The sequence below is a fragment of the Oncorhynchus gorbuscha genome, linkage group LG22 (genome assembly GCF_021184085.1).
Source record: "Oncorhynchus gorbuscha isolate QuinsamMale2020 ecotype Even-year linkage group LG22, OgorEven_v1.0, whole genome shotgun sequence".
Taxonomy (NCBI): Eukaryota; Metazoa; Chordata; class Actinopteri; order Salmoniformes; family Salmonidae; genus Oncorhynchus; species Oncorhynchus gorbuscha.
The window spans coordinates 19,498,190-19,786,547 of record NC_060194.1 but is presented as its reverse complement, the minus strand read 5'-3'; the positions used below and the strand labels follow the sequence as shown (position 1 = coordinate 19,786,547).

General features: G+C 42.2%; 3 protein-coding genes and 1 pseudogene across 12 annotated transcripts; 3 read left to right on the top strand and 1 right to left on the bottom strand.

Moving 5' to 3' along the window:
• The first annotated feature begins 120,424 nt into the window (after positions 1–120,424).
• Positions 120,425–133,459, top strand: LOC124009545 (centromere protein L-like). 2 transcript variants are annotated; one of them, XM_046321427.1, is made up of 5 exons: positions 120,425–120,497; positions 131,352–131,520; positions 131,724–131,975; positions 132,072–132,623; positions 132,865–133,459. In XM_046321427.1, the coding sequence occupies exons 1-5, from the start codon at positions 120,481–120,483 to the stop codon at positions 132,937–132,939; spliced, it is 1,065 nt and encodes a 354-aa protein (XP_046177383.1). In that variant the 5' UTR covers positions 120,425–120,480; the 3' UTR covers positions 132,940–133,459. The 2 variants fall into 2 exon arrangements, with proteins under 2 accessions (XP_046177383.1, XP_046177384.1); XM_046321428.1 differs by lacking the exon at positions 120,425–120,497 and adding an exon at positions 130,384–131,087.
• Positions 133,420–142,889, bottom strand: LOC124009544 (kelch-like protein 20). 4 transcript variants are annotated; one of them, XM_046321426.1, is made up of 12 exons: positions 142,751–142,876; positions 140,472–140,534; positions 138,903–139,068; positions 138,044–138,617; positions 137,365–137,523; positions 136,976–137,186; positions 136,598–136,781; positions 136,226–136,369; positions 135,896–136,029; positions 135,332–135,540; positions 135,051–135,157; positions 133,420–134,956 (listed from the first exon to the last, which is right to left on the bottom strand). In XM_046321426.1, exons 4-12 carry the CDS (start codon positions 138,584–138,586, stop codon positions 134,872–134,874), a joined length of 1,776 nt encoding a protein of 591 aa, XP_046177382.1. In that variant the 5' UTR covers positions 138,587–138,617; positions 138,903–139,068; positions 140,472–140,534; positions 142,751–142,876; the 3' UTR covers positions 133,420–134,871. The 4 variants fall into 4 exon arrangements, with proteins under 4 accessions (XP_046177382.1, XP_046177381.1, XP_046177380.1 ...); XM_046321425.1 differs by lacking the exon at positions 138,903–139,068 and having other exon boundaries at positions 142,740–142,889; XM_046321424.1 differs by lacking the exon at positions 138,903–139,068 and having other exon boundaries at positions 135,332–135,537; positions 142,751–142,878.
• Positions 142,890–156,273: 13,384 nt separating this feature from the next.
• On the top strand, positions 156,274–254,770 carry LOC124009370 (ras GTPase-activating protein nGAP-like). Of its 6 annotated transcripts, XM_046321139.1 has the most exons (19): positions 186,152–186,844; positions 200,402–200,529; positions 200,856–200,979; positions 220,375–220,481; positions 227,797–227,909; positions 237,618–237,771; positions 238,077–238,175; positions 238,646–239,200; positions 239,387–239,531; positions 239,737–239,881; positions 240,376–240,612; positions 240,830–241,031; positions 242,378–242,577; positions 243,171–244,185; positions 244,336–244,470; positions 244,730–244,932; positions 246,023–246,110; positions 246,714–246,744; positions 253,697–254,770. In XM_046321139.1, exons 1-19 carry the CDS (start codon positions 186,301–186,303, stop codon positions 253,771–253,773), a joined length of 4,302 nt encoding a protein of 1,433 aa, XP_046177095.1. In that variant the 5' UTR covers positions 186,152–186,300; the 3' UTR covers positions 253,774–254,770. The 6 variants fall into 6 exon arrangements, with proteins under 6 accessions (XP_046177097.1, XP_046177095.1, XP_046177094.1 ...); XM_046321141.1 differs by lacking the exons at positions 186,152–186,844; positions 246,714–246,744 and adding an exon at positions 156,274–157,052; XM_046321138.1 differs by lacking the exon at positions 246,714–246,744 and having other exon boundaries at positions 242,399–242,577.
• Positions 254,771–255,135: 365 nt separating this feature from the next.
• Positions 255,136–274,993, top strand: LOC124010085 (annotated as a pseudogene).
• Positions 274,994–288,358: the final 13,365 nt, after the last annotated feature.

The window sequence follows — 288,358 nt, the reverse complement described above, 5'->3', positions numbered from 1 at the left end:
CAACCATTCTTGATACACACGGGAAACTGTTGAGCATGAAAAACCCAACAGCTTTGCTGTTCTTGACACACTCAAACCGGTACACCTGGCACCTACTACCATATCCCGTTCAACAGCACTTAAATATTTTGTCTTACCCATTCACCCTCTGAATGGCACGCATACACAATCCATGTCTCAAGTGTCTCAAGGCTTAAAATCTTTATTTAATCTGTCTTCTCCCCTTCCTCTACACTGATTGAAGTGGATTTAACAGATAACATCAATAAGGGACCATAGCTTTGCCAGGATTCACCTGGTCAGTCTATTTCATGGAAAGAGCAGGTGTTACTAATGTTTTGTCCACTCAGTGTATAGTGTACATGTAGAAAGGAGCCCTGGTTAAAATGGTCTTTTGACTTCCAGTAGATGTTCTATGTTTATCTGACTAAAGCATTTCAGACTGTTTCCAATGTCTGCATTGAGATATGAGCCAGATATACATAATGCAGATGTGCCAGCCAGGTCTACGACACAAATAAACTGTAAGCATCCTGGAAAAAACTGCTTCACTTTTGGCAGATTTCATTTTTTTCAATTCCTGAAAAGTTTACTTATTGTATGAAACTTTTCCAGGATACCAATAAACATGAACTTTTATAGACCCACTGTCTTTGTCTTTGCAGGGCAATTATGACAGACTGCTCCATTAGACATACAACTGTGTATGAAAATTGTCAAGGCTAAGGAGAAGACCAGGATGCAGACAGTATCAAAGTCATAAAAGTATATTATTACAAAAACAGGGGGGCAGTCAAATGACAGGTCAAGGGCAGGCAGAGGTCAGGTCAAGGGCAGGCAGAGGTCAGCAATCCAGCGCAGAGTCCGAAAGGTACAGAACAGCAGTCAGGCTCAGGGCAGGCAGAGGTCAGTAATCCAGGGTGGTGTGACAATGTACAGAACGGCAGGCAACCTCAGGGTTAGGGCAGTTTTCTGGTTAGGGCAGAAAACTGGGAAAACTACAAAACAGGAACTAGAGAAAGACAGGAGCACGAGAAAAACGCTGGTAGGCTTGACAAAACAAAACGTACTGTCAACATACAAACAGAGTACACAGGTATAAATACACCGGGGAAGATGGGTGACACCTGGAGGGGGGTGGAGACAAGCACAAAGACAGGTGAAACAGATCAGGGTGTGACTGTAGCCCCCTCTAGGGGCACCACCTGGCGTCCTACCTGGGAAACAGGAGACAAAGGGCTGTGAGACATACACTAACATTCAAAAGTTTGGGGTCACTTAGAAATGTCCTTGTTTTTGAAAGAAAAGACATTTTTTTGTCCAATAAAATAACATCAAATTGATCAGAAATACAGTGTAGACATTGTTACTGTTGTAAATGACTATTGTAGCTGGAAACTGAAGCTTTTTAATGGAATATCTACATAGGCATACAGAGGCCCATTATCAGCAACCATCATTCCTGTGTTCCAATGGCATGTTGTTAGCTAATCCAAGTTTATAATTTTAAAAGGCTAATTGATCATTAGAAAACCCTTTTGAAACTGTTAGCACAGCTAAAAACTGTTGTTCTGATTAAAGAAGCAATAAAACTGGCCTTCTAGACTAGTTCTTTAGTTCTAGTATCTGGAGCATCGGCATTTGTGGGTTCAATTACAGGCTCAAAATGGCCAGAAACAAATAACTTTCTTCTGAAACTCGTCAGTCTTGTTATAAGAAATGAAAGCTATTCCATGTGAGAAATTGCCAAGAAACTGAAGATCTCGTACAACACTGTGTACTACTCCCTTCACAGAACAGTGCAAACTGGCTCCAACCAGAATAGAAAGAGGAGTGGGAGGCTCTGTTGCACAACTGAGCAAAAGGACAAGTACATTAGAGTGTCTAGTTTGAGAAACAGACGCCCCACAATTCCTCAACTGGCAGGTTCATTAAATAGGTACCGAGTCAGTGTGCAGGTGTATAGGTTAGAGGTAATTTGTACATGTAGGTAGGGGTGAAGTGACTATGCATAGATAATAAATAGCGAGTCGCAGCAGTGTACAAAACAAATGGATGGGGGGGATCAATGTAATAGTCCGGTGGCCATTTGATTAATTGTTCAGCAGTCTTATGGCTTTGGGGTAGAAGCTGTTAAAACTTCTTCAAGATTGGGGCAGCAGGTTAGCCTAGTGGTTAGAGTGTTGGACTAATAACCTGAAGGTTGCAAGTTCAAACCCCCAAGCTGACAAGGTACAAATCTGGCAGTTAACCCACTGTTTCTAGGCCAGCATTGAAAATAAGAACTAGATTAGCTTGAGGTTGCAAGTAACAAGAACATTTCCCAGGAAATAGACATATCTGATATTGGCAGAAAGCTTCAATTATTGTTAATCTAACTGCACTGTACAATTTACAGTAGCCATGAAAGTGAAAGAATACCATGCTATTGTTTGAGGAGAGTGCACAGTTTTGAACATGAAAAGTTATTAATAAACAAATTAGGCACATTTGGGCATTCTTAACCCTAACCCTCTACAACATTTTGAACAGAAATGCAATGGTTCATTGGATCATTCTAAAACTTTGCACATACACTGCTGCCACCTAGTGACCATAAATTGCACCTGGGCTGGAATAATACAATATGGCCTTTTTCTTGATTTCAAACATGATGTTACAAAAAAGAGATCAATTGTGTTATATTCTCCTACATTCCTTTCACATTTCCACAAAAGACAGTGTTCCTTTCAAATGGTACCAAGAATATGCATATCCTTGCTCCAGTGCCTGAGCTACAGGCAGTTAGATTTGGGTATGTCATTTTAGGACAATGAAAATAGGGGCCAACCCTTAAGAGGTCTTAAGGAGCCTTTAGGTTCTAGACTCGGCGCTCCAGTACCGCTTGCCGTGCGGCAGCAGAGGAAACAGTCTATGACTTGAGTGACTGGAGTCTCTGACAATTTAATGGTCTTTTCTCTGACACTGCCTATTAAATAGGTCCTGGATTGCAGGAAGCTTGGCCCCAGTGATGTACTGGGCTGTAGGCACTACCCTCTGTAGGTCAGATGCCAAGCAGTTGCCATACCAGTCGGTGATGCAACCAGTCAAAATGCTCTCGATGCTGCAGCTGTATAACTTTTTGAGGACCTGGGGAACCATCCAAATCTTTTAGTCTCCTGAGGGGAGAAGGTTTTGTCGTGTCTTCTTCACGACAGTCTTGGTGTGTTTGGACTATGATAGATCGTTGGTGAAATGGACACCTTTTCCTGTAGTCCACGATCAGATCTTTTGTCTTGCTCACATTGAGGGAGAGGTTGTTGTCATGGCACCACACTGACAGTTCTCTGACCTCCTCCCTATAGGCTGTCTCATTGTTGTCGGTGATCAGGCCTACCACTGTTGTGTCATCAGCAAACCTAACGATGGTGATGGAGTCGTGTTTGGCCAAGCAGTCGTGGGCGAACAGAGAGTACAGGAGGGGACTAAGTACACACCCCTGAGGGGCCCCAGTGCTGAGGATCAGCATGGAAGACGTGTTGTTGCCTACTCTTACCACCTGGGGGTGACCCGTCAGGAAGTCCAGGCACCAGTTGCAGAGGGAGGGGTTTAGTCCCAGGAGCCTTAGCTTGTTGATGAGCTTCATGGGCACTATGGGGTTGAACGCTGAGCTGTAGTCAATGAACAGTATTCTCACATAGGTGTTCCTTTTGTCCAAGAGGGAAACGGCAGTGTAGAGTGCGATTGCGCCATCTGTGGATCTGTTGGGGTGGTATGCGATTTGGAGTGGGTCTAGGGTATCCGGGAGGATGTGAGTTCTTCGGGGTGGTAATCATTTAGGCAGGTTTCCATTGCTTCCTTGTGCTCAGGGACTATGGTGGTGTGCTTGAAACATAGGTATTACAGACTCAGTCAGGGAGAGGTTGAAAATGTCAGTGAAGACACATACCAATTGGTCCAAGTATGCTTTGAGTACACATCCTGGTAATCCATCTGGCCCTGCGGCTTTGTGAATGCTGACTTGTTTAAAGCTCTGGCTCACATCGGCTACTGTGAGCATTATCACACAGTCATCCAGAACAGCTGGTGCTCTCATGCATGCTTCAGTGTTGCTGGCCTCAAAGCAGTGTCGATGGCTCGTCTGGTAGGCTCGCATCACTGGGCAGCTCGTGTCAGGACAGCCCCTACTTCAACAACAAAGCGTCGGCCTCCACCACGATCTGATGGGACTGGTCAGGATGAACCAATATGGGAGCAGTGGTAAAGCGGTGCTTGAGGTCCCGGAATGCCCAGTCAGCAGCTGGGGACCAAGTGAACAGAACCTTGGGAGAGGTCAGCACAGATGGGGGATGTCAGGGTGCTGTAACCCCAGATAAATCGGGGGTAAAAGTTGGCAAATCCCAGGAAACATTGCAGCTGCATTCTGGACGTAGGCTGGGACCAATCAACCACTGCTCTCACCTTCCCAGGATCCATCTGTACATTCCCTGCGGCGATGATGTAACCAAGGTAGGTAGCAGTACTTCACCGTGACGTCATTGAGGCCCCGGTAGTCAATGCACGGCGCAGGGTTTTGTCCTTCTTCTCCATAAATAAGAAACCTGCGCTGGCGGGGGAGGCAGAAGGACAGATACACCCTGCAGCTAAGGAGTCCTCAATGTTGGTCTCCATAGCCTTGGTCTCCGGACCCGACAGAGTACAGTCCTCCCCGGAGCGGTGTGGTGCCTGGGAGAAGGTCAATCCAGCACTCATAGGGTCGGTGCCGAGGAAGTGAAGTGGCCCAGGCCTTACTGAAAAGATGTCCTGGTACTCCACGGGAATGGCGGATAGGTCCGGAGCCACTTCCGAACACACAGGAAGACGTCCCGGGACAGGCTGCGCTGACTTCAGACAATGGCGTGGCAGAACAGGCTCCAGCTCATGATGGCACCAGCAGTCCAGTCTATGAGGGGATTGTGTCGCTGGAGCCAAGAGAATCCAAATACCATGGGAGGAGACTTAATTAGCATAGGTTTATCGGTCGGTAGTTCCAAGGCTGCTAGCTCATCCTTCACTTCCTCCGATAATCTGTGCAGGAACGTGTCAAACAGCGATTCCCGATTCCAGGCACTCTCAGCTTCCAACATGCGGAAATCCACCGCATAGTCTGCAACAATGCGGGAGTCTTGCCGAAGCTGGATTAACTTCCGGGCAGCCTCTCTCCCGGACAATGGAGAATCTAAAACCTTCTTTACCTCCGCCACGAACTCCTCCAGACTGAAGCATATGGCTGACTGTTGTTCCCACATTGCCATAGCCCAGGCGAGAGCCCTCTCAGACATCAGCGTGATGAGGTAAGCTATCTTCGAGCTGTCCAAGGGGAAGGGGGACGGCTGCAGCTCAATGATGAGAGAACACTGCGTGAGTAATGCCCTACAGGTTCCCCACTCTCCAGGGAAGTGTTCCGGGGAAGGTAAGCAGGGTTCTCGAGAAACCGCGAAGGCCCGGGGAGCCCGCGTTGCTAACAGCCGGGTTACTGAGGGGCTGGGAGGTTACCGTCATTGAAGGAATTGCTCCAGCAATGTGTTAAATGCACGGTCATGGTGTTCGGCCAAGGTCTGGAACCCTTCCATAAGATCACAAAGCAACTCCTCGTGCCTTCCAATGGTAGCTCGTTAGGAGGAGACGGCGTTGCGGAGCTGGTCCAAGTCTGCTGGGTTTGTCATTGCCAGTTCGTACTCTCAAGGCTCAGGAGAAGACCCTGATGCCGACAGTATTGAAGTAACAAAAGTTTATTACAAAAACAGGAGGCAGGCTAATGACAGGTCAACGGCAGGCATAGGTCAGTAATCCAGAGCAGAGTCCGAAAGGTAGAGAACAGCAGGCAGGGTCAGGGCAGGCAGAGGTCAATAATCTACAGTGGTGTGACAAGGTACAGAACTGCAGGTAAGCTCAGGGTTAGGGCAGGCAGAAAGGTCAAACGGGTATAACTAGAAAACAGGAAATAGAGAAACAGGAGCACAGGAAAAATGCTGGTAGGCTTGACAATGCTGTTCATCGACTACAGCTCGGCATTCAACACCATAGTACCCTCCAAGCTCGTCATCAAGCTCGAGACCCTGGGTCTCGACCCCGCCCTGTGCAACTGGGTACTGGACTTCCTGACGGGCCGCCCCCAGGTGACGGGCCGCCCCCAGGTGGTGAGGGTAGGCAACAACATCTCCTCCCCGCTGATCCTCAACACGGGGGCCCCACAAGGGTGCGTTCTGAGCCCTCTCCTGTACTCCCTGTTCACCCACGACTGCGTGGCCACGCACGCCTCCAACTCAATCATCAAGTTTGCGGACGACAAAACAGTGGTAGGCTTGATTACCAACAACAACGAGACGGCCTACAGGGAGGAGGTGAGGGCCCTCGGAGTGTGGTGTCAGGAAAATAACCTCACACTCAAGGTCAACAAAACTAAGGAGATGATTGTGGACTTCAGGAAACAGCAGAGGGAACACCCCCCTATCCACATCGATGGAACAGTAGTGGAGAGGGTAGCTAGTTTTAAGTTCCTCGGCATACACATCACAGACAAACTGAATTGGTCCACTCACACTGACAGCGTCGTGAAGAAGGCGCAGCAGCGCCTATTCAACCTCAGGAGGCTGAAGAAATTCGGCTTGTCACCAAAAGCACTCACAAACTTCTACAGATGCACAATCGAGAGCATCCTGGCGGGCTGTATCACCGCCTGGTACGGCAACTGCTCTGCCCTCAACCGTAAGGCTCTCCAGAGGGTAGTGAGGACTGCACAACGCATCACCGGGGGCAAACTACCTGCCCTCCAGGACACCTACACCACCCGTTGTTACAGGAAGGCCATAAAGATCATCAAGGACATCAACCACCCGAACCACTGCCTGTTCACCCCGCTATCATCCAGAAGGCGAGGTCAGTACAGGTGCATCAAAGCTGGGACCGAGAGACTGAAAAACAGCTTCTATCTCAAGGCCATCAGACTGTTATACAGCCACCACTAACATTGAGTGGCTGCTGCCAACACACTGTCATTGACACTGACCCAACTCCAGCCATTTTAATAATGGGAATTGATGGGAAATGATGTAAATATATCACTAGCCACTTTAAACAATGCTACCTTATATAATGTTACTTACCCTACATTATTCATCTCATATGCCTATGTATATACTGTACTCTACATCATCGACTGCATCCTTATGTAACACATGTATCACTAGCCACTTTAACTATGCCACTTTGTTTACTTTGTCTACACACTCATCTCATATGTATATACTGTACTCAATACCATCTACTGTATGCTGCTCTGTACCATCACTCATTCATATATCCTTATGTACATGTTCCTTATCCCCTTACACTGTGTATAAGACAGTTTTGGAATTGTTAGTTAGATTACTTGTTGGTTATCACTGCATTGTCGGAACTAGAAGCACAAGCATTTAGCTACACTCGCATTAACATCTGCTAACCATGTGTATGTGACAAATAAAATTTGATTTGATTTGATTTGACAAAGCAAAACAAACTGTCAACAAACAGAGAACACAGGTATAAATACACCTGGGATAATGGGGAAGATGGGCGACACCTGGAGGGGGGTGGAGACAAGCACAAAGACAGGTGAAACAGATCAGTGTGTGACAATAAATGTAAGATCTGTGTTAAGTAGTACAGTTTTTCTACTGACAAGGGCACTACCCACCTTATAGCAATGCCAATCTACATCATACATAACGCAAATAATGAGGTCTCAAATGACCTCTTTAGTCAATTGTGTTTCTGCTTCAATGGAGAGACTACATAAATGCATGATAGATGGTTGAAAACTGTAGCACCCCAGTAATTGCATTTCAGTGAGTGTATACAGTGTTTGTTAAATTGTGTTGCAAATACATTGGAAGATTAAACTACAAACTATTACATTGAAAAGGATTCCACGTAGCCTTTCAACTTTTGGCCAAGAAACGGCCACTACCCACTGACATAATTAAGGCAAAATTCTTTCATCTGGGGCATATCAGTGGTCTAAGCCAACAATGAATTCAAATCTCACTCCTCTAGTCCCTCCAGTGTCTCAACCACTATTCATCATTGCATTTCCTGTACGCTTCGAAGGAGTAACTGAAATAAGGCATATATTAGTCATTCACCACTTTCATGTGAAAATATAATCCTGAAGAGAAAAAAATATGTCTGTATCAACATGATAATGAAAATAATTAATAAATTAAATACCTAAAGGGGAGTTTAAATTAATCTCCAAGTAAAGAAAGGTTGGGACAGAGAGAGTGTCAGCCATACTGTTGAGATTTCTTCCCTCCAAATCTCTAGCCAGACTGCAAGTTGTACCCATAAAAAAAGCACATAGTAGGCTACAACATTCAGTAGGGCTCCAGTACGGTGCCCTACCTACTAGAGCAGTGTGCATTCTGATCTCCCTGCACAACCCAGTCTTGTGTATAACAGGTGAGTTTGTAGCATTAAACCCAGCCATCCTCCATAACCTAGTGTTATTCTTTTCAACAGTATTGTTAGCCCCGACAAATTGGTTTTGGAAGACTGTGGGGGGAGAATCTTTGCAAGTGCAAAAACCAAAGAAGAGTAAGAAACAGCCTGATTCTGTTCGCAATTTGCTAATGTTACCACAGCAGACAAAGGGCCGTAGCGGACAACTTTAATTTAGGTGTTATTTGTGGCTTTCAGATGAGACAGGCTTTCACAGACGTTCGAACAGACTTCTCAAAATAAAAGCTCAGAGATTTCGAACTACCTCCTGAGTAGATTAACTTTTCTGCTGTAACAGACAGATTCATCCAAGTGCTTTGACAGAGCTCCTTGAGTTGGCCAAGCTTTGTAGCTAACTTTGCTCCTCTCTTCTCCTCTTCAGATCAGACCTTCACTGCTTCTATTGTTTCCCAGAGCATTTATGAAGAATTCAGAGCACCTTGACAGTATTCCAATCTTTTCTGTCTCTCTAACCTCGCTATTCTTGTTCTTCTGTAAAGTTGAGTTGAGGAATTAGAGGTCCTTGATATTGATCGTTAATGGATCTCAGGTAGATGAAAATTCTGCTGCACCAGTCAATTGCATTGATCTCCAATATTGGCAATGTACATTGCCATTAGGTGGATCACCTGGATCTGTCAGAGCACATACAGTGTATTGCTGCACCTATTGCAGTCACAGGGTTTTGTCATCTGTGATCTGTAACTTGTTGCTAACACCGGACTCTACCAACTGTAGCTCAGTTGGTAGAGCATGGCGCTTGTAACGCCAGGGTAGTGGGTTCGATCCCTGGGACCACCCACACGTAGAATGTATGCACACATGACTGTAAGTCGCTTTGGATAAAAGAGTCTGCTAAATGGCATATATATATATATACCGGAGGCCTCAAAGTGTGGGAGTATGTCTTAAATGGGACCCTTTACCCAATGTAGAGCCCTGGTGTCACGTATTCTCCATCTCCAGCCTCTAGGTCATCAGGCTGCTGATTATCCCGCACACCTGTCACCATTGTCAAGCTTACCAGCGCCTCATGACACTCAAGTGGACTCCATCACCTCCTTGATTATCTTCCCTATATCTGTCACTCCACTTGGTACTTTCCTCAGGTGTTATTGACTCTGTTTCATGTCGGTGCGTTGTTTGTGTTTCGTGTTTATTGTTTTGTTTATTTATTAAAACACTCACTCCCTGTACTTGCTTCCAGACTCTCAGTGTAATCGTTACACCTGGTCAAATGTAATGCGGTATAAATATAATTTGGTCCCATTTGAGACACAGCCAGGTTTCTTCACACAATCCCACCAGTTTGGGATAGTTCCCTCTCTCAGCTGGATTCTTATTCATGATAATGTACACCATATATTTATGTGGCATGTGCCTCTTTGGATATATCCATTTCCTTGACAGCAGTGATATGCCATTTCTACAGCTGGTTAGTTATATGCGTAGGAGGCATGGATAGATCAAATGTCAATGTGGAGGTTCAGTCGAGTACACATGCCGTGGTGACTTCATTTGTCCTTTGATCCTACCTGTCCTGCCAACCCTACCTCACCCAAACTCAGTCAGTCAGCCCCACACTACTTTAATCCATTGCTTTACCTTGACATCAAAGATTTCTGCTTGTGATCAACACCATATCAAAGCACAGCATGAATTCTCTCTCCTGTCTGTGCCCAAACTTTGTCACACTATATGTCATACTCTTACATATCGCCAGGTACACTGTTCAGCCAAGGTCGCTATTAGGTGATGACACTAATACCTGTGATCTGCTCATTTAATCCCATTGCACATTTCACATTTTTTTTATAGGGTTTTAAAAGACTTCCTCCCAGAAAAACAAAGTAGATGGATTGTAGGATTCATTTGACCAGGCACAACGTTTGGAAAATCATGAATTATGCACACTACACTTGAACTCGGTAAACAAGTCAACGTTCAAACTAAACATTTGAATTAAACTTTGAAAAGATACCAAAATATTGGCTTACAAAACCACAAACTCAATAGGGGGCATTCAAAAGTGTGAAATCTGACAAGGCGAATCTGTCTGTGCAGGAACCCACAACTATCATGCATGATATTGACCCATTGCTCCACTCATGAGATCCCCCAAGGTATTGGATTTATTCTGACTACTTTGACATGCTCTCATGAATATTTTTTAAACGTGTCCACATGGGTACCTTCATGTCTCTCAGTAGTAGTATATTCCACTATATTTCCACCAAGATAAACAAAGGGTTCAAGTTCATGTTGCATATGTCTGGTAGAGCACCATGTATCAAGTACTTGATATTTCGTTGTTAATAGTGTAAGAGGAGCATCGGGATCCTTTTTCAATTGTGAGCAACTGTGTAAGAGCTTAAACATAACCAATGAGAGACTATGCCACTGTAGCTGTCTTTTCAATGATCTTTTCCTTTACATTGAATACTTGAGCAAATCAATTCAAATGTACAATCCACTGGACATATGATACAAAGCTGGATTATATGGATGACCTGCATGACTTGTCACACTGTTATAGTCAAAGTGCTGATTATGCGTGGCGTGGAACAGTAAATCAAATTATCCTGGGGAGGGATATTGGAAACATTGAGAACATTTTCAGATAAATAAAATCTCTGTTTTACAATGAGATAAATCATCTGCAGGAGCATGATCTTCCTTTGACATTTAAACCACAGCTTTAAACTTTAAGGGCTAAAGGTCATTGTCGCATAAAAGCAAAGCAAAAAGTCCTTTTCAGAGGCATTTGGTTTTAAAACAATGGTTCATTCCGTATCTTCACCAGTGTTGGGGAGTAGTGAACTACATGGAGTTCAACTAGTAATGTAACTACATTTTGCAGTATCTTGGTGGTAGTTTAACTCAATAAAATCTAGGTAGTGTTTTCAATATTTAATTACTGTTTTGCCATGTAGTGGTGTAGGTAACTCCTGGAACTACACAACTTTTTATGTTAAAACAAAATATAGGTGAAGTAGACAATCATTTCTGTTCATTTTCAGCATCAGACCTGCCTAATTCTCACTTTTGTGTTTAATAGGCTAAATGACCCATTCTGTTAACATCTGACTCCAGAGTGACCTGTTCTAGCAATATGTAGTCTATGACATTTCAGGTTTAGATCTGATAATTTATCACAAGTAGTTTGAATGTAGTGAACTATTTTTTAAAGTAACTTTAGTTACCAGTAAATTAACTATCTTTCTTAAGGGTAGCTTTAGTGTAGCTTAACTTCTTCCAGTGTGAAGTCATTGGTAGCTTGGTAAACAATTGTTTTGTACATAATATTTCTGCTATTGTTTCCCATGACTGAAAAGAGCTTCTGGACATCAGAACAGCTATTACTAACCTCGATTGTATGATGAGTTGGAGGTGAAAGAGATACTGATTATCACAAATCCCCAATACTCGAAGAGGGAGAAGACTGTCCTATCAATGGGAGATAAAGAACTGTACTGTACTATGCTTCTCTGAGTCGTGGCTGAACAAGGACATGGATAACATACATCTAGCTGGTTATTCTATGCATCAGCAGTACAGAACGGCAGAGTCCGGTAAGATCAGTTGGGGGTGGTGTGTGTCTCTTTGTCAAAACAGCTGGTGTGCAATCTCTAATATTAAGGAAGTCTTGAGATTCTGCTCGTCTGAGATAGAATACCTCATGATAAGCTGTAGACAATACTATTTATCAAGAGTTTTGATCTGTATTTTAATTAGCTGTCTATTTACCACAGCAAACCGATGCTGGAACTAAGACCGCATTCAACGAGCTGCATAGGGCGATCAGCAAACAAGAAAATGCTCATGCACAGAGGCGGACCTCCTAGTGGCTGGTGATTTTAAGGCAGGAAAACTGAAATCCATTTGACCTCATTTCCACCAGCATGTCACCTGTGCAACTAGATGGGAAATAACTTGGGATCACCTTTACTCCAAACACTGAGAGATGCATACAAAACTCTCCCCCGCCCTCCATTTGGTAAATCAGACCATGTCTCCATCCTCCCGATTCCTGCTTACAAACAAAAACTAGAACAGGAAGCACAAGTGATGTGCTTAATATGGAAGTGGTCCGATGAAGCGGATGCTAAGCTACAGGCTGGAATATGTTCCTTTATTCATCTGATGGCGTTGAGGAATTTACCACATCAGTCACCGGCTTCATTAATAAGTGCATCGACGACATTGTACCCACAGTGACCATACATACATACATATCTCAACCAGAAGCCATGGATTACAGGCAACATTAGTACTGAGCTATAGGCTAGAGGTGCCTCTTTCAAGCAGGACATTAATCCGGACGCTTATAGGAAACCCTGCTGTGTCCTCCAACGAACCATCAAACAGGTAAAGCTTCAATACAGGAATAAGATCGAATCCTATTACACCGGCCGAGAGCTACCCAGTAACGCGAGACTACCAAACGAGCTAAATGCCTTCTATGCTCGCTTCAAGGCAAGCAACACTAAACCATGTGTGATGATCACATTCTCTGTAGCCGATGTGAGTAAGACCTTTACACTTTTACTGCAGTGGGCTAAATCAGGGTCACACAGAGTGTTTCTTGGTAGTCTTAAACAAATCCAATCTGAAACAAAATTATACACCTCACACACAGGGTTATGGGCTTAAAAAAAGAAAACACCTCTACCATGTCAGATATAAAGTTGAAATGTATTACATTGAGTTTGCATCCCAATATTATGCTTTATATACATGCCAGAAGACTAAGATATAACAACTCTTTGACATGCTGTAGAAACTATGGATTTTCTGTGGCTTTTAAAAAATAATGTTTATTAATTATGAAATGATTAATGCTTTTGGTCAGTGACTGCAGGAAAGGGCTACACGGGTTAATATTCAGAAAGATTACCAGGACGCATACTCAGAGCATGCACTGACCAGCTGGCAAATGACTTCACTGATATGTTTAACCTATCTCTGACCCAATCTGTTTAACGCAAACCACCATAGTCCCTGTACCTATGATGCCAAAGTAACCTGCCTAAATGACTACCACCCCGTAGCACTCAAGTCTGTTGTGTTCTCTCTGCTACTGCATGGCAAGTGGTACCGGAACTCCAAATTTGGAACCAAAAAGCACCTGAATAGCTTCTACCCCCAAACCATAAGACTGCTGAATAGTTCATCAAATGGCTACCCGGACTATTTACATTGACCAACTTGATCATTTATGAATTTATCTTCATTGTTTTGTGCTGACTCCCTTGCACTGGTTCTGTCTCGGAGCTCTATGGACAATTCCTTTGACCTCAAGGCTTGGCTTTTGGTTCTGACACGCACTGTGAACTGTGGGACCATATATAGACAAGTGTGTGGCTTTTCAAATCATGTCCAATTAATTGAATTCCAATCAAGTTGAAGAAACATCTCAATGATGATCAATGGAAATAGGATGCACCTGAGCTCTGTTTCAGGTCTCATAGCAAAGGGTCTGAATACTTATGTAAATAAGGTATTTCTGTTTTAATTTGCAAAAAAAAAAAAAACCTGTTTTCACTTTGTTATTATAGGCCATTGTGTGTAGATTGATAAAGACAAAAGGTATTTAATACATGTTAGAATAAGGTTGTAACGTAACAACATGTAGAAAAGGGGAAGAGGTCTGAATACTTTGCGAATGCACTGTGCTCCACAATACTAACCTAATTGACCGACTGAAAAGAAGGAAGCCTGTCCATAATACAAATATTCCAAGACAGCCATCCTGTTTGCAACAATGCACACAAGTCGTCCTTGACAAATGTGGCAAAGCAATTCACTTTTTTGTCCTGAAAAGAATGTATTTAATCCCTTTTAGAATAAGGCTGCATCATAACAAAATGTGGAAAAAAATTCAGGAGGTCTAATAGTTTCCGAATGCACTGTAAGTCATGTAGCAGATATAGGATATGGTAGAAAGAGTGTGTGTCCTTCTCTGCAGGCTACAGGCTAGAGATAAAATGCATGACGATGTAATGAGACAGACACGTTTTACATCATACAGGTTTCTCCGATCAAATAGCCTAACTTACATGGCGCCCAATCCAATAAAAAATGTGCTGTCATGTTAAACAAACAACAGCCCAGAAATGTCACGTTAAAATTAGCAATATGGAATGGACAATCACAACTGGTGTACAGGAGTTTCACCCCATTGTCATGATTAGTGGTTTGAAGTTTGTATCCGTACATTTTTGACAAGCTGATCATAGCGAAAAAGAAAATACTTCTGCCTTTCTGGATGTGTAAACACATTGCGAATAGGCTCACGATAGCTTCTGATAAATTTGGTAGCTGATATTCAGAGCTTAAAGTTACACATTTATTAGTCACAGGAACCAGGAATAATAAAGTCAGTGCAACAGCCTGTTTTACAAATGGTGGGCCTACCACATGGATAGGCAGCCATAACATTGCATTCGGGGCCGACATGATAGGCCATACCCCAGTGAGCACGAGCCGAGGTCTTTTGGAAGTCTTTTTGGGTCCTGTTCAGACCCGATGTCTTCATACACTTACACACACATGCATATTGACGTCACACACACACTCACACAGACACACTTTCACACGCTGCTGCTACTCTGTTTATTATATGATTGCCTAGTCACTTTGACCCCTACCCACATGTACATACTGTATTACCTCAACTACCTCCTACCACTGCACATTGACTCAGTACTGGTACTCCTTGTATATCCTCATGATTGTTTTTGTGTTATTATTTCCTTGTTATTTAGCAAATATTTGTCTTAAATGTTTTTTACACTGCATTGTTGGGAATGGGCTCATGGTGAAAACATTTAACTGTCAAGTCTATACCTATTGTATTCGGGGCATGTGATCAATACAATTGTATTCCATTTTATTGGCTAAGTGGGCAAACTTAGGCATGAAATTCCAACATCAGACTGTGAGCCATCATATTCATATAGAAAATATCTAATAATGAATGAAAAGCATTGTAAGAGAAGTTGGAAAATGATTGCTGTCCATCAATAATGAGAAACCACCTGGTATTGACAACTTAGATGAAAACTACTGAGGATGCTAGAGGACTATATTGCCACTCCTGTTTAATCTGAACCTGAAGAAGTGTTGGTCTACAGACCTGAAGGGAAGCTACAGTAATTCCGCTACCCAAAAATGGTAAAGCTCCCTTTGGTCGGCTGTTAGAGCCAGCAATCAGCTTGCTGCCAGTTCTTAGCAAACTTAAGGAAAATATTGTGTTTGACCAGATACAATGCTATTTCTCTTTGAACAATTTAACAACTGACTTTCAGCCCGCTTATACAGTGCGTTGCGAAAGTATTCGGCCCCCTTGAACTTTGCGACCCTTTGCCACATTTCAGGCTTCAAACATAAAGATATAAAACTGTATTTTTTTGTGAAGAATCAACAACAAGTGGGACACAATTATGAAGTGGAATGACATTTATTGGATATTTAAAACTTTTTTAACAAATCAAAAACGGAAAAATTGGGCGTGCAAAATTATTCAGCCCCTTTACTTTCAGTGCAGCAAACTCTCTCCAGAAGTTCAGTGAGGATCTCTGAATGATCCAATGTTGACCTAAATGACTAATGATGATAAATACAATCCACCTGTGTGTAATCAAGTCTCCGTATAAATGCACCTGCACTGTGATAGTCTCAGAGGTCCGTTAAAAGCGCAGAGAGCATCATGAAGAACAAGGAACACACCAGGCAGGTCCGAGATACTGTTGTGAAGAAGTTTAAAGCCGGATTTGGATACAAAAAGATTTCCCAAGCTTTAAACATCCCAAGGAGCACTGTGCAAGCGATAATATTGAAATGGAAGGAGTATCAGACCACAGCAAATCTACCAAGACCTGGCCGTCCCTCTAAACTTTCAGCTCATACAAGGAGAAGACTGATCAGAGATGCAGCCAAGAGGCCCATGATCACTCTGGATGAACTGCAGAGATCTACAGCTGAGGTGGGAGACTGTCCATAGGACAACAATCAGTCGTATATTGCACAAATCTGGCCTTTATGGAAGAGTGGCAAGAAGAAAGCAATTTCTTAAAGATATCCATAAAAAATGTTGTTTAAAGTTTGCCACAAGCCACCTGGGAGACACACCAAACATGTGGAAGAAGGTGCTCTGGTCAGATGAAACCAAAATTGAACTTTTTGGCAACAATGCAAAACGTTATGTTTGGCGTAAAAGCAACACAGCTCATCACCCTGAACCCACTATCCCCACTGTCAAACATGGTGGTGGCAGCATCATGGTTTGGGCCTGCTTTTCTTCAGCAGGGACAGGGAAGATGGTTAAAATTTATTTGAAGATGGATGGAGCCAAATACAGGACCATTCTGGAAGAAAACCTGATGGAGTCTGCAAAAGACCTGACACTGGGACGGAGATTTGTCTTCCAACAAGACAATGATCCAAATCATAAAGCAAAATCTACAATGGAATGGTTCAAAAATAAACATATCCAGGTGTTAGAATGGCCAAGTCAAAGTCCAGACCTGAATCCAATCGAGAATCTGTGGAAAGAACTGAAAACTGCTGTTCACAAATGCTCTCCATCCAACCTCACTGAGCTCGAGCTGTTTTGCAAGGAGGAATGGGGAAAAAATTCAGTCTCTCGATGTGCAAAACTGATAGAGACATACCCCAAGCGACTTACAGCTGTAATCGCAGAAAAAGGTGGCGCTACAAAGTATTAACTTAAGGGGGCTGAATAATTTTGCACGCCCAATTTTTCAGTTTTTGATTTGTTAAAAAAGTTTAAAATATCCAATAAATGTCGTTCTACTTCATGATTGTGTCCCACTTGTTGTTGATTCTTCACAAAAAAATACAGTTTTATATCTTTATGTTTGAAGCCTGAAATGTGGCAAAAGGTTGCAAAGTTCAAGGGGGCCGAATACTTTCGCAAGGCACTGTAGGTAAGTAAATTGATAATAAAAAGACTGTGGGATCTATATTGTTAGATTTCAGTGCAGATTTTAATATTATTGACCATCATTTGTTACTGAAAAAATGTGTGTTAACACTTTATATCTGCCATATCATGGATAGAGAGCTATCTATCGAATAGAACACAGAGGGTGTTCTGTAATGGAAGCTTCTTTAACGTAAAACATGCAAAGTGTGGTATTCCACAAGGTAGCTGTCTTGGCCTTTTACTGTTCTATTTTTTTACTAATGATCTAATGCTTTAAAGCCTGTGTGTCTATGTATGCAGATGATTCAACACAATACCTGTCAGCAACCACAGCTAGTGAAATCACTGCAACACTAAACAAAGAGTTGCAGTCAGTTTTAGAATGGGTGGCAAGGAATAAACTGGTCCTGAACATATCTAAAACCAAAACCATTATATTTGGTACAAATCACTCCCTAAGCCCAGACGGCATCCCCAGCCGCGCCCTCAGCCGCGCCCTCAGAGCATGCGCAGACCAGCTGGCTGGTGTGTTTACGGACATATTCAATCAATCCCTATCCCAGTCTGTTGTTCCCACATGCTTCAAGAGGGCCACCATTGTTCCTGTTCCCAAGAAAGCTAAGGTAACTGAGCTAAACGACTACCGCCCCGTAGCACTCACTTCCGTCATCATGAAGTGCTTTGAGAGACTAGTCAAGGACCATATCACCTCCACCCTACCTGACACCCTAGACCCACTCCAATTTGCTTACCGCCCAAATAGGTCCACAGACGATGAAATCTCAACCACAATGAGAATGTGAGAATGTGAGAATGCTGTTCATCGACTACAGCTCGGCATTTAACACCATAGTGCCCTCCAAGCTCGTCATCAAGCTCGAGACCCTGGGTCTCGACCCCGCCCTGTGCAACTGGGTACTGGACTTCCTGACGGGCCACCACCAGGTGGTGAGGGTAGGCAACAACATCTCCACCCCGCTGATCCTCAACACTGGGGCCCCACAAGGGTGCGTTCTGAGCCCTCTCCTGTACTCCCTGTTCACCCACGACTGCGTGGCCACGCACGCCTCCAACTCAATCATCAAGTTTGCGGACGACACAACAGTGGTAGGCTTGATTACCAACAACGACGAGACGGCCTACAGGGAGGAGGTGAGGGCCCTCGTAGTGTGGTGTCAGGAAAATAACCTCACACTCAATGTCAACAAACCCTGGAGATGATTGTGGACTTCATGAAACAGCAGAGGGAACACCCCCCTATCCACATCGATGGAACAGTAGTGGAGAGGGTAGTAAGTTTTAAGTTCCTCGGCGTACACATCACAGACAAACTGAATTGGTCCACCCACACAGACAGCACCGTGAAGAAGGCGCAGCAGCGCCTCTTCAACCTCAGGAGGCTGAAGAAATTTGGCTTGTCACCAAAAGCACTCACAAACTTCTACAGGTGCACAATCGAGAGCATCCTGTCGGGCTGTATCACCGCCTGGTACGGCAACTGCTCCGCCCACAACCGTAAGGCTCTCCAGAGGGTAGTGAGGTCTGCACAACGCATCACTGGGGGCAAACTACCTGCCCTCCAGGACACCTACACCACCCGATGTCACAGGAAGGCCATAAAGATCATCAAGGACTTTATGTAAAATATATCACTAGCCACTTTCAACAATGCTACCTAATATAATGTTTACATACCCTACATTATTCATCTCATATGTATACGTATATACTGTACTCTATATCATCTACTGCATCCTTATGTAATACATGTATCACTAGCCACTTTAACTATGCCACTTTGTTTACATACTCATCTCATATGTATATACTGCACTCAATACCATCTACTGTATCTTGTCTATGCCGCTCTGTACCATCACTCATTCATATATCTTTATGTACATATTCTTTATCACCTTACACTTGTGTCTATAAGGTAGTAGTTTTGGAATTGTTAGCTAGATTACTTTTTGGTTATTACTGCATTGTCGGAACTAGAAGCACAAGCATTTCGCTACACTCGCACTAACATCTGCTAACCATGTGTATGTGACAAATAAAATTTGATTTGATTTGATTTTACCTCAGCTGGATCTGGTCCACACACATGTTCACAGTCATGAGAAGGCATGACAGTACCTCTTCCCCCTCAGGATGTTGGAACGGTTTGGCATGGGCCCTCAAATCCTCAAAATGTTATCCAACTGCACCACTGAGAGCATATTGAATGCCTGCATCACTGCTTGGTATGGCAAAAGCACTGCCCTCGATCGCATGGCACTACAGAGGGTGATGTGGACAGCCCAGTACATCAGTGGGGCCGAGCTCCCTGCCATCCAGGACATCTATATCAGGCGGCGTGAAAGGAAGGCCCGTAAAATCGTTAAAGACTCCAGTCACCTAAGCCATAGACTGTTCTCTCTGCTTTTGCACATCAAGCGCTACTGGTGCATCAAGTCTGACACCAACAGGCTCCTGAACAGCTTCTATCCCAAAGCCAAAGACTGCTATGTTTATTTATTTATTTTTATTTAACCTTTATTTAACTAGGCAAGTCCGTTAAGAACAAATTCTTATTTACAATGACGGCCTACCAAAAGGCAAAAGGCCTGCGGGGACAGGGGGCTGGGATTAAAAATAGAAAAATACAAAATATATAAATATAGGACAAAACACACATCACGAGAGACAACACAACATGGTAGCAGCACAAAACATGGTACAAACATTATTGGGCACAGACAATAGCACAAAGGGTAGGAGGGTACTGCTAAATAGCTAACAAAATGGCTACCCTTGTATTTTATTTTTGCACTGTCTCTATGCATGCTCACAGGACTTGACATACTCATGCACACTGACACTCCAACACACACACACACACACACACACACACACACACACACACACACACACACACACACACACACACACACACACACACACACACACACACACACACACACACACACACACACACACACACACACACACACACACACACACACAATTTGCTCACACACACACATAACATGAACACACATTTATACTGACTCTGCACACACACACAATCCTAATATACGCTGCTGCTACTCTGTTTATTATATATCCTGATGTCTAGTCACCCTACTCCTATACATATCTACCTCTATCACTCCAGTATCCCTGCACATTTTAAATATGGTACTGGAACTGACCCTGTACTATGCTTACTAACTTCTCGTGTTCTTCTTATTTCATATTTCTCATGTTTTTTTTCCTACCTTGTTATTTTTCGTACTACATTGATATTGACTACTGCATAGTTGAGTTTAGAGCTTGCAAGAAAGGCCTTTCCCTGTATTTGTGAAAATGACAATGAAACTTGGAAACTTGTAAACTGTCATGGTCAAAGCATATTGATTCTATTGTTATAAAGATGGGGAGATGTCTGTCTGTGATAAAGAGACGGTCTCCTTTTTTAACATCACATGTAACAAAACAAGTCCTGCAAGCTCTGGTTTTGTCGCATCTTGACTATTACCCAGTTGTATGGCCAGCTGCGGCAAAAATTACCTAGAACATCTGCAGTTGGCGCACGACAGAGCAGCACTTCTTGCCCTCAAATGTACACGGATGGCAATGTCAATAACATGCATGTCAGTCTCTCCTAGTTCAGAGTGGAGGAGAGATTGGCTGCATCACTGCTGGTCTTTGTAAGAAGTAGTGACGTGCTGAAAGTACAAAAATGTATGCTAAGCCAGTTAACACAGCTCAGAAACCCATACTTACCCCTCAAAACAAGCAATCAGGGGTCTCTTCACAGTCCCCAAGTCCAGAACAGAGGCTGGGAAATGCACAGTCTTGTATTTAGCAATAACTACTTAGAATTCTGTTCCACCTCAAGCAATAAAATCAGTAATAAAAAGCAACAACGTGGACTGTGATGAGACAAACAAACCCTACACGCACCCACACATTATTCTTTAGTTGTATTCTTTAGATGTAACAGCCTAAAAGTGTCTAAATGACAAAGCTATTAAATGTTTGAGGTTAGTATTATTAATACATTTTTATTTATTTTCTCTTATTTTTGTGTCAATTCTCTGGAAACTTGCTTCAATAGGAATGTCTTACTCAGAGACTTTAATCGTATTGTTCTTTTGTCGTAGTGTTCGTAGTTAAAATTTGTGTTGCTGTTCTTGTCCATTAGTGTTCTGTATTTTGTCATGCTCTATGTTTTGTGTGGACACCAGGAAGAGTAGCTGCTGCTTCTTAAACAGCTAATATGGATCTGAATAAAAATCAGAGAATCATTTCTACACAAATTGGAGTATAAATTGTTATTTACTGATTGCTATTTGTTCATTTGGAGCATACTGGGACAGTTGAAATCAATTCAATTACTTTAGATTCGAGGTCAATGTGAACAGACTCGAAAGGACTTTGAATGTCACAGGTTAACAAGTTCATGCCATGGCAGTCAGTGTCACCTATCTCATACTGAGCAAATAACAAAAGCAATCCAAACTTGAAACCTAAGTAAACAGAGAGAATATGAAATGTCAACGCGGGGGCTGAGGAAAACTGATTTTATTTAGAGGAAATGTACCTCAACAATAAGGCTCGGCTCTGTCAGGTGAGAAACTTTAATACAAATAAGCGATACTTTTTTAGCTTCTAATGCCAATGTCTTGAAAGTTCATTGTATAATTACCAAGTAGTCCAGCAGTCATCAGGGACTGAAACAGTGCAGTGAACCACTGAAAACCAGATAAGCCTCTCAAGTGTTTTGGGATAAACACTATGATTCTTTACCACAGAACAAGGGAATGAGAATTATAGATGGAGACAAGAGACTGATCAATACACTGGACAAAATTCAATAGTCCAAAGCTGTTCTAATAGGGCCTGAATTCATTCAGGCCAATTTTAGGATATTACCTATATTCCTACTAGGCTACTATGGATCGGAGAAGTAAAGCAGCTTTACATTGTTGCAACTCATAAAATATTAGCCTGAGTACCAGTCTCTTTAGCAAACATTCCACTCCTTGCTGCTGCTTGTCATTGCCAAAGAGACTGGCCTTTCTTTGGCAATGACATGGCGTAGCAATGAGTGGAACGTTCGCTAAAGAGACTGGTACTCAGGCTAATAAAATATATCCTTCCATCTGTAAGAGTATGGGGTGCCAATATCAGAGGTTTGTGAGGTGAGGCAAGCAGAAAATGAGACTTAATCTTCCTCGATAACCTTAATATATAAATACATATAACCATGGGTGTTGCATTCATCCAGCTTCACATATTATTCATATCATTTTCAATTATTGTTCCTGGATGTTTTGAAATCAATAAATCACGACAGGCAATAATGTAAATGACTTTGAAATGGCCAGCCAGGGAATTTGGTGGCTGTACTGATAACTGTGACACTGTTATGATAAATATACCTCCACAAATATACTATTTATGATGGCAGATAGTGCATGTTCTTCACATTGAGATTATTTGAATGAAAGCAGGTATGAATAAATGATCCAATAAATGGGTCACGCCCTCTTACTCAACAGGGAAACGTTTTCTTACTCTCTCACTCTGTACTGTCATATTCATTGTACAGTCTTTAGTATCTGTTGCCTGTTAACACTATTGATGTAGTCTGACTGATCTTGGTGAACATTGCCTCATTGATAGCGACCATTCTTCCTCTCCATAGCAAAGAGGCCAAAATACAACACCAAAATATTTCAATTGAATAAATGGTAGTGAAAAGGCAAAGGATGTCTGCATGGCTTTCTGCAGCATGCAGACATCCACCGACCGATGAGCTGTCAGAAGCAGTTGATGAAAGAATAGAATAAAGGCAGACTAAGCTCATTAAAACAAGAAGGTGTTGAATAGCCAGATTATATAAAACTCTAATTTCACAAGCAAGGCAGAACGATGCCTTGAGCATGGACTAGATATGCCAAAAATCTATTTATGCTCATACATGTATCATTATTTAACAGACCATATTTAATCAATTTTATCTATCCTGACTAAGGGAGGGGGACTCAAATAAATATATAGCTGGAGGAACAGATAATTGCATATACCATTCCCTCAAATTCTGCAAAGTCACACAAAGACTTGAAGCCTTTTAAGTTGTTTATACCCATATGGTTCTTCTTTATTCATAGAATAAGGTGGCTAATTTATTTTACCTTAATCATTCCATCGCAAGTCTTATTCTTAAGATTATCCAACGGCCTTCCTCTGAGGACAGAAGATTAGTAATGAATTGGGGGAGGGGAGAGCAGTGTCTCTCACCATCTCACAACCACATTTCAGTTTCCATTTCAATTCCTCTCTGAATGCAATGAAAATAATACGTTGGTTTTGTCCCAAATGGCCCCATAGGGCTCTGGTCAAAAGTAGTGCACTATATAGGGAATAGTGTAATTTGGGACACATCCAATGTATTGTTTTCATGCACTTGTGTTAGCTTCTCAAAATAACTATTAATATCCCAGCATTCTATTATCTACGGTGCCTTTAGAAAGTATTCAAACCGCTTGACATTTACAACATTTTGATTAAGTTGAGATTTTGTGTCACTGGCCTACACACAATACCCCATCATGTCTTTGTGGAATTATGTTGTAGACCTTTTTACAAATTAATAAAAAATGAAAAACTGAAATAACTTGAGTCAATAAGTATTCAACCCCTTTGTTATGTCAAGCCTAAATAAGTTAAAGGAGTAAAAATGTGCTTAACAAGTCACATAATAAGTTGCATGGACTCACTCTGTGTGCAATAATAGTGTTTAACATGATTTTGGAATGAATATATCATCTCTGTACCCCACACATACAATTATCTGTAAGGTCCCTCAGTCGAGCAGTAAATTTCAAACACAGATTCAACCACAAAGACCAGGGAGGTTTTCCAATACCTCGCAAAGAAGGGCCCTTATTGGTAGATGGGCAAATAAAAAAAGCAGACATTGAATATCCCTTAGAGCATAGTGAAGTTATTAATTACACTTTGGATGGTGTATCAATACACCCAGTCACTACAAAGATACATGCATCCTTCCTAACTCAGTTGCCAGCGAGCAAGGAAACTGCTTGTGGATTTAACCATGAGGCCAATAGTGACTTTAAAACAGTTACAATTTAATGGCTGTGATAGGAGAAAACTAAGGATGGATCAACAGTTAATCCATAATACTAAGCTAATTGACAGAGTGGAAAGAAGGAAGCCTGTCAAAAACATGCATCCTGTTTGCAACAAGGCACTAAAATAATACTGCAAAAAATGTGGCAAAGCAATTCACTTTTTGTTGTGCATTATGTTTGGGGCAATCCAAATCAAATATAACTGTCACACCCTGATCTGTTTCACCTGTATTTGTGCTTGTCTCCACCCCCCACCAGGTGTCTCCCATCTCCCCTCATTCTCCCCTGTGTATTTATACCTGTGTTCTCTGTTTCCAGTTAGTTTTGTTCGTAAAAATCTACCAGCGGTTTTCACCTTGCTCCTGTCTTTTCTATAATTTATGTTTTCTTGTTTTTGACCATTCCTCCTGCCCTGAGCCTGCCTGCTGTCCTGTACATTGCCCCACCACACTGGATTATTGACCTCTACCTGTCGTTTTGCCTGCCCCCTGTTCTAGTAAAAAACTTTGTTACTTCGATGCCTGCATCTGGGTCTTCCCTAAAACATTATAATAACATATTACTGAGTACCACTCTCCATATTTCTGAGAATAGTGGTGGCTGCATCATGTTATGGGTATGCTTGTAGTCGTTAAGGACTGGGGAACGAAAACAAATCAATGGAATGGAGCTAAGCACAGGCAAAATCCTAGAGGAAAACATGGTTAAGTCTGCTTTCCACCAAACACAGGGAGATTAATTCAACTTTTAGCAGGACAATAACCAATAACACAAGGCCATATGTATACTGTTCCTGATTGGCCGATTTACAGTTGATTTAAATCGGCTTGAAAATTATGGTAATCCAGCAACGATCAACAACCAATTTGACAGAGCTTGAAGAATTTTAAAAATAATAATGGCAAATATTGTTTAATCAGGTGTACAAAGCTTTTAGAGACTTACTCAATACTTACGTAATTCAGATATTTCAGAATTTAATTGTCAATGTGCAACAATTTCTAAAAACATGTTTTCACTTTGTCATTATGGGGTATTTTGTGTTTGATGGATGAAAAACAAAATGGAATAAAATGTTGAATTCAGGCTGTAACACAACAAATTGTTGAATCAGTCAAGAGGTATGAATACTTTCTGAAGCCACTGTATCTGCAGCCATTTCAAGTCTATAAGTATATACAGTGCTGCTTTTATTATCAGCATTGAAAAGCTTTCATTGATTTCAAGACAGGAGCTAATGACTGGCTGTCACTGTCATACAATGAGTACAACAAAGAGGTTGAGTAAGTCCAAATGCAAACCTTGGTATTGAAGTGTCCTTTTTTGGACCAAATAATCTTATTTCGGAACCGATGGTTTAGATTTTAATCAACATAATTCCATCACACATTTAGTTTGTCAAATAACAGTTTTCAAACATAATTGCATAGTTCATAACTGAGGAAGAATTTTGCCAATTTAGAGATTTGCTGAAATTGAGATTGTAGAGAACAGGAGCAAAAGTGCTTGGTATGCCTCAGACAGCAGCCTGCCAATCGAAAATGTACTGTAGTTTTAGATGGTTGTCTTATTTGTGTGTAAACAAACCAGATTCCATCAGTGCAGCATCATCGGTAGAAGATGTTACTTTAGATAAATACACTAAGAAAGTTAGTGATTACACCGAGAGATGAAAGATTATGCTGTTCTGAATAATTCATAAAATATTCTCATCCAGGATTCCTTCATCGTATTTATGCTTCTGTTTACACTTCATACATGAGAAATGGGAATATTTGTTTTTTCGTATTCACGGCATCCCAGTCTTTCCAGAAACCTCACAACATTATGCATTTGAATGTGAAATTACAATTTCCCAACTCACCAATTTGCAGAGCCTAAAAATCTACCAAAAGTGTCAAGTTAAGTCAAACGATGTTGCAGCGTGCCCCTTTCTATTACATCTCTCGTAAGGCTCACTGTTATGAGCCTATTTTATTGTATAACAACAACAAAAAAGATTTTGACAGGGAACCAGATGTTTTTAAAGTTCATATTCTGTTAACTCGTATGCAAATAATGTTGTTGACTCGTCCTATACTCGTATGTGGCCAAACATAAACTGGAGATTTAAAAAAATAATGTATATAACCCCACATCAAACTTGTATCTCATACAGATCATTTTTTTAAAATGCTTGCTATTTCTTCATAGAACATGATGTGATATTGGCTGACATAGCCAATCAGCGGTCTATTTGCATTAATATTTTTAATGACCGGTATACACCCACACCATTCTGTTATTGGAGTACACCAACACCATTCAAACACAGAAATGCTGTTTAACATTCTTAGTTTTCCTTCAATATAATAGTAATAATATCACTCATATTGTAAATAATTATAGGCCATATTTCATAGAAATCTGTAAACACTGGACTGTTACTTTAAATTGTCTGCAGATCAACTCAGCAACCTCCTGTAGTAGAGCACAACAGAGCACGGAACCTGGGTCAAAATAACCGGCTACACTGAAAACCTCTGCAGAGGGAGTTGGCCGTGGTGAAATGGAAAAGAAAAGAGTCTGCTTTTGTGGGTTATCCTTCCTGCTGGGTAGGCTACACAGCATGTATCCTCACATGTGAAGGATCGATGGAGCAACATGAGAATCCTTTAAATAACATCTTAAGGTGATGCTGCATACCGTGCAACCAACAAAACCTCCAACCTCATAGGAGACTGCAGCTGTGGTGGTTGAATTCAGCTCTCTAGAGCTCAAAGGATGGCCCACACTGTCCTGCCGACTGACATCACCATGCACGGAGAGGAGAGAACCTGCCATTGTTCTTCCTCTTTGATCAAACCCAAAGGTTTGGTCAAGACCAGAGGTATCCAGACAGAGCTAACCCTATCCAGACAATTCTATTTATAGTGCACTACTTTTACCATAGCCATATGGGCCCTGGTCAAAAGTAGTGTATTTGATTGGGAATAGGGTGCCATTTGGGATGCAGGACCAGGCTGCATTACTACTGGGTATGATCTTGACCTCAACCCACAAACTATCCAACTGCTAGCCCTAAAGGGTGGGCCATTTTAAACCTGAACAAAATTACTATATTAGTTTAACTATTTGCAGTATTTTTAACATTAATGAATACTATCAACTCTTGAGACATGCACTTTAGATAAGAGCCTGTAGCTGACCACAAAGCCAAATATTTCAGTGATACTGTCAGGATTTGGCCAGGATTGTTCCAGTATTGGCCACTAGATGCCCCCATTGTGCTTTTTTGACCCTTTTGTTTTCCCCTGTTTCCAGATTATTATTTGCACCTGTGTCTCGATTCCCTTGAATATATTTAAACCCTTAGTTTTCCTCAGTTCTTTGCTCTGTGTTTGAATGTTAGCACCCAGCCCCAGCGATGCTGTGAACATTTGTTGCTCCAGTTGGACTCTCTTGTGGTACTCTGTTTTTGTTCTCGTTTATTTATTTTTAATTATCTTTTGAGGCTTTTCCCCTGCTGTACCTACCACCTTGTGGATTTACCTTTTCACTTGGAGGATTACCTTTTTCTCTTGGAATTACTTTTGACGTTGTGGATTTATATTTTTGCCTGAAGTACTTTCCTTTTTACTTTATTAAAACACTGTCTCAAGTACTGCTGTGTCTGCTTCATCTTCTGGGTTCTGTCAACTTTTAGTGGCTTTTAGTGGCTGTTTTAGTGACTGTTTCTCACACCAGAGACCTGAGGTCGTAACCGGGTCCTGACAGAAACACAGAGCCAAAATGAGCCCCGAGGCAGCCAGTTCCCAGGACCTTTTTTCCACGCTGTTCCAATGTCCAATGCCACGAAGCCGCTCTGGTTCAGCAAGAGGCCTTAATGGCTAGACATTCTCAACTTCTGTCGGAGATGCTGACTTCCATAAAGCAGATATCTGATCGACTTCCCCGGCAACCACTCCCACCCCAGGACCTCAGATTCAAGTGCCCGTGGCAGTTAACCCCCTGGCTGAACCTCGTCTTCCGCCTCCCCAACGGTTCTCAGGTGATCCGAGTGCTTGTAAGGGGTTTTTCACCCAATGTTCTCTCTCTCCTTCGAGCTGCAACCCTCGTCATTTCCCGCGACCGGTCCAAGATCGCATATATCATCGCCCTTCTGTTGGAAAAAGCCATGGCCTGGGCTACTGCTGTGTGGGATACCCAAAGTCCCTGCTGTGCCAGCTACTCTACCTTTGCTGAGGAATTCAAGCGAGTGTTTTCAAGGTCCAACCAGCGGCCCTGACTCAGCCAAACAGCTCCTGTCTCTCCGCCAAGGTCAACCATGCTACCACCCCATAGAACTTACGATTGCCGCATCGACCTGTTTCCGGGCACCTGTCCCCCCAGGGGTCGGATCTTTTCCCTATCTCCGCCCGAATGAGCTGCTATGGATACCTACATCAAGGACGCTCTGGCAGCAGGCCTCATTCATCCGTCCACCTTGACCGCGGGAGCAGGGTTTTTCTTTGTGGCCAAAAAAGACGGTGGATTATATCCTTGCATCGACTACCGGGGACTCAATGCCATAACCGTCCGTAACCGCTACCCGCTACACCTTATGGCCACAGCATTTGAGCTGCTCCAGGAAGCAGTTGTCTTCACTAAGCTTGACCTGCAGAACGCATACCATCTTGTGCGGGTCAGACACAGTGACGAGTGGAAGACCGCTTTCAACATGCCTACTGGTCACTACAAATACTTGGTGATGCCCTTCACACCAGGCTGTGTTCCAAGCGCTCATAAACGATGTGCTTAGGGATATGCTTAACATCTTCGTGTTCGTTTACATCCTCATCTTTTCGAGCTCCCTTCAAGAACACACAGCATGTCAGACAAGTACTCAAACGCCTCCTAGACAGCCATTTTGTACGTTAAGCCGGAAAAATGTGAAATCCATTCCTCCCGAGTACAATTCCTGGGATTTGTAGTGGAACCCGGTCGAGTCCAAATGGATTCCAGAAAGGTAGGGGCGGTAGAGAATTGGCCCACCCCCAAGTCTGTTAAGGAAGTTCAGTGTTTCCTGGGCTTCACAAACTTTTACCGCAAGTTCATCAAGAACTTCAGCTTGGTGGCATCCCCTCTCTCAGCTTTAACCAAGGGTGGCAACACAAGGTTTCTGTGGGGAAAAGAAGCTGAGACGGCCTCCCAAGGACTCAAGCAGCGCATCCTCTCTGCTCCCATCCTGACACTACCGACTGCGGATGAACCTTTTGTGGTGGAGGTAGACGCATCAGAGGTTGGTGTTGGAGCTGTCCTGTCTCAGAGAGGTGAAGACAAGAAGCTCCAGCCTTGTACCTTCTTCTCACACCGGCTTTCCCCGGCCGAGAGGAACTACGATGTGGGGGTTTGTGAACTCCTAGCGGTTAAGATGGCATTGAAGGAATGGAGACACTGGCTCGAGGGGGCTTCTCAACCGTTTCAAGTGCTTACGGACCACAAAAATCTGGAGTTCATCCAGCGAAAGTTCTGGTGGTCCACCATAACAGAAGACGTTGCCACTTTCGTCAAGGCCTGTTCCGTGTGCTGCCAAATCTTCTCACCTCCACCCACAAGGACTCCTTCACCCTTTACCTGTTCCCCACCGACCCTGGTCCCATATCTCGTTGGACGTTATTACTGGCCTTCCTGCGTTCCATGGTAATACTACTATCCTAGTCATCATCGACAGGTTTTCTAAGGCGTCCAGGTCCGTCCCCTTGACTAAGTTACCTTCTGCCAAGGAAACGGCTGAGTTGGCAATTAACCATGTTTTCCGAGTCTTCGGCATTCCTCAAGATATGGTTTCCGACAGAGGTTCCCAGTTCGCTTCAAAGTTTTGGAAGGCCTTCTACCAACTCATAGGGACCACTGCCAGTCTATCTTCAGGGTACCACCCGGAATCCAGCGGCTGAACCGAGAGGACGAATCAAGAGCTGGAAACCGCCCTCAGATGTATGGCCTCCAACAACCCGTCCACATGGTCGCCTTCATTGTTTGGGCCGAGTATGCGCAGAACAACTTGCGCTCCTCCTCCACTGTTATGTCCCTGCACGAGAGTCAGTTTGGCTATGCCCCTCCATTGTTCCAGTACCAGGAGGCAGAAGTCGAAGTGCCTTCAGCCTTGAAGTTCATCAGACACTGTCGGCTTATGTGGAGAAAGACCCGTCTTAATCTTCTGCGAGCCTCACAGCGGTACCAACGTCAAGCCAACAGACGTCGCTGTCCCGGGCCTACCCTGCGCCCCAGCCAGAGAGTCTGGCTCTCAACAAAAAACTTAGCGCTACGGGTGGAGTCTCGCAAGCTGTCCCAGAAATACATCAGCCCCTTTAAGGTTGCCAGGAGAGTGAACCCCGTTACATATCGCCTGCACTTACCCAGATCCCTTAAGATTAATCCCACGTTTCACATTTCCTTATTGAAACCTGTTGTTTTTTCTCCCCTTGTCCCGGCAGGCAGACCACCCCCTCCGGCTTATACCGTCCATCGGATACTAGATTACCGCCGGGTGCAGCGGTTCTGGCAGTATCTGGTGGACTGGGAAGGCTACGGTCCCGAGGAGCGCTCCTGGGTTCCTGCCAAAGACATACTGGACCCTGACCTCATTCGACAGTTCAGGGCCCTCCACCCCGAGAAAGCTGGTAGGAACATCAGGAGCCGTCCCTGGGGGAGGATTCTGTCAAGATTCGGCCAGGATTGTTCCGGTATTGGCCACTAGATGCCCCCATTGTGCTTTTTTGACCCTTTTGTTTTCCCTTGTTTCCAGATTATTATTTGCACCTGTGTCTCGATTCCCTTGAATATATTTAAACCCTTAGTTTTCCTCAGTTCTTTGCTCTGTGTTTGAATGTTAGCACCCAGCCCCAGCGATGCTGTGAACATTTGTTGCTCCAGTTGGACTCTCTTGTGGTACTCTGTTTTTGTTCTCGTTTATTTATTTTTGATTATCTTTTGAGGCTTTTTCCCTGCTGTACCTACCACCTTGTGGATTTACCTTTTCACTTGGAGGATTACCTTTTTCTCTTGGAATTACTTTTGACGTTGAGGATTTATATTTTTGCCTTTTTACTTTATTAAAACACCGTCTCAAGTACTGCTGTGTCTGCCTCATCTTCTGGGTTCTGCCAACTATTAGTGGCTCAGTTTGCGAAGTGACTGTTTCTCACACCGGAGACCCGAGTTCGTAAATGGGTCCTGACAGATACATGGTTTGAATAGTAATTAAACACCCATATTCTGATAAAACAGTTTAAAAGGAGTATGTCAATGTCTTGGGTTATTGCTAAAGTACCACTGGAGATTGCCATAGCTACCTCCCCTATTCCACTGTAACAATTGTTACTCATGTTTGAGAACAAAAGTTTGAGGTGATTCAAGGCTGAAAAACAGTACTCTCTTTTGTAAGCAATAATTAATGGTTTCACTAGTGGAGTAGTGATTTACATTTAAATATAATTAATGCACTTTTCTATTCATTTCTATTTTTTTTTTCATTCTTGCCTGTCACTGTTTTCTCAAGTGTTTTCTTCTTTCAAATTGCGGGAGCTGGCAGCTAATGCAAAACAGCTGTGTGTGTGTCTGACTAATATCAAAACTACAAACACTGATGAAGCGGATGTGTGTCTCCCTCATACACAGTGCAATATGAAGCCTTTCTACTAACTCAACTGCCTAATTTAATTTACTATCTGAAAGCAGAAACCAGCTGTTGTGAAGTTGCCATCCAATCAATCTCAGCATGTATCTGTGCAAAGGCTTTCTAAGTAAATATGTGCCTGTATGGTTAGGTAATTCATTGACAGCACCTTTATGGAAACTTTCCTACCCTTAAAATGGAGAAAAGTTGTCTTGAAATTGATGTGAAAATGTTAAATGAGAAAAAACTTCTGGAAGTCGTTGAAGGTGAAAGAATGCCCTCTAGTGTTCAGGCAAGCCATTATCTAAATCTATGCATTAAAATTCAGTTCACTTCGTCAGTCAGTAAAGCCTTTGGTATATATTTGCTCAAGAATATAGGAGCTTCTATCTACAAACACTCAGCATTACAGCAGGATTTTTCTTCAGCCAGATGGAGATTGAGGTACAAATTGAGGAGGGCACAGCATAACTGAGCTGCAATCAAACAAACCACCATAGAAATGGTAATGGATGTAATAATTAGGATCACTGATTTTCGACCAAGAGGAGAGATATAAATTAAGACGATACGATGTTGGTTGCAAACGCAATGGGTATTGGGATATGAGTTGAATTATCCCTCCATTGTAATACCTGTCTTATTCCTCTCTTGTTTCCTCTGCCAAGTTTTGTACACAACTATGAAGCTATGAGATACAGATGCAGAGTGTGTAGGTTACAGTACTGTATATTCTACTTCACATTTGCAATGCTTAGGAAATTGAATCATCTTCCTTTTATATCAGCCAAATGCTTTCCATTCTCACACATTTCTCCCTCTACCAGCTCAGTTCAAACTGATACTAAACCCATCTCCATAGAAACAAAATATGTCCCAATTACTTCCTCAAATGGTTCTGAGCCCCGGGATGGTTTACAGAGAGGATTTCTGTAATCAGGCCAAACTGAGAATATTTTAATATTTACCCTATTCTACATGTCGGCTAGACTAGAGTAACTGAGAGCTTCTCCCTTTCAAGGTCGCTGTACTATTAGTGGAAGGAGAATCATCTCGGTCATTAATTAGTGGAGGTTAAAATAATACCACACTCAGTTTGCTTTGAACAGCAAAAGCTTGTATTTTACACTCCCTTGTAATGGTTTTTGGTCTTAATGGCAAATAGAATGAGGCATGCATTGATTACAAACATTGATTGAATGAATGAGGTAGCTTCAGAATGCTTATGAAATATGATGTTTCCCCTTACAGGAAGTCAAAGAGAGGAACAGGCAGAGAGCATAATCACCAAAGTCTAAAATGAGCTACAATCTTTCTATTGCTCTGTGTTTTTTATTCCTATGCTCTAAGTTCATGTAATTTTTACTCAATAAATGTGTCTGGTTTTGCAGTACAGTATGTTGGTTTGGCCACTCTCCACTCTCACATTATAGGTATTTCAGTTCATAAACACAGGATGTACAGGAATAGACTAGCTCTGTGTTCCATAACTTTAGCATTAGCATGTTCCTGTTAGCTGATACATCATGACAAAATACACCATATTACCAATGATTGTTCTGTGATATTACTGTCCTTGTAACGTGACTGGACCCTGTAGGCTAAACTACCATGAAGAAAAAACATAACTGATCCAAATTGTGGCCTGATCAGGCAGGCTAGATGCAGTTATTTTTTAAATTAACATGCATTCAAAACGGCAGGCTTTGAGCAGTTATTCAAATGACATAAGCTATTCACTGCAGTTTACAGCCTAGACTAGAGTTTTGTACTCAGCTGAAAGCAATAATAATGTTCTTCATTACATTGTGTATCCTAGGTAAGATACATTTCTTGTCCCTAAAAAACTGAAACAATAGAGTATGAGTCAAGATACCCCTAAAACCTAGCAGTCAAACAAGTAAATGGTTCCGGTCACAAAGTGCTATACAGGTAGAATGTTATTGAGGAAAAAAAGATAGCGGAAGTGGAAGCTGAGTTTGAATCAAGCAGCGAGTCGAGAAAAGTTGGTGAAGACGAATGTTCTTAATGGACAACAATCGTAGAGAAAACTGGAACAAAAAGTAAATTGTCTATAATTGGAGTGGAGGATACATGTATGAATGATAATGAATCGCTTCTTGTTGCGATGAGTTTGTTGAGTAAGAATGCATAGGTGTGAAACCCGTTTGAGGTGTTGAAAATGGTGTACAGTACAGTGGTACAGTGGCTTGCGAAAGTATTCATCCCCCTTGGCATTTTTCCTATTTTGTTGCCTAACAGCCTGGAATTAAAATTGATTTTTTTTGTGGGGTTTGTATCATTTGATTTACACAACAATATTTTTTATTGTGAAACAAACAGACAAAAAAACAGAACTTGAGCGTGCATAACTACTCACCCCCACTGGGATTATTGCCCATTCTTCAAGGTAAACTGCTCCATCTCCTTCAAGTTGGATGGGTTCCGCTGGTGTACAGCAATCTTTAAGTCATACCACAGATTCTCAATTGGATTGAGGTCTGGGCTTTGACTAGGCCATTCCAATACATTTAAATGTTTCCCCTTAACCCCCTTGAGTGTTGCTTTAGCAGTATGTTTAGGGTCATTGTCCTGCTGGAACGTGAACCTCCATCCCAGTCTCAAATCTCTGGAAGACTGAAACATGTTTCCCTCAAGAATTCCCCTGTATTTAGTGCCATCCATCATTCCTTCAATTCTGACAAGTTTCCCAGTCCTTGCCGATTAAAAACATCCCCACAGCATGATGCTGCCACCACCATGCTTCACTGTGGATGGTGTTCACGGGGTGATGAGAGGTGTTGGGTTTGCGCCAGACATAGTGTTTTCCTTGATGGCCAAAAAGCTCAGTTTTAGTCGCATCTGACCAGAGTTCCGTCTTCCATATGTTTGGGGAGTCTCACACATGCCTTTTGGCGAACACCAAATGTGCTTGCTTTTTTCTTTAAGCAATGGCTTTTTTCTGGCCACGCTTCCGTAAAGCCCACTCTGTGGAGTGTATGGCTTAAAGTGGTCCTATGGAAAGATACTCCCATCTCTGCTGTGGAACTTTGCAGCTCCTTCAGTGTTATCTTTGGTCTCTTTGTTGCCTCTCTGATTATAATGCCCTCCTTGCCTAGTCAGTGAGTTTTGGTGGGCAGCCCTCTCTTGGCAGTTTTGTTGTGGTGCCATATTCTTTTAATTTTGTAATAATGGATTAAATGGTGCTCCAAGGGATGTTCAAAGTTTTGGATATTTTTTATAACACAACCCTGATCTGTATTTCTCCACAACCTTGTCCCTGACCTGTTTGGAGAGCTCGTTGGTCTTCATAGTGTCGCTTGCTTGGTGGTGCCCCTTGCTTAGTGGTGTTATAGACTCTCGGGCCTTTCAGAACAGGTGTGTATATATACTGAGATCATGTGACTGATCATGAGACACTTAGATTGCACACAGGTGGACTTTATTTAACTAATTATGTGACTTCTGAAGGTAATTGGTTGCACCAGATCTTATTTAGGGGCTTCATAGCAAAGGGGATGAATACACATGCACGTACCACTTTTCCGTTTTTTTATTTTTAGAATTTTGTGTATGTCCATTACATGAAATCCAAACAAAAATTACATTTATATTACAGGTTGTAATGCAATGAAATAGGAAAAACCCCAAGGGGGGGTGAATACTTTTGCAAGGCACTGTATGCGCTTAGAAAAGTGGAGTCAGTCAGAGTGACCAGGAGTGGACTTATTTTGATTAATTTAATTTCTGAAGAACAGGGGAAGATTGCAGTGAGCCTCAAAAGAATCCAAACCACGGAAGTTTTGTGTTTTGAACTTCGGAATAGAGCACCCGTCAAAGGAGTCATCTCAGGGTTGATGACGGATGTTCAGGTTGAATACCTGAATAACATTACTGGTGTGGTTGGTGCCTGGCGTCTGACCCGCTGGGTGAATGGAGAAAAAGAAGAAAGTCTTTCTGTTCTGTTGTTTTTTGATATAGAGCAAATACCTACGCATGTGAAGCTTGGTTATGTAAAATACAGCTTTTGTCCCCAAACCATTGCAGTGTAAGAATTGTAAAGGATTTGGCCATGTTTCAAGTATGTGCAGAGAATATTGAAGAATGATGTTGCAATTGTGGTGGGGATCATGATCCCGAGTTCTTGGAGTGCCCTATAAGGATGAAGGAGATTGAGGTGGCAAAAGTTGGAGTGGTCAATTGAATCTCTTATGAGGAGGCAATTAAAATAATTGAGAAAACAAGTGATGCTACTGAAGATATGGTAGTGGACACACCACAGCCTGAAGTAAATGTTTGTTGCCAGTCAAAATATACCCTGTGTGTTAAAAAGGTGTATTTTGCCTCCCGAGTGGCTCAGTGGTCTAAGGCACTGCATCGAAGTGCTTGAGACGTCACTACAGATCCGAGTTCGTTCCCGGGCTATGTCGCAGCTGGCCATGACCAGGAGACCCATTAGGTGGCGCACAATTGGCCCAGCGTCGTCCGGGTTAGGGGTAGGTTTGTCCGGCTGGGATGTCGTTGTCCATCGCTCTCTAGCGACTCCTGTGTCATTGTGGGCCGGACGTATGCACACTGACACGGTCTCCAGTTGTACGGTGTTTCCTCTGACTGTTGCAGGAATTAAATTCCTCTGTTTTAATACCCAATTAAAATCAAACACTCTGTCAATTCATAAGAATTTGTATGACTCTTATTTGTATAAAATGGACAGAGCCCAGTCTTAAAGTCAACCAGCAGCATTTATTCACGAGAGTACTGCCCATTACACATTTTCCACAGGTTATAAACCGAAAATTACGTCATTAGTTTTAGTACTAGCCCGTGTCATCTCCGCTCCAGTACAATGGCTGTATGGTTCTCACATCGTCTTTCCCTATTAAGATAATATATCAAATCAAATGTATTTATATAGCCCTTCGTACATCAGCTGATACCTGCCCTCCCCTCAACAGCCTCAAATAGGCTATTTCATGTGGGTTGGGGTGGGGCAGCACACACGCATCTCACATTACATTTTAATATATTGCTTCTAAAATAAAAAAAATCACAAATAATATTTTAGATTATTAATTTCAAACAAGGGCATTAGCGTGAGAAGAACTTACCAGTCCAAAACAATGTCCTCTCCATTCAAAAAAATATTCCTCCACTTGGGAATCGCGAAATGAATCGTCCTACAACCATCTCTGTCTCACTTTTCTGATCAATTTCTTCTAAAATTGTGTGTACATCTGTATATCTAGACTTAGATTTAGCTTTCCCTGACTTAGTTGCCATACTGATTGATATATAAACAGCTGAATCTGCGCTTTTACGAAAACAATGCTGTGCCTAATATGTGGAGCTCCTTACGCTATAAAACTTCAATAGCAAATTACTCTCTTTACGCCAGAGTTTACTACATGGGTTGGTCTTCCAACACATAACCATTGCATATTAACATTTACCTCAGCTCATTGGCTCTGTACCCAGCTAGATTTCAAGACGATCAGTGGTCATTGAGTTAAAATACAGTCAATCAACAAAACAGTGGTCATATCATTGGTGCATAGTGATGTCATTACTTGTTGTCTTCAAATCGGTTTCTTTCAGTCAATACGTCCCGCGAAATGACCCATCAGGTTTGTTTGTGTTACAAACCAGTTGATTGCAATGAAACCAAACATGACTGGAAAAGTCACGTTCTGTGTTCGTATTTACTTGGAATGTGTTGTCGAAAATGGAATGAGACAGAATTCACGACACAAGCGGTTCACAAAATGTTTTGTGTTAGGCTATAAAAACGTATTTTATCAAACAAAAGATCATTCATTGTGTAACAATGAGCATTGGGATTGCAAACAGACGAAGAACGTCAAAGGTAAACTATTTATTTTGTGATTTGTGATTTTGTTACTTTTAGATTAACTAATCTTCAAAGTAATGACTCGGGATATCAGGTTTGATATGAAAGCTTCTATTAGTAATAATACTTGTTCATGTTACATTTAACAACTTTAGATTCTACAGAGCAATGCAGGTAAGATGCTAGCGGAAAATTCCTGTCGCAAAGATGCTAAATCCCATTCCTGTCGCAAGGCATTCTGGAACTTGTAGTCAAAAGCGTAATTCAATACTAACCAATACAATTACATATGTAAATAACTGTAAAGAAATGTCTTTACATACAGCTCAATGAATGAACTTAACTTCTTGCGTCGAGCCATCCCGGATCCGGGATCGTGAATACAGCCTCAAGCTCATTACCATAACACAACAACAAGCTTAGCCTTTTGTTAACAACACTGTCATCTTAGATTTTCAAAAATATGCTTCTCAACCATAGCAAAACAAGCATTTGTGTAACAGTATTGATAGCTATTGATAGCTAGCGTTAGCATTTAGCGTTAGCATTCAGCAGGCAACATTTTCACAAAAACCAGAAAACCATTCAAATAAAATAATTTACCTTTGAAGAACTTCGGATGTTTTCAATGAGGAGACTCAGTTACATAGCAAATGTTCAGTTTTTCCTGAAAGATTATTTGTGCAGGGGAAATCGGTCCGTTTTCTGCGTCATGTTTGGCTACCAAAACAAAACGAAAATTCATTCATCAAAACGCCAAACTTTTTTCCACATTAACTCCATAATATCGACTATGGTAAACATAGTTTAGAATCAATCCTCAAGGTGTTTTTCACATATCTCTTCATGATATATCGTTCTTGGAATTCTCCTCTCTGTCTCAATCACATGGATGAATGCGAGCAGCTTGGAGATTACGCAGCAATTTCAACAAAGGACACCGGGCGGACACCTGAATATGATGTCAGTTCGGTTGTCATCTGACATTCTCATCAATGATAAGATGACATAAACTCTACAGTGGAAAGTCTACACATCAGAGTTATCGGATTCACATGGAATTGTTGTTCAATTTAAATGTTTGAATATGAAATTATTTGTGATGGGATGAAATGTGATTTTAGCTTCTAAAATGTGAGATTTGGGTTTTCATAAGGTTAGGGCTCTGCTCAATCAGTGGCCCGCCCCAGTGGAGGGACATGGGTTATAAAACTTCTCAAACACGCCCTCCTCTCCCTTCCTCTATAAAGCCTTGACAACAATATAACCTCCTGTTCCGAGATGTGAGGACGACCGTCAGATGTCAGAATGGTTCAGATAATAACTACAGAATGAAGCCAACATCAGCGTGAGACACTACCCTGGATTCCCCTGGACTGCACCCCATCTCCTATCCCGCTTTTACATGAATACATTGGTTATCTATCCTTGTCTCCTCATCTGAGTCTGCATTTGGGTTCACCTGCTCCACCCTATGTAACACAAACAATAGCACAATTGAATAAGAGCCCGTAAAACGGCAGCCATCTCCTCCAGCACATGTCTGGCTTTATGGAGCTTGTCTGTCTTAATTGTTCTGTTGCGCAATTATGCACCTGGCCTTTCCACCAGGTGTGTAAATCTTGCAGGAAAAGCCTGACTACAAAAGCTTGTTGGACACTTAATTCAACATAGCCTGCTAATAGCCTATTGGAGGAGAGATTAATTATTGCTCTTGCTTGCTGAATGTAAAACAGGATACAGCATGAACGGGCGGGGAGTTGGAAAGTAGAAGCACATTATTTTCCTATAGTAGGTCTATTTTAACAGCAAGCTACATCCTGACAAAATAGGCATACGCCATATGAGTGGCCTGCTTTCTCAGCTGTGGAAAGTAGACCAAAACTGATCCAAATAGTTGTATAATCAGGCCTAGGCTGTTGGCCTATGCCGTTATTTCGGCATGATACAAAACAGGAGGTGTGGGCAGTTATTCAAATTAAATTACATCATTGCAGCTTATTGCACTTGATAACAATAATACACTGCTCAAAAAATAAAGGGAACACCTAAACAACACAATTTAACTCCAAGTCAATCACACTTCTGTGAAATCAAACTGTCCACTTAGGAAGCAATACTGATTGACAATAAATTTCACATGCTGTTGTGCAAATGGTATAGAAAACAGGTGGAAATTATAGGCAATTAGCAAGACACCCCCAATAAAGGAGTGGTTCTGCAGCTGGTGACCACAGACCACTTCTCAGTTCCTATGCGTGGTCCTTCTGTAGCTCAGTTGGTAGAGCATGGTGCTTGTAGCGCCAGGGTAGTGGGTTCATTCCCCGGGACCACCCATACGTAGAATGTATGCACACATGACTGTAAGTCGCTTTGGATAAAAGCGTCTGCTAAATGGCATATATTATTATTATATACTATGCTTCCTGGCTGATGTTTTGGTCACTTTTGAATACTGGTGGTGCTTTCACTCTAGTGGTAGCATGAGACAGAGTCTACAACCCACACAAGAGGCTCAGGTAGTGCAGCTCATCCAGGATGGCACATCAATGCGAGCTGTGGCAAGAAGGTTTGCTGTATCTGTCAGCGTAGTGTCCAGAGCATGGAGGCGCTACCAGGAGACAGGCCAGTACATCAGGAGACGTGGAGGAGGCCGTAGGAGGGCAACAACCCAGCAGCAGGACCGCTACCTATTTTTGCACTGTTTGCTGTCCCAAGATGAAGTCAAGGGCCTAACAACATCCGTGCCAATATATCCTCCAAACATCGGCTTCTCTGGCATTATTACTTAAGTATAGCAACCCCAGGTGTACAATAGTAAATAATGGTTACTTATCAGAAAGTATTGAACTGCCAAGAGGAGTAAAGCAAGGCTGTCCACTGTCTCCATATCCATGTATTATGGCCACTGAAATGTGAGCTATTAAAATTGCAGTGCATTCGGAAAGTATTCAGACCCTTTGACTTTTTCTACATTTGGTAATGTTACAGCCTTATTCTAAAATTGATTAAACCGTTTTTTCCCTCATCAATCTACATGCAATACCCTATAATGACAAAGCAAAAACAGGTTTTTAGACATCTTTGGAAATGTAAAAAAATCTAGAAATATAACCACATTTACATAAGTATTCTGAACCTTTACTCAGTACTTTGTTTAACCTCCCTGCTCACGGAACCCGCTAGCGGGCTGAAATTCCACAACATATGGTGATCGCTACATAAATAGTCATATTAAACATTGTATCGAAAGATTTAAGAAAGGATTTACTGCGAAAGAATACGATGCGATTATTTGAGCATAGAGCCCCATAAAAATAAAAATAAATTAACCAGCACAGGCGTAACATATTCACAAACTGCATTAAAATAAATTGTTTACCTTTGATGATCTTCATCTGTTTGCAATTCCAATGCTCTTTGTTACACAATGAATTATCTTTTGTTTGATAAAATCCGTTTTTATAGCCTAACACGAAAAATTTTGTGAACCACTTGTGTCATGAATTCCGTCTCATTCCATTTTCGACGACACGTTCTAGGTAAATAACCCACACAGAACGTGACTTTTCCAGTCATGTTTGGTTTCACTGCAATCAACTGGTTTGTTTGTAACACAATCAAACCTGATTGGGACGTATTGACTGAAAGAAACCGATTTGAAGATAACAAGTCATGAAATCATTGTGCACCAATGATTTGTCTGCTGTTTCGTTGATTGACTGTCTTTTAACCCAATGACCACTGATAGTCTTGAAATCTAGCTGGGTAGATAGCCAATGAGCTGAGGTAAATGTTAATATGCAATGGTTATGTGTTGGAAGACCAACCCATGTAGTAAACTCTGGCGTAAAGTGTGTCATTCCCTATTGAAGTGTCATACCGGAAGGAGAGCGCAGATTCAGCTGTTTATATATCAATCATTATGGCAGCTAAGTCAGGGAAAGCTAAATCTAAGTCTAGATATACAGATGTACACACAATTTTAGAAGAAATTGATTGGGAAGGTGAGACAGAGATTGTTGTAGGGCGATTCATTTAGCGATTGTGGAGGAATATTTTTTGAACGGGAGAGGACATCGTTTTGGACTGGTAAGTTCTTATCATGCTAATGCCCTTGTTTGAAATTAATAGTATAAAATATTATTTGTGATTTTTATTTTATTTTCGAAGCAATATATAAACATTTAATGTCATGACATGTGAGATGCGTGTGTCTGCCGCCCCACCCCAACCCACATGAAATAGCCTATTTGAGGCTGTTGAGGGGAGGGCAGGCCCACAACAATGGCCAAAGTGAAATGGAGACAGTAGATACAGCTGGTCTGTTGTAATATAAAAGAGACTGTAGATCTAGCAGGTCATAATATAAAAGAGACAGTAGATCTAGCAGGTCATAATAATGTATTCAACCTTATGTTCCCTGTACTCTCTCTATATATATCTGTTTATTATACCTGTTGATACAGGGCTCATATGTGAAACTATTCTAACTGAACATTTTCTTTCACTGTGACACTGACTCTGAATGGGAGTCTTATCCGGTGTCCTGTGTGAATTTAAGTATGCTCTCTCTAATTCTCTCTCTCTAATTCTCTCTCTCGGAGGACCTGAGCCCTAGGACCATGCGTCAGGACTACCTGGCATGATGACTCCTTGCTGTCCCCAGTCCACCTGGCCTTGCCGCTGTTCCAGTTTCAACTGTTCTGCCTGCGGCTATGGAACCCTAAACTGTTCCTTTTTACTCTCGAGGTGCTGTCCTTTTGCACCCTCTACAACCCCTTTGATCTCCATCCGGCACAGCCAGAAGAGGACTAGCCACCCCTCATAGCTTGACTCCTCTCTAGGTTTCTTCCTAGGTTTTTGCCTTTCTAGGGAGGTTTTCCTAGCCACCGTGCTTATACACCTGCATTGCTTGCTGTTTGGGGTTTTGGGCTGGGGCTATATAAATTGATTTGATTTGATAGAGGACTGAGGGTCTTCCAAATATTGAAAGTGTGTAAATAGTTACCCATGTTATTTTGTAAATGTATATATTTTTTTTTTCTTTTTTTTTTCTTTTTTTTCTTTTCTCCGTTTTTTGGGGGGAGGTGTTAGAATACCATTTTGGTATTTTGTATATAGTTATTTGTTTCAAAATGTATACCTTCACCAATTTGGCAACTTGGGTACATTTGGGCTACTTGTGTGGGACACCTGGGTGACTTCATGACAAATGTCATGTAAGCACACTCATTTTGGAAGTTATCATTCTGAAACTTTGCACAAGTACTGTTGCCCTCTTATATTTTTCACTGATATTGTCTCCATCATCCTATCTGAATGTTTGTTTTATCTTCTTCATTTTAAAGATGATACAAAAATAAAAAATAAAAAACGTATGTTTTTTTCATTATTTTATCTATAACAGATCTATTGTGTTATATTCTCCTACATTCAATACACATTTACACAAACGTCGGAGTGTTTTCTTTCAAATGGTACCAAGAATATGCCACACCTGTCAGGTGGATGGGAATATCTTGGCAAATGAGAAATGTTCACCAACATGGATGTAAACAAATTTGTGCACAACATTTGAGAGAAATAAGTATTTTGTGCATATGGAACATTTGATCTTTTATTTCAGCTCATGAAACATGGGTCCAACACTTTACATGTTACGTTTATATTTCTGTTCAGTGTATATAGCCACACCCTCGAGCCCTTGCAGAGTTTCTGTAATTTTCCTTTGAAAAATCTCGGGGGCACTGGTTATCTTGAACGGGAGACATTTGAAGCGGTATCTCCAAAAAGGAGTAATGAAAGTAGTCAGCTTGCTGCACTCCTCATGTAGAGGGAGTTGATAGAACCCACTAGCTGCATCTAGCGTGGTGAACACTTTGGCTCCTGATAGGTGCGACATGATTTCCTCCATCGTGTGAAGAATGTAATTTTCCCTTTTCACTACTTTATTGAGTGGTTTTAGATCGACACAGTTTCAGATGTTGCCATTTGGCTTTAGCACTGGCACCATAGCAGAACACCATTCTGTCGGCTCTGTTACTTTTACCGTTATGTCCTCATTTTCCATGTGATTGAGATTTATTTTCACTTTAGCCATTAGCGGCAGTGGTACTCGCCTTGCTGCATGTACTGCTGTGCATCCTCTTTTAGGACAATTTTCCCTGGTGCATTTTTGAGCTTTTAGCTAAGCATATTGTTGACACCCCCTCCTGATATCACATACACTGTACTGTTGTCCCTTGAAGCTAGTATTAGCCTGAAACTGACCGAGACACTTTAACTCGCCTCCTGGGCTGCTTAGACGCGCATTGAAGGGCGCAATTCTCTCCTCGTGAGAGTTGTTTAGAACTATCTTCACTAATAATGTTTGTGTCTGCGCCCGTTTCTATTTTGAAGCTTATAGGAGTGTCCCCTATGTTGAGCAGCACAGTCCAGTTTTTCCCGCTAGCCTCTTTGCTAACTGAACTCAGAAATGTATTTATCTATCCCTTCTGTGATCTCCCTCACAGATTGTGATTTGCTTTTACACAAACATTCACAATGTCCTTTCTTATTACACTTGTTGCAAGTGCTTTAGAGCGCTGGGCATCTTTCCTGGTTAGCATGCCTGCTTTTACAACATATTTCACAGTTCCTTGCAATGTGGCTTGTTTTAGAGCTGCCATGTCCTTGACTCACGCCCTTTTCCTCCCCATAGCCCTCTCTTCCTAGCAGAGCTTCTGATAGCTACATGCTGTATTAGCCCCTGCTGCTGTTCCCTCGTCTGCAAGCTAATCTGCCTAGCAACATCCTCAGAATGCCGCACTTGTTGAATAGCCTGTGCTAAGGTCAATGTCAGCATCAATTGTAACTTTTGATAGAGTTCTTTGTCTGTGATGCCGACTACTAAACAGTCTCGGATATCGTCATCCTTTTTAGCACCGAAATCACAGTTTTCAGCTAGCTCATAAAGAGCTCTGATGTACATTTCTGACGTTTCTCTCTCCCTTTAGCTGTGTTGGTAAAAACATGCTCACTCTTGAATTTGATTCCGTTGTGGAATGAAGTAGTCGTCATAACTCTCCAACACTGTATCAAAGTTTGTTTTATCCTCATCCTGAGTGAATTGAAATTAACTGAGTATTTTCTCTGCCTCACTGCCCATCGTGTAGATTAACGAATTTACCTGGATGACTTCATCTTTGTCCAGTTTTGTAGCTGTCCTGAAATGTCAGAATCTCTGTCTCACAACTGCCCTCATGCTCTAGCGCACAAGTATACAATATGATAAACAATTTCATCTCCCCCTTTAATAAAACATTCTCCAAATGTTTATCAATGATATGTTTAAACACACAGCCCCTCTCTTCCAGCTGTTCCCGTGTGCAACAGGCTAAAGTGTACGCAAGCGTCGCAACAATAGGCCATTCCTCTTCTCGTGAAATCCCAGGAAAAGCTACAGACTACAAAGCTATAGGACATTTATTTAGATTGTTTTTATACTAGGCCTAAAAGCCTATTCGGGGGAAAGAAGCAGTCTTGCTCTTGCTAATTGCTGAATGTAAAATAGGCCTACAGTGTAAAAAAATGCATGTCGTGGACAGTTGAGGAGAGAAAGTGCATTAGCGTGATCACTTTTTGCTGGTCATGATAACATTGGACAGATTCATTGCAAATAGTTGCACAGTACATACAGAGATGAGCACAGTGAAAAATTAGAACCAAAGCTTTTGACAACCATTTGAAAAATGGAAATCACTTGCAAACCACTTGAGCAACGAGGCAATGACATGCTGTAAAATATGCTCAGACTAAACGTTGTTTGTTGTTAAATTGCTACATTTAAATATGAGTTACTATATCATTTTTCAATAGGTCTACATGTACATTGAAGTATTATTTGCAGTTGTCACTATGACAATGAACACACCCTGAAAGTACTGAATGGTCTGAACCGGTATCTGTGCTTTAAAGACTTCAAGAATGGTCTTGTGTTACCACCTTATAATAGGCAGCGTGCAGTAGGATGCATTGATCAGTTAATTGACAGGTGTAGGACTGTATAACTATAAATGTTCCTTTAGTGTAGATGCTCACCAATGTTTTATAGTTATGTAGTCTAAAGTTTATCATTGTAGTTATTGTTAAAGGCTTGGTCGATGACCCGGGCCTTAACTCTGACACAACACAACTAAACGTATGATTACAAAATAACTAGCCTACTAGTAAATCTAGCCATCATTAGCAAATTTAAATGAAATAAATATAAAATTATACTTATACATTCTATAATTTGACTTTCAAATCATTTACTCTGGCAAGTTTTCCACCAGAGCTCCAGTAGGGAAGTAGAGCAAAGTCAAATCCATCACTTCCTTTGTTTGGCTGTGCCTATAGCAATGTTGGAAGATGAGGTGGATAGAAGTCGAGGAGGTCAAGCTGCTTACCAATTATTATTTATATGGCATGTGTCACGCTGGTATAAGGGATCTGGAGACAGGCGCAGGAATGTGTAACAGGGGTTTTTATTGACCCAAATTACAGTGTGCCATGTAAAGGCACGGGGACGAAGACCAAACCAACACGTATGCAAAACATAGGGTTGAGACACAAACAAAAGAGCGAGGAGTACCTCGAATAAATACACAAGCACATAATGATACCACACTGGACGAGACCCGTAATCATCTACGCAAAGCATGTGGCATGCAAACCAGCACAGCACAGCACAGCACAGCACAGCACAGCACAGCACAGCACAGCACAGCACAGCACAGCACAGCACAGCACAGCACAGCACAGCACAGCACAGCACAGGTACTCACACAACCAGCGGACATTGGAACAATAATCGACCACCCAATGTTGAGCCAAAGGGCACATTTATACAAATACTAATCAATGGGAATAGGGACCAGGTGTGCGTAATGACACAGTTCCGGAAGGATCTGTGACAGCATGTGGGAAAGCAAAGAAATGTGGGAAACTTAAAGACATGTAAACCAACACATGGTGAATGTTGTCACCCCTGAAAGTGTCTTTTACTGGGTTCTTCTCAGTTTGAGTGGACTAGCCCTCTGAACTGATCCATTTTTCTTCACAGTACAGTATTGCTATGGGTGCATTCTTAAATTGCCTCTAGTGTGTCAGAGTGCACCCTAGGTAATTGGTAAATTCAGAGCATTTGGCTGAGGAGTTGGGTTGATGTGAGTGTTCTGACCTCACAACAGCAGTCAAGCACCCAAGCTAACTGGCTAGCTTGCTAGCTACTTCCAGACACAAGTGAGAGAACACCTCACTCTGACCATTTTACTCACCCTAGCAGAGCTGGTTGTGCTGTTTTCGTGTTATCTAGAGCGTTAGTGACTGTAACTGTGCTGCTGCTAGTAATTTAATAACTGTTTTGTCAACATTTACTGACACCAGTCATGTTAGAAGCTATTGCGCATTCGTAAATTCATCAGTTATTCTGCGCTCTGGCAAACTCAGACAAGACTGCTCTGAAATCGGAGTATATAGCCAGAGTGAATTTACAAACGCACCCTATGGAAGGAAGATGACAGGAATATTCATTATCCGTGTTGGCTTGTAATCCAGGGGCTCTCCGTCTCTCATTATCAGCACAATAATGAATTCATTGGAATTATGATGCTGCGTGACCTTCACATTCACTTCCTGTTCATAATGGGGATTGCCAGGGCCTACGTAGAAATGATTTCACAGTCCATCAAACTGCATGCAGGAGTGTATCACAAAGTCGGCTAGGAGGTGAGGGGGTTGCAAGGGAAAAAATGAATATAAAATGGAAATGTAATTTCCTTTTTGCCCAGAAGGGAATTTAGTATTCTTGACGATGTTGGGAGATCAAGAACTCCCATTAGGTTTTTTGTATAGCCACGTGACTCAGGAGAAGTACTCTTCTCCCATTCTGGCACCAAATATACTGAACACAAATATAAATTCATAATGCAACAATTAATTTCAAATATATTACTGAGTTAGTTCATAGAAGGAAATCAGTCAATTGAAATAAATTCATTAGGCCCTAATCTATGGATTTCACATGACAGGGCAAGGGTGCAGCCATGGGTGGACATAGCCCCACCCACTTGGGAGCAAGGTCCACCCACTGGGGAGCCAGGCCCAGCCAATCAAAATTAGTTTTTTTCCCCACACCTCAGATGATCCTGCATGTGAAGAAGCCGGATGTGGAGGTCCTGGGCTGACGTGGTTACATGTGGTCTGTGGTTGTGAGGCCGGTTGGATATACAGTATATCACAAAAGTGAGTACACCCCTCACATTTTTGTAAATATTTGAGTATATTTTTTCATGTGACAACACTGAAGAATTTACACTTTACTACAATGTAAAGTAGTGAGTGTACAGCTTGTATAATTTGCTGTCCCCTCAAAATAACTCAACACACACACATTAATGTCTAAACCGCTGGCAACAAAAGTGAGTACACCCCTAAGTGAAAATGTCAAAATTGGGCCCAATTAGCCATTTTCTCTCCCCGGTGTCATGTGACTCGTTAGTGTTACAAGGTCTCAGGTGTGAATGGGGAGCAGGTGTGTTAAACACTCCTTCATGCTGACTGGTCACTGGAAGTTCAACATGGCACCTCATGGAACTCTCTGAGGATCTGAAAAAAATAATTGTTGCTCTACATAAAGATGACCTGGACTATAAGAAGATTGCCAAGACCCTGAAACTGAGCTGCAGCATGGTGGCCAAGACCATACAGCGGTTTAACTGGACAGGTTCCATTCAGAACAGGCCTCGCCATGGTCGACCAAATAAGTTGAGTACACGTGCTCAGTGTCATATCTAGAGGTTGTCTTTGGGAAATAGACGATGAGTGCTGCCAGCATTGCTGCAGAGGTTGAAGGGGTGGGGGGGTCAGCCTGTCAGTGCTCAGACCATATGCCGTACACTGCATCAAATTGGTCTGCCTGGCTGTCGTCCCAGAAGGAAGCCTCTTCTAAAGATGATGCACAAGAAAGCCCGCAAACAGTTTGCTGAAGACAATCAGACTAAGGACATGGATCACTGGAACCATGTCCTGTGGTCTGATGAGACCAAGATAAACTTATTTGGTTCAGATGGTGTCAAGTGTGTGTGGCGGCAACCAGGTGAGGAGTACAAAAACAAGTGTGTCTTGCCTACAGTCAAGCATGGTGGTGGGAGTGTCATTGTCTGGGGCTGCATGAGTGCTGCCGGCACTGGGGAGCTACAGTTCATTGAGGGAACCATGAATGCCAACATGTACTGTGACATACTGAAGCAGCGCATGATCCCCTCCCTTCGGAGACTGGGCCGCAGGGCAGTATTCCAACATGATAACGACCCCAAACACACCTCCAAGACGACTACTGCCTTGCTAAAGAAGCTGAGGGTAAAGGTGATGGACTGGCCAAGCATGTCTCAAGACCTAACCCCTATTGAGCATCTGTGTGGCATCCTCAAATGGAAGGTGGAGGAGTGCAAGGTCTCTAACATCCACCAGCTCCGTGATGGTGGAAGAGAACTCCAGTGGCAACCTGTGAAGCTCTGGTAAACTCCATGCCCAAGAGGGTTAAGGCAGTGCTGGAAAATGATGGTGGCCACACAAAATATTGACACTTTGGGCCCAATTTGGTCTTTTTCACTTAGGGGTGCACTCACTTTTGTTGCCAGCGGTTTAGACATTAATGGCTGTGTGTTGAGTTATTTTGAGCAACAGCAAATGTACACTGTTATACAAGCTGTACAATCACTACTTTACATTGTAGCAAAGTATCATTTCTTCAGTGTTGTCACATGAAAAGATATACTAAAATATTTACAAAAATGTGAGGGGTGTACACGCTTTTGTGATATAATGTATTGCCAAATTCCCTAAAATGACTTTAGAGGCTGCTTATGGTAGAGAAATGAACATTCAATTATCTGGCAACAGCTCTTTTGGACATTCCTCCAGTCAGCATACCAACTGCACACTCCCTTAAAACTTTAAACATTTTTGGCGTTGTGTGACAAAACTGCACATTTTAGAGTGGCCTTTTATTGACCCCAGCACAAGGAACACATGTGAAATGATTGTGCTGTTTAATCAGCTTCTTGATATGCCACACCTGTCAGGTGGATGGAATATCTTGGCAAAGGAGAAATGCTCACTAACATGGATGTAAACAAATGTCGGACCAAAATTTGAGAGAAATAAGATTATTGTGCATTCGGATTATTTCTGTGATCTTTTATTTCAGCTCATGAAAAATTAGATTTTTACATGTTGCATTTATATTTTTGTTCAGTATAAATAGGCCATAAATGCTTCAGTGAATAAATAGACCCTAAATGCTTGAGCAGCTGGTTTCCATTTAAACAAGGAACTGTGGTGTACATTAGAATGAAGGTCGGGGATACTGTATATGTATGTATATTCGCTGTGGCATATTTGTGTTTACAATCCTGCAGTACTTTAAACGCATTATGTCGAATATAGTATTACTTCTAAAGGGAAGGTCAGGAATACATGATGTGGCATATTTGTGTGTACTGTACTTATTACGCCTAGAATAATTTAAACACGTGTTAAAAAAAAAGATTCTCTAGCGACAGTATGCCCTAAAGAGCCTCTGTAATATGCTTGCATCCCAAATGGCACCCTATTCCCTTTGAGGTGCACTACCTTTTACCATAGCACTATGTGCCCTGCTTCAAAGTAGTGCATTAAACAGGAATGTGGTGCCATTTAGGATATAGCCTATGTGTATTACATTGACTGGTTGAGGGAGTTCCTGTCTCGAGCATTGTGATGTACATCAAACGATAGAACCCAACAGTAATTAGAACAAACAAGTAACAGCACATCAAAACCAAGATGCTGAGTGGAGCATTTTAAAAAGTATCCTACAGCTTGCAGGGAGTGAAACAGTATGAGATAACAAGATAAACATTGGAACTGACTGGCCTGGTCTAGCTGTGTAGCTCAGCCACCAGACCACATATGTCGCTGGAGGCAACGATTCAATTCCTCAATCCGCCACTAGCACTTCTATGCTATTTTCCTCAACTCCATCTACAATTATATTTGTATCTGATAATAAAATGTAAGAAAATACCTAATATATTTGTTTTATAACTTAAACAAGCTATGGGCCATATATGGATATAAGGATACATACATACATACATACATACATACATACATACATACATACATACATACATACATACATACATACATACATACATACATACATACATACATACATACATACATACATACATACATACATACATACATACATACATACATATCTATAGTATATGGTTTTGGGTACAAGTGCACAGGATATGGGATATGAAGAGGGCTCTGCTGGCTCAAGTAGAGGGATAAGGAGTAGATGTAAACTGGCAGGCTAAAGGAGCTCCTAGTTGGAGCAGATCACCAGGAGGTGATCGATTGGGTGCTGGCCTCAGCAGGGGGATGATCTACTGAGCAATGTGAGGCTGATGAGGCAAAGATGGTGCCTGTGTCTCGAGTGGGGTGGAGATCATCCGACCAACATTTCTAGATGGAGTGCCTTGGATGAGGAAGGAACAACCAAACAGCAAAGATCATATAATAATGTATTAATTATTAATAAAAAAGGGTTTATTACGGATTTATAATTATGCAATTAACTGTTATTTAATAATTCGTAATAATTCAAAGTTGGCGCCGACAGAGAGGGCTGCTACGCTTCTTGCTCTTAGGAAACTTTGCAGTATTTTTTAATTTTTTATTATTATTTCTTACATTGTTAGCCCAGTATTTTAGGGGGGTTATTACATACAGCCGGGAAGAACTATTGGTAAGAGTGGCAGTAACTCACCAACACTACCAGCATTACGACCAGGAATACGACTTTCCCAAAGCAGATCCTTTACTCGCACACCTCAGGCCAATTGGGTTCCAGAAGCCGACCCAAAACAACGCCGGTGGAGGAGAGGTACTCAGAGTGGTCTTCTAGTCTGATTTAGGAGACGCCCACACCACCCACCGCTTCCAAGTATATTACTCGCTAATGTTCAGTCTCTGGATAATAAAGTTGAGGGTTTCTTTCCAAAGAGACATCAGGGATTGTAACATACTCTGCTTCACGGAGACATGGCTCTCTCGGGATATACTGTCTGAATCGTTCCAACCAGTTAGATTCTCAGTTCATCGCGCAGACAGGAATAAATAACTCTCAGGGCAGAAGAACGGCGGGGGTGTATGTTACATGATTAACCACTCATGGTTAATTGTGATAACATACAGGAACTCAAGTTCTTTCGTTCACCCGATCTAGAATACCTCACAATCAAATACCGACCGTATTATCTCCCAAGATAATTTTATTCAGTTACAGTCACGGCCGTGTATATCCCCCTCAGGCTGATACCACAACAGACCTCAAAGAACTCCACTGGACATTATGCAAACTTTATTATAGCTGGGGATTTTAACAAGGCAAATTTGAGAAAAAGGCTGCCGAAGTTCTATCAACATATCGACTGTAGTACTTGTGCTGCCAAACCACTCAACCACGGTACACCAACTGATGACACTCCCCCGCCCTCCTTTTGGCAAAACTAATCACGACTCCATTTTGCTCCCGCCTTCCTTTAGGCAGAAACTCAATCAGAAATTACCCCGTGCTAAGGACTATTCAACGCTGGTCTGACCAATTGGAATCCACGTTTCAAGATTGTTTTGATCAAGCGGACTGGGATAAGTTCCAGGTAGCTTCCGAGAGTACTTGGGCCCCACAAAGGTGCATACTCGGTTCCCTCCTATTCACCCATGACTGCGTGGCCAAACACGCCTCTAACTCAATCATCAAGTTTGCAGATGACACAACAGTAGTAGGCTTGATTACCAACAATGACGAGACAGACTACATTTACATTACATTTAAGTCATTTAGCAGACGCTCTTATCCAGAGCGACTTACAAATTGGTGCATTCACAGGGAGGAGGTGAGGGCTCAACGTCAACAAAACAAAGGAGATGATTGTGGACTTCAGGAAACAGCAAAGGGAGCACCCCCATCCACATGGATGGGACTGCAGTGGAGAAGGTGGAGAGCTTCAAGTTCCTCGGCGTACACATCACTGACGAACTGAAATGGTCCACTCACACAGACAGTTGTGACGACCCTCCCACTCTGTCTGCCGTATTCTGTCTTTGTTCTTGTTTCCTTATTAGGATGCCGGTGGGCGGAGTTGAGGGGGTCGTCAGCTACATGGGAAACACCTGGGCCAGGTGTCTCCCAGGATAAATAGACCTCTTCCACATTCATGGAAGATACTCTCTCCATGCAGACACCTGTTGTAGATTCTGTTGTGGTTCTTGGTGGCCTTTTGTTTGTTTGCTTTGGCACCTTTCATCACCCTGCATTATCACATTCATGCATGCAAAACACTCATTTACACTACTGATTACTGATTACACACACCATTGTATATTATACTTAGTTACTTATTTAATAAATATAGATTTTGCTACTCCTTATCTCCACGTTGTCTCCCTTTGTTACGGGCTTTGAGCCGGTTCGTGACAAGTGGGGGCTCGTCCGGGATCTTTGAACTATTGGTTTGGGAGACCGTGGAGGTACGTGTTTGGTTTGAATATGGTGTTTGAGTGTGATCGGCCCAGTATTGGTTGCCTTTGTTGTTTGGTTTGTGTGCTGCGTTGGAGAGAGTATAATGGTTAGTTTCCAGGCCTTGCCTAGCCTGGAAACTCTTGTTCTACTTTCTGTTGGGAAGTCAGTCTGAGGAGGTGAGTAAATCGGCTGTGTACCTCGGTAGGAGATTTGTGTAGGGTAGTGGAACTTGCTACCCAGAGCTATAGCCTTTTTCCCCTGATAGGCTTAGCGACGTGTTTCAATTTTGGACATGTTGGGCATGGTTAAATGTTTGTTATTTTTGTGTGGTGTCTGTGGACTGAGCAGTTGTCTCGGGGGCACGTCTGTGGCTTGGTGGAATTTGCCAGCATGCTGGGGAGTTCTATTTCCTTGCCAGCGGGCTACAGTGCGTAAATACCCACCGCAAATCTGCACGAATACTAGGGTTGAGTTATTGTAGGTTTTTGGGGAAGCTCCGTATCTCATCTCTCTTCTGTGGTGCTCAGGGTGATTGTCATTTCTCTGGTTGTGGTCTGATGTGCTCAGCAGATGGGTTGAGCAAGATTACTTACTTATGACTATGGTGTCTCATGTATACAAGTTCATTCGCTTTCCATCAGAGGACCTGTTAGAATTATGTACTTAAGAACAGCTGTTGAAGATCGCTGAACACTACAAGCTTAAATGATTGAAATTAGTGAAATTCTGTTTCGTTGGAAGTGACTATGAATCGTTGGAAGTGACTATGAATCGTTGGAAGTGACTATGAATCGTTGGAAGTGACTATGAATCGTTGGAAGTGACTATGAATCGTTGGAAGTGACTATGAATCGTTGGGAGTTGTAAAAATTAAGAAGGACCCTGATGTTCTTTTCGTTGGAGTTTGTAGCTGTTGGTCTTTTGTGCCATGTTCCTGAATGTTTACGTGACTGACCATTGTTTCGGGTTGTCATGTTCTATCTTTCCTGTCTGTTCCCTCCTGGTCTTGTGTTCTTCTTTCCTCTTAAATATTGCTTCCTATGCGCAAAGGTTGCTGAGGTCTGGGGAGGAGGAGGTTGGATGGGGCAGGTGGAGGTGTGAACACATAACCCCTCACCAATTTGGGACGCAGAGGCCTGTGTCAATTTGGGACGCAGAGGCCTGTGTCAATTTGGGACGCAGAGGCCTGTGTCAATTTGGGACGCAGAGGCCTGTGTCAATTTGGGACGCAGAGGCCTGTGTCAATTTGGGACGCGGGAGGCTGGTATGTTGTTCCGGGGTCCTTGTTGGTCCCCGGTTTTATGGGGGGGAATGTGACGACCCTCCCACTCTGTCTGCCGTATTCTGTCTTTGTTCTTGTTTCCTTATTAGGATGCCGGTGGGCGGAGTTGAGAGGGTCGTCAGCTACATGGGAAACACCTGGGCCAGGTGTCTCCCAGGATAAATAGACCTCTTCCACATTCATGGAAGAGACTCTCTCCATGCAGACACCTGTTGTAGATTCTGTTGTGGTTCTTGGTGGCCTTTTGTTTGTTTGCTTTGGCACCTTTCATCACCCTGCATTATCACATTCATGCATGCAAAACACTCACTTACACTACTGATTACTGATTACACACACCATTGTATATTATACTTAGTTACTTATTTAATAAATATAGATTTTGCTACTCCTTATCTCCACGTTGTCTCCCTTTGTTACGGGCTTTGAGCCGGTTCGTGACACAGTGTGGTGTAGAAGGCGCAACAGTGGCTCTTCAACCTCAGGAGGCTGAAGAAATTTGGCTTGTCACCTAAAACCCTCGAAACGTTTGCATCCTGTCGGGCTGTATCACTGCTTGGTATGGCAACTGCTCTGACCGCAAATGCAAGGCTCTCTAGAGGGTGGTGCAGTCTGCCCAACTCATCACCGGGGGCAAACTACCTGCCCTCCAGGAGACCTACAGCACCCGATGTCACAGGAAGGCCATGAAGATCATCAAGGACAACAACCAGCTGAGCCACTACCTGTTCACCCTGCTGTCATCCAGAAGAAGAGGTCAGTACAGGTGCATCAAAGCTGGGACCGAGAGACTGGAAAACAGCTTCTAACTCAAGGCCATCAAACTGTTAAATAGCCATCACTAACACATAGGCTGCTGCCTATATAAATAGACTTGCAATCACTGATCACTTTAATAAATGGAACACTTGTCACTACATATCTTGCATTACCCATCTCATGTATATACTGTATCCTATACTATTTTACTGTATCTTATTCAATGCCACTCTGACATTGCTCGTCCATATATTTATATATTCTTAATTCCCTTCCTTTACTTAGATTTGTGTGTATTGGGATTATGTTGTGTAATTGTTAGATATTTCTTGTTAGATATTACTGCACTGTCAAAGCTAGAAGCACAAGCATTTCGATACACCCACAATAACATCTGCTCAACACGTGTATGTGACCAATTACATTTCAAGTGTTATAAAGGGCACCTTAATGTAAAATGCCACCCAGATGTTGATCATGCTAAGATAATAATCAAGACTCGTAATAGACTGAGGTTACTACAGATGCTGAGGAGACTGGTTATAGGGGCTCTGAATTGAAAACAAATACAACAAAGGGCACCATCACTCATGTGTTGTTGCAATCGTCGCTGGGTACTTAGAGGAGAGTTATAAAATCATTCATTCAATCTTTCAAAAGAACACAAGGAAACCTCCGGACAGGACTGGAGATTGTGTGGTATTCTCTTTCATGTTCATTTTACGTAATATACTTTCGGGTAAAATGAGTGAACCTAAAAGTGGTACGCTGGTTAAGTGGGTATTTTCGTGCACATTGCACAAAGGTGACAATTCCAATTTACACTCCTACTGTTGACAGGTATGCCTGGAGAAGGCTTGAGGCAGTGTTACCAAACCCCATGTGGATCTGAGCAGATGACAGAATATTAAGTGTTACAGAAAGTCACACAGAGTGTTCATACCCATTCCCAGTTCCCCTTGTATTGAAATAGTTCTGAAGCAGAAACATCTCAAATGTAAATAGTTTGGAATAAGCAAAGATCATATATGTATATTCTTTCTATTGAGATTTTAATAAGGAAAACAATCACGTTGTAACAATTTAACTCCCGTACAGCACAGCAAATTCTTTATTTACTTATAAAGATTGAAAAAGAATACAATTCATGGGGCCTCATGGTTCTGTGTAAACCATATGTAGGAACATTTCCATGCAAAGTGTGAGATTTATCAATATGAACGTTTGCTTGAGAGTGTGCGTGAATTTACTCACAGCCATGACCATGCTACGCTGTGGTGGAATAGGGAACTGCTAGTCAAGTGTAGAATAGGGAAAATATATGTTGAAAATGTGTGAAATTGTGAGAGTAATAATTTTTTGATGAAATTGTATTTCCAACGTGAATTTATGTAACACAGTGTATATTCTGTATATCCATTTAAAGTACTGTAATTACTTTATATGTAATCGTATATGATTTTTGCAAGGATTTAAGAACTACTTTAAGAAGGCCAACACATGCCATTCAGGTGCACATCCAAGCGCTATCCATCCTCAGCCCTCAGCCCTCAGCCCTCAATGATCCAATGTTTTGGATGCAATCATCAGCAAAATGAACAGTAACACATACAATTTCCATACACGATCGCACAACATGATATGATATGTTATGAATTTTCAAAACGTATTTGCAAAATGTATGATATGTTACAAATTCTATATAGGTGGATAACATTAGCTAGGCTAGGGGTTAAGTTTAAGGTTGTTTGGGTTAAAGGGTTAAGATTAGGGTTAGGGGAAGGGTTCACTAAAATGCTAAGTAGTTGCAAAGTAGCTAAAAAGTTTAAAGTAATTTAAAAGTGCCTAATTATCTGAAATGCTAGTTGCCAATGAAGAGATTGGAACTCGCAAAATTTGGGTTGCTAGACATTCGCCTTACACTTTACCCATCCACCTCGATCAACCACCTTCCTCCCCTAGCATTTATAACTGCTAAGAAATGCATTGCCATTAATTGGAAGGTTGGTTATCCTCCCACAATGTCACAATGGCTGGCAGAAATGTCAAGTTATGTATTACTAGATTTGATTTATTACAAGATTAAGGGTATACTGCGCAACTTTCAAAAGGTCTGGGGCCTTGTATGGAATAGTCTGCTGTATGACAAAAGGGGCCTGTATCGAGCATTCGCAAATAGTCGAGCAGTCGCAAATAGATGTTTTATTTCTATGACACACCTGTGTGATTTGCGCCTGTCTCAGTGGACTAATCCATTGAGGAGGCCGCGGGGGTACCACGGTCCAAGAATAAGGGGATTGTGGGCAGGCACTTTTCTCTCCAGAATGTGCTCGCTCCTGTCATTTCATGGGTATTGATTGTTTCATAACTTTGTGTGCATTGTTTGCTGTGTCTATCAATTCCCCATTACAAATATCACCAGTAGTAGCCTACATTTATCCTTAATTCCCATAATTTCAAATCTGCAATAATTGTTTGGTTATGGTCATTTCTGTTACTGCATTCAATATATTATTATGACAATAATTTACCTTTCGTTCTCGAAGTGGACATGTGCTTTTCAGAACTCACAACCTCTACTACACTTGTGAGAAACAAGTTTTGGTTTATATCATTACAGTTATGAGTTGTCAATTTATTCATTATCTTTTGTTTGAAACGCTCCTGTCAATGTTGATTACGCATAATAGAAGTAGGTTTAGTCTACCTGGCATCCGCCCAAATGTAGACCTATAAATGTGCCCATTTTGGGATGTTTGATAGTATTTCTGATTATCTTAACTCACCGGCACTAATGAGTTGTGAAGCTTCTCAGAGTAATTTTTCTTCACCTAAAACAGCAAGTAAGCAAAGTCTATTTTTAGCACTTGCTAATAAACTTGCTCACCGAATCAGTGTATTCGTCAATGTTGTTGTTTGATGCAATCTTGAAGCGTGGAATCAGATTGGTCGGACCAGCATTGAACAGACCTGAGCGCAGGAGCTTCCTGTTTTAGTCTTTGTCTATAGGCTGGGAGCAACAAAATGGAGTCGTGGTCAGCTTTTCCAAAAGGAAGGCGGGGGAGGGCCTTATATGCGCCGCAGAAGTTAGAATAACAATGATCCAGGGTTTTACCGGGGGTTGACGTCACCGGCTTTCTAGTCACTACCGATCCATTTTTCTGTTTTGTTTTGTCTGATTACACACACACCTGTTTTACATTCCCTCATTACATTCCGTATTTAACCATCTGACATACATTTCTGTTCTGTCCATGATTGTTCATGTCATTGGTGGTTGTGTTTGTGTTAGAGTTGTGTTGAATGTTCCTATTTGGAATTTTGCTTTATTCTTTGAGTAAACTCAGTTGGATTACTCTATACCTGTGTCCTGCGCCTGACTCCGCTTTCACTCTGCACCGAATCACTGACAGAATCACGGACCATTCAAATGGAGTCAGCAGGTACAGCCAGCCCTTCTCTCCCAGTAGAGGAGCGCGTTCAGCAGCACACGACCATGTTAAACCGGCTAGGGACAGCCATGGATCGTGTGTTGCAAACTATGGACAGATGGGAGAGAGGAAGCTTTCCTGTCAATGCTACTACACCTCCACCCGCGCCTCAACCAACACCGATGTCCACCCCTCCGTAGTCAAGTCCCAGTGGGATTCAGCTCTTGCTCCCAAGAGCATATAACGGATCAGTTGCAGGGTACCAGGGGTTCCTACTCCAGCTGGTAGAGCTCTCTAGACGCAGGCCTCCTAATTGTCCCTAGAATTTCTAAGCAAACAGCTGGAGGCAGGGCTTTCTCCTATAGAGCTCCATTTTTATGGAACGGTCTGCCTACTCATGTCAGAGACGCAAACTCGGTCTCAACCTGTAAGTCTTTACTGAAGACTCATCTCTTCAGTGGGTCATATGATTGAGTGTAGTCTGGCCCAGGAGTGGGAAGGTGAACGGAAAGGCTCTGGAGCAATGAACCGCCCTTGCTGTCTCTGCTTGGCCGGTTCCCCTCTTTCCACTGGGATTCTCTGCCTCTAACCCTATTACAGGGGCTGAGTCACTGGCTTACTGGGGCTCTTTCATGCCATCCCTGGGAGTGGTGCGTCACCTGAGTGGGTTGAGTCACTGATGTGATCTTCCTGTCTGGGTTGGCGCCCCCCCCCCTTGGGTTATGCCGTGGCGGAGATCTTTGTGGGCTATACTCAGCCTTGTCTCAGGATGGTAAGTTGGTGGTTGAAGATATCCCTCTAGTGGTGTGGGGGCTGTGCTTTGGCAAAGTGGGTGGGGTTATATCCTTCCTGTTTGGCCCTGTCCGGGGGTGTCCTCAGATGGGGCCACAGTGTCTCCCCTCCTGTCTCAGGCTCCAGTATTTATGCTGCAGTAGTTTATGTGTCAGGGGGCTAGGGTCAGTTTGTTATATCTGGAGTACTTCTCCTTTCCTATTCGGTGTCCTGTGTGAATTTAAGTGTGCTCTCTCTAATTCTCTCTTTCTCACTTTCTTTCTCTCTCTCAGAGGACCTGAGCCCTAGGACCATGCCTCAGGACTACCTGACATGATGACTCCTTGCTGTCCCCAGTCCACCTGGCCATGCTACTGCTCCAGTTTCAACTGTTCTGCCTTATTATTATTGGACCTTGCTCGTAATTTATGAACATTTGAACATCTTGGCCATGTTCTGTTATAATCTCCACCCGGCACAGCCAGAAGAGGACTGGCCACCCCACATAGCCTGGTTCCTCTCTAGGTTTCTTCCTAGGTTTTGGCCTTTCTAGGGAGTTTTTCCTAGCCACCGTGCTTCTACGCCTGCATTGCTTGCTGTTTGGGGTTTTAGGCTGGGTTTCTGTACAGCACTTTGAGATATCAGCTGATGTACGAAGGGCTATATAAATACATTTGATTTAATTTACCTGGCAGCTGTTCAGCCGGCTCCTTCTGGACACGAGAGAGTGGGTGCTCTCATCTCCTGCCTGACTGGAAAAGCCCTTGAGGTGGCCAATGCCATCTGGGGAAGGGAAGGTTCGACTCTGGATGACTACGAGGACTTCTCCAGTTTTTGATCATCCACCTGAAGGGAGAGCGGCTGGAGAGTGATTGTTTCATCTAAAACAGGGGATGAGGAGCGCTCAAGAGTTCGCACTGGACTTCCGAACTCTGGCAGCTGGTGCGGGATGGAGTGAGCGGGCCCTGATCGACCACTACAGGTGTAGTTTACGTGAGGACGTTCGTAGGGAGCTAGCCTGCAGGGACACTACTCTCAACCTGGACCAGCTGGTGGACTTGTCTATCCGGCTGTATATCCTGTTTGGCCTCCCGTGGACATCTGGATCGGGGTCCGCCCGTTCCATTACCTAGCACATTGGATCCCACATCTATGGAGTTAGGAGGGGCTGCTATGAGGGGGACCAGAGGGGGGACCATTCCCTGTACCAGCTATGGCCGCAGAGGGCACACTGCTGGTCGGTGCTGGGGTGGTTCTCCAGGAAGTCGAGGTAGCAGGCGGAGCACTGGTGGGTCATCCCAGGTTAGTAGGCACACAACTCACCCAGGGCCCTCTGTTGCACACATGTGGTTACCTATATACTTTCCTGCGTTCACCCCACATTCCCACTAGTAGATTCAGGCGCAGCTGAGAACTTTATTGACCGCTCTTTAGCACATAGATTAGGGATTCCTATTGTTCCTGTTGATGTTCCCTTCCCTGTACATGCCTTAATGTCACCGAATCTCTGGGACAGGGATACATTAAACCTTCCATCTCAACTATCTCCTCGAGTTTATTTTTGTGAAGAAAAAGGATGGAGGTTTGCGCCCGTGTATTGATTATCACGGTTTGAATAAGATCAAGGCAAAATACAGTTACCCGCTACTGCTCATTGCGCACTTCTTCACAAAATTGGACCTCAGGAGCGCTTACAACCTGGTGCGTATCCGGGCGGGAGATGAGTGGAAGACAGAATTTAGCACCATTTCTGGGCATTATGAGTACCTCGTCATGCCGTATGGGTTAATGAATGCTCCATCAGTCTTCCAATCCTTTGTAGATGAGATTTTCAGGGACCTGCACGGGCAGGGTGTAGTGGTGTATATAGATGACATTCTAATATACTCAGCTACACGCACCGAGCATGTGTCCCTGGTACGAAGGTGCTTGGTAGACTGTTGTAACATGACCTGTACGTCAAGGCTGAGAAATGTCTGTTCTTCCAACAGTCCATCTCCTTCCTAGGGTACCACTTTTCAGCGTCAGGGGTAGAGATGGAGAATGACCGCATTTCAGCCGTGCGTAATTGGCGGAGGTGCAGCGTTTTTACCTGAGATTTATCTGGGGTTTTGGTCAGGTAGCGGCTCCCATTATCTCACTGCTGAAGGGGGGACCGGTGCGACTGCAGTGGACATTAGGGGCGGACAGGGCTTTTGGTCACCTGAAGGCTCTGTTTACCTCGGCTCCCGTGTTGGCTCATCCTGATCCCTCCTTAGCGTTCATAGTTGAGGTGGACGCGTCCAAGGCAGGGATAGGGGCTGTGCTGTCTCAGCGCTCGGGTACGCCACTAAATCTCCGCCCCTGTGCATTCTTTTCGAAGAAGCTCAGCCCGGCGGAGCGAAACTATGATGTGGGGGACCGGGAGTTGTTAGCTGTTGTCATGGCTCTGAAGGCGTGGAGACATTGGCTTGAGGGGGCTAGACACCCTTTTCTCATTTGGACTGACCACCGCAATCTGGAGTACATCGGTGGATTTCGTGATGGATCTTCCCCCGTCGCAGGGTAACACCACAATTCTGGTCGTTGTGGATCGGTTTTCTGAGTCCTGCCGCCTTCTTCCTTTGCCCGGTCTCCCTACGGCTCTACAGACTGCGGAGGCCCTTTTCACCCACGTGTTCTGGCACTACGGGGTGCCTGAGGATATAGTTTCTGATTGGGGTCCCCAATTCACGTCTAGAATATGGAGGGCGTTTATGGAACGCCTGGGGGTCTCGGTCAGCCTTACCTCAGGTTTTCACCCCGAGAGTAACGGGCAGGTGGAAAGAGTCAACCAGGATGTGGGTAGGTTTCTGCGGTCCTATTGCCAGGACCGGCCGAGGGAGTGGGCGGTTTATATCCCTTGGGCGGAGATGGCCCAAAACTCCCTCCGCCACTACTCTACCAACCTATCACCATTTCAATGTTTTGGCACCATTGCATCAGAGCCAGATCGAGGCTCCTGTGGTGGATGAATGGTTTTGGCACTCAGAGGATACATGGAGCGCTGCCCATGTGCGGCTACAACGAGCCATCAGGAGGCAAAAGGCGAGTGCCGATCCCCCATTGTATGCACCGGAGGATCGGGTCTGGCTCTCGAACCGAAACCTGCCCTGCCGGAAGCTGGGTCTGCGGTTTGTGGGGCCATTTAAAGTCCTGAGGAGACTGAACGAAGTTTTTTATAGGTTACAACTTCGCATTAACCCCTCGTTCCATGTGTCTCTCCTCAGGTCGGTGGTGGCTGGTCCACTCCAGCAGTCTGTGATGCGGGAGGTTCCTCCGCCCCCTCTGGACATCGAGGGGGTCCCGGCCATCATTGACTCAAGGCATCGGGTGAGGGGCCTTCAGTACCTGTTGAAGTGGGAGGGGTATGGCCCGGAGGAGAGATGCTGGGTACCGGTGGATGACATCCTAGATCCCTCATTACTACAGGAGTTTCACAGTCTCCACCCGGATCGCCCTGCGTCCCGTCCTCCTGGTCGTCCCCGAGTCCGGTGTCGGCGCAGGTACTCTCGGGATATTAGGTTTCCAGTTTACATAGAGTCAAATAAAGTTTTCTCAGGGCCGTCGATGTGTCTGCTTGGGGGGGAATATATCCGGCTGTGATTATAATCGAAAATATTTATCTTGGTAGATAACGCGGTTGACATTTGATTGTGAGGAATTCTAAGTCAGGTGAACAGAAGGACTTGAGTTCCTGTATGTTGTTATGATTACACCACGTCTCGTTAATCATAAGGCATACCCCCCCACCCCCCACCCCACCCCCGCCCCTCTTCTTACCAGAACGATGCTTGTTTCTGTCGGCGCGATGCGTGAAGAAACCAGCTGGCTGTACCGACTCCGATAGCGTGTCTCGAGTGAGCCATGTTTCCGTAACGCAAAGAATGTTACAGTCTGTTATGACCCTCTGGAATGCTACTCTTGCTCGGATTTTATCAACCTTAATGTCAAGAGACTGGACATTGGCGAGTAGTATGCTAGGGAGTGGTGCGCGATGTGCCCGTCTCCGGAGCCTGACCAGGAGACCGCTTTGTCTGCCCCTTTTACTGCGATGTTGTTTTGGTTCGCCGGCTGGGATCCGATCCATTGTCCTGGGTGGTGGGCAAAACACAGGATCCTCTCCGGAGCCTGACCAGGAGACCGCTTTGTCTGCCCCTTTTACTGCGATGTTGTTTTGGTTCGCCGGCTGGGATCCGATCCATTGTCCTGGGTGGTGGGCAAAACACAGGATCCTCTTCAGGAAAGTCCTATTCCTGGTCGTAATTATGGTGAGTTGACGTTGCTCTTATATCCAGTAATTCCTTCAGACTGTATGTAATTAAACCTAAGATTACCTGGGGTACCAATGTAAGAAATAACACGTAAAAAAAACAAAATACTGCATAGTTTCCTAGGAATGCGAAGCGAGGCGGCCATCTCTGTCGGCGCTGGAAGTACATGTAATTTGTGTTCTTCATTATTTAATCAAACCTTGTGCTTAAAGCATCAGACAAGTTCAGTACATACAGTTGATTTTATTTAAACACATAGGGTGTGTCTATATATGGAAAAATATGCATTTTAAAATACAACTTTTTTTAGATTGGTCGAAACAAAAGACTACTCTTGGAGTAAGATTTGTGTTGGGTCGGAGACAGCCCTGGTAGGAAAGCAACAAAAAATCTGAGGGAGGACCCCCTGCCAGGTTATGTCCCAGGTTATGTCCCTAGCAGGGAGGAACACCTGCCAGGTTAAGTTCCACCCCTGCAAAACGTAACATATCAGAATAACACGAAATGCTCTGAGACCAGGTTGGGCACTAACATCGCCATAAAATAACCATCCTAAAACAATTTCAACTATGTGAACAGAAAAGGTTTCCACTCTTAATGTGCAGGTGGTGTGATGCGCAAAAAAACGCTGCTGAATGTGGTGGCAAGGCGGCTCGTGGAACGCACAACTTGTTCATTCTGCAGAACTGCAATGTTGGCCTATATGCCAATGGGACGAAGCTGTTTAGGATGGATGACTTATTGGTGAGTGTTGCCTACTCATTTGACGTATATTTGCCATGGCTAAAGCAAGTTGAATTGTCCTAATGGTCCTCTCTTTGCAGCTATATTTTAATTTTTACTGGTCAAGCCATAACTGAGCGAGCCAAATAAAACCTTTTGGTTGTACTCAATCTCTGACACTAGCACCTCTATTTGAATCTCGGGAAACTATTTTTTTTCTTCGCCTTTATTTGTTGCGTCATTGAATTTCATGGTATGGAGTTGTATATTCCCCACTGGATTTAAAGGGATCATTTTGAACATATATGCTTAATTAGGGGCGTTTCTAAATGCTAATAGCCAAGGTCGTGAACAAGCGCTGAGAACAATTGTTTGATAACTCACTCTTTTTCTGTGTGTACGAATATTAAAAATTACATTCGTAAGTAGTATTTTAGAATAGTTTCTATGCAATATTGATAAATGAGGCCCCTGGACCTCAGTGGGGCACATTAGATTATCCTTTGCCATATCTAAAGTTGTTAACCATCTTCCTGCCTCCACCATCTGACCTCAGAGCCCCCCAAAACCCCCCTTAATGCCAGCAGCCCATAAAGCTGTGATCCTGTCACTGTGGTTTCACAAGTCATTTGTAACTGATGTGTGGCAGACAAGAGTCGTCTTACTTCCCTTGCAGTTCAGATCAGATCGATGATTTTACCATTCCCGCTACAATGGTGGGGATATGAAAAGGTCATTCAAAATTGTTTGTGCCGTCATGACATTGTCTGTCTGTCTCCCTGCAGTCCTGTGTTTGCGAGCTGGAACTTGTTTGAACACAGCTTCAAGCGTCAGCGTTCAAAGTGTGAGACTCACAAAACATACACACATGCTGTAAAACAACAATGAACATCTCACAAAGAGAGTTGGGTATTGCTCTAATGTCATGTTTGTGTATGATAGTGAAGGCATCAGCAGGATCAATAGATGTACTGCATAATCATACGGCACACATATCTGGTGAGAAACATGGATTTCTTTTCATATTAGCATCAAAGCAGATAACCGTACTACTGATTTATCTTTTCTTCTTGCCTGCAAAATATTTGAACTCTTAGGCATATTTTGTAAGAAAGGAGAACATGCTGTCGTGCCAGGAGAAAAGTCTTGTAATCAATGCTTCTCAGTGATCTGCTTTTGTAAGATACAATAAAGGACAATAGACTGTCAACCACATTCACCATCTGCCACACTTAGCATAGCATAATGTTCGTTACATACAGTGATACATGGGGAAGCAAATCTTAAATGTAATGTTCTTGTCATTACTATACGCTACCGCTCAAAAAACTGTTACAATACTGTTATGCTAAGCTTCATGACTTCTCACTTCATTTGTAAGAACCCTGTCATGACAGACATGAATCCACAGACCAGAATGAGCAGCCTGATGATGCTTTTCTCTCGACATCTCTCGTCATACAACAGAAAGTGTTAGGCTCTGATTATCAAGTGAAAATACCAATGCATGCTTGTTAATGAGGTGAAAGAGATCCTCAGAAAATAACATTACTGTATTACACAGATGGGTTTCAAAGGAAATGTTTATATGGCACAGAGAGCACTTTGAGGAATAAAATCAGGCTGCACCACACCTGAAAAATGCCCTCACACTGGAAGGTGAAGGTTGATTGGCCCAACATGCTTTGTAGACTTGCTAAAACACAGAACATAACTGCAATCCATTCACACTGTATTCATTCAAACATTCAGAGAAATGTATGTTTCTTAGAGCAAGGGTGTCAAACATATGGGCCAGATCCAGGGGGGTTCAAAAACGATCTCAATTGACAATGAAATCATGAAAACCAAATGGAATCTGTGTAGCATTGAAAATTCCAAAGTGATGGATAGAGGAATATGTTTTTCAAATTTTGACAGCGAGGAAATAAATACAATTTTAAGTTCAACCCCCTGGTCCTCAGTGAAGACCGAATGCAGCCCGTGGGGCAAAATTAGTTTGACACCCATGCTTTAGAGCTATTACTAACATAGAGGAAATAACAAGATGGTATCTATCTTAATGGGCACCTGACTTGCAAATCTAATCAGCACATTTATACAAACAAAATATGCAATGAGTATTCATGAAAACCTTGGCTGGTGAATTACCTCACCGAACCATCAGCAGAAATGATTAGCTTTAAAAAAAAAAGACCCTGAAAAAAAAATCTTCACTATGTCGTCGCCATTAATGTGCTTGCAACAACGGGTGTTTTTTCTCACCGCCAAGCTACAGAGAAATGACTCAGTAAAAACTGTGAAGACAAATAGGGTATTTTACATTGCTTATGAGTATGAACTCATAAACCATTGAGACCATTAACATAAAGCTTTTTGCTGTATAAATAAAACATCTATATAAAATAAACAAATATTTTAATTCAACATAGTCTTGCATTTATTTTTGTATTTCCCTCCTGACAGTCTTATATGAAATATGGAAATATTGGTAATCATGTAGGTGTTTAAATTGGTGCTTTGAGTATTGAACCTGTAGAATCAGCAAATATGTGGCCACATCCATGAATAAATCCCCTGCTACTGCCCATGTGTAAGCTATGCATAGAGCAGCCACCATAAAACAACCTAATTAAGTCCAAAAGTTATTTCTAACTTCGGTAGCCTAGTGGTTAGAGCGTTGGGCCAGTAATCAAATCCCCGAGCTGACAAGGAAAAACAAATCTGTCGTTCTGCCCCTGAGCAAGGCAGTGTTCCCCGGGCATCGAAAACGTGGATGTCGATTAAGGCAGCCCACACGTCTCTGATTCAGAGGGGTTGAGTTAAATGCAGAATACACATTTCAGTTAAAGGCATTCAGACTAGATATCCACCTTTCCCCTTCCCCATTGCATGTCAGAAAAGATTCTCAACAATGTCTGTCCAGCAGGGGTTGTTTATGTCAATGTGTTGCATCCAAAATGGGCCCTGGTCTAAAGTAGTGCACTATAAAAGAGAATAGTGTACCATTGAACTTTAGATCACTCTTCATGTTTGTCTGTCCGATTGCCTTCAAGGGGATGTTCTGTTATTTTCTAAACATCAATTTGGGGAGGAACAATATCAGTGGATGGACAAACATTCCAAACAAGCAAACGATAATTAATGAATTGCATAATCTGTATTCTGTTCCTTCTACTTCCAGCTGTGCCTTCCACCCTTTCCCAATGTACACCGTTTTAGGCTAGTAGCGAGGTCTATCCCTCAACTTCAAATTGATTTTACCTTATTAGGAGGGATGCGCTGTGCAAAGCTGATTGCTTGCTTCTCTTCTTGCCAGGGATTCAAAACAGCCACTTTTGCATTTCAAATGCTTTTGAGCGATGAAGACATTATACAATTTGTACACACTATTCCCAATATTACCTTTAGGAAATAATAATTCACTTCACACTTTTATCTTTAATCGAAATGGATTAAAGCAAACCTTGGTGCTGAAATGTTCATCACATGAGATTTGCTCTTAGCAAACAGAGAGAAAGATCCAGAGCTGGGCTTATAAATGGTATCCACTCCTTACCGAGGCAGAGGTGACTGTCCAGATCGCTACCCCTTGACTGGGACACGGAGCTGTTGTGAATATATATATATATATACACACACACACACACACACAGCTCTCTGTACTAGCCAGCATTCCAGCAAGGTAATCAGAAGGTCATTCCATCTATATCCTACTACTGTATGCAATACAGTTAGTGTGAGTGGCAATGTGCTCTGTCTGTATTAACAGAAGAAACCCTTAATTTAAATTCCGAGGCTCATGTGTAGTGTAACCAGCACCGTTATTAATGATGTCAGTTTTAGTCCTGCTGCAGCAGTGTACAATAAAGGATATCCTCAGATCACCTATTACAGCTACACTGTAATCTATTCTACAGAGGTTTCATACTACAGATAGTACTTAACATAACACGGATGGATCTCCAAAGCTTAATTATGCATCTCTAATGAAGGGCATTTTTACCTCCATTTATTAAATTGGACTTACAATTTTCTGGTCACAACATGGCGCTGGCAGATATTTTAAGAGGCCTTAAGTGTGTGCTTCTTTCTTGGTTTGTTGTTGGGTAGCCGGAGAGAATTCAATACTACAGGAGTCCAGAGAGGACATACAGTATGAATAAAAAAAAGGATTTCCTCATGTCGAGATCACAACTTATTTATCACATGATAACAAAAGTTGTTTTGTCGAGACCACGAGATAAACTCAATGAATAGGAGTGGACATTTTGATGATGGATTGACAGTATGGCTGAATCTGCAGAGCACATGGTGGATCAGCACATATGTTTTTATTGATTTCTACACTCAGGGATGGTACATTTCATGCTAACATCATGCTTTAATTTGTGCTTGGAGCTCATTATCAGTTTCTAAGTTTTAAAAATTCCCCACATCCCCCCCATCATTCTACACACAGTACCCCATAATGACAACACATTTTTGGATTTTTTCTTAGCAAATGTATAAAGAAACTGAAATATCACATTTATTATTTATTTATTCAGACCCTTCAGTCAGTACTTTGTTGAAGCACCTTTGGCAGCGATTACAGCCTTGAGTCTTCTTGGGTAATATGCAACAAGCTGGGCACACCTGTATTTGGAGAGTTTCTCCCATTCTTCTTTGCAGATCCTTTCAAGCTCTGTCAGATTGGAAGGGGAGCGTCGCCGCAGAGCTATTTTCAAATCAATTCAAGTTGTATTTGTCACATACACATGGTTGGCAGGTGCTAATGTGAGTGTAGCGAAATGCTTGGGCTTCTAGTTCCGGATTATCTCACAAGTAATCTAACAATTCCCCAACAACTACCTAATACACACAAATCTAAAGGGGTGAATGAGAATATGTACATGTAAGTACATGGATGAGCGATGGCCGAGTAGCATAGGCAAGGTGCAATAGATGGTATAAAATACAGTATATACATGTGATATGAGTAATGTAAGATATGTAAACATTATTAAAGTGGCATTATTTAGAGTGCATTGTGTAAGTGACTTGTGATCCAGTTATTAAAGTGGCCAGTAATTGGGTCTCAATGTAGGTGGTTGCTGTTATGTCAATGTTAGTGGTTGCTGTTTAGCAGTCTGATGGCATTGAGATAGAAGCTGTGTTTCAGTCTCTCGGTCCCAGCTTTGAGGCACCTGTACTGGCCTCACCTTCTGGATGGTACCGGTGTGAATAGGCAGTGGCTCGTGTGGTTGATGTCCTTGATGATCTTTTTGGCCTTCCTGTGACATCGGGTGCAGTAGGTGTCATGGGGGGCAGGTAGTTTGCCCCTGGCAGACCGCACCACCCTCTGTAAAGCCTTGCAGTTTAGGACAGTGCAGTTGCCATACCAGGCTGTGATACAGCCCGACAGGATGCTCTCGATTGTGCATCTGTGAAAGTTTGTCAGAGTTTTGGGTGACAAGCCTTCAACCTCAGGAGGTTGAAGAGCCGCTGTTGCACCTTCTACACCACACTGTCTGTGTGAGTGGACCATTTCAGTTTGTCAGTGATGTGTACGCCAAGGAACTTGAAGCTTTCCACCTTCTCCACTGCAGTCCCTTCAATGTGCATAGGGTGGTGCTCCCTCTGCTGTTTCCTGAAGTTCACAATTATCTCCTTTGTTTTGTTGAAGTTGAGTGAGAGGTTGTTTTCCTGACACCACACTCCGAGTGCCCCCACCTCCTCCCTGTAGGCTGTCTCGTCATCGGTGGTAATCAAGCGCACTACTGTTGTGTTGTCTGCAAACTTGATGATTGAGTTGGAGGTGTGCATGGCTATGCAGTCGTGGGTGAACAGGGAGTACAGGAGGGGGCTGAGCACGCACCCTTGTGGGGCCCCAGTGTTGAGGGTCAGCAAAGTGGAGATGTTGTTTCCTAACTTCCCCCTGGGGCGGCCCCTCAGAAAGTCCAGGACCCAATTGCACAGGGTGGGGTTGAGACCCAGGGCCTCCAGCCTGATGACGAGCTTGGAGAGTACTATGGTGTTGAATGCTAAGCTGTAGTCAACTAACAGCATTCTTACATAGGCATTCCTCTTGTCCAGATGGGATAGGGCAGTATGATGGCGATTGCATTGTCTGTGGACCTGTTGGGGCGGTATGGAAACTGAAGTGGTTCTAGGGTGGCCGGTAAGGTGGAGGTGATACGATCCTTGACTAGTCTCTCAAAGCACTTCATGATGACAGAAGTGAGTGTTATGGGGCGGTAGTCATTTAGTTCAGTTATCTTTGCCTCCTTGCGGGCAATGGTAGCCATCTTGAAGAATATGGGGACAACAGACTGGGATAGGGAGCGATTGCATATGTCCGTAAACACACCAGCCAGCTGGTCTGCGCATGCTCTGTGGATGTGGGTAGGGATGCCCTCTAGGCCAGCAGTCCTTGTTAGCATGCCGCGACGGTGGAACTGTATTTACCTCAAAACGGGCAAAGAAGTTGTTTAGTTTGTCTGGAAGCATGACGTCGGTGTCCGTGATGTGACTGGTTTACTATTTTTAGTCCATGATTTCCTGTAGACCCTTCCACGTATGTCTCGTGTCTGAGCCTTTGAATTGTGACTCCACCTTGTCCCTCTACTGGCATTTCCTTGTTTGATTACCTTGCGGAGTGAATAACTACACTGTTTATATTCAGTCATATTCCCAGATTAAATACGATGGATCACTCTTTCAGTTTTGCATGAATGCCATACATCCACAGTTATTGGTTAGGGTAGGTTTTAATAGTCACAGCGGGTACAACATCTCCAATGCACTTCTTTATAAATGCACTCACAGAGTCAGTGTATAGGTCGATGTTGTTCTCTGAGGCTGACTGGAACATATTCCAGTCCGCGTGATCAAAACAATCTTGAAGCATGGCTTCCGATTAGTCGGACCAGCGTTGAATGGTTCTCGTCACTGGTATATCCTGTTTGAGTTTCTGCCTGTAAGACGGTAGAAGCAAGATGGCATTGTGGTCAGATTTTGCAAAGGGAGGGCGGTGGAGGGCTTTGAATGCATCGTGGAAGTTAGAGTAGCAGTGAACAAGGATTTTGCCCATACATGTAGTGCAATCAATATGCTGGTAGAATTTAGGTAACCTTGTTCTCAAATTTGCTTTGTTAAAATCACCAGCTACAATAAATGCAGCCTCAGGATATTTGGTTTCCAGTTTGCATATAGTCCAGTGAAGATCCTTGATGGCCGTCTTGGTGTCTGCTTGAGGGGGAATGTACACAGCTGTGACTATAACTGATGAGAATTCTCTTGGTAGGTAAAATTTCAGGTCTCTCCAGAGATGTTTGATCAAGCTCTGGCTGGGCTACTCAAGAACATTCAGAGACTTGTCTCGAAGCACCTCCTGCAATGTCTTGGCTGTGTGCTTAGGGTCATTGTCCTGTTCGAAAATGAACCTTCAAATAAAATAACATTTAACTTGTCACATATGCCGAATATAACAGGTATACAACAACCAAATTGTATTTTACCTTTATTTAACTAGGCAAGTCAGTTAAGAACAAATTCTTATTTTCAATGACAGCCTAGGAACAGTGCGTTAATTGCCTTGTTCAGCGGCAAAACGGCAGATTTTTACCTTGTCAGCTCTGGGATTCAATCTTGCAACCTTTTGGTTACTAGTCCAATGCTCTAACCACTAGGCTACCTACTGCCCCAAACAACCTATGGGTACAACCTTACCGTGAAATGCTTACTTACAAGCTCTTAACCAACAATGCAGTTCAAGAAATAGAATTCAACCTGGAGCAGGTTTTCATTAAAATGTCTCTGTACTTTTCTCCGTTCATCTTTCCCTTGATCCTGACTAGTCTCCCAGCTGAAAAACATCCTGAAAAACAACATGATGCTGCCACCACCATGCTACACTGTAGGGATGGTGCCAGGTCTCCTTCAGATGTGACGCTTCAGGCCAAAGAGTTCAATCTTGGTTTCATCAGACCAGAGAATCTTGTTTCTCATGGTCTGAGAGTCCTTTAGGTGCCTTTTGTCCAACTCCAAGGGGGAGTCTTGTGCCTTTTATCTGAGGAGGGGCTTGATTTATGGAGTGCTGCAGAGATGGTTGTCCTTCCGGAGGGTTCTCCCAAATCCACAGAGGAACACTAGAGCTCTGACAGAGTGACCATCGGGTTCTTGGTTCTTGGTGACCAAGGCCCTTCTCCCCCGATTGCTCAGTTTAGCTAGGAAGAGTCTTGGTGGTTCCAAACTTCTTCAATTTAAGAATGATAGAGGCCACTGTCTTCTTGGACCTTCAATGCTGCAGACATTTTTTGGTATTCTTCCCCACATCTGTCTCGGAACTCTATGGATAATTCCTTCGACCTCATGGCTTGGTTTTTGCTCTGACATGCACTGTCAAGTGTTTGACCTCATATAGACAGGAGCTTGAGAGGTGCCTCTTTGTCCCAAAAACACACGTTTTCTGGAGGAGTGGGAGGAGTGCTGATGACGTCGCCCATCCAGTCTAAGAAGACATCCGCACACAATGCATCCCTGACCACATAGTGACCACATAGTGACCTGTCTTTCAATATGATCGTCGTATTTAGATAGCGGAAGTCGCATGTAAGTGACAAGTGTAGACAAGACCTCAGCCTCTGAAACTGTAATTGAATCTGATCAGCCGGTCAGGAGTGTTCACCCACCGTAAATGTAAATATTATCCACAAAACATGAAGTATCCCTTATAATTATACACATATCAGTTATGCAAGCTAACAACCAGCATAGATAACAAGCTAGTTAGCTAACAAGACTACCTAGCTGACTAGCTAACTCACAAGACTAGCCAAGTTAGCTGTGTTGTTCCTTACATGCAATTATCTGTGGTCTTGGGGTGGCACGTTCATGTTCAGGGCTTAAATCTCATGATCAACACAGCCACAGGGCGATCAACGCAGCCACAGGGCTCCTTGATGAAGTGGTTATCGTGCCTCTGAACAAAATTCATGTTTATTTTGATTCTCGTGATCTCCACTAGGCAACTTTTGTTATGTAGTGATCATGAGTTAAAGAAGTTTTGATCTCGACAAAACAAGGGAACCTTTTTTTCTATTCATATGTCCTCTCTGGACTTCCTTACAATACAGTTTCTAAACTTATGCAAAAACAATTTGCCAAGATCTTTGGAATGAGGAGCCTGCACTTTCAGTAGCAGGACTACTTTTTAAAAAACACTACAACTTACCACTTTAGTTTTTGCTTTATTAAGTACAAAAGGGAGCAAGGAAGTCCCTTGCAGTAATAAAAGCCTAAAGTAAGTAACAAAGTGACTGCAGTGCTAAGGGGCTGTTTACTACTTGTACAAAGTCCTGTCAGTCCACAGTGTTAATACCCCAGACACACACTCCCTTTCATTGTATGATTCAGACATTTCGTAACAAACAGCAGTTGGGGAGACAATTAACTAAGCCCATCACTGGAGGGAGCGGGTGCACAGGGCTCAGTTAATGAACTTTTATCCCACCCCCATCCCCCCCCCCACACACACACACACACACAGTTCCTCAGAAAATAGTACGTGACAAATTTTCCCAAACACTCCTCTTTGTTCCATCTAACATTCTCTGTGAACCTCTATAGAGCCAACAGATGTGATGGATGGATACTTCTTACATTGAAAAACCAGTGCACAGTGCACAAGAAGTGAGTCAACAATAGTAGAGGCATTTTGCATTTACAAAGCTCTTCCCTGCACCAAGATCCCAAATTGTCATGAATTGCACTTGTGATTTTAATTTTAAAAATGTATTGTGTATGTAGTGTAATATACAGTTGAAGTCGGAAGTTTACATACACTTAGGTTGGAGTCATTAAAACTCATTTTTCAACCACTCTACAAATGTATTGTGAACAAACTATAGTTTTGGCAAGTGGGTTAGGACATCTACATTTGTGCATGACACAAGTAATTTGTCCAACAATTGTTTACAGACAGACTATTCCCCCAGTCTAATAAACAACTCTTTACTCTATTCTTTCAAATGGCATGCAGTGACAGACTGCTGTGTCTAATTTCACATTGCAAATATTAGAGTGAGGATTATACACACTTGGCTATGCCTAAATAGGATTCAGTTCACTGTAACAACTCCCCACTTGGCCATGCCTTTTCATGCTTTTCTCTAAATGTTGTCACTTCAAGTCACTAAATTATCATTCCAAATGGTTCCCTGACACTGATGAATCAATAAGCCAACCGTTAGAATGATAATTTATTGATTCTAAACATCAGCTCTCTCAACAGGAAAATGTATTCTAAAAGTAATGTGATGATTTCTATTCGACATACAGTTGAAGTTTACATACACTTAGGTTGGAGTCATTAAAACTTGTTTTTCAACCACTCCACACATTTCTTGCTAACAAACTATAGCTTTGGCAAGTCGGTTAGGACATCTACTTTGTGCATGACAAGTCATTTTTCCAACAATTGTTTAAAGATTATTTCACTTATAATTCACTGTATCACAAATCCAGTGGGTCAGAAGTTTACATACAATAAGTTGACTGCGCCTTTAAACAGAAAATTCTAAGAAATTATTTCATGGCTTTGGAACCTTCTGATAGGCTAATTGACATAATTTGAGTCAATTGGAGGTGTACCTGTATATGTATTTCAAGGCCTACCTTCAAACTCAGTGCCTCTTTGCTTGACATCATGGGAAAATCAAAAGAAATCAGCCAAGACCTCAGAAAACAAATTGTAGACCTCCACAATTCTGGTTCATCATTGGGAGCAAATTCCAAATGTCTGAAGGTAACACATTCATCTGTACAAACAATAATACACAAGTATAAACACCATGGGACCACGCAGCCGTCATACCACTCAGGAAGGAGAAGCATTCTGTCTCCTATAGATGAACGTACGTTCGTGTGAAAAGTGCAAATCAATCCCAGAACAATAGCACAAGGGCCTTGTGAAGATGCTGGAGGAAACAGGTACAAAATAATCTATATCCATAGTAAAACAAGTCCTATATCGACATAACCTGAAAGGCCGCTCAGCAAGGAAGAAGCCACTGCTCCAAAATTGCCATAAAAAAGCCAGACTACAGTTTAAAACTGCACATGGGGACAAAGATGGTACTTTTTGGAGAAATGTCCTCTGGTCTGATGAAACAAAAATAGAACTGTTTGGCCATAATGACCATCATTATGTTTGGAGGAAAAAGGGGGAAGCTTGCAAGCCGAAGAAAACCATCCCAACCGTGAAGCACGGGGTTGGCAGCATCATGTTGTGGGGGTGCTTTGCTGCAGGAAGGACTGGAGCACTTCACAAAATAGATGGCTGCATGAGGTAGGAAGATTATGTGGATATTTTGAAGCAACACCTCAAGACATCAGTCAGGAAGTTAAAGCTTGGTCGAAAATGGGTCTTCCAAATGGACAAGGTATTGGAGTGGCCATCACTAAGCCCTGACCTCAATCCTATGGAAAATGTGTAGGCAGAACTGAAAAAGCGTGTGCGAGCAAGGAGAACTACAAACCTGACTCCGTTACACCAGCTCTGTCAGGAGAAATGGGCCAAAATTCACCCAACTTATTGTGGGAAGCTTGTGTAAGGCTACCTGAAACGTTTAACCCAAGTTAAACAATTTTAAGGTAGTGCTACCAAATACTATTTGAGTGCATGTAAACTTCTGACCCACTGGGAATCTGATGAAAGAAATAAAAGCTGAAATAAATCATTCTACTCTTATTCTGATTTCACATTCTTAAAATAAAGTGGTGATCCTAACTGACTTAATGAAGACAGGGACTTTTTATTAGGATTAAATGTCAGGAATTGTGAAAAACTGGATTAAAAGTATTTGGCTAAGGTGTATGTAACTTCCGACTTCAACTGTACATGTATTTCACAGTGACCATGTGGATATCAGTAAAAACTCTAAACAGAAATTAAAATGTCCAAATATCTTTTCCCAATAGTTTAGCCAGGGCTTCAGATTCAGTGGGTATGCTGCTTAGCCTCTGAACAGTCAAAGGGAAAGAGCTGCTTATTTGATATTCAACAATAATGGCCTGCATCTCTTTGCGTCCTTCTGATGGTTTTATACCATAGACTTTGGAAAAAAGGGGGATTATGGTTATCCACAAATAGATGAAGGACTCCTCGTTAACATTGTACTTCAGAAAGCTTTCTCCTTCCTTCTCCTCTTCCAAGGAGAGCTGCTGTGGTCTAAGCACAGCACAGCAAACTGACTGGTATCAAAACCCTGCTTTTGGTCAATTCTCCACACTTCCGCACTTCAAAGTGCCCGGTAAGCCTACCATACATCGTGTTGATATGTAGGCTACGTGTGCCTTTTCAACAACAGAAATATGTATGTAGTTCTAGCCTTGAGCTGTTCTTGTCTATTAATGTTCTGTATTATGTCATGTTTTATGTGGACCCCAGGAAGAGTAGCTGCTGCTTTTGCAACAGCTAATGGGGATCCTAATAAAATACCACATATCAAATCTATTGCGATAGCACAAATTACGAATAACTAAGTGTGTGCAGAGGCCCGTTGGTCAGCCACTTGACCACTTTGAGAGGGCCAAATCTGACAATACAAGAACAGCCACAGACAGAAAACTCGACCTGGGGTTGCTAAAACGTCTGTCCTCAAATCAATGTGTATTTGTCACGTGCGCCCAACACAATAGGTGCAGACCTTACAGTGAAATGCTTACTTACAAGCCCTAACCAACCGTGTAATTTTTAAGTAAAAAATATGTATCAGGTAAACAATAGATAAAGAAAAAAACAAAAGTCAAATGACAGTGAAAATAACAGTAGCGAGGCTATATACACGTGTACAGGTGGGACTGGTACAGAGTCAATGTGTGGGGGCACCGGTTAATCAGGCTAATTTAGGTAATATATACATGTAGGTATAGTTAAAGTGACTATGCATAGATGATAAACAGAGAGTAGCAGCAGCGTAAAAGAGGGGTTTGGTGGGGGGTGGCGGGTGGTGGGACACAATGCAAATAGTCCGGGTAGCCGATGTGCAGGGGCACAGGTTAGTCGGGCTAATGGACATAATATGTACATGAATGTATAGTTAGTGACTATGCATCGATGATAAACAGAGTAGCAGCAGCGTAAATGAGGGGTTGGCAGGGGGAGGGGGCAAATAGTCCGGGGGCCATTTGATTTCCTGTTCAGGAGCCTTATGGTTTGGGGGTAAAAGCTGTGGAGAAGCCTTTTGGTCCTAAACCTGGCGCTCCGGTACCGCTTGCCATGCAGTAACAGAGAGAACAGTTAATGACTGGGGTGGCTGGGATCATTGACAATTTTTAGGGCCTTCCTCTGACAGGGCTTGGTGTGGAGGTCCTGGATGGTAGACAGCTTAGCCCCAGTGATGTACTGCGCCGTACGCACTACCCTCTGTAGTGCCTTGCAGTCAGAGGACAAGTAGGCCTTGCGGTCAGGGGACGAGTAGTTTCCGTACCAGGAAGTTTGTTATGGAATTGGAGCTCTTGTATGACGCACTTGAACTCAAATCAAAGTTTTTTGTCACGGGATTCTTCCTGGGAAGTAGAGGTGGACCAAAATGCAGTGTGGTTACAGTTCATGTTTTTTAATATGTAAACTAAACATGAACATAATACAAAACAATAAATGTGGCAAAACCGAAAACAGCCCTATCTGGTGCAACAAACACAAAGACAGGAAACAACCACCCAAAAAACCCAACACAAAACAGGCTACCTAAATATGGTTCCCAATCAGAGACAATGACTACCACCTGCCTCTGATTGAGAACCATATCAGGCCAAACATAGAAATAGACAAACTAGACATATAACATAGAATGCCCACTCAGATCACACCCTGACCAAACAAAACATAGAAACATACAAAGCAATATAACATCTCACCATCTCAACATCACCGAATACAGCATCTCAAGACATCAGTCAGGAAGTTAAAGCTTGGTCGCAAATGGGTCTTCCAAATGGACAATGACCACAAGCATACTTCCAAAGTTGTGGCAAAATGGTTTAAGGACAACAAAGTCAAGGCATTGGAGTGGCCATCACAAATCCCTGACCTCAATCCTATAGAACATTTGTGGGCATAACTGAGAAAGCGTGTGTGAGCAAGCAGGCTTACCAACCTGACACAGTTACAGTATACCAGCTCTGTCGGGAGGAATGGTCCGAAATTCACCCAACTTATTATGGGAAGCTTGTTGAAGGCTACCCGAAACATTTGACCCAAGTTAAACCATTTAAAGGCATTGCTACCAAATCCTAATTGTGTGTTTGTAAACTTCCGACATACTGGGAATGTGATTACATAATAAAATCATTCTCTCTACTATTATTCTGACATGTCACATTCTTACATAAGTGGTGATCCTACCTGACCTAAGACAGATCATTTTTACTCGGATTAAATGTCAGGAATTGTGAAAAACTGAGTACAAATGTAGTTGACTAAGTTGTATGTAAACTTCCGACTTCAACTGTATATACTTTGAAATAGCCTAAAATTACCCTAAAATATCATATTTGAGTATTTCATCAGGGGTATTTTGTTAAGAAAATATTTTATATCAACAAAATTGGTGTAAATATTGCTTATCAGTTGAAACAAAACAAAAAGTTGTAGATGTTAATAATACAGCTATTGAATCTAATATTACATGTTTTACTGTGACTTGTTGGAGGCTCCTAAGTGGACCATAAGGTTAAAAACCAAACCAAATTAAGAAAACTAAACAACAACAAAAAATTATAAAATAAGAAATGAAGTAACTCCGCCAGAGTGTCTTTTTTGGGTCACTTTTGCCGGTCCCAAGTCCAAATAAAGGAGGAGGGTTGGAATTGTGACATAATTATTATTTATTTTTTTAATCGACAGAAGTTCATTTGTAGTTCTTAACATATTTAGGGTGTTTTTTACTAACTTTTTGCCTCTCCCACAAAGTTATTCCTCACTCCTACAGTGTCCATCACAATTACATGCACATGGCCAATTATGTAAATTAGGTGATGACTTTGAGGACAGCCAATAGCTACTTTCCTTACTGAGGAGTTGGCAACACTGATCACCATGGCTACAGAGCTTCCATGACCCTGGCCACAGCCAAGTTTAATAGGCTACTAGCCTACGTAAGATTTAATAACTTTTTAAACGATGACCACAGAGAGACTGTCAACGAATACAGCAAAGAGCTGCTGTTTTTATGAGTGAGTTCATCTTTAAATTTATATTCAGCACTGTCACTGTTTATATTCAACACTATTACAAAAAGTGCTTCTCTGTACTTCCGCTCGGGCTGCAGCTGCAATTATTGAGTAGCCATGTATCGATAGCCCTGCGTTTTATTATTATTAGAAGCTCATAGTGTCGATTTTAATATTAAGGAATATTTACTTTCTGATCATAGGAACAACATGAATTTGTGCATGAGGCAAATGCGGTGTGACTCGAGTTTCACCATCAAATCAAATCAAATCAGGTGGAAGACGGTGTCCTCTGGTCAGTCTCAGGAAGGAGAGAGCAGGGACCACGAGAGGCGGTTAGGAAAAATAGTTTTGAACATAAAAAAAATCCAACTCTGAATTCCATGTCGGAAACTCGGTCGTCTTTCTAGAGCTCCAGCTTTTTGACCTGAAGATCACTGACGTCGTGATCTTCAGATACAGGTACCATCAGTCCAGACCATCAGTCCAGTCACTGACGTCATTGACCATTAGATACAGGTACCATCAGTCCAGTAAAATAAAAAAGCGAATTATTTAAATTCATGCTCCACAGTGCCTCACAAGTGCTAAACCAACTGATCTATTTTGTTATCAAAGCTTGAGTTCTGAAATATAATATGGTCTGATTAACAATATTGGCAGGCCAATCATATAGCCAATATGCTGTGATAATGTATTAGGCCTACTGCCCAAACCTCATTCCTACACAACTGTTTGTGTGAGGTTAATGTAAATAAAATAAAAACATTTGAGCAGTAGATCTCAGCTTGCTTTTTGACTGTGAAAGTGATCTTGACTAGGAAAAGGTTGATAACCACTGTCTTAGGCAATCCATCTTCATTATCACAGTAGCACCCACCTTCAAGTGCCTCTCAGGCCTTATTGGAAAAAGTATATGGCATTGGACTTGGTAGTAGTTGTATGTACACTACCATTCAAAAGTTTGGGTTCACTTAGAAATGTCTGTGTTTCTGAAAAAAAGAGCACATTTTTTGTCCATTAAAATAACATAAAATTGATCAGAAATACAGTATAGGCATTGTTAATTTAATGTTGTAAATTACTATTGTAGCTGGAAACGGCAGATTTTTATGGAATATCTACATAGGCATACAGATGCCCATCATCAGCAACCATCACTCCTTTGTTCCAATGGCACATTGTGTTAGTTAATCCAAGTTTATCATTTTAAAATGATAATTTATCATTAGAAAAACATTTTTAAATTATGTTAGCACAGCTGAAAACTGTTGTGTTGATTAAAGAAGCAATTAAACTGGCCTTCTTTAGACTAGTTGAATATCTGGAGCATCAGTATTTGTGTGTTCGATTACAGGATCAAAATGGGCAGAAACAAAGACTTTCTTCTGAAACCCGCCAGTCTGTTCTTGTCCTGAGAAATGAAGGCTATTCCATGCGAGAAATTGCCAAGAAACTGAAGATCTTGTGCAACGCTGTGTACTACTCCCTTCACAGAACAGCACAAACTGGCTCTTACCAGAATAGAAAGAGGAGTGGGAGGCCCAGGTACACAACTGAGCAAGACGACAAGTACATTAGAGTGTCTAGTTTGAGAAACAGACACCTCACAAGTCCTCAACTGGCAGCTTCATTAAATAGTTCCCGCAAAACATCGTCTCAACGTCAACAGGGAAGAGGCGACTCCGGAAGCCTGGCCTTCTAGGCAGAGTTTCCATGAAAATGCCGTATCTCAGACTGGCCAATAAAAATAAAATATTAAGATGGGCAAAAGAACACAGACACTGGACAGAGGAAGGTTGGAAAAAAGTGTTTTGGACAGATTAATCTAAGTTTGAGGTTGTCAAACATGGTAGAGGCAATGTGATGGTCTGGGGGTGCTTTGGTGGTGGTAAAGTGGGAGATTTGTACAGGGTAAAAGGGATCTTGAAGATGGAAGGCTATCACTCCATTTTGCAATGCCATACCCTGTGGACGTCACATAATTAGAGACAAGCTCAGGACAATGACCCGAAGCACAGCTCCAAACTAGGAAATAACTATTTAGGGAAGAAGCAGTCAGCTGGTATTCTGTCTATAATGGAGTGGCCAACACAGTCACCGGATCTCAACCCTATTGAGCTGTAAGAGCAGCTTGACCGTATGGTACGTAAGAAGTGCCCATCAAGCCAATCCAACTTGTGGGAGGTGCTTCAAGATGCATGGGGTGAAATCTCTTCAGATTACCTCAACAAATTGACAACTAGAATGCCAAAGGACTGCAAGGCTGCAATTGCTGCAAATGGAGGATTCTTTGACGAAAGCAAAGTTTGAATTATTATTTCGATTGAAAATCATTATTTATAACCTTGTCAACATCTTGACTATATTTCCAATTCATTTTGCAACTAATTTCATGTATGTTTTCATGGAAAACAAGGACATTTCTAAGCGACCCCAAACATTTGAACGGTAGTATATCTTTTAAGCTAAGGATCCCATCTCCTGCTTCCAGACAATTCACCACCTACATTACAAGGCATGTACAGAATCTAGTATAATGATTAGCCTCGGATACATTGTCTACTGGTATCTTTTTTAAATTTGAGAACATATAGCTGAACAATATGTAAACAGCATATGAGTTAAGCTATTCTCTGCTTCAGATGCACCATGTCAATGTGTGCATTGCAAATGCCCATAAGGCTAATGCCATCATACTGTAGGTCAGGGGTTTCCCAACTCCGGTCCTCGAGTACCCCCAACAGAACAGTTTTATTGTAGCCCTGGACAAACACACCTGATTCAAAGGGTCAACTAATCATCAGGCCCTCAATGAGTTGAATCAGGTATGTTTGTCCGGAGCTACAACAAAAATGTGTGCCGTTGGAAGTACTGATAATGGTTTTGCATGCTGCAAAATGGATTCACATGGCTGATATCCTGAAAGAATTGTGACAATCAAATAAAACAATATAATTGGAGCGCTTATGACTGAACAAAAAGGTCATGTTCATTTGAAAATACAACACAGAAACACAGACAAATGAGAGACAGACTCCCTTCCCCTCTTTATTGCAGGACTGTGATATGTGATTAATCAACATTAACACTAGTTCATCTTGAATAATAGTTAAGATAACAATTAAAACACATTTTTTTTAATTACCTAAATGAATCAACACTTTTATATCATTTCAAAGTGTACAAGTAAGCGAACTCATATGTAAAGGTTAGACATTTTAGTAACAAGAAGGCTATTATTACTAAAACGTAATTTCAGGTGAACAAAAAAAGTCAATACCAGTGGCCAACCTCACTCCATTGATCCCTGATCTACTGGGTGAGCAGACGTCTGTTCCAGCCCAGTAATAGCACACTTGATTATTAACTAATTAAGTTTGATACATTGAATCAGGTATGTTAGTACTGGGCTGGAACAGAAGCCTGCACACCCAGCAGGGTTGGCCTGCTCCAGGTGTAATAGTTGTATACATTGTGTGACTTTTAAACTGTATTTTTGTTCACAAAATTGGCTAACATAGGTACACATTGTCACGAATATTACCGAAGGTGACTCCCCTTCTTGTTTGGGTGGCGCTCGGCGGTCGTCGTCGCCGGTCTACTAGCTATCGCCGATCCGTTGTTCTGTGTTCGTTTAGTTTTGTCTAATTGGTAGCACCTGTTTCTAGTTTGGTTGTTAGGATAGGGTTATATATAGTCTGTTTAGCCCGCTTCTGTTTCGTGCGGGCTTGTTCGTCTGTTATGTTGGTTGAGTGTATTTTTGTTTGCATTTGGGTTTCATGCTGTCCGTTTATATTTCTGTTCATTTGTGTTTTCACTTTTGTACATGTTATGTTTCCGGGACATTAAAGCGTGTTGTTTTTCCCACATCTTTTGCTGTCTGCGCCTGACTCCACACCTCTTCACTCATTATTGTAACACACATATAATCCATGGTATACAAGGATTATTCTCTTGTGACATTCATTGGGACCTCTTCATCTTCAGACAGGTTTTGACGTCTCTCTTTATCTGAGGACAGAGAACATCACAAAGAAACAGGCTACATTATACTCAAGTTACAGTAGACAACCCTGAATATTATGTTGCTATATCTCTCTGTCCACAGTTTCTTGCTAGGGACTGGAACTGGAGAATAGTTTCATAATATCCTCCCACAAAGGTACCTGCCATATCTGAGAAGCCTAATCTCCCTTCTCTGACAGCTGAAAGTGCTAGCTAATCCTTTCACAATCTTCCATGGCTGTTAGCTAGCTACCTACCTAGATAAATCAAATCATTTGTCACATGTGAAATGTTACAGTGAAATGCTTACTTACAAGCCCTTAATCAACAATGCAGTTTTAAGAAAATACACCCCCCCCCCCCCAAAAAAAAGGTAAGAGATAAGAATAACAAAGAATTAAGAGCAGCAGTAAATAACAGTAGCGGGGTTATATACAGGGGGGTACCGGTACAGAGTCAATGTGCGTGGGCACCGGTGTCAAGGTAATTGAGGTAATATGTACATGTCGATAGAGTTATTAATGTGACTATGCATAGATACTAACAGAGAGTAGCAGCAGCGTAGAAGTGTGGGGGCAATGCAAATAGTCTGGGTAGCCATTTGATTAGCTGTTCAGGAGTCTTATGGCTTGGGGATTAAAGCTGTTTAGAAGCCTGTTGGACCTAGGCGCTCCAGTCCTGTTTTCCGTGAGGTAGCAGAGAGAACAGTCGATGACTGGGGTGGCTGGAGTCGTTGACAATTTTTAGGTCCTTCCTCTGACACCGCCTGGTATAGAGGTCCTGGATGGCAGGAAGCTTGGCCCCAGTGATGTACTGGGCCGTACGCACTACCTTCTGTAGTGCCTATCGAATTGGAGGCTGAGCAGTTGCCATACCAGGCAGTGATGCAACCATGCTCTCGATGTTGCAGCAGTTGAGGCTTTTGAGGATCTGAGGACACATACCAAATCTTTCAGTCTCCTAAGGGGGAATAGGTTTTGTCGTGCCCTCGTGCCCTCTTCCCGACTGTCTTGGTGTACTTGGACAATGTTAGTTTGTTGGTGATGTGGACGCCAAGGAACTTGAAGCTCTCAACCTGCTCCACTATAGCCCCATCGTTGAGAATGGGGGTGTGCTCAGTCCTCCTTTTCCTATAGTCCACGATCATCTCATTTGTCTTGATCTCATTGAGGGAGAGGTTGTTGTCCTTGCACCACACAATCAGGTCTTTGATCTCCTCCCTGTAGACTGTCTCATTGTTGTAGTTGCAACGAAAAAATACAACAAGATAACTTCATATTAGCTAGTAAGCTAACAAGATGGTGATATTTAATTCACATAGCTAGCTACAGTATATAAAGATAGCTAACTATCGAACATTACGTACCAGCTCATTTGAGATAGCCTGCACACTAAGCTTCTGTATCAAGCTAGTTAGTTAATAATACATCTCTTTCAAAATATATTTACTTACTTGAATAGGTTCTCCCACTGACTCCGTTTTCTGGGTCCTTAATAGTGGGCCATCTTCCCAAAGTGTCTGACGGTAGCAAAACTTAGCCGATTGGAGGATTGGAGGATTTCCAACAGACTGAGTTTGGTCTTCCAACATGGTGTTTGGTACAGTTGTTAGGTGATTTGTGATGCAACTGCAAGCCTTCTATACAAAACTCCCATCCAGCCAAACAAGCTGACATTTCAGGCGGTCTTTTCAAACACTAAAAGTGCATTATGATACTGCAATGTAACTAGCTAAATACATAGCCTCTCCCTAATGTGTATAACTAACATTGCACCTGACGATAAGGTTTGATAGGATGTAACATTAGCCAGCTTGCAACATTAGCCATGGTTCAATTCGAACTGGCTAGCTAAGAAGATCTCAACTTATTTTAATTTGCTAAGTAAAGTGTAAACATACTGTCTTTACAAGCAAATCAATATGATTGCATATTTAAAGCAGAAAATGTTGTATTTTTAACACAAACACAATTTTTTGATAATAAAGGTATCTACACTCAAGCTGGCCATGTTTGTGCAATGTTCATATACAGCCTACACTTGTTGGGATATTAGTTCTAGGATTTGTCCCCCGGGAAAGATCTAACAGCGGACATAAGCAGAGACCAGACAAAACTAGACAGTTGTAGAATATTGTGTTGACAGCTGAGCTGACTGAAGCCCTGCCATTCAAATTGCATTTGTTGATCGTCCGAGTCGGTTTTCGAACGTTGCAGCTCCGCCAGCTCACAGTAAAAACTTGACCTTTTTCAAACACAATTTTCTTGTTGTCTGCTTGTTTTAGACAATTAAAAACGACATTTAAGAAATGTACAACATTTGTAAAGATGACATTGAAACATTGCCTGCTTCCAATTAGAAACAATTAATATTGTAGGGCGTCCCTCGTGACTCTTTCATGATGATGCTAGCAGCCACTTGAGTGAGTGCTACCTAGCTAATAATCTAGCAAAGACCAACAACACAAACTAATGGACTTTACAGCTACAGGTAGTGAGTGGCGTCACAAACGGACTATACTAAACAAGTTTAAATGGCTTACCTGTGATAAAATGTTTTCCACACATGTAGCCTACTTGGACACCAGGTTGCCACATTTTCCACTCTCCCACGCCTAATAGCCTGAAGCCACAAAGCTCTTTTCACAGGCTCTATTTCCCAACCTGGGTCAGGAGGTCAGAATTTTTCACCTGGTTACATGTACATTGAACACCACAGCAGCTTTTACGGCATTTTTTGTTATTTCTGTTTAACTAAAAATCAATCAAACGAAGTGGTCACTTTTTTTTAATGGGGTGCAATGGGAAAGAATGTTTGTTTTCCCAATTCATGGGCGTGGTCAAAGGGAATTCATTCGTATGATGTGAATATCAACTTGGAGTATATAATTTCCACCAGTGGTGTAGGGGTATATGCAGAAATATACCGTATACCCACTTTTTTTTTGGTGGGCATTACGTATACTCCTTAATCCCCACAATGCATATCAAAGTAGTGGTTTGGAGGTATACACCGCCGTATCAATTAATAAGGCTGATGGGACAGATCCGAATGTTTAGCTTAAAATGTTGACAAACTATTGTTTCGCATTTTAAGCGCACCAATGTGCACTCTGTGGTAGGCCTTCCAAAATACAATTTGAAAATACTGTTCTAAAATGTGCACCGCACATGCAAGTAGTTTCATTGACAGAGATGGAAATATCCGTCCAAATTTTAGAAAGAGGGGAGATCTATCGATGCAACAACTATCATGGGTTCCTAATATGACTGGGGTAATGCCTTTGGCTGCTAGACAATTAAAGAACGTTTTTATAAAATAATTGCCTCCACGTTTCTATGGTGGGATTTTGGCTATTGTCTACTTTGAAGCAAGGTAAGACATGCCTTATAATATGAAATAAAATGTCCAGGTTTCAAACAATTAAGGGAACAGGAAAAATATAGCGATGCTAATGATAGGCCTAACAGTCTTCTGGTAGATGGAAAAAAACTTTTCAATTAAACTAGATACAAAGTAGCCTATACCTACCTACCTGGCATAATGATATCATGACTATGTGCATCAATTCAGTGGCAATTTGTTTTGAAAACTCCATCTCATGCGCACTACAGAAACACCACTATCCAAACAACAGTGCTTGCTGCCTGCTCAGTTGAATTAAAGGTTAACTACACTCAAAAATCTACATTTTGGTCAATTATTTCAATTATTATAGCAGCTGTGAACAGATTTGTTTTCCTAACAATAATATGTTTCAATATCGCAAACTGAATTTGCTAACAACCTGTTGTCATATTCGCGTGGCTGTTGCCATCAACCAGAAACAGGGTATGCTGTCTTCTCAACGTTCTTTTTAATTCATTACTCAAAATGATGACACCGAAGCAGACATGAATTTTCACTGTGAAAGAGGCTTATCTATGTTGGTTGGTGATACGGATTTGGATGCGTACTTGCACTTTGAAAAGCGATGATGTCGAGGTGAGTGAAATAAGTCAACAGCAAATATATGTTTGGTGTTGTCGATGTTTGATGCTGTGAAACCTGAGGAATAGCGCTTGTTAATCTTAACAAGTCATGTCATGATAGCTTGGTTGGTACAGGCGAGCACATCAGCAGTGTAGCTCAAATGATTGACCTCTGTCTTATGGAAATAGTTGCTGTGTTTAGCTGTATATAGTCACCTAACTATATAGTTGGTTGTTTTGTCTTGTTTCTGCTGATGTAATTCATATGGGAACAGCCCATTTGCTTGCTATAGCTAGCTAACTAGTTAGTCTGTCAGGCAAGAAAAGTTGAGTGTAGCAGTAAATTCACTAGCCAGCCATACAGACAACCAGCTAACTAGCCACCGAAATGAAGGCTAGTGTCTTCGTTTTTATCTGTTGGGTTTAGGTTATGGTTTGTAATGTGTGTTAGGTGTAGCTAATCATAGGCTATACATTGCCTCGGTTTTCCTATTATTTGATCGTTTAGCTGTCGCATTAGTTTAGTAGATGCCCGCGCAGTGGAGCTCATAAGATGAGTTGGATATTTGTTTACATAGCCAACTAACCTGTTGCTTGTTTTTCCGTTTTCTACCGATGCAATTAATTTGGAAACTGTCCCAGCTTTGTAACTAATCAGCTAACATTGGCAAACTCTGTAGTTAGTCTGTCAGACAAGAAAGCAAAAGTTGATGACCGAGAGAGAAGAGAGAGAGTGACAGTGGAATCGGAGGCGTGTAACTGTATCACACAATTTATTATGGAAACTCCATATTAGGATGAGTGTGTGTATGGTTGAGAAAAATAATCAGGAAGGAAGAGAGAGACCGTGTGAGAGGGAGAGAGAGAGGTTATGTTCCTGACCACTATTGTATCCTATTCATTGCTCCTCTCCCTCTGTTACTCTGTTTCTCTAGGTCAGTGAAAGCAGAAGGATGTGATATGGAGAGTCATGGCTCAACAGCCGAAGGCAGGGAGGAAGGAAGAGGAGTTAGACATGATTAGAGGGATAGAGATGTGGAGCAAGGAGGGAGGAGTAGAGCGAGAGGAGAGTGAAGAGGAGGGAGAGTAGAGCGAGAGGAGAGTGAAGAGTCAGGGCTCAACAGCTGAAGGCAGGGAGGAAGGAAGAGGAGTTAGACATGATTAGAGGGATAGAGATGTAGAGCGAGAGGAGAGTGAAGAGGAGGGAGAGTAGAGCGAGAGGAGAGTGAAGAGTCAAGGCTCAACAGCTGAAGGCAGGGAGGAAGGAAGAGGAGTTAGACATGATTAGAGGGATAGAGATGAAGAGCGAGAGGAGAGTGAAGAGGAGGGAGAGTAGAGCGAGAGGCGAACATGGAGAGGAGGAAGAAAAGAGAGAGGAGGAGGAGGGAGAAGGATAGGAAGAGAAGGGAGAGGGATGGAAGAGGAGGGAGAGGGAGAGGATGAATCAGAGGGAGAGGAGGAGGAAGAGGAGGGAGAGGGTGAATCAGAGGGAGAGGAGAGTGAAGAGGAGGGAGAGGGAGAGGATGAATCAGAGGGAGAGGAGGGGGAAGAGGGAGAGGAGAGTGAAGAGGAGGGAGAGTAGAGCGAGAGAGGAACATGGAGAGGAGGAAGAAAAGAGAGAGGAGGAGAGGAGGGAGAAGGATAGGAAGAGAAGGGAGAGGGAGAGGATGAATCAGAGGGAGAGGAGGAGGAAGAGGGAGAGGATGAATCAGAGGGAGAGGAGGAGGAAGAGGGAGAGGAGGAGGAAGAGGGAGAGGATGAATCAGAGGGAGAGGAGAGTGAAGAGGAGGGAGAGTAGAGCGAGAGAGGAACATGGAGAGGAGGAAGAAAAGAGAGAGGAGGAGAAGGAGGGAGAAGGATAGGAAGAGAAGGGAGAGGGATGGAAGAGGAGGGAGAGGGAGAGGATGAATCAGAGGGAGAGGATGAACCAGAGGGAGAGGAGGAGGAAGAGGGAGAGCACGCTTGAGTGTGTCTGCCCCAAGTCCTGCCATTCACCCTTGTACCACACAGCCTGTATCACACAGTGGCAGGGGATTTGGAGTTGTTTTTAAAAGTGTCAGGAACTTAAATCTGTTCCAGACATTGTAGTGGATTATAAGAAAATAAGAAAATGGGCAGGGTTGAAAATCTTGACCAACTGAGGAGCTATTACAATGTTAGACAGCCAGGCAGAAAATGGTGGAAGTATGCATTTTGAGAGATGCTCAACATTTCCATCATAAATGCGTACATTGTGTGTGGGACCCTCCAAAGGCCTCTTCCCAGAAACCGTAGGCGCTGGTCCCTGAAGGCATTCAAAATGCAGCTTGTGCATTCCCTTTGTGATATGGCAGGAAGTGGGGAGCCAAGAGTATGGAACCAAGGTATGTGGACCGAGTTGTAACTCATTTGGAAGCAGGTGAAGTTTGAAGGGCTCAAGAGAGGGTGTGTGGTGTGCATCTTCTGCAACATTGTTGTAGAAGTAAGAATCATTGTCAATCAAATAGCCTACTTTGTGTGGATTTTGAAATACTTTCTGAATATCGTCCTCTGGTCACATTTGGAATAATTGTATTTATTTAAATGTAAATCATATTTATACGTATAATATATTATACTTGCTACATTTTAAGTGAGTAATTTTGTCAAATTGACTAGAATTTAAAATCTCTGAAAGTTTTTTTGTTGTGTTGGGTGTTCATGAATGTGGTGTCACATTAAAGAGGTGGTGCTCTTTCAAAGTAAGTTAATTTATAATTGTAATTTGTTATTTGTTTATGAGCTATGTCTGTTTGTTTGAAATGTGTGAGAAAATGAGCTTTATCTTGAAAATTCTCAGTAATCTACAACATCATTCTAGAATTATATTGGGGTCTAAAGGGTTTAGCATTGTTATGGACATAGAACATCCAGTTTGTTGTTTTTCTATTAAAAAGTGTGACTTTGAGAGTGAAACCCTGAAAGAAATTTGACAGCCTCATTTATCTATTTCAATAGTAGGCCTACAATTAGCCTAATTGCTCAGTACAGCTTGGGTTGACCTGACTGTGAAAGACCAATATGGGATTCACTTGCCGGGTCAGCTGTTTGGAAAATGTTTGGCAAAATTAGAGTATGCCCACTTTTCGAGATACCATTTGTCGTGGCAATTTCCTGTATTACTAAATGAGAGTTTACAAACCACACACAAGTTATATTTTAAAGTCCATCTTTAATTATATGAGCTTCACCACAGCTTTTTGACTCTCAGATCAATTCAGGGTCTATAAATGAATTCTCTGAGAGTGCTTACAAAATAATACTTAGTATCTTTTATAGCCAAGATACAACTCGCATGACGAACCACAAATCTTAGGAATTTCACAAAGAGCCTTTTACTTGAGAGAGGAGTATCCCATAGCCAGTTAGCATAAGCTATAAATTATCGTTCAGTTTGGTCTCTTAGACAAGGTTCTACTTCTTGTTCTTGGTACTTAATAGTACCAAAACATTACCTCATCCAATGGCATATATCAATTGTCAATTCTAGATAAACCCATCTCAAATACACCCCCTCCTGGACAATGTCACGGAGGGGAGTGAGCCACTAGGTCATATACTAGGTCAAGATGCATGCAACATCAGAGGGGTAATACAATGGTTCCAGACACTGCCATACTCCTCCCCCCAATGAGAAAATAGAGGGAGTGACTGGAGTACAGACATGGTGGAGCCCTTCACATGGTTTAGGAATAGTTACAGACACATTCAAATATGAAGACAATGTTCAAACTTGACTTCTCCCTTTCTGATATTCTGCATATTACCAGACATGTAAAAGACAAGCCTGACCTCTCCCCTCTCTGGGCACCAAGTGACTTTTCCCTAGAGAAGAAAGGAAAATGCAACTGCCAACAGTATAGTCTAAAAGAAGACATTCTAATGACAAGTATAAAGTAAATAAAACATTTTATTTATCTATGTTACCTAACTAATTCTGATTCAGCTATGACACATTACACCACTGTAACATGTCTTTACATGACGTGCTAAAATGTACATGTCGTGATAAAAAATAGTTGCACACTACTTTAACAGTAAGGTGTCTCATGAACCACATTCCAGACAAATGTACTTATTGCTATCTTGGCATAACTGTGATTTGACAGAGAAATATCAGCTAGCTACACTAAGCAAAAATCTAAACACACATGTAACACATGTAAAGCATTGGCCCCATGTTTCATGAGCTGAAATAAAATATCCCAGAAATGTTCCATACTCACAAAAAGCTTATTTCTCTCAAATTTGGTGTATACATTTGTTTCATCCCTTTCAGTGAGCATTTCTCCTTTGCCAAGGTAATCCATCCACCTGACAGGTGTGGCATATCAAGAAGCTGATTAAACAGCATGATCATTACACAGGTGCAACTTGTGCTGGGGACAATAAAAGGCCACTAAAATATGAAGTTTTATCACACAACACAATGGCACAGATGTATCAAGTTTTGAGGGAGCGTGCAGTTGGCATGCTGACTGCATGAATGTCCACCAGAGCTGTTGCCAGATAATTGAATGTTAATTTCTCTACCATAAGCCACCTCCAATGTAATTTTAGAGATTTTGGCAGTATATCCAACCGGCCTCACAACTACAGACCATGCATATGGCATTGTGTGGGCGAGCTGTTATCTGATGTCAACGTTGTGAACAGAGTGCCCCATGGTGGCAGTGAGGTTATGGTATGGGCAGGCATTACGGACAATGAACACAATTTAATTCTATCAATGGCAATTTGAATGCACAGAAATACGGTGACGAGATCCTGATGTCCATTGTCGTGCCATTCATCCACCGTCATCACCTCATAGCCTGCAAACTAACCAGCCATGATACCCATTGAGCATGTTTGGGATTCTCTGGATCGACGTGTACGACAGAATGTTCTAGTTCCTACCAGGAGAAACACACCCCCCAAAAAAACACATTAAACCACACACCAAAGTCCACTCTCATTTGGGCTTCAGTAATGGCCGCTGCATTTCTTAATAAGCACCGGAAGAAACACATGCGGAATAGGTGAGCGCAGTTCACATTTAAGAAAGATATTTATGAATGTGTTTAGGCTAAAACTCCCCTCCCCCATGACTGGGATATGTCTCAGGTGGCACCCTATTCCCAACATAACACACTACTTTTGACCAGAACCCTAAGGAACTATATAGGGGATAGGGTGCCATTTGGGATGCAGCCTGGGTAACCACAGTACAGTATCCACTTTGACCATAATGACCACCTGTGTAGCAATACCTCTGAATATTATTTGTTCAAGCAGCATATACATTTTCTGCCTCATTCAACATAGAGCTTAATAGCTTATTACTCACTTGCACCATTTCATTTGCTCTTAACCATATTGTTTTGTTTTTACTTGAAACGTTCAGAAATGAGTTCAATTTTATATTTTGACAACAATATGAGATTCTATATTTCCAAAATGCTTTTCATAACCTACCAACAAAATAAAATGATCATTTATAAAAATACATTACATTTTACTTAGACCATGAAACTACGCCTCAGTTTTCAATGAAAGTGAACGAATGACTACGTTAGCTTCAACCCGCCTCCACTAAATTGACATTTCAGTAAATAGCATTCAACAGTCACTCACTGAATGACTTCCAATGTTCAATGTGTCAGAAATCTAACAATGTGCCATAAATCTAACATTCTGCTTGACAATGTGTTGCTGCTTACTGCTATGTAAGCACTGATTGGTTTAAACCCTGAACCAGCTACTCTGAAACGCAGAGGAGGAAGAGCGAGAGCTTTTTGAGTATTGTGAATATCAGTTCAATGTCTTGAGTGTGGGTGATGAAGGCTTTCTTCTCCAGGTACAAGCAGCCAATTCTTTGGATGATTATCCGGTAAGGGCTTTTCTGGAAGTAATTTACAGCTCCCCAGCCACCCATCAGCAGTGAGCGTGTCCGTGAGTGTGCTTCATGTCTTGTTTAGGAGCAAGTCTCTGTCATCACAACAAGCACCCTCCTCTATCTCCATTCCGAGGCTGCCACTTCTGCACAGCATCACATCAACACAGAGCACTGAGACACCCCAAGACCTTCACTGTAAATGAGGAGCAGTGAGAGAATACAAAGAAGCACTAGAACCCTGAGATTATATTCCAACACATCTGAGGTCACAGCTAATATCCAACAAATACATGATTAAGTATAATGTTGATCTTTTACAGTGTATGAAAATACATTTGAATTGGAGTTCAATTGTTATTGCGGATTCTACGTTGAACTAGTTTGACGATGATCTGCCCTCAATTTGAACTCCATATTCATTTTTTCATATACATGGTCACAAAATGCATACATAGATGCACTCCTTGGTTACAGAGGAGCCATACACAAGAGCCATATACAAGTCAACGGTTCAAACGGTTATCTATTAACAGGCAGCTCTACCTTGGTGACATTACACACACAAAAATGCATAGTTCATTAAAGCTCCTCTAAATCCTTTTCACTCTACAGGGACCATTCAGAGACTATCAGGTCAATACTGCCCTCTACAGACAAAACATCATTTGAATGGCTCTTGATTTGTCAAGCTCCACAGGTAAAGTAGTCCATGTTCACACCACACAGGGAGTAGAAAAAAATAAATGATAGATGACGAAATGCTGTTTAAGCTAAAGCTGCATGTGTTAGTTTATCAGTGAAGCTCAGACATTTTATTGAGAGTGGAAATTAGATGGGCACTTTATCTTTGATAGAGGTCAAGCCTCACAAGGAAAATGGCAGCAGGATAAGATAGGGGGATTAAGACAGTCTTGTAATTACAGACCACAGAAAAATTATGCAAAACATCATCAATCAATGCTTGAGGTCATACTAATACCTGGGCAGAGTGCATGATGGGACATGGCATGGAAATTGGTTCAGTACTTCCAACGGTGGCTATCTCCTCAACCAGGTGCAGTCTTTGGAAACATATTCAAATGGTATGTTTAATTGACTCTCATAGTACACCTGTATTATAATCGTCGGGTCGTTCCATGAAATGATCGCCTTTTGCATCCATTTGATATATTAAGTAGAAATTGTGCACTAACATAGCATTTTAAAAGCCTGTTATATTAAGTAAAGTGTCCTTTAATATATACCACATGGAGAATTTAAAAAAAAATCAGATTTGTATATGATTAGAGGCTTGCTAAAGTGCTGAAATTCAGCCTTTTGACATGTCCTTGTCACTTCTAGGAGAATTTTAACCCACTTGTTCCCAAAATGTTTCAAAATTTCCTAGTTATTTTGTTGCTTTGACAAAGCCATTTCTGAAGACTATTATTTATTTAATGTGATTAGTGATTCATTTAACTATGTCCCTCATTTTAAGGTCAACCCTGTTATGTGAACTGAACTCCCATTTTAATATGTGAAACAATTATTTTTTTAAATATTTATTTTCGAAAGGAACATTGAACATCTAATATTCAAATTAGAGAGTAAAAGGAGAGCTGGTTTTACTCTTCTTTTTTAAATCATTTTCTCAGGTTTTGTGGTAGAAAACTGAGCTGATAGATAGATGGGCTAGAAATGTTTTAACAATTTCCTTTTTTTGCAAAGCTTGCATTCAATTGCCACTCCCTGTTGCACACAACACGCTTCCATTCCTCTGTCACAAGGATTTTAAGATGAAATCATCAACCCTGTTACTTTATTTGGCACTATTTATTTTTATTTAACCTTTTGAGATGGGAATTATTATTTTATTTTTTATGAAGCTGAATTCTTTAAGAAAGGATGTGAAAATTAAGTGAAATCAGTTGTTGTTTTTTTTACCAAGTTACACTTCTCAAAAGGCACCGAATTTGTGGAACGACCCTAGTACACTTGTGTATTTCTTCTTTTTCTTCTGTTTTTATATAAGAGAATAAGAACAATTTGACCCAAAATGAGAGGGGGGGGGCGATTGTGAAGTACAGGCTCAAGGTTATCCCAGGTAAGGTGTGACTGGCTGCTCTAACAGAGCTCTAATATGAGCTGCCAACCTGTTCCGACACTGTGTGCATCCCAAGTGGCACCTTATTCCTGATGTAGTTCACTATAGAGGGGAAAGGATGCCATTTGGGATGCACTCTTTCATATTAATGGCATGAATAGAATTTCAAAACATCCCCAGGACAATAGTCACTGTTTTGATAACTTTAAAAAAAAAACTTGTCAGAAGCATTGTATAAATCTCGATGAATAAAATGACCTGAAATATCACGGTGGATATATCTGAAAAATGTGCAGTTATTAAAAAATAAAATAGAAGTGGAAGCTTAGCAGATGGGATCTATTTGAACTCTGTTATAACTGATGTGTCCATCGCTTTTATATCTCAGGATGGTGGCGACATCCATCATAACACCACAGAGACAGAATGTGTTGCATATGGCAGCGAGAATATGGGCTGTGACCCAAATGGCAACCTATTCCCTTTGTAGTGCACTACTTTTGAGCAGAGCCATATGAGCCCTGTTCACAAGTAGCGCACTACATAGGGTGTAAGGTGCGATATTGGATGCAGCGTACTAATAATTCCAGTTAATCACTGTCAGCAGATGCCGGTATTAATAACTATTCACTCATGGTCGCCGGCATACCATGTCATAAATGATTGTGTGTAGAATTTATGAATCTGAGAAACAAATTAAGCTGGAGGAAGGCATGTGCCATTGGTTTGATAGTAGAGGACGAGGGGTGTAGTGTTTAGGATTCTCAACATATCCCTTTCCTGTCCTCTCAACCAAGTCATTGCATGCACAGAAAGCAGAGAACAAGGGTGCTAAAAAATGCATTCTATGTATTATTTATGCAACTTTCACAACAGTGCGAGCTGCAGAGACTGAAAATGCACCTTGTCGGCTTTCGGTCCCCACGTTGAAATCGATGGAAAGCCTTGCTCACCTGCCACCAGCCACATGAGCGATTGAATTCAAATAGACATTGAGGCTTAAAATACTTCTGCAAGGAAACCGGGGGGGGGGGGGCACTTTCAACGCACTGTTGCCCCCTTGCAGTTCAGTTCTGCTCCCACCACCAATGAATAGTCATCTGTATTCTCAAACAGCAGGTCTACATATCATTGCAGAGCAGGGCCCCATTTCCATATGTGTCTTGTCCTGGGGATGTTTCACTCAGGCTTCTTCATGTCTGAGCAACCATGCAATCACTAATTTATTGACATGAAATAACTGTCATTACATCTGATGCACACACACTTTGTTTGATCTACCATGGTCAGAAAGAGAGAGTGCCTGAGTGACGCACGCAGCTATAAGGGAGGTGGTGTCTAGCTCACCAGCCATTTCACAGAGTGTTTACACTATTAAAGAGTGAGGCCCAAGGTTCCTAAGCTCGTTCTCTCAGATCCGATTTCCCCCCAAGGTATTACAAGAGGAATTTTACCACCTCTTTAAGATCAAAGAGGGGCTCAAACATGTCATGACGCAGAGCCCTATGGAATTTTAATTGATACATTTGAATGTTGACAAGATTCATAGGAAAGTAGGAAGTCTCCATCAAAAACTAAATTGGAATAATGTGCAAGAACCAAGGACATGTCGTTCTGATTGTGACTTCAGTACGGTTGATTTTTCTATATATTTTTGATGTATTTCCAATTACCCCTTTGAAAATCCATGCTATTAGGATCCATCCTAGTAATGTAAAAACTACCAGCACACTGGTAATCTTGATGGTTCAAACAATATAATACATCTTATTTCAACATAATGTAAAAGTTAAGTGCTTCTTGTTATAATGCAACCTAAAGTCACACAGAGCATATCTTGGTTGCAAAATGATGGATATTTGTATTTCCCTGAGAGAAATTCTCCTAAGGATGTTCCACCATAAAGTGAAACCTACCATGACCAGACCCTTACTGTTTGAGCCAAGAAAATGTCTCTCCTTCACACTCCCTGCCTGCAGAGCTGTTTAGAACCATATATAAACCAGACTCACAATTCCCCCAGTCTAATAAACAACATTTTTCTCTATTCTTTCAAATGGCATGCAGTGGGAGACTGCTGTATCTAATTTCACATTGCAAATATTAGAGTGAGGATTATACACACTTGGCTATGCCAAAATATGATTCAGTTCACTGTATCAACAACTCCCCACTTGGCCATGCCTTTTCATTCTTTTCTCTAAATGTTGTCACTTCAAGTCAGTAAATTATCATTCCAAATGGTTCCCTGACACAGATGAATCAATAAGCCAACCGTTAGAATGATAATTTATTGATTCTAAACGTCAGCTCTCTCAACAGGAAAATGTATTCTAAAAGTAATGTGATGATTTCTGTTCGACATACAGTGGAAGTCGGAAGTTTACATACACTTAGATTGGAGTCATTAAAATTCACTTTTCAACCACTCCACACATTTCCTGTTAACAAACTATAGCTTTGGCAAGTCGGTTAGGACTTTATCTACTTTGTGCATGACTCAAGTCATTTTTCCAACAATTGTTTACAGACAGATTATTTCACTTATAATTCACTGTATCCCAATTCCAGTGGGTCAGAAGTTAACATACACTAAGTTGATTGTGCCTTTAAACAGCTTGGGAAATTATGTCATGGCTTTAGCATCTTCTGATAGGCTAATTGACATAATTTGAGTCAATTGGAGGTGTACCTATGGATGTATTTCAAGGCCTACCTTCAAACTCAGTGCCTCTTTGTTTGACATCATGGAAAAATCAAAATAAATCAGCCAAGACCTCAGAAAACAAATTGTAGATCTCCACAAGTCTGGTTCATCCTTGTGAGCAATTTCCAAATTATTAAAGGTACCACGTTCATCTGTACAAACAATAGTACGCAAGTGTAAACACCATGGGACCACTTAGCTGTCATACCGTCCAGGAAGGAGACGCGTTCTGTCTCCTAGAGATGAATGTACTTTGGTGTGAAAAGTGCAAATCAATCCCAGAACAACAGCAAAGGACCTTGTGAAGATGCTGGAGGAAACACGTACAGAAGTATCTATAGCCACAATAAAACGAGTCCTATATCCACATAACCTGAAAGACGCTCAGCAAGGAAGAAGCCACTGCTCCAAAAAAAGCCATAAAAAAGCCAGACTATGGTTTTCAACTGCACATGCGGACAAAGATTGTACTTTTTGGAGAAATGTCCTCTGATCTGATGAAACAAAAATACAACTGATTGGCCATCATTATGTTTGGAGGAACAAGGGAGAGGCTTGCAAGCGGAAGAACAAAATCGCAACCATGGCAGCATCATGTTGTGGGGATGCTTTGCTGCAGGAGGGACAGGTGCACTTCACAAAATAGATGGCATCATGAGGTAGGAAAAAGATGTGGATATTTTGAAGCAACACCTCAAGACATCAGTCAGGAAGATAAAGCTTGGTCGCAAATGGGTCTTCCAAATGTACAATGACCCCAAGCGTACTTCCAAAGTTGTGGCAACATGGCTTAAGGACAACAAAGTCAAGGTATTGGAGTGGCCATCGCAAAGCCCTGACCTCAATCCCATAGAAAATTTGTGGGCAGAACTGAAAAGAGGGTGCGAGCAAGGAGGCCTACAAACCTGACTCAGTTACACCAGCTCTGTCAGGAGGAATGGGACAAAATTCACCCAACTTATTGTAGGAAGCTTGTTGAAGGCTACCCGCAACATTTGACCCAAGTTAAACTATTTAAAGGCAGTACTACCAAATACTAATTGAGTATGTAAACTTCTGACCCACTGGGAATCTGATGAAAGAAATAAAAACTGAAATAAATCATTCTCTCTACTATTATTCTAACATTTCACATTCTTAAAATAAAGTGGTGATTCTAAATTACCTAAAACAGGGAATTTTTACTGGGATTAAATGTCAGGAATTGTGAAAAACTGAGTTCAAATTTAATTGGCTAAGGTGTATGTTAACTTCCGACTTCAGCTGTATAAAGTTTAATAAATCGTGTCTCAGCTTATATTTGCATTGTATGACATGTGTTGGGGAATAATCCGAATTAGTTGGTAACATAGGTAAGATGTTTTATATTCATTATATGTTTGTAAGTTACTTCTCATCAGAATGTTTATTTTTGTATAATACTGTGGCCGGGTTGCAGTCATCTGTTCTCTGTCAGGACTAAGTTACTTGGGCCGCAGAGAGGGGAGAGGTCAAGCGTGTATCTCTTGGCTCCACAATGTCTGTGTGCCAGTCAATGTGTCTCTGTGATCTTGTCAAGGAGGGGGTATTTGATATATGCCTGTTGATAGGTTTTGTTTTATGGTTCTGAGAGCGAGAAAAGAACATCGTTTAGGAGACAAAGCTGAACGATAATTTATGGCCAATGCTGTCTGGCTATTGTGTGTCTTTGCTATAAAGGATCTCAGTTGCAATGTGTAAGGACTCTGAGAGAATTCATTTATAGACACTGAATTGATCTGAGAGTCACAGGGTTGTGATGGAGCTCATATAATTAAAGATGGACTTTATGATAACTCTGACTTGTGTGTGGTTTGCTCTCATGATTTGGTAAATACAGGAAATTTCCATGACACAGGGCAGAAAACTGGGACCCATTTGAAACTGTCCAAACAGGGTGCTCTGAAGTCTAGTTAGTGATGTGTTCCAGCCTGCCTTTCTGCCTGCCCACCCTCAGTTTATTATTACAATGCAGTATAGATCCTTGCCTTGAGACCTGCTGGCATTACTCAGATGCCTAACAACACTTGGCACAGGTGACTCAGGCTGTCCTGCTTTATATTCACTCAGTGTGATACCTAAATAGCAGAGCAATCCCATAATGCTTTGCATTTGACAGATTTTTATACATCTAATATAGCCTGTGCACTAAGTGTTATTGCTTGTAATATGGTGTGAAACTGTCTCTGGGTTTTATAGGAACAATAGCTGTAATGATAATTGAGAAACCTTGCACCAGAACAGTGTGATTGGTATATTTGCGCTCCATTGTACTCAGTCCATGGTTGTACGTGAGAACTTATAGGATACCATACAATTGTCAGCTCACTTTCAGCAAAGGAAGGAGAAAATGTTAACTGAGACTTACAGTATAAACATCAACACCTAAAAATGGCAGGGACATACTGTATCCTGGACAAAGATTTTAAAGATGAGAGAAATTGGTATTTTAGACCATCATACCATCTGCATGATATCAATAGACATCTAGGGTATAGTGAATGGAGTGATTTTATTTCTCGCCCTATCATTAAAAAAAAACACGTATTGATGTGTATGTGCCATTACTGTTGCCAACACTCCTCAATCTTCAGAGGAGAGACAGAAAGCAGATATCCTTCTGAGAGTTAAATATTAACGATAGTATCAATAAGGTTTGATAAAGCCAATGGCTAATTGATTGAAACGTCATCTCTCGCACAAGATGCAGAGGTAACTATTTAACTTGGTCAAAAACAAATATTCCCCACAATAAAATATCTATATATACACTGTATGCATTATATTCTACACTCAAAATGTTGGATAGCAATAAACATTTGAATATATATACAAAGCAGGCCATATTTCCTGTATTGATCACCTTACTATTCCAACGTCCTGGGGAATGTTTGCTACCAGTAAAAGAGCCCTTAATGTCTCCCTGAAAACCGCATATTACTAAATGATTGACATGCACAAATCAGATTGGATAACTGTACCCAATTATTCCAGCAGCATCCAAGTAAACTGTGCTAGAATTTAAGCAACCCCTAAGCATATTCAGATTTGTTTTTTGAAAAAATTACAATTTGAGGTACTCTGAGGTACTCTGTTCTGTTGTTATACTGCTTATAACAGCTACAAGCTTGCAATTATAAAATGTCTCTTTCAAGTTACATCATGGTGATTTAGATGCTTCTATTTGTTTCCACTGTATCTAACCATGTCTAAGGCATGCCTAATCAATGATCCAGTCCTACACCACACATCCAACTACCCACTGCTCTGGAAGTCAGTTCTTTGTTGGTAAATACTGTATGTCCAAAAGCTGAAGAACATAGCACATCCAGCTACTTTCCGCAGGTGCTGGAGTTGTAGGCAAACTCATGGAAAACAGAAAGGAAAACACTGCTGCTCATGCTCCCAGGTGATATTTATTTACAACGTTTCGAACCCTTAGGTCTTCATCAGGCATCCATATCCCAGGTGGGGGTGGAATGTCCTATATATATAGGGGCAGTACTCGGTGACAATACTGTATGTCAACATAGAATATTCCATTTGTTTATATTTGTCCACAGAATACATTAGCGCCCTGGTGCCGTCTAGTTCTTGCGACTATACCTTAGAGTCCCGAGCATACTGTGACACAAGCTGCTAGAATATTGACAGAAACTGACATCCGCTGACATGACAATCTCTCATTTCATCTTCAAAACATTGTGACGGATGGCAGGAGAGAGAGCGCGCTCAATTTGTCTGAAGGAATGGATACTGAAAATGTTAGAGATAAAATTGCTAACTATTACTGATACTGATCGGTGCTTAGCAAGATAATAAATTACAGGGAGAAAAATATATGCTGCTATATGCATACATTCATTCTAGACTAATTACATCCTAATTAATGTGAATACACAAACTGTCAAAATAAATGTACAATTGGATGTAGCAGAAAATGACACATTGCAAATCTTCCTATTTTCTTTTTGGTCAAGTGCTTTCCATAACAAATGTCCATTAGGGACAAAGGACGTGCCAGAGAGCTCATTATCCCAGGGCTTGTCTCAGAGATGCCGGTAGAAACCCCCCGACCGCATCAACCTGGATTACACTCTTGAGACTGCTTGTCCTAAGAGATTACAAAATGTTTGGAATTATACAGAGTCTCATTAAATTGAGGACGATGGTAGCTGAGCTGCTGGAATTCATTATAATTATGCCTCAGTCATGGTTATGCAGTGTTACTTTCAACTTGCAAGCTCACACCATTTTGCAGAGGGTAAACATCATTGTCCTCTCTTTGCCCTTTTATGTTTGATGCATAATTGTTCATGGACCACAGGTAATTTGGCACGCCAGTGAGAGTGAATAAATTCACAATTCACAGCTTCAACGTTTAGTAAAAATATGCAGCAAGACAATGTGTCTACAGTCAGTAGCCTTGCAATGCTATTCATTTTGCACCATGTGCCTTCCCTCTGCAATGCACATACATGAAAAGGCATAGTCGGCCCTCACATCACGATGTGGAACTAGTGTGGGTTGGCTCTGAGGGTTGCATCAGCTCTCTTTCTTTTCACTGCCCTCTCAACACTGACTGTGGAGAGACATGCGAGTCATTCCCCTTTCCTCAGCCATCCTCTTAGCCAAAAACCTACTTAAAAAATAACATCTTTGAACTTCCCTCTATGGTCGCCAAGGCATGGGGAAAGCCTCTCTCCACCACTTCCATCTTCACCCCTCAGACGACAGACAAAATGGCATCCAGGACAAGCTGTTGGCTGTATTTTGTGCACTAATGAGAACATCTGTGTGGTACCCGCCAGCCTTAGCAACTGTCTCCTAGCAAAGGTGGCATGCGGCTTGGACAGGCTGTTGTTGTAAAAGTGGCAGTTTACACTGACACGGAGGTTACATCAGCGTGGCACTAAAATAACTCTGCAGTCAGAAGGGGAATTAATACATTCTCACTGCCATTTTTTTTTTTCAATCTCCAGAATTTAACTGGTCTCTGAAGTTCCCTTTCTGTGTATTTTTTTGTGTGGAATTTAATCTTGTAGAAAAACAACATCGGAGGTGATTGACCTCACTACTTGATTCAGTAGTGAGGTGGTAAAGATTTTGTCAAATGTGATCTGTAGGTTGAATGTTCAATGTATGTGAGGCTTACTGTACTAGAGGTTATTGTAGTAGCCTAGATAAATGTTTTTAACCTTAATTGCTTCAGTTAATGTCATTGTCTGAGATAAGGTTGTCTGAGGGGAAACATTTTACAAGATCAAATGGAACAATGCTCCCCCCTATTGGACATTCCATGTTTTCACAAAGTCTGAGTAACAGATTTGATGCATAATGTATACAGGATTTTATTGTGTGGCATGAGAATTATAAGCAAGAAACATGAATTTGTCAAACCATAACAATTTAATGGTGACAGTGTCTTCTGTCTACATTGTATATATATTATTTAACTTTCAGGACAGGAGTTTGACTAGCAGAGGAGCTGCCCCTGAGAACAACTGCAAGCAAGCAAAAAAGCAGAATTTCAGAAATGGAGCCAACTAGAAAAGTCTTCAACCAGAAACTGGAGCCAAGTGGAAACATCAATATATGAGTAAGTCTCAGCTTCAGGACAACAGTGTAAACTGGGTTTAAGTTGTGGAGACATGGAAACGACAGTTCCAGCTCCGACACCACAGACCGACACATAATTTATACGGGTGCGATTAATGGTCATCCACGGCTCGCACAAACCTAAAGTGCCAGCATGTCTAACGACAATATTCTCCAGGAGAATCGAATAGAAGCGCGTCTGACACCCGTTCAGACTGCTCCCAATTCTAATTCACATATATAAGTCACGGTACTTAGTCGTCCCACATCTCCCCAATGTAAACCCACCTTTAATATGAGTCAGAGTCTCAGCTTTAGGACAAAGGTGTAACAGCAATGTATATTTCTCCTGGTTCCCTTCGCCATCTGCTGGCCAGTTGACAGAGATGTGATAGGGTTTTAGCTCATTTTCAGAGACAAAATCTGGGGCATGACTCATCAGGTCATGGCCCCTGAATGATTTGGGGAAGGCAATCACGTCCCTGATGCTGGGGGTTCCGACTATAATGGACACTAGGCGGTCCAAACCTAGAGAAGAAGTGAACGGGGGATTTAGTTAGGGGAATGAAATGATGACTCACAAATGATGCATCACACTTGGCTGCAGGAAGACAAAGGGCCTGGTCTACTAAGTCTACTACTTACCATCTGTAGGACAGATGGTGAAATATCAAAGCATGAGAGAAACAGCTGGGTTTGTCAGTTATGATGGTTCTTATGGCTGATTAACCCCATGCAATCCCACCATGAGGGGGAGCCCCAGAGTCCAGTGCCTCTAGCAGGTGAGACAGGAGAGACAGATCGTCCTGGAAGAGAACAAACCAGTCAGGGCCCGGTTTCCCAAAAACATCTTAAAGGGATACTACTCCTGGATACCATTTTTGTCTCTGCATCCAGTATGAATGAAGATAAAGGAAGTTTTGTGAGCCATTGCTAATTAGTCTATGGTATCTAGTAGCATTCTTAAAAAAAAAAAAAATTAAATTACAAAAATCTAGTAGCATTCTTCCAGTTATTGTGCTAAGGCTAGTAAGCAATTGCGCTAATGCTAGTGACCAACTTTTTCAGAAAATAAAAGATCAACACCAAACTGATCCTTTGGTCATATGTAAGGCGATCAAAACAAAATGCAGACGCAATCTACACCGGTCACATCTGCACCTGTAACGCTAGCTTAGTGTGCAACAACTGGTGGTGGTGACTATAACCAGAGATACTGGGATACAATGACTTCTCTGGTATAACTCTAGTATAACTTCTCATTGGTATAACGTTTATTGCTGGTTATGTAGGTAGATACAGTTTACAACAACAAACTGTACTGTCGTCACCACCCTGAATCGAATCCAACCTGGAGCTACAGTCAGAAAAGCATAGAATTAGCTTGACTCAAGTTACTACCCTGATGACACAGACGGCTTCATCAACAATGGTTAAGTGAAAAGTTGTATTAAAAAAAGCCCCAGTTCGGTAAACTACTAGGTTTATTACACAGCCAAGCAGATACAACTAGTAGAGTCATATTGGTTGTGAAGTGCATTATCAAAAAGCTTTGTTCTTTCTTTATAACAAAATGCTATTTACCATTTGGCTGTCTATTGTATCACCCTGCCACAAGCCCTTCCAGTCAACACCACTTCATAAGATAAGTACATTGTTTATGAGGATTGCCTGGTCAAAGGTCAAAACAGTTTTGAGTTTTGTCCCAATTTACCTTCATAACCTAGCCTGGTGGAACCAGCCTGATAGCTGCGTTTACCATTCCATTTCACATCACATAATGAAATCTGAAGTGAAATAGAAAGGAGAATGCAGCGATCAGGTGGAACTACTGTGGGTTGGCTCTGAGGGTATGGGGAAGGTCTCTCTCCACCACGACTATCTTCACCCCTCAGACAACAGACAAATGGCATCCAGGACAAGCTGTAGTGTTGGCTGTATTTTGTGCACTAATGAGAACCTCTGTGTGGTACCTGCCAGTCTTAGCAACTGTCAAATAGCAAAGGTGGCGGGCGGCTTGGACAGGCTGTTGTTGTAAAAGTGGCAGTTTACACTGACACGGAGATTACATCAGCGTGGCACTAAAATAACTCTGCAGTCAGAAGGGGAATTAATACATTCTCACTGCCATTTTGTTTTATTTCAAACTCCAGAACTTAACTGGTCTCTGAAGTTCCCTTTCTGTGAAATATTTATTTGTGTGGAATTTAATCTTTTTTCTGACATGCACTGTCAACTGTGGGACCTTTTATAGACAGGTGTGTGCCTTTACAAATTACGTCCAATCAATTGAATTTACCACAGGTGGACTCCAATCATGTTGTAAAAACATCAAGGATGATCAATGAAAACAGGATGCACCTGCGCTCAATTTCAAGACTCGTATCAAAAGGTCTGAATACTTATGTAAATAAGCCATTTCTGATTTTGAGGGGGAAAAAATAATTTAATCAATTTTAGAATAAGGCTGTAACGTAACAAAATGTGGAAAAAGTCACTGGGTCTGAATACTTTCCAAATGCACAATGTATGTTTGTTTGTCAGATATCACCTCTCCTAACTGCCATTGATAATAGAATAGTGACTATGTATGTGTTCACAGATGGATCTCCACCACTTGGGAACTTGCAAGATGATGTGATGGAGTTCTGACCGACAGACATAATGCTGACGTCTCTGATTGGAGAGAGACCTGACACTCAACACATCCACACTGTGTACTAATAATACAGTACAGCACAAAATGTCCAGTATTTGCAACAAACGTTTCATTCCTTGTGTCACTGATGAACTCTGCCTCAACTCTGCCTATTTCTTCAGATGTAGAAGACTGGAGATGCTTTTGCCAGATGCCTGCCTCTGTTGTTTGATGGGGAGACCATAAATGGATTGGTTTTATCTGACCTGTTCAAACTCCAACATAGTACCTGTTTGTGTGTCAGATATGACCTATCCTAACTGCCATTGGTAATAGAACAGTGACTTTGTGTATGTGTTCACTGAAACATGTGGATGGAGCCAGCACATGGAGACTTGCAAGATGATGTGATTAAGTCCAGACTGACAGATGGGCTTGATGTTTCTAAATTGAGAGAGACCTTGAAAGTTAGCAAAACACTTAGTTTAGAATATCTACATAAATTCAACAATTGCATTTATCATATTACTCTGTAGGCTACTGAGCTAATCAAAGCTTATTCTGGCATCTCACCGTATATCTGCCTGTAGTTATTGAACTCAACCTGCAGGAAGTTTGCTTATAAAATGGCACCGGTAGAAATGGCAGCAGTTTTACGGGCGCCCAACCAATTGTGCTATTATGTGGGGGGGTTTTGCATTATTTGTAACTTATTTTGTACATAATGTTTCTGCATCCGTATCATACGGCAAAAAACTGCTTCTGGATAACTGGACAGCGGATCACTCACCTCGGATGAGACAAAGACTTTTACTTCAACAAGCAGGACGCACAGGACATTCTCCGAACACCCGACAAGGACAACATCGAAGTTATTTGCAAGAGGAAGAGACGCAGGTACAGAGGACACAGAGCGCCATGCCTCATTAGGATGTGCAGAAGGCAAATGGGAAAGCTGCCGTTACCGTCAATATTACTCGCCAACGTGCAAACATTTGACAATAAATTTGACGAGGTACGATCACAAATATCGTACCAACGGGACATCAAAAACGAATATCTTATATTTCACGGAATCGTGGCTGAATGATGACAAGGATATTCAGCTAGCGGGATATACGTTGTACTGGCAAGATAGAACAGCAGGGTGAGGTAAGACGAGGGGGGGGGCGGTCTGTGCATATTTGTAAACAACAGCTGGTGCACGAAATGTAAGGAAGTCTCTAGATTTTGCTCGCCTGAAGTAGAGCATCTTGTGATAAAATGCAGACCACACTACTTGCCTAGAGAGTTCTCAGCTATACTTTTCGTGGTTGTTTATTTACCACCACAGATGGATGCTGGCACTAAGACCGCACTAAGCTGACAGCACTCAGTCAGCTGTATAAGGAAATAAGCAAACAGGACCCCCCCCCCCCCCCCCCCCCAGTGGCCGAAGACTTTAATTCAGGGAAACTTAAATCAGTTCTACCTCATTTCTATCCACATGTTAAATGTGCAACCAGAGGGAAAAAAATTCTAGATCACCTTTACTCCACCCACAGAGACGTGTTCAAAGCTCTCCCTTGCCCTCCATTTGGTAAATCCGACCACAATTATATCCTCCTGGTTCCTGCTTACAAGCAAAAATTAAAGCAGGAAGCACCAGTGATTCGGTCTATAAAAAAAGTGGTCAGGTGAAGCAGATGCTAAACTACAGGACTGTTTTGCTATCGCAGACTGGAACATGCTCCGGGATTCTTCCGGTGGCATTGAGGAATACATCACATCAGTCACTGGCTTTATCAATAAGTGCATCGAGGACATCCTCCCCACAATGACTGTATGTACATACCCCAACCAGAAGCCATGGATTACAGGCAACAGTCGCACTGGGCTAAAGGGCAGAGCTGCCAATTTCAAGGCGCGGGACTCTAACCCGGAAGCTTATAAGAAATCATGCTATGCCCTCCGACGAAATAACAAACAGGCAAAGCGTCAATACCGGGCTAAAATTGAATCGTACTACACCGGCACTGACGCTCGTCTTATGTGGCAGGGCTTGCTAACTATTACTGACTACAAAGGGAAGCAAGGGGAAATCCTTGACCCTCTCCAATTTGCATACCGCCCAAACAGAACCACAGATGATGCAATCTCTATTGCACTCTACACTGCCCTTTCCCACCTGGACAAAAGGAACACCTACGTGAGAATGCTATCCACTGACTACAGCTCAGCGTTCAACACCATAGTACCCTCAAATCTCATCACTAAGCTATGGACCCTGGGACTAAACACCTCCCTCTGCAACTGGATCCTGGACTTCCTGACGGGCCGCCCCCAGGTGGTGAGGGTAGGTAGCAACACATCTGCCACGCTGATCCTCAACACTGGAGCCCCTCAGGGGTGTGTGCTCAGTCCCCTCCTGTACTCCCTGTTCACCCACGATGGCCAGGCACAACTCCAACACCATCATTAAGTTTGCAGACGACACAACAGTGGTAGGCCTGATCATCGACAACGACGAGACAGCCTATAGGGAGGAGGTCAGAGACCTGGCCAGGTGGTGCCAGAATAACAACCTATCCCTAAACGTAACCAAGACTAAGGAGATGATTGTGGACTACAGGAAAAGGAGGACCGACCATGCCCCCATTCTCATCGATGGGGCTGTAGTGGAGCAGATTGAGAGCTTCAAGTTCCTTGGTGTCCACATCAACAACAAACTAGAATGGTCCAGACACACCAAGACACTCATGAAGAGGGCACGACAAAGTCTTATACCCCCTCGGGAAACTAAAAAGATTTGGCACGGCTCTTCAGATCCTCAAAAGGTTCTACAGCTGCAACATCCTGACTGGTTACAGCACTGTCTGGTATGGCAATTGCTCGGCCTCCGACCGCAAGGCACTACAGAAGTTAGTGCGTACAGCCCAGTTCATCACTGGGGCTAAGCTGCCTGCCATCCGGGACCTCTACACCAGGTGGTGTCATAGGAAGGCCGTAAAAATTGTCAAAGACCCCAGCCACCCCAGTCATAGACTGTTCTCTCTACTACCGCATGGCAAGCTGTACCAGAGTGCCAAGTCTAGGACAAAAATGCTTCTCAACAGTTTATACCCCCAAGCCATTAGACTCCTGAACAGGTTATCAAATGGCTACCCAGACTATTTGCATGGTGTGCCCCCCAACCCCTCTTTAACGCTGCTGCTACTCTCTGTTTATCATATATGCATAGTCACTTTAACTCTACATTAGTGTACATACTAGTGTACATACAATTGGGCCGACCAACCAGTGCCCCCGCATATTGGCTAACCGGGGCAATCTGCATTATGTCCCGCCACCCACCACCCGCCAACCCCTCTTTTACGCTACTGCTACTCTCTGTTTATCATATATGCATAGTCACTTTAACCATATCTACATGTATATACTACCTCAATCAGACAGACTAACCGATGCCTGTATATAGCCCCGCTACTGTTATTTTTCACTGTTTTTTTTACTGTTGTTTTTATTTCTTTACTTACCTATTGTTCACCTAATACCTTTTCTGCACTGTTGGTTAGAGCCTGTAAGTAAGCATTTCACTCTACACCTGTTGTATCCGGCACATGTGACAAATTAACTTTGATTTGATTTGATTGCTGTGATTGAGGTGGGGGGAAACAGCTGACAGATGTGTTTGTCTTGGTGGTTGCAAGGACACACCCAAGAAACACACACATCAAACCACATCCCCAAGCCAACTCATGTTTGGCTTCTGTCACCATTTCTTGAGGAGCAAGCCAAAATACGATGCCAAATCAGCAGGTGCAATTCCCCTTTAAAAAGCCAAGCATTACACAATATCTGCTAAATCATTTCAAGCAATGTTGTCCCTGTATGTTTATGTGGTGCATGTGTTTGTCTACCATTCATTTTGTGTAGCCAGTTAGCAATAATGATAAATGTCTTCTGGGTAGACAGAAAGACTTTTCCCAAAAAGTTCTCAAATGAATGTTAATTGCAAAGTAGGTTCCTTTCTTGCAAAATGCGCAATGAAAGTGGTGTGACACTCAAATCAAAATGCGTTTTTCTTTTCAGCCCTCAAAAATGGACTTCTGATGTGATTTAAGCATTGACATGGGCTCAGAACATCCAATGTCATTGTTTCTGTATAAATAATTGTGTGTGTTATAGGGTAAGCATTAGAACAAGCCCTAAGGTTAAATATCTCTCTTGGAGCTGATCCATTGTCAGTATTCTAATGTTAAGGTACGATTTGAATGGAGAAAGCTGATCAGAGAGCTCCTACAGAGGAAGTAACTTAAGGCCAAGACACACCATTACAAAAGTTGGCCATGCGCAGCAGATAACCTTCTGGGTGTCGACGAACGGTGGCGATTCAACATGCAGAATTCAGAAAATGAACAGAAAATAACACCCGCACTGTTGCTTTTAACCATTCGTTGGCACAGTCTGTTTAGTCCTCAGGTCTGGCTTATTCTTTTCATCACTGGAAGGCTAATGACAGTATAATCTAGGCTATAGCTACAGTAGTGAATACTGTCTTATTACCAGAAATAATAAATATTACCTTCCGACCTTGCAGCAATTTAGGAGATCCGTGCAGCTCAGAAACGTTCAGATAAAGAGGGAGCAACAATGAGCGCTGTGATTACCAATCCTAAGCAGTTGTTTATTTTGAGAGGCTATAATTGCAGTACTAATGGTGACTGTGCTTGCATATCATCCTCAGCCTGATAGAAATGACTGTGTTTGGGAAATCAGCATTCTGGTGCTCTTACTTATCCAGTCCAAGTTCATTACCTTGAGGATTGTCTCCAGGACATGCTGCTGCTCTGAGGCCTTGTGAATAAGAATGGATCCTCCCCCGATCTCACACCTGTTCAGTACCAGGTCATTTTGCTAGCCACGTACCTGCCATAATGACACACAAGGAATAGATGAATGATACAGACATACGGTCTCAGTGTAGGCCGTTAAAGGATGCTATCTGATTTAAAGTTGATTTATATTGACTTATGGGATACTCTTACAATACAAATGAAATATACTTGGCTATGAAATTTGCTTGAATATATAGTTTGGTTTGCTAAACTTCTTGTTTGGACTACATCTGGTTTGAAAATAGCAGTGACAGCAATGTTAGACACAGTACTCAGTGGGGGTCGTTCTATCTCAAAAAGCACAAGAAAGAGGATTTGGATATGAAGCTCAAAAATGCTAAAATAGGTAGCATTGACTTGAATTGGATTTGTGCCACAAATGCCAAAAAGTGATCATTTGATAAGGTAGACATAACCAAATTATGGCTTGCTGTCATACCTTGTCCATAAACTGCTTACAGGTTAAGGAAACCAAGATGTAATTTGGGGGGGGGGGGGGGGGGGGTCTTTAAAAATAAATCACCTGGATCAGCACCACCTAGTGGTGAGATCCTGGAAATATCAGGATGTAGAGGATGTAGGATGGGACATAAACCTAACAACTTCAATTACTTATTTATTTTAACAGTGTGTGTGTGGGGGGGGTCACCAAATTCACTGAGAATACATTACATAGGATAAAGAAACAATACTGCAGCTCCATTATACTTGTTAGACATAGAGAACTGATACTGTACTCAATGTTAGGGTGGGATTTGCGTGGTGTGTGGCGAGTCCATTGTTGGCTTTTGACAATTTCTCTGGATTCCTTACTGATTGTTAGAAAAAAGTATGGTACAAATTGTATGTTAGGTACTATATTTATTGAATATTATCTGAATCCTATACATTAAAATTGCCAATTTGGATGCAATCAATTAGCTTCTCTCAGAGATCAAATGTATATTTCAACAACATAATGTTACAGGAATGCTAATCTTATCTGTTTTCTAACGACAGAAATGATTTCAGAACCATCTAAGATGGTGGGTGTCATGGCTTGCTGAAATGACATGGAACGACCCCAGCACATTTCAAAGAGTTTTCTATTTGTACAAAACAGCAAGCAAGGGCACAGAAACAAGCTTCATAAGGTCAGTCAACACTGTTGAGAGGGTTTCGTCTCTCTATAAATATGTCCCAAGGAGCCACTGTGAGGCTGGGAGTAGAGGAGATGGGTATCCTCAGGGAGAGGTTTGGTGAAGGGATGGTGGGCTGAATCAAGCTGCCCGGGGTCGTCTTCTTTTGGCAGGAAAAGTGGGAAGTCTACCACCCACAGGAAGTGAAACGCTGAGGGGTTTCCAACAGCCATGCCTGAGCCTTCTAGGGGTTCAGCACATTGAAGCCTCAACTTGCCCAACAAAGGGCACTGTGGGAGGAAATAATGCAAATCAGGAGACTCAAAGCTGCAGTCATCGTGAAAAATATATATATTTATTTTCAGAAGGCACTGGCTTTCAACTGCTTGTTCACATAATAATCTTTGACGCCTGACAATTGACCATTGCGAGGGTGGATTGTTCTCTTCCTTCTATTCTGACATTTGATTGCAATTGCTTCCACATCTTTTAGACAAAAGAACACTATTGATCCACAGCTATTTGAAAGACTGTTTCTTTTTAACAAAACAGCCATCATTTTTGGTGCACCAGGCCCAATTATGTGTCTGAGAAAGATAAAACAGTAACTCAAACCTTGAAGTGTGTTGTGAGTATGAATTTTCCTGTGCAGCTCATGTCAAAGAAGCCACTTTGACCACCACATCACTCATTTCGACTAAAATGGTTATCTTTAATGGGGTGAAGTATGCAGAAGAACAAGTCTATGTCCCAAATTGCACCATATTCCCTTGCTAGTGCACTACTTTTGACCAGGGCCCTGGTCAAAAGCTAGTGCCATTTGGGATGCAACCAGGCTGACCATATCAGAGTGTAACTCACCACACATTAATGCATACCAGCAGAGATGAGCAGCAGGTCCCCAGGTCTGGCCTGGGCCATCTGAGGCAGACTTCAATGCACCATCTGCCTTCACCATTCCTAGGAGGAATGGACAAAACACACCACAACCAAAAACACCAGGCTTATTTGATATTCCTCTGAAGCAGCTAGCCCCTGGGCATGGCACTGACAGCCTTGAATGCCCAGAAGTCATCAGGTTTTCATATCCCTCTAACCATAAATTGCTAAACCCAATAAATAATTTGTATAAATGGAGTCACAAATTAGCTGTGCATTTACCAATCATTTCACTTCGTTATAAAGAGGGTCCTATAAGATGTACAGGATTGCACCACTCTTGTCATGTTTTGTCTTATTGTCTTGTCATTTTGCTTTTCCCTCTGTTCGTTTTCCCCCTGCTGGTCTTTTTAGGTTCGTTCCCCTTTTTCTCTCTCCCTTCCTCTCTCTCTTCTCTCTATCGTTCCGTTCCTGCTCCCAGCTGTTCCTATTCCCCTAATCAATCATTTAGTCTTCCCACACCTGTTCCCTATCTTTTTCCCTGATTAGAGTCCCTATTTCTCCCCTTGTTTTCCGTTTCTGCCCTGTCGGATCCTTGTCTATTGTTCACCGTGCTGTGTCTGTGTATCGCCCTGTCGTGTCGTGTTTCCCTCAGATGCTGCGTGGTGAGCAGGTGTCTGAGTCTGCTACGTTCAAGTGCCTTCCCGAGGCAACCTGCAGTTCATGATCGAGTCTCCAGTCTGTTCTCGTCATTACGAGTGGAATTATGCTTTATGATTGTAGATTTACTTTACTGGATTAAAGACTCTGTTTTCGCCAAGTCGCTTTTGGGTCCTCATTCACCTGCATAACAACTCTAGAATTGGTGAGGTCTACTCTTGTCCCAGGGCAAGTATGCAATGTCTTTCGTTCAACATTTTCTTCACAATTTGCTTGGTTTATTGATCATATTCCAGATTTATATTTCATGAAGACTGTCTGTTTTCGTTTGCTGAGTGTATGGTAAAAGCAGCAGGGTTTTTTAAAACATGAGGTAACCATACCTGGTTGAACTGTGTCCTGGCAGTTTTTTTTCGGGGTGCCTGATCCTTGCCCCTCAAATGTTTCTGTTGTGAAATAAAGAATGTTCTAATGAACTGTGTACAAAACATTAAGAACTCCTTCCTAATATTGAGTTGCACCCCCCCCCCCACACACACACACTTTTGCCCTCAGAACAGCCTCAGTTCGTTGGGGAACTCAAATAGACTACAATACTGTAGGAAAGGAACTGGAGAGGTAACTCCAGGACATGCACATAGCAGAGGTACTCCCTTATCCTCATCACTAGCTGGGACCTCAGTCTCAAGTTATACTGTATTTGTGACGAATGAAGGTCCAGATACCGATATTATCACTCCCTGATGTGTTTCACCTGTCTTTGCACTTGTCTCTACCCCCTCCAGGTGTCGCCCATCTCCCCCAGTATCCCCAGTGTATTTATACCTGTGTTCTCTGTTTGTCTGTTGCCAGTTCGTTTTGTTTCGTGAAACCTACCAGCGTTTGTCCCCTTGCTCCTGTCTGTTCTTGTTCCTATTTTGTTGTCTTTCCCGGTTTTGATCTCTCTGCCTGCCCTGACCCTGAGACTGCCTGCCATTCTGGACCTGTTGCACCCTTTCTGGATGACTGACCTATGCCTGCCCTTGACCTGTCGTTTGCCTGCCCCTGTACTGGAAATACACTTATGTTACTTCGACACTGTCTGCATCGGTGTCTTACCTGAAACCTGATAGATATTGCATCCGAAGGGATTCAGATTTCTTTGAACACAGAGTAAAGCTCATCATTACTGAAATAGTATTGTTAACAATATGTGTTTATGTGTCTGAAGTTATTATGCATACATAATGTAAGCATAATCATATAATCTACTCACTTTCACAAAATCTTCACAGGGCAGCTTATGGCAGACATTTAGAATCTCCACACTCTCAGCAAGAACCTCAACCTCTCCTGTGGGCATCTTCTACAATTTACAAAATGATGACACAATCAGAAGGGAGTCATTCACATGAACACTGATGGAGAATATTACTGCCACTTATATTGTCACCACAGTCTCACCTTGTTCTCTTGGCCATCTGGTCAAAGTCTGGCCGTGCATTTCACCCTGATCACTGATTCTGGAGGTAAGTCACACAAGGCTTTTATCAGATTAATTTTGGCCTAAACCGAGATAAAAATACATAGCCAATATATAGTCAAGTTAAAATATATTAAATTGGAATTTGATTACCGAAAATATAAGATAGTTACAGTAGTCTTTTTGGAATAATTAATGAAATGGTAAAACAGTCCTACCTCGTCTGAAGGGATAAGAATTTGTGCCAAGCCGCTGAAATCTCAGGATAAAAAATACATCCTGTCTGATTGGTGCAAAACAATATGTTAACACGTCAGCACAATGCATTTCTTTCCATTTGAAGGCTACTTTAAATATTCATATAAAACAGTATGTTCGTGCTTAAAACAGAGTGAAACATGTCAAACCTCAGGTACTGAACCCAGCCACAGAGTGACTTCTCCTACATGGGCAGGTCATAGCTCCCCACAAGTGTGACTCTGAAGTAACAGGCTGCTAGAACATGGAGAGACAAAGTTAGTGTTATGCTTGTTCTATATTAAGCATAGACATCATTATTCATTAAGTAGTCCTTCAAACCTGGTCCTGGACACCCACGTGTTTTGTTCCAGTCCTGCAGTAACAAACCTGATTCAGCGTGAGCATTATGAGTAGTTGACCACTTTACATATTAATGCTGGGCTGGGGCAAAACCCTGCACACCTCTGTGGGTGTTCATGACCTGGATTTCAGAACAGCAGTGGTCACCAACCCCAGTCCTGGAGAACGATGTGTTGTTACATAGTTATTTAGTATGTGAATCAGGTGTCAGTGTTGGACTAAAAACAAAGGCCTGCACACAACATCTGGGTCTCCAAGACCATAATTGATTACCTGACATTAAGGCAAGTAACATAGCCTAGCTGTTGTGCACATTGAGTGATTGTTGACATTTAGAGAACACTTCAAATGCCTAATGATGAGTTTGATTAGATGTCGTTGCCTTGCAATTGTTGCCCTTTGCCAGTGTTGGTAAAAGTACCCTACTGTCATATTATTAAAGATACTGTAACGGCTGTCGTAGTTGGAAGAAGGTGAGGACCAAGGCGCAGCGTGGTACGTGTTCATACTTTTACTAATGGAACTGAACACTGATTAACAAAACACAGAGAACAACCAAAACAGTTCTGTCTGGTGCAGACACAAAAACAGACTGCAAACACCCACAACCAAAATGGGGAAAACAGGCTACCTAAGTATGATTCTCAATCAGAGACAACGAACGACACCTGCCTCTGATTGAGAACCATACTAGGCCAAACACATAGAAATATAACATAGAAAAAAGAACATAGACTACCCACCCCAACTCACGCCCCGACCAACCTAACACAAAGATATTAAAAAGGAACTAAGGTCAGGACGTGACAGATAATTTAATAGAAAATGACTCAAGTAAAAGTCACCCAGTAAAATTCTACTTAAGTAAAAGTCTAACAGTTTTGGTTTAAAATATACTTAAGTATCAAAAGTAAAAGTATAAATCATTTCAAATTCCATATATTAAGCAAATCAGATGGCACCATTTTCTTGTTTTTTTTTACAAAGAGCGACGGGCACACTCCAACACTCAGACATCATTTGCAAACATTACTTAAGTAATACTACTTATATTCACTATGGTGAAGGGCAGTGGTGTAAAGTACTTAAGTAAAAATACTTTAAAGTACTAATTAAGTAGTTTTTGGGGGTATCTGTACTTTACTATTTATATTTCTGACTACTTTTATTTTTGGCATCCTCTCTGTTCTGCTTTTATTGGCCATTTCAGATACTTACTAGGGATGGGTCATTCGCGAACGAGAACCTAAGAGCCGGCTCTTGTAGTTGAACATTGGGAGCCGGCTGGCATATCAGAAGAGCCAAATCTATTTATAAAAAAAATAAAAAATTAAGATATCAATAATCAAAATATTTAAATGAATAGAAATAACTAATTCAAAGAACAAAAAAAAAAAAAAAACAATATAGCTTAAATGCTCAAGACACACACATTCGTTCTGACCGTCTGCTCAGACTATCAGCCTCATCTGTTGTTCCTGTCAATCAGACACGCAGTGTCAACCAATGAACCAAAGAAGCGTGAGGGAGGGCTGAGCCAACTCACTCACAGTCACACACACTTAGCAGTCGAGGAGAGAGAGGAAGGACAGCTGTGAAAATAACAGTAAAAAATAACAGTACAGTAAACAGTTATTACTACATCATTAATTAATCAGGTATTATATATGTATATGAGCAGTAGATTAAATATGTAGTATCAGTAGACAACACATGAACCTGAACCAATACGTTACAGTTCTTTCTTTTCAGCTATGTGACAGCCTCAAAAATGATACTCCCGTGTAAGGGTCTGCAGCGAATCACAGTCAGCCGCCAGAGAGAAGTAAATGTAACCACAGGACATGTGACAGAGTTGATGGGCACCCTATGTTCACCAATGGACAGAAAGTTCCACAGAATGGAATATAATCACGTGCTGTTAGAAACCGCTGCACTTGACCCCAGGTTTAAGAAGTTAGCCTTCAGTGATGCCAGAGCGATTAATGACGCTCTTCAAAGAATAACCTCAGCAGCAGGGAGGGACAGCCCCAGCAATCAGCTGGCTCAGGCACCAGGGTAACAGGAAGAAGAGGGATCAGATGGAGCAGGAGCACCAGCAGTAGTGCCACAAAAGTCGTCTGTTTGGATGCTGTTTGATGAGAGAGCAACTGGGGATGCAGCACAAAGGAATCCCTCAGCAGATGTCATAATGCAGGTCTGATCCTATTTGGAGGAGGCCCTCCTCCATAGATCTGCAGATCCTCTGAGCTGGTGGAAGAACAAGGCCTCTGTCTACCCATGGCTTACTAAAGTCATGACAGGGAGACTCTGCATAGTGGCCACATCCTTTCCCTCTGAGAGGGTCTTCTCGAGAGAAGAGAAGAAACCGCATCAGCCCCTCGAAAGTGAGGCAGCTTGCATTTCTGAAGGCAAATCTCTCATAAAAGAAAAATATGGTCAGCATTGCTGTGTGCTGCTGGTTATAACATGGCAATAAAGAAGAGAGAGAAAAGAAGGACCAGTTTAATATTTTAAGTGTGATGCTGCAGTTTTGCACATTGTTACTTATTTTTCTTTGATATCGTGCAATATTCTATTATTATGTTGTTCAGATTGTATTTGTTTTGAATTGTTACATTTATATGCACTTTGTTTATATACATTAAAAAATTTATACTTTAAATGCACATGTGTAATAGCATCCTTTTTTTACATGTATTTCAATTTGTGGGATACTGCAGTTTTGCAAATTGTTATTTATTTTTCTTTGATATGGTGCAATATTCTTATGCTGTTCAGATTGTATTCGTTTTGAATGGTTAGAATTATATGCACTTTGCTTATATACATTAAAAAGTTATACTTTAAATGTTTCATAACAAACCAATGCATTTTGAAATACATTGTGGTTAAGGTAGAGTATGATTTGATTTAATAATTTAATTAGAATTATTTTAACATCAATCGTAGTCAAACTATCGCAAACTGTTTAACTTGAAAAAATACATAACATCTTTTTTGAAAGAGCCGTATGGGAGCCAAAAGAGCCGTATCTTTTTGGTGAGCTGAGCCGAACGAGCCCGCTCACTGAAAAGAGCCGGAATGCCCATCACTAATACTTACAAGCTAAACAGAAAGCTAGCTGTCATCTAAACTTGTAAAGAACTGTCTTGTAAATTGGCCGCTTGTTGTACATGGATGCTAGATAGCTACATAGATAAACATGATTTACTGGCAACCTCGATGTGGAAAATTAAACGTCAGTTGCATCATGTCGATTATTCTCAAAACGGCAGCGTTTTCTAGCTAAAAAGCGCCCCTTCATGCATTGTGATTGTGGTACCAGTGTACTCTAAATTCCGCCCATGATTCCTCCGTGTTCAGTCTGAAAAGACAGCGCCGTTGACAAAACTCAATAAATGTGGATGTGCTTGGTTCCGACAGTTACTTTTTAGTGTGTCCATTCTTTAGATTTACAGATCAGTCATTTGTGTAACACATGGCGGAGGATAGTGTTCTATTACTGGCCAAAGTAGTCAAACGACGATAAAGATATTTTACAATATTTGTTTTTTTTAATACTACAAAATATCATGAGAGCATTTGAAGATTCAGCTGTATGAAAATATAACTCGATTTTTAGATGTGGATTCATGAATTATTCGGCATAATTGCCGAGTGAACATAAATCTGGAATTCGGCTAAAATGTTGAATGATGCTGCACTTGACTACATTTCCTTATCAAGATTCCAGTTGCATCATGGGAAAGCGCGATGTTCAAATTCACTTCCTGACTTTGCTGGTGTTATTTTTTTCAGTAATGGAGGAACGAAACAGGTACAAATATAGTCCACTTTCTTACCTATGATTAATTAATGTCGATAGACTGCTAAGTTATCGAGGTTAGCATATAAAAAAATTGTTAACTAAGCTGTTGGTCAGCGAGGAAAACGAGATCGTATCAAAACAGCGTATGCTTTGCCAAAACAAAGCTTGCCAGCTAGCGTCAGCAACCCCTTTTGACAGAGAACAAGGCCATGCTCGTTATGCATAGGGACACAAGCCCTGAGATGCCTAATTGCTATTATAAACTGGTTACCAGTGTAATTAGAGCAGTAAAAAATACATGTTTTGTCATACCCGTGTTATACGCTCTGATAAACCACGGCTGTCAGTCAATCAGCATTCAGGGCTCGAACCACCCTGTTCATAAACGGGCGTAGAAGCTTTTATACGCTCAAATCCAAATGTTATTCGTCACATGCTTCACAAACAACAGGTGTAGAGACTAATGGCGAAATTGAGAAAATAATAGAAATGTGAAACATGTAATAATAACCGTAACAGAGTAATGATAACTTGGCTATATACATTGGGTACCGGGACTGTACTGCACATTGTTTTAACTGTCTTTATCACAGTTGCAGCCGACAGTATTTTTCAGTGACATGTTTTTGGCAACCTTATTCTATTACACACGGGTGTTCAGAACATGCACATGCTAGATGGCTAATTAGCACAGGCGGTAAAATACCATGGAGATATGGCCGTGAGGGAACTGTAACACTATAAAAGTGTGTATCAATTTAATTTAAAAAAATATATTTTGTATTATTTATCGCTGATATGAAAGACCAAGCGATGCATGTTTATGTTCAGACCGAGCAATGGGCTCTTAACAAAATTCCCCCATACGGAAGACACCTTTGTCCAATGACTCTTATGTGTCATTTTTATGGAACTTAAGTCAAATCAAATCAAATTTTATTTGTCACATACACATGGTTAGCAGATGTTAATGCGAGTGTAGCGAAATGCTTATGCTTCTAGTTCCGACAATGCAGTGATAACCAACAAGTAATCTAACTAACAATTCCAAAACTACTGTCTTATACACAGTGTAAGGGGATAAGGAACATGTACATAAGGATATATGAATGAGTGATGGTACAGAGCAGCATACAGTAGATGGTATCGAGTACAGTATATACATATGAGATGAGTGTGTAGACAAAGTAAACAAAGTGGCATAGTTAAAGTGGCTAGTGATACATGTGTTACATAAGGATGCAGTCGATGTTGTAGAGTACAGTATATACATATGCATATGAGATGAATAATGTAGGGTAAGTAACATTATATAAGGTAGCATTGTTTAAAGTGGCTAGTGATATATTTGCATCATTTCCCATCAATTCCCATTATTAAAATGGCTGGAGTTGGGTCAGTGTCAATGACAGTGTGTTGGCAGCAGCCACTCAATGTTAGTGGTGGCTATTTAACAGTCTGATGGCCTTGAGATAGAAGCTGTTTTTCAGTCATGATTAAGAGCTAAGGTACGAAGTAGATATGTACATATAACAGATAAACAGTAGCAGCAATGTATGTAATGAGTCAAAGTTAATGCAAAAAGGGTCCATGCACATAGTCCAGGTAGCTATTTGGTAAACTATTTAGCAGTCTTATGGCTTGGGGGTAGAAGCAGTTCAAGGTCCTGTTGATTACAGACTTGATGCATTGGTGCCATGCAGGGTGCAGTTGCAGAAAGAACAGTCTATGATTTGGGTGGCTGGAGTTTTTGACAATTTAAAGTCTTCCTCTTACACCGCCTGGTATAGAGGTCCTGGGTGTCGGAGCTCGGCTCCAGTGATGTATTGGGCCGTACGCACTACACTGTAGTGCCTTGTGGTCAGATGCCAAGCAGTTGCCATACCAAGCGGTGATGCAGCCCATCAGGCCTCTAAGGTGCAGTGTTGAGTAACCGGGTGGTTAGCCGGCTAGTGATGGCTATTTAACAGTCTGAACGCCTTGTGATAGAAGCTGTTTTTCAGTCTCTCGTTCCCAGCTTTGATGCACCTGTACTGACCTCGCCTTCTGGATAGTAGCGGGGTGAACAGGCTGTGGCTCGGGTGGTTGATGATCTTTTTGGCCTTCCTGTGACATCGGGTGCTGTTGGTGTCTTGGAGGGCAGGCAGTGTGCCCCTGGTGATGCTTTGGGCAGACCGCAACACCCTCTGGAGAGCCCTGCTGTTGTGTGCTGTGCAGTTGCCGTACCAGGAGGTGATACTGCCCGATAAGATTCTCTCAATTGCAGATCTGTAAAAGTTTGTGAGGGTCTTAGGGACAAAGACAAATTTCTTCAGCCTCCTTCATCACACTGTCTGTGTGGTTGGACCATTTCAGATTGTCTGTGACGTGTATAGGGTTGCACAATTTGGGGCTTATTCAGAGGTGGAAATTTTCCGTGGGAATTAACGGTAATATTTTGGAATTAATGGATATATATGTAAGTTATAATTAATACTATTTAAATGTGTTTCTTTTTTATATTGGATATATTTATGTGAAGAAAAACATAAACCTTTTACCTTGTCATAAGCAGACAATTGCAAATCCTTCCAATAGAAAAAAAACTATTTAGGTATGAATGTAACTTTAGTTGAGTTGACTATTCACATGGGATGAATTTACTGAAAAACAAAAGAAAGGGAATATTGAATGATCCATCGCATCTCCCAAAAAACATTTTCAACATACATCTGTAAAATGATAGTCTAGAAACGAAAGCATTGGTTGTCTTCCTGTCAGGCTTCCATGTCTTCTTCCTGGACCCCCTCAATGTCCACCTCTTGAACATCAGACTTTGAGGCCTCGTCTTCACTGTCACTTTACAATCTTGTTGAGGATGGCAAGTGGTCAGGCTCAAAAAGCCTCAAATTTGCCTGGATGGCCACCAATTTTTCAACCCTTGGTCAGCCTGTTGCGTGCTTTGGTGTGTGTGTTCCCAAACAAGGACCAGTTGCGCTCTGAGGCGGCTGATGTTGGTGGTATTTGGAGGATGATGGAGGCAACAGGGGAAAGAGCCTCAGATCCACAAAGTCCCTTCCACCATATCTAGTGGAAAGCCCTTGCTTGGAAGTGTACTTTACCAGACTGCCAAGAACCTTGCCCTCATCCAGGCCAAGGTGGTGAGACAAGGTAGTGATGACACCATAAGCCTTGTTGATCTCTGCATCAGACAGGGTGCTCTTGCCAGCATACTTGGGGTCAAACATGTACGCTGCGGCGTGTATTGGCTTCAGGCAGAAGTCTTCATTCTTTTTGATGCATTTCAGAACTGCAGTTTCCTCCGCTTGGAGCAACAGTGAAGTGGGCAGAGCAGTATGGATTTCTTATCTTACATCTACAAGCAGAGTCTGAACATCAGACAGGATGGCATTGTCTCTCGAAATCCATGCAATGGCTACTGCTATAGGTTTCCGGAGTGTCAGGCTGCTTACCATTCACTCCAAAAATACATCATCCAGGAGGATGCTCTTGATGGGGCTGTTCATATCGGCAGACTGTGATATGGCCTTTTCTTTCCCTCCAGGAGACTGTCAAACATGATGACAACACCACCCCTACGGGTGTTGCTGGGCAGCTTCAATGTGGTGCTCTTATTCTTCTCACTTTGCTTGGTGAGGTAGATTGCTGCTATAACTTGATGAACCTTCACATACCTTACCATTTTCTTGGCTCTCTTGTAGAGTGTATCCATTGTTTTCAGTGCCATGATGTCCTTGAAGAAAATATTCAATGCATGAGCAGCACAGCCAATGGGTGTGATGTGAGGGTAGGACTCCTCCACTTTAGACCAAGCAGCCTTCATGTTTGCAGCATTGTCTGTCACCAGTGCAAATACCTTCTGTGGTCCAAGATCATTGATTACTGCCTTCAGCTTATCTGTAATATAGAGACTGGCGTGTCTGTTGTCCCTTGTCTGTGCTGTTGTAGAATACTGGTTGAGGGGTGGAGATGATTTAGTTAATTATTCCTTGCCCACAAACATTCGACCACCCATTAGAGATGATTGCAATACAGTCTGCTTTCTCTATGATTTGCTTGACCTTCACTTGAACTCTGTTGAACTCTGCATCCAGCAAATCAGTAGAGGGGTGTGTGCTGGGCAAAGAAAATTTCAGAAATCTCTTCTAATACACATTGCATGTGAGCATCAGAGGTGAACCAGTTGCATACACAGCTCGAGGAAGACATTCATCAGCATGTTCCTCCATTGAGCCAAAAAAACTTCTGATTCCAGAAGGACCATGAGCTGTTGCTATCGATTCATCATTTTCACCTCAAATGGAAATAGAGGGACTTTTGTCAGAGTTTGCTTGTTGTGAGCGCTGAGGGAACTTTTTGCACTTGGCTCGTGTCACTGGGCAGCTCGTGGCTGGGTCTCTCTTTGTAATCCGTGATAGTTTGCAAACTCTGCCACATCTGACGAGCGTCAAAGCCGGTGTAGTAGGATTTGCTCTTAGTCTTGCATTGATGCTTTGCCTTTCTGATGGTTTGTCGGAGGGCTTAACATTTTGTTCTATTTGTTCATCAGCTAACGTCACTTCCTGTGAATTTTGAATCATTTAATTATGTAATGAAAACAAGCAGATAAAGGCTTCAAAGTTAATAAAGGTCATGTTAACTGAATGACATCTCTTGGAACAAAATGTATTATCTCTCCTAAGTCTGTGTTAACCTCAGACCTTATTTTAGCCGTTTATCCCAAAATGCATTTTCTTCCCCCCCATAGGAATGGAGGTAACCAGAGGTAACTAATTTGTTTTTTAGGACTACAATCTGGCAAGCTCTAATTTGATCTAATGAATGGTACAATCCAATTAAAATAGTTACAATGTTTTATTTGAACATGTGAATTTTTTTTTTGGTGGCTTATATATTTTTCATTGACATTTCTAAACTGCCCATGAAGTTATCTCCTCTTAACCTTAACCTCATCGTACAGGTATTGTCAGCACAAATATTTGTATAAAACAACACCTAAGTTAGAGCTAAGGGTAGAGTAGCCGAGAACATTTGGTTTTAGGGGCTTGAGTTTTTTTTTTTACGTACCTCGCCCGTGTGCCCGCTACATGGGTCCACTTACCCCTACACAGTGGAAACCTCTCCCACTGATATAGTGCCTACATTGGCTCAGCATGGGTCTGTCTAGTACTGTTTTGTAAGTCGCTCTGGATAAGAGCGTCTGCTAAATGACTTAAATGTAAATGTTGTACACACTGTGTAGTCACATTTCTCTAGTTTCAGAGAGTACTGATTTTCTCGCACGATAAAGGATGTTGGATTGCACAAGCAATATATAAGATGCCGGCGCTGTATCTATTTCGGCCAGTTCCGAGATAAAGAAAAACACCTAAACGTCCAATGTAGCAATTCCCTGCTAGCCGAAGACTATAGAGAAGAAGTTGCTACTTTGAGTAAACAAATCAATAATTTGCACCAGCTATTGGGGAAGCTACGTCCTCCTACCTTCTCGTTCTCCACACCATTGGCAGCAAACAATACCAAGCTGAGGGGGGTCAGCAGCTTCGCTGCTTTGGATCTTGACTAGAGGTCGACCGATTATGATTTTTCAACGCTGATGCCGATTATTGGAGGACCAAAAAAGCAGATACCGATTTTTATTTGTTATTTTTTACATTTATTTGTAATAATGACAATTACAACAATACTGAATGAACACTAAACTTAATATATTACATCAATAAAAATCTATTTAGCCTCAAATAAATAATGAAACATGTTCAATTTGGTTTAAATCATGCAAAAATAAAGTGTTGGAGAAGAAAGTAAAAGTGCAATATGTGCCGTGTAAAAAAGCTAACATTTAAGTTCCTTGCTCAGAACATGAGAACATATGAAAGTTGGCAACACTTGAGCTGCTGGCAAAACGCACGAATGTGCTGTTTGAATGAATGCTTACGAACCTGCTGCTGCCTACCATCGCTCAGTCAGACTGCTCTATCAAATCATAGACTTAATTATAACATAATAACACACAGGAATACGAGCCTTTGGTCATTAATATGGTTGAATACGGAAACTATCATTTAGAAAACAACCTTTATTCTTTCAGTGAAATACGGAACCGTTCGGTATTTTATCTAACGGGTGGCATCCCGAAGTCTAAATATTCTTGTTACATTGCACAACCTTCAATGTTATGTCATAATTACGTAAAATTCTGGCAAATTAGTTCACAATGAGCCAGGCTGCCCAAACTGTTGCATATACCTTGACTCTGCGTGCAATGAACGCAAGAGACATTACACAATTTCACCTGGTTAATATTGCCTGCTAACCTGGATTTCTTTTAGCTAAATATGAAGGTTTAAAAAATATACTTCTGTGTATTGATTTTAAGAAAGGCATTGGTGTTCATGGTTAGGTACAGTCGTCCAACGATTGTGCTTTTTTCGCAAATGCGCTTTTATTAAATCATCCCCCAGCGTTGCATCGATTATATGCAACGCAGGACACGCTAGGTAAACTAGTAATATCATCAACCATGTGTAGTTATAACTAGTGATTATGATTGATTGTTTTTTATAAGACAAGTTTAATGCTAGCTAGCAACTTACCTTGGCTTCTACTGCATTCGCGTAACAGGCAGGCTCCTCATGGAGTGCATTGAGAGGCAGGTGGTTAGAGCGTTGGACTAGTTAACTGTAAGGTTACAAGATAGAATCCCCCGAGCTGACAAGGTAGAACTCTGTCATTCTGCCCCTGAACAAGGCAGTTAACCCACCGTTCCTAGGCCGTCATTAAAAATAAGAATGTGTTCTTAACTGACTTGCCTAGTTAAATAAAGTTCTAAACAAATATGTATATATATAAAAAAAAAGAAATATGCAAAATCGGCGCCCAAATATACCGATTTCCGATTGTTATGAAAACTTGATATCGGCCCTAATTAATCGGTCATTCCGATTAATCGGTCAACCTCTAATCTTGACGTTCCAGCACCTTCAGGTCCGCGGTCATCTGATCCGGATGATGATTCTTCTGCCCCCGCTGTGTTTGCGCCTGGAGCTCTAATCCCTGTGATCTGTTGTGGCCGAGTTGGAAAAACCAAGAATAAAAATGGAGCTGTACAAAAGGCTTCAGAAGAAAATAATAATGGTGAACGACTAGCTACCGTTTTAATCGGGAACTTAATGGTAAAGCAAGTGTCAATCCAAGATACATGCACACTTGGCTTTCCAGGTGCTAAAGTCACTGATATAATAAGGAATTTTTACCAGTAGTCAAGAAGCAGATTCCCGACCTGACAACAGTTGTGTTGCACATTGGGCTAAGGCTAAGACTAGAGAAACTTATTCTAGCTCTGACTGGCAGACTTTTAGGCAGCTGAGAAGCCTGTGCATCAGACTTGTTCGAAGAACAAAATTGGATTACTATGTGACTAGTTTAAATGACTGTTATGGGAATCCAGCCAAATTCTGGAAAGTACTTAAAACATTAAAGAAGAATATGCACTCCACACTCCCAAATCAGATAGGGTTGGATACTGGACTCATTACTGATAAGAACGCCATTGCTAATGCCTTCAACAATCACTTCATTTTAGCAGGCAATCTTTTTGAGAAAATGTCGACCACAAATGAAGGAAGAAAAGATGCTTATGAAGGGATTATGCATGAAGTATGCTGATGGTCAGGGTTTCTCACTAAGCATCTTCACAAGAGGAGAAAGTTATTGATGCCTTGCTAGCCATAGACACTAAGAAAGCAACAGGGACTGACAAACTTGACCCAGGGTTGCTGGCTAGAGCTGCACCACTTTTCTCTGGTGCTCTTACTCATATTTGTATCCTCACGTTAACCTCTGGGGTCATACCTAAGATTTGAAAAACTGCCTATGTGCTGCCTCTGCACAAAGGTGGGGATACTGGTGACCTTGATAATTATCGATCAATCTCTAAGCTGTCTTGTCTTGTAAAAATGTTAGTCATTGGTAAATGTACAGCTGTGCTCTTTCTTGTCTGACAACTGCATACTGAACAAATTTCAGTCTGGTTTTAGACCAGGGCACAGTCCTATCACAGCCTCCACCCTGGTTGTAAATTATATTGTAAGAGCGTTGGATAAGAAGTTGAACTGTTGCTTTGTTTGTTGATCTGTCGAAGGCGTTCGATACAGTTGATCATTCTCTTCTGCTGAAGAGACTGACCTCATTGGGGTTGGCCTCAGATATATTTGTGGTTTCAAAATGATCTCATTGATAGATCTCAGGCTATTATTGCAGATGGGGTAAACATCTGATTTTGTCACTGTTCACAAAGGAGTCGCACAAGGTTTGATTTTAGGTCCTTTTATTAATCACTATATACATAAATGATATCCAACTCAGTGAAAAAATGCAACTTTCATTTCTATGCTGATGACACAGTACTATATGCCACAGCCCATCACTCACTCAAGCATTTCCATTCCTGCAGTTTGACTTTGAATTGCTTCAAGATGCACTTGTAGATCTTAGGCTGGTGCTTAATTCAAGTAAAACTAAGTATATGGTATTTTCACGATCCAAAAGTTTACAATTGGAAAATCTGAACCTTGCTACCCATGATGCCTTTCTTTTCGAACGTGTTCCCACCTGTAAAATACCTTGGAATTTGGTTCATGAATATCTCTCTTTTAAAACTCACACACCCCTCTGTGGATGAGAGAGGGTCTGGTTATCTATTGCCAAGCTGATCTGATCCATTTGGATCCTCATAGAACAGTCATGACATTGTGAACAGGCACAACTCCGATGGTTTTTTCCTCAAAGTTGCCGGAATATCATGTGTCCTTCTCATCAGTACACTCGTAACAACCTAAGCATTACGAAACTTCTATCAAATAAGCCATACATTTTGTTGACCAAATTCGACACTCAATGACTTGCTTGGTGAGTGAAAAAAATAAAAACGCTACCTGCTGAAGAAGACAGATTTTGGGCCCAAAATCTATCTCACTTCACCTCTTCCTCTGTGCTGACCAGCATGTTTATACATGACCCTAAGCATGATGGGACATTCACTGCTTAATTAACTCAGGAACCACACCTGTGGAAGCACCTGCTTTTAAATACACTTTAGCCCTCATTTACTCAAGTGAATCCATTATTTTGGTTATCTGTATGTTTTATTTAGTTATATTCTTACTACAGTGTTTCCCTCCAGGGAAATATGTTAGATTTCACTAGAAGTTATATAGTCAGAATAAGAACCAGGTGCCTTTCTTTTCCTTTATCACCTAAAGCAGGGTTTCCCAAACTTGGTCCTGGGGCCCCCCTGGGTGCACGTTTTTGGTTTTTGCACAGCTGATTCAAATAATTAAAGCTTGATGATGAATCGGCTGTTTAGTGCTTGGGCAAAAACCTAAACGTGCACCCAGGGTGGTCCCCAAGACCGTTTTGGAAACCCTGACCTAAACCTTAAACAAGTTCATATCAAAACAATGAATGGCATTTACCCATGTAGGCCTAACGATTTCATAAGATGGAAATATAACTTTGACTTTAACCATTGTGTTTTTTGTAACTCATATCGAAATGGCAGATCATCTTATTTGTGCCTGTCAACTTACTAAAACCTTTTGGGATGCATTTCGGTACTGGATCACATATAATGGTCTATTCATACTCACCCTAACATTTAATAATATATTTTTTTTTTATGGAGGACAGGAAAGCCGAATGTATGATAAAATATTTTTTTTGTAACTGCCCCGTTTGTCTTTTTAGCAGGCCAATCATATGGTAAGCCTATTTTTGTTAGGATCTAGCCCGGTGTTAAGATGGGCCTACTATGGGAAAAAATGGGATTCTCCTTCCTACTCCCCGCTCGTTCATGCTGTAGCTTATTTTACATTCATCAAGCGTACATCTCTCCTCAAATAGGCTATTAGTAGGCTAAAGAAAATAAGCCGCAATAATTGTCCAACAAGCGTTTTTAGTCTGTCTTTTCATGGGACTAGACAAAATTTAAAAGGAGTATTCGTGGCAGCGAAGAGGCCCGATGCGTAATTGCGCAACATAACAATGAAGACAGCAAGCTCGAGATGTAGCCTATAGCCAGTTAAGCATAGGCATATTAGCCCATCATTCATAAGCTCAATGTTAGGCCTAATACTGCAGTGAGTTTATCCAGTCAATATACACAGCGAAAGAAAAAGTTTATCAGATAATTAAATCATATATAGGATCTATTTGATGTATGCCTGTGCGCTCCTAAACTTCACTGAGTGTGCGCCCTAATAGACGCAGCAGTTAAATAAGATATCCTCATGGTCTGTTGAGTCTGGGTCTTCCGTGTGTATCAACGTATTCTGTGTTTATTTTGTTTATGCTTCACAATGCTAACCGGAATGTAGGTAGCAGCCATCTGGAAATGAGGTAATCGGCTCGGTCATCCCTTATAAATTTGTATGCCCAAATATGGTAGTAAATCGCACCAAAGATTTGAAGGCACCAATCAATAGCCACGATACCCTGCTTTTGCAGATAGGGGTTACTTTCTCATACCAGACTGAATTGATTTTAAAAAAAATCTAATAAGGTCCCCAAGGGGACTTTACAATTAAGAGGTTAAACAAGGTAAAGTTTTATATAAACAATTAGTTAAATCCAAATAAATCCTTGAGCTTTATAATAATCTCTAATTTGATTCCTAAATAGACCATCCTGTGTTTTATTATTTTATTTAAATATGCATTTTCTCAGTCTGTTTATTGAAATAAATGTTTGTCACAAACTACTACTTTTCATAATTTTCACCTATTCTTATTAACTTTGAATGCATGGTGTAAAATAATACAATGTTTCACTAACTATCCTAATGTGATAATCTGTTCTTTACAGCACTGAGGAGACCCCACGCAACAATGCCTTGGCACAACGAAGGAGCAAGAGTTACAGGCAATCAATGCGAAGCTGTGTTGAAGCAACTCATCTGGCATACACATCAGGCCTTCTGACAGCTCTAAGAATACCAAGAAGTAGAAAGGCTCCAAAGTCATGTGATATCACAGTAAGTAGCTAAGGCCAATCAATGTGGTTGTATTCACAATTCTTCTCATACGTCATTGTTGACGAGTCAACTAATCTGTATGCTTGATTTGTAGCCCTGCTTGACATATTCAAGAAGGGCTTCAAGAAAGGCTACAAAAACATCAATGTCATTTGAGTGTATAATATTTGGATCTATCTGATGTATGTCTCTTTGCTGTCTAGAAACAGGTTGACCCAGACCAAGTAGCACTTCTGGTGAAGAAGGAATGGCAGCTGTCGTATGTCACACCTTTGTACCAGTTCAGACACACTCAGTTGAAATCCTACTCAAAGCAACTATCGGCTTTCATGGTATCAGAGAAGCAACAGGGCCTGGCGATTGAAGTTGGTCAGGAGTTGGGCTTCAAGGTCAATTTTTCTGTGGTCCTTGGGTTGGCAGAGACGGATAAAGATGCTGAGACAGTTTTCATACAGGTAAGGGTTTTTCCTCAAAATGTAGTTTGGAGTTCATACTTTATTCTTCTGTGGAATCCCTTGACTGATGTTTATTTCCATCTGTTCTCATCACAGATTCTCTCCAGACAAGTGTTTTCTGCAAAAGATGATGCTCCGAAGGTTGTGTGGAGTGGCTGGCTGACCTGCGTCAACGGTGACTTGGATTATCTCCGATCACTACCCCTGGAATTTGTCAGTTTGCCTTTGTTCTGCACCAGAGGACCAGAATCGCTCACAGTGTTGGTCAAATCCTGGTTTGAAAAGACATTTGACTGTTGCTTCGGCCCTCTTGGTATCAACTCTACCAACCTCCAGTGGCTCGCATCCCTATGGACTGGGTGCCACCCCACCATCAACATCCAGTACCTGAAACTGGTCTGGACTCTCCCAACACTACCCCCTATGGATGTTACGTACATCGTCCACCCACAAGATGCCTGGGAGCTTTGGGACAGCATGCGGCAGGTTGACACGACAGAGGACAGCATCAGCATTGATGAGGTCACTGGGTTCATCAAAGGGCTGCAGTCACACTTCTTCAGGCACTTCAGGATAGACTTGTCCGCTGGGTCATTGATGCAGATCTCCACGGCTTTGGGTTCTTCTCACCATAGTGGAAAAATCAAGGTAGATATGCACATATATGGAAAGGCCAACATATCTATATATCTAGTCTAAACTCAAGTGACTGGCTATTTGTAACATGTAACTTGCATTTCAAATGGGCTCAGCCACACACTTAAAAGGTGAACAATTTAATAGTATGTAATTAATACAGTATGTTTTTAACTTGTGAATTGATTTCCAAATAACTCTTTTGTAGCTGACATGTGGTATCCGTTATCTAACTATTCATTTTCCATCACAGATTGCGAGCCCTAATTACATCCCCACCATCCTGCAACTGCTGACAGAATGTGCTCTTCTGAAGATGCCAATCTAAGCAAGACTGACATCACAAATCAATGTTTGTGTTTTGTAAAATACCTGTATACCCCCAAAATTACTGTCCATATGAAATTAAACAATTTTACTATTTTTTTTAAATATTCATGTATTGTATGAAAAGGCAAATGCATACATCTCAAAATAGCTATGCTTTTGCTGATTGTGTACCTTGCCATTGTTCTGTGGTTTCAGTCACTCTAGATATTATTCACTACAAGCGCAATAGTGTAGAAGTAAATGTGTTACAGCTTAAACTTGCAAATGTTGGTTTTGTCAGTGTGGTGTGATAGTTGATTAATCAGGTTTGATACATGGTAAACCGTCAAGTAACTTGGGCAGTTCTGAAGATATCATTGTTACAGTCCAGATACAGTAAATCTGTAAGAGCCTGGTGATTTCCTAAACGGTAGAGATGTAACAACCAAAAAGAATAGTACCTGTAAATACATTTCCATTTTCAAAAACAATTGTTTGATGAGCTTAAAGTTTGAAATAAAGTGTTTTTATTAACAGCATGGGGTATTTTGTCAGTACAGACAATTCCACGTCATCTAATAAGGGAGAAATAAAGCACCCATACATTTGCCCTCAACGGTTCCATACTTTTGTGAAAGGCTGCGTTTACAACGGCAGTCCAATTCTGATATTTTTTTCCAGTTATTGGTATTTTTACCAATCAGAGCTTTTCACAGTTGACTTGATTGGTTAATAGACCAATTTGTGGAAAACAATTGGGCTGCCTGTGTAGATGCAGCCACTGGTTAGCTCTTAAACATATCTGATGTGATTGGTCAAAAGACCAATTAGAGAGAAAAAAAATCAGAATTGGGCTCTGAACACAGCCAAAGGGATACATTAATCTTCAAAATATTTGGTCAGGTTAATAATTACTTGCATAATCTGACACATTTGGGTGATACCATATCTACAGGGGTTGAGTTTCATGATTGTAAAATGCATGATTGTATATTTTGCTCAATAGCAGTAACATTAAATTCATCAGGGTTTACATAATTAAAAAATGCCTAAGCATATTACTGAATGTCCATCTGTTTTGCATGGTCACCAATGAAGGGGTGCATAATACATCAACCAGTTCATTATTCCTTACTGTGTGTTAGATGAACCGCAATTCAACTAATTCCTCGATTAAAGTGCAAGACTGTCTCAAATGTGTCCTATAAGGTTAAAAAAAAGTTGCTCCAAAAAATGTATATCCATTGTCAGCCTTAAATGGGCAACAATCTTGTATGAAACAGTTGTAATATTGTGTAAGTGCCACCGTACCAACAATTGACCCCAGTTGTGAACGTAGAACTCCAGGTTATGCTCAGTGTGTCAAACTAATAAAAACCGCAACAAGAAATTATCACGGTGCATTTCATTTATAGATTTAAACAACTGCCTAACAAGTTCATCCACTTTTCACAACGAGGATCAAGGGAAGCAGTGAGACCACATCCTGCACCTTCAGTTCTCTTTGAAGATTCTTCTTCATGCCCCATTTAATATTTCAAAGGAAACTAAACGTTGGTATAGTATAACCGGTACCACAGCAAAAATCTGAATTGTATCTTAAAGTGCGGCTGCAGTATTCATTTCAGTAACCGAAAAAGAGGAAATGAAGGGTTTTCCCCCCCATGATGTCAAACAATAGTTCATGTGATTGATCTATTCAGAGTTAGTTCCTCTTGGCCTTGGCCAGTCAAGTCATAATACAGGAAGTACAGAAGAGAGATGAACCGTAGGCTCCAAGATAAGCCTTCCAGACTTGACACAGGAACAGTAAAGCTTGTAGTCACAAGATATTTCCTTGGCTTGCCAATAACATGGCTGTGTTACAGTTAATATAGACTTCGTTTCTTGCATGATAAACAATGTTTCTTTCGGAGGCACATGCGACGGTGAGGCCTTTGACCTGGAGGTGCTACCATATGTGTGATTCACAGTGAGTCATTTTGATAACACCAACCCCTCCTCCAAGTCGCCTATAGTTCATTCCACCATAGAGCCTGGAGGAAGAGAAGGAAATGAATATCTTCACGTTCAACACAAGCCCTCTAGGGATAATATGTCTCAAGTAACGTGTTGCATGCGGTTACCTACCTCCATGTGTTAGCGTCAGGATCATAGACCTCTATTGTTTTGAGATACGTTGTCCCGTCAAAGCCACCCACAGCCATTAACTGGCCATTTACCACTGCTAGTCCAACCTGCAAGACAAACAATGCTCCAAACATCAACAGGTGTAAAGCAACAAATTTATTTTCTAGCTAGTTAAACCCAACTAAATTACCTGATTCGATTGAAAAGTCCAACATTTTGCCTCTATCCTAAAATAAAGCACCCAGACCAAACAGAAATCAATGTGAAAGATCCAGACTGACCCCACTACGTCTTGAAGTCATGGCTACAACAGCTGACCACTGGTTGGTCCTGGGGTTGTAGCGCTCAGCACTGCTCAGCTCGGTGGTGTCGTCCCGGCCTCCTACGGAGTAGATCATGTCCTGGTACACTGCACAGCCCAGGTGTTTTCTCCTGGTGCCCATGGGAGAGACGGTGTGCCAGCGGTTCTCCTGGGGGTTGTACCTTTCTACTGTGGTAAGATTAGAGCAGAGGCAGAGCAGACATGGAGTAAGAAATGGGGTTAGAGCAGGGTCATATTCATTAGTGTACACTATAAAGCGTAGTTAACAAGTGTTTCTTATTGGACAAGTTCAGATAGTCTCCCTGTTTCAGTCCGTTTTCATCCATTTTCATCCATTTGGTGCCTAATGAATACAACCCAGATCTCTAGGGAACTATAGGGACATTATGTGATTCTAGGATCTCTTTTCTTAGGATCTCTGAAGCTTATACAGTGGATTATCTGTATAAATAGTGTACACCCTGTTAATGACGTGCTGACTAATGAAAGACATTGCACTGTTTTCTAAGTGCTTCATCTGTACCTGTATTGAGAGGGGACGTGCCATCTGAACCTCCCACTGCATAGAGGAAGCCCCCCAGTACAGCCACGGCTACACCCAGGCGCCTGGTGCTCATCGAGGCCACGCGCGTCCATTTGTTCTCCTTGGGGTCATATCTGTAACAGATCATGCATAGTCACATTACTCAGTGGAGTCAGCTTTCTGTGATATTTCAGGAGGCATGTTAATGGTTTGTTATAATACTTAGTATTGCAAGATAAATTGTCTTTGCCTCAGCATGATAGAAAACAGTGTGATTTGTAGAAGACAAATACAGCAAATGAAACCGTGAATATGTATTGTAAGTGTGACCTTTCAACAATGTTGAGGCAGGATACTCCATCTTGGCCCCCTACTGCATACAGATACCCTCCCAGGACAGCCACACCCACACTGGTCCTGCATGTGCTTGTGGGAGCTACATCACTACTCCACTGATTTGTCTTGGGGTCATACCTGTAGTGGAGAGTGAGTTCAGTACAGTACACTAAGATAAGGAAGTTCAACAATGGAAGGAAGATCTAGGGTGTGTCCCAATATTCCCTATATAGTGCACTACTTTGACCAGAGCCCTGTGGACCCTGGTCATATGTAGTGCCATTTGGGACAAGGCCCTATGAATAAACATTAACGAGGTGGTGACTCGGTGGACATCGTTTTCAAAACGGGGAAGGAAACGCTAACCTCTCCACACTGTTGAGATATGAGGACCCGTCATGGCCGCCAACAGCATAGAGAAGATCGTCAAGGACGCTGACACCCACTCCACAGCGCCTCTTACTCATGGAAGCCACCATGCGCCACTCATTGGTCTGTGGGTCGTATCGTTCGACACTGGAGATGGCATCCCCACTGCACCACCCGCCAACTGGGAATATGAAGAACAAATAAACAAAAAAACTTGGTACAACTTTGTCTCTTCTAACCCTATCCTTTAGAATATTCAATGGCAACATGTTGGGAAAAGTACACGACTGTCATTTTGAAATACCTTTGAAAGCAGAAGTGATCAGACATGGGTACTAAGAGAATGCAGCGAGGTTCAAGAGTTAAGATACTAACCTGCAAACAGCACTTCTCCACACCGGATGGGCTTCCGAGGGCGTGTTCTTGGCCCTTGCATTAGAGGGCGTTCTTGGGGCAAGAGCAGGTAATTCTTTGCCTCATCAACCAGGTCTCTGCACTCCTCATCACTTTTTATGAGAGGGTCTGATCCTACCGTTCCCACCAGGAATTTTGGGCTCAGAAGAGGAAGACGAACATGCTGGAGGACCTATAACCAGAAAACGTATCCAAACTCAATGACTTACCAAGTGGAATAAGTTACAGACAAACACTTTTGATTTTAAACAGACTGTCCTTATTTCTTTTGTGAATCAAAACTACAGGTATATATCAAGTTTAATGCAACACCACATACAATTATTTATTCATATAGCAGGTATTATCACCTGCGGCAGCTGTGGCCGGCGCTCCTGAATGCTGTACTTGACCCAGGCCATGACTGCGTTGAAAACCTGCTCCTCACTTCGCACATTCAGTTCGTCACTGGAGATTATATCTATAAGCTGGTTGGCTGGAAGCAGCATGAACTCCTCACTCTCCATCACCTGAGGGCAAAGCAGGCAAAATGACCTAAGTCACTCATCAGCTGGAATAATATAATAATATAACCTGTTCAAAGTCTACAAAAAGACAGGGGCTGTGCTCAAGAGAATGATGCATGGTAAGGCAGTCAAGTTAAACCGGCAGCAGCATCTAATTCCCAAATTATGAAAGTTCCGTGGCAGTTATTTCCTGAGGATACAACTAACGTTGGGGTTTAACTTAATGGAAATTCTAAAACTGTATGTAAAGAAAACAAAAAGACAATGTAGAAAAGGTATTAACTTTATTGCTGGGATTCACATTTAAGGCTGTGGGGCAAAAATTACTCAAGGACACCTCTTTCTGGAGTTCACTAACTGGTAACCGGTGTGGATTTTCAAATGACTAGCTAGACCAAGTAACCAAAAAATGTCTCTGATAAGCAGAGAGCTAAGATGAGCAACATCATTTTTTCTAAATGACAAAGAAACACTTCAGAGAGTGAGTGCACAGAGACGCACATGTATGTAAGAGAGACCTTACCTCTTGAAAGTTGTGCTGTGTAAACTTGTCAGCTATCCGCAGCAGCTCGCGGCAAGAGTGGGTGTCAGCAAAGGCACGGATACCCAGGCAATTTGAGGGGTCCAACTGGCGCTTGAGGAACTCGCAGCAAGCCTCCTGAATCTCAGCCAGCTGTAACAGACAAGCGGCGGGCAGCAATGTCTGCACATTGCCTTCCTCAACGGTAACCTGCGAAGTGTAGGCAAAGTCAATGAGCAGCTCCATGGCCCGCTCATCAATGTCCCGGATCACAACCTCTGTCTGACGGCTCTCGGCCAGCTCGCCTGTGAACATGGCCCTGAAGTAAGGGCTGCAGGCCGAAAGGATCACTCTGTGAGCATAGATCTTTTTGGCGCCGACCACCAACACGACATCACACAGTTCTCTGTGCTTGCGTAGCAGATTGATGACCTCTAATGTCTGGCGAGGGTGCTTGTCAGACACATAGGGCATGCGTGCCGGCTGCGGCACACCCTCTGGGAGCTTGTTGGGATCACCTAGTGTGCAGCGTGCGGTGATGTCCATTCCGGTGTTGTCTGGGCGTGCGCTGGTACCCCTGCAGAACAGACACAAAAGGCCAGACAGAATAGGGATAAACATCCACAATTCACACTAACATTGATTTATCACAAAAAACAGCCACCACAAAAATCCAATCAAAGTTAATAATTGGTCATGTCAACATTGGTATTGGTGGGGGCCAGTGTCAAAGTTGATGTAATAATTCCTTAAGCTAAAAAGACATCAGTTATGTCTGTCTGAACTACGGAAAGTTGAGGTCTAGATGTGAAAGAACCAAGTACCAAAATAGACATCTCCTTTCAACTAGGCTATGACTTACTGGTGGTCTAGGGTGCAATCCAATGTCTCTTCAGCTGGCCCTAGCCCTCAAGATTTCTTCCCTGGCCATGGCAGAACACTGGCATTCCTGTCTTGCAGGAAATCAGTCATACTGCTCGTTCTGTGCGTGGTGGTATTGTCATGCTGGAGGGTCATGTCAGGAAAACCTGCAGGAAGGATACCACATGAGGGAGGAGGATGTCTTCCCAGTAATGCACAGTGTTGAGATTGCCTGCAATGACAACAAGCTCAGTCCGATGATGCTGTGACACACCGTCCCAGACCATGACGAGCCCTCCATCTCCAAATCGATCTCGCTCCAGAGTACAGGCCTCAGTGTAACGCTCATTCCTTCGATGACAAACGTGAATCCGACCATCACCCCTGGTGAGACAAAACTGTGACTTGTCAGTGAAGAGCACTTCTTGCCAGTCCTGCCTGATCCAGTGACAGTGGGTGTGTCCATAGGCGACATTGTTGCCGGTGATGTCTGGTGAGGAACTGTCTTACAACAGGCCTACAAGCCCTCAGTCTAGCCTCTCAGCCTATTGTGGACAGTATGAGCACTGATGGAGAGATTGTGCGTTCCTGGCGTAACTCGGGCAGTTGTTGTTGCCATCCTGTACCTGTCCCACAGGTGTGATGTTCGGATGTACCGATCCTCTGCAGGTGGTGTTACACATGGTCTGCCACTGCGAGGACGATCCGCTGGCCGCCCTGTCTCTCTGTAGCGCTGTCTTAGGCGTCTCACAGTTCAGACATTGCAATTTATTGCACTGGCCACATCTGCAGTCCTCATGCCTCCTTGCAGCATGCCTAAGGCACATTCACACAGATGAGCAGGGACCCTAGGCATCTTTCTTTTGGTGTTTTTCAGAGTCAATAGAAAGGCCTCTTTAGTGTCCTACGCTTTCATAACTGTGACCTTAATTGCCTACTGACTGTAAGCTGTTAGTGTCGTAAAGACCGTTCCACAGGTGTATGTTCATTAATTGTTTGTGGTTCATTGAACAAGCATGGGAAACAGTTTACAATGACGATTTGTGAATTTATTTGAATTTTTACGAATTATCTTTGAAAGACAGGGTCCTGAAAAAGGGAGTTTTGTAGAATCATTCTGAACTCAACACCCCTTAAATTTCGATCATATTACATTACAACACATTTATACATGTTGATTTGACGATTTCCAACAAATCTATCCTATATAAAAAATATTTTAAAAATATGTTTTATTTTACTAGGCAAGTCAGTTAAGAACAAATTCTTATTTTCAATGATGGCCTAGGAACAGTGGGTTAACTGCCTGTTCAGGGGCAGAACGACAGATTTGTACCTTGTCAGCTCGGGGATTTGAACTTGCAACCTTCCGGCTACTAGTCCAACACTCTAACCACTAGGCTACTCTCAAATTTCTGTCACTTGCAATGAAGAATGATGAACTAAACAAGGACACACTTGTCATTGGATGTCAAAGGACATAATTCTTTCTTTGACAGATAAAATAATTTACATTTAAATTCTAAAAAAATCAAGCCACAACAAAAAATATCTGGAGCTCATCACATACCTGCGCATTGGCTTTCCATCCATGCACAGAAAACAAATTTTGGTCCCACAACTTTTTGCCAACCTTTGTGAATAGAAAAACAAGGGAAGAATAAGTTACAATTCATTGATAGGGAGGGATGCTAGCCCGCATAAAAGTCATTACCACTGCAACACACATAAAAATGGCTTGGTCCGGGACTCCTGGCAGATAGCCTGCTAGCTGGTAGTCTGATACTGTACTACCACTAGTTAATGTTGATGTAGCCAGCAGATTCAACCAGCTTGCTTACAGCTGCACTAGGGTCAGACAGCCTTCCTGTTTAGATTAAGATACTGCAGAGCTGTCTCCAGTATTTATGCTGCAATAGTTTGTGTTGGGGGGCTAGGGTCAGTCTGTTATATCTGGAGTATTTCTCCTGTGTCCTGTGTGAATTTAAGTATGCTCCCTCTATTTCTCTCTTTCAGAAGACCTGAGCCCTAGGACCATGCCTCAGGACTATCTGGCCTGATGACTCCTTGCTGTCCCAGTCCACGTGGACGTGCTGCTGCTCCAGTTTCAACTTTTCTGCCTGCAGCTATGGAACCCTGATCTGTTCACCGGGCGTACTACCTTGTCCCAGACCTGCTGTTTTCAACTCTAGAGACAGCAGGAGCTGTAGAGATACTCTGAATAGCCAACTGATATTTACTCCTGAGGTGCCGACCTGTTGCACCCTCTACAACCCCTGTGATTATTATTATTTGACCCTGCTGGTCATCTATGAACATTTGAACATCTTGGCCATGTTCTGTTATAATCTCCACCCGGCACAGCCAGAAGAGGATTGACCACCCCTCACAGCCTGGTTCCTCTCTAGGTTTCTTCCTAGGTTCTGGCCTTTCAAGGGAGTTTTTCCCAGCCACCGTGCTTCTACACCTGCATTGCTTGCTGTTTGGGGTTTTAGGCTGAGTTTCCGTACAGCACTTTGTGACATCAGCTGATCTAAGAAGGGCTTTATAAATAAATTTGATTGATATAACTCGGAAAACCTACCTCAATTGAGGGATGAAAAATGCATTGTACTCCAAATTGTCAACTGTTACATAGAGAATACTGAACAACTGCAAAAAAACTAGCAGTAGTGCAATCTTCTCGGTGTAACTGGGATAATGGGACAATTCGGAGTACAATGCATTTCTCATCCCTCGATTTACATTTTCTGAACCATATCTTGCGCTGGCTCTGCTGTGTCTTAATCTACACATGAAGGCTATCCGACCCTAGTGCAGCTGTATCCAAGCGGGTCAGATCTGCTGCCTACTTTTGATGCAGATGAGATTTAACTTTATCTAGCTAACTAGACAAGCGAGACAAAACCTCAAACTAAGCTAGGAAATGACTGACACTTACTAGCTAACTAATTCATATATGTATTTAGCAGTCTGCAATACAAATGGCGTTTTTGTAGGGTTTTTGGATAAACGCCGAAAACAAGGTCTGTGATAAATGCAGGTTTAGGAGGATCTTGTACATTTTGTTCTATGAGATTATCTTCATCAGCTAACGTCACTCACTTAACGAATTCTTAAGCATTTATGTAATTTAAAAAAACACATAAAAACACGCTGAAAATAAGGTATATTCTTTCCCCATAGGGATGGCTGAACGAACCAGAGGTAAATAATGTCCAGGTTTTAGGACAACAAACTGTCTAAGTTCAAATCAAAGATTTTATAACTAAACCAAGAGACCAAAGCTTGTCGTGTCCAATGGGAACAAACAAGGAAGTAGGCAGAGCCAAGCAAAGTGGTGGGCAGAGCCAAGCAAGGAGGTGGGCAGAGCCAAGCAAAAGGGTGGGCAGAGCAAAACAAGGAGGTGGGCAGAGCCAAGCAAAGGGGTGGGCAGAGCCAAGCAAAGGGGTGGGCAGAGCCAAGCAAAGGGGTGGGCAGAGCCAAGCAAAGGGGTGGGCAGAGCCAAGCAACGAGATTCAGATTCTAGTTTTGGAAACAAACGGTATTGAGATCAAATGTTTAATTGATGAGACGTCCATTTTCTCTCACTGCCATATTTGGTAAAGAGTGGAAACGACAACCAGATGCTTGACATTTAAACATCCAGTGAAATTTCTGTGTCTATATCATAGCGTATTTAACATTTAGCAAGCTAGCTGGCTTGCCAACTTGGAAATATTCTAACGTGAGTTAGCCTTTTCCTAATCGCTAAGTTAGCTAGCAAACCACAAATATTTTCGGGAGAGAAATGCTATTGTTACTGCATCAAGAACATAGGTCTAAAACCACTACTTACCTTATACTTACATTCGAACGTCTAGCAAAGTGTCAGATAGCCAATATTTGAAATACTTTGCATGATCACAAGCTACGCTTTTGACATTCCATAATATTCCAATCAACAGGAAATGTGCACTGAAGTGCAAGGTCCCCCTCAGAACGATTATAGGCTAGGGTTCCGATGTGCGCACTGCACAATAATGGATACATGTTTGTGGGAATCTTCTTTACCGTAAACGCACTGTTTTAGCATATACACTTTCCACATCATTGAAAATACAAAAAAAGTTTTTTAGCGGTCTATGTTAGCAGGAAATTAGAACAAAAAGTTACCATTGTATCCATGGAAACAATAAATATAATGTATCCATAGACGTCGAAGGAGTACAAAAACATTTGGAAAATATATTTCTGGCAATTAAGAGGCACAAGAGGATTTGTTTTGGGAAAAGGATGAGATGGGTAGATATGCACTTTTCACTACATGTACAGTTGAAGTCGGAAGTTTACATACACTTAGGTTGGAATCATTAAAAGCTGTTTTTTAACGACTCCACAAATTTCTTGTTAACAAACTATAGTTTTGGGAAGTCGGTTAGGACATCTACTTTGTGCATGATACAAGTAATTCTTCCAACATTTGTTTACAGACACATTATTTAATTTATAATCCACTGTATAACAATTCCAGTGGGTCAGTCGTGAACATACACTAAATTGACTGTGCCTTTAAACAGCTTGGAACATTTCTGAAAATGATGTCACGGCATTAGAAGCTTCTGAAAGGCTAATTGACATCATTTGAGTCAATTGAAGTGTTCCTGTGGAAGTATTTCAAGGCCTACCTTCAAACTCAGTTCCAAACTCAGTGCCTCTTTGCTTGACATCATCGGAAAATCAAAATAAATCAAACAAGACCTCAGAGAAATGTTGTTGACCTCCACAAGTCTGGTTCATTTATTGGGTGCAATTTCCAGACGCCTGAAGGTACCATGTTCATCTGTATATACAATAGTACGCAAGTATAAATGAGTATAAATGAGACCACGAGGCTGTCATATTGCTCAGGAAGGAGACGCATTGTGTCTCCTGGAGATTAATTTACTTTGTTGCGAAAAGTACAAATAAATCCCAGAACAACAGCAAAGGACCTTGTGAAGATGCTGGAGGAAATAGGTACAAAAGTATCTATATCCACAGTAAAACTAGTCTTATGTCGACAACCTGAAATGCCACTCAGCAAGGAAAAAGCCAGACTACGGTTTGCAACTGTCCTCTGGTCTGATGAAACAAAAATAGAACTGTTTGGCCATAATGACCATCGCTATGTTTGGAGGAAAAAGGGGGATGCTTGCAAGCCGAAGAACACCATCCCAACCATGAAGCACAGGGGTGGCAGCATCATGTTGTAGGGGTGCTTTGCTGCAGGAGGGACTGATGCACTTCACAAAATGATGGCTACATGAGAAGGAAGAATATGTGTATATATTGAAGACACATCTCAAGACATCAGTCAGGAAGTTAAAGCTTGGTCACAAATGGGTCCTCCAAGTGGACAATGACCCAAAGCATAATTCCAAAGTTGTGGAATCACAAAGCCCTGACCTCAATCCCATAGAAAATGTGTGGGCAGAACTGAAAAAATGTGTGCGATCAAGGAGGCCTACAAACCTGACTGTTGCACCAGCTCTGTCAGGAGGATTGGGCCAAAATTCACACAACTTATTGTGGGAAGCTTGTGGAAGGCTACCCGCAAGGTTTGACTCAAGTTAAACCATTTAAAGGCAATGCTACCAAATACTAATTGAGTGTATGTAAACTTCTGACCCCCTGGGAATGTGATGAAAGCAATTAAATCTGTTATGTCAATAAGTCATTATATCTACTATTATTCTGACGTTTCACATTCTTAAAATAAAGTGGTGATCCTAACTGACCAAAGTCAGGGAATTTTCACTAGGATTAAATGTTATGAATTGTGAAAAACGGAGTTTAAATGTATTTGGCTAAGGTGTATGTAAACTTCCGACTTCAACTGTATGCTGGTGTCATGACGTTAGCCTGGGGGTAGGTTTATGACAGTCATAAATACCTCTTTCCCCCTTTTTCCTCTCTCTACCCTACTGATGTTACATTTGTAAAACCCATGGTTAACAGAGATTCTGGGAACATCAGAAGGTGGGAGGAAATTAACTATATTCTGGTAATCCGACCAATTGAACATATGCGGTGGTACTTAATGAATATGATGTCATTTCGGATGTCATCTGAGACATTCAATGATAAGATGACAAACTCTACAGTGGAAAGTCTACACATCAGAGTTATCGGATTCACATGGAATTGTTGTTCAACTTAAATGTTTGAATGTTAAATTATTCGTGATGGGATGAAATGTGATTCTAAAATGTGAGATTTGAGGGTTCACAAGGTAGGGCTCTGCTCAATCAGTGGCCCGCCCCTGTGAAGGTACATGGGCTATAAATCTTTTTAAACACACCCTCCTTTCTCTTCCTATATAAAGCCTTGATGACATAATTGGAGCCCCCTGATATGAATCTAAAATAGAATGACGCTTTAATTTTGATTCAGCCTGTATAAAATTGAAAAACAGATTACATAATATACCAAGTTATTGTACACATTTTTGGAGTGTTAAAGACAAGCATTATTGGGTGTGTTTGTGCTGAGGCTTCCCCGCCTCCGTGTTGTTCTCTAAAGTAGTCAGTGGGTAACGTAAGCGAATACATTTCTGTATGAGGGCCAATAAAGCTAATTATAGAAATCTGAGAAATAGAGCAGGGCTATTTCTGCCTGGCGCGTTTCAGATGCGGATAGGCTCGATCATTATTCATTTCTCGAGCGAGGACAAAGAGAGATAGGAGATAGGAGATATAAGCTTGACCAGCGATATATATATCTGTCTCTCTTGCCCTTCCTCGCAGGTAGACCACGGCACTTTTCATTGTTGCCGCGTGTTCCGGTTAAAACATTGTCAAAAAAACGGCAAAAAGGATTTGAACATAATACGTTATAAGTAAAACCTTTCCCTTGCCAAGGGAATCCTATGTGCTGCATTTTCAGGCACAAAGGAGGGTTTAGCTTGCATGCTAAAGCTAACCAGGGAAAATAGCCATTTTGTTTTCTTGTGTTACGTTGAAATTCCTCCGCCTTACGGAACGGAAGTCCCGCCCCGGGCAGTTCCGCTTGATTTCAGCGTGTGAAATCATTGATCAGTGTGCCCAGGATATTCGTTCATGAAGAATTATTCAGGTCACACTCAAGTCATTACTTATGATATCCAGATGGATATCAATGTCTGATCCAATTGAACTAATAAGTGTATTTTAAATCTGGCAATTTACATTCTGAAATAGATATTTTAAATAATATCCAAATAGATGAGTTTTCTAAATAAGACATTGTAAACTTTTTCCAAACTAACCTAGATGAAAAAAACTTCTCAGGTTAATTCAAGTTTAATTCCCAAATAGCCTATACGGGTCTGATTTATCATTAAATTGATCAATCAGTACAATTTGGTTTTTACAAAACCATTCAGTAATCCAGTACTGACAGAAGCCCCACCCCAGCGGGAATCCCACGTGGTTTCGGCCTTAGGGAGAAGTGCACCAGTGTTGAATGTTCCCAACATTTGATTTACTGTTTACACTTAAGATATCCAATCAATGGAGATTGTATGGATTATCGTCTCATTCAATTTAATAAGTTACATTTTTGAACATAATTTAATGTTCTTCCAATCAAATTAGACACTTTTAAACTTCTCATATTAACCTAGATGAAGAAACTTCTCAGGTTAATTAAAGTTTAATACCCAGATAGCCTACCCAGGTAGGATTAATCATTGGCATTGATTAATTAATTCAATTTGCTTTTGCAAATGAATTCACGTCCAACTTCCACATTACTGGTACAGTACTGATGGTTCGTCAACATCTATAATTAGATTAAACTTGTCTTTGCAGCTTCCAATGAATTCCAAACCCAAACTTTTGAAAAAAAAATAGGAAAATTTTTCCTCTAAAGTTTTCTAATAATGTGCAAGCTATCAAAGGAGGTGGTCACCACTCCTCCGCTAATTAGAACTCGGGTGATGGAGATGGAAATCTTGATTTCTAAGCAAGCGGAAGAAATCTCCTCACTGAATCTCTCGCTCCGTACTCAAGACCTCTATCTGCAAACCATGACAGATAAATTTGAGACCAAAAGGAGCAAGTGCGACACTCACATGTCCAAAAGCAGTACTCTAAGTGCTCAAGTGGACTCTGCAATGCAGCAGAATACCACCCTTAGGTACCATCTGGAGAAAGTCCAGAATGGTCACGATCTACAGCCAACCCTCTCCGCCCTCTTGACGTGGAATACCTTGATAAACTTGTCAAGAATTTACCCACCTTTGACCCTGTTCCAGGTCAGACAAACGATACTGAGACGTTCCTAGCTGACATAGAGGACGTGTTGGATGGCTACCCGAACGCGCTACGGTTTCTGACAGGGTTTACCTGTTGAAGCGAACGTCGAATAGACAAGTGACGAGTTTCATTCGCCTACAACAGCAACACGTGCTAAATGACGCTAAACTTGCAACAGCTTTGAAATTAGAATCGACCTGTTCACTACGTTCCTGCACGCAACCCACACAAAGTGTCAGAGCACAAGGGTAACAAAGAGCACAAGGGTAACAAAGGGTTGAAGGATGATCAAAACGTAGACCAATGTTCTCCAGAAGTTACACTACGTGAAGTACTAAAGCGAGACGGGGGAATTACCGGACACCAGGTCCGCAGGAATTAACACCCATAGCAAGGATGTTAACATTCAAATCTCTCCCGCTCTCACTCGAGAGGGCCTGCTTGATCAAGAAACAAGCCCACGGGCTTTGTCTATAGACTCTGATACAAAGGTTGCGAAGAAAAAGTTCAAACGCTTCGTTAAAGCCAAGCCCACTAAAAATCTGAAAAGTCAATCTGCTTCCACCTTGAACAGAATTGACACATTACGTCATTGTGAACGACCACTCCACTTTGTGCGGAATATGTCCACTAAACACGAATCGAAACGCCCATACCTGCAAACAGTCCTGGAGGACTGCTTAACTTGTCATGCACTAATTGATTCGGGTGCGACAATATCACCCATCTCTCAAACATTGTTTGATGATCTAAAAAGGGCTTTGAAGCCAACTAAACGTTGGTTAAAAGTGGAACGATGCAACACTACACTTCGAGGGGTCACTCAGACTACCTCGCCTCTCACATTGAGAGTCATGCTGAAACTACACTTCCAGGACGTATTGCTCGTTCACCCTGTGTAATGTTACCAGCCTAGAATCTGTACCCCTGCTACTTGGAGCAGACTTGATGGATCGGTTACTCCCACTGATGGATTGGAAAACCAACCAGGTATGGTCACAGGCCACCGTGCCTTCTCCACTGACCACACTGTCTTCCCCTAACGCTAGCTGCAACGCAGTCATTCACAAGGGTTATCTGTCCAAAGCACCCCCTGGGAAAAGGACGTTTAGGAACACTTGGTGCAAAATCCGATCCAAGGAGACATTACGATATCTCGACACATTCCGTCAGCCAATCTGATTGAAAATTATCTTCATGATTTCGAGCCAGCTGTCTCTGTGAATGAGCAACTTCCCTCCTCCTTGCAGTCGTGCAATACGGTAGTTGAGATGAACTTCTCTTGCCCTTCGGACACATCCGCAAACACTGCAGCAGTCCCAGCAAGAAAAAAATTGATGAGCAGAGTATACTCTGCTTCCAATGATACACCTTCTGCTTTGTGGGAACCCTTACAATGACACTATTTGCGTCAGTCCGGCAACTGACCCGATGAGTCCCACCGGTGAAACACTTTGCGATATCACAGACCGATAACCTAGTCTCAGTTTGCAGGTACTGAAGAGGTTGCCACACGAGGACGTGGTGGTGACTGACAGACCTCGAAAGCCACTGAGGGTGTTGAAGCACAAACACCAAGAGATTTGGTTGAAAGGTTACAGCCACTCTCATAATAACACAGCCACTGACAACTCGTACATAGGGTCCGAACCTTTTGTTTGCGCCTTGGATACCAACACCACGTGCTGGTGGGGGTTCCTGAGACACAAAGGGGGGGAATAGTAGCCCAGACCCATGTTGAGCCTTATCGGGGCCGGTGGGGGGGGTCGAGACTATGGACAACACCGTACGAGGCCGCCAGAGCATAAATCAAATCTAGTTGTTAACTCCCCTTTGAGAACAGCGAGGAGCAGACAGGCCCCTAGACGGGGATTATCTTAGAACACATCTAAGATAGTACTGAGGTGCACCACACTGGTCGTAAAGGAAGTCCAGTGGACTTGTCCACCTCCAAAACAAATGGCAACAATAATCATTCCTTGCCATGTGTTGTAGTCACTACAAGACAACTAGTAAAATGCTCTAATGATGTATTCCTGTAGGATAACATTTCAGAATAAATCGGTAGGACAACTGGACCCCTTGAGTACCAGTACCAATACCACAGTCAGTCCAGCAACACTCAGTAAGAGGATTAGTAACCTCACGAGTTAAATTGCTATTGATAATAGCAACATAGGAGTCACTCAAAGTGCAGCACGGGGAAGGGAATCTCCATTGCACTCTTCCAATGGTTAACACACATGCCACTAATAAATAGAACCCTCCGTTCAGGAGAAAAGTTATTAGAAGTCATGGACCACGATCACACCACGTACGACTGGTCTAATACTTAGAGTACTTCCGTCGTGAGGTTAGCTCCTCTGTGGATAATATAACTATGAAGTATACTTCTTCATACCTACAGCCACTACAATAGTGGAAGACAGTGACTGGTAGTAAAACCACTACAGACTCCCTCGACACCAATTCTGACTGACCTCCAGGCAGTGACTTGAAAATTACCGGTTTACGTCAGACTCATTCTGAACAAGTTGTAATCTGCCAGGATACTTGGTTTCCTTCCCTTGACATGTGCGCTTGCGTAAGCATAAACTGCACATGCACAACGGAACATCCAATTAGTATTTATGCTAGGATCACTTAAGGGTCCGAGCAAAATACCAGCCTTAGTAAAGTTGAACATTTATTTTGAGGCCTTTAACTCTACAGCTATAGTACTAATTGTTTTCTTCTCAGAAGTCCATAGGTCATCCCAGTAGACTGCCCAAAACTAGTGCCTTACAGCTGGAGACTTATCATATAGTTATCAACTTAGGATAGTTCCCTAAGCAACACCCCACAAATTAGGAAAGCCCTAGATATGACATTAGACAATGTCATGATAGGGTCATTTTTCCAAGACCATGGATGTAGATAGAATAACAACCATCAGTTAGTGCCACAACACCGCTCATTTGGGAGGAAATGTAATGATATATTTCATGAGTGTGTGTGCGTTGTTAACATCTGCCTAAGTTACTGCCCAGATCTTCCTGCGATCCCAATCCGGACATCCGCTGCCCAGCCATGGAGCGGACTTCATTCGCAGAAACCCTACCCGGGTCGACCACCAGATGGGGACCACAACGATGGTCCACAACCAGGACAATCCACGGTCATTTTTACGTTGGTAATACTACACAATTATATCATGGAAAATTTGATTTTAAAACACAGGTTTTTCCCCACTGTATTGTGCGGCTCTCTGGGGCCAGCTTGAGACAGCGAAAAATTTGGCGGAACTTTGTGCCGGCCTGCAGGCAAACAACTTCTGCGGGGGGGGTTGCCTCTCGCTATTACAAAATGGATTGTGCAGAGTATCTTACCTAGGCAAGTTAGATAGAGTGAAAGTATGAGAATGAGTCACCTGTGTGTGTGTGTGTGTGTGTGTGTGTGTGTGTGTGTGTGTGTGTGTGTGTGTGTGTGTGTGTGTGTGTGTGTGTGTGTGTGTGTGTGTGTGTGTGTGTGTGTGTGTGTGTGTGTGTGTGTGTGTGTGTGTGTGTGTGTGTGTGTGTGTGTGTGAGAGATATGAGAGAAACGTGTGTGAGAGATATGAGAGAAACTTCCTTTCAAAGTATGTGCTTCAAGTAAAAATATAATTATTCACTCAACAAGGAGGATAAGGTAACACAAATACATCAACTCTAAACTACTATACTCCAAGTAGATACGTTTCACTCTTGTTTTGTTTTTTTACACCTACTAAAATGAAGTCATTGTTTTCTCGCTTCTTAGAACATATGTACGAACACCTGCTCAGTGTAGTTGGATTGGATCCAGAATACCACAAACTCATCTATCCAAGACTTATTTGGGCAATGTCTTCAGGACATTATTATACTCATTCTGTCTGAGCTCACGACTCAACGTGAGAAAGACTATTGAGAATGCCAAGGTAACCGGTCTAAATAACTACCGACACGTACAGTTTTGTCTGTACTAGGTCTGAAGTTCAAATGTATGCAGATGATACAGTGATATATGTGCAGGCAAAGAGCAAACAACAAGCTGCACAAGAACTCACTACTGTAATGGTCCAGGTTACAAAGTGGCTCAGTGACTCGTGTTTGCATCTCAATGTGAAAAAAACTGTTTGCATGTTCTTCACAAAGAGGGCAACAGATGCTGCTGAGCCAGATGTCTATATGTCAGGGGAGAAGCTCCAGGTGGTATCTGATTTTAAGTACCTTGGCATCATACTTGATTCCAACCTCTCTTTTAAAAAGCATGTGAAAAAGGTCATTCAAAATACCAAATTCAACCTAGCTCATTTCCGATTTATACGAAATTGTTTGACTACAGATGTAGCAAAACTGTACTTCAAATCTATGATACTCCCCCACTTAACATACTGCTTGACTAGTTGGGTCCAAGCTTGTTGTACAACATTAAAACCTATTCAGTCTGTCTACAAACAGGCTCTCAAAGTGTTTGATAGGAAGCCCAATAGCCATCATCACTGTTACATCCTCAGAATGCATGAGCTCCTGAGTTGGGAAAATCTTGTGCAATACACGGACGCATGTCTTGTATTCAAGATCCTAAATGGCCTGGCTCCCTCTCCACTCAGTATTTTTGTTAAACAGAAAACATATGGCAGCAGATCCACAAGGTCTGCCATGAGAGGTGACTGTATAGTTCCCTTAAGGAAAAGCACCCTAAGTAAATCTGCTTTCTCTGTGAGCACTTCCCATGTCTGGAATACACTGCCATCAGATACACATAACTGCACCACATATCACACTTTCACAAAATGCATGAAGACATGGCTAAAGGTCAATCAGATTTATGAACATAATCCCTAGCTGTGTATTGCCGCTTTCCATGATGTCTGTTGTCTGTATCTTGTGAGGTGTGGAAACACTTTGTTGCTTTTATGAATTTTGTCTTGCTGCTTTCTGTTCTATGTTGCTGTCTGTATGCTACGTCTTGCTTGTCCAATGTTGCTCTGTCTGTATGCTATGTCTTGCTTGTCCTAGATTGCTCTGTGTGTGCTCACTGATCATCTATATTGTAATTGTTTTTAATAACCTGCCCAGGGACTGCGGTTGAAAGTTAGCCGGCTGGCTAAAACCGGCACTTTTACTGAAACGTTGATTAATGTGCACTGTCCCTGTAAAAATAAAATGAACTCAACCCAACATAGCACTCACATCTGTAGCCATGAAATGCTTTGAAACGCTGGTCATGGCTCACATCTACACGATCATCCCAGAAACCCTGGACACACTCCAATTCACATACCGCCCCAACAAATCCACAGATGAGGCAATCTCTATTGCACTCTTTCACACCTGGACAAAAGGAACACCTACATGAGAATGCTGTTCATTGGCTACAGCTCAGCGTTCAACACCATAGTGCCCTCCAAGCTCATCACTAAGCTAAGGCCCCTCAGGGGTGCGTGCTCAGTCCCCTCCTGTACTCCCTGTTCACCCACAACTGTGTGGCCCCACACGACTCCAACACTATCATTAAGTTTACCGACGACACGACAGTGGTAGGCCTGATCACCGACAATAAAGAGACAGCCTATAGGGAAGAGGTCAGAGACCTCTCTCAACGTGGGCAAGGCAAAGGAGATAATCTTGGACTACATGAAACACAGGGCTGAACCCGCCCTCATTCACATCAATGAAGCTGTAGCGGGTTGAGAGCTTCAAGTTCCTCAGTGTCCACATCACTTAGGACCTATTATGGTCCAAACACACCAACACAGTCGTGAAGAGGGCACAACTAATGCCTCTTCCCTTCAGGAGGCTGAAAATATGTGTCATGGGGGCTCAGATCCTCAAAAAGTTCTACAGCTGCACCATTGATAGCAACTTGACTGGCTTTATCATTGCTTGGTATGGTAACTGCTCCACATCCGACTGCAAGGCACTACAGAGGGTACTGCGTATGGCCCAGTACATCACTGGAGTCGAACTCACACACCTGCATTGACTCCACACACACATAGACACATTTTAACACACTTTACCTACACTGCTGCTACTCTGTTTATAATATATCCTGATTGCCTAGTCAATTTTAACCCTACCTACATACGCACTGTATTACCTCAACTACCTTGTAGCCCTGCACATTGACTCAGTATCAGTACTCCTTGCATAAGCCTCGTTATTTTATTGTTACTATTTCCTTTTTTATTGAGTAAATAGTTGCCTTAGTTTTTAACTCTGCATTGTTGGGAATAGGCTTGTAAGTAAGCATTTCACGGTGAAGTCTACAACTGTTGTATTCGGCGCATGTGACCAAAACAATTTGATTTGAATATGATCGTAATTCAAGTCTACCTATTGTTTCTTTTCTTGCAAAGGTCATTTTACTTTGTCCTTTTATCTACACGAGAAACACTAATTTCACGCCACTTCGATACAAGCTACGACTGGAAGTGAATTTTTCGTAGCAGATCAGGAGAGTTTACGCAGCAGGTTAGAATAATTAACGTAGCAGTTTAGGATAATTACCGTAACAGGTTAGAATAATTAAAGTAGCAGGTTAGGACAATTAACGTAGCAGGTTAGGAGAAGGTTAAGGTTAGGAAAAAAGTTAGGACAAATGTTCTCCTAACCTGCTATGAAAATCATTTCTGGTCGTATCTGTATTGAAGTGGTGTGAAAAGAGTGTGCCCCTTATCTACACAGCCCATTATGCATAATCACTGACTGAATATCTGTTGCATGAGAGTGATTCAATGTTATTTCTATTTGCAGCTGAAGCCACAGCTAAAGAAAGCAAAAACTGGAGATAGAGCATGTGTCACAATCAAATATGCTCACAAATAGTCCAGAGAAGGTCTAAAACTGTTAAACTGACCAAAGTGGAATTTGTCCACCATTGCATGTACTATCAAAATATTTTAAAGAATAAAACATCAGAACCACCATCGTGTATTATGTGTGCATTGTCTTTGCAAGTTAGCAGATGATGGAAATTAATGACTGGGTTGATGACTGGATTTAGTGTTTTAAGATTTAATTATCAACAGACTGAGAACTATACTTACCACAGGGTGGAGACATATCACAAAATTCTATATTATGAGAAGCCTGAGTCTTCATGAGAGAGAAAATCACTTTGTATTTCAAGACATGCTGAAAGGTAGTATTTATGTAATGTATTGACAAATTATAAAACAAGCAATAACATCATTATGAGGTATAGTAGTTTCCCTCACTTGAAGAAAACAGCGCATTAAATGACAATCAAATAAGTTCATTAGGTATGAATTAAATGTATCAAATAGAAAATGAATGTCTGCCCCAGTTAAAAAAAAAATACTTAAAAAATATATTAAATTGCAGTCTACATCAGACATACAGTTGAAGTCGAAAGTTTACATAAACTTAGGTTGGAGTCATTGAAACTTGTTTTTCAACGACTCCACACATTTCTTGTTAACAAACTATAGTTTTGGCAAGTGACAAGTAATTTTTCCAACAATTGTTTACAGACAGATTATTTCACTTATAATTCACTATATCAAAATTCCAGTTGGTCAGAAGTTTACATACACTAAGTTGACTGTGCCTTTAAACAGCTTGGAAAATTCCAGAAAATGATGTCATGGCTTTAGAAGCTTCTGATAGGCTAATTAACATCATGTGAGTCAATTGGAGGTGTACCTGTGGATGTATTTCAAGGCCTACCTTCAAAGTCAGTGCCTCTTTGCTTGACATCATCGGAAAATCAAAATAACTCAGCCAAGACCTCAGAAAAGAAGTTGTAGACCTCCACAAGTCTGGTTCATCCTTGGGAGCAATTTCCAAACGCCTGAAGGGACCATGTTCATCTGTATAAACAATAGTACGCAAATATAAACACCATGGAACCATGTAGCTTTCAGACCGCTCAGGAAGGAGACGTGTTCTGTTTCCTAGAGATGAACGTACTTTGGTGCGAAAAGTGTAAATCGATCCCAGAACAACAGCAAAGGGTCGTGAAGATGCTGGAGGAAATAGATACAAAAGTATCTATATCCACAGTAAAATGAGTCCTTTGTCTACATAACCTGAAAGGCTGCTCAGCAAGGAAGAAACCACTACTCCAAAACTGCCATAAAATAGCCAGACTACGTTTTGCAACTGCACATGGGGACAAAGATCATACTTTTTGGAGAAATGTCCTCTGGTCTGATGAAACACAAATATAACTGTTTGTCCATAATGACCATTGTTATGTTTGGAGGGAAAAGGGTGAGGCTTGCAAGCCAAAGAACACCATCCCAACCGTGAAGCACAGGGTGGCAGCATCATGTTGCTTTGATGCAGGAGGGACTGGTACACTTCATAAAATGAAGGCATCATGAGGTAGGAAAATTGTGGTTATATTGAAGCAACATCTCTAAGACATCAGTCAGGAAGTTAAAGCTTGGTTGCAAATGGGTCTTCCAAACGGACCATGACCCCAAGCACACTTCCAAAGTTGTGGCAAAATGGCTTAAGGACAACAATGTCAAGGTATTGGAGTGGCCATCACAAAGCCCTGACCTCAATTTGCGAGCAGAACTGAAAAGGCGTGTGTGAGCAAGGAGGCCTACAAACCTAACTCCGTTACACTAGTTGTCAGAAGGAATGGGCCACAATTCACAATTTATTGTGGGAAGCTTGTGGAAGGCTACCTGAAACGTTTGATGCAAGTTAAACTATTTAAAGGCAATGCTACCAAATACTAATTGAGTGTATGTAAACTTCTGACCCACTGGGAATGTGATGAAAGCAATTCAATCTGAAAGTTATTCTGACATTTCACATTCTTAAAATAAAGTGGAGATCCTAACTGACCTAAAACAGGGAATTTTTTACTAGGAATAAATGTCAGGAATTGTGAAGAACTGAATTTAAACGTATTTGGCTAAGGTGTATGTAAACTTCCGACTTCAACTGTATCTGCGATGTAAATACTATTTAAGCCGGTGCTTAAACTATTTCTAATCATTATAAAATATGTGCATTATACATATAGTAAGTACATCATAGTTGCTTATGAATTTTTGTTCTAGTTTGTGGAATCTGACAGAAGGGCACGGCCCCTTTGAACCCATGCGTAAACGATTCTCTCTGGGATCCGCTGCTCTCTCCTGAATCCCTAGAATCTTGCACTGGCATGTGATAGAAGTGGAACATTGGTTTGGATTTAAATGTGAAAAGGATTTTTGATCCCCTTGGAAGAGTGAAGAGAAACCCAACCTCGTGAGCGCTGCTTCAAGTATTCAAGAATGGGCGAATAATTGAGGCCATGGCCGCACAAACTTAATATTTAGTTCCCTACACAATTGCTTGGAACAACAGGGGAGCGTACCAGACGTTCGGGACTTTTTCTGCGCGTGGTCCTGTTGGAGCAGCACTCCACCTCTGATCTCTGGGCAGCGACAATGTCAACAGCGTAGCTAGCCATAGCTAAAAAAACGAATGATTCTAGACTACACAGACAGCTACCCAGCATTTACAATGTTGATTGCTCGCCCTCAGCAGTCTGGGAGATAAAAAAAAATTATGGTAGGGCTTTCGTCTAGCCAGAACGGCTTGTGCCAAACAATGAAATAGCTTGGGCTAGCTAGTAAACGTGAGAGAACTTAGCCGGGTTAAACGTGATTGTTTTGTTGTCATAAAGCTAACTTTCCAGCAGGTTATTGCTTCCCTTTGACGATTACGTCGTGGACTTTTCAGTTTTGGACTCTTGTTTCTACCTGGAAGTTGTTGGAAAGGTGATTTCTAGTATGGAGCCCGACTCAGCCATAGGCGACGTGGATTCTCTACATGGGGGGCTGCTTTCCTTGGATCCATTGCTGGACCGAATCCTGGTGGATTCTCTATGCCAGCAACAAGGATGGGTGCGCGTATATGGTGAGATGGACATACATTTTCAAATATGCTTAGTTAACCAGTGCACTGAGATGAGAGGTGTAATATGCGTTTTGGTTTTGCCATCTCAAATCCTATTCCAAAGTTGCCATAACAAATAATGGGACCACTGTAACCAAGTTCTTCGGTCACATAGAAGGGTAACGTTAGGCTACATGGCTTGAGGGAGGGAACAAGCCATGTATCCAACCATAGACATCATAGAATTACGTAAATGTTTGACCCTATTGCCAACATCACAGTATTTAGAGTGTTTGCCATTGCATTGGTAAATATTTACCATCCAACAGAAGGATATCTAACTAACAACTTTATTTAATATTTGTGTAGGGTGAGTCATGGAGGGATTGAATTACGTATTTTGGTGACAAGAACACATGTCAAGTTCAGAAGACATGAAAGGCACTTTCAGAATTCCATGTACATCACATGTCAACACAATGAAATATGGCAACAACCAAAGATATATGAAGGTCATATATTTTTCTTGACATGCCTTCAATTCAGATGACATTATTTTGACATCATTTTCAATATTTGGCATGCTTAGTTCCCAAGCCCTATCATAGGCTACACATAGAGCGAAAGAGCTGTTAATTAAAACATCTCCATATTATCAGGGGGCAGTTTATGCTGCTGCCACCAGTAGTAGTGGGGAATTTAGAGGCTCTCACATTATGTATTTACATGAATATGTCAGATCCTGTTGTTGGGTCTGGATGAGGAGCAGTAGGAATAGACGTGATGGATGGGAGTTTTCCTCTGAAAAAATGCAATATGGTTGTGACTTGTGATCATATCTTGTGTAGTCGAGGAAGATTAGTAACTGTTTTCAGCTGGTGTTAATTTAATGTCCTCATTAATGATTTAAGATTGCTAAATGGAAATGCTATTTATAGATGGCTTGGCTTTACATACAGCAAGGGTTTTATGTAAGAATGCTGGCTAAATTTGAACTGATGTGTCTTTGTAGCCTACATCCTGTAGTCATGTTGGCAGGGACTGTTGTCATGGTAGCTCACTTCAATGAATGGAAAGGGATAGCTCAATAATATTGTGCTTAGACATAACGTCCTTTGCTTTCCACTACTGTTTTTTCTTATTGTATGTATTAAGATCGGGTTGCATTCTGTTTAAATTTCTCTTGATGTTTGCAACCATTTCTTATGTTCGAAATGACTGTAACGCCTACATTGGCTTTGCATTTCCTTGGTCATGTTATAAAGCTACCTAGAGTAGCTTTGGGTAATTGAACTCTAAGATTGATTTCTAGCTATTTTTTGATCCCCTCAAAGATTATTATTGAACCTTCAGAGGAAGGAGTGATACAATGGCGAACAGAAGCAGAATGATGTTGACAGTGTCTTGTTAATCTGCAATTCTGCTGCCCACTTGCAGAGTAACCGGAAGAGAGCTGTTTTCTTAATAAAAATGGAACATTTTGACCTCCGTATACAGTTATGTTTTCTATGGACGAAGTTGTTCTCGAGGGACTCCTGGGAATGTTCTGCCCGGCCTATTTTTGGTTTTATTTGTTAATATCCTGGGAAAGTCACTTGACGTTAAGGGTTCAGTTGACACCATATTTAGTAGGCCATTAATAAATCTTAACTGCTACGTGATGTCTGATTTATGAGGATAATGTCAAATGTGCTGAAATATTGAGAGGGTGTCACTGTTCAGATTTTTGCTTTAGGCTAACATTGTTTTAATTGTTGTGGCTATAAATACAAAAAAACTGCTTGTATTTCAAATTGAAAGTGTGAACTGTTGAGTATGTAGGTGAGTTTAAGATTAGTTTGTTTTGCTCTGGAGATCTTTGGTTTTAGAGCAGGCGAGTGACTAGCCTACTGTAGCTGCAGTGAATAGTGTGATTGTACTGTGGCCCATGGACAGCAGCAGCTCTGTTTCTGAGTCCTAGCACACGCAGGATGTTTGCCTCCACTTCCCTCCTCTCCCCTACCTTTTTCAAATGACTCGCCGGAGCTGTGATGTAAGCAGACAGTTCTGTGAATGACCTCAGTGGCCAGGATTCCAGAGCAGCAGGCACCAGTGTTCCAACGTCACTGCGTTCCAACGCTGAAATAACTCAATAAGGATGCCGGGCCAGCTGATCCCAATGTCCATGTTTTTCCAGTAAGAAAAAAACCCTGTCTTCTCTTAGTGTTTTGTCATTAAGTTCCAGACATGTAACCAAAGGCCAAAAATGATCTACATTTTTAACTGAAGTTTGTTGCCTACTTTCTGAAGAAGAAAATACATTCTCAATTATATTGGTTGCCAGTTGAACTGGGAAATTGGGGATTCATTTGACTTTTTTGGCTATTCAGCAATTATTTGGTGTTGAATGAGTATCCAGTGTTCAACCACATTGGAATGGCAAGGCATGGTAGAACAATTATTCTCCTAGTTTTTGTTTGTTTGCAGAGCTGGCAATTTTAGTTCTATTCAGGCTGAAAGAGTGGTTGTCATGGCTGCTTCTCATATAGTGCTCAGGGTCACCATAGCAGCTGTCTACAATTTCTTCAATTAGGCTAGTAAACACTCAGAACAACAATTGCAATTTCCAGATACGGGAATACATGTTGTTAAAGTAGGCGCAGCCTAGATTTCAGATCCTATGCCTAAGCGTTAGTTTGTGTTACTCAAAAGCAAGACTTGATCCAACTGTCTGTCCCTGAATATCAACATAGCACCATACGGATTAGGATTATGTCCCATTTAATAAGGATTGTGGTGCCCTGCTTGAATCCTTTGAAAACGTTGACAAAGTGCATTACCCAGAGAAAGGGCATTGTGCATAAGCCTATTAAAATTTGACTGAAGAAGGAAGACCGAAGAAAGGGTTTATCAGTGGCCCTCATACTCCTATTCAAATCAGCCATGCCTCATTTAAGGAAGTAGGCTTGGTAGTGAATTATTACAATATCATAAATCTCTAGCTGTAGTTTAGGGTTAAACACAGATTTTATAATCCCTGTCCAATTAACAATACAGAATCATTTTTTTGTAATCCACCCAAACTCTCGGTTTAGGCAATGGCCTAAATCGAGTCAATGAAATTGAAATCATAAACCAATTCCATTACTGCCATAGTTCGTCCTCAGTAGTCGACATTATCCATAGAGGTGCAATTTGCTTGTATGGCCTGCTGATTTAGTCAGTTTTATATTCCCATTCATAGAAGACCAGTGGTTGACGGCCTCCCTGTGTTTGACTGCAGATAAAGGCAGGTATCTACAAATCCTCCACCCATTCCTTCAACACAAAGACGAATTGGCTGCACGACAACATTCTGGGATTCCAGGCGTTACCTGAAAGCACAGGAAGTCCCCTTCCTGTTTTAGATCCAATTCCAGATCTTTGAAGGACAGCCTGTTGTTTCCAATGGGAACAAATGAGCCATAGTGGGCAGAACAAGTAAGGAGGGGGGGCAGAGCCAAGCACGAGCTTGCGAGATCCTATTGGTGCTTTCTAGCATCATCTGCTTATTTCCGTTAGGGAACGCCTGTGAAGTGCACGTGTGCAGTAACTCAATTTTCCTTTGCACTCCTTCTAAACAATGCCATTTGTTTTTCAAACTTTTGCAAAGGGTAACGTTTACAAACCTTATTCCACTCTGTTTATAACAGATTCAAGTTTTGGGAACAACTGTATTGAGATCAAATGTTTCATCGATGAGAAGATTTGCAGAATGTTGTCCAAAATCCATCTCATTTCATCTTCTCCCTCTGCCCACCAGTGGGCTTCATCTCACTACGATATGTGGATGCAAAACATTTGTACATCCAGTGAAATATCTGTCTCATTGTTCTGTCTGTGATAGACAATGTTCCCGCTAATTTCTTTTGGCACTGAGCAAATTTCAGGACTTGTAAATGGAAATTTGAATTCTGTGCCACTTCCAGTATCAATTTGAACAAAATAGAAGTGGCCTAACAAGAAAACCAATAGAGAAAATCCAATAACATTTTCACATGAAAATGGGCTATATCATAGAAATGAAAAGCTATGTGGTGTTCAATGCAAGCCTACATTCATCATCAAAACTTTTTAGACTATGCAGGGCATGACATTAATTCATGTAACACCACGGGCCAAATAGGTGACTGCAAATTACATTATATTGTTGTATAATGCAAGGACCCACTTTACAAAGTACAAATCATTATTATTACCATACAGAAAACTAGACAATGTAGGCTACCCTCTGACTATTGGCTTTTTCGATTATTTAAGCCTGTTCCAAAATACTACACTGCCCCTTAAATATTAACAAGCTTTTTACCTGACTCTCTTTTCAAAGATTGCTTAAAATGTGCTAGAGGTTGACCGATTTAATCGGAAGGGCCGATTTCAAGTTTTCACAACAATCGGAAATCTGTATTCTTTGGCGCGATTTTTGCCGATTTTTATTTTATTTTTTTATTTAATTTTTTTTTTTTTTTAAATGTATATATTTTTTTTAAATATATATATATATATATTTTATACCTTTTTATTTAACTAGGCAAGTCGGTTAAGAACACATTCTTATTTTCAATGACGGCCTAGGAACGGTGGGTTAACTGCCTCGTTCAGGGGCAGAACAACAGATTTTCACCTAGTCAGCTCGGGGGATCCAATCTTGCAACTTTACAGTTAACTAGTCCAACGCAATAATGACCTGCCTCTCTCTCGTTGCACTCCACAAGGAGACTGCCTGTTACGCGAATGCAGTAAGCCAAGGTAAGTTGCTTGCTAGCATTAAACTTATCTTATAAAAACAATCATAATCATTAGTTAACTACATATGGTTGATATTACTAGATATTATCTAGCGTGTCCTGCGTTGCATATCTGACTGAGCATACAAGTATCTAAGTATCTGACTGAGCGGTGGTAGGCAGAAGCAGGTGCGTAAACATTCATTCAAACAGCACTTTCGGGTGTTTTTCCAGCAGCTCTTCGTTGTGCGTCAAGCATTGCGCTGTTTATGACTTCAAGCCTATCAACTCCCGAGATGAGGCTGGTGTAACTGAAGTGAAATGGCTAGCTAGTTAGCGCGCGCTAATAGCATTTCAAACGTCACTCGCTCTGAGCCTTCTAGTAGTTGTTCCCCTTGCTCTGCATGGGTAACGCTGCTTCGATGGTGGCTGTTATTGTTGTGTTGCTGTTTCGAGCCAGGGAGGAGCAAGGAGAGGGACAGAAGCTATACTGTTACACTGGCAATACTAAAGTGCCTATAAGAACATCCAATAGTCAAAGGTTAATGAAATACAAATGGTATAGAGGGAAATAGTCCTATAATTCCAATAACTACAACCTAAAACTTCTATAATAACGACAATATATGTACAGTGCATTTGGAAAGTATTCAGACTCCTTGACTTTTTCCAAACATTTCATCCTTATTCTAACAGGTTTTGTTTCTTTGCAAATAAAATGTAAATTAGATACCTTGTTTGCATAAGTTTTCAGACCCTTTGCTATGAGACTAAACATTGAGCTCAAGTGCATCCTGTTTACATTGATCATCCTTGAGATGTTTCTACTAACTTGATTGGACATGATTTGGAAAGGCACACACCTGTCTATAAAAGGTCCCACAGTTGACAGTGCATGTCAAAGCAAAAACCAAGCCATGAGGTCGAAGGAAATGTTCATAGAGCTCCGAGACAGGATTGTGTTGAGGCACAGATCTGGGGAAGGTACCCAAACATTTCTGCAGCATTGAAGGTCCCCATGAACACAGTGGCCTCCATTATTATTAAACGAAAGGAGTTTGGAACCACCAAGACTCTTCCTGGAGCTGGCCCCCTGTCCAAACTGAGCCATTGGGGGAGAAGGGCCTTGGTCAGGGAGGTGACCAAGAACTTGGTCAGTCTGATAAAGCTCCGGAGTTCCTCTGTGGAGATGGGAGAACCTTCCAGAAGGACAACCATCTCTGCAGCACTCCACCAATCAGGCTTTTATGGTAGAGTGGCGAGACGGAAGCCACTCTTCAATAAAAGGCACATGACAGCCTGCTTGGTGTTTGCCAAAAGGCACGTAAAGGACTCTCAGACCCCTGAGAAACAAGATTCTCTGGTCTGGTGAAACCAAGATTGAACTCTTTGGCCTGAATGCCAAGCGTCACATCTGGAGGAAACCTGGAACCATCCCTATGGTGGAACATTGGGGTGGCAGCAGAGGGACTGGGGAGTCCTGTCAGGATCAAGGGAAAGATGAATGGAGAAATGTACAGAGATCCTTGATAACCTGCTGGACGGTGGTCAGGACCTCAGCCTCCCCCTATTTAAGGTTCACCTTCCAACAGGACAACGACCCTAAGCACACAACCAATACAACGCAGGAGTGACTTCGGGAAGTCTCTCAATGTCCTTGAGTAGCCCAGCCAGAATCCAGACTTGAACATGATCGAACATCTCTGGAGATATCTGAAAATAGCTGTGCAGTGACGCTCCCCATCCAACTTGACAGAGCTTGAGAGGATCTGCAGAGACTATTCGGAGATCCTCCCTAAATACAGATGTGCCAAGCGCGTAATGTCATACCCAAGAAGACTTGAGGATGTAATCGCTGCCAAAGGTGCTTCAACAAAGTACTGAGTAAAGGGTCTGAATACTTATATGTGATATTTCAGTTTATTTTGAATACATTTGCCAAAATGTCAAACTGTTTTTGCTTTGTCATGGGATATTGTGTGTAGATTGAGGGGGGGGGAACAATTTAACAATCACCCATCAATAGAATTGTACTCTGCACTCTGGTTTTGCCTAAAACAAATGCAGATTGTTTTTGGTTTGTTGCATCTCTGCGCGGCAGTCCTGGTGGAGGTGTGCTGCAACACACATGCTCAGTTTAGCGGGAACATGAGGCCTAAATGTTTTTTTGCTTAGTTCTGAAATCAAATGAACAAGTTGTCTTGGAATTAATCTGGAAATGCACTACAAAGAGGCTTAGACTTGGAACTAGGCTGCATTGCAGATCTTCTAAATAAGTCGGCCATTTGTATCTGAACCACCGTTAACTATGTCCTCCATTGGCATCAACGCAATTGAAAACTTAAACGTTCCAGTTGTGCACAGGCAACACAGAGGGCTGTCTGCGTCAATGATGGATGGCGTGGCTATGCGGGTGTATTTAGAGTTTGACTGAGGTAGTGAACATGTCATAAAAGATCCCTCTATGTAAAGCTGCAACATGAGCAGTGTTGAATGAACAACAGACGCTTTAGTCTTCCAGGATGTGCCTCATCGTACTACTGCACCAACGATTCAAACCTTTGCCTTGATTCATCTCACAGCTCCAAAGGTGGTTAAGGGATAGGAGAGCGGGAATAGCCTACGTCTAGACCTTTTGCCTTTCATTCAATACAGCCTGTTATTCAAAACAATAAATAAACAGGGACTGAATAAAAAAAATGTTCAGACTTCAAAAAGCAGAAGAGGATTTCGACACCCACCATCTCAGATTGTTCTGCAATTGTTTCTCTAGGGCAAAACAGATGATTATTTCCACAACATTATTTTGTTGAAATATAATTTGATCTCTGAGAATTGGCCAGTTTCAATTTATAGGATTCATATAATATTCAATAAATATAGTACCCAATGTCCGATTTGCACAAAAACCTCTTAACAATGATTTAACATGTGAAAATCAGTTATCAAACTCCATCCACGGACCCCCAAACCCCACACCACACCCACCCCAATGGCCAGTACACAGTATCAGTTCTCTGTTTGACAAGTTATATTAAGCTACGACGTGGAATATTTTCTTTGCAGCTTTTACTATGTTATGTAAAAAAAAAAAAAAATTGTTCTGAGGTATTTGCCATTGACGTCGTTCCCCATAAATGAAGTGAAAGTACCAGGTTTTGACCACGAAATGCCGCTGTTCCCGCTACTGCCCTTTTTGTCCATTTTGCTGGTCTCTTGTGTTTATCGAAACTGTCACAACATTTTCTTTCTGACTTTGGGTAGAAAACCAGGTGTTTTTGCTCATGGTGAAAATGCTTTGTGGTCATCCTCAGGAAACTGCCCCTGTGTGTGTTTGGTGAACAAGCAAACTATGAGGCGACATCAATTCTAAGGGTTTCAGTACTATGGCCTCAGGGTTTTCAATGGTAAAAGTCCCGAAAAACACACTGTACAGTGTTTTGTAATGGTGTTGGGTTTAATGGTGTCAAGCTCCTCTAGATGGCTTTACATCAGACCCTCAGTGTCTCATGGATGACAGACATGGTCTTCAACCATCCTACTACTGAAAGAAGATCGTAGCTAAGCATGCATCTGCATCTTTCTTCTCCACTGCTTTTGTCGACGTTTGTTGAAATACAAGACCAGGAACTCCAAAATATTATGACATGATCTAGCCTAATCCGCCTGTGAACATTTCCTCTTTGAGTTATTTACACTGACTGTTTCACTCTACACATAAAATGACTGAATGGTTTTTCAATCGCACACCACCACTCAGTGCTCTGCAAAGCGAAGCAGGCTTGCCAAGAGAAAGTGAGGCAGAAATAAATGGCTGTTGAAAATCCCGCTTAATGGTCAGGAGTGCAGGGCAGGGTGGCTATTTTCAGTTTGTTTTGTAGCAGCAGGCAACTTGGCAACTGTGAAGGGCTTAAGGATATTTGGCAGTGTTTTAGAGAATCTTCTGATTGTATGGTAGGAGCCTGTTAACTGGGGCCAGGTCATAGGCTGCAGCCCGAGAGGTTTTCTTATTCATATTGGATGGGGACTGTGGGAGTCTGCCTTGTTTTTTCCCCCCAGCTTATTCACACATGACACACCACACAAGGATGTATAGGCCTCTACATGGAGGATTGGATCTGTCATCTTAACGCCCCTATCATGAATGTTATTTAAAAAAAAAAAATGTAGTACCTTGCCAAGTCACCATGCTATTTGAAATAATATTTTGGCTGAACCTCTTTCTTTTTCCCTTCCTCCTGCTACTCGTTACAAATTCAGGTTACATTTTATATGATATAGAAGATTTATTGGTAGGCTGCCTAGACTAATAGGCTAGATATGAACCTCACACTTAGGTTGTGCGTCACTGTGAGGAAACCTTTCTCTCTTGGAGAGAGGAGACATGGTTTATTGGTCATCTTTAACAAAGGAGAGATGCTTCCTGCACTGGAAGATTAATCCTCTCTCTAAACCAGGGCTGTTCAAGGTCAGTCGTGGAGGGTCGTAACACTCCTGGTTTCCATCCTCTCCTTTTAATAAGGGACTCATTTAGACCTGGGACACCAGGTGAGTGCAATTAACTACCAGGTAGAAACAAAAACCAGAAGTGTTTCAGTCCTTCAGAACTGGAATTGAACAGCTCTAAACCTCCTCATTTACCAAGGTCAATGCTGCATAACTGTTGTGCTATCTAGAAATGAGGTAAACGGCTATGCAGCACCATAACAGGTTTGAAATGAAGTGTTGTGTCTACAGAAGAGTGATGGGGAGAAGAGGGAGATTAGGTCTACGTCTATCATTGTATGCCCTCTCTCCCAACCACCCTACAATGGCTCAGCAGAGGGAGATCAGAGGAGGAAATGGAATGTTCCCTGTGTTCTTCTGTCCCACCCCAGCTTGCACCAAAGCAGCCATGCTGTCATTAGGGGGTTGGGATGGAGGGCAGGATTTCCCTTCTGAAAATCAAAACAAGAAACTAACCTGTGCTGTTTAAAAAAAAAGCACTTGTTTCAGTTTTTCTATCATCCTGGTGAGTGGAAGAACAGACAGGTTAGGAAACTAGGCTGATTGTGTGTTAAGGGAATGACTTGAGCTAGTTTTGTGTACTGATTGAGTTGCTGTTTTCTTACATTTACATTTACATTTAAGTCATTTAGCAGACGCTCTTATCCAGAGCGACTTACAAATTGGTGCATTCACCTTATGACATCCAGTGGAACAGTCACTTTACAATAGTGCATCTAAAACTTAAGGGGGGGGGTGAGAGGGATTACTTATCCTATCCTAGGTATTCCTTAAAGAGGTGGGGTTTCAGGTGTCTCCGGAAGGTGGTGATTGACTCTGCTGTCCTGGCGTCGTGAGGGAGTTTGTTCCACCATTGGGGGGCCAGGGCAGCGAACAGTTTTGACTGGGCTGAGCGGGAGCTGTACTTCCTCAGTGGTAGGGAGGCGAGCAGGCCAGAGGTGGATGAACGCAGTGCCCTTGTTTGGGTGTAGGGCCTGATCAGAGCCTGGAGGTACTGAGGTGCCGTTCCCCTTCCCGTAGGCAAGCACCATGGTCTTGTAGCGGATGCGAGCTTCAACTGGAAGCCAGTGGAGAGAACGGAGGAGCGGGGTGACGTGAGAGAACTTGGGAAGGTTGAACACCAGACGGGCTGCGGCGTTCTGGATGAGTTGAAGGGGTTTAATGGCACAGGCAGGGAGCCCAGCCAACAGCGAGTTGCAGTAATCCAGACGGGAGATGACAAGTGCCTGGATTAGGACCTGCGGCGCTTCCTGTGTGAGGCAGGGTCGTACTCTGCGGATGTTGTAGAGCATGAACCTACAGGAACGGGCCACCGCCTTGATGTTGGTTGAGAACGACAGGGTGTTGTCCAGGATCACGCCAAGGTTCTTGGCGCTCTGGGAGGAGGACACAATGGAGTTGTCAACCGTGATGGCGAGATCATGGAACGGGCAGTCCTTCCCCGGGAGGAAGAGCAGCTCCGTCTTGCCGAGGTTCAGCTTGAGGTGGTGATCCGTCATCCACACTGATATGTCTGCCAGACATGCAGAGATGCGATTCGCCACCTGGTCATCAGAAGGGGGAAAGGAGAAGATTAATTGTGTGTCGTCTGCATAGCAATGATAAGAGAGACCATGTGAGGTTATGACAGAGCCAAGTGACTTGGTGTATAGCGAGAATAGGAGAGGGCCAAGAACAGAGCCCTGGGGGACACCAGTGGTGAGAGCGCGTGGTGAGGAGACAGATTCTCGCCACGCCACCTGGTAGGAGCGACCTGTCAGGTAGGACGCAATCCAAGCGTGGGCCGCGCCGGAGATGCCCAACTCGGAGAGGGTGGAGAGGAGGATCTGATGGTTCACAGTATCGAAGGCAGCCGATAGATCTAGAAGGATGAGAGCAGAGGAGAGAGAGAGTTAGCTTTAGCAGTGCGGAGCGCCTCCGTGATACAGAGGAGAGCAGTCTCAGTTGAATGACTAGTCTTGAAACCTGACTGATTTGGATCAAGAAGGTCATTCAGAGAGAGATAGCGGGATAGCTGGCCAAGGACGGCACGTTCAAGAGTTTTGGAGAGAAAAGAAAGAAGGGATACTGGTCTGTAATTGTTGACATCGGAGGGATCGAGTGTAGGTTTTTTCAGAAGGGGTGCAACTCTCGCTCTCTTGAAGACGGAAGGGACGTAGCCAGCGGTCAGGGATGAGTTGATGAGCGAGGTGAGGTAAGGGAGAAGGTCTCCGGAAATGGTCTGGAGAAGAGAGGAGGGGATAGGGTCAAGCGGGCAGGTTGTTGGGCGGCCGGCCGTCACAAGACGCGAGATTTCATCTGGAGAGAGAGGGGAGAAAGAGGTCAGAGCACAGGGTAGGGCAGTGTGAGCAGAACCAGCGGTGGATCGGATGTCGTCGACCTTCTTTTCAAAATGGTTGACGAAGTCATCTGCAGAGAGGGAGGAGGGGGGGGAGGGGGAGGAGGATTCAGGAGGGAGGAGAAGGTGGCAAAGAGCTTCCTAGGGTTAGAGGCAGATGCTTGGAATTTAGCGTGGTAGAAAGTGGCTTTAGCAGCAGAGACAGAGGAGGAAAATGTAGAGAGGAGGGAGTGAAAGGATGCCAGGGCTCGGCTGCCCGGAGCCCTGTTCTGTGAGCTCGCAATGAGTCATCGAGCCACGGAGCGGGAGGGGAGGACCGAGCCGGCCTGGAGGATAGGGGACATAGAGAGTCAAGGGATGCAGAGAGGGAGGAGAGGAGGGTTGAGGAGGCAGAATCAGGAGATAGGTGGGAGAAGGTTTGAGCGGAGGGAAGAGATGATAGGATGGAAGAGGAGAGAGTAGCGGGGGAGAGAGAGCGAAGGTTGGGACGGCGCGATACCATCCGAGTAGGGGCAGTGTGGGAGGTGTTGGATGAGAGCGAGAGGGAAAAGGATACAAGGCAGTGGTCGGAGACTTGGAGGGGAGTTGCAATGAGGTTAGTGGAAGAACAGCGTCTAGTAAAGATGAGGTCGAGCGTATTGCCTGCCTTGTGAGTAGGGGGAAGGTGAGAGGGTGAGGTCAAAAGAGGAGAGGAGTGGAAAGAAGGAGGCAGAGAGGAAAGAGTCAAAGGTAGACGTGGGGAGGTTAAAGTCGCCCAGAACTGTGAGAGGTGAGCCGTCCTCAGGAAAGGAGCTTATCAAGGCATCAAGCTCATTGATGAACTCTCCGAGGGAACCTGGAGGGCGATAAATGATAAGGATGTTAAGCTTGAAAGGGCTAGTAACTGTGACAGCATGGAATTCAAAGGAGGCGATAGACAGATGGGTAAGGGAGAAAGAGAGAATGACCACTTGGGAGAGATGAGGATCCCGGTGCCACCACCCCGCTGACCAGACGCTCTCGGGGTGTGCGAGAACACGTGGGCGGACGAAGAGAGAGCAGTAGGAGTAGCAGTGTTGTCTGTGGTGATCCATGTTTCCGTCAGTGCCAAGAAGTCGAGGGACTGGAGGGAGGCATAGGCTGAGATGAACTCTGCCTTGTTGACCGCAGATTGGCAGTTCCAGAGGCTACCGGAGACCTGGAACTCCACGTGTGTCGTGCGCGCTGGGACCTCCGATGCCTTTTTCTGTTTTGTTTTGTTTTTAGTCCCTTTGGTGTAGCTAAGCTGTTGAATTCCAGCGACGGGATAATCATTTTACGCAGCAATTTAGCTTTATTATAACAGCATTAAGCCATGTTTCCTCTCATGAAGAGAAATAATTTAACACCTCTTGGCTGGTTGGGGTGTCAAATAGCATACCATACTGCGGATTTTTATCAGAGAACCAGAGACCTCAGAGTAAGATTTGAACACTCCTTTCCTATAGGCCCATAGTGCATTACTTTTGACCATAGTGCCATTTAAAACAGACATTAGTATTTTGCAGGGGGGATGTTCAATGCTTTGTCACCCTGTACCCCCCCCCCTCCCTCTTCACTCACTATTATTCATGGTCTGATTTATTGCCCTTTTTAATGGCAAGGTGCTATTTTTAGATCGGGCGGTGTTCATAGGTCCTGGGTACAGTCCTGATTTCCGACAGGGTTGAATAAAGACGTCAATGTGGCCATTGGATAAAGCCATTCCAGCAGCCCAATGTCATTTTTCCTGTGCAGATCGGAGACAGTATTTACCCTTACGTCACAATTGGAGAAGCATCAGCCAGACTCTCAGGGAGATGAGTTATGAGACTGGAATAGTAAGTCAGTCTAACTCATCAGGCAACAATTCTTCAACCGAAAAGGTTGTCTCGCAATGCATATTTGGCGGTCTCATTCTCACGCTACGTTGACTAGACCATAAAGCGACCACACACACACACACACACACACACACACACACACACACACACACACACACACACACACACACACACACACACACACACACACACACACACACACACACACACACACGGACATGCATTGCCAAACAACACTATTGCCACATTCTGGAGTATTTTAACAAGGCTGAGTGGCTGACGACTTCAAGGTCTTTGCTGTGTGAACACACAAAAGAGATTGACTGCCAACTCTGACACTCTGTTCAGAGGTGGGTGCTAAGTACTGTTGGCAGGCAAATGTTTGACATCCCTACTGGTGTGTCTGAGTTGAAGTCAACACATTATTGGTTTCTGATGCAGCTGGAATCATTTAGTCACTTGTCCATACAAATATTATATAAAATACCATTATTTACAGTATGTATCACAGCTGGCAGTATCTATACCACAATGCAGTTGTGAGCATACTATGTGTTCTATATTATACTACAATGTCAATCTAACTGAATATGGATGTTGTGTTGGTTGAATGTTCCAGGCAAGTTCCAGAATGTTCAGCTGGTGAACCTCTTGTGTTGGCTAATGGCAGCTGGTTCAGCAGGCTTTGGCAGTGTTGGCAGGGATGTTTGGTTTGGGGGGCTGTGACTCTGGCTCATTGAAGACAACTGTGTTTGGTACTTTCTGCACTCCAGCCAGGTGGACTAGCCTTTCGGACACTTTCTTCACCACCCACTGCTTCGACCTCTTGCAGAAGATTTGTTTAATGCAAGTCTCCTGGAAAGACATGAAGACTGACCATGAGGATGTGTAACCATACAATAAACTATGTTGATCTGTAAACAAAAAAAAAGGGTAGAGTAGACCGGTATGCATTTTGTTACACTCATTGAATAATGGGGCATTGAGATGGGCCGTTAACGGAGATGTGAAAAGTTTGAGGGGGGCTTGACTTGTCGAACGTCTAGTCGTGTATTGTTATATATGAGCACCTACAGTTGTACTGGTGAGTAGACTAGTACTGCCAACAATAGTGAGTTGTCTAGAAGAGTATACTAACTACCCCTCTCCCCCATGCCAAAGACCTGACTGCAAGGGTGTGAAAAGTCTTGTGGAAAGTTTCGCACTGGTCTTGTAGATAGTTTAGTGTATTGGTGATTTTGTCTTTTTTCCCCCCATGTCAATAGATCATGCATACTAACCTTCACACACGATACCCAACCCCAAAAGACACGAGTCAGTCACCCACACCATCCTCTCTTTGCTAATACCAAATTCTCTCAAATTTAGACTTTGCATGAACAATCAACTAAGCCTCCATAATACAGAGAGAACAACAGTAGAAATCAAATCGAAGTTTATTTATCACATGCACCGAATACAACCGGTGTAGTAGTAGACCTTACAGTATTATGCTTACAAGCCCTAATCAACAGTGCAATTTTTAAGAAAAAAATGGATATTAGGTAAACAATAGATAAGTTTAAAAAAAAAACTGAAAATAACAGTACCGGTACAGAGTCAATGTTCATTGGGTATCAGTTAGTCGGGCTAACTGAGGTAATATGTAGGTATAGTTAACGTGAATATGCATAGATGATAATCAGAGAGTAGTAGCAGCATAAAAGAGAGGTTGGGGTGGTGAGTGGCGGGACACAATGCAAATAGTCCGGGTAGCCATTTGATCACCGGTTCAGGAGTCTTGTGGTTTGGGGGTAAAAGCTGTTGAGAAGCCTTTTGGTCCTAGACTTGGCGCTCTGATACCGCTTGCCATGCGGTAGCAGAGAGAACAGTCTAACTGGGGTGGCTGGAGTCTTTGACAATTTTTAGGGCCATCCTCTGACACCTCTTTAGAGGTCCTGGATGTTAGGCAGCTTAGCCCCAGTGATGTACTGGGCCGTACACACTACTAGGGCTGGGCGATATGGAAAGCAAATTATCACGATAATTATATTTATCAAATTAAATATATCTATCATGATATTAATCAAATAATGTTTGAAAGGTACATATTTCCTTTGTTTCTTATTTATTGTTAGAAGTACAAGTCACAAATAATATCAACTTTAAAAAAAAGCTGTAAACCCTTTAGTCATGAGCAAGAAGTAAAAAAAGAATATGGTGCAAGTCAATATGCATTATAACTGTCAGCCTAATGTCACATAGCAGTTTATGTTGGGGTAGTTCTTGTCTGACAAGTTACAAGCAAGAAAGACAAGTCTGTCTACTAGAGGTCGACCAATTTAATTAGGGCCGATTTCAAGTATTCAACAATCGGAAATCAATATTTTTGGACACAGATTTTGCCGTTTTTTAAAATGTATTTGGGAACTGCATTTGGATTGGTAGCCACAAACCACAGTTGGGTCACCTGCTACTGTCTTCCACTGGTATACTGTTATGTTAAGTTGTTTTCTTTCTGTCGTCTGGTGGTCAAAGCAAGACTGTAAAAACAGTCTGCACTCACTCACTCTCACACTCACTCTCACACACACACTCACACTCACACACACACGTATTTGTTTGATTGGGATCCAGTCCGGGCTGTGACTGGGCCACTCAAAAACATTGAGAGACTTGACTCAAAGCCACTCCTGCGTTGTCTTCGCTGTGTTGCGTAAGGTCATTGTCCTGTTGGAAGTTGAACCTTAGCCCCAGTCTGAAGTCCTGAGCGCTCTGGAGCAAGTTTTCATCAAGGATCTCTCTGTACTTTCCTCCGCTCATATTTCCCTCGATCCTGACTTGTCTCCCAGTCTCTGCCGCTGAAAAGCATCCCTACAGCACGATGCTGCCACCACCGTGCTTCACCGTAGGGATGGTGCCACACTCCAGACATGACGCTTGGCATTCAGGCCAAAGAGTTCAAACTTGGTTTCATCAGACCAGAGAATATTGTTTCTCATGGTTTGAGAGTGCTTTAGGTGCCTTTTGGCAAACTCCAAGCAGGCTGTTGTGCCTTTTACTGAGGAGTGGCTTCCGTCTTGCCACTCTAAAGCCTGATTGGTGGAGTGCTACAGAGATGGTTGTCCTTCTGGAAGGTTCTCCCATCTCCCTGACCAAGACCCTTCTCCCCCGATTGCTCAGTTTGGCTGGGCGGCCAGCTCCAGGAAGAGTCTTGGTGGTACCAAACGTCTTCCATTTATGAATGATGGAGGCCAGTGTGTTCTTGGGGACCTTCAATGCTGCTTACACCTTTTGGTACCCAGATCTGTGCCTTGACACAGTCCTGTGTCGGAGCTCTACGAACAATTCCTTCAACCTCATGGCTTGGTTTTTGCTCTGACATGCACTGTCAACTGTGGGACCTTTTTATATAGACAGGGTGTGTGTGTGTGTGTGCCTTTCCAGATCATATCCAATAAATTTAATTTACCACAGGATGATCAATGTAGTTGTAGAAACATCTCGAGGATGATCAATGGAAACAGGATGCACCTAAGCTCAATTTCGAGTCTAATAGCAAAGGATCTAAATACTTATTTAAATATGGTATTTCTGTTTTCTATTTTAATACATTTGCTAACATTTCTTTTTTTTCTTTTCTTTTCTTTTTGCATTTTCCAATTAAGAACATTCCAAACAAAAGTGAAAAGATATTAGACAACGATAGGACAAAGTGACAGTAACAGACGAGCGTAACAAAAATCAATTATTATATAAACAAACATACAATAAGAAAAAAATAAGAAATAACGAGACATTGGATCACCTGCCGTAGGCTACATATTATACGTTACGTGTGAGATTCAATCAATGAGATGTGAGGATTCTATATATAGATTCAATCAATGAGATGTAGAATGTATGTACACATGACTGGAGATTCTCCATATTAGTCAATAAAAGGTTGCCAAATTCTGTAAAATTTCTTTAACTTATTCCTCAAGCAGTAAGTGATTTTCTCCAAAGGGATACAACTATTAACTTCCGATAGCCACATTGCAACTGGCAGGGAGGAATCCAATTTCCATTTCAAGGCAATACATTTCTTGGCAATCACTAGCAATATTTCTGTTAGCTTTATAGTATGGCTTTGCCTAAGATTGGTGTTAGTAAAGTTACCCAGTAGACAGACCTCCGGGTCTAAAGGGAATGCAACCCCGTGAATTGAGGATATGGTATCGCATACCCCCTGCCAGAAACTGTAGTTTTGAACACTGCCAAGTGGAATGGAGGAATACTCCTTCATCTGAGCCACATCTAAAACATAGGGAGGAGATATCTGGGTTGAACCTGTGCAGTCTAGATGGGGTGATATAGAGCTGATGGAGGAAATTAAACTGGATCAGTCTGTATCTGGAGTTCAATGTGGATGTAACCCCATCCCTGCATAGGTCACTCCATAGATCCTCATCAAGATCAATACCCAGATGTTTCTCCCATCTAAGTCGGGGTTTATCTAGCCCAGGCAGTGTTAGTCCTGACATAAGAGCATTGTAAACATGGGAAATGGTCTTGAACAGTGGTTGGTCTGCGTGGCAGAGTTGTTCAATAGGTGACATCTTAGGTAGGTTCCATTGTCCCTTGAGTCACCCTAATAAAGTTTCATAGTTGTAGGTAGCTAAAGAAGTCCCTGTTAGGCAAGTGGTATTTCTGTTTCAGCTGATCAAAAGACATAAGAACTCCCTCCCCGTAACAATGTTCCAAAAGAGTGATCCCCTTATCAGACCATGGTCTAAAGTTACTATTCTGGAAAAACATAGGGATCAATCTATTGTTCCATAAAGGGGTTTTAGGGGAAAGGAATCCCCCTCGTCCGAACAGCTCATGCAGTTTGCACCATGCCAGGACAGAATGTATGATTTAAAGGGTTGTCTGTGATGGTTTTTATAGATTTTCTGCCCCAGTGTCATCATTTACCTCAAGCTTTTCAATGTTCAACCATGAGGGAGAGGGACCATTGTCAAACCTCTGAGCCAGAAACCTAGACTGTGTTGCCCAGTAGTACATTCTAAAATTGGGGAGGTTTAAGCCCCCTTGACTGTAATCAAGGGTCAGTTTATCCAGGCCAACCCTAGGGGTTTTGCCGTGCCAGATAAACCGTCTGGTCAGCTTGTCGAGAGAGGAAAAAAATGCTGCGGGAACAGGGATAGGGAGAGATTGAAACAGATATAGAAACCTGGGCAGGACATTCATTTGAATTACATTGATTCTACCCATTAGAGTGAGAGGTAAGTCCATCCATTTACAAAGGTCAAACTGGCCAGATTGAGTTTATAGAGGTTGTTCAGATTACCATCCACCATTATGCCCAAATATGTGAAGCCCATAGGCGACCATCTAAAAGGAAACCTGTGCTTGATGGTATGATGGTCAAAGACAGACAACGGTAAGATTTAGCTTTTATCAAAATTGACCTTGTATCCAGAGAAAGAACTATAACACTGTAGTAGGATCTGCAAGTGAGAGAGGGAGTGTTCTGGGTTTGTTAGAAATAAGATGAGGTCGTCCGCAAAGAGTGATAATTTATGGGTATGGGGGCCCACCTCAAAGCCATGTATGTCAGGGCACGTTCTAATAGCCTCAGCCAACGGTTCGATGGCGAGGGCAAAGAGGTGGGGGCTAATTGGGCAACCTTGTCTGTTCCCCCTATAAAGAGGGAAAGAGGAGGAAGTAATCCCATTGGTAGCAATTCTAGCTTTAGGAGATTTGTAGAGTGATTTTTATCAAATTTACAAACACGGTACCTAAACCGAACTTTTCCAAGACGTGAAAGAGGTATGGCCATTCAACCCTATCAAAGGCCTTTTCAGCGTCGAGGGAGATTGTGACACTAGGTATTTTGTTTTTGTTAGCAAGGTGAATTATATCAAAGAACCTTTTGAGATTATTGGAGGACAATCAATTAATTATGAAGCCAGTCTGATCTGGGTTGACCAACAGGGGAAGACATGACTCCAGTCTCTTAGATAGCATCTTGGTGACCAGTTTACAATCTGTGTTAAGGAGAGAGATTGGTCTATAGGAGGTGCACTTTAGCGGGTTTTTCCCTTTCTTGTGGATTACAGTAATCACTGCTTGAGAGAAGGACTCTGGAAAGCAGTTGTCTTCTCTGGCTTTTTTAAGTACCTCCATAAGGTAGGGGACCAACAGCTCCCTAAATTCTTTATAGAACTCTGGAGGGAAGCCATCCTCCCCAGGAGATTTATTAGAAGGTAAGGATTTAATGGCCTCCAACAATTCAGGAACTGAGAAGTGTTCACTCAGGCGCTCGCTGTCTTCCCATGACAAGCATGGGAGGTTGAGAGAGGATCTCTGATAGATCATCTCTTGATTGGGAAGTGTAGAGGTCTTCATAGTATTTCTTAAATGTATTATTAATTTCAGTAGGGTCGAAAGATATCTCATTAGTAAGAGTTTCTATGGCATTAATTGTCCTCTTTACTTTCCTCTGCATACATTTCAGTTGCCATGAACCCAATACTTTGTGAGCTTTCTTTCTCCAAGCTCATAATAACGCTGTTTTTATTTAGTGATGGCCCTCTCAGCTTGATATGTGTTCAGAATATTATATTTAAGTTTTTTATTTACCAAAAGCCTGTATAGATCTTTAGTCGGGCCTCTTTGGTAGGTTTTCTCTAGCTCTGAGATTTCACATTCAAGGGCACTCAGTTCCGCACCGTGTTTTTTCTTCAGCCCTTTAGTATAGGAAATAATCTGTCCCCTCAGATAGGCCTTCAATGTGTCCCAAATAATGAAGCTGTCAGGAGCAGAGGGTTTGTTTGTCAAAGTAAACATATTGATCTGCTCTTTGATGAATGCACAAAATTCAGGTTGCTTTAGGAGTGTAGAATTTAGTCTCCATCTATGCTCCATTTACCTTGGTAGGAATGGAGATTGATAATACCAGAGAAGAATGGTCACTAAGCAATCTGGGGAGATACTCGACATCTAACACTCTATGAAACAGTTCTGTCAAAAGTAAAAAGTTATCTATGCGTGTGTGTGTCTTGTGTGGGTGTGAATAAAAAGAGTAGTCCCTATCCTGTGGGTGCAACTGTCTCCAGATGTCTAGTAAATTGAGAGATCTTTCATGAATGACATGGTGAGCTTGCCGGCTTTGGTAAGAAGTGAGGGTTTATCAGAAGACCTATCAAGAACTGTATCTAAGCAAAAATTAAAATCTCCTCCAACCAGTAGCCATCCTGGTGGTGCTTGAGCAACCTGAAGGAAGACATTCTAAATAAACATATGGTCATCGAAGTTAGGAGCATAAATATGCAATAGGGTCCAAGACCCTGAACACATATGCCCCTGCACCAAAACAAACCTGCCAGAGGGATCAGAGATGGTGTTGTTGATGCAGAAGGGGATGTGTCTACTTATCAAAATTGCAGTTCCTCTTGCTTTGGAGTTGAAAGAGGATGCAAAAACTTGTCCTACCCATTCCCTCTTCAATTTCTTGTGTTCACTGACTGTAAGATGTGTTTCTTGTAAAAACACAATGTCAGCTTTTAATTTCTTACGGTATGTATACTCTTTTCCTTTTAATCGGGCTGTTAAGACCTTTGAAGTTGAATGTGACATATTTTAGTGGATTAAGCATAGGTTGGGTTTCAAATATGTAACTGAATAGAAATCTATCATATGCAGATAATTAGGAAATGTTTCAACTTTGGTTTGAGCACAAAAGTGACCTGTATGTCTCTTTAGGAAGGAAACAATAAACATAGAAAAAAGGAAGAAAAAATAAATAAAAATCCCACCCACCCCGATTGTCAGGCTAAAACAACAATCCCAACAATCAAACATGAATACACTTGTAGAGATACGTTGCTGCTCGCTTTCCATCTTGCTCTTACTAGCTAAACCTTGGCGTAAACTAAAACCTGCGAGCTCTCTAAATTAAACAAATGTCGTGAATATATATTTATGGCTGAATATTTACTGCCCACGGTAAGGGATGCTTGAGTCTCTTTTCGGAAGATTAACATAAATGAAGGGGAAAGCAGTGGACCTAAACCCACTTATTGCTTCGCACAGTAGATATGGACTAAACCCAAATATACTCTCCTGTAAATGTAATAGAACTCACCCCGGGAAGATACGGTTAGTTGAAAATGTACAAATCAATTATAGTGACCAGGAGATACCAGCAGTTCAATCCGGATAAGAGAGATCCCCCAGAGAGACTGTCCTGGCTCAGATGTTGCTCAGTTCTTTGAGAAAAGTGCACTTCTCCCGGTGTGTTGAAGAGATGGCTTCGGCCTTTGTACTGAACTTTCATCCGCGCAGGGTGGATGAGGTAGCCGGTGATGTTCTTCTCCTTCAGTGCTTTGGCGGCAGGTCTGAACTGCTTGCGGCGCCTGGCGAGATCCGCGCTCATATCTGGGAAAAGGCTGACCCTCTTTCCATCGATGGTGATGTCCCCTTTGGCTCTTGCGAGTTGCAGTATCTTCTCTCTGTCTTGGAAACGGAGGAACCTGATCAGGACTGCTCGTGGGGGCTCATCTGGCCGGGGTTTCGGCGCTGATGTTCTGTGGGCGCGTTCGATTTCCAGCGGCTTGGTGAAGTTGATTATGCCTAGGACCCCCGGGATCCATTGAGTGAAGAAACGGACCGGGTCATGGCCCTCGCTGTCCTCTTTCATTCCCACCACACGGATATTACTACGTCTACTCTGGTTCTCCATCTGATCTACCTTGTTTTTGAGGTAGGCATTGTCCTTTTGCAGTTGTATCAAGACCTGGTCGTGTCTAGCGACGGTATCTTCAACTGGTGCTAATGCGCAACTCTGCCTCAGTCGTTCTCAAAAGGAGATCATTCATGGAGGATTTCAGGTCGTCAATGGAAGAATGGAGTTCAGCCGATTTCTTATCAATTTTCAGAGAAAGACCTCTGGTACCATCCTGAATCTCCCGGAGGAGAGTAGCCAGCATGTCGGCAGGCTCGCAAGAGGCTGCTGAGAGCAACAGTCTGGAACTGCCGTCTGAGTTATGAGGGCTAATGCTAATCTTGCTAGCTGTAGCGTTATCGTTATCTTGGGAATTAACAACGTTTTGGTCGTCCTTCTTGCCTCTCGGTCGGAGGTCCATGGCTCTTTGGGAAGGTAAGTACTTGACAATTTATCAGCCGATAAATATTATTATTAGAATATTGTTTCAACGTTGTTATTTAGGTAAAAATAGAATAACTTTGAAGAGCTCGGTTTGTCAACGTCTGCTCAGCTCCGCGGCATCACGTGCTCCCCCATTTGCTAACATTTCTAAACCTGTTTTCGATTTGTCTTATGGCGTGTTGTGTGTAGATTGATGAGGAAATACATGTATTTAATCCTTTCTAGGATAAGGCTGTAATATAGCAAAATGTATAAAAAGCGAAGGGGGTCTGAATATTTTTCCGAATGCGCTCTATTAGTGTTTTATTTTTCTGGTTTTAAAAAATATTTTATTTTATTTTTTACAAATGTTAGTAATACTGCAAAAAAAATGGGGCAAAGCAATTCACTTTTTTTATTTATACAAAGTGTTATGTTTGGGGCAAATCCAACACAACATATTACTGAGTACCACTCTCAATATTTCCAAGCATAGTGGTGGCTGCATTATGTTTTTATTTAACCTTTAACTAAACAAGTCAGTCAAGAACAAATTTCGTATTTATAGTGATGGCCTACTCCAGCCAAACCCTCCCCTAACCTGGACGACGCTGGGCCAATTGTGCGCCATCCTATGGGACTCCCGATCACGGCCGGTTGTGATACAGCCTGCGATCGAACCAGGGTCTCTAGTGATGCCTCTAGCACTGTGATGCAGTGCCTTAGACTGCTGTGCCACTCAGGAGCCCTATGTGTTAACCTCTCTGCGCACGGAACCCGGTAGTGGGCTGTAATTTGACAACATACGGTGATCGCTACATAAATAGTCACATTAAACATTCATGAAAATACAAGTGTCTCACGTGTCGAAAGCCTAGAATCTTGCTAATCCAACTGCGTTGTCAGATAATCGCATCGTATTCTTTCGCAGTAAATCCTTTTTTAAATCTGAGGATAGAGCCCCATAAAAAAAACATCTATTTCAACCAGCACAGGCGTAACAATCACAAACTGCAATAAAATAAATTGTTTACCTTTGACGATCTTCCTCTGTTTGCAATCCCAATGCTCATTGTTAACTTCTTGCGGCGAGCCATCCCGGATCCGGGATCGTGAATACAGCCTCAAGCTCATTACCATAACGCAACGTTAACTATTCATGAAAATCGCAAATGAAATTAAATCGATATGCTAGCTCTCAAGCTTAGCCTTTTGTTAACAACACTGTCATCTCAGATTTTCAAAAATATGCTTCTCAACCATAGCAAACTAGCATTTAGCATTTAGTGTTAGCATTAGCATTTAGCGTTAGCATTAGCAGGCAACATTTTCACAAAAACCAGAAAAACATTCAAATAAAATAATTTACCTTTGAAGAACTTCGGATGTTTTCAATGAGGAGACTCTCAGTTAGATAGCAAATGTTCAGTTTTCCTGAAAGATTATTTGTGCAGGAGAAATCGGTCCGTTTTATGCGTCATGTTTGGCTACCAGAAAACCCCCAAAATTCAGTTATAAAAACGCCAAACTTTTTCCAAAATAACTCCATAATATCGACTGAAACATGGCAAACGTTGTTTAGAATCAATCCTCAAGGTGTTTTTCTACATATCTCTTCAATTATTTATCGTTCCTGGAAGTGTGCTTCTCCCTCTGAATCGCATTGTAAAATGATTGCAGCTGAGAATTACGCACCAACTTAGACAAAGGACACCGGGCGGACCCCTGGCAAATGTAGTCTCTTATGGCCAATCTTCCAAATGATATGCCTACAAATACGTCACAATGCTGCAGACATCTTGTACGAACGGCAGAGAGCATAAGCTCGTTCACGGCACATTCACAGCCATATAAGGAGACAATAGTAAAACAGAGCCTCAAAAATTCTGCTCATTTCCTGTTTGAGGTTTCATCTTGGTTTTGCCTGTAGCAACAGGTCTGGGGCACTCACAGATAATATCTTTGCAGTTTTGAAAACGTCAGTGTTTTCTTTCCAAAGCTGCCAGTTATATGCATAGTCGAGCATATTTTCGTGACAAAATATTGCGCATAAAACGGGCACGTTTTTTAAATCTAATAATGACATAGCGCCCCCATAGGTTGAAGAGGTTAAACAATGTTTTTTTGTTTGATAAAATACATTTTTATAGCCTAACACAAAACATTTTGTGAACCGCTTGGGTCGTGAATTCCGTCTCATTCCATTTTCGACGACACATTCGAGGTAAATACACACACAGAACGTGACTTTTCCAGTCATGTTTGGTTTCATTGCAATCAACTGGTTTGTTTGTAACACAACCAAACCTGAAGGGTCAATTCGCGGGACGTATTGACTGAAAAAAAAAAGATTTGAAGACTAGTAATGACATTGTGCTCCAATGATTTTCCCGCTGTTTCGTTGATTGACTGTATTTTAAGGACCGGGGAGTTTTTCAGGATAAAAAAGAAACAGAATGGAGCTAAGCACAGGCAAAGTCGTAGAGGAAAACCTGGTTCAGTCTGCATTCCACCAGGCACTGGGAGATTAATTCACTTTTCAGCAGGACAATAATCCAAAACGTAAGGCCAAATCTACACTAGAGTTGCTTACTGAGAAGACAGTGAATGTTCTGGAGTGGCTGAATTACAGTTGACTTAAATCAGTTTGAAAATCTATGGCAAGACCTGAAAATGGTTGTCTAGCAATGATCCACAACCAATTTGACAGAACTTGAAGAATAATACAAAATAAATAAACAAATGTAATGTTGCACAGTCCAGGTGTGGAAAGCTCTGAGACTTCCCCACAAAGACTTCTATAAAGTATTATCTCAGGGGTGTGAATACTTATGTAAATGAGATATTTCTGTATTTCCTTTTGAATAAATTTGCAGAAATGTCTAAAACATGTTTTCATTTTGTCATTATGGGGTGTTGTGTGTGTGTGTGGATGTGTTAGAAAAAAACTATTTAATCCATTTTAAATTCGGACTGAAACACAACAAAATGTGGATTACTTCGAGGGGTATGAATGTTTCCTCAAGGCACTGTATTTCACAACTGTTGTCGTTCAACACCAACAAAAATGAATCAGCTGATGATAAAAAAAAATGTCTAATTTCACAGAAAGATGCTTATTATATTGAAAGGCAAACACTGCCATTAATACAAGGAACGAAAAGTGCTTTTTTATTAGAATGTATTAATGTTACCTAAAATACCATGATGCCTCAGACTGCTCTAGTTTTAAGTCATACTTAATTAAATGTTTTAGGCATACTTGCCCAAAGCCTTTTTGTTTTATAGTTATTGGTTGGTGTTGATGGATGGTGTGAAAACTAGAGAAAATACAATATTTAAAATGAAACTATATTACAGAAACTAGATATAGGCCAATATATAGTATAGGCTGTTTTTAGCCTTCAGCCTTTATATAACCATATTAATTAATTTATATACAATATTCTGCCTGTATGAACAAATGTATATAGGCCTAGGTTACAATATTCTACCCATATGAACACTTATTTTAGGCCATAACTGAACCAGTTTCGGTAGTCTATATACTAAGGAAATATTGTGCCACTTGTGACACAGCCATGCTTTTCTTTCTTCTAAAACTAAAGCATCCATATCAAGGTTTTCAATCGTCAGTCTTGCTGTGGTGGGTTTCAAGTTGTGCTCCCTCCATTTCTGTCCCTGATAAGGATGTGCACTCCAATAAGCCCCGATGACAAAGGAAAGGCGGAGTGACTATGGCCTGTAGCTAGCCCCCAGTGGGACTCCTCTCCCATTTCCTTTCTGATCACAGAGGACTGGGGCCCAGCCAGGGCACCGCATTTAGCAGGACACATTAATATTTATGACACCATGCCATTCAGTTCGGGGTGGCCGGCAGCCGAGTGAGTGACATAGTGGGGAGAACAAGTATTTGATACACTGCTGATTTTGCAGGTTTTCCTACTTACAAAGCATGTAGAGGTCTGTAATTGTTTTTATCGTAGGTACACTTCAGCTGTGAGAGACTGAATCTAAAACAAAAATCCAGAAAATCACATTGTATGATTTTTAAGTAATTCATTTACATTTTATTGCATGACATAAGTATTTGATAACCTACCAACCAGTAAGAATTCCGGCTCTCACAGACCTGTTAGTTTTTCTTTAAGAAGTCCTCCTGTTCTCCACTCATTACCTGTATTAACTGCACCTGTTTGAATGTGTTACCTGTATAAAAGACACCTGTCCACACACTCAATCAAACAGACTCCAACCTCTCCACAATGGCCAAGACCAGAGAGCTGTGTAAGGACATCAGGGATAAAATTGTAGACCTGCACAAGGCTGGGATGGGCTACAGGACAATATGCAAGCAGCTTGGTGAGAAGGCAACAACTCTGTTGGACAATTATTTAAAAAATGGAAGAAGTTCAAGATGACGGTCAATCACCCTCGGTCTGGGGCTCCCAGCAAGATCTCACCTCGTAGGGCATCAATGATCATGAGGAAGGTGAGGGATCAGCCCAGAACTACATGGCAGGACCTGGTCAATGACCGATGAAGAGAGCTGGGACCACAGTCTCAAAGAAAACCATTAGTAACAAACTACGCCGTCATGGATTAAAATCCTGCAGCGCACGCAAGGTCCCCCTACCCAAGCCAGCGCATGTCCAGGCCTGTCTGAAGTTTGCCAATGACCATCTGGATGATCCAGAGGAGGAATGGGAGAAGGTCATGTGGTCTGATGAGACAAAAATAGAGCTTTATGGTCTAAACTCCACTCGCTGTGTTTGGAGGAAGAAGGATGAGTAAAACCCCAAGAACACCATCCCAACCGTGAAGCATGGATGTGGAAACATTCTTTGAGGATGCTTTTCTGCAAAGGGGACATGACGACTGCACCATATTGAGGGGAGGATAGATGGGGCCATGTATCGCAAGATCTTGGCCAACAACCTCCTTCCATCAGTAAGAGCATTGAAGATGGTTCGTGGCTGGGTCTTCCAGCATGACAACGATCTGAAACACACAGCCAGGGCTACTAAGGAGTGGCTCCATAAGAAGCATCTCATGGTCCTGGAGTGGCCTAGCCAGTCTCCAGACCTGAACCCAATAGAAAATCTTTGAAGGGAGCTGAAAGTCCGTATTGCCCAGCGACAGCCCTGAATGTCATGTCATAAGGTGAATGCACCAATTTGTAAGTCGCTCTGGATAAGAGCGTCTGCTAAATGACTTAAATGTAAATGTAAATGAAGGATCTGGAGAAGGTCTGTATGGAGGAGTGGGCCAAAATCCGTGCTGCAGTGTGTGCAAACCTGGTCAAGAACTACAGGAAACATATGATCTCTGTAATTGCAAACAAAGGTTTCTGTACCAAATATTAAGTTTTGCTTTTCTGATGTATCAAATACTTATGTCATGCAATAAAATGCTAATGAATGACTTAATCATACAATGTGATTTTTCTGGATTTTTGTTTTAGATTCCGTCTCTCACAGTTGAAGTGTACCTATGATAAAAATTACAGACATGCTTTGTAAGTAGGAAAACCTGCTAAATTGGCAGTGTATCAAATACTTGTTCTCCCCACTGTATAAGCCACATGGTCTACGTCATGTGGTAGTTGATGATGGAAAATGCCACAGTGGCTGGGTTGAATGGATGTTATGATTGATATTTGAGGAATGACTCCAATAGCCAACATTTTGTGAATGCTAGTAATGGGTATTGAATAGGAAGTATACCCATGAGAACATGTGGAATCAAAACATTTTCCATGTTCAGGACCACTTCACTGTGGAATTGCCAGTGCTGCACTTTTCGCTCTTAACTCGATGAGTGTATGCGCTAAACTACTTCAGCATCCATTGACACACAGTCCCCATCATGGAAACTGTTATGTTCCCCGGTGTTAGACACCCCCTCCAGTTCCCCCGGAGTTAATGGCACTCCCTTGACAATCATAAATTGTTTGAATTACTTACTAATGCTCCCATCTCCTGTTTTAAATTAGGCGTACTTGAAATGTCAAAAGGCATAATGTTTTTTTCTTTTGCTCTCAAGTGTAACGTTGGTTAATTATGCCCTACAACTAAAAACCCCTCTGGAGGTCTTCTTCACACTTACATTTTAAATGTGTGAAGGACTCCAGTGAATGGCAGGGGTCTAATTTAATTTAGCCGACATAATGTGTTTTGTAGCAAATGGATTGCAGCAGTATTGTGGCGTCTAGACTGTTATGCTGACAGTGGAAGTTACACAATGTACGTAATGCAATATTTTGTTGGAACATCTGATTGAGAAATATTGCCTAGTCTTCGGGGTGTTTGCGACGTCTATGAAAAATGTATATTCATATCATGGCGCAGTAATGACAACAAACAGTCCTTTCCATCTTTTAAAAAGATCTCCAAGACCGATCTAAAAAAAAATCTCTTGACTGTTGATACGGAAAACCACAACCTGAGGCCTACAGTATAATAGCATCTGATTGGAGCGTCTAAGGAAGCATACGTATACATCTGACACCCCACTTCCTCTCAGGAAGGCCACAGTCAGCCAGTAAGCAAGATACTGAACTCTCAGATCTGAAACGTACTACTCAAATACGGAACATTACCAATACACAAAGAAATGGTCGCTGTAGTCTGTTAAAATATTACAAAGCTGTCAACCAACCATCAGGTTTAGCAGCCATTCGATGGTGACCTTCATCTGAAAGCTTTTAGGTTTACATTCGATTATGAGTCTACCGAGAAAGTTTCCAGAGCACAGCAGACGATCTGGTCCGAAACCACCTCAGTTTGGCATGGAGGGCTCTTACCACTGGCACCATTACAGAACGCGCTGGCTGAAGCAGCACTCCAAGTCCTTTCCTGAGCAGCCACTGAGCGGCTACGAGTGGAGGACCTCTTCCAGGCTGACACCTAAAATACCAAACGTGCCGAGGTTGGACAGTAATGATCACATTGTAATGGAACCTATCCACTTCAGGGTATTGAGTCTACCTAGGAGGACTACCACCACCACCAGCAGTACCGGACCTGTGGAGCAGCACAGTGGGCAGGGGAGGATGCGGTCTCTGCTCTCCCTGATTCCCTACCAAAGGTCTGTGTCAGAGCCAGGGGCTGGCAGCAGCACAAAGCAGACTGCAGTCAGGAAGGTGCGCTTAGACGAGCAGGAGCAAAATGTCCCCTTTGTCCACGGCCTGTTGTCCTCTGTATCACAGAGGATCAGTAGGATTCTCAGCATCAAGGATGAGCCAGATCCTGAGAACCAAGTGCCTGGTAGGAGAGCTCTCTCTCTACTCTCTCTACTCTCTCACTCAGTCACTCACTCTCTCAATCTCTCAATACAATTTAAGGGGCTTTATTGGCATGGGAAACGTGTTAACATTGCCAAAGCAAGTGAGGTAGATAATATACAAAAGTGAAATAAACAATAAAATTACACATACAGAAGTTTCAAAAGAATAAAGACATTAAAAATGTCATTATGTATATTTACAGTGTTGGAACAATGTACAAATGGTTAAAGTACACAATAGAAAATAAATGAGCATAAATATGGGTTGTATTTACAATGGTGTTTGTTCTTCACTTGTTGCCCTTTTCTTGTGGCAACAGGTCACAAATCTTGCTGCTGTGATGGCACACTGGAATTTTACCCAGTAGATATGGGAGTTTACCAAAATTGGGTTTGTTTTCGAATTCTTCGTGTATCTGTGTAATCTGAGGGAAATATGTGTCTCTAATATGGTCATACATTGGGCAGGTTAGGAAGTGCAGCTCAGTTTCCACCTCATTTTGTGGGCAAGAGAGCCATGTCTGCCTATGGCGGCCTTTCTCAATAGCAAGGCTATGCTCACTGAGTCTGTACATAATCAAAGCTTTCCTTAAGTTTGGGTCAGTCACAGTGGTCAGGTTTTCTGCCACTGTGTACTCTCTGTTTAGGGCCAAATAGCATTCTTATTTACTGTTTTTGTTTTGTTAATTCTTTCCAATGTGTCAAGTAATTATATTTTTGTTTTCTCATGATTTGCTTGGGTCTAATTGTGCTGCTGTCCTTGGGTTCTGTGGGGTCTCTCTCTCTCTCTCTCTCTCTCTCTGTCCATCCTCTTTAGATTGACATAGGGACAATTATTCTAATAGTGCCCCATTTAGATTACTGCTATTATTTACTGCAATACAGGTGTGTACATTTTAGTCATTTAGAAGATACCATTAACCAGAGTGACTTACAGTAATGAGTGCATACATTTTCATACAGCGCCATGCTCTGCCAACTGAGCTACAAGGGACTACTGTGCATTTTCAGATCTTTCCTCTGTGCTGTGGGGAGGAGTCTGCTGCTAATTGATAGTAAGGGATCTGCCTTTGGCCTGCCTTTCCAATAAAGGAGTAGATATTCACAATTTAATTGACTCAAATCCTGTAATGCTCAACCAAAGAGCAGGGTGTCTGAACATTTTTTGCTGGAAGTTAATGCTAATTGTATTTTCCAACTAAACTATCACATGACATGTAATACTCTGAGGCTCAAAAAATAACGACTGCATTTTGTCTTCCTATTCCCGACAAACAACATGAAAAGGAAGAAATATATTGCCTGAAAATTGCTAGATCGTTTCTGATCTGAAGAACCATGGCATTTTATTTCCCATCAGCATATGAGAATTGAGCGGTGCGTGATAGCCCTGTTGATTTGTCATGCTGAAATGAATGGAAACATTCGCGGATATCTTTCACCCCACAGCACATCTGCAGTGTGTATGCTCAGGTCACACATGCATTTAGGCCAACTGTAATTCAAGAGCAGAAATGACAATGCTTATTCAACCGTGGTTTGGCGTTCTTCTATTTCATGTTCCTGAAATGAGTCATAAGGGAACATTGGGGCTGTTGTAGGGTTGGTTAGGACTGATGTGTTACATTGGCTTTTGTAGGGGAAAACACACTTTGGTGATTTAAATTTCACTTCCTTATGTTAAAAAATTGCATTTTACCAAGACAAATGTGGTTATTCATGTTCTGAATCAGTAGGCTCTTTCTCTAACATGTCATGAACATTGTATCCAAAAAGTTGGATTTAATAAAGTAATACATCCAATAATAAGCACTGAGCTCTGTTGACATTGGGGTTGCAGGTTTCTCTTTTGAGGATTTTACATTTTGTGCTCGTCGCCGTCTTCAATGTTGTTTCCGCGTGTCGCAAAAAGCAAAGTTGGACACGAGCTGAATTGAAAATAAAAAGCCTGGAATTTCACACAGACGCTTGTTTTTGGAAAAATAAAAGTCAAAAGAATTTCAAATTCATATGTAAAGCGTGCACAAAAATATGAAAATACTTTTGAACGGATTATGATGGGGTTATAAGGTCTGGACCATTGGTTTTCTTAGAGGATTATCTACACAATGAACATTATTTTATCCATTGGTCTAAAGGTGCGTTTTTGATTGGACACCCTAGCTTTTGTGTAATAAGTCTAAGATGTGTAAATATTCCTACTTTTTCTAAGCGTCTGAAGGTGTAGTCCACTAGGCCCTGTGGACAGTTTACGCTGTCACAAAAATGGCTTCCCCTGTGTATTTGTAGCATGTTTAGTTTATTGAGAGGGGGGGGGGGGGGGGATATGTAGAGGGGTGGGGGAGGGTATTGCCTGAGTGTTAAATCATCCTTATTATGCAGCAGTGTTCTCAAACATTTCAACATAAGTCTAAGGAAGCCTCCATGGAGCCCGCTGTACTAGCCTGTAACTGTAGGCTCACTATGACATGAAACCACAATGCTCTCCATTTGATGTTCACTTCTCCTTGATAGTGTAAGCAATGTGGGCTTCCTCATTGTAGATTCAAAGAACCTCCCTCAGGCCTACCTACATTTCTCACACCAAGCAGTCAGCTGAGGCTTCTCTCATGAAAATGAATTGAAACTAATCCTAATTGGAGGACAATAAAACGGTATGCATCCATGTGCCTGAACTAAAAATGTTCAGTTAGTCTCATGCCTCCCGCCTGTTCTGTGATAAACCTAAATTAGATTGCCTTGCGCATCTTCCAGCCAAATATATTACATTTCAAAGGTTGGTTGCTCTGTGAGTGCTCACAAAAACAGAGCCTGCTGAATGCGGAGGGGAAACTGCATTACCCCACCTTTCGTATGCAAATGCCCCTCTGCAAATAAATGTACCATGCTATAACAAAAAGAATGTGGCAGCAGCACCTAAGAGCTCATTAACCTTTCAAAGCTCGGGCCAACGTTTGCACCCAGTCCTGGGAAAACTAACCGTAGCTTTGCATTTGATTTGGGGCATCTACCGGAATGAGGCCTGGTAGGGGCTTTATGTATTAAAAGAGACATCTGTTGTGATGGACCACTGTTCTGAAACAGGGAAGAATGTGTGTGTCAGATATGCACGACTTGATGGTTATGTGAGATAAGCTTGTGTGTCTGTCTGCGCACCTCTTCACTGAACGATTAACCTCTGCTTATCTAATAGGCTATAGGCTTCACGTGATAAGAAATGACATTGGGTGATTCCCTATGGGCCCTGTTCAAATGTGGTGCTCTATATAGTGAGTAGTGTGCCATTTGGGATGCACACATTATCCCTCACCTTTGACCTCAGAGACTCCACCCCTTCCCATGCTCCAAGCACAGAGGGTTGACCCTTTTGAAACAAGGAAAAAAGAAGCCCATGCAAATGTGAGAAACCTCACTAATGGCAGCGTATTTAAATATTTAACAATGTCATTTATCCCCATCGTCCTGCACTGAATACAAACGATTTATTGTGACTGTTTTTGGACAGCTAGAAATACTTGTCCCATGGGGTACCTATGGCTATGTAGGTAGGACTAATGTAGATTTTTATATACACACACACACACACACACACACACACACACACACACACACACACACACACACACACACACACACACACACACACACACACACACACACACACACACACACACACACACACACACACACACACACACACACACACACACACACACAGAGTTGAAGTCGGAAGTTTACATACACCTTAGCCAAATACATTTAAACTCAGTTCTTCACAATTACTGGGATTTAATCAGAGTAAAAATTCCCTGTTTTAGGTCAGGCAGGATCACCACTTTATTTTAAGAATGTGAAATGTCAGAATAGTAATAGTGATTTATTTCAGCTTTTATTTATTTCCTCACATTCTCAGTGGGTCAGAAGTTTACATACATTCAATTAGTATTTGGTAGCATTGCCTTTAAATTGTTTAACCTGCGTCAAAGTTTTGGGGTTGCCTTCCATAAGCTTCCCACAATAAATATTGGCTCATTCCTCCTGACAGAGCTGGTGTAACGGAGTTAGGTTTGTAGGCCTCCTTGCTCACACACATGCTTTTTCAGTTCTGCCCACAGATTTTCTATAGGATTGAGATCAGGGCTTTGTGATGGCCACTCCAATACCTTGACTTTGTTGTCCTCAAGCCATTTTGCCACAACTTTGGAAGTATGCTTGGGGTCAATGTCCATTTGGAAGACCCATTTGCGACCAAGCTTTAACTTCCTGACTGATGTCTTGAGATGTTGCTTCATCTCATGATGCCATCTATTTTGCGAAGTGCACCAGTCCCTCTTGCAGCAAAGCACCCCCACAACATGATGCTGCCACCCCCGTGCTTCACGGTTGTGATGTTGTTCTTCTGCTTGCAAGCCTCCCCCTTTTTCCTCCAAACATAACAATGGTCATTATGGCCAAACAGTTCTATTTGTGTTTCATCAGACCAGTGGACATTTCTCAAAGTACCATCTTTGTCCCCATGTGCAGTTGCAAACCGTAGTCTGTCTTTTTTGTGGTGGTTTTGGAGCAGTGGTTTCTTACTTGCTGAGCGGCCTTTTAGGTTATGTCGATATGGACTCGTTTTTACTGTGGATATAGATACTTTTGTACCCGTTTCCTCCAGCATCTTCACAAGGTCCTTTGCTGTTGTTCTGGGATTGATTTGCACTTTCTGCACCAAAGTACGTTCATCTCTAGGAGACAGAGCGTCTCCTTCCTGAGCGGTATGACGGCTGCGTGGTCCCATGGTGTTTATATTTGCATACTATTGTTTGTACAGATGAACGTGGTACCTTCAGGCATTTGGAAATTGCTCCCAAGGATGAACCAGACTTGTGGAGGTCAACAATTTATTTTCTGAGGTCTTGTCTGATTTTCTTTTGATTTTCCCATGATGTCAAGCAAAGAGGCACTGAGTTTGAAGGTAGGCCTTGAAATACATCCACAGGTACACCTCCAATTGACTCAAATGATTTAGAAGCCTATCAGAAGCGTCTAAAGCCATGCCATAATTTTCTGGAATGTTCCAAGCTGTTTAAAGGCACAATCAACTTAGTGAATGTTAACTACCAACTGGAATTTTGATACAGTGAATTATAAGTGAAATAATCTGTCTGTAAACAACTGTTGGAAAAATTACTTGTGTCATGCACAAAGGAGATGTCCTAACCAACTTGCCAGAACTATAGTTTGTTAACAAGGAATTTGTGGAGTCGTTGAAAAATGAGTTTTAATGGCTCCAACCTAAGTGTGTGTAAAATTCAGACTTCAACTGTATATATCTTTACATTTTATAAACATGTGAACTTTCCAATTCTTCGTGCAGCGGTCTATGGCACTGCATCTCAGTTGAAGAGGTGTCACTACAGTCCCTGGTTCGATTCCAGGCTGTATCACATCCAGCCGCGATTGGGAGTCCCATAGGGCGGCGCAAAATTGGCCCAGCGTCTTACGGGTTAGGCCGGGGTAGGCCATCATTGTAAATAAGAATGTGTTCTTAACTGACTTGCCTAATTAAGTAAAGGTTAAATAAAAAAAATGAAAAATATATCCAGACATGTCTGTGGGCTGAGCTTGTAAAACAATTTCACTCACTCCAGTAGCGCTGTGCATTTAATAGAATGGAATGGGACTTATTTTTAGGACTTTTTATGGTGAATGAACATGCCCATCTCAATTGTGAATGTCAGCATTTAAGCTAGCTGAATTCCTGTCATGTTCCTTTACTCATGCATGCCTGATTAGAAATGGAGTGCCACTGCTTTGCCGAGATAAGTTGTTTATGCTCAGATGGTCATACATTCATTCACATATACATCTATCCTCTGTATTGGCCTCCCGAGTGGCACAGCGGTCTAAGGCACTGCATCTCAGTGCTGGAGGCGTCACTTCAGACATCCTGGTTCAAATCCAGGCTGTATCACAACCGGCTGTGATTGGGAGTCCCATAGGCGGCGCACAATTGGCTCAGTGTCATCCTGGTTTTGCCGGTGTAGGCCGGCATTGTAAATAAGAATTTGTTCTTAACTGACTTGCCTAGTTAAATAAAAAAAAACATGTATTAGATGTGCAATTATCTAAACATGATACTTGTACAAATGACTATAAAATGCACTGGGCTCTAGGTATCTTTTTGTGATGATTGTGAGGCGGGGGTGAGTTTGTGGCTAGAACTGAGGCCTCAACGCGCAGTCTTGAATCACTTGACTCCTCTAAAATGAAATTCACCTAGTAATAACCAGGCTGCTGTCTGTTGTAACCTATGCCATAGAGATGAACAATGATTTATCTATATGGCCTATGCTGCTTTATCATATATTATCTTTGGGGAAAGCAGCAGTATGTAAGGTGCGTCCCAAATGGCACCCTATGACCAGGGCCCATAGGGAATAGAGACGCAACCCTAGTCTAGTGTCTTCCTACCCCCTTCAGGGAGCAGCTGGTCAGAGAGCGAGAACACCTTACTGTGATTACAGATAGCCCTCTATACTAAGAAAGCATAACAAAAAACCCTGAATCAACCTCCACTCTGTGGTCCCACATGGCTTACAGCTGGAATGCCAGACAATTCAATAAAGACAGGGCCACATTCACGAGCCAATCAGTTAATTGCAATAATTTCTTCCTTTTGAGTCAGGCTCCACCTCTATCGCTCCAGCTACCAATTACTGTTGTTAATATGCAATGTTCTTGAATAGCTTGCTTTTGTCTTCTGGGATACAAAGGCCTGCATTTCAGCTATTGTAGTTAAGCCCCTGTAATATAGGGAGAACAATACAGCTATTATGTCCTATTCCCAATTTTGTGGTGAGTTTTTTCTTTCTTTAGTGACAGACTGCGTGCGTGTAGCTGTGTACAGTAGGTCAGTTTCAGTACCACACCTCTCTCTGTTTGTGTCTGTTTGTATTCTAAACCCTCCTCTCTTTCCTCCCTCTCCCCACCTGTTGGCCAGGTTTTCTGGATAAAGGAGATGTCAGGCCATTGTCATTGGAGGAGCTGCTTTTATTCGCTGGTTGCCACAGCGACCTGGCTATTGCTTACACATAGGTATAGGTTGGTCTCTGCCTGTGTAGGGCTTGAGGTTAAGATTGTTGGCGCACACAGAGCATCCTCTATTGCCCTATGTAGTAGAGGCTCTGGGTGTGGACCCACCTGGCAGCAAACACTATGGGAATTACGTGTGGCGAAATGTATTACGCTTTTACTGGGTTGCAGCCTAAAATGTAGGTTTATGTCCCACGTGATAATTGTGTTGTTCGGCGTGGTGAGTCACCCTTGAGCTAAAGGACGTTGTTTTTTAGATGTCTTTAAACAAGTGGTAAATGCCTCCAAACAGTTTCCCCCCATCAGAAAGAAAACACTGTGTGAGCACTGTGGTAATTTGGCAGGATATTCCCCACCATATTTAAGATTTCCAAACAGCTGCTTACTTCCCTGTTTTTAATCACGGCCGTAAGCAAATTCAGTAGGCTTATAGTCTACTTCTGGAGAGGTCAAAACCGAACTAACTTTTTTTTCTTCTCGAGAAACCATGTTCGCCTTTAAGCTTTTTTCCTGGGAAAATAGAAGTGAATTCTCTAGTTTGAGCCGCAAAGGAGAAGTTCAAGATCCTATATGTCGACTGCATTACAAATAGGTCTGTGTGTGTGAATGTCTGTGTGTCTGTGTTAGGGTTTCAGTTAGGAAAATGAGGTGCTGTACATTTTGACCAGCCATTTTTTTTGGAGAAATTTGGGAAATCTGCCAGACAAATATGCATTGGGTGCGTGACCTGATTAGGGTGTCCACCCACGGTGCTCAGAATGATAGAAATCCCATTTTAGGTTATATGGTAATTCATATTAATTGAACTTGCAAGTCAAGGACGCAACGATGTGCGAACGGTTCTTCTTACCGAATTCGGATGTGCAGTTTTACTTTTCCTCAGTCAACAAGACAAGTAACGAACAGTAAAATCACAAGCCTATGCCAATTTACTATCCCCCATAGTAGAAAAGTTGACCTATTCTGTTAGTTGGCTTGTCAATAAAAAAATGGACTCTGGGACAGTTGTGGGAAGATGGATTCCAAATTCATACAACCAGTAGGCTTATGCTGCATAAACAACATGTTAAAAATCATTGAGTCTGATGCAACAGATCAGAACGTTTAGCTTAAAATGTTGATAAACAATTTCTTCACATTAGAGTGCAGCAATGCTCACAAAGCAGTAGGCAGTTGTTCCATAATGTAATTAGCAGGAATTCTTTGTCAAAAGGGCACTGCACGTGTGCGCAGTTTCATGTGACAGAGATACAAAAAAATATCCATTAGAAATGTTGAGAGAGGAGATCTAATAGACTACTTTGAAGCAAGGTAAGACATGTCTCATAATATGTATTAAAAGAGTTCACGTTTCAAACAATTAAGTATTTATTTTTCTGAATGCATAGCCTACTGCCTCCAGGTCATTGCAAAGGGTCGTGTGAGGTGAAGCCTGCCTTCCTTTGTTTGAGAAGGCTGCTGTAGCTCTCGCGCTGTCTGACAGATTTTCTGCTTAGACTCGATCTGTATGCTGTCTGCGTGTGATTGAATAAGATGCATTACAAAAATACTTTGGTCTACACACACGGCAATTTAATTCCACTAAATTATGCAAATGAACCTATAGAACGATAAGCATGACCAGGCAAATGGATATCCATCAATGAAAATGCTAAAAAGCATTATTTTCCACAATAGTATTTTTTTCTTCTCCTGGACAATTGGCAATTTAAGTTTTTCGTCTTTTTTATTTTTTATAGGCCAAAAGCCAGCTATTACCGGATAACGGAAACCCTGGTCTGTATGTATGTGTGTGTGTTGAGGACGATCTATCCTGTATTGGCAGTGATGAGCAACCAAAGTATGCCCCTGAAACCCCACCCTGGACAGGTGGTAGAACCTCACCCTGGTTCTCAGACATTCCAGACAGGCCTCTGGAGGGTTGGGTTTCTCCCTGGCCATGTGGACTGGGCCTGGTCAGGGCCTGCAGCTGGACATCTCTGCCTGGTTGAGGACTGACCAGAGTATTCATAGATGCCACAAGTGCCAGTTGCCTTAGTTCCAGTCACACATTCTCTCTCTCCCTCGCTGTCCTCTCTTTCTGTCTTTCACACATGTATTGTAGACACACACCCAGTCAGAGGACCTCTGTTTCTCTCTTTCTGTCTTTCACACATGTATTGTAGACACACACCCAGTCAGAGGACCTCTGATTCTCTCTTTCTGTCTTTCACACATGTATTGTAGACGCAGACCCAGTCAGAGGACCTCTGTTTCTCTCACTGTTGCCACTATTTGTGTACTTTGCTTTGACCCCCTCCGGGTCACAAACTGGCAACGTTCTTTAACTTCCAGCTGGCAAGACTTCGCTGCTAATTGTTTTCAGACCCGTATGCCTCACAAACAAGCATATGGCAGTATGGGGGCTCAACTCTAGGACACCCACACAGTGACGACCTCATTACTCAATAACCAAAAGCATTACCTCTCTGTGAGCTGGGGAGCTGGTCGGATGATTTGTCTCCATTTCTTTTCTCCTGACGCTCACTTAGGCCAGGCAGCAATCACACACAGACAAACACACACACAGACACACAGAGACTTCTCTCTTGTCTAGAGAAGTTGACTCTTTTGCTGTTTGTTGACTGTAACAAAAGTGTTCCACTAGTGTATACACCCTTATGTTACACTAGAGAAATTGTTTCCATAGCTAGGGCTGACGGTGAGGAATTGTGAAGGGCAGAATCAACAACCTCTGCATAATCAACCCAGTTGCTTTGTGAGAAGGTGTTAAAGTTCAGAGTTAGCCATTGTTATGTAAATGCAGGGTGAAAAGTACCAGTGGCCTGGCTTTGGCCCCAAGTGAGAGCAGGTCCACTGGAGCCCTGGCCCAAGTGAGACACTGGTCTTTTGGGTAAGTCCTGGATGGAAATGTGCCATAAAAGTGGCTCTGATCATTAATGCTTTTCATTGAACTTACTGTAACTATCAAAGTGTCAGTGACAGATACAGGACCTTAAGCACTCTGTCGGTCTGTTTCCAGGGGGGGGTGTTCAGTGAGGGGGAACGTGTTTCCTGTTCTGTCCGTGAATTAACTGCTTTGTTGCACCCACACAACTCAGTACAAGTCCCCATAAGATTTTATAAACTCCCAAATGGGTTTTTGGGGTCTGATATCCCAGGCACAGATTAGGCCTAGTCCTGGACAAAAGCATGCTGTGGAGATTCTTCATTGAAAGTGCTTTTTAGTCCAGGACTCGGTTTAGGGCCCATCCTGTGTCTGGGAAACCGGCCATTTTGATTGAATTAAAATCCATCTTTGCTAGCCTACAGTTTTGCTGGTGTTGGTCACATTAACATTGCTTATATAATTAATATTTCTTGGATATTCTACCGCTTTATGGGTGCAAATGAAACCAAATCAAATTATGCCTGTTTGAGTCGTCACTGAAGTACTTGCACTGCCTCAGTCCTGAAAATGGGATGGGGACATCAGATAGCATATGGTCTTAAACCAGCCAGGCCAACAGGCTTCTGCAGTCGAGCATAGATGCGTTATATAGTGAGATGAATTTGCAACAGCAGTCTTCTGACTAAATGGTCACATCTACCTTAAATATATTTTTTTCATGTAACCTTTATTTAACTTGGCAAGTAAGTTAAGAACAAATTCTTATTTACAGTGACGGCCTACACCGACCAAACCCGTACAACGCTGGGCCAATTGTGCACCGCCCTATGGGACACCCTATCACGGCCGGTTATGATACAGCCTGTTGGCTGATGCAGCCTGTCAATAGACTGTTGGTAATTAGGCCTAGTTAGTGACGAGTGTAAGGGTTTCTGTGGATGTTAGTTGGATATTCTTACAGGAGAAACACAGAATACTCCAATTAGTTTTTTTACTCCTGCTTAGGTGAGGCTATTTTGTGGAATTTGTGGCCTTCTTGAATTCCCTTGAGAGACGTGGCAATTTCACACAGTAGCCGGCTACATTTGGACAGTAGCAGGTGAGAGATTCTGTTCTCTTGGGTGTTGAGGCAGTGAACCTTTGTGGTACATGATTTAATATGCATACAGGAATATCTGGTAACGGGTACATTTCTTCTCTGTATAGACTACCATGGTACAGTACAGTGCTATCATGGGACGGGGAAAACAGCGGTGGATGCAGTTTTATTCTTGTTGAAGTGTTGAAGATTTAATGACACACTGTTCCAGTGATGACACACTCAAGTTTAGTTCAAGTTATTTTGAGACAAAAGAATGAAGTCCCTGTATTTCGGAAATGATGAGTGATAAATTGTACCGCATGTCTGAAAGCAAAAAAATATCTCATTCCCTCTCGTCTGTAATCTGTGTATGGGAAAGTTGGCCAGATTCAAAAGAAGCTGTGCTGTTCACTCCTCTCCAGTCAATTAGTCAACTGGCACAGAGTGTCTAATTTGAGCTCTCAGCTCACATACCCATATGTTGAACATAAACAATGAATACATGCAGCCAGCCATCCTATTCAAAGCAGCCTACGCTATCTCTGGATTACGTTCCCCCCTTGCCCACGTCTTCTATATTCCGTGTGTGTGTGTGTGTGTGTGTGTGTGTGTGTGTGTGTGTGTGTGTGTGTGTGTGTGTGTGTGTGTGTGTGTGTGTGTGTGTGTGTGTGTGTGTGTGTGTGTGTGTGTGTGTGTGTGTGTGTGTGTGTGTGTGTGTGTGTGTGTGTGTGTGTGTATGTGGAGCAGTCTCCCAACACAGTGCTGCGGCCAAAAGACGGCACATTACCATCTCTAGTCAGACACTATAAAAACATGTCTGTTTACTCTGTCATTACATCCGTGTTTGGTGAGCCGCCGTTGTAAAAAACTATTTGCTATCAGCCCTCGTCATTGCACTCTGTCCTATTGTTCAGCACTCCTTATTGCTATTGGAGTACATTACAGGGTTGTGGCCAGTTAACATGGAGGGGGGAAGGGCAGCATTGGTCTCTCAAATGGTACCCTATTCCCTACATAATGCACTACACTATATAAGGAATAGGGTGTCATTTGGGACGCTCCCAATGACCGACTTGCGAGGTAGTACATGAACCTCTGGATATAGGGCCTCCTTTGGACTCAACCTTGTTAGTCAAAGGAGATTGATTACGCCTGAAGGGTCACCTATAGACCTCTAGCCCTTCCCACTTATGCTTGGTGACATGGGGGCTGACCTATGCACTCTTATTCCACAACTACCCTGCACCAACCAGACAGCTAGCCTATCATCAGGCAGATGCACCCGGTGGATTGATGAACCTTGAATACAACACTTTAATATTTAATCCCAAAAATCCCCCCTTGGCTTGCAATGACCTCATCAACTATAATTGCCTGCCTGCTGTGTCTGCTGCCTCCTAAAACATTGTTTGCATCCCAAATACCACCCTATTCCCTATATAGTGCATTATGGACACAGGTCAAAAGTAGTGCACTATATAGGGGACAGTGCACAATTTGTGACAGAACCATCTCACCAGGAGGGAAAAGGTCATATCCTGCAGAAGACATCCTGTAGGAGCAGTGAGGTAGTTAATGGACACAAGGCAGTGCACCTCATCACATAATGATGGATTGACCGACAGCTCTGAATGAATGAAGCAATAAGGCCCGAGGAGGTGTGGTATATGGCCTATAAGGGCTGTTCTTATGCATGACGCAACGCGGATACACCACAAACCACCGAGGTGCCTTATTGCTATTATAAATTGGTTACCAACGTAATTGGAACAGTAAAAATATACCGCGGCTTTCAGCCAGTCACCATTCACATACTTTTGCAATAATTCTATTGCTAGGTTAGGTAGGCTGTCAAGCTTGGTTTCAGGTATGATGATAACACATTGTTTCTTGAGCAAGGGGATTAAACTCCACACACGGCAATGTTTTTATTGTATGACAAGGTATGGATTCAACTTTTCCAGTTTTTGCATATCAGTGGATAATGTAGGCTTAGTTGTAATTTAATACCCCCCCCCTATAATCAATTTTAAATTAATCTATATAGGATGTAATTGAAGGCCTGCAGTACCCTGACAGCGTGAAATCCATTCTTTGTTGCAGAGGACAACTCTGCCCTCTACAGACAAGCTGTGATGACTTCACCTTGTTTTCTCTGGGCTCAACAGAGTTGGTGCTAATTCAATTTCCTACCTAATGCTGGTTCCTCTCAGTCAGTGGGATCAACAATACAGCTGTGTCTCGTGATGATCTATTTTCTGTTAGGCAGCAGACTTTGATCAGTCAAAGTGAGGCATAGCCCAAAAAGCAGTTCACTTCAGTATGGCATCCTATCATTGCATACAAAAGGTGGTGTATAAAGTAAAGTTGAAAAGGTGAAGAGAATGTTCCTAAACTTTTTAAAGTTTAGTATCTTCCTGATTTACTGTGAGATCTTCTGTGCTGCTTACTCCCTCCTGAGGTGTCTTTCTTCTCCCCTCTGTGCAGATGTGAAGGGACCACCCACACACCGCTTTTCCTGCGGCCAGTCGCCCTACTCCGAGACCAGTATGTGGGAGAGGAAGTACTGCATCCTGACTGATAGCCAGCTCATCCTGCTCAATAAAGAGGAAGAGGTGAATAAAGTTCCTCCTAATTACTACCCCTCTTATACCAACATGCACACACACCATTTCAGAGGAACAAAGCAAGGTGTGGATAGTGAGGGGGCTGAATCTGACATCTTATCTCTAAAAATCTATCCCTTCTTCTGTGTGTGCAGGAAACATTTACATTTAAAGAGAATAACTTAATATTGTATGTCCCAGGCTGATCATGGTCCTAAGCTACTAGGATAACTATTACTTATTCAGTATACATACTATAGAAATAAAAATAATACATTTGCTGATGATGCCCTACTTAAAATGCTTCCGTTTTTTCCCCCTGTGTGATTTTTCAGATGCCAGGTGAGGTGGTTGATAATCCTACAGAGTCGTCAAAGAGCAGGAGCCTGCGTCGGACAGTCAGTGTTCCATCAGAGGGACAGTTCCCAGAGTTCCAGGCAGAGGGCGCCTCCATTCTAGGTAAGACTGCCACAGACTGAAGAGGAGAGGAGGAAGCATATACAGGGCATTTGGAAAGTATTCAGACCCCTTCCCCTTTTCCATATTTTGTTAGATTAGAGCCTTATTCTAAAATGGATTGAATTTAAAAAATAATCCTCATCAATCGACACACAATACCCCATAATGAGAAAGTGAAAACAGGTTTTTAGAATGTTTTTAAAATGTATAAAAAATGAATAACAAATACCTTATTTATGTAAGTATTCATACCCATTGCTATGAGACTCAAAATTGAGCTCAGGCATCCTGGTTCCATTGATCATCATTGAGATGTTTCTACAACTTGTTTGGAGTCGACCTGTGGTAAATTCAATTGATTGGAAATTATGTGGAAAGGCCCACACCTGTCTATATAAGGTCCCACAGTTGACAGAGCATGTCAGAACAAAAACCAAGCTATGAGGTCAAAGAAATTGTCCTTAGAGCTCCGAGAAAGGATTGTGTCGAGGTACAGATCTGGGGAAGGGTATGAATGTCCCCAAAAACACAGCGGCTTCTATCATTCTTAAATGGAATAAGTTTGGAACCACCAAGACTCTTCCTAGAGCTGGCCGCCCAGCCAAACTGAGCAAAAGATGGAGAAGGGCCTTGGTCAGGGAGGTGACCAACACCCTGAAGGTCACTCTGACAGAGCTCCAGAGTTCCTCTGTGGAGATGGTATAACCTTCAAGAAAGACAACCATCTCTGCTGCACTCCACCAACCAAGCCTTTATAGTAGACTGGCCAGACGGAAGCCACTCCTCAGTAAAATGCACGGCAGTGTACTTGGAGTTTGTCAAAAGGCACCTAAAGGACTCTGACCATGATAAACAAGATTCTCTGGTCTGGTGAAACTAAGATTTGAACTCTTTGGCCTGAATGCCAAGCGTCACGTCTGGAGGAAACCTGGCACCATCCCTCCAGTGAAGCATGGTGTTGGCAGCATCATGCTGTGGAGATGTTTTTACAGGACATCTGCAGGGACTGGGAGACTTGTCAGGATCTAGGGAAAGATGAACGGAGCAAAGTACAAAGAAATCCTAAATAAAAACCTACTCCAGGATGGTCAGGACCTCAGACTGGGGCGAAGGTTCATCTTCCAACAAGACAACGGCCCTAAGCACACAACCAATACAATGTCCTTGAGTGGCCCAGCCAGAGCCTGGACTTGAACCTGATCGAACATCTCTGGAGAGACCTGAAAATAGCTGTGCCGCGACCCTCACCATCCAATCTGACAGAGCTTGAGAGGATCTGTATAGTCCCTATGCCTAAGAATACTGAGGTAACCTGCCTAAATGACTACCGACCCGTAGCACTCACGTCTGTAGCCATGAAGTGCTTTGGAAGGCTGGTCATGGCTCACTTCAACACCATCATCCCAGAAACCCTAGAGCCACTCCCAACTTGCATATCCCAACAGATCCACAGAGGATGCAATCTCTATTGCACTCCACAGTGCCCTTTCCCACCTGGACAAAAGAAACACCTACGTGAGAATGTTTTTCTGGCTGTGTGGTGCCAGGATAACAATCTCTCCCTCAACGTGATCAAGACAAAGAGATAATTGTGGACTACAGGAAAAGGAAGGACCCAGCACGCCCCCATTCTCATCGACGGGGCTGTAGAGGAGCAGGTTGAGAGCTTCAAGTACCTTGGTGTCCACATCACCAATAAACTACCATGGTCCAAACACACCAAGACAGTCGTGAAGAGGGCACGACAAAGTCTTATTCAGGAGACTGAAAAGTTGGCATGGGTCCTCAGTTCCTCAAAGTTCTACAGCTGCACCATTTAGCACACTGGTTGCATCACTGCTTGGTACGGCAACTGCTTGGCCTCTGACCGCAAGGCACTACATAGGGTAGTGCGTACTGCCTAGTACATCACTGGGGCCAAGATTCCTGCCATCCAGGACCTCTATACCAGGCGGTGTCAGAGGAAGGCCCTAAAAATGGTCAAAGACTCCAGCCACTCTAGCTATAGACTGTTCTCTTTTATACTGCACGGCAAGCGGTACCGGAGCGCCAAGTCTGTGCCCAAAAGGCTTCTTAACAGCGTCTACGCCCTAGCCATGAGACTCCCGAACAGCTAATCAAATGCCTTCCCAGACTATTTGCATTGTCCTGCCCCTCCCTCATTTACGCTGCTGTTACTCTCTGGTTATTATCTATTCAGAGTCACCAACTCTACCTACATGCACATATTACCTCAATTACCTCGACTAACCGGTGCCCCCCGCACATTGACTCTGTACTGGTACCCCGTGTATATAGCCTTGCTATTGTTATTTTACTGCTGCTCTTTAATTATTTTTCATATTTAAAAGGCCTCTCTAAGTTGTGCAGTTTTGTCATACAACACAATGCCACAGATGTTTTGAGGGAATGTGCAATTCGGATGCTGACTGCAGGAATGTCCACCAGCGATGTCTTCAGAAAATGGATTGTTCATTTCTCTACCAAAAGCCGCCTCCCACTTTGTTTTAGTGATTTTTGCAGTATGTCCAACCGGTTACCTCGTGTAACCACGGCAGCCCAGGACCTCCACATCCAGCTTCTTTGCCTGTGGAATCATCTGAGACCAGCAACCCGGACAGCTGATGAAACTGAGGAGTATTTCTGTCTGAAAAACAAATTCTGATTGGCAGTGACTTATTCACCCTATTTAGTGCACTACTTGGACCAGAGCCTATCTTTTGACCAGAGCTCTGGTCGAAGTAGTGCACTAAATAGGGAATAGATTGCCATTTGGGATACATATGTTCTGTTAGCTTTAATGAGAGGATATGCCGCACACAGTAAATTCATTATAGACAGAGGCTTTCCGCCATAGTTGATTATATAAAATAATTAATTAATATGTAGTTCCGTGTGAGGACTTATAGTTTTTAAAATGGGTACAGACACCTCTGAACATTACTAATTGCTGCAACAATAATTAAACTAGTCTGCAATTTTTTATCTTCTCTCCATTGGCTCATGACCGTAGAGAAACCTTGAAATTATTTATCTGGATGATGGTTGATCACAATCCATGTATCCCTCGTCCGTAATACACCCTGCGACAAAGAAGCAGTCTGCAAGTATGAAGAACAATGGCACAAACACATCTGTTGAGTGGATGAAAAACTGCCAGCAGTGCCCACTACAGCAGAGCATTTTAGAAAATACGACAGAGCTGCAGCAGCGAGATTAGTATCAACTGAAGTAACTTAATTCTCTTATGATGAGTATGTGGACTGCTGCTGACCTCTTCCCTGCCTGGTCAGTGAGAAACAGCTGTAAGCTCCCAAAAGGAACAAAATTACAAGTTGTATTAATAACAAAATGACCGCTATGTTCAGTGTCTTGTGTCTGTTTTCATGAGGGTTTAATTTAATTTATGCCAGTTAGTGTTTGCGTTCTACTACTTTGCGTTCTACTACTCCGTCCATAGGCCGGGAAATGCTCTGTAGAGTCGGTGTCTTTGGGAATGTATCAGGGACAATGTACCCTGTGTCCAGTCTATTGCTCCATCTCACAGGGTCTGAGTAACATGGCTGACCCTGCTGTCTTGATGTGGGCTTTTCTCAACCAGGGCATTCACCGGGGGAATCTGCGGGGGTGCGGCCGCTGGCTGGAGGGATGCTGGGCTGGGGGTCAGTGGGAACAGGGAAGGGGTCTTTGGGCTGGTTGATTTGTGACTGCAGCTGATGGGTAGAGGAATGAGGATGAACATGGGCTTACATCCCAAATGGCACACTGTCCCCTATATGGTTGAAAGTTGTTCACTATGTAGGGAATGGGGTGCCGTTTGAGATGCCGCCCCTGTAACTCAGGGAGTCATCCACCCGTGATGACCCTCTTAATGTTTTCTGTCCTGCCCTCAACCAGGGGAGAGGGCCTTATTTATATGTTAATCTATACTCTTGTTTGACAAAGTGTCTGCTATACTGGGTTTTAGGCCAATACTGGGATTCTATGGGCATTCAACTATCATTTTGATTGACATGTAGAGCAAACAGAAAAGGATGAAACTTTCTTAGATGAATGCAGTCTTCCTCCTTTAATATTGTCTTTTGGTTTTCTAAATATGGTGTTGAGTGATGCACATTTTAATAGAGCTCAGGGGACATAGCCTATTTTGTTTAGATTTATTCTACGAGGGGAATAATAACTTTGCCACCATGTTGTTATATTCCTCCACCATTGGCATTTTTTAGATGACCAGTTTTTGTGACGCTGACTGGCATTTTTTAGAGGGAAGGCAGTGACATTTTTGGTACTTTTTGTCCCCCAAACCAAATTATTCACAAGTCGTAAATCTCAGTGCATTGGGCGCATTCGTCCCCTCCGTGGTTTGTATACAACAACAGTATTTGAATTCAACTATTTCACTGACTTTCCCTGTACTCCACCTGTAACCTTGTGGTAAGAGGGTTAATACAATACAGGTTGCTTGGTCAGCTGGTACCTGAGGTTGCTGCATCGATGAAATGACTGATATCTGAAGGTTATGATATGCGTGTGAAAGTTAACAGAGGAGGACAGCTTTTCACTCTTGAATGGAGGAATTTTGACTTGACGTTTCTGCAGGGCAACACACAAATTGACATCAATTTGTACAATCAACCGTAAATAAATTGCCTTATCATTTGCTGCACACCCCCTTTTTTACTGAGGGGCAGAGGCTTCGCTCTGCTGGGTATGTTCGATGATGCGTCTTGAGTACGCATGTGGAAGGGCTGCTATTGAATTATTCATTTCAAAAGACTAGAGAAGAGCGAGGGTGTGTGGGTTTGACCGGCTTGGGCGCAGGCTTTTCTGCATTCCTGCATGTCTTGAAAGGAGTCGAAATAGCAGCCAGGACGAGATAGAAAGCGAGCACCAGGATTTGGTATATTTTCAGCGAAATGTGATTTCTGGATTGTAAACTATGGAATACATTTGGGGTAAGTTCAAGTCGTTTTAATCCATATTTTTTACTTGCCAAACAATTCTAGAATACAAAGAGCAATTCTGTGAGAGCTCTTGGGCTGCTACTCAGGAGGACCGTCTATACTGTAGAGTTTGTACAGAAATAACTTTTCCAAGCGCAACCTGTTACTCTTTGCCACTCGAAAAACAACACCTATGAGTTTGTTTGGATGTTCCATCAATTTGTCTAGTCTTTGGTCAGAAACATTTAGGCTATGCCTATGTTACATCCTAGTTGTAAGATACAATGTAACATAATTTGGCGATATGTAAAAACGCTGTTACTTTTAGCATGTTGACAATTGGGGCCACGTAATCGCTCAAATGATTTCTTATCTATTCTCCAATCTATTGTTATCTGCCGTCCATAACTTGAACATAATAAACAGTGGTTTCTGTCATCTAGTCGGGAACATATGTGAATACATTTTTCCGGTGCCTTGCACTTCGCTGCCCCTCTCTAACTGACACATTGTGGCAGTTATAGTTAGCCAAAATGTTGAACACTGTCTGGGTTTGACCACCGCTGTCATATGGTCGTTGATTTTCCATCGGTATGTCTGGAGAATGGAGATTATCATTGATATTGCTACAGTATTCGGAGGCAATCTCATTACTTCACTTGGTTTGTCAATCAAAAGGTTGTTTATGATCGTTTTGAAATATTGCCAAATAGCACTTATTACAGCCTATTGCATCTGTCAACTCGGTCACAACTCTTTTACTTACATTCTCTCCTCGGGGAAAACACTTCTCTGTAATTACATTTCGGTTGATTTCTCCGCTCACAGCCAATGTTTACTGTATTTTGTTGCCAGAGTTGGGCATTTTTAATTTGCACGTTTATGATGACTGCGTGCACATTTTTCTGAAGAAAATGTCATCACAGAGAAGTGTCAGTACCGGCCACACAGCATTCATGTGAAAATAGAAAATAGGGCATGGAAACGGTTATGTAACAGTGGATGAAGTCATGAGCATTGCTTTGTTACCTGGACATATAACTGGTTCCATGAGTTGATAGAAATTCCTTGTATAGTTGGACAATGGATACATTGCATTGCGTCATTCAGAACAAGTGGCAGTGTCAATGGTTTCTGATGAGGATGCTTTCATGGCATACATGTTGGGACATGTTTTATGGGTTTTCTGAAACTTCCCTTATCTGAATAGATTAATTCTAGATACAGTGCATGATGACACCGGTGATGCTGTGACACAAAGAAGTTGCCAACAGTGGCTCATAACTGTATTTTCCCCCCTTTCTTTACCTTACTTGAGGCATTCAGTGTTTTTGTATAGAGCAGGTGTTTTCAACATTTTCTTGACCAGGAACCCAGGCAAACCGGTGACCAGGGACCCCCCACCATACACTATACAAAAGTATGTGGACACCCCTTCAAATGAGTGGATTTGTCTATTTCAGCCACAGGTGTTTAAAACCGAGCACACAGCCATGCAATCTCCATAGACAAACATTGGCAGTAGAATGGCCTTACTGAAGACCTCAGTTCAAATCAAATCAAATCAAATTTATTTATATAGCCCTTCGTACATCAGCTGATATCTCAAAGTGCTGTACAGAAACCCAGCCTAAAACCCCAAACAGCAAACAATGCAGGTGTAAAAGCACGGTGGCTAGGAAAAACTCCCTAGAAAGGCCAAAACCTAGGAAGAAACCTAGAGAGGAACCGGGCTATGTGGGGTGGCCAGTCCTCTTCTGGCTGTGCCGGGTAGAGATTATAACAGAACATGACCAAGATGTTCAAATGTTCATAAATGACCAGCATGGTCAAATAATAATAAGGCAGAACAGTTGAAACTGGAGCAGCAGCACAGTCAGGTGGACTGGGGACAGCAAGGAGCCATCATGTCAGGTAGTCCTGGGGCACGGTCCTAGGGCTCAGGTCCTCCGAGAGAGAGAAAGAAAGAGAGAATTAGAGAGAGCATATGTGGGGTGGCCAGTCCTCTTCTGGCTGTGCCGGGTGGAGATTATAACAGAACGTGGCCAAGATGTTCAAATGTTCATAAATGACCAGCATGGTTGAATAATAGTAAGGCAGAACAGTTGAAACTGGAGCAGGAGCATGGCCAGGTGGACTGGGGACAGCAAGGAGTCCTCATGTCAGGTAGTCCTGGGACATGGTCCTAGGGCCCAGACCAGTTGAAACTGGAGCAGCAGCATGGCCAGGTGGACTGGGGACAGCAAGGAGTCATCATGTCAGGTAGTCCTGGGGCATGGTTCTAGGGCTCAGGTCCTCCGAGAGAGAGAAAGAAAGAGAGAAGGAGAGAATTAGAGAACGCACACTTAGATTTACACAGGACACCGAATAGGACAGGAGAAGTACTCCAGATAAACAAACTGACCCTAGCCCCCCGACACATAAACTACTGCAGCATAAATACTGGAGGCTGAGACAGGAGGGGTCAGGAGACACTGTGGCCCCATCCGAGGACACCCCCGGACAGGGCCAAACAGGAAGGATATAACCCCACCCACTTTGCCAAAGCACAGCCCCCACACCACTAGAGTTACTTTCAATGTGGCACTGTCATAGAATGCCACCTTTCCAACTAGTCAGTTCTTCAAATTTCTGCCCCGCTAGAGCTGCCCCGGTCAACTGTAAGTGCTATTATTGTGAAGTGGAAACGTCTAGGAGCAACAACGGCTCATCCGCGAAGTGGTACGCCACACAAGTGCGTGTGGCGTACCACACGTTAAAAAGAAAAACAGACCCCTTGCAGTACCCCCAGTTAAATAGCCCTGGTATAGAGCCCTTCACTTTTATTTGTTCGTAGGTTTTGCTTGTCATATGGCAAACATTGTTTCGCCACGTGCTCCTGTGCTGACCTTACAGTGCAGGTGTGTCTGTGCTGGTTCATGATTGGACAGTGAATGGAACAGAGTGTATTTCACATTCCACACATTCTTCACACAGTTGCCGTGTGCATCATCACGCCTTACCATTGATATGCCTTCACTTCACAAAATATACACTCGTTCCCACACCACCATGTTGCTTGTGTAGCAAGTTTTCTATGTAGCAACTGTGTTTTCCCCCCTTGTTGTGACATCTGTGGACAACCAGCACTGATGTTGCAAGTTTTATGTATTAAGAAATTCATTTCTATGAAGGCTGCCCCTATAATCCTTTTTAAAATAACCCTAAATCTGCTGTTCTGTAGTAGATCCTCAACTCCACTTGAAATCTCTGTTTTCAATGGATTTTTCATCACCAAAAATCATTCCGATTTTTCTTTCTTTCAGCATCATCCAAACGATATCATGAATGAACATGATACATGCCTATCTATAAATTGTTACAGTGGCATTCTATCAAATGATGTATCAATTCCTTCTTCGCTGACTGGCTGTCAGTGTTTGCCAATCCAGCCAGCCTTTATCTAGCACAGTATGTCAAGGTCACCACTCAGGGTTGTATACAGGAGCTAGTGATGAGGCAAGCAGTTGTCAGGCAGTCTGGTGGGGCCCGTCCTGCAGACAACATGGTCCAGTTTCAAATGGCACCCTATTTATTCCCTAAATAGCGCACTACTTTTGACCAGGGCCCATCAAAATTAATGCACTACATAGGGAATATGTTACAATTTGAGACACCTCCTGCTGCATCCGTTCCAGAAAATTCAGTTAAACAATTGATCGGGTGCAGACCTTCCAGAAATCGATATCATGTTAAAAGATAAGCGCAGGATTAAAACGCATTGCCTGCCACGTGGTGAAATTAGGCCGTCGCTGTAATTAGAAGTGATGCTTGCTGGGAGATTCCTACCAGAACCCCCTTTATACCAGGTAGCTGCTAGCCTAATCTTCTGGGCCCGTATTCAGAAAGCATCTCAGAGTAGGAGTCCATTCATTAGTCAGGTCCATTCATTAGTCAGGTCCATTCATTAGTCAGGTCCATTCATTAGTCAGGTCCATTCATTAGTCAGGTCCATTCATTAGTCAGGTCCATTCATTAGTCAGGTCCATTCATTAGTCAGGTCCATTCATTAGTCAAGGTCCATTCATTAGTCAAGGTCCATTCATTAGTCAGGTCCATTCATTAGTCAGGTCCATTCATTAGTCAGGTCCATTCATTAGTCAGGTCCATTCATTAGTAAGGTCCATTCATTAGTCAAGGTCCATTCATTAGTCAAGGTACATTCAAGGTCCATTCATTAGTCAGGTCCATTCATTAGTCAGGTCCATTCATTAGTCAGGTCCATTCATTAGTCAGGTCCATTCATTAGTAAGGTCCATTCATTAGTCAAGGTCCATTCATTAGTCAAGGTACATTCATTAGTCAAGGTCCATTCATTAGTCAGGTCCATTCATTAGTCAGGTCCATTCATTAGTCAGGTCCATTCATTAGTCAGGTCCATTCATTAGTCAGGTCCATTCATTAGTCAGGTCCATTCATTAGTCAGGTCCATTCATTAGTAAGGTCCATTCATTAGTCAAGGTCCATTCATTAGTCAAGGTACATTCATTAGTCAAGGTCCATTCATTAGTCAGGTCCATTCATTAGTCAGGTCCATTCATTAGTCAGGTCCATTCATTAGTCAGGTCCATTCATTAGTCAGGTCCATTCATTAGTCAAGGTCCATTCATTAGTCAAGGTCCATTCATTAGTCAAGGTCCATTCATTAGTCAAGGTCCATTCATTAGTCAAGGTCCATTCATTAGTCAGGTCCATTCATTAGCCTATAATCTAAAAGGTAAAAGTGAGTTTAGATCCTCCTTGTTAGCATGCACAATAGCTGATATGGTATGCTATTCGTCTGCAATGTAGCATGCATGCTATTGAACATCATATGGTTTCAATAGATCACAATTCATTTGATGCAACTTGATGCAAACATCCTTGTTTGCAGGCTCCATTGGCCACTCACCACTTCATTGTGCTTGCGGTATCTAATATGAAGTGTGGATGGTGATCATCAATAATTCATATTTAGAAGTACTTGGGGGTGTTATTTAACTTAGCCCAGCCCTAAGTTCTTGATTAACTCACACACAACGCTCACACCGTTGGTGCTACTGCATGATAAGGACTATAGAAATCATATTCCCTGAGGATAATTCTGCAGTTTCAGTAACTTTCAGTGTTGTCACATGCTGCACAATGGTCAACAATGTAGCAAAATTATGCAGACGAATATGCACTAAACCTCTGAGCTAGAGGACAAGGCACTGCTGCACTGTTCAAATACTGTTACCGGGGATTGCTGATCCACAAATCTGTATTGTGTTCATTGTTGTTTTACCTAGGTGTCTCTCCCAACCACTGCATATTCTTACCACTGAGTTTCTGGACTAATGAGGGATAGTTCAAAGAACATCTTTTTAGCAAGGGTCTGGAGTTTTATCTGTGTGGATTGCTGCATAGTAACTTTGTAAATGAACATGAACTCAGTCTTTGTCATCTTTTTGTGTATAAGGATAAATCTGGCTGGATATGGCAGTTAGCCCTAAATAGTGGATATTTCTCATTTTCTGATTCACTGTATCTTGTCGCAAATCTTCAAATTTTGTAAATTGCCATTTCCGACTGACGTTAAGGATTGTCTTGTACAGGGGGTTAATTTTTTTGTTTGTTCCCCCCCCCTGTCCCTCTCTTCCCCCTTACCCCTGTCCCTCACACACAAAGATGAGAAAGCCCCCAGGGTTGTGTCCTACATCAGTCGACTAAGGCAGCAAGTTATTTTGTAATTCGCCTTAAAGCGTGGCTCTAGATCTGTCCTGTATATCCTGTGGTTCCAGCAGTGAGGCTGCATTTCAGCTGCAGTAGCAGTCCAGCAGATGCTTCAGTACACAGAGAGAGGGAGGGAGGGGGGAGGGAGCGCAACTGAAGAGGGAAGTACTTGCAGTCCTGTTCTGTTCTGTTGAGAGGAACGGTGGAGTGCAGTTACAGCGATTGATTGAATAAATGCGGTAAAATCTCTTCCGCTGCTGGCATGCCAAAAAGGAGTCTGATGAAGTGAAGGTTAGAATTGCTGCCAAGAGGAGAGAGTGAGTGTGATCGGGAAAGCAAGAAGAAGAGGGAGGTAGATAGCAGAGGGAGACTCCAAGAGAGAAGGGGAGTGAGAGGGGGACCAGGAGAAGCATGGAGTGGAGTGCTATTTCAGGGAGAAATAGGTGGGATGCCAGACTGCAGGAAAAAAACTAGTTCATTAAGAAAACTGAGATCCTGGGATGATCTTGAAAGAAATCTGAGATCAATGGGATGGCTTCATAGTACTGTAGAAGATGAACAGTTAAAAGGGAAATGACTTCGCCTCGTTAGCTGATGGTGATGTTCTGTGTTTAGCCAATCGGATGCTGGCTAACCCTGTACATCTCCTCCTCAGATGATGGGGAACAGCTGTGACCGAGGTACTGACTCACTCTCCCGTCTTTTTTCTATAGACTCTATTGTTTGAAATTAAGTTGAATATTCATGCTTAATTATCATATGCGCAGAGCATCATCGTTAAAAAACTGTTATGTTCAGTTCTGTTTGTCTGTTTATTTTCATTTAGGGTCTGTACTGTATACATGTAATGCTCCATATGATGGGTTTGCTACCATCTTTCACGAACACTGAACTGAATATGTGCGTAACTTTGATCATCTTTACTTTGTGCTGTTTGTCAATGTCCATAGTTTTATTAAGTAGTAAGGATGCGCATTAAGTTTGATAGGTGTCTCTCTTCCCCAGCCAGAGAGCTCAGTCTCCTCTGAATCAGAGTAAGTGGAGTTGAGCGTCTGAAATCCCGCTCCCAGGGCGGTGCGCAAGGCGCTCAATGTCCTTTCCTACCGCTAAAACATGCTCCTTGCTCAAAGGGGAAAAAACTATCCAAATTCCCTCCATTCATCCTTTTGTTTAGAATCACAATTTAAACAACGGCCATCGATTTGAGACTACATAGATCTACCATTTTGATTTGAAGTATTGAAACCAAACCATATGATATTGATTCAAATCATTTTAATAAACAACATGAACATGTGACTGTAAGAAGCAGTCATCATTTAAATAGGCTACATATGAATCTGTATGTAAACACTAAATAGGTCAGGAGCCAAAACGGGTAGTCTAAGAAGGAACAAATATTTTATTATTTAGGCTATATCATTAGCCTATTATTTCAATTATTTCAAGGCTATAGCCTACAAATAAATTAATTGTGAAGCATTTGCAAGTGTGACACAATAGGCTGGCAGGAACATTAAGCGCTCAACATTTAAATAACATTTTGTCTTATTCAATCGTTCATTCACTCACTCCTCTAGAATGTAGAGAAAAACAGGGCAATTCAAGAGGGTGCTATGAAATTAATGTCAAATACATGAACTCTAAACGTGCTAAATTGTCAGAGAAAATCATCTAACTCTTTAACCATACAGTGGGGCAAAAAAGTATTTAGTCAGCCACCAATTGTGCAAGTTCTCGTACTTAAAAAGATGAGAGAGGCCTGTAATTTTCATCATAGGTACACTTCAACTATGACAGACAAAATTAGAAAAAAATCCAGAAAAATCACATTGTATGATTTTGAATGAATTTATTTGCAAATTATGGTGGAAAATAAGTATTTGGTCAATAACAAAAGTTTATCTCAATACTTTGTTATATACCATTTGTTGGCAATGACAGAGGTCAAACGTTTTCTGTAAGTCTTCACAAGGTTTTCACACACTGTTGCTGGTATTTTGGCCCATTCCTCCATGCAGATCTCCTCTAGAGCTAGACTTTCAACTCCCTCCAAAGATTTTCTATGGGGTTGAGATCTGGAGACTGGCTAGGCCACTCCAGGACCTTGAAATGCTTCTTACGAAGCCACTCCTTCGTTGCCCGGGCGGTGTGTTTGGGATCATTGTCATGCTGAAATACCCAGCCACGTTTCATCTTCAATGACCTTGCTGACGGATGGAGGTTTTCACTCAAAATCTCACAATACATGGCCCCATTCATTCTTTCCTTTACACGGATCAGTCGTCCTGGTCCCTTTGCAGAAAAACAGCCCCAAAGCATGATGTTTCCACCCCCATGCTTCACAGTAGGTATGGTGTTCTTTGGATGCAACTCAGCATTCTTTGTCCTCCAAACACGACGAGTTGAGTCTTTACCAAAAAGTTTTATTTTGGTTTAATCTGACCATATGACATTCTCCCAATCTTCTTCTGGATCATCCAAATGCTCTCTAGCAAACTTCAGACAGGCCTGGACATGTACTGGCTTAAGCAGGGGGACACGTCTGTCACTGCAGGATTTGAGTCCCTGGCGGCGTAGTGTGTTACAGATGGTAGGCTTTGTTACTTTGGTCCCAGCTCTCTGCAGGTCATTCACTAGGTCCCCCTGTGTGGTTTGGGGTTTTTTTGCTCACCGTTCTTGTGATAATTTTGACCCCACCGGGTGAGATCTTGCATGGAGCCCCAAATCTAGGGAGATTATCAGTGGTCTTGTATGTCTTCCATTTCCTAATAATTGCTCCCACAGTTGATTTCTTCAAACCAAGCTGCTTACCTATTGCAGATTCAGTCTTCCCAGCCTGGTGCAGGTCTACAATTTTGTTTCTGGGGTCCTTTGACAGCTCTTTGGTCTTGTACATAGTGGAGTTTGGAGTGTGACTGTTTGAGGTTGTGGACAGGTGTCTTTTATACTGATACAAGTTCAAACAGGTGCCATTAATACAGGTAATGAGTGGAGGACAGAGGAGCCTCTTAAAGAAGAAGTTACAGGTCTGTGAGAGCCAGAAATATTGCTTGTTTGTAGGTGACCAAATACTTATTTTCCACCATAAATTCATTACAAATCCTACCATGTGATTTTCTGGATTTCCTTTTCTCATTTTGTCTGTCATAGTTGAAGTGTACCTATGATGAAAATTACAGGCCTCTCTCATCTTTTAAGTGGGAGAACTTGCATAATTGGTGGCTGACTAAATACTTTTTTACCCCACTGTATACTGTATGGTAGAAACATGGGGTTTAGAATATTGTTTTTTCTCTCTATTGAATGGACATATTTGTATAAACCTTGAATTAATTAATCATTTTATGGGTGAACACCCTACTTATTAGGCTCAGTGCCTTTCGAATGAACTATTAGAAGTTTGGCCAGAGTCTCTAGATTCAGGCTCATGCGATGGTGCCTGCAGAGGCCAGCAGTGGAGAATACACTCTGCAGAACCACTGGGGATGCTAAACACCCTTCGGGCCACTCTTGCCAGGTGGGGGAAGGGATACGGAGTTGTCTTTCCAAAAGGTGATAACATCCTCATCTGCATTGCTTCTCACAGCCATTAGGTACTCCTCTACCTCTTCTTTCTTGTCTATAGAGGACTGCTGCTGCTGAATGAAGTAGAAGCTGAACATGCAAGGTCTTTTGAGCACTTTGTTTTGCTAAGGGGCAGAGATAGGAACTGCTGGTGCTACTGGTATGGCAGATGGTTTCCTTCACAAAGAGGTCTCATCTCTCCCAAGATATTTACGCACCAGTTCATCCCTTTTCACCCACTAACTTTTAAACCTGGGGTCCAGGACAGCGGCTAGACAAGATGTTTATCATTCTAGTACCGCCTGTACCCAGTGGAAACGTTATCTGATGGTGTTTCTGCAAAAGCAGCAATGTCTATGGACAGACACAGTAGTCAACACTTTATTTATTTCAGACAAGGCAGGGAGATTCATGCCTAGGGTCCCTAACTCTTTTTGAGGTCAGTTAGTGGTGTCAGAACCTCGGCCAGGACCTGTAGGCGACGCACTTCGTTTAAGGTGAGTTTTGCATCATTGAAGGTAGACTTATTTTCTTTTTGCCACAAGGGGTGTCTTTCAAACATCTTCAACACAGAGTCAATCATGCGTCATTGGCTCTTCCATCTTGTCATGCTGACTGATGTGGGACGCACTCCCAATCTGTCCCTTTCCTCTGTGTTCAATTTACACTTCCTAATACTTGTCACAAGTTTCCCCACTTTCTGGATCTGTCCACTCACCCCATCATATATGTTAAAGGAATCCTTCATTGCGAGCTGAAGAATGTGAATTGGGCACTGTATATGGAGATTTTACTTTGAAGTAGTGGTTTACCATCATGTCCACGTTGTTGGCTATATGGTCAGTTTGGAACTGAGAGCCCAGGTGGGGCGCCCTCCATTGATTTTCCTTCAATGAAACTGGCGACAATCCCCAGTAAACTGTGCCCTTCTGCTAATCCAAATGTCCGTTGACACAACGAAACCATCACCAAGTTGAAATAGGTCTCTCAGCTTGGCTTCCATTTCTTTGAGGGCATGAGACATGAGGGTGTCTCAGACCGTACTATTAGCAAGGCAGTGTGTAGCTTGGTTGTGCTGCACTTGAAAAGTACCACATCCCTCCCCGTTCTCCCTTTTTGTTACGAGCTCATAGTCCAAGTGAACAATTTCAAAGAATGTCTCGTCGAATTCCCTCTTTTTCTTAACACTGTTTTGGTTACTACATGATTCCATATGTATTATTTCATAGTTTTCATGTCTTCACTATTATTCTACAATGTAGAAAATAGTACAAATAAAGAAAAACCCTTGAATGAGTAGGTGTGTCCAAACTTTTGACTAGTACTGTAGCTTACAAATAAATGCATGCTATGCATTCTGGGCTCTGAATTATGATGCATGCAACGTTTATAAGACCAATCGGGCTACTGCCAGGGTTGCCAAGAGGACAGTGTCTGAGGAATAACTTGATACAGCACTTTGCAAAGTAGCCTTTTTAATAGCTGACTGCTGTCTCACAACCTGTCAGAAATGCGGGATCGGTCACCGTATGTGGTGTTGCTCTAGACGTTCTCAGTTCGTTATCTTGTCCGGTAAAACTTGTTTTCTTTACTGAGCATTAAATGGTTCTGGCTTCTTCTTTCACAGCACAGGCTGCATTCATGTCGCACAGGGCTTATCCTCAAGGGGCTAAATTTAGCTTCCAATCAATAGCTCCCTGGATATCGGCCAGCGATCTCAATGTGACAGACAGTTTGGGACTTCTGTATTTGGAAGACGTGGCTTTCTTTGCTCTGTGAAGCATTGATAAGGCCGACGGTAGTCTTGTATACAGCTGCAGCAGCAGAACTGTGGAAGTCTAGGAATATGTTCTAAATGGCCCTGTATTCCCTATATAGTGCACTACTTTTGACCAGGACATTGGTCAAAAGTAGTGCACTATATAAGTTGGGTAGGAAACTACACTTTACAAAAATATAGATTTGGACCTAATGAATTTATTTCAATTGACCGATTTTCCTCATATGAATTGTAACACAGTATTAATCATTGAATTTGTTGCGTTTATATTTTAGTTCATATATAGATTCAGCTATGGGTCTAATTTTTGCGAAACGGATAGTCGGGGGCTGGAACATAATTATAATTTGTACACTGCAAATTGACCATAACTAAGCACAAAAAGAGATTTGTATTTGAAAATATAAATTTCATACATTGATTACACATACAGTGTCTATATAGAGTCTACACCTCCATTGAACTGTTACAAAGTGGGATTGAAATAGATTTTATTTGTCATTTTTTTCATTGATCTAGACACAATACTCCATAATGTCAGTGAAAATAAAACTCTAGAAATGTTTACAAATTTAATAACTAAAATATTTGTTGAATAAGTAGTCACCCCCTTTGTTAGGCAAGCCTAAATTAGTTCTGAAGTAAAATGTGGCTTAACACATCACTAAAGATATTTGGACTAAATAATAGGGGTTGACATGATTTTTTAAATGACTATTCCTTCCTTTGTCCCCCATACAAACAGTACATCTGTAAGGTCCCTCAGTCAAGTATTGAATTCCAAGCACAGATTCAACTGCAAAGACCAGGGAGCTTTTCAAAAGTTTATAAAGAAAGGCAGTTGTAGGTAGATGGGTAACAGTAGCAAATCAGACATTGAATACATCTTTAAGCATGGTCAAGCTAATAATTATGCTGTGGATGATGTATTAAACCACCCAGACACATCAAAGATTCTGAACTGAGCTGCAGGACAGGAAGGAAACTGCTTAGGGATGTCACCATGAGGCCATTGGTGATGGTAAAACTGTGGCTGTGATGGGAGACAACTGAGTAAGGATCAACAACATTGTAGTGACTCCACAATAATGACCAACATGACAGAGTGAAAAGAATACAAATATACAGAACTAAAATATTCAGAAATATGTATACAACAAGGCACTAAAGTAATACTGCAAAAAGACACTGCAAAGGAATACACTTTTTTAGACTAAGTGCAAAGTGTTATGTTTGGGGCACACGTATCACTAAGTAACTGCCTCTTTATTTTCAAGTATGGTGGTGGCTGCATCATGGTATTGGTATGCATGACATCGGCAAAGACTGGGGAGTTTTTCAGGATAAAAAGAAACAGGATTGAGCTAAACACAAGCAAAATCCTACAGGAAAACCTGCTTTACACCAGACACTGGGAGTGGAATTCACCTTTCAGAAGGGCAATAACCTTCAACACCAAGTACAATCTACACTGGAGTTGCTTACCAGGAAGATGGTGATTGTTCCTGAGTGAACAAGTTACAGGTTTGACTTAAATCTGCTTGAAAATCTATGGCAAGACTTGAAAATTGCTGTCTAGCCATGATCCCCAACACCTTGACAGAGCTTTAAGAATTTAGAAAATAATGGGCAAATATTGCACAATACAGGTGTGCAAAGCTCTTCGAGGCTTACCCCAAAAGACAACAGCTGTAATCGCTGCCAAAGGTGTTTCTAACATGTATTGACTCAGAAGGTTGAATACTCATCTAATCAAGGTATATTGTGTAGATCATTGACCAAAAATGACAAGTATACAGTGCATTCGGAAACTATTCAGACCCCTTGACTTTTCCCCCAAAAATGTACTTTACAACCTTATTCTAAAATGGATGAAATAGTTTGGATTACATATTTTCCCCCCTCTCATCAAACACACAATACCCCATAATGGCAAAGCAAAAACAGGTTTTAGAAAATGTTGCCAAAATAATAAATAAAATATTACATTTACATGTGTTTTCAGACCCTTTACTCAGAACTTTGTTGAAGCACCTTTGGCAGCGATTACAGCCTCGAGTCTTTTTGGGTATGGCGTTACAAGCTTGGCACACCTGTATTTAGAGTCCTTCTGTAGCTCAGTTGGTAGAGCATGGCGCTTGTAACGCCAGGGTAGTGGGTTCGATCCCCGGGACCACCCATACGTAGAATGTATGCACACATGACTGTAAGTCGCTTTGGATAAAAGCGTCTGCTAAATGGCATATATTCTCCAATTCTACTCTGCAAATCATCTCAAGCTCTGTCTGATTGGATTGGGAGCGTTACTGCACAGCTGTTTTCAAGTCTCTCCAGAGATTTTCGATCGGGTTCAAGTTCGGGCTCTGGCTGGGCCACTCAAGGACATTCAGAGACTTGTCCCGAATCCACTCATGCGTTGTCTTGGCTGTGTGCTTAAAGTCGTTGTCTTGTTGGAAGGTGAACCTTCGCCCCAGTCGGTGGTCCTGAATTCCTGGTGACTTTTGTATTTTTTGGCCCATGAGCATCCTGTTTCCGACCCCTGATATAGGTATTAAGGTGTCATTTGGGACATAGCCAGGGACTCAGGGATGAGAAATTGGGGTGTTTTTCAGTTGAGGGCAGCTCTGCTCCAGGAGTCTAGGCTGAGCTGACACTCCGGTGCCCAGGCTTACTAGGGCCTAGCAGCTGGCAGCTGGAGTCCCATGATAATGGCCCTGCCCTGCCACTGTAAACTGAGACCACCAGAGGGAAAATTGTGGGTTGAGTCCATCCTCATCCTTGACACACATAACCATAATCTTACTGAAAGAGACAGAATAGTTTGTCAGAAAAGACCAAAAATAAAATCTTATACAGAGAAATAGATTAATATTGTCATGTTTTTATTTTATCATCCAGAATGTTCACAGAGGATTACAGGGAAGCAAATAAGTGACCTTATAGCAGGAACCTCAATGCCAATGAATTACAGACCCCTCTGAATAGCATTCTGAGATTTATTTTACTTGAGCTAGTGCATTAATTCAATGCTATAGCTTGTCTTTTGGGGGACCAGAACACAGACTCGTGGCAGCCTGTGGCTTGAGGTAATTGCTTGCTCGATACAGCCCACCTCAGTCTCATCCTTGGTGATCTAGATATCGTACACAGCTTGTTCATCCATCACTCTGGCTCCCTCTCCCAAATGTGGCAGAATCTGTGTTCATATAACTCAACCACCCCAGTCCAAGGCAGCTAGCTTGATTGATTGAGTAGTATTGAGTTATTGGAGTAAAGTGCAGACTCACTCCTCTTGTCTGTCCTGTCTAATCTCTCTTGTCGCTCTATCTTTCTCTTGCTCGCTCTCGTTCTCTCTCTGTCTGTTGTCCACAGAGGTGTCTGCTGAGAGGTCCCCCAGGAGGCGGAGTATCACAGGCCTGGGGAATTCAGAGAAGAACATATCCCTGGACGTACCCAACTCATCTCCCTTCAAAGTACCAGTGAGTGCTATTGTTATGATTAGAAAATATGTTTATTGTCCAATGTACACGGATGTCCAACGAAAACTTGTCTTTTGCTTTATAACAAACCCCTCAGAAAAAAACGCACACAATAGACATTTTAAGCCTCTTTGTACAGTTTGACGTACAATAACTTGTGTTGGAAGCCATTAATATTTGTTGCCGTTTTATATTATTTTTCTATTTTATATAAGTTTGATATCCAGAAGGCTTTCTCTTGTTTGAAGCATATGGGCAGACTGCAGATCCAACCCTCTCTGTACTTGATTAGACTTTATTTCAGTTAAAACTCCCCAAAGCCCCATTGATGGCCACGGGATTTCAGCAGCTCAGTCAGTGGTAAAACTCATCTCAAATATCAATCTAGTTGTTTTTTTCTTTGCACCAGCCGGACAGAACGTCAGAGTCGGGTAAGATCAGAGGGGGGGGGGGGGGGGAGGGGGGGGGGGGGGGGGGGGGTTGTGTATGTCTCTTTTATTAACAACATCTCCAATCTCCAATATTAAGGTTCTGCTATTCTGAGTTAGAGTACCTCATGGTAAGCTGTAGACTATACTATTTACCAAGAGTTTATCTGTAATTTAAAATAGCCGTCTATCTACCATCACAATCTCATGTTGACATTAAGACTGCACTCAACGAGCTGTATCAGGCCATAAGCAAACAAGAAAATACTCATCCAGAGGCGGTGCTCCTAGTGGCCGGTGATTTTAATGCAGGAAATCTGAAATCTGTTTTACTTCATTTCCACCAGCATATGTCACCTGTGCAACTAGAGGGATAACAACTCTAGATCACCTTTACTCCACACACAGAGACATGTACAAAGCTCTCCCCTGCCCTTCATTTGGGAAATTGGACCTTAACTCTATCCTCCTGTTAAAAAGCAAAAACTCAAACAGGAAGTACCAGTGACGCTCTCAATACGGAAGTGGTCCGATGAAGTGGATTCTAAGCTACAGGACTGTTTCACTAGCAGATATTGGAATATGTTCCGGGATTCATCTGATACCATTGAGGAGTTTACCACATCAGTCACCGGCTTCATTAATAAGTACATCGATGATGTCCCCACAGTGACCATACGTACAGATCCCAACCAGAAGCCATGGATTACAGGCAACATTCACACTGAGCTAAAGGCTAGAGCTGCCACTTTCAAGGAGCAGGACACTAATCCGGATGCTTACAAGTAATCTACGTCCTGCAACGAACCATCAAATAGGCAAAGTGTCAATGCATTACTAAGATCGAATCCTACTACACCGGCGCTGACGCTTGTTGGATGTGGCAGGGCTTGCAAACTATCCCAGATTACAAAGGGAAACCAAGCAGAGAGGTGCCCAGTGACGGAAGCCTACCAGCCGAGCTAAATGTCTTCTATGCTCGCTTCGAGGCAAGCAACACTGAACCATGCGTGAGAGTACCAGCTGTTCCAAACAACTGTATGATCACGCTCTGCGTAGCTGATGTAAGATCTTTAAACAGGCTAACATTCACAAGGTCACAGGACCAGACTGATTACCAGGACGCGTACTCAGAGCATGCTCTAACTAGCTGGCAAGTGTCTTCACTGAAATGTTCATCATCTCTCTGACCCAGTCTGTAATACCTACATGTTTCAAGCAAACCACCATAGTCCCTGTGCCAAAGAACGCAAGGTAACCTGTCTAAACGACTACCGCCCCGCAGCACTCACATCTGTAGCCATGAAATGCTTTAAAAGGCTGGTCATGGCTCACACCACCATCATCCCAGAAACCTACTTTAATTCACATAGCACCCCAACAGCACTCCACACTGCCCTTTCCCACCTGGATAAAAGGGAGACCTATGTGAGAATGCCGTTCATTGACTACAGCTCAGTGTCCCAACACCATAGTTCCCTCCAAACTCATCACTAAACTCAGGACCCTGGGACTGAACACCTCCCTCTGCAGCTGGATCCTGGTCTTCGTGACGGGCCATCCCCAGGTGGTGAAATTCGAAATGACACATCCGCCACGCTGACCTTCAACACGGGGGGCTCTTCAGGGTTGCGTGCTCAGTCCCCTTCTGTACTCCATGTTCACCCACTACTGTGTGGCCACGCACGACTCCAACACCATCATTAAGTTTGCTCACCGACGACGAGCACGGCCTATAGGGAAGAGGTCAAAGACCTGGCAGTGTGGTGCCAGGACTAAAACCTCTATCTCAACATGGGCAATACAAAGGAGCTTGTTGTGGACTACAGGAAATGTAGGGCTGAACATGTCCCCATTCACATCAATGGGACTGTAGTGGAGCGGGTCGAGAGCTTAAAGTTCCTTGGTGTCCACATCACTAAGGACCTATAATGGTGCAAACACACCAACACAGTCGTGAAGAAGGTACGACAATGCCTCTTGCCCTTCAAAAGGCTGAAAATAATTGGCATGGGTCCTCAGATCCTCAAAAGGTTCTACAGCTGCACTATTGAGAGCGTCTGGCTGCATCACGGGTTGGTACGGCAACTGCTCGGCATCTGACTGCAAGGCGCTACAGAGGGTAGTGCGTACGGCCCAGTACATCACTGGGGTCAAACTTCCTGCCATTGAGGACCTCTATACCAGGCAGTGTCAGAGGAAGGCCCTAACAATTGTCAGAGACTCCAGCCAACCAAGTCATAGACTGTTCTCTCTGCTACTGTACAGCAAGCAGTACGGGAGTGCCAAGTCTAACCAAAAGGCACACGGACAGCTTCTACCCCCAAGCCATAAGACTGCTGAACAGTTAATCAAATGGCTTCCCGGACAATTTACATGGACCCTCTCTATTATTTATGTAATCTATTTATCTTAATTGTTTTGCTCTGACTCCCTTGCACTGGCTCTACAGTATGCACACTCACTAGACTCTACCTGTCACACGGAATGACGCTGGAGAGACGAAGCAGGTACGGGAAGTAAAACATTTTAATAAATAACGGACATGGAACGAAACAGGAACAGCGTCAGCAAACGAGTAACACAAACAAAAAACAATGCAGAAGCGGGGAACATAGCTGGGGAACTGACAAATATAGGGGAGGTAATAACAGGTGAGAAGTGAGTCCAGGTGCCAACCGAGGCAACGAAACCTCTCGAGCCAGCCAGGGCGTGGATGCCTGACGGGCTGGTTTAGGCCCCCCCCCCCGGTTCCATCAGCAGCGGAATCCACCCCTTCGTCACCAACACAACTAAAAAATACTCCTGGACCGGCTGGGCGAACAAGAACTGACTATCTGGCTGTGGCCCGACGTGGGATGGGCGCCATACGGGGCAAGGAAACCTCTCGAACCAGCTAGGGCTTGTAAGCCCGACGAGCTGGCTAGGCCCCCCCGGTTCCATCGGTGGCCACGATACCAACCGGAACGCCATTACTCTGCGATGCTTCGTGTGATGGCTTCTGCATTCTGTCACATGGATGGACTCTGAAGAGACGAAGCCGGTACGGGGAGTAAAACATTTAATAAACAAAGGACATGGAACGAGACAGGAACAGCGTCAGCAAACGAGTAACACAAACAAAAAAAACAATTACTGCAGAAGCGGGGAACAGAGCTGGGGAACTGACAAAATATAGGGGAGGTAATAACAGGTGAGGAGTGAGTCCAATGTCGCTGATGCGCGTGACGAGGGAAGGCAGGTGTTGCTTAATGGATGATAGGCGTGCATGATGCAGGGCAGCCTGGCGCCCTCAAGCGCCAGGGGGGAAAGTAGGAGCAAACGTGCACTACCCACACACTCACACATACTACATACAGTCACACTCACACACACACACATGCATATTGACGCCACACTCGCACACACTCTTTCACAATTCACATATGCTTCTGCTGCTCCCTTTATTATACTGTATATCCTAGTCACTTTTTACCCACATGTTCATGCTGTATTACCGCAATTACCTCATACCCCTTCACATTGACTCAGTACTGGTACTCCTTGTATAAAGCCTTGTTCTTTTTTTGTGTTACTATTTCCTTTTTTATTTAGCAATTATGTATATTTTCCTTACTTTTTAACTCTTCACTGTTGGGAATGGGCTCGTAAGTAAGCATTTCATTGTAAAGTCTACACCTGTTGTATTCAGCGCATGTGACCAATAAAATTTGATTTGATTTGAAACCACTCAAGGATTTCACCATGAGGCCGTGTTAGGAGAAACTGAGGATGGATGAACAACATTGTAGTTTCTCCACAATACTGACCTAAATGACAGAGTGATGAGAATAAAGGCGGTATAGAATAAAAAATATTTGAGAACATGCATCCTATTTCCAATAAGACACTAAAGTAAAACTGTAAAACATTTGGCAAATTAACTTTATGTCCTGAATACAAAGCGTTATGTTTGGGGCAAATCTAACACAACAAAAATAATGATGTGCAAATATTGTACAATCTAGGTGTGGAAAGCTCGCTGCGAATGGTGACTCTCTAACATGTATTGACTCAGGGGTTGAATACTTACGTAATCCAGATAAATTGGTGTTTTATTTTTCATATATTTTTTGTAGATCGTTGACAAAAAATGACAATTAAATACATTTTAATCCCACTTTGTAATACAGCAACGTGAAAAAAAAGTTTAGGAACGCGAATCCTTTCTGAATGCACTGTAATGCAGTAATTTAGACCATGGCCCATAGGGTGCACTATGCAGGGAATAGGGTGCTTCAACCTTGTTAGGAAAAGGGGATACTTCAGTTGCACAACTGAATGCATTCAACCGAAATGCGTCTTCCGCATTTAACCCAACCCTTCTGAATCAGAGAGGTGCGAAGGGCTGCCTTAATCGACATCCACGTCATCGGTGCCCAGGGAGCTGTTGTTGTTGTTGCTCAAGGGCAGAACATCCCATTTTTCCACCTTGCCAGATCAGGGATTAGTTTACTGGCCCAACGCTCTTAACCGCTAGACTACCTGCCGCCCTCTCTGTTATGCCACCACGTCTCTCATAGAGCTACATTCTGATTCATGTCATTCTGGTCTCCTCAAAGTGAAGAAGTACTTGTCATTATTGTGTTGGCCTAAGGAGGAGGGATTGTCCATAGAATTACACATAGAACTCATTTAATAGGAGCTCTGTGGGTTTATCTAGCTAAATCTTACCTTATTATAGCTTCTCGCATAATGCATCAGAATTTTTCACGTTCTCAGACATGGACTTGAAGTCTAGAACCAACTCTGTGCAGGTGTTGTGAAGTAAATATGGAAGTGTGTTATGAGATATATATATATATATATGAAAACTTTTGCTTGCTAATCAGAGACTATGTGGGAGTGTGCCTCAAAGGACTGCGAAAACTCAGAGACATGCTTTTGGTGATATTTATAGCCAAAAGAATTGGGCCATGCATCACCGTTACTCATATCTCTGGCCCGTTATAGGGCTTCTTGTTACGCGTTTAGAAGATTTTGTTAAGGATAGATGAAGAACAACTTCTACATTTGAAGAAAAACTTCTACTTTTAAAAAGGTCTCTGATAGGTCTCTGAAAACAAGAAAATGGTACTGTCTGCTTTGCCCCTTTACCCCTACCGACGTGTACATATTACCTCAATTACCTCGACTAACCTGTTCCCCACCACATTGACTAGGTATCTGTACCCTCTGTATATACTGTAGCCTCGTTATTGGTATTTTGTGATACTTTAGTTTATTTAGTAAATATTTTCTTAACTCTATTTTTCTTAAAACGGCATTGTTGGTTAAGAGTTTGAAGGTAAGCATTTCACAGTAAGGTCTGCACCTGTTTTATTCGGTGCATGTGATAAATACATTTTGATTTGATTAATATAAAGATGTAAAAAATATTTTGACATTTGATACTTAAGTATATTTAAAACCAAATACTTTTAGACTTTTGCTCAAGTAGTATTTTACTGGCTGACGTTTCTATTAAGGTATCTATACTTTGACAATTGGGTACTTTCTCCACCACTGAATGTTCTCCATGGTGTAACCTGGCTGTTTCAAGTAAGAGAGATTCAGTGTGTCTCTCAGAGTGGGAGTGCTGATAGGATCAGGTCCGTGTAATCTTATTCATTATGATCTAAAAGGCAACACTAGATCAGCACTTCTAATTAGAGATGTCTAGGTCCCTGGCACTCAAAAAGCTGACAGACTTCCTGTACCTGTGCTCTCTGTGGACGTAAAATGTTTTATTTCTCTCTACCTCTCCTCATTGTGAATCATTTTTACAAAGCATATCAACACCTAATTATAGTGGAGTGCACTTCCTTTTAGCTTTGCTAATAAGTAACATGGCTTTCCTGTTTAGACTTAGCAATACTCTCTCACTGTCAGAGGTCACAATATGTACTCTGTGTCGCATTACCATATCCTATGTCACTATAGGCCAGGTTAAGCATTATACACCACTCCAAGATCTACAATATCTGGCTATGAATCATTTCAAAGTTACAAGTTTCTTCTTTCAACCATTCAATTAAGTTATAAAAGAATAACAATTATATATATATATATATATATATATATATATATATATATATATATATATATATATATATATATATATATATATATATATATATATAATATACAGTGGGGCAAAAAAGTATTTAGTCAGCCACCAATTGTGCAAGTTCTCCCACTTAAAAAGATGAGAGAGGCCTGTAATTTTCATCATAGGTAAACTTCAACTATGACAGACAAAAATGAGAAAGAAAATCCAGAACATCACATTGTAGGATTTTTTATGAATTTATTTGCAAATTATGGTGGAAAATAAGTATTGTGAGTAATACTGGGGTAAAAGGTCACTGACGACACCCCTGTCTCAGCTCTGACTCAAAACCCCTATTGGTTTCAATGTGACCTCGTCATAGTATTCAGACTGACTGGGGTTATTTCACAATACACTACCAGACACGCTGTTCAGTTTCCTATGTGTCACCAGAGCATGACAATGGAATTCACTCCCCAGCTTGGTCATTGTGGTCAGCTGGTCAGTCACACTGTAGTTTCTATATCACAAAATGAGCAAACAAAAGTCTAAGACAGTGATAGTGTTGTACGAAACTGCATTCTAGGTCTATGTAGGCTACACATTACACAACATTCGTTAGAAACTCTGAATTGACAGAGTTTATGACCAGTGTGACACATTAGCCATTCATTGGTACAGCAGCTCGCCCAATGCAGACAGACTAGTTGCAACAACTGCTGATGCCCACAGTAGAGACAGCCGTATATACTAACAAATGTGTGTCTCTGAGTGTAGCACTTCTCCTGAAGGTCATTTCTTCTGTTGTGTCTTTCAGGGGTTTTTCAGCAAACGACTGAAGGGATCCATAAAGCGGACGAAGAGTCAGACCAAACTGGACCGCAACACCAGCTTCAGGCTGCCCTCCCTGAGACCTTCAGAAAATGACAGGTAGGCTGTTCAATTATCTCCTTCCATATTTTTTAAAGTTTTAATACCGAGGAACTGAATTCACATCTCTTTTCTTAATTCTGCCTCTATATGAGTGGATTTAGACTAATCTACAGGATCATCATTTGGTTATTCATATTTCAACACCAAAGTATAGCTGATATTGTAGATATTAAAATGTGGAGGGGGGGGGGTGTTTACAGCCTTTTAAGAAGATAGCCACATCTTACATTATGTTCCCATCAATTATTAGTCCTGAGTGCTATTCTGAGATCTGTCTTTGATTCCAGGATTATAAGCCTGTGAAATAATGGCCTTACTGTAAGCCTGACTGCTTTCTTCCCTCCCTCGCATGCAGTCAATTTAATAGGACAATTAGGCATTGTTGTATCCATGCACGTGAGACCAAGACATTTGTAATCCACAGTGCGCTTCCTCCCTCCATTGGTCTGAACAGGGGGCTAATGTTACATTTACATTTACATTTAAGTCATTTAGCAGACGCTCTTATCCAGAGCGACTTACAAATTGGTGCATTCACCTTATGACATCCAGTGGAACAGTCACTTTACAATAGTGCATCTAAATCTTAAAGGGGGGGGGGGGGTGAGAAGGATTACTTATCCTATCCTAGGTATTCCTTAAAGGATTACTTATCCTATCCTAGGTATTCCTTATCCTATCCTAGGTATTCCTTAAAGAGGTGGGGTATATGTTGATATATTTGGGGTTCTCAACGCTGCAGTGAGTTTGCTGAATAGTATTGTTCTGAGGGGGGCGGAGGGGCAGCAGACAGTGGGAAATGTTAGTGAGTTGCCTGCCCCCCTCCTCCCCCTGCGGGTCCCTGTCTGGCGGGCCTCCTCTTTGCTCTGAGGGGAGGGGTCTTCCACATGCTGGGCTCTTTGCTGCCTGCCGAGGGCCGTGCCCGACTGTGTTGATATGCAGCTCAGTGCGCCAGGCCATATGAAGCTTCTACCACTACACAGATACTCACTCACTCACTCACTCACTCACTCACTCACTCACTCACTCACTCACTCACTCACTCTGACTGTTCTGTGCAGATTGTAGCCTACATAGTGATGAACAGGCTAGCGGCCATAGACAAGTACTGTATCTAGTGACAAGTACTGTGCTAGTGGCTGAGCGGGTAGCTGGTAGGCTACGTGCATATAGTACTGTCGAGCTTTGCTCAGGCTGACATGACATCTGTCACTGTGTAGGGCTGTACGCCCACGTGGATTTTTATTTTATTTTTTAATTTTACCTTTATTTAACCAGGCAAGTCAGTTAAGAACAAATTCTTATTTTCAATGACGGCCTGGGAACAGTGGGTTAACTGCCTTTTTCAGGGGCAGAACGACAGATTTGTACCTTGTCAGCTCAGGGGTTTGAACTCGCAACCTTCCGGTCACTAGTCCAACGCTCTAACCACTAGGCTACGCTGCCGCCCCAATGGCATCTGCCTGCCCCGTGAGCCAGAGTAGTGAAAGTGGACTTTAGAGGCATTAGAGCCAGCAGGAGTCAGGGATAATGGTCAGTGAGGCGGAGATGCAGCCTCTCTCTGCCACGGTTAACTAATGTGAGTGACTCCCAGTAAGGACCATACTACAGCATCAGCATTGTCACCATGGTGACCAGCGCCTCCTCTTCACTCTTAAGGAGGGCCAGAATTCCCACCTGCCCAAGTCGCTGCCCTTCAGGTAGGGCAGCATCATAGAAATAGAATGAGAATTCATTCTAGAACTCATTCTAGTTCTGTGGACAGCATGTCTCCTACTTAGAGAATGCTGAGCTGAATGACCAACACATTGTTTGCTACATTTATAATGATCTAATTGGTGGCAATCCTGTCTTTTGTTTATAGATGGGTCATGTAGATGGGTCATGTTTCCTCTGCTATTTCCTCTATTTCACCTTTATTTGACCAGGTAAGCAAGTTGAGAACAAGTTCTCATTTACAATTGCAACCTGGCCAAGATAAAGCAAAGCAGTGCGACACAAACAACAACAGAGTTACACATGGAATAAACAAACGTACAGTCAATAGCACAATGTGTGTAAATGGGGCGTGAGGAGGTAGGCAATAAATAGGCTATAGTAGCGAAATAATTACAATTTAGCAGATTAACACTGGAGTGATAAATGAGCAGATGATGATGTACAAGTAGAGATACTGGTGTGCAACAGAGCAGAAAAGTAAATAAAAACAATATGGGGATGAGGTAGGTAGATTGGGTGGGCTATTTACAGATGGACTAGGTACAGCTGCAGCGATCGGTTAGCTGCTCATGTAGCCGATGTTTAAAATTAGCAAGGGAAATATAAGTCTCCAGCTTCAGTGAATTTTGCAATTTGTTACAGTCACTGGCAGCAGAGAACTGGAAGGAAAGACGGCCAAAGGAGGTGTTGGCTTTGGGGATGACCAGTGAGATATATCTGCTGGAGCGTGTGCTATGGGTGGGTGTTGTTATCGTGACCAGTGAGCTGAGATAAGGCGGAGCTTTACCTAGCATAGACTTATAGATGACCTGGAGCCAGTGGGTCTGGCGACGAATATGTAGCGGGGGCCAGCCGACTAGAGCATACAGGTCGCAGTGGTGGGTGGTATAAGGGGCTTTGGTAACAAAACGGATGGCAATGTGATAGACTGCATCCAGTTTGCTGAATAGAGTATTGGAAGCTGATGATGTTTTGTTGTTTCATACAATACTGCACTGTTTTTGTCCCATCTGAACCAGCTGAATTATAGAAATGAACTGCAGTTACAACATGCAATATCATGCCAGGTTGAATTGTATGTGATTCTGCTTCAAAGTACTACCAGTTCAGATTCATATGGCAGCATTTTGTTAATTCTAGGACCTGGTCACAGCCGAGTAAGTTCCTATCCTTCCTCCCATTAAACGTATCATGTTTCCATCCTAATGCATTGGACATGGTGAGGGCTGGCGTTCAGACAGGCAATCTGATTAGCGATCAAAAGACTTTGAGGATGGGGGGCAGCAGCAGGTTTTTAAAGAGATCAGACTCCCTCAGAAATGTACTCAAGTGTTAGCTTTTTCACCACAAGTGCTCTGTGATGAATTTCAGTATGTCGGCTAGTTATCCACTTCGGTACTGATATAAACACTGATTGTTCTCAACATAATGCATATTTCTCATGTTCTCATAAACAGTGTTATGAGACGGCTCAAAGCACAACAAATGACCTTACCGCCCACAACGTGTTTACGACTTTAGCCTAACTGTGACACACAGGTACAGATCTGAATAAATACCCAGGTTGTGAATCACATAAGTAGCATTGTTGTATGTATGCATCTGTGGCATCCATTGTTGTATTGAGGGCAGATCTGTTTCTGCCCAAATCCTTAATCTGGGTTTACATAATTCAGTTGGCCAGGTATGTTAAAATATCTTATACCAGGAGATTACAGGGGCACATATGCCCGCTGCAGAAGACACAGTCACAATGGATGGATTTGTGCTAGTAATTAGCGAGGCGGCTGCAGACCTGAAAGAAGAAGACAGAGGTGTCTGCTTTCTCTCTCCTCTGTTGCTACTCATATTACTTGGTCCAATGGGTAGGCATCAGCACATCCCACTCCCTTGTGTGTGGGATTTTGTGTGAACAGTCTAAAGACTACCTGGTTGATAACTTTGTTGTGACACTTTATAAGCAAGATAACGTGAAGAAAATGGCTTCCCTTTGTATATGGGGAACTCAAGCAATCATGCTGCAAATCTGAGATGTAGGCTGTGCTCCAAATGGGACCCTATTCTTCCTAGTGGTTAAAGCGTTGGGCCACTAACTTAAAGGTTACTGGTTCGAATACCTAAGTCGACAAGGTGAGCAAGACACTTAAATCCAAATTTGCTCCTGGGGCACTGTATTACTATGGCTGACCCTGTAAAACACCTATCCAGTGTATGTGACAATAAAACATATATATATACATATATATAAAAAAAATATTCTAAATAGTCCACTGCTTTTGACCAGAGCCCTATGGGAAAGGGAATAATAGAGGTGCCATTTGGAACACAACCATGGTAGGTATAGGTCATCTACATGCAATAGGCACTGTCCTGTAAGGAGATAAGTTGATAAATAATGAAGAATGGTATTGTGACACTTGGTCGAGCTTGGAAGATAAACCGAAAATGATCGACACCGACCATACCGATCACTTATCGCGGGCATTTTGCTGATATCGTTCATTATGATAAGTAGCCTATACTAGAGAAATGTCAAGTTTGATGTGAAATAAGTTTGCTAATATGGGTGGTTGTTAATGGGACAATTGATGGCTACAACCGTCAAACTAGTAGAAGTTGTTTAAAGAATAATAAAAAACTGGTCATATTGTTGTAAATGTATCGTTATCGCATCAATTCAGTCAAATTTATCACAATTTGAATTTTTGTCTATATTGCCTAGCTCTAATGCTTGGCCAGTGAGGTAGGTAGATAGAATGTTGTTTTATAGTTGTATGTAGGCCATGACGCTTTAACCCAGACATGTGCCACATAATTAATGAAGACTATTTGCCAGGCCATTGTGGCCTAAAGCAACAGACAGGCCGTTTGTTTTCTCAGCATGCTATCAGGATAACGACGCCTCAATTCTCCAAATGCCTCAAAAGACAAACATATTTTAGAAAGGCTGTGGATTTTCAGAATAATTGTTATGTATTTGTGCCCAATGTTCCCTCCCCCAAAAAATGGGCACTGAACAAATTTCAGGTCAGCTGAGCACAAACTTGAACGTTGTGAAAATTCTGTGCAATTTTTGGCACGTGTTTACTGTAAACACTGAGGCTTGTACCTGCTTTAAATTACAGTTATAACAGTGGCCAAGTAGGCTACTGTGGCTATTTGATCATAATGTAGGCCTATCAGAGGCCTACCATAAACTGACAAATGCATCCCATAACATTTTAACATGGAAATAGCTGTTCTATCATTCAGCCTACAGTAGCAGCCAATGTGTGGCGTTCAATGTAGGCCTATATTCCATGGGGGAAAAAACATGTCGGGAATGACACTAACCTGTTTATCCACTTGTCCTTCAGACAAGGAGGTGACTGAAAATGCTGATGCATTTTGTAATGTGAAACCACTTAACAAAATAACATTATTATTCCCATACCATTATTACATAGAATCAGACAAAATGATGCTACCCTCTGCCTATTGATTACTTAGCTTCTTCTCAAAATACAACACTGCCCTTTACAAAAAAAACGCTCTTTATCTGACTTGCTTTTCAAAGATGGCAGGAAATGCACACGTTTTGTGCTGCTCTTGTAGGATGCAACCACTCCCCCATTGCTGACTAGAACGGATCTATAAATGGGCTAATAACGCTACAACGCTCGCGACCAATGTTCACTCTAATTGTTTGGGGCACTGAGCAAATGTTAGGTCTTGTGAGCGGAAATGTTAACGTTTTGAGAATTTTGTGCGACTTGCGGCGCATGTTTACAGTGAACATTGAGGCTGTACCCTTACAGTTTTAGACAAGAGCCAATAGGCTATTTGAGCATAATGTAGGTCTACCGACAAAAACAATGGAGCAAGTCCCATAACATTTTCACATGGAAATAGCTTTTCTATGATATAGCCTACAGTAGCCTAAATGTGGTGTTCAATGCAGGCCTACATTGCATGAGACTTAAAAATAAAACATTTTTACATTATGAATGATTTTTTTACTTGGTCTGTAACACCATGGGCCAAATAGGTGGCAGTTAATTGCATTGTATTACGTTGTATGATGCAAGAAAGAACTTCACAAATTACAATGAATTATTATTACCATACAGAGAATTAGACAACGTAGGCTACCCCTAAGCCTATTGGCTTATTTGCATATTCAAGCCTGTCTCAAAGTACAACACTGCCCCTTTAAGACACAAGCTTTTTACCTGACTGGCTTTTCAAAGACTGCTTGAAATGTAGCCTACACGTTTTGTGCTCTTGTGGGCAGCAGTATCTCCCCATTGCTGACCTATACGTATCTATAACTGGGCTAATAACTTAAGAATATCAACAAATGTTCACGAGCGCATTCAAGACCCCTCGAGAGCTACCCGCCAATAGAATGCTACTCTGTTGCGCTCTGGCTCTGCCTACAACAAAATCTCAGACTCAATCTTGCAAAGTTAGATTTGTTTTGGTTTGTTGCATTGAAAATATGCTGATATAATGTTGATTTGATCACAGACTTTGATCTATATAGTGCAAACTAATGGAGTGAATTCAATGAAGTTCAATCTCTTGCTCCTCTGCGCGGCCCGGCATTTCTTCAGCGCGGCAGTCCTGGAGGAGGTGCGGAAGCTGCGCCTGCTTCCTAGCGCAGCTTAGAGGGAACATTGCCAATGACCATACTATAGTTAGAATAACACACATCATGTTGAAAGGGCCTTGAACGTATTTTCTTTAAACGGTTAGATTTTTCCAAACCAAGTTTCCCTAAAAGAATGGCTAAGATTTGCCTCTTCTCAGACAGTCTCCCAGACAAGTTACGGTATACAGCTTCATTTTATTACAATAATGCCTCCAGACTACTTTCTCCTAAATTGTCTCACTGTCTTCAATAACTCGTAAACACACCATTGATTGTCTGGAATCTCTTACTTCCCTTCAGACACTCGAGGGTGTCCTGTAATTCAGAATAAACAGCTTTAACTGCTTTCAGTTCATCTTTGTTATTAACCACTGCTACTGCCCACTTATCTGTCTTCTAAAGAATGAATGATTACCAGCAACTAAAAGTGACAACAGATCACAATCTAATTGCAATGACCTGTCCATTACTATCTATCCAAGCAATGTTGCTTGTACATTACCCTTGGAAATTAATACATATGAGATATTTCTTGGTGATGTTTTACTACCATAGAAAAAAGGTCATTTACACTGAACAAAATATAAATGCAATATGCAACAATTTCAAAGATTTGACTGAGTTACAGTTCATATAAGGAAATCAGGACAATTGAAATACTTTAGGCCCTAATCTTTGGATTTCACATGACTGGGATTACAGATATTCATCTGTTGGTCACAGATACCTTAAGAAAAAGGTAGGGGTGTAGATCAGAAAACCAGTCAGTTTCTGGTGTGACACATCTCCTTCACATAGAGTTGATCAGGCTGTTGATTGTGGAGTGTTGTCCCAGTCCTCTTCAATGGCTGTGCGAAGTTACTGGATATTGGAGGGAACTGGAACACGGTATCTCTGTGCATTCAAATTGCCATCAATAAAATGTCATTGTGTTTGTTGTCCATAGCTTATGCCTGCCCATACCATAACCATCATGGGGCACTCTGTTTACAATGTTAACATCAGCGAACCACTCGCCCACATGACGCCATACATGCTGTCTACGTGAAGAGCTCACTTCTCCAGCGTGCCAGTGGCCCTCTAAGGTGAGCATTTGCCCACTGAAGTTGGTTACGAAACCAAACTGTAGTCAGGTCAAGATCCTGGTGAGGACAACGAGCATGCAGATGAGCTTCCCTAAGACTGTTTTGTGCAGTTTCTTCGGTTGTGCAAACCCACAGTTTCATCAGCTGTCCAGGTGGCTGGTATCCGACGATCCTGCAAGTGAAGAAGCAGATGTGGAGGATCTGGAATGGTGTGGTCTGCGCTTGTGAGGCTGGTTGGAAATACTACCAAATTCTCAAAAATTATGTTGGAGGCGGCTTATGATCGAGGAATGAGCATTCAATTTTCAGGCAGCAGCTCTGATGGACATTCCTGCAATCAGCATGCCAATTGCACGCCCCCTCAAAACTTGAGACTTGTGTGGCGTTGTGTGACAAAACTGCACATTTGAGTGGCCTTTTGTTTTCCCCATTACAAGGTACACCTGTGTAATCAGCTTCATGATATGCCACACCTGTCAGCTGGATGGATTATCATGGCAAAGGAGAAATACTCACTAACAGGGATGTAAACCAATTTGTGCGTATGGAACATTTCTGTGATCTTTTTTTATCCCCAACATAAAGAGGACAGGATTTTTGAGCATATGTCTTTCCCCTGGGTACGTCACCAAACAAAATGACCCTCGTCACTAAAGTGAGTTAGATTTCTTGATCTGACATGTGGCGATTATGTAAGGTTACTGTTATAATATTATAATGTGGCTATTTTATTATGCATTTTGTGCATTTTCAAAAAGCATGTGTTACTTTGCTACACTTTTGTCAGTGATTTTTATCCTTTGACTAATGTCCCCCTCTCCTACCATGTGGCTATTACATATGGGTATGTTTTTGTGTTATGTATTTTCAATAATCATGTATAAAGGCATGAAGCATTTTGATATTGTTGCATTTTGAACATTCAAATGAATGGTTTGCCTGTTGGAACGCATACAGTCCTTTGCTAAACAACACCTTCAGCCAGTTCCATTCCCCTCCACTACCTGTAGTGTTATGCTCTGATGGAAAGCCCAGGTTGTTTTGTCCAAGGTGTTTGTGAGCACAGCAGCACATCCTCCCTCTGTCATCCTCTGCTGCTGCTTTAGAGAGTCAAGTCTCTGTGTAGGGGCATCCCTATGGAAACTGGCCCAAGGGGCCAATGGATTGGCCAGCCCAGGTCCCTGTTTACCATCTGTGAATCAAAGGAAATCTGCAGCAAGGAAGAGCGAAGGGCATTGGAGCTGCTGGTCCTTCTTCACTTTTCAGCATTTCATTGGGGGTAGAATGAAGAGTTGTGATTGTATGGTAGAGGCAGTAGAATCAAGGACAGCGAACTAGAACCGAGAAGAGAAGAGAAGCGTCCCAAAGGGAATGTATTGAGCAACAGGGAGAGATGCTCTGGGGATATTCCTTCAAGTGCCTGTTTAGATGTTTTTCGTAGGTATTACTACTTCCTGAAATGTCAGAGTGAGTGGTTAGATGCTGGAATAGTACGGAAAAAGCTTGAATTCCTTACAGAAAGACAACAGCTGGTTGTGTTGTGTTTTGGGATCACATGTAGGCGACAGCATCGATTCTCTAATGGTGGGTCGGGAGGTTTTGAGTGGTTCGCAGGTGTCCCAAAAAATTAGAATCTCCAATCTGAACTTGAATGACTTAAACCTGGTAGGAAGTGTGGAGACATTATAATGAACCTACATTTTTTTTTACAATGATCTCTGAACAACTTTTCATTAATCACAGTATTTTCAATATACTGCTATTAGCAGTGCTATTTTAGTTGATTTATTAACTGAGTTTATTAACATTCTTCATCAAGAATATGGGCAACATTTTATTATTGACAATGAAAGAGGTGGGAATTTTGTTCCCTTGTCTAATAATTGTAACCTTATTTACTATCAATATAGCATTAAAAATAGTTTCCCAGATTGTATTTTTGCAATTATTTTTCATGGTGCAAATATTTGGTCATGACTGAGACAACCTGGTTCAATTTGGTTACAGAGGCAAAACCAGTTGAGAACCACTGGGCTACAGTATATTACTTTTTCATTATCCTCCAACTTTCTGTGTTGTGTTAGTGGCCATTTCCTTTCTGTGGTATACCTAGTGAATAATACAACTAGTCAGTGGAGGAGCCCAAGGTCTTTTGACTCATTTTAGGATTTAGAGCCTTGGAGCAGGTTACTCTGCCATGCTTTGAATGCTCTGAATGAAGAAGTTATGTTGTAAACTGTAACCAACTGCCATGATTTTATCTTTCAGGTCCCGAGGGCTTCCTAAGTTAAAGGAGTCGTGTTCTCACGAGTCCCTGCTCAGCCCGGGCAGTGCAGTAGAAGCCCTAGATCTGGGAATGGAGGAAGATGTCTATGTCAAACCTCTCCACAGTAGCATATTGGGACAGGAGTTCTGCTTCGAGGTAAGTCTAAACATTAGTTAGTCCTGTTCGACTGCTTTGAAGATGTACTTTGATAAAACTTTAAGCTTTTAGCAAGTAATGGAAGATCACAATCCCGATGATGCATAGCGAAAAGAGCACACTGACAAATTGCAAATGTTTATATTACTTGGATCATTTAGCTTACTGGTTTAACAAGGCTATATTTTTACATTTCGTTCCAGAACAATTTTACTGTATGCTCTTTGTCTTTTGATAAAATCACAGGTGATATAATGCATAGAAGACCTTGTTTGTTATGCTCCTCATGCTTCTGTCTTCCCCAGGTGACCTACTCAGGAGGAAGTAAGTGTTTCAGCTGCTCCTCAGCCTCAGAGAGAGACAAATGGATGGAGAACCTGAGGAGGACGGTCCAGCCAAACAAGGTGAGACCAGAGACATAGGTTTGCATCCCAAATCGCACCATATTCCCTTCAAAAGTAGTGTACTATGTAGGAAATAGGGTGCCAATTGGGGCATGGACATATTGATGCCCTTTACATTGTCCTAATGCTCGTTAATGCTACAATGTCCTCCTTAACTTCACTTCTTGTTCTTTTCAACTTCATCTTCTTAACATTGTCAGTTTAGTGTCACTGTTCCCCCCCATTGGGGCGGCAGGTAGCCTAGTGGTTAGAGTGTTGGGCCAGAAAGCGAAAGGTTGCTGGATCGAATCCCCGAGCTGACTAGGTAAAAAATCTGTCATTCTGCACCTGAACAATGCAGTTAACCCACTGCTCCCCGGTAGGCCACCATTGTAAAATAAGAATTTGTTCTTAACTGACTTGCCTAGTTAAATAAAGGTTAAAGAAAAAGACAAATGTTTTGATTCCGTACTCATTTGATGTCTTCCCAGGATAACTGCAGACGAACTGAGAATGTCCTCCGGCTATGGATCATCGAAGCCAAGGACCTGCCTCCCAAGAAGAAGTACTTCTGTGAACTGTGCCTGGATGATATTCTATACGCCCGCACCACCAGCAAAACCCGGGCCGACTGCCTGTTCTGGGGGGAACACTTTGAGTTCTACAGCCTGCCTTCTGTCCGTAGCATCACCGTGCACATCTACAAGGACGTGGACAAGAAGAAGAAGAAGGACAAGAACAACTACGTGGGCCTGGTCAACATCCCCATCGGCGGGGTGACAGGGAGGCAGTTTGTGGAGAAGTGGTACCCAGTCAGCACCCCCACCACCAACAAGGGTAAAGGAGGAGGGCCATCGATCCGAATCAAGTCCCGCTTCCAGACCATCTCTATCCTGCCCATGGAGCAGTATAAGGAGTTTGCAGAGTTCATCACTAACAACTACACCATGCTGTGTTCTGTTCTGGAGCCGGTGATCAGTGTGAAGAACAAGGAGGAGATGGCCTGTGCCCTGGTTCACATCCTACAGAGCACCGGACGGGCCAAAGTAATACATACACTTTAGCAACTCCACCTCTGCTCTGTACGACTACTTCATCTTTTTCATAACATTGTCTGTCACTGTGCCTCCCTCCCTACACTGACCATAACTTCCATCTATTTGCCCATATTAGTACATTAAGTACCGTACTGCATTTCTCAGTAACTCAAAGTTCCCTCTCCTCCTCCCCAGGACTTCCTGACAGATCTAGTGATGTCTGAGGTGGACCGCTGTGCAGACCACGACGTCTTGATCTTCAGAGAGAACACTCTGGCCACCAAGGCCATAGAGGAGTACCTCAAACTGGTGGGACAGAAGTACCTGCATGATGCGCTAGGTGAGAGGGCAGGGTTTATTATAGAAGACATCGGACATGATGATATAAATGTTCCTATGTTCCACTTTAAATTCAGTGAATGCTCTTGATGTATGGCATTTTATTGATTGCTGAATTGGCAGGTTTTCAAACTATTCCATGGGTTTTTGGCAATGCCGTGTTACTGTTCTTCAACCCCGTCTGTGTTTTCTCCTGGGTACTGTAGGAGAGTTCATCAAAGCGTTGTATGAGTCAGATGAGAACTGTGAGGTGGACCCGGGGAAGTGCTCCAGTAGTGAACTCCCTGAGCACCAGAGCAACCTGAAGATGTGCTGCGAGCTGGCCTTCTGCAAGATCATCAACTCCTACTGGTGAGATCAGCCCCTCAGCACTGTGAAGCCTAAAGCCACATAGCCTGCTTCTTAAGGTCAATGACACTGAGCCACATAGCCAGAGGGCCTTGACTTGCCTCCACTTAAGGCAAGCCCCAGCGCCTTGTAAATGGGTAGCTATGACATTATGTGAATAGAGAAGAATATCTGCAGCACTGCGGAACTTGAAACACAGATTTGGGGTACTTGTTTAGTCTTGTTGTTTTGAAAGAGATAGAGATGGATGGTACAGCTTGGCTTGGCTTCAATTTAGTGATGATGTAAAGTGCATGCTGCCACCTGGTGGTAATATGTGGTGGTGCATGTGCATTTTGTCTGATACACACCACGGTCGTCACACTCGGGAAACCAGCATCTTAACCAAGAGGACATTCCCTCTTGGGCCGAGTGTTACACTAGCAGGCAGGGCTACCGCATGAGCTTATGATTCCCAATAATCTCCACTACTCTGACTCTTCCCTCTGCCTCCCTAGTGTGTTCCCGCGGGAGCTAAAGGAGGTGTTTGCAGCGTGGAAGCAGCAGTGTCTGACCCGAGGGAACCAGGACATTAGCAAGCGCCTCATCAGCGCCTCCTTGTTCCTCCGCTTCCTCTGTCCCGCCATCATGTCCCCCTCGCTCTTCAGCCTCATGCAGGAGTACCCCGACGACCGCACTTCCCGTACCCTCACCCTCATCGCCAAGGTCATTCAGAACCTGGCCAACTTCGCAAAGTAGGTTCAGCCTGTTGCTGGTGGTATGGTAGATCACGGCTACGTGTGTAAACGGCACCCTATAGTACATTACTTTTGACCAGGCCCTGGTTCTATATAGGGAATAAGGTAGCATTTTGTTTAGAATTCCACCTTTGCAAATTGACAAGACAATCAAAGCATGTCGCCCTAAGTAGAAAGTGCATCATATGAACGCTTGTTATTGTCCGTGTCCAAGGTTTGGCAACAAAGAGGAGTACATGGCATTCATGAACGACTTCCTGGAGCATGAATGGGCAGGTATGATGCGTTTCCTCACGGAGATCTCCAACCCAGAGACCATCTCCAACACGCCAGGATTCGAAGGTTACATCGACCTCGGCCGAGAGCTGTCTGTCCTCCACTCGCTCCTGTGGGACGTGGTGTCCCAGTTGGACAAGGTAAGGAAAACCTTGGAGTGGGAAGCAATGATACCTCTGTTAACAGATGTTGTAAAAACATCATTTGCATCCCAAATGGCACCCTGTTCCCTTTATTGTGAACTACTTTTGAGCAGGGCCCATAAGGCATTACATAGGGAATGTAGTGCAATTTGGGATACATACATATCTTTTGTAAGCCCAAAGATGAAATGGAAAGCACTGTACTTTAATGAGATGCCAAGGCTCCTAATTGTGGCCCTTGGTAGGTTTCTGTTGAGTTAAGAGGCTCTGCTGCAAATGATAACTTGCAGTGGTGTGTAGTGGATTTGCGTCTGCCCAAAATGATTGTGTGTTATCCTGACAAAGAACTTTCTTTCCCTAATCTGTTTGACTACTACGTTTGCAGGCTTGGAGGGGATTTTTTTTTTTTACAGCTGCTATGAATCTAAATGCACAAATGTATGATTCTGAATAATGCTGAGTGTAATCATGTTTTTCTGGATGAAATGTGGGTGGATGGGTCTAATACGATCACTGTGACATAATCCTGTGCAATGGTCTAATAATATTAAGTGGCGTTAGGACAAGTCTGTCTAATCAGCTTACACCACATTGACTTACATCTCAAACCTGCCGTGCCGTAGCTAAAGGGTTAGTTAATGACTTTATGAGAAGAGGGAAACTTCATTATTACTGTCCAGGATGGTTTTACCCAACATTTCTTTCTCTAGGATGTTCCTTAATGTCTGTTGAGTCTAGAAGTCTATATTAAAGGTGTTGAAGCAGGATAACATCACCCACTCGTTCACTGTTCTCACCACTCCCCCTAACCTTAATCCCGCAAGGCTCCTGCGCTGTACATCAGTTTATTTTAATGCATGTTTATTCTACTGCGTTATTTACACCCCTCTGCACAAAGGTTCCGTGAACCCTAGTTGTTTTACAACATCCATTTAAATCCTTCCTGCATCTTACCTCACAACCTTATGTATTAGTTTGCCCTTGATGCATGTTTGCTGTGTTTGGAATGTCTGTTATTAGTGGCATGTGTTTACATTTTTTACCCCAAACTTATTCATTTCCTTATGTTTTTTCCTCTTATGTATCTACTTTCTTTCCTTTTGCCTCTACGCCCACCCCTTCCCTCTCCCCTTTTTCCACTCCACCCGACACACACACTTGGTGTCTTCATGGTTACGCTGTCCCGCCAATACCAATGCATTATGGTGCCTCTCATTGCCAACCAACCAACAAATCCAACCCATCAATCCTCCGCCCTCCAAACCTTCTGCCATCCTCATTCCACAATGCTGGGTGACGTGGCCTGGTGCTGCTGCCTCTTGTCTTGGTAACATGCAACCCAGGGTGAAAATTCCTTCCTGCAGGCGACCGTAGCCAAGCTGGGCCCCCTGCCCCGCATCCTGGGGGACATAGCCCGCTCTCTGTCTAGCCCCACACCCATCCAGCAGCAGCTCCGACGCTTCCAGGACTACAGCTCCTCACACAACATCAGCGGCAGCGTCTCCTCAGGCCTGCAGAGGATATTCGAAGATCCGGCCGACAGGTAGTGCTTCAAATTGGTCACAACTGCAGCAATGGTATTGCCAATCACCACCCAGCCAGCCATGGCCTAATTCTGTGGTGTAGTTATTTTCAAAGGCTGTTTCATCTGGTGATTTTGTGTCAGTTATCCTGGAGGTTGAAAGCTGTTGGTGTGCACATGCATTTTATATAGATGGGTTGTTTCATGGTGTATTGACTTGGGAGATGACTCGCTGCTAGGATCTTTCTAAATAAAGCTGCAGCTAGAGGCTTCCTATTTTTAGCAGCTATAGAGGTAATGAGGGAATCCGAGATGGAGGGTTTTCCGGCTTTAATGTGAATCAGCGTAAACATTGTTGCGAAAGGAACATTTGAGTTAAACTTGAAAAGACGGTAGCTTACATTTCATGTAGTGAGTCCCAAATAGAACCCTATTTCCTAGTCATTTATAGTACACTAATTTTTACCAGACCCCTATGGGCCCTGTTCAAAAGTAGTGCGCTACATATGGAATAGGATGCCATTTGGGATGTACCCATGTTCATGGTCTGGTCCTAGCTTTGGTTTCGGAACTCTCTGTTAATGTGTTGTGTGTTTACTGTCCACGTCTTGCAGTGAGGTTGACAGAATCAAGTCCCCAGTCCAAGAGCATGTTACGAACGGCCTTCACCGGGGGAAGCACCCTCTCCTGGGCCAGCAGCCGTCCGGCCATAGCATGAGCTTCTCAGACAAGGAGGAGAGAGAGAACCTCCTGCCCAACGGACGCAGCATCTCCCTGGTGGACCTTCAGGACACTCGCATGGTCCAGAGTGGCAAGGGACCCCTCCCCCTCCACGATGCTCCCCCCAAGCTGAGCAGGGTGGGCTCCCAGCTCTCTATCGGACACCCCCACCAGGCTACCACCTCACAGTCACACCAAGCCCTCCACCAGAAGACCTTGTTACAGGACAACCTCCCCCAGAGTGCACCACAGGTGCGTCGGCCCCTGCACCCTTCCCTCAGCCAGCAGAGGAGCCTCCAGCCCCTGTCTTTCCAGAACCCTGTCTATCACCTTAGCAACCAGATACAACAACAACACACATCAGTACACTCCACAACACACTCGGTCCACTCCCACTCGGTGCACTCCCTGCAGCCGGACTCCAGCTCTGAGAACCTGAGCACTGATAGCTCCCGCAGCCACAGCAACTCGGAGGTTGAGTTTGGAGGCGGGAGCCAAGGGGGGAAAGGGGGCAGGGTCCCGTCCAATAGCAGCCTGGAGGAGTTCAGCCGGCGGAGCACGCAGAGCGAAGACTGCTCCACGCCGCGCCGCCACAACCTGCCAGACCACCACAGAGGAGCCCACGCTGTAGCAGTGCCCAGGCAAAGCAGCACGGCCCACATCGTGAGGGTGGAGCAGCAGAGCCGCAGTGGGGGAAGTGGTGGGGCCCGGACGCCCCGCTCCCTGCCCCGCTCCCTGCCCCACAGCGCCTCTCTGCGCAGCAGCAGCTCCATCAACACAGAGCCCATGCCTATCCCCATCCAGGCCCAGCCAGGCACAGGAGGCCGCTCACACCAACAGTCCACCTGCTCCATGGAGAGCCCTGTGCCCCCCGTCAGGAGCGTTGCCAAGCAGCAGACGCCACCGCAGGTACTGGTCTGGCATACAGAACTACACTTAGATTCACACACATTCCGCTCCGACACCCCTATATAATATCTGTTATTATCAAGAAATAAAGTGTGGCCAAAGGCACTCGGGGTAGATTTGATTGACATACATGTATCTGTGGTGGTGCAGGTGGCGTCGCCGGTAGAGCCAGTCACCATGTCACCGGTAGAGAGGACAGCAGCGTGGGTACTGAATAACGGCCAGTTCGAGGACGAGGCGGCCCCAGCAGATCAGAGCAGGGAGGACAGCAGGCACGCCAAGAAGGTAAAGACATAGCCAGAGTTACAGTCAATTAAGGTTTGATGGCCAAAATATTTCCAAGTTAAATGACTGACTTCTTCCTAATCATCCAAGTCAACACATCAGCCTGCTAAGCCAGTGTAGGCAGACAGAGATAGTCTTAGTCATGACTAACACGATCATCCCCTCCCACTCACTTTCCCTCTCTCTCACTTTCCCTCTGTCTGTCTGCCTCGCTTTCTCTTTCCCTCTATCTCTGTTTTTCTCGCCTCTCTCCCGCCAGTATGAACAGGAGATCTCCAAGCTAAAGGAGCGCCTGCGGGTGTCTAGTCGGTGTCTGGAGGAGTATGAGAGACGTCTGCTGGCCCAGGAGCAGCAGATGCAGAAACTGCTGATGGAGTACAAGGCCCGACTGGAGGACAGCGAGGAGAGGCTGCGCCGGCAGCAGGAGGAGAAGGACAACCAGATGAAGAGCATCATCTGCAGGTAGGCATTACTAGGCACCCTCTGGATAATTTTGCTTAAAACAAGCCCACACTCCAGTCGGAATTCCTTTGAATGAATGAATGAATGAATGAATGAATGAATGAATGAATGAATGAATGAATGAATGAATGAATGAATGAATGGAAGCAAAATCACAGATTGACTGCTTAATGGCGTGCCTATAGTGTCTTGTATAGTTGTCCCAAATGGCACCATATTCCCTATATACAGTGCATTCGGAAAGTATTCAGACCCCTTGACTTTTTCCACATTTTGTTACAGCCTTATTCTGTAAAATTGATAAAATGATTTTCTTCCTCATCAATCTGCACACAATACCCCATAATGACAAAGCAAAAACAGGTTTTTAGAAATACCTTATTTACATAGATAGGTATTCAGACCCTTTGCTATGAGACTCGAAATTGAGCTCAGGTGCATCCTGTTTCCATTGATCATCCTTGATGTTTCTACAACTTGATTGGAGTCCACTTGTGGTAAATTTGGAAAGGCACACACCTGTCCATATAAGGTCCCACAGTTGACAGTGCATGTCAGCAAAAACCAAGCCATGAGGTTGAAGGAATTGTCCGTATAGCTCCGAGACAGAATAGTGTCGAGGCACAGATCTGGGGAAGGGTACCAAAATATCTCTGCAGCATTGAAGGTCCCCAAGAACACAGTGGCCGCCATCATTCTTAAAAGGTTTGGAACCACCAAGACCGCCATCATTCTTAAAAGGTTTGGCACCAACAAGACTCTTCCGAGATCTGGCCACCCGGCCAAACTGCACAATCGGGGGAGAAGGGCCTTGGTTATTGATATATTTGCAAATATTTCTAAAAACCTGGTTTTGCTCTGCCATTATGGGTTATTGTGTGTAGATTGAGGAGGGGGGAAAACAACCTAATCCATTGTAGAATAAGGCTGTAACGTAACAAAATGTGGAAAAGGGGAAGGGGACTGAATACTTTCCAAATGCATTGTATAGTGCACTACTTTTGATCAGGGTCTACCATTTGAGGTGCAGCCGATGACCTCCCCGTTTGGTTTGTATGCGTCTGAGATGGCAATGCTCTGTCACTCACAGGTTAATTGCTGTAGAGGAGGAGCTGAAGAGAGACCATGCAGAGATGCAGGCTGTCATAGATGCCAAGCAGAAGATCATTGATGCACAGGTATAGTAACAGAAAACGCTACACATATTTTGTCTGTACTCTGTGTAGGGCTTGAATAAATCCAATACTCAAACCATCCCCTTATGAATGAATCTTCTACTCTCCATGGAAACCGATTAATTCAGTCTTACATTTGGGGTTGCTTACCATTCATTGTTTTATATCCTTGACAGCTTTTCAGAGCAATCTGGAAATGCCATAGATAGTGTCAATAGAGGCACATTTTTGGGCTTTTAGCAGGGCCTGTTTATCAGCTCGTTGCCTCTGAACACTCTTTGAGAAGTCATACTTTACGTCAACAGATCTTCAATACCAAGCAGGGAAAGGGGAGAAGAAAATAAGATGAATGTTAACTATTATTGCACCATCAAAATACATATTTGAAATGCTTTGACTTTTAAAAAATGTCTACTTTCTTTACAATGTTATCTTTTGGTCAGGGGAGATGAAATGTAAAAGTATAGACTTGACATGTAGTTAATTCTCTAATCCCATCCAAACAACACTTTTTAAGCTTTGGAGGGGGGTGGAGTTCTTGTACTCTGATTTGGAGCAGAGAACCTGTTGACGTGCTCACTATCACTATGTTCCACTGAGTTCCAGGTCAATAAAGCAACAGAGGTAATCCAAGCAGGCAAGTAAACCAGTCGGACCTCAGGTTTTGGAAAATGCCGGCAAGCCTTGTATGAGCGCAACCACACTTGACACCCATTCCTACCCTCCCTGACCAAAAAAGTCCTTATTTGTGTGCAGACTAGAGGTTGTTTTGTTTGGCATTGCTTTTGGATTTCCCCATCAGTCACAATATAAATATAAGACATAATCTAATACATTTTCATTACTTTTGCAGTTTGAGTACGCCCCTGCTGCTACACTTAATGTTTCTCCAAGTCCGCTGTCAATATCATCTCAGACACAAAGTGGCACTCATAGCTAATAATCAACAATATTATAGTATGGGAATGTCTGTCACGAGATGGAATTAGGTCTGTAAATATTAAGCAGCTACATTGATGTGTTCACCATTTCTGTTTATCCAGGAATGTGTGTTGTGAGTTGCGCTCTTAGCAGATGATAGCTTTGGCTGCTTTTCACCCTGCCTTCCTAATTGAGCTACTGTCACTCCCAAAACCCATTTCCCTTTTCCCCCCCTCTCACTCAGTTCTGCAGGAACAGTGCCATGACCTGGCTAGATGAGGTTGCCCATGGCTGGTGACACAACTTTATTTTGTTGCTGATTTCAAGGAGAGCAAACTGAATCCGTTTTCCTCCATCTAGGATGGCATCACAGTGGTGGTCATTGGGGGGGAACAATCGAATACATAGTGTAGAGGATACTTCAGTCCAAGGGTTAGGCATAGAATTGGGATTTCGGTAAAACAATGAAATGATAGTTGAATACAACTAATGTGTTTACACAATATAAATGTACAATTGATTTCAGTTGAAAGCCATGCCACTGTTGACATGTAGGCTCTGTGAATGGTATACGAATGGATAGATACAGGACTAGTCTAAAGTTTGGACTCCTACTCATTCAAGGGTTTTTATTTATTGTTACTATTTTCTACATTGTAGAATAATAGTAAAGACATGACAACTATGAAATAACACACATGGAATCATGAAGTAACCAAAATTGTTACACAAATCAAAATATATTTTAGGTTGTTCAAAATAGCCATCCTTTGCATTGATGACAGCTTTGCACACTGTTAGCATTCTCTCAACCAGATTCATGAGGAATGCTTTTCCAACAGTCTTGAAGGAGTTCCCACATACAGTGGCAAGACAAAGTATGTGAATCCTTTGGAATTACCTGGATTTCTGCATAAATTGGTCATCAAATTTGATCTGATCTTCATCTAAGTCACAACAATAGGCAAACATTGTCTGCTTAAACTAATAACACAAATTATTGTATTTTTCTAGTCTATATTGAATACATCATTTAAACATTCACAGTGTAGGTTGGAAAATATGTGAACCCCTAGGCTAATGACTTCTCCAAAAGCTCATTGGAGTCAGGAGTCAGCTAACCAGGAGTACAATCATTGAGACGAGATTGGAGATGTTGGTTAGAGCTGCCCTGCCCTATAAAAAACACTCACAAAATTTGTGTTTGCTATTCACAAGAAGCATTGCCTGATGTGAACCATGCCTTGAACAAAAGAGATCTCAGAAGACCCAAGATAAAGAATTGTTGACTTGCAATAAAGCTGGAAAGGGTCAGAAAGTATCTCTAAAAGCCTTGATGTTCATCAGTCCACATTAAGACAAATTGTCTATAAATGGAGAAAGTTCAGCACTGTTGCTACTCTCCCTAGGAGTGGCCGTCCTGCAAAGATGACTGCAAGAGCACAGCGCAGAATGTTCAGTGAGGTTAAGACGAATCCTAGAATGTCAGCTAAAGACTTACAGAAATCTCTGGAACATGCTAACATCTCTGTTGACGAGTCTACGATACGTAAAACACTAAACAAGAATGGTGTTCGTGGGAGGACACCATGGAAGAATCCACTGCAGTCCAAAAAAAACATTACTGCACGTCTGAAGTTTGCAAAAGTGCACCTGGATGTTCCACAGCGCTACTGGCAAAATATTCTGTGGACCGATGAAACTACAGTTGAGTTGTTTGGAAGGAACACACAATATGTGTGGAGAAAAAAAGGCACAGCACACCAACATCTAAACCTCATCCCAAATGTAAAGTATGGTGGAAGGAGCATCATGGTTTGGGGCTGCTTTGCTGCCTCAGGGTCTGGACAGCTTGCCATCATCAACGGAAAAATGCCTTCTGGAGTGGCCCAATCAGAGTCCTGACTTCAACCCGATTGAGATGCTGTGGCATGACCTCGAGCAGTTTACACCAGACATACCAAAATATTGCTAAACTGAAACAGTTGTGTAAAGAGGAATAGTCCAAAATTGCAGGTCTGATCCGCAATTACAGAAAACATTTGGTTGAGGTTATTGCTGCCAAAGGAGGGTCAACCAGTTATTAAATCCAAGGGTTTACATACTTTTTCCACCCTGCATTGAGAATGTTTATATGGTGTGTTCAATAAAGACATGAAAATGTATAACTGTTTTGTGTGTTATTAGTTTAGGCAGACTGTGTTTGTCTACTGTTGTGACCTAGATGAAGATCAGATCAAATTGTATTACCAATTTATGCAGAAATCCAGGTATTTCCAAAGGGTTCACATACTTTGTTGTGAACCCGCTGTATGCTGAGCACTGGTTGGCTGCTTTTCCTTCACTCTGCAGTCCAACTCATTCCAATATATCTCAATTGGGTTGAGGTCGAGTGATTGTGGAGGCCAGGTCATCTGATGCAGCGCTTCATCACACTCGTTCTTGGTCAAATAGCCCTTACACAGCCTAGAGGCGTGTTGGATCATTGTCCTGTTGAAAAACAAATGATAGTCCCACTAAGTGCAAACCAGATGGGATGGCATATAGCTGCAGAATGCTGTGGTAGCCATGCTGGTTACGTGTGCCTTGAATTCTAAGTAAATCACTGACAGTGTCACCAGAAAAGCACCCCCCTCCATGCTTCACGGTGGGAACCACACATGCAGAGTAGAGGTCGACCGATTCTGATTTTTCAATGCCGATACCGATTATGGGAGGACCAAAAAGGCCAATACCGATTAATCGGCCAATTTTTTTATTTGTTTATTTGTAATAATGACAATTACAACAATACTGAATGAACACTTATTTTAACTTAATATAATACATCAATAAAATCAATTTAGCCTCAAATAAATAAGTTCCTTGCTCAGAACATATGAAAGCTGGTGGTTCCTTTTAACATGAGTCTTCAATATTCCCAGGTAAGAAGTTTTAGGTTGTAGTTATTATAGGGTTTATAGGACTATTTCCCTCTATACCATTTGTATTTCATTAACCTTTGACTATTGGATGGTCTTATAGGCACTTTAGTATTGCCAGTGTAATAGTATAGCTTCCGTCCCTCTCCTCGCGCCTTCCTGGGCTCGAACCAGGAACACAACGACAACAGCCACCATCGAAGCAGCGTTACCCATGCAGAGCAAGGGGAACAACTACTAGAAGGCTCAGAGCGAGTGACGTTTGAAACGCTATTAGCGCCCGCTAACTAGCTAGCCATTTCACTTCAGTTACACCAGCCTCATCTCGGGAGTTGATAGGCTTGAAGTCATAAACAGCGCAATGCTTGACGCACAATGAAGAGCTGCTTGCAAATGGCCGAACGTGCTGTTTGAATGAATGTTTACGCGCCTGCTTCTGCCTACCACCGCTCAGTCAGATACTTGTATGCTCAGTCGGATTATATGCAACGCAGGACACGCTAGATAATATCTAGTAATATCATCAACCATGTGTAGCTAACTAGTGATTATGATTGATTATGATTGAAGTTTAACTAGCTAGCAACTTACCTTGGCTTACTGCATTCGCTTAACAGGGGCGGCAGCGTAGCCTAGTGGTTAGAGCGTTGGACTAGTAACCGGAAGGTTGCGAGTTCAAACCCCCGAGCTGACAAGGTACAAATCTGTCGTTCTGCCCCTGAACAGGCAGTTAACCAACTGTCCCTTGGCCGTCATTGAAAATAAGAATGTGTTCTTAACTGACTTGCCTAGTTAAATAAAGGTGTAAAACAAATTGTCAAAATCGGTGTCCAAAAATACCATTCCGATTAATCGGTCGACCTCTAATGCAGAGATCCTCCGTTCACCCACTCTGCGTCTCACAAAGACACGGCGGTTGGAACCAAAAATGTCTAATTTGGACTCATCAGACCAAAGGACAGATTTCCACCGGTCTAATGTCCATTGCTCGTGATTCTTGACCCAAGCAAGTCTCTTCTTCTTATTGGTGTCTTTTCAGCTATTTGACCATTAAGGCCTGATTCACGCATTCTCCTCTGAACAGTTGATGTTGAGATGTTACTTGAACTCTGTAGCATTTATTTGGGTTGCAATTTCTGAGGATGACAACTAATGCTCTGCAGCAGAGGTAACTCTGGGTCTTCCTTTCCTGTGGCGGTCCTCATGAGAGCCAGTTTCATCATAACGCTTGATGGTTTTTGTGACTGCACTTGAAGAAGCTTTCAAAGTTCTTGACATTTTCCGGATTGACATGAGTAATGATGGACTGTCATTTCTCTTTGCTTATTTGAGCTGTTCTTGCCATTATATGGACTTGGTCTTTTACCATATAGGGCTATCTTCTGTATACCAACCCTACCCTGTCACAACACAACTCATTGTTAAGGAAAGAAATACCATAAATACATTTTTAACAAGGCACACCTGTTAATTGAAACGCATTCCAGGTGACTACCTCAAATCAAATGTTATTAGTCACAAGCGCCAAATACAACAACCTTACAGTGAAATGCTTACTTACGATCCCCTAACCAACAGTGCAGTTTCAAAACAATATGGATAAGAATAAGAGAGAAAAGTACAAGTAATTAAAGAGCAGCAGTAAAAAATAACAATATATACATGGGGCTGCTGGTACAGAGTCAATGTGCAGGGGCACCGGTTAGTTGAGGTAGTATGTACACGTAGGTAGTGCTATTAAAGTGACTATGCATAGAAGACAAAAAGTCTGGATAGCCATTTGACTAAAGGTTCAGGAGTCTTATGGCTCTGGGTAGAAGCTGTTATTAAGAAGCCTCTTGGACCTAGACGTGGCGCGCCGGTACCGCTTGCCGTGCGGAAGCAGAGAGAACAGGCAATGACTAGGGTGGCTGGAGTCTTTGGCAATTTTTAGGGCCTTCCTCTGACATCACCTGGTATAGAGGTCATGGATGGCAGGAAGCTTGGCCCCAGTGATGTACTGGGCCTTACGCACTACCCTCTGCAGTGCCTTTCGGTCGGAGGCTGAGCAGTTGCCATACCAGGCAGTGATGCAACCAGTGCTCTCGATGGTGCAGCAGTAGAACCTTTTGAGGATTTGAGGACCCATGCCAAGTCTTTGTCTCCTGAGGGGGGAATAGGTTTTGTTGTGCCCACTTCAAGACTGTCTTGTGTGCTTGGACCATGTTAGTTTGTTGGTGATGTGGACACCAAGGAACTTGAAGCTCTCAACCGGCTCCACTGCAGCCACGTCGATGAGAATGGGGGCGTGCTCGGTCCTCTTTTTCCTGTAGTCCACAATCATTTCCTTTGTCTTGCTCACGTTGAGGGAGAGGTTGTTGTCCAGTCACCACACTGCCAGGTCTCTGACCTCCTCCCTATAGGCTGTCTCATTGTTGTCGGTGATCAGGCACCAAGCCCTGTGTCATCTGCAAATTTAATGATGGTGTTGGAGTCGTGCCTGGCCGTGCAGTCATGAGTGAACAGGGAGTACAGGAGAGGGCTGGCACGCACGTAGGTGTTCCTTTTGTCCATGTGTTAAAGGGCAGTGTGGAGTGCAATAGAGATTGCATCATCTGTGGATCTGTTTGGGTGGTATGCAAATTGGAGTGGGTCTTGGGTTTCTAGGATGATGGTGTTGATATGAGCCATGATCTTTCAAAGCACTGGCTACAGACATGAGTGCTACGTCTCGGTAGTCATTTAGGCAGGTTACCTTAGTGTTCTTGGGCACAGTAACTGTGGTGGTCTACATAAAACATGTTGGTATTACAGACTTGTACAAGGAGAGGTTGAAAATGTCAGTGAAGACACTTGCCAGTTGCTGGCAAGTGTCTCAGTGCCGATGCAGCCTGTAATCCATGGCTTCTGGTTGGGGTATGTATGTACTGTCACTGTGGAGACGACATCATCGATGCACTTATTGATGAAGCCAATGACAGATGTGGTGTACTCCTCAATGCCATTGGAGGAATCCCGATACATATTCAAGTCTGTGCAAGCAAAACAGTCCTGTAACTTAGCATCTGCTTCATCTGACCACATTTTTAGTGATCTACTCACTGGTGCTTCCTGCTTTAATTTTTGCTTGTAAGCAGGAATCAGGAGGATGGAATTATGGTCAGATTTGCCAAATGGAGGGGAGGGAGAGCTTTGTATGTGTCTCTGTGTGTGGAGTAAAGGTGGTCCAGAGTTCTTTTCCCTCTGGTTGCACATTTAACATGATGATAGAAAGCTGGTTGAGAGAATGTCAAGAGTGTGCAAAGCTGTCATCAAGGCCAAAAGTGGCTACTTTGAAGTATCTCATAAAATATTTGTATTTGTTTAACACTTTTTTGATTACTATTTGATTCCATATGTGTTCATAGTTTGTTTTCACTATTATTCTACAATGTAGAAAATAGTTTTAAAAAATAAAGAAAAACCCTGGAATGAGTAGGTGTGTCCAATCTTTTGAATGGTACTGTTTATAAAAAAAATATGTTTTCGTTTTAAAAACAAACATGATGCAATGCTTGGATATGAGTTTTATCTATAATTTTGGCTGGTAAACAAAAACTATTTCAGTGAGGTATATTTCAGACTTTGCTTGTGATATTTGAATTTCACCATCTACATAGTAGTAATCATCCTTTAGCTTATCCTGCTTATTCATTCTCCAATGTAAAATGAATGTTTTCCTCTCTTTCTCACTCCCTCCCTCTTTCCCTTCTCTCTTTCTCTCTTCAGGAGAAGAGGATAAGCTCCCTGGATGCAGCCAACTCTCGGCTGATGAGTGCCCTGACACAGGTGAAGGAGCGCTATAGCATGCAGAACCTGCGCAACGGCCTCTCGCCAACCAACCCCACAAAACTGTCGATCACTGAGAACGGAGAGTTCAAAAACAGCAGCTGCTGATTTAGTCAGATAATGTGAGATGGTGTTATGGTCACACTCTCTCCATGCACACAGACCAATTACCTGTGGCTCTACAAGGAATGTCTAGATATGAATGTAAATAGCTTGTATCTTGCATTGGTTGTGTACAGAGATGATACTGAAAGACGTGTCTTTTGAAGACGTGAACAGGGGGATCAACTGTTGTCATGAAATAGCGAATTGTTGTTTTATAAATGACATTCCCATATGCAGACAAATGCAGTTTTAAAAAGATTTGAAGTATTCTCTAATTAAGAGATGATATATTGAGTAGATGTACATATCAAATGGGTTTGTTTAAATAAATAAGCACATAGTGAGCAGTTATAGCTCTAAAAACATAGTCATGAGAGGAATGGAAGGGCAAAATAAACCAAAAAAAAAACGTTATGCACTGTTTTTCTAACCCTACTTTAAAAAAATATTTTTAACTTCTGTTTTTGTCATCTTAAACTAGGGGTTGCATTGGTTTTGATTGTCTGATTTAGAGTATATTGGGACTGCTGCTTGCCCGTCGTTATCTGAAACCATAGGCCTTTGAGTTCAGGTTCTTACGGCCTACTGGATCTTCAAAACAAAGTGTCTGCTCACTCCCACCTTGCCACAGAATAGCAAATGTTATTTATTTCTGTACCTTCTACTGGCACGCCTTCAAGATCCCATGAGAAGATGTTCAACATGACAGCCCTCCTGACTTTGTACAATTTTCTATTTCATGTCAATAACTACTGTTTAAGAGTCTGTTTTCTGTTCTCACCCATCCAACCTCTCCCTAGGCACACACTTTTTTGTTGCACAAAAATCTATGAACTGGTGAATGTCAATGATAGCTTATCTGTCAGTTGTTGAACGTTGTTGAGAATAAAAACTGCCTGTAACATTGTGGATGTTTTGCATTCGTGACTTTAATATGGTTTGTAATTCAACTACTGCTGATGCACATGCATATTTGCAGTGCTCGACTTTGGCAGTGCTTGTGCTACTGCACCTAAAATATTCCTTGCACCCCAAAATGATTACCGGCACCTATTTCAGTCCAAGTCAAACACTGCATATTTGTGGAGTCATTACATAAATCCACTTAATAAAGATTTTGTTATTGTTACTTTGTAAAATGTGACTTGATTAGTGAACTACAGTTAGTAGAACAGAGTATAACAAAAAAAAATACATGTCAGCTTGATTGGAAGGCCTCAATGACCAATCAAATGTGGTAGATTTAAATTTAGGCAGACTGGTTGCCACAGCATTGGTTGTTACCCACATCGCTCTCGGTCTGGGATTTTGAGTCCGGCAACAAGTCATCGTTCTGCCCATAGAGATCCTAATGACTAATTATGTGGTCCTACTGCCAGGGGGCTCTCTGGCTGGGAGCCACGTATGCGCCCCAGACAACGATTCTCCTCTTCCTCTCTGGCCCCAGTTCGTGCTCATAACATGTCTGCCGGCTGAATGGTTTGTTTTTGCTAGCCGGCTCGTTTGAAGAAAGTATCTGGTGGAGCTTGACTGGGTAAGATGAGCAACGTACAAATACAATTTGTACTAATTGTGTCATGCATTTAGCTAGCTGGTCATATCCATAATTTCCATGCAACATCCGTTAACGTTAGTACAGAAGCGTAATCTTCTAAACGAGCTAACATTTATTTATTTTTACATTTTTATATTTATCTTTCAGCTAACGTTAGCCTAGCTGGCTAGCTAGATTACGTATACCGTATTTTTGGGGGGCTGACCTAACTACCTATACATGCATTTTGATGTAGCCTGCGTCGAAAATAGCATGGATTTGGATTTGATTTTCTGGTGCTTTCATTCACACGTTTACCTGCACTCTCACTGGCTAGAATGGTCCCACCTGATCTCGCTTCCCCTCTCGTCTGCCTTCCATATTTGAGAACACATATTTCCATTGTTTGAGCTGTCATAAGACTATCTTGTCAATATATTATTATTTGTGGGTCAGTCACGGCCAATTAACCCTGCTCCAACGGATATCCACAAATCCGCCATGGCAGACATCAAGAACTTACTGTATGCTTGGTGTGGGAAGAAGAAACTTACACCCAGCTGTGACATTCGAACAGCTGGAAACCGGCAGAAGTTTCTGTGTGAGGTCAGTTGTGTTCTTTAAAATGTGTCTGCATCAGCAATGATCTGGTAAATAACATTCATATTTTGACCTCTTCCAAGGTTCGTATTGAGGGATTCAACTACACTGGAATGGGAAACTCCACCAATAAGAAGGATTCCCAGGCAAATGCTGCCAGAGACTTAGTCAATTATCTTGTCTGGAGCTGGAGAAATGAATGCAGCTGAAGTCCAAGCCCTTGGGGTCCGCTATTAACATATTACACCTAATGCTTTTTTATCATTCAAGATATAACATTTTGTCATGCACATGTGCATAAAAATACTTTTCATATTTATAGGTAAGTGTACCTGAGCCTAGCTGTGGGGGAGCAGGGGGTGATAAAGGCAACGTCGGCTTTGGAAGTCTTCCTCCAAGTGCACCTCACCTGGTTGTGAAAGCTGAACAAGGTATTGTTTTATTTAACTAGGCAAGTCAGTTAAAGAACAAATTCTTATTTACAATGACGGCCTAGGAACAGTGGGTTAACCGCCTTTTTTTAGAGGCAGAACGACAGATTTTTACCTTGTCAGCTCTGGGATTCGGTTACCGGCCCAACGCTTTAACCACTAGGCTACTTGCTGCCCCACTAGACTGACTTCACCAAGTCCTGTATAGTCTGTTTTGTGAACTCTCGTTATATGGTGTCATAACTCATCTTGATGTTTAACTGTTGCTTCAGCGAATGCACCTTCTGGACCATTCCCAGGTGTCACTGGTTTGGGATATTCGGGAGGTGATAGCGGAGGCAATTATTCTGGGGGTTCTGGAAACAGCAATGCTCCATGGGATCGTGGGGACAATCTAAAGGACTACAAAGAGAGATGAGCAAGAGGCACAGGCAGTAGGACCTGTCAATTCACAATATTTATAAAGTGTTGTGGTTTCATGTCTATCATTAGCTATGTTTATGCTGAATTACATTTAATAGGCAATGCATTTGTAGTAATTCATGGTCTTCACACATGTTGTATTTTAAACTTTGACATGTTTATTTTCCCCTTCAAGACTCTCTGGAGTCTGAGGAGGTAGATCTGAATGCAGGACTCCATGGCAACTGGACTTTAGAGAATGCCAAAGCCCGTCTGAACCAGTTTTTCCAGAAGGAGAAGAATCAAACCGATTACAAATACAGCCAAGTTGGGCCTGACCACAACAGGTCAGGTGGATATTTCAGCCTGGAAGTTGATCAGCTAGCCTGGTGGAACCAGCCTGAACTATGGTGTACCAGGCTGGTTCCAATTGGCTAGTGATCAAATTGTATTTGTCACACGGCCGAATACAACTGGTGTTGCCCTTACAGTGCAATGCTTACTTACAAGCCCTTAACCAACAATATAGTTTAAAGAAAATACCTAAAAAAAAGTAAGAGATAAGAATAACAAGTAATTAAAGAGCCGCAGTAAATAACAATAGGGTTAGGGTTAGCGGGTACCAGTACAATGTGCGGGGGCACCGGTGTCAAGGTAATTGAGGTAATATGTATATGTAGGTAAAGTTATTAAAGTGACTATGCATCTATAGTAACAGAGAGTAGTAGCAGCAGCACGTGAGGGGTGGGGGCTTCCTCTGACACCGCCCGGCACAGAGGTCCTGGATGACCTCAACCAATACCTTGTACAATATTGATCCTATTTGAATTTAACTGGACTAAGTCATTCTTAATATAAAAAGATGTGGACATGTGATGCCAGAATTCACAACATTACTTGTCAAGACAAGGTATCCTTTAGGCTGCACTAAAGTTGTCACATGGTTGCATCCACAATGGGGTATGGAATGGGCAGAGTATTGTGTGGTTTTGATTTCTGGTGTTACTTGTTCCACTAGGGGTGGGACAGTCTGGCTGTGGTGATCAGGTTGATTGTTGATTGACGTCTGGTAGAAAAACATACTGGCCCCCTCAAATTCTCATCAGTGGACAATGGACTTGTCAAGTTCTGAGGCCAGTTGGTCCAATGTTTGATACATGTTTTATCAACTGTAAAAGCATGACAGTTACACATCATTCTGAATTCAGATACATTAGGCTTTGTAACATTATGGATGATGGGATTTTTTCACTTCTACTTTAGGAGCTTTATTGCTGAGATGCAGTTGTTTGTTAGACAGCTTGGTAGAAGTAAGTACCGACTTTTTCAGTCAACTCAAACTGAATTGTCTATCGGACGTAAACTGCTTTGTTTAAATGTTTGTAGATGTCTCAGAAATATTTGATATTACCAAGTTCTGGAGAAAAATGTAAGCGATGACAAAATTGTTTAGTGCCTCTCTGGAGATGACAAGTAAGACTTCACATGCTGAGTAAGAAATACATTTGAATTTGTTTTGTAGAGATAATTGCCTGCGAGCATGGCTCTAACAAGAAGCTGGCGGCCCAGTCCTCTGCGCTGTCTATCTTCCGTCAACTTTACCATCTGGGTGTCATTGAGCCTTATACTGGCATGACTAAGAAGAAAGAGGGGGAAATTGTAAGTAAAGTGTTTTACTGCTGAAAAAAAAATAGTTTCACTTTTTGGAGTACATTTGTTTAATAATACGACGTCTTCATGTTGTATGGTTTGTGTTTGTTCACCTTATTTCAACATCTGTCTCAAGGTTACAACAAAGTATGCAGCAAGTCTTTTTTTAACCCTAGAGTTGAACCTTGGTGTCTTCACAGTTGGAAGCTTTTGAGGTGAATGTGGTGGATGATCTGCAACATCAGCAAAAGAGTATTGCCCAAGAACTGGGTGTTGTAATTCCACCTCCAGTAAGTCTAATTTATATGATTACATTTATTAACCTTTATACAGTTTCAATTAGTATCTGACCTGTGGCACAGAAAAGCAAGGTACTGTATGAGATTGATTTGAGTATGACTTTGAATATGAGGATGGAGTTAAACATTTTGCCTGTCCCCCGCCACCTGATCCAAGTACCCCAGTGTCCCTAGTCCAAGGGAAGATGGCTGTGTTTGAGCCCTCCCAGAGACAAACCTTGGCTGTGGTGGTGCCCTGGTCCCCCTCCGCAAGTTAACTGGAACCCCTGGACCAGCAGCAATATCGACGAGGGCCCACTAGCATTTGTGAGACAGACTTGTTTCTAGCTGTACATTTACTAAAAAAAATGCAACAATATATCTGTATTTTCTGTGGTTATTCTCTTCATTATGTGTCCTTACTTTCTCTAAAGTAAAGCAGTCTATTTTGTCTTGGTAGACCTGCCATCCCATCTAGAAGTATCATTCCCATTTCCCCCTAGTGCACCCCAGAGCAAATCAGCGCTGACCTCCAACATGAGCTGACCTGTCAATTGGAACAAGATCAAAGCCTACAGAAGGTGTTGTTGCCGTGACTTACTAGCTATTATCTTGATTTAGTGTTAAATTATGGTCTGTTATGTCTGACTGACATGCAAAATCTTGTCTCCTAGGTCATTGGGGAGTGAGATGGGCTTCCAGTGAAGAATTTTTAGAGGGAGATCATGTCTGCTGTTCAGGGTAACTCAGTGGTGATTATTCGAGGGGTGACTGGCTGTGGCAAAACCACCCAGGTTCCCCAGTACATCCTGGATCAGTTCATCAAGAGTGGGAGGGCGTCCGACTGTAACATTATTGTAACCCAGGTAAGACTCAAAATGAAATATGATTGGACTTCCTTGTTTGTGATAAGATAATGACTTTGTCTCCTTGGGACATTTTGGCAGTGTGTAAACGTTAAAAGATATTACAAACAGAAACACAGGTCCAGGACATGTTCTGTGACATGAATGTACATAGAATGTAAAAGTGCAGATGGCTTAATGACTGACTGCTTTATCACAGTGTCCTCCTTCCCTTCTTTCTCAGCCCTGGCGTATCAGTGCAGTGTCTGTGGCAGAGCGTGTTTCCTACGAGAGAGGAGAGGATGTCGGTAAGAGCTGTGGGTACAGTGTCCGCTTTGAATCCATCCTCCCATGGCCACATGCCAGCATCATGTTCTGCACTGTTGGTAAGTGTCTCTCATATCCTAATTTCTCATTCATACATTAGGTGCTAATACAGCCTGGATGTAAGCATTGCAGAAGTAGGGCTGTCCCAGACAAAATAAAATCTTGGTCGACCAAGAGTGAAACATTTCTTGTGAAATGTTTAAACGTGTATTTTTCCATATACAGACACATCCTATGTGTTTTAATCTAATCAACTGTATGCACTGTTTGTCTTATGCTTTAAGCAAATTGTTTGATGAAATAATTAAAAAACACAAATGACTAGAGGGAGTCTGACCGCAATTGATTTGATTGTGCCGGGCCTGGCTCAGACAGCGAGTGACTGGGTGACTAGCACCCGTTTTTTTCTCTCTATTCCCTGCTGCAGCGACCACCACGATACACAAACTTTTGTGTTGCTGAAGCTGCGACATAATTACAGCCATTTCTGACTGAAAAGTACTGTTACCGAAATCCCTAATTTGTTGTTTTGGAAAAACATTCCCTATTCCCTCAAGCCTTGCTCTCTTTACATGACACATATACGCATCTCATGCACGTGACCAATAGGGCCTGACCTTTTAGCCTTTCATAATTACATCGATAAATAGGTTATAACAAACTCTGAACACTGTAATACATGTGACAGAAAAATTGGAATCAGAGGACGTGACAAATAAACTCAAAACGGGGGAAGGTTTATTGGTTGTTCCGGGGGTAAAGGGAAGTCAGATGTGTGGCATAAATTTGACTAGTTGTGGAAAGTACTGGAGATCAAGAAAGGTAAGGAGCAAACGCTTCGTGCATATTGTGTGTGCCAAACTGGTGCTGTTAGATTACAATATAATTTTCATGACCGTTTCGAACAATGTAAACAACACCAAATAAATTCTATGCATAACAGAGAGTCTGATGTAAAACCTTTTATTACAGCAAAGATCAAAAACAGTTGCATTCATTTGTGAATGCAATATCCGAAATGGAGCGCTTTTGCCCTATTTATTGTGTACACTAATTATTCAATGGTCGCTTTATTTTACTTTAAAACTAAAATTCTTGATTGCATTTCAAATCATGATTGACTCGTATGCTGTGTAATGACATGAATGAATAAAAGATTGATTGATACAGTAGCCTATATAATTGAAATATAGGCCTAAGTAAGTTATGGTATTAAGACTAAACTATACAAGGCTGCTATACTAAGCTTACTAATGATAATAACATTACTTATTATAATGATGATAATAATAGCAATATTAACAAGAAATAGATCAAGGAAATACTAGGGTTATTATTATATATTTATTTATTTTTGGAACAGTGTAAACAACACTAAATCAATTAAAAATAATACCAGAGAATTAAGTTGGGGTTTCCTCTCTCCTCACTTTTCTTACGTAATATAACCATATACAATTTCAGTAGCACATGTCTTAGACTGATGGACTGTACCATCCCCATGGTTACACAATGGATCAGTCCACTCAGACGGTCACGAATCAGACAGGTGTCTTGAACACCATGATCTTTTTCTTTTCTTTTGCTACTACTCGACTAAAGAAATCTAAGAAACAGCCTATCCACCAAACAATCGATCATTCGACTAAATGGGGTCGGCCCTAAGCAGAAGACGCATTGAATTGTTTTGATATTGTAATGTTAATATACAGTGCCTTCGGAAAGTATTCAAACCCTTGACTTTTTCCACATTTTGTTACGTTACAACCTTATTCTAAAAGGGATTCAATTGTTTTTCCCCATCAATCTATGTACAATACCCCATAATGACAAAGAAAAAAAGGGGTTTTAGAAAAAGAAAAAAAAATGGAAATATACATTTACATAAGTATTCAGACCCTTTACTCAGTATGTTGTTGCGATTGCTGCCTCAGGTCTTCTTGCGTATGACGCTACAAGCTTGGCACACCTGTATTTGGTGATTTTTCTCCCAGTTTTCTCTGCAGATCCTCTTAAGCTCTGTCAGGTGGATGGGGAGCATCGCTGCACAGCTATTTGCTGTTCTTTCAAGAGATATTTGGTCTGGTTGAAGTCTGGGCTCTGGCTAGGCAACTCAAGGACATTCAGAGACTAATCCCAAAGCCATTCCGGCGTTATCTTGGCTGTGTGCTTAGGGTCATTGTTCTGTTGGAAGGTGAACCTTCGCCCCAATCTGAGGTCCTGAGTGCTCTGGAGGAGGTTTTCATCAAGGATCTTTCTGTACCTTGCGCCGTTCATCTTTGACTAGTCTCCCAGTCCCTGCATCTTTGCCTCGATCCTGACTAGTCTCCCTGTCCCTGCCGCTGAAAAACATACCCACAGCATGATGCTGCCACCACCATGCTTCACCGTAGGTATATGGCGCCAGGTTTCCTCCAGACGTGACGCTTGGTGTTCAGGCCAAAGAGTTCAATCTTGGTTTCATCCGACCAGATAATCTTGTTTCTCATGTTCTGAGTCTGTAGGTGCCTTTTGGCAAACTCCAAGTGGGCAGTCATGTGCCTTTTACTGAGGAGTGGCTTATGTGGGGCGGCAGGGTAGCCTAGTGGTTAGAGCGTTGGACTGTCGCAAGTTCAAATCCCCGAGCTGACAAGGTACAAATCTGTCGTTCTGCCCCTGAACAGGCAGTTCCTAGGCCTTCATTGAAAATAAGAATGTGTTCTTAACTAACTTTCCTAGTTAAATAAAGGTACAAAAATAAAGGTACAAAAAAAATGTCTGGCCACTCTACCATAAAGGCCTGATTGCTGGAGTGCTACAAAGATGGTTGTCCTTCTGGAAGGTTCTCCCATCTCCACAAAGGAACTCTAGAGCTCTGTCAGAGTGAGCATCAGGTTCTTGGCCACCTCCCTGACCAAGGCCCTTCTCCCCCAATTGCTCAGTTTGGCCGGGCGGACAGCTAGGAAGACTGCTAGGAAGAGTCTTAGTGGCTCCAATTTTTTTCTCCATTTAACAATGATGGAGGCCACTGTGTTCTTGGAGACTTTCAATGCTGCAGACAATTTTTGGTACCATTCCCCAGATCTGTGCCTCGATACAATCCTGTCTCGGAGCTCTACGGACATTTCCTTCGACCTCATGGCTTGGTTTTTGCTCTGACATGCACTGTCAAGTGGACCCTTATATACAGTTGTGCCTTTCCAAATCATGTCCAATCAATTTAATTTTCTACAGGTGGACTCCAATGAAGTTGTAGAAACATCTCAAGGATGATCAATGGAAACAGGATGCACCTGAGCTCCATTTCAAGTCTCATAGAAAAGGGTCTAAATTCTTATGTAAATGAGGTGTTTTTTAAATTTTCTATAAATTTGCTAACATTTCTAAAAACCTGTTTTTGGTTTGTCATTATGTGGCATTGTGTGTAAATTTCGGAGTTTTTATTTCATCCATTTTAGAATAAGGCTGTAATTTAACAAAGTGTGCAAAAAGGGCTGTCTGAATACTTTCCGAAGGCGCTGTATAGCGTAAATTGATCTGTATTGCTCTATTTCTAGGTGTGTTATTGCGGAAGCTGGAAACAGGTATTCGTGGGATCAGCCATGTGATTGTGGATGAAATCCACGAGAGAGACCTCAATGTGCGTATAGCTGATGATCCCCCAAATCAGAATCCTTAGGGGCAGTTATACAGATTGAGCCTAGCCCTGGACTAAAAAGTTCACTAAATGGAGAATCTACATTGATAATTCTTTGTAGTCCAGGACTAGACTTGATCTGTGTCTGGGAAATCAGCCCTCGGTGTACTATATATAGAGTAACTGTTTACTTTTCAGAGACTTACTTCCTCATGGTGGTGCTGAAGGATGTGGTCCAGACATACCCAGAAGTGTTTATCATACTCATGTCTGCCACCATCGAAACCAACATGTTCAGAGAGTACTATTTCAACTGCCCCGTCATCGAGGTGTATGGCCGCACATTCCCAGTACAAGATAGGAGAGCTCAGTCAAATGGAGCTTGCACACTTTCTTAAATCAATCTAACCTTTATATGATCTAGTTTATGGGCTCGTAATGGACAGGTCTAAGGTGTTTCTAGCAAAGTTTCAATCTTTTCCAGAGTACTATTTAGAAGATTGCATTCAGATGACTCATTTTATTCCTCCTCCGAATGATAGAAAGAGGAAGGAGGAGATGAAGAGGTATTGGACAATAATTTGTCCTCAGTATTGAGCACAGATGACCATTTCATTTAACCACAGTTTCTTGTTCAATGGAAGTGTGGTCTTTGTATATGTTTGACTTCCTCTTGTTTGTCACAGGCCAACTGTAATGTGATATGTGGGCCAGATTTCACCCCAGAGACAAAGCGCTCCATGGCCAAGATGAATGAGAAGGAGACTCCCTTTGGGCTGGTGGAGGCCCTGCTGAAGTACATTGAGACCCTCCAGGTGGCCGGGGCGGTGCTCGTCTTCCTGCCCGGCTGGAACCTCATCTACTCCATGCAAAAACACCTGGAGATGAACTCACACTTTGGTGTGTATTCTCGCTACTAGTCCCTTGTTTTACCATGAAAAATGCTATTGGTCACGATATTTGTATTGATATCAACAAATGCATCGTCATTTTAGTCTCAAATCTCCCATTTTTCTGCCATATACATGCTGTTGGTCCTAATTGTAATGATAACAGTATATTGACTTGTTATTCATTTGGTTTAACCCAGGAAGTCAACGGAACCTGATTCTAACGCTCCACTCTCAGATCCCCAGAGAGGAGCAAAGAAGTGTATTTGATCCTGTGCCTGAAAACATCACCATGGTCAGTCAGTCAGGCGTCCTAGGGTTTTTCCTGTATTGGTGTTTAATGTTGCTTATGTGTTCTTTATTTTTGATGTTATTAATATTTTATCCTTTTCAGGTGATCTTGTCAACAAACATCGCATTACCATCAATGATGTAGTATACGTCATCGACTCTTGCAAGTAAGTGCTTCTCACTTGATATACTGTACTTTGTGATCTGCTTTAATTAGATTAATTTTCATTGTATTGTATGGGTGTGTAGCTACTAATGACTAGGGTTGAATGGTGGAAACCGGGTTACCGGAATTTACTGCCCTAGACCACTCCCCTTTCCCGGGATAAATAACTTGAATATCGTTGCTGTAAATCCGTGCACGCGTGAGCACTCTCTCGCAGTCTTGCTTTATTTACTCAATTCAAATTGCATCCGAAATAGATAATCCTGTTCTAGATTATGTATGTGTGTATACAGTGGGGCAAAAAAGTATTTAGTCAGCCACCAATTGTGCAAGTTCTCCCACTTAAAAAGATGAGAGGCCTGTCATTTTCATCATAGGTACACTTCAGCTATGACAGACAAAATGAGAGAAAAAAAATCCAGAAAATCACATTGTAGGATTTTTAATGAATTTGCAAATTATGGTGGAAGTATTTGGTCAATAACAAAAGTTTATCTCAATACTTTGTAATATACCCTTTGTTGGCAATGACAGAGGTCAAACGTTTTCTGTAAGTCTTCACAAGGTTTTCACACACTGTTGCTGGTATTTTGGCCCATTCCTCCATGCAGATCTCCTCGAGAGCAGTGATGTTTTGGGGCTGTTGCTGGGCAACATGGACTTTTAACTCCCTCCAAAGATTTTCTATGGGGTTGAGATCTGGAGACTGGCTAGGCCACTCCAGGACCTTGAAATGCTTCTTACGAAGCCACTCCTTCCTTGTCCGGGCGGCGTGTTTGGGATCATTGTCGTGCTGAAAGACCCAGCCACGTTTCATCTTCAATGCCATTGCTGATGGAAGGAGGTTTTCACTCAAAATCTCACGATACATGGCTACATTCATTCTTTCCTTTACACGGATCAATCGCCCTGGTCCCTTTGCAGAAAAACAGCCCCAAAGTATGATGTTTCCACCCCCATGCTTCACAGTAGGTATGGGGTTCTTTGGATGCAACTCAGCATTCTTTGTCCTCCAAACACGACGAGTTGTGTTTTTACCAAAAAGTTCCATTTTGGTTTCATCTGACCATATGACATTCTCCCAATCTTCTTCTGGGTCATCCAAATGCTCTCTAGCAAACTTCAGACGGGCCTGGACATGTACTGGCTTAAGCAGGGGGACACGTCTGGCACTGCAGGATTTGAGTCCCTGGCGGCGTAGTGTGTTACTGATGGTAGGCTTTGTTACTTTGGTCCCAGCTCTCTGCAGGTCATTCACTAGGTCCCCCCGTGTGGTTCTTGGATTTTTGCTCACCGTTCTTGTGATCATTTTGACCCCACGGGGTGAGATCTTGCGTGGAGCCCCAAATCGAGGGAGATTATCAGTGGTCTTGTATGTCTTCCATTTCCTAATAATTGCTCCCACGTTTGATTTCTTCAAACCAAGCTGCTTACCTATTGCAGATTCAGTTTTCCCAGCCTGGTGCAGGTCTCCAATTTTTCTTCTGGTGTCCTTTGACAGCTCTTTGGTCTTGGCCATAGTGGAGTTTGGAGTGTGACTGTTTGAGGTTGTGGACAGGTGTCTTTTATACTGATAACAAGTTCAAACGGGTGCCATTAATACAGGTAACGAGTGGAGGACAGAGGAGCCTCTTAAAAAATAAGTTACAGGTCTGTGAGAGCCAGAAATCTTGCTTGTTTGTAGGTGACCAAATACTTATTATCCACCATACTTTGCAAATAAAATCATTAAATATCCTACAATGTGATTTTCTGGATTTTTTTTTCTCATTTTGTCTGTCATAGTTGAAGTGTACCTATGATGAAAATCACATGCCTCTCATAGTTTTAAGTGGAAGAACTTGCACAATTGGTGGCTGACTAAATACTTTTTGCCCCACTGTGCGTACATGCATACATACGTACATTGGCATTCTCTCAACCAGCTTCATGAGGAATGCTTTTCCAACAGTCTTGAAGGAGTTTCCACATATGCTGAGAACTTGTTCGCTGCTTTTCCTTCACGCTGCAGTCCAACTCATCCCAAACCATCTCAATCGGGTTGAGGTCAGGTGAGGTCATCTGGTCATCTGATGCAGCACTCCATCACTCTCCTTGGGCAAATAGCGCTTACACATCCTGGAGGTGTGCTGGGTCATTGTCCTTGTTGAAAAACAAATGATAGTCCCACTAAGTGCAAACGAAATGGGATGGTGTATAGCTGCAGAATGCTGTGGTAGCCATGCTGTTTAAGTGTGCCTTGAATTCTAAATAAACCACAGGCAGTGTCACCAGCAAAGCACCCCACACCGTCACACCTCCTCCATGCATTACGGCGGGAACCACACATTCAAAGATCATCCATTCACCTACTCTGAGTCTCACAATGACACAGCGGTTGGAACCAAAAATCTCAAATTTGGACTCATCAGACCAAAGAACAGATTTCCACCGGTCTAATGTCCAATGCTCATGTTTATTGGTGTCCTTTAGTTGGTTTCTTTGCATTTATTTGGGATGCAATTTCTGAGGCTGGTAACTAATGAACTTATCCTCTGCAGCAAGGTAACTTTGTATCTTCCTTTCCTGTGGTCGTCCTCATGAGAGCCAGTTTCATCATAGCGCTTGATGGTTTTTGCGACTACACTTGAAGAGACTTTCAAAGTTTTTGACATTTTCAGGATTGACTGACCTTCCCGTCTTAAAGTAATGATGGACTGTCGTTTATCTTTGCTTAGTTGAACTATTCTTGCCATAATATGGACTTGGTCTTTTACCAAACAGGGCTATCTTCTGTATACCACCCCAACACAACTGATTGGCTCAAACACATTAAGAAGGAAAGAAACTCCACAAATTAACTTTGAACAAAGCACACCTGTTAAGCTGGTTGAGAGAATCCCAAGAGTGTGCAAAACTGTCATCAAGGCAAAGGGTGGCTACTTTGAATAATCTCAAATATATTTTGATTTGTTTAACAATTTTTTGGTTACTACACTATTCCATATGTGTTAGTTCATGGTTTTGATGTCTTCACTATTATTATACAATGTAAAAAAAAAATAGAAAAACCCTGGAATGAGTAGGTATGTATAAACTTTTGACTGGGTACTGTATTTCAAAATGAAAATCAAATGTACTAGCCTAACTTTGTAGGCCGCATGTGCTGCACCAGAATCACATGTTCTCTCCCTCCTTTGTCAAGGTTTGAACGATGTGCATATTCCAGTCCATATAATACATTACAGTAATCCAGTTCCCACTCACAAGGATTAGCCTACTGGAGCTAGTTTCAGTTATTTACCCAAGACTGCATATACAGTGCCTTCGGAAAGTATTCAGACCCATTTACTTTTTCCACGTTTTGTTACGTTACAGACTTACTCTAAAATTGGTTAAATAAATGTTTTCCCTCAATTTACACACAATACCCCATAATGACAGAGCGAAAAAATGCACACAAAAAACGAACTCTTATTTATGTAAGTATTCAGACCCTTTACTATGAAACTTGCAATGGCGTTCAGGTGCATCCTGTTTCCATTGATCATCTATGAGATGTTTCTACAACTTGATTGGAGTCCACCTGTGGTAAATTCAATTGATTGGACATACACCTGTCTATATAAGGTCCCACAGTTGACAGTGCATGTCAGTGCAAAAACCAAGCCAGGAGGTTGACGGAATTGTCCGTGGAGCTCCGAGACAGGATTGTGACGAGGCATAGATCTGGGGAAGAGTACCCAAAAACTTCTGCAGCATTGAAGGTCCCCAAGAACACAGTGGCTTCCATCATTCTTAAATGGAAGAAGTTTTGAACCACCAAGACTTCCTAGAGCTGGCCACACTGCCAAACTGAGTAATCGGGTGAGAAGAGCCTTGGTCAGGGAACAGCCAAGTACCCGATGGGAGAACCATCTCTGCAGCACTCCACCTATCAGGCCTTTATGGTAGAGTGGACAGACAGAAGCCCCTCCTCAGTAAAAGGCACACGACAGCCAGATTGGCGTTTGCCGAACTGGGACGAATATTCAACCTTCCAAACAGGACAACGGCGCTAAGCACACAGCCAAGACAACGCAGGAGTGGCTTTGGGACAAGTCTCTCAATGTCCTTGAGTGGCCCAGCCAGAGCCCAGACTTGAACCCGATCAAACATGTCTGGAGAGACCTCCCTATCTAACCTGACAGCTTGAAAGGATCTGAAGATAAGAATGGGAGAAACTCCCCAAATACAGGAGTGCCAAGCTTGTAGTGTCATACCCAAGAAGACTCAAGGAGTGCTTCAACAAAGTACTGAGTAAAGGGTCTGAATACCTATGTAAGTGTGAAAAAATACTGTTTTTGCTTTGTCGTTAAGGGGTATTGTGTGTAGATTGATGAGGAAAAAAATACAATTTAATTCAATTTTAGAATATTGCTGTAACAAAATGTGGAAAAGGTTAAGGTCTGAATAGTTTTCCGAATGCACTGTAGTTAGCTACGCTTATGGGATTTTATTTTTCTGTTGTGCGTAATGTGCAGTAGCGTGCGTGTGTGAGTGTGTCAGATAACAGCACAATCATTTGGTATTTTTTGGGCTTGGGCTCATTAAATGTATTTAATGTATGGCTCAGTTAGTGTCAGGCTTAAATTTTCTATCAAAGCTCTAACAACCTCCAGACCCAGGCCAATTTTATATGCTTTATTATGCTTTTGAATGACACTTCCGGTTTTGGTAGGAAATATCGGGTTACCTGGGAGAAAAGTGATTTATTCTCGGGATGGAACGTTTGTAAAATACCAGCAAAATATTAAACCCTACGAATGACCGCCCATGATGGTGTGTTTTCTCTTAGGCAGAAAGTGAAGCTGTTCACGTCTCACAACAACATGACCAACTACGCCATGGTCTGGGGCTCCAAAACCAACCTAGAGCAGAGGAAGGGTCGGGCTGGCTTTATCTGTGTAGCAGAGCACGCTTTGACAAGTACGTCTCTGCACCGCAACCTTCATTGTATTGAAGAGATGCCAAACGTCTGGGCCTGTATTCAAAAAGCCTCTGAGTAGGAGTGCTGATCTCGGATCAGGTCCCCCCTTCCATGTAACATATTAATTATGAAATAAAAGGCTAAACTGATCAGCACTACAACTCTGAGCTGCTTTATGGATATGGACCCTGTTTATTCACTCTTACCCTTACTTGTATGTCAAACTATGAGTTGGATTTGAAAAACACAAGTGAAGAATGTATGTTTCTGTGCTTACCCTTTTCTTCATTCCAGACTGGAGACCCATAATGACCCCTGAGATATTCCGTACTCCTCTCCACGAGGTAGCCCTGAGCATCAAGCTGCTGAGACTAGGATCAATTGGCCATTTCCTTTCCAAGGCCATCGAGCCCCTTCCCCTGGAAGCGGTTATCGCGGCAGAAAACACACTGAAAGGTTAGTATTGTAGCTTTGACCTTAAAGCTAGAACCCTTAGTTGCTACATCCATTTTTGGACTGATAAATGAATGTCTATTAAACACATTGATTCTTACAGAATAAAACTATAATGTTGACATCATGGATGGTCAGTCCTTGCATCCATAGCTCTGTCTATGAATTTGAGTGGTTACATTTCTCCAGGCCCATCCATCAGCTTTATGCCAACAGAGGTGGGGTAACCGCTTTATTGTTTCTATTGAGGTTCTAGTTTTAATAGATTTGTTTTTTTCCCTCAAGTTCTAAATGAGACCCATTGTGGTAATCATTACCAACAACCTTGAATAGTGTTGGCATTTACGGTTCTTCAGTATTTTTCCTCTAGAACTGGATGCCTTGGACACCAATGACGAGTTGACTCCACTTGGTCGGATCCTTGCAAAGCTTCCAATCGAGCCACGGCTGGGAAAGATGATGATTATGGGCTGCATTTTCAAGTGAGTGCATGAATTTAGTAAAAATCCTTCCCTAAGATACTATTCACTATTGACAAACCGCTATACACATGCACTGTTTTGATTCCAATGAGAAATGGTTTCAGTAGTAGGTGCTTTCTCTGCTCTGCTTTCTAGTGTTGGAGATGCAGTGTGCACCATCTCCGCAGCGTCATGCTTCCCAGGGCCCTTCATCAACGATGGTAAGCGCTTGCACTACGTGCACCGTAACTTTGCTGGAACCCGCTTCTCAGACCACGTGGCACTGCTGTCAGTCTTCCAGGCTTGGGACGAGGTGAGTCCTGGCTTCATAGAAACATGCAACATGTACATCTAGAAAACAACCAATCCGCTCTTATGGATTAGAAAGAAACGCTCCTATTCTCTCTCACTACCTGGAAATGAAGGTTGGAAATGCTTGTTAACTTCATTGTAGAATTTGGAGGTGAGGATGCGGAGTGCAGATTCTGTGAACACAAGAGGCTCAACATGTCCACACTGAGGATGACCTGGGAGGCCAAAGTGCAGCTGAAGGAGATCCTCATCAACTCTGGCTTCGCTGAGGGTAAATTGTCTGTCTCAAATGCCCTATGGATCCTGGGCAAAAGTAGTGCACTTTATTGGGAATAGGGTGCAATGTGAACAACACAATTTGTGTAGCTGTATTGGCATCATTTACAATCACATCTGAAATAGTTTACTGTTTTTTTGTCTTTTTCTAAGAGTGCTTGATGACACAGATGTTCAACAACGTTGGACCTGACCGTGATCATCTCTCTCCTGACATACGGCTCCTCTCCCAACGTGTGCTACCACAAGGAAAAGAGGAAGATTCTCACCACTGAGGGGCGCAATGCCCTCATCCATATATGCTCTGTCAACTGCCCCTTCAGCAGCCAGGACATGACCTACCCATCACCGTTGTTTGTCTTTAGCGAAAAGGTAGGATCTCAAATTAGAAGTTGTCAATGTCTACATAATATGAATATACTGGTGTGTCATAGGTTTACTATGCTATAGGTTGTGTACCGGTTATTTATACGCTTAAATGTGAGCTAACGGGGTCACTCTGTCAGTGTTCGATGACAATTTATGATTGTAAATTGGTGTACAATTCAGTCTGACTGCACCAACCAGTTAACACTACTACTGCAGTTCATGACCACTCGTCTTTTGTTTTCCACCAGATCCGGACTCGAGCCATCTCCGCCAAAGGAATGACACTAGTCAGCCCACTCCAGCTGATCTTATTTGCCGCCAAGAAAATCACATCAAACGGGGAAATCATTGAGCTGGATGATTGGTGAGTGTAGCTACCATCTTTTAAAGTGGTGCAATAGTGGAAACATGTTTTTTTCCTGCATATTTACTTAGAATACTAAAAAGGGTTTTAGATTAAGCATAAATTGTGGGGTCAAGCAACTAAAACCACCACCGGTATTTACAGAATCAAACTGAAGATACCTCATGACGTGGCTGGTTGCATAGCTGCATTGAGGGCTGGAATGGAGGCCCTTGTTGTGGAAGTCATCAAAGACCCTGAGTACATCAGACAGCTGGACCCCACAAATGAGCGCATGCTCAACATCATCTGCCAAATCTCCAAGCCCTCCGCATCCGGCCTTAACCTCATGGTCAACAATCTACGGTAAGATCAACACGACTGACTTCTCAGCTCAGGGTAGTAGGAACATATCGAGATTATGTCCCAAATGGCACCCGTTTCACAACATAGTGCACTACTTTTGACCAAAGCTCTAGCAGCCATAGTCTGATAAGCATGACATACCATACATACTTGTAGTGGCATTATTGGATTAGTTTATGTAGGTTATCTGTGTAGGTTATCAACATTTGTGCACAGTATGATCTACTCCACTCAGTGAGTAGTAGCACAGCATATAACTTTTTTCAGTAGTGAAATACAGTGGGGCAAAAAAAGTATTGTCAGCCACCAATTGTGCAAGTTGTCCCACTTAAAAAGATGAGAGAGGCCTGTAATTTTCATCATAGGTACACTTCAACTATGACAGACAAAATGAGAAAAAAAATCCAGAAAATCACATTGTAGGATTTTTAATTAATTTATTTGCAAATTATGGTGGAAAATAAGTATTTGGTCACCTACAAACAAGCAAGATTTCTGGCTCTCACAGACCTGTAACTTCTTCTTTAAGAGGTTCCTCTGTCCTCCACTCGTTACCTGTATTAATGGCACCTGTTTTGAACTTGTTATCAGTATAAAAGACACCTGTCCACAACCTCAAACAGTCACACTCCAAACTCCACAATGGCCAAGACCAAAGAGCTGTCAAAGGACACCAGAAACAAAATTGTAGACCTGCACCAGGCTGGGAAGACTGAATCTGCAATAGGTAAGCAGCTTGGTTTGAAGAAATCAACTGTGGGAGCAATTATTAGGAAATGGAAGACATACAAGACCACTGATAATCTCCCTCGAACTGGGGCTCCACGCAAGATCTATAATAATAATAATAATAATAATATATGCCATTTAGCAGACGCTTTTATCCAAAGCGACTTACAATCATGTGTGCATACATTCTACGTATGGGTGGCCCCGGGAATCGAACCCACTACCCTGGCGTTACAAGCGCCATGCTCTACCAACTGAGCTACTCACCCCGTGGGGTCAAAATGATCACAAGAACAGTGAGCAAAAATCCCAGAACCACACGGGGGGGACTTAGTGAATGAACTGCAGAGAGCTGGCACCAAAGTAACAAAGCCTTACCATCAGTAACACACTATGCCGCCAGGGACTCAAATCCTGCAGTGCCAGACGTGTCCCCCTGCTTAAGCCAGTACATGTCCAGGCCCGTCGTAAGTTTTCTAGAGAGCATTTGGATGATCCAGAAGAAGATTGGGAGAATGTCATATGGTCAGATGAAACCAAAATATAACTTTTTGGTAAAAACTCAACTTGTCGTGTTTGGAGGACAAAGAATGCTGAGTTGCATCCAAAGAACACCATACCTACTGTGAGTCATGGGGTGGAAACATCATGCTTTGGGGCTGTTTTTCTGCAAAGGGACCAGGATGACTGATCCGTGTAAAGGAAAGAATGAATGGGGCCATGTATCGTGAGATTTTGAGTGAAAACCTCCTTCCATCAGCAAGGGCATTGAAGATGAAACGTGGCTGGGTCTTTCAGCATGACAATGATCCCAAACACACCGCCTGGGCAACGAAGGAGTGGCTTCGTAAGAAGCATTTCAAGGTCCTGGAGTGGCCTAGCCAGTCTCCAGATCTCAACCCCATAGAAAATCTTTGGAGGGAGTTGAAAGTCTGTGTTGCCCAGCAACAGCCCGAAAACATCACTGCTCTAGAGGAGATCTGCATGGAGGATGGGCCAAAATACCAGCAACAGTGTTTGAAAAACTTGTGAAGACTTACAGAAAACGTTTGACCTCTGTCATTGCCAACAAAGGGTATATAACAAAGTATTGAGAAACTTTTGTTATTGACCAAATACTTATTTTCCACCATAATTTGCAAATAAATTCATTAAAAATCCTACAATGTGATTTTCTGGAGAGAAAAAAAAATCTAATTTTGTCTGTCATAGTTGAAGTGTACCTATGATGAAAATGACAGGCCACTCTCATCTTTTTAAGTGGGAGAACTTGCACAATTGGTGGCTGACTAAATACGTTTTTGCCCCACTGTATGTCTGTTTTGAAAACCAAATACAGCTGGTTTACATATTTTTCTGTCTTTATCAGTTTTGGCGTTGGTCCACGTCCTCCTAAAATGGGCAGGTTTGATGGAAGTGGAGGAGTGTACAGAGGAGGAGGAAGTAACAGAGGAAGAGGTGGCGGAGTGTAGGTGGTGGATACAGGGGGTGTCAAGGATATTAGAGCATGTACATTTTTGGATGTTGTATATAAAAATGCATAATATGTTTGTTTATTTGACTGTAATATTAGAAAAATGTCTACGATGTTTTTGTTTTAGTTGTGCATTGTGTGACACCCCACCATCACCACTTTGAAGTCAAGGTTATTGGCCCACATATAATAATTTAACAATTTTAAGTCTTTGTTATATAGATCATCCATTCTCTGTATTATCTCTTAGACTGACTCATTGGATTAGTTAGCGTTAAATATTTAATTTCATGAGCTTCATTTTGTCAGTGATTTATATCTTAAAGATGATCATTAAGGAAATCAATTCAATAAAATACTTGTCTCCAACACCGCCAGATTTCCTTTGCATTTCCCCTGAAGGCACAAAAAGGAGCACCATTTCGAAAAAAAAAACATTTAATGAATTGTTCATATAAAGTGCACGTTTATTGGGCCAGTGCATAAAGAAAGCTTTTAACTTTACATTGAAATGGACATGAACACAAGAAAAATAATCGACTTAAGTAGTAACAGCTGTTACATGGCAAGATACTGAGCAAACAGCTACATTCAATAGTGAATTGTCTGTCAAAGGTCTGGTTACTTCAACTTGTTTTAACCATTGTGTACAACACATTTTCGCTGCAATCCTAGACTCAGGAATCCACCCACATTTTGTGCAGCAAGCCTACATTGCCCTTTGTGTTGTACTCCGGTTTGTTGGTGGTGATCTCCAAGCTGAGTTTCTGCAGGGCCTTGGAAAGATGATCTGTCTTGTTCTTGTCCCCACTGGCTGTCTGCTCCAGGTCCTCACTCACTTTGTACAGATTGTCAGGAACAAGAATGGTCACGCCATACCCGTTGGTTATCATGAATGTGGTTGTTGGGGCTGAGGGAGAAGCTGAATAGAAAGAACATTTCATGTTACTGATCAATTCTTGGTTTTCTACTTGAGTCGACATGAGTGAGGTTGTACACTATTTTCACTGAGGTGAAGCTTACAGCGTACACCTATTTAAATTAGGTCTGCTTTACTATGCCACATTTATTACACTTACTACAACACTAACACAGATTATCATGCTGCTGACAATCTAGGGTTCCTCCTAGCTTTAGTTGATTCATTTCCCCAGAATCACCACTTTCCCAAGAGAGTAAGCGGCGAAGGGAGAGGCTTTACTACACCCAAAATCTGTCCACAAAAACAGACCCACGAAGTGAGGATTTTTTGTATGGAGGTCAATGAGTGTTAAACAGTAATTGCCAATTTGCTAAGTAAGTCTTACTTGTCAAATAGAAGTTCCATAATGGTTAGGTTGATACGAATGCACTGATAAAAGTGGACGCACATGGCATTTTGACAACTTAAAAAAATAAAAAATAAACTTTAGGCGTTGTGCATGTTGTCATAGCGGACATCATGTATATAACCCGTTTTAGCATGGACATTGTCAGCGAGGACTTCCATAATTTAAAAGTAGTAAACTGAGTCGGGATTCCTATGAGTTGGGAGCAATCAGCCAATGAAGAAAATTGACAGCTTCAAAATGGAGATAGCCTCAATGGCGCTGCCCATGCTATCAACGATTGCTATAATGGCAAAGATTAGTCCTCTGTCCATCTCTATGGCTTGTTGTTCATATGCATATCTGCCCTCTCATTGGCTAGAAGGGTCTCACCTGAGGACATATTTCAATTGTTAGAGCGGCACTTGACTTTCTGGTCAATATAATAGACAATCTTTGCTTCCCCTTAAAGCTGCAATATGTAAACTTTTTGGGTGACTTGACCAAATTCTCATAGAATTGTGAGTTATAGATCCGACACTTATTTAAAGCAAGTCTAAGAAGCTGAAGAGCTGTTCTGTGTGCACTATTTAAGTGTTTTCTGTTCTTGTTTTTGGGTCTTTTACTTTCGGTTTTTGTACATCAGCTTCAAACAGCTGGAAATACAATATTTTGGTTACTGGAAGGATATTTCACAGCAGTTTAGATGGTACAATGATTCTCTACACTATACATTGCTTGTTTTGTCACAAACTGAAATTAGGCAAACTATTGCGGAGCGATTTCTGCATATTGCACCTTTATGTTCCATACTACGAAACCTTTTCTTGCCCAGGGACCCCCATCATATGTTAGCAAAATGGGGGCGATTAAGACCAGAGTTAAGCATGTTTAAATGGAACGTACAGTGCATTCGGAAAGTATTCAGACCTTGACTTTTTCCACATTTTGTTACGTTACACCCTTATCCTAAAATGGATTAAATAAAACAATTCTCATACCCCATAATGACAAAGTGATAACAGGTTTTTATAAATGTTACTTATGTAGATAAGTATTCAGACCCTCTGCTATAAGACTCAAAATTGAGCTCAGGTGCATCCTGTTTCCATTGATCATCTGATTTTTCCACAACTTGATTGGAGTACACCTATGGTAAATTCAATTGATTGGACATGATTTGGAAAGGCACACACCTGTCTATATAGGGTCCCACAGTTGACAGTGCATGTCAGAGCAAAAACAAGGTCATGAGGTCAAAAAAATAGTCCGTAGAGCTCCGAGACAGGATTGGGTCGAGGCACTGAAGGTCCCCAAAAACACAGTGGCCTCCATTGTTAAATGGAAGGATTTTGGAACCACCCAGACTCTTAGAGCTGGCCACCCAGCCAAACTGAGCAATCAGGGGAGAAGGGCCTTGTTCAGGGAGGTGGCCAAGAACCCTATGATAACTGACAGAGCTCCAGAGTTCCTCTGTGGGGATGGTTGTCCTTCTGGAAGGTTCTCCCATCTCTGCAGCACTCCACAATCAGGCATTTATGGTAGAGTGGCAAGACAGAAGCCACTCCTCAGTAAAAGGCACATGACAGCCCGCTTGGAGTTTGCCAAAAGGCACCTCTCAGACCATGAGAAACAACAATATCTGGTCTGATGGAACCAAGATCGAACTCTTTGGCCTGAATGCCAAGCGTCATGTCTGGAGGAAATCTGGCACCACCCCTACGGTGAAGTATGGTGGTGGCAGCATCATGCTGTGTGTATGTTTTTCAAGCGGCAGGGACTGGGTGACTAGCCAGGATCGAGGGAATGATGAACGGTGCAAGGTACAGAGAGATCCTTGATGAAAATCTCCTCCAGAGCACTCAGGACCTCAGATGGGGGCGAAGGTTCACCTTCCAACAGGACAACAACCCTAAGCACACAGCCAAGACAATGCAGGAGAGGCTTTGGGACAAGTCTCAGAATGTCCTTGAGTGACCCAGCCAGAGCCGGACTTGAAACCAATCAAACATCTCTGGAGAGACCTGAAAATGGCTATGCAGCAACGCTGCTTGAGAGGATCTTTAGAGAAGAATGGGAGAAACTCCCAAATACAGGTTGGCTAAGCTTGTAGTGTCATAACCAAGAAAGCTTGAGGCTGTAATCACTGCCAAAAAGTGCTTCAATAAGGTGCTGAGTAAAGGGTCTGAATACTTATGTAAATGTGATAGTTAATTTTATTTGCTTTGTCATTATGTGGTATTGTGTGTAGATTGACGAGGGAAAAATACAAATTATTCAATTTTAGAATAAGGCTGTAACGTAAGAAAATGTGGAAAAAGTCAAGGGGTCTGACTAATTTTGAAATACACTGTATATAATACTGTCCGCGTTCTTGAATTTGTTCTGGATTTGGGGACTGTGAAAAGACACCTGGTGGCATGTCTGGTGGGGTAAGTGACTATGCAAAGAATTTGGGATTTTCAACGTGTTCATATTCCTTATAAAAAGAGGTGATGCAGTCAGTCTCTCTGCAACTCTTAGCCAGAGAGACTGGCATGCATAGTATTTATATTAGCCCTCTGATTACAATTGAAGAGCAAGACATGCCACTCTATTCTGGGCCAGTTGCAGCTTAACTAGGTCAGTCCTTGCAGCACTCGACCACACAACTGGACAATAATCAAAATAAGAAAACTAGAGCTTGCAGGACTTTTTGGAGTGTGGTGTCAAAAAAGCAGAGACCTCTCCCCATCTTTACAACCAATGAATCTACATGTTTTGACTATGACAGTTTACAGACTAAGGTAACACCAAGTAATTTAGTCTCCTTAACTTGTTCAACAGCCACACCATTCATTACCTGATTCAGCAGGGGGTCTAGAACTTAGGGAATGATTTGTACCAAATACAATGCTCCTAGTTTTAGAAATGTTCAGGACCAGTTTATTACTGGCCACCCATTCCAAAATAGACTGCAACTCTTTGTTAATGGTTTCAGTGACTTCATTTGTTGTGGTTTCTGATGTGTATATGGTTGAATCAGCAGCATACATGGACACACATGCATTGTTTAATGCCAGTGGCAGGTCATTGATAAAAATAGAAAAGAGTAGAGGGCCTAGATAGCTGCCCTGCGGTACACCACACTACATGTTTGACATTAGAGAAGCTTTCACTAAAGAAAACCATCTGAGTTCTAATAGATTTGAATCCACAATATGGCAGAGGTTGAAAAGCCATAACACATATCTTATGGTCAACAATATTAACGGCTGCACTGAAATCTAACAGTACAGCTCCCGCAATCTTCTTATTATCAATTTCTTTCAACCAATCAGTCATTTGTGTCAGTAAAGTACGTTTGGAGAGCCCTTCTCTATAAGCATGCTCAAAGTTGTTCATTTGCTAACATAATTACTTTGGCTTCCCTCCAGGCCTGAGGTCAAAGAGTTACCTCAAGGTTCAGATTAAAGATATGAATGGCTATAGAGTCAGCTACCATCAGTAGCTTTCCATCTAAGTTGTCAATGCCAGAAGTTTAGTCATTATTGATAGATAACAATTTTCCAAAACTAACTTTACAAAATTCAAAATGTTCAATGCTTTTCTTTATGCATGAGTACAATGGCTTACTGTTCGTTGTTGGCATTTCCTGCCTAAGTGTGCCCACTTTCCCAATTAAGTAATCATTAATAAAATTGGCAACATCAAATGGTTGTGATGAAAATGCCATCTGATTCAATGAAATATGAAGTTGAATGTCTTTCTGCCCATACTTTAATTTAAAGTACTGCAAAGTTTTTTTCCCATCATTCATCTTGGCTTCATAATGCATTCTCTTATTTTTGTTGAGTTTAGTCACATAATATACAGTGGCAAGAAACAGTATGTGAACCCTTTGGAATGATCTGGATTTATGCATAAATTGGTCATCAATTTTGATCTGATCTTCATCTAAATCACAACAACAGAGAAACACAGTCTGCTTAAACTAATAACACACAAATTATTGTATTTTTCTTGTCTATATTGAATACATCATTTAAACATTCACAGTGTAGGTTGGAAAATATATGTGAACCCCTAGGCTAATGACTTCTCCAAAAGCTAATTGGAGTCAGGAGTCAGCTAACCTGGAGTGCAATCAATGAGACGAGATTTGAGATGTTGGTTAGAGCTGCCCTGCCCAATAAAAAACACTCACAAAATGTGTGTTTGCTATTCACAACCATGTGAACCATGCCTCGAACAAAAGAGATCTCAGAAGACCCAAGATAAAGAATTGTTGACTTGCATAAAGCTGGAAAGGGTTACAAAAGTATATCTAAAAGCCTTGATGTTCATCAGTCCACAGTAAGACAAATTGTCTATAAATGGAGAAAGTTCAGCACTGTTGCTACTCTCCCTCGGAGTGGCCGTCCTGCAAAGATGACTGCAAGATCACAGTGCAGAATGCTTAATGAGGTTAAGACAAATGTGTCAGCTAAAGACAAAGAAATCTCAGGAACATGCTAACATCTCTGATGACAAGTCTATGATACCTAAAACATTAAACAAGAATGGTGTTCATGGGAAGACACCACGGAAGAAGCCACTGCTGTCCAAGAAAACCATTGCTGCACATCTGAAGTTCGCAAAAGAGCATCTGGATGTTCCACAGCGCTACTGGCAAAATATTCTGTGCACAGTTCAAAGAAAAGTTGAGTTGTTTGGAAGGAATACACAACACTATTTGTGGATAAAAAAAAATGGCACAGCACACCAACATTAAAAACCTCATCCCAAATGTAAAGTAAAGGGAGCATCATGGTTTGAGCTGCTTTGCTGCCTCAGGGCCTGGACAGCTTGCTATCATTGAAATTTTTTTTTTTACATTTACATTTAAGTCATTTAGCAGACGCTCTTATCCAGAGCGACTTACAAATTGGTGCATTCACTTTATGACATCCAGTGGAACAACCACTTTACAATAGTGCATCTAAATATTTTAAGGGGGGGGGGGTGAGAAGGATTACTTTATCCTATCCTAGGTATTCCTTAAAGAGGTGGGGTTTCAGGTGTCTCCGGAAGGTGGTGATTGACTCCGCTGTCCTGGCGTCGTGAGGGAGTTTGTTCCACCATTGGGGAGCCAGAGCAGCGAACAGTTTTGACTGGGCTGAGCGGGAACTGTACTTCCTCAGTGGTAGGGAGGCGAGCAGGCCAGAGGTGGATGAACGCAGTGCCCTTATTTGGGTGTAGGGCCTGATCAGAGCCTGGAGGTACTGAGGTGCCGTTCCCCTCACAGCTCCGTAGGCATAGGAATTCTTAAGTTTATCAAGACATTTTGCAGGAGAATGTAAAGCTATCTGTCTGCCAATTGAAGATCAACAGAAGTTGGGTGATGCAACAGGACAAAGACCCAAAACACTGAAGTAAATCAACCACAGAATGGCTTCAACAGAAGAAAATATGCCTTCTGGAGTGGCCCAGTCCTGAACTCAACCCGATTTGAGATGCTGTGGCATGACCTCAAGAGAGCGGTTCACACCAGACATCCCAAGAATATTGCTCAGCTGAAACAGTTTTGTCACATCCAAAATTCCTCCTGACCATTACGCAGGTCTGCTCCACAACTTCAGAAAACATTTCGTTGAGGTTTTTGCTGCCAAAGTAGGGTCAACCAGTTTTTAAAACCAAGGGTTTGCATAATTTTTCCACTCTGTCCTGTGAATGTTTATGCTTCCGGGTTGGATGCGCGCTGTGTTAAGAAGCAGTACGGCTGGTTGGGTTGTGTATCGGAGGACGCATGACTTTCAACCTTCGTCTCTCCCGAGCCCGTACGGGAGTTGTAGCGATGAGACAAGATAGTAGCTACTACAACAATTGGATACCATGAAATTGGGGAGAAAAGGGGTAAAAAAAATAATAACTTTAAAAAACACTACAATCACAAAAAAAAATTAATAACACCACCCTACTCCACTATTTACATCTATTTAATCCTACCTCAGGCCAACAACCTGAAAGAATAGGACACCACCACTTAACACACCCTGTAACTCTTCTGATGTCAAGTCTCGCACACACAAATACCTCTCTGCAGCTGCCACCCCAACCTAATTTTTCTGTGATTTACGTTCCATCCCAACAGTACTGTTGGTAACCATTGCTATAAATTCTAAAAATCCAATCTTATTGAAACATATATCACTTGTTGGCCTATCTCTCTGAACTGGTACATATCTACTACTCACACCACACCTCTCAGGATCCCTCCCCTGACCCATGTTCCTCTACTTTCTTCACTGGCTCAGCATATGACAACTTCTGCACTACTCTAACCCTGTAACCCTCAAACTTCCTCTCTCCCACAGGACATTTCTGATCCCCAGCCCCATGGGTACCCCAACAATTAACACAAACCATTACTTTCCCCAATGCTACACATTCCTTTGTCTCATGCCCTTCTGCCCACTTCTCAGACCTAGGAACCTCCCTCCACACTGCTGCCACATGCCCATGAGATTGTAATGTAATGTATTTGGCACAACAGCTCGTACAGGATAACTTATATATCCTAATGTTACTTCGTCGGGCAAAGGCTCAACATCACAACTCAAAAGAACAGACAATGACTCTTCTGTTTCACCACTCACGCCACCCTGTCTGCATCGCACCAAACAAGGAGCATCACAAACATGGGGAATCTTCCCCTTCAGTAGGATAACTTTTATATTTACTGCTACCCCAGTAATCACTCCTTTCAATGGTGCCCTTTTCTTGAGAGCAAAACAATTCACATTTCTTGCTCCCTTTTGTTTAATGCCTTCTCCCTCTGACCAGCAGAAATCCCTCACCGATTCCACAGCATCCAACTCTGTTTTCACCCACCCTGAAACCACAAATGGATCAGCCAAAAGGCAAGGGTCCACTTTTTCCAAAAACTTCACTCCTATTGTCACAGACTCATCTTTATCCTGACCCTCGGTGCAAGCCTCGGGCTCCGAGAACTTCACCACACCTACCCGCCTTGGGATCGAGGAGAAGGGTCTGGGGCACAAGTTGCTATTAGATTTGCTAATTACAGCGATTGGCTATCAATGTCTTCTGTTCAAAAAGGACTTTTGCTTAAAAAACTACGCTTGGCCCGGCCCCACGAGCCTGGGTTGGTTGAGGTTTTGAAAATATTACCTCCAAACGGTTCACAGGCTAGTAGCAGAAAGTAGCATGCACCATTACAAAATACTCAAAGAACAGAATAAGTTGATAAAGCCAGCCAACCAGTCAGGAGGTATCATGATAAGTCAATAGCAATTTTCCCTCTAGAGTCTAGTTTATTTTCACCTTTGAGAGAGATTGTATATCTGATCTTAAATGGTTTGCTAAATATATTTAGCTAGCTAACTCGCCATCTTGCTAGATTGTGATGGCAAGGTCATCCAACCAAGATCACAGGCTTCTGACACAGGTGAATTGTAAGTATCTTTCCATCTGCAAGCCCCATATGTCTGCACGTGGAAATACTGTAAGTGCAGCTAGATAGTAACAATGTTCTTCATTGCTGGGGACCCACTGGGTGTGCAAGTTTAAGTTCCAACCAACTAACATATGAGATTCTATTGAACCGTGTTTGTTTTACTGGGCTGGGGCTCCCGAGTGGCGCAGCGGTCTAAGGCACTGCATCTCAGTGCTAGATGCATCACTACAGACCCTGGTTTGATTCCAGGATGTATCACAACCGCCCCTAATTGGGAGTCCCATAGGTGACGCACAATTGGCCCAGTGTCGTCCAGGTTAGGGTTTGGCCGGGGTAGGCCATCATTGTAAATACGAATTTGTTCTTAACTGACTTGCCTAGTTAAATAAAGGTTCAGATAAATTAAATAAAAAGAACAAAAGCCTGTGCACCCTTTAACACTGTTGTCTATTTTCACCTTAAAAAACAGGGTATATTTAAGCAATAAGGCCTGAGGAGGTGTGGTATCTTTTATACCATGGCAATAATTTAACACATTTGCCACTAGAAATGTGTTCATTTGCTGGTAGAAATGTGTTCAACATCCACTAAAGTGACTAGCTGACAAGTTTACGAGCTAGATAGCTACAGTAGTTGCGGTGGTAAACAAACAAACATACTTGCTAGTTTAGCTAACCAAACCATTAGTCCTAGCTGTTTTCAATTAGACTTTTGCTTTCAAAAGCAGCTCAAACAAAACATGTCAAAATTAACTACAGCCATTGAATAATACCGTGGAAATATACTGTGCATTATAGGGGAATAATGCACGCTCTAGAATGCCCATCAAGTCAATCAGAAAGGAGTATCAATCAGCATCCAGGAATCAAACTCCGTGGCTTGTATTGTAGACCCAAATGATTTTTGCTAGTAGCCGTAATACACAGTGAGTGAACCTCTCCAACAACAGATTTTAAATGACTCACGCTCTTATTTTATATTTATATTGACATCATGATAGCCTAGTTTGCAATCAGTGCTGGAGCATAAATAAATGGCATTCTCAATAGCTAATGTAACACTTTCCAGGCTACTTTGTTTCATTGGCTGATCATGCAACTTATAGGCTACTTTTAGAAGTTATATAATTAGTCAGCATTTAATGAAAGAATAGTAGAGGACCATGCAACAGTGAAAAAAAGGGAACTCTCAGTACCACAAACTACTTGAGTTCCAAACTAAACCCGAACCCTTAATCAACTACAGTGAACCGTTTGATTGATTTAATGTGTTCATATTGCTGTGTAATTGACTGTAAATGTAGCTTGGGAGGTCTTTTGATTACCCAGAGCAATAAGAGCATCAATTATAACTTCTGGCGTTGACTAAAGTTGTGATTATGTAAATTGACTATCATTGTGTTGTGCAGTGCTTAATGTATGTGACAGAAATTGCAACTTTAATTCATATTTAAGTGTATCTTGTTTTCATAAAATATCAGGAACAACGCCAATATCATTTGACATAATAGATTTTCACATTGCTGTATTCTGAGTTAGCCAGGGGTCACAGGGTGTTGAAATATAGCATACGCATACCCCCTTAAATTTCTAGTCTCCATCTGATAGCCATAGTGAAATTGTACACTGTGGTGGTACAACTACCTAAAGTACTGGTGACTACATCCAAACTTCTATTCTTGGTATGTCATACCAGACTCTTGCCGAGCAGAGTATATTTAACCTTGCTCCCTGACCCTACAGCACAGCAAAATTACTTTTGGTTCAGTTTTCCCCTTCCATTACTTAGGCAGGACAACAACCCTCCTGTTTAGCTCGAGGTTATGGGATTTCTTTACTAGACATCGATTGGTTTCAATCACAAATGTAGGTTTTAATGTGCAGCTCTGGATTTTGTTTTTGCCTCTGCTTCACACTGCCAAAGATGTTTTCACATACAGTCCAATCTCAGTTTGAGAGAATGCCAAGAGTGTGCAAATCTGTCAAGGCAAAGGGTGGCTACTTTGAAGAATCTGAAGAACACTTTTTGGGTTACTAAATTATTCCATATGTGTTATTTCATAGTTTTGATGTCTTCACTATTATTCTACAATGTAGAAAATAGTAAAAATAAAGAAAAACCCTGGAATGACTGGTACTGTACCTACTTACATTTTAGAAGCTAATAGATTGCATTTAGTTAAAACTCCCTAGAGTCGATTGAAGCACCGATGCGTCAATCTACAGTTGAAGTCAGAAGTTTACATACACCTTAGCCAAATACATTAGAACTCAGTTTTTTCACAATTCCTGACATTTAATCCAAGTAAAATTCCCTGTTTTAGGTCAGCTGGATCACCACTTTATTTTAAGAATGTGAAATGTTAGAATAATAGTAGAGGGAATTATATATTTCAGCTTTTATTTCTTTCATCACATTCCCAGTGGGTCAGAAGTTTACATTCACTCAATTAGTATTTGGTAACATTGCCTTTAAATGGTTTATCTTGGGTCAAACGTTGCAGGTATCCTTCCACAATTTTCCCACAATAGGATGGGTGAATTTTGGTCCATTCCTCCTGACAGAGCTGGTGTAACTCAGTCAGGTTTGTAGGCCTCCTTGCTCGCACACGCTTTTTCAGTTCTGCCCACAATTTTCTATGGGATTGAGGTCAGGGTTTGTGATGACCACTCCAATACCTTGACTTTGTTGTCCTTAAGCAATTTTGCCACGACTTTGGAAGTATGCTTGGGGTCATTGTCCATTTGGAAGACCCATTTACGACCAAGCTTTAACTTCCTGACTGATGCCTTGAGATGTTGCTACAATATATCCACAATTTTCCTACCTCATGATGCTATCTATTTTGTGAAGTGCACCAGTCCCTCCTGCAGCAAAGCACCCCCACAACATGACGCTGCCACCCCCGTGTTTCACGGTTGGGATGGTGTTCTTGTCAGGACTTCAGCCTTTCCAAGCTGTTTAAAGGCACAGTCAACTTAGTATATGTACACTTCTGACCCACTGGACTTGTGATACAGTGAGTTATAAGTGAAATAATCTGTCTGTAAACAATTGTTGGAAAAATTACTGGTGTCATAAGTCGCTCTGGATAAGAGCGTCTGCTAAATGACTTAAATGTAAATGTAAATGTAGATGACCTAACCGACTTGCCAAAACTATAGTTTGTTAACAAGAAATTTGTGGAGTGGTTGAAAAATGAGTTTTAACCCCTTGGTCCTACCTGGCACACAGGCGTCACATCTAGACATCTGGAAATGCAAATGTGCTACGCTAAATGCTAATAGTACTAGTTAAAACTCAAACGTTCATTAAAATACACATGCAGGGTATTGAATTAAAGCTACACTCGTTGTGAATCCAGGCAACAAGTCAGATTTTTAAAATGCTTTTCGGCGAAAGCATGAGAAGCTATTATCTGATAGCATGTAACACCCCAAAAGACCCGCAGGGGACGTAAACAAAATAATTAGCATAGTCGTCGCTACACAAACCGCACAAATAAAATATAAAACATTCATTACCTTTGACCATCTTCTTTGTTGGCACTCCTAGATGTCCCATAATCACTATTGGGTCTTTTTTTCGATTAAATCGGTCCATATATAGCCTAGATATCGATCTATGAAGACTGTGTGATAAACGGAAAACAATAGCATCTTATAACGTAACGTCATTTTTCAAAATTAAAAAAGTTGACGATAAACTTTCACAAAACACTTTGAAATACTTTTGTAATGCAACTTTAGGTATTATTAAACGTTAATAAGCGATCAAATTGATCACGAGGCGAAGTATATTCTTTAGCTGTCCGTCTGGAAAAAATGTCCGGGTAATTCTCAACCAAAATATCTGGTCGGAGACCGGAGGAAATGCGTTGCCTTGCGTCTGTTTGACCAAGAAACAAAGCCTAGGCAAATGACAAGACTCTAGACAACGTGTGGAAGCTGTAGGTATTGCAACCTCAGCCCCATTAAATGTGGTTCACCTTTATCAATGGGTTCAAGTCGCGCATGGATATATATTTCCATTTTCAGTGATCAGATTTTCCTGCGCTTTTTGATGAAACGCACGTTCTGTTATAGTCACAGCCGTGATTTAACCAGTTTTATAAACGTCTGAGTGTTTTCTATCCACACATACTAATCATATGCATATACTATATTCCTGGCATGAGTAGCAGGGCGCTGAAATGTTGCACGATTTTTAACAGAATGTTCGAAAAAGTAGGGGGTAGGATTAACAGGTTAATGACTCCAACCTATGTGTATGTAAACTTCTGACTTCAACTGTAAGTAACATGATAACAAATCCCTTAAAAATCTGTCTGTTTTAGCTAGAAATATCCATTTTTGCATTTGCATTTGATGCATCTCAATCCACCACATCTGCCTATGTTGCAGTTTGCTGTATTTCCTCATCTGCGGTGAAAAGTGTAATGGGGCGTTCGTCAGACCATGGGACATCCCAAAAATATTCTCATGAAAACGTCTGCAGCGTCCAAAAGGTTTGACCGACATCTATTATGACCACTCTATGGAAAGGGGAGACTCTCATGAACACGATGGTCGTCTCCCACAAGTGTCAGGGGACTCGTCAGAGGTCGGTACTGTTGATTTGTCAACTTCTGTTTGTAGCGTCTGAACCGTTTGGCCTACAAGCTAATGTGACCCCACTGTGGAAAGGGGAGATTCTGACAAACATAATGTTGTTCTCTGTTTTGCTCAAGACCCCCACACGTGTCATGGGACTCATCTGAAGGTAACCAGTACCGGTTTTCAAAAAATGTATAGAAGTATGGTTGTGTTGTGCCTACCCAAAATAGGGGTTAAATATGTTTAAAAATAAATATTTCCTGCGCATTCTTTTATCCTAGATATAGGACAGACACTTCAAAACTTTGTTTCTTATATTTCATTTTTTGACTGTCTATTTTGCCATTTATGAACATGTTATTCAAGGACAAATTCAATATTTTATCAAATTATTTT

Excerpts from the sequence above, each read along its gene's own strand:
- LOC124009544 (XM_046321423.1), bottom strand. Across the intron at positions 138,618-140,471 it reads GATGGAAAGCCAATGCGCAG|GGGTACCAGCGCACGCCCAG; the intron begins GTATGTGATGAG and ends TCTGTTCTGCAG. Across the intron at positions 135,158-135,331 it reads TGACTTCAAGACGTAGTGGG|GTTGGACTAGCAGTGGTAAA; the intron begins GTCAGTCTGGAT and ends TTTGTCTTGCAG.
- LOC124009545 (XM_046321427.1), top strand. Across the intron at positions 131,521-131,723 it reads CAAAGTCATGTGATATCACA|AAACAGGTTGACCCAGACCA; the intron begins GTAAGTAGCTAA and ends TTTGCTGTCTAG. Across the intron at positions 132,624-132,864 it reads ACCATAGTGGAAAAATCAAG|ATTGCGAGCCCTAATTACAT; the intron begins GTAGATATGCAC and ends TTTCCATCACAG.
- LOC124009370 (XM_046321137.1), top strand. The coding sequence starts at position 186,301 with ATGAGTCTACCGAGAAAGTTTCCAGAGCACAGCAGACGATCTGGTCCG. Across the intron at positions 200,530-200,855 it reads TGCTCAATAAAGAGGAAGAG|ATGCCAGGTGAGGTGGTTGA; the intron begins GTGAATAAAGTT and ends GTGATTTTTCAG. Across the intron at positions 240,613-240,829 it reads AACCTGGCCAACTTCGCAAA|GTTTGGCAACAAAGAGGAGT; the intron begins GTAGGTTCAGCC and ends TCCGTGTCCAAG.